Genomic DNA, 269,650 nt, shown 5'->3' with positions numbered 1-269,650 from the left:
GTGAGCCATGTTTTTGCTACTACACTCCAGCCTGGGCAACAAAGTAAGACCCTGTTTCAAAAAAAAAAAAAGAAAAAAAAGTTGAGTCAAGGACATTAATTGTTCTTGTAAATAAATCCAGACCATCACCCCAAGACAATTTCCTTGGAAAGTGGTTTCAGAAACTGAGTAGGCTCTTCTAAATAAAGGTAGAGGCCTTCTGTTTCTGTCCACAGTCCCCTATTTTGACACCAGCCAGGACTCTGCCTTGTTCTAAGCTAAGTAGACTGTTGAACTTGGTTCCTCAGGGGGAATCTCCTCCAAACCTCTGCTTTTAGAGAAAAATGTAGCTCTCAAACCACACCAAGGGAACCAGGAACACAAGTGGCTTGTGTCCTTTCCTATAACTGAGCTGGCCACTGGCTGCTTTTTTTTTTTTTTTTTTTTTTTTTTGAGACAAGGTCTCACTCTGTCACCCAGGCTGAGTGCAGTGGTGCCATCATGGCTCACTGCAGCCTTGACCTCCTGCGTTCAAGTGATCCTCCTGCCTCAGCCTCCTGAGAAATTGGCACTACAGGCACATACCATCACGCTTGCTAATTAAAAAAATTTTTTTCAGCTGGGTGTGGTTGCTCATGCCTGTAATCCCAGCACTTTGGGAGGCCAAGGTGGGCGGATCACTTGAGGTCAGGAGTTTGAGACCAACCTGACCAACATAGTAAAACCCTGTCTCTACTAAAATACAAACATTAGCTGGCCATGGTGGTGCATGCCTGTAATTCCAGCTACTAGGGAGGCTGATACACAAGAATTGCTTGAGCCTGGGAGGCAGAGGCTGCAGTGAGCTGAGATCACGCCACTGCACTCCAGCCTGGCAACAAAGTAAGACTCTGTCTAAAAAAAAAAAAAAATTTTTTCACAGAGACAGGGGTCTTGCTACGTTGCCCAGGCTGGTCTCGAACAGCTGGGCTCAAGTGATCCTCTTGCCTTGGCCTCCCAAAGTGCTGGAATTACAGGTGTGAGTCACTGCTCCCAGCCTCAGCTGCTTTATTATAACTCCCACACTGATACCCATAGTGAGAAAATAGTTCCCTACCTGCCTGAGTATCTAGCACTCCTCTGGAGATTATAGTTCCTCAAGAGCAAGCCCAAATTTAATCCACTGTACTCTTCCAAAATGAAGGCTCTAAGACTTGATGTAGGCAAGCTGGCATGTCTACTTCTTACTCTTTGCATAAGCATCATGAATCTGTTTCTATTTGGATCCACTCAGTTCCCTGCTCCTTACCCATATAGCATTCAATGTTCTTTTTCAATCTTTGCCCAAGGAAAGTGACTAAAATCCTAAGATATAATATCATAACTTTATTCAGGAGATAATCAAATACAATACAGGGCTGACACTGACACACAGCTATGCATAAAAATTATATAAATCTTCTTGCTAGATTTTCCAGAAGAGGCCCAGTCATAAAAAATAAAGAGAAACCAGGAGAGTGCCTAAATGACTGCAGTGTTTCAAGCGTAAGCATTTCCACACTCCCTTGTAGTGAAGGCAGCCCCAGGTGAAGGTGGTCCCACTAGCAGGAAGATTAGGAGGCAGCAGCTATGCAGAAGCCATGTCTCCTGGCCCTGCCAGAGCTCAACGGTAGGCTTTGTTGAACTCCTGGAGGGCCCACCGCTTGTTCTCTGTTGCCTGCTTGAGTACGGTGTACTCTTTCACCAGCCTGTCAAACTCCTCCCCGAGGACCTCATAGGAGTTCAGGACCTGTCTTGACTTCTCCATGTCCTGCTCCTGTAGGTGAATGGCTCCCTCCAAACGGTCCCTAAGAGCCCAGGCAGAGAAGGTACAATATAAGGGTGCTGCTCCTCAGAAAGTAGTGGACAAAAATGAAAAACTTTTTTTTTTTTTTTTTTTTTTTTTGAGATGGAGTCTCGCTCTGTCACCTAGGCTGGAGTGCAGTGGTATGATCTTGGCTCACTGCAGCCTCTGCTTCCTGGGTTCAAGCGATTCTCCTGCCTCAGCCTCCCGAGTAGCTGGGATTACAGGTGCATGCCACCATGCCCAGCTAATTTTTGTATTTTTTAGTAGAGACAGGGTTTCACCATATTGGCCAGGCTGGTCTCAAACTCCTGACTCAAGCGAGCCGCCCACCTCGGCCTCCCAAAGTGCTGGGATTACAGGTGTGAGCCACTGTGCCCGGCCAAAAATGGCAACATCTTTAAATAAACGAGTTTAGGGAATGTGAGAACCACCTGTGAACAGCTGTACTAGACTCTTAGGAGTTCTCACCTAATCAGACGATGAACTTCCACTTTCTCAACAGTGTAAGTGTCGGACAAAATCTTTAGCTCCTCCATCCTGACACAGGGAAGAAAGAAATGTCAAGGCAGGAAGGTCCCTGATAGCAGCAGGGTTGGGAATGGACGTAGTACCTGCTGACGGTCAAGGTGTGGGCTAAGCACTGATAGGATAAACAAGGTCACTCTGAATTCCCGAGCAATTGATCTCACAGTAAAGTGCCTATTTCAGAAGACTGTAAAAGTCTCAAGGATGTTGAAAGCTTTTGGGTAATCCAAAAGCTAATACTGCTATGTGACATTTACTGGATACCCACAAGGCGCTAGGATAAGGGACAGGAAAGAGATTAGGGTAAGGGATAGAGGGCTGATACGTGAGACAGAATCCCTTAAGATCCACAGGGGTCACAGCTCACCTCAGCTTAAGGATCATAGCACCGCACTTGACTTCCAGGTACTGGGCATTGATGCGGTCTAGCTCGGATTGAGTCTTCAGCCGGTGTTCTTGAAGAAGCCTCTGCAGCAAAGTGAGGCAGCGGAGAAGCACCTGAGCCCAAGATGGAGGAAGAAGAGGGCATAAAGATAGTAGAAAGGAGGGTAGATCAGGAATCTTTGTCTTCCCCAAAAGTGCTCCTGGGGTCAGGATAAAGGAAAGGGGCTTTCCCATGCCCTGATAAACCTGGGAGTAAGTAGCACTCTTCTTCTCCAGCAGCAACATCTGCTCCTTCTGCTGGCTCTTGGCATCCTGGCACTGCTGCTGCTCACCCACCAGGACCTCTGCGAGTTTCCACACCTTTGCTGCCTTCACGGTCTCACTGTCAGCATCTGAGCAAAGGGGCAGAGGACTGACAGGAAAACCCTAATCGCTACAATCCCTGTAAAGCAACCTTCCAGTGCCCCTATCCTGTATCTAGACCCACAAATCCTGCCTTATGACAGGTTTTCTTCTAATAATCTATTAAAAATGGCCCCATTCTGGGCTGAGCATGGTGGCTTATGCCTGCAATCCTAGGACTTTGGGAGGCCAAGGCAGGAGGATTGCTTGAGCCCAAGAGTTCAAGACCGGCTTGGGCAACATAGTGAGACCCTGTCTCTATAAAAAAAATTCTAAAATATTAGTTAGGCATACTACGCACCTGTAGTGCCAGCTACTTGAGAGGCTGAGGTGAGAGGATCACTTGAGCCCAGAAGGTCGAGGCTGCAGTGAGGTGTGATTGTACCACTGCACTCCAGTCTGGGTGACAGAGTTTAAAAAAAAAAAAAGGGGGGGGGGTCTGGTTCTCATAATTATTAAATAAATTATCTTCACTCTTACCTTTGATTCCAGATTTGGACCTTAATTCTTTTTATTTTTTTGAGACAGAGTCTCTCACTGTCACCTCGGCTAGAGTGCAGTGGTGCGATCTCGGCTCACTGCAACCTCCACCTCCCAGGTTCAAGCAATTCTCCTGCCTCAGCCTCCCAAGTAGCTGGGATTACAGGCACCCGCCACCACACCCAGCTAATTTTTTGTATTTTTAGTAGAGACGGGGTTTCACTATATTGGCCAGGTTGGTCTCGAACGCCTGATCTCATGATCCACCTGCCTCGGCCTCCCAAAGTGATGGTATTACAGGCGTAAGCCACCGCGCCCGGCCCAGACCTTAATTCTTAAGTCATAGAAATGGTTTAAGGAGACCAAGTGTGGTAGCTCATGCCTGTAATCCCAGCACTTTGGGAGGCCAAGGCGGGCAGATCACCTGATGTCAGGAGTTTGAGACCATCCTAGCCAACATGGTGAAAACCTGTCTCTACTAAAAATACAAAAAAATTAGCTGGGCAGGGTGGCAGACGCCTGTAATCCCAGCTACCTGGAAGGCTGAGGCAGGAGAACTGCTTCAACCTCGGAGGCAAAGGTTGCAGTGAGCCGAGATCACGCCATTGCACTCCAGCCTGGGCGACAAGAATGAAACTCCGTCTCAAAAAAAAAAAAAAAGAGAAAGAAATGGTTTAGGGAGGAAAGTTCAGACTCAGATGTTAAGCTTTATTATTTTTGTAAAAATGATACACATTCAGGGCCGGGCACGGTGGCTCACGCCTGTAATCCCAGCACTTTGGGAGGCCAAGGTGGGCAGATCATGAGGTCAGGAGACTGAGACCATCCTGGCTAACACGGTGAAACCCCGTCTCTACTAAAAATACAAAAAATTAGCCAGGCGTGGTGGCGGGCACCTGTAGTCCCAGCTACTCGGGAGGCTGAGGCAGGAGAATGGTGTGAACCTAGGAGGTGGAGTTTGCAGTGAGGTGAGACTGAGCCACTGCACTCCAGCCTGGGGGACATAGCGAGACTCCGTCTCAAAAAAAAAAAAAAAAAAAAAGAGAGAGATACACATTCATTCAGGGTGGTCAGACTCAAATAAGAAAATCATTACACAGAAGCAAGTAAAAGCTGAAATATGAATACTACATCTAGAAACACATTATTATAAACAGCTTGACACAGATGGTATTATACCCTCCAAGCTTATACAGAGAGTATAAGGTGTTCTACGAGTCTGAACTTTCCTCCCTAAACCATTCTGAACCTCCTGAGAGAACTCATCCTTCCCTGCAGCAGGAGGACACTCCCACTTGGTATCTTGCCGAATAAAAAGAGTCCTTACAAAAGTCCTTGTTTTGGCCGGGCATGGTGGCTCACACCTGTAATCGCAGCACTTTGGGATGCCGAGGCAGGCGGATCACCTGAGGTCGGGAGTTCCAGACCAGCCTAATCAACATGGAGAAACCCCATCTCCAGTAAAAATACAAAATTAGCCGAGCGGGGTGGCGCATGCCTGTAATCCCAGCTACTCGGGAGGCTGAGGCAGGAGAATCGCTTGAATCTAGGAGGAGGAGTTTGCGGTGAACAGAAATGGCACCATTGCACTGTAGCCTGGGCAACAGGAGCAAAACTCCATCTCAAAAAAAAAAAAAAAAGTCCTTGTTTTTATTCTACCAGCAACAAAACAGATAAGCATCTCTGATGGTTCTAAACCTCTGTCCCGAATCTAAAATCAAAATATATTATTCTCAAAAGAGCAGACCAGGAACCCTGAAGTCCAGCTGTGAGCAGAACAGACAGCTAGCACTCACCTGAACTGGGATCATAGTAGCAGAGCAGAGTGAAACATTTCTTTTTGAGCTGCTCCTCTACTTCTTGCTGTAGCCGAGCCGTCATCCACACAAAATCCTACAGTCATAGAAGTAAAGGCAGAAATGCAAATAGACTGTAAAAACTAGGACATCTCAGCCAATGAATACATGATGATAACCTCAATAATAGCCAAAGAAAATGCATCAAGAGACATCAGAGAGACTCATTTTTCACCTATCAAATTAGCGAAGAATAAAATGACTGTCAAGACCCCATGTTGGTGAGAACATGGGGGATCCAGGAGCCCTGAAAATACCTTTCTGGATAGCAGTTTGGCATTAGGTACCAATATTCTATATGAGTATGCACTGACTCAGGAATCCCACTTTTAGCACCAACATTACAGAAATAATCATACAAAGGTAAAGAAACATATGAACCAGCATGTTCATCTCCCTGTGGTTTCTAACAGCAAAAATGTGGAAACAACCTTAATATCCACCAATAAGGTTAAGCAAATTATCCTACATCCATATAATAGAATCCTAGCAGGGATTTAAACTGATGACATAACACTAAGCACTATGTGCCTAGATACTTTGCTAACAGTGCTATAGAAGCTATCATCTTATTTACATTTATGTATTGACTTGAAAAGAAATCCAAAATATATTACATGAAAATAGACTATACTTTTCTTTTTTTGAGACAGGGTCTCACTCTGTGCCCAGGCTGGAGTACAGTGGCATGATCACAGCTCACTACAGCCTTGACCTCCCACCCTCAAGTCATCCTCCTGCCTCTGTCTCCCGAGTAGCTGGGACTACAGGTGTGCACCATCAAACCTGGCTTTTTTTTTTTTTTTTTTTTGGTAGAGACGAGGTCTCACTGTGTTGCCCAGGCTGGTCTTGAACTCCTGAACTCAAGTGATCCTCCCGCCTCAGCCTCCCAAAGTGCTACGATTATAGGCGGAAGTCACTACACTCGGCCTTATACTCTCTATATAAGCATGAAGGGTATAATACCATTTATGTCAAGCTGTTTATAATAATATTGTGCTTCTAGATGCAGTATTTCAGCTTTTACTTGCTCCTGTGTAACGTTTTTCTTATTTGAGTCTGACCACCCTGAATGTGTATCATTTTTACCAAAACAATAAAGCTTGACAAAAAAAACATTTTAAAGATATGGGAGAAATTAAACCATTTCATTTATTTGGTTCCAATATCTCCCCACCAACCTCTGAGAATGGCATGAGTTCCAGAAGGTCCGCTTTCTCCAGCCCCAGCAGTGGAGGTATCTCCCTCTCCTGGCTAGGACCTAAGAGCCGCATCAGTTCAGTTACAAGCAGCCGCTGTTCAAGGGTCTCATGAAACTGAGAGAGAGAGAATAAAAAACAAAAAGAGGCAACTATAAAACTTCTCCCACTCCACCTCTTCCATCCTTATGAACCAGTTTTTTACATATTTTCAAAGTCCTCAAATATATCATCCCCCCTCAGATAACTCAGCTGCGAGTGACTTCTCCTGTCAATGTTTCTATTTCAAACTCTGATAACACATCCACTCCTTCCCCATAACTACAGTCCATTTCTCTTTTGACAACCCATTTCTCAAAGCTCCTACTTCCCCTAGATCACATCATCAGACAAAGCCACAGTTGGCCTGGTCATTCCTGTAACTGGTAACCAACCCCCACCTCATTTCTTTCACCTCACTTTTTTTTGAGACTGAGTTTCGCTCTGTCACCCAGACTGGAGTGCTGTGGCGCAATCTCGGCTCACTGCAATCTCCGCCTCCCAGGTTCAAGCGATTCTGCTGCCTCAGCCTCCCGAGTAGCTGGGATTACAGGCGTGTGCCACTGCACCTGGTTAATTTTTGTATTTTTAGTAGAGACGGGGTCTTACCATGTTGGCCAGGCTGGTCTCAAACTCTTGACCTCAAGTCATCAGCCTGCCTCGGGCTCCCAAAGTGCTGGGATTACAGGTGTTAGCCACCACGCCCAGCCTTTGCCTCACCTTTTTGTCCTCAGAAGTTACATTTGTGTCTTGTATCTTCACATAGTAGTCCACAAGCAACTCTTGAATGACTCTATGTAAAATCTCAGACCTCAACCATGTTGTCTTATGCAGTCGAACTTCCTTCCATGCCTAGAAATCCAAAAAATCTCAGGTAGGAACCTCTCTCTCAGGATTTTCCCTTCTTCTTATCTCTTCTCCCAAAGCCCTTACCTGAGCCTGCTCCTTTGCTAGGGTGAGGCTTAAGCCACTCTCATCCACATGCTGTGAGAGATTCAGGAGAAGCTTGCTGAAGTATGGGTTCTGTAACAGGTCCTCTTTACTCAGGTTACAAGGAGGAAGTTGTTTGCTGCACACTTAATATCATGTCCCCACAGATACAAAAAAACAAAAAAGGTGTGGACTCTTACTTTACATAATTGAGCATAACTTAATACTTCCAAAAAACCCCTAGGATTTTTATAGGAAAGACTGCTAAATCTAATGAGATTTTTTAAAAATCCACAAATAAACAAGGGTAATATTCAAGGTAACAAGCATTTATATTATATACAAGGATATTAAGGGGGAAGAAGTAATAAACTAAGATCTTAGGAAACGGAAATGCAGTTGGTACATATTAGACAAATAGAATAAAAATTAAGGGACCATTAATAGGAATCACAATACACAAAATGCCTCATTCATCCAAAATTAATAGAGTTCTTGAAGTAGGGGGAAAAAGACACAACACGTGAAGTTCCAACTTTGGATATGATATGTAGTCGCATAAACAAGACTAACAGAATACACTTAGAGTAAGTTAAACATTCAACTAACCAATTTTTTTTTTCTTTTTGAGACAGGGTCTCACTCTGTCACCCAGACCGGAGTGCAGTGGCACGATCACAGCTAACTGCAGCCTTAACCTCCCCGGATCAAGCGATCCTTCCACCTCCTGAGGAGCTGAGACTACAAGGCAAACCACGATGACTGGCTAATTTTTTTTTTTACAGACAGGGTCTCACTACATTGCCCAGGCTGGTCTTGAACTCTTGGGCTCAAGTGATCCTCCCACCTTGGCATCTCAAAGTGCTGGGATTACAGGTGTGAGTCACCACAGCTGGCCCAAATTCTTTTTTATTTTTTTCTTTTGAGATGGAATTTTGCTCTTGTTGCCCAGGCTGGAGTGCAATGGCGTGATCTCGGCTCACTGCAACCTCCACCTCCTGGGTTCAAACGATTCTCCTGCCTCAACCTCCCGAGCAGCTGGGATTACAGGCATGCACCACCACGCCTGGCTAATATTTTTTGTTTTTTGTTTTTTGTTTTTTTTTGAGACGGAGTCTCACTCTGTCACCCAGGCTGGAGTGCAATGGCACGATCTTGGCTCACTGCAAGCTCCACCTCCCAGATTCACGCCATTCTCCTGCCTCAGCCTCCCAAGTAGCTGGGACTACAGGCACCTGCCACCACGCCCAGCTATTTTTTTTTTTTTTTGTATTTTTAGTAGAGGCGGGGTTTCACCTTGTTAGCCAGGATGGTCTCAATCTCCTGACCTCGTGATCTGCCCGCCTCGGCCTCCCAAAGTGCTAGGATTACAGGTGTGAGCCACCGTGCCCAGCCTCTAATTTTTGTATTTTTAGTAGGGACGGGGTTTCTCCATGTTGGTCAGGCTGGTCTCAAACCCCCAACCTCAGGTGATCCACCCGCCTTGGCCTCCCAAAATGCTGGGATTACAGGCATGAGCCACCACACCTGGCCAGCTGGCCCAAATACTTATAATTGTCAGTAGAGTTGAGTAACCCATGTAGATACAAAACAGCACAGGCATGAGAAAAAAGTGTAAGAAATTGAGATCCTCTGGTTATTCCATATGCTCAAGGAGCTTTCTTTCCATTTCTTTTTCCATATGCTCTCTGTTGGGGTCTTTTACCTCTACTTGCCAAAACACCCAAATTTTCATTCTTTGGAACATTATACCCAAAGTCTTTTTGGGAAATAAGAAATCTCTTTTTTTCCCTAAGGTACTGAAGCATCCAATATGGAAATAGTCAAGATATAGAAAATGCAAGCTCTTGAAGGATTCAAGATATAGAAAGGATCTGAGATATGGAAAGAACTCAGGATATAGAAGGATCTGAAATTTTGGAGACTAAGATATGAGAATATTTAAGACACAGGTAGGAAGGACACCTTCAAGGAATTTGCTGGCTACCCTTATTTTTATAATATGCTTGCTAACATCAGCATGGGAGCATCTTGAGTTTTTAGCCTACTACACAAGCAGATATTGAACCAACATTAAACAGGACTTAGTGTAGTCTGTTTTCCAATAAGAGAGTGTTCAAGGATCTTCATGTATTCCAGTTTCCTCAGAAACACATGCTTCTGTGAGGAAAACCATACTGGGGAAACTTATAAATCCTTTTTTTTTTTTTTTGGAGTCTTGCTCTGTTGCCTAGGCTGGAGTACAGTGGCACAATCTCAGCTCACTGCAAGCTCCGCCTCCCAGGTTCACACCATTCTCCTGCCTCAGCCTCTGGAGTAGCTGGGACTACAGGTACCCACCACCACGCCCAGCTAATTTTTCGTATTTTTAGTAGAGACAGGGTTTCACCGTGTTAGCCAGGATGGTCTCGATCTCCTGACCTCGTGATCCACCCACCTCGGCCTCCCAAAGTGCTGGGATACAGGTGTGAGCCAATAAATGCTTTTTACTAGAAAAGGCAAGAACCTGGATAAGACCTCTCTGGATAAATCATCAAACCTTTTGCAAATGGCTACTCTTACCTTGTTGAAGTATTTCCATCCCTTCTCCAGGTGAGCAGAAATCCCCGGATGCCATTTGATTTTCTTGGGATTCTAATCTGTGGAACCAAGAAGTGAAAGAAAACAAAAAGATGAATAAACAGCTGGCTGCTCCAAGGACACTACCTTACGCTCAAATTTCTGTTGTCCACAAGCTGGAAAGGAACCTCAAGGATGACTTTTACAGAGGGCCTATACCACACATCCTGGGTCCCAAGCTCTTACACAAGCTTTATGGACAAACAGATTTACAAGTGCCAAAACATGTCACATTCTAAGCACACATGTGTTTCCACTTGCTCCAAGCTGTCCAAAAGGAGCCTCCTAAAAAGAGAACTTTCCAATTCACTGAGTCTAAACAAGAGGATTCTCCACCACCATCACCATTATGCCAAAGTTAAAACTGAGCTGCAGCTTCCCAGTTATGAGTGAACTGGGGGAAAAGGGAAAAAAATCAAAGTCTACTTTTTCCCCCCAAATAACTCAGCTATCAAATTCCATAATAGTTTTTTTGTGCTTCTTTAACTTTTGTCTAAGATCTGTTGGTAGGGTTTTTTTTTTTTTATCATTAACTCTAGAATCATCCTTCAGGAATGACAAATCATTCCACACTTGAACAACTGGTTTTCACATAACAGCCTAAGAAAAGAGCACCTGGAGGAAACAGCGTGACGAGAAGACTGACAGTGAGGTCAGTGGCAAAAGAGTAATGCAAAGGCGTAATGTGGCTACAACGAGAACGTGAGCTGTGGGTGTTTTGCCAGAACATGGAGTGCGCTGAAAGGAATGACACCAACACAGGGGCAGTAAAGATGGGCACCGTTTGACCTCAGGAGACAAAAATTTTCCCTTGACATGACTTTTCATGCTTTTGCTCTGCCCCTCCTCTCTGCAAGGTATCAAACTCCAAAGGGCAACTCAGCCTCCCAAAGCTGAACAGGCATTGAAGGTTATTATGATTTAACGCTTCATGTTTATAGAACATTTGGTTTACTCGATCGTTTTATGAGTAACATCAAAGTAACTACTCATTTGTTTTCTAACATGGTCTAGAGGGGGACGCAGCTGAGGAGGCAGAATGCTGGGACTTCATTTGCAGCTCGGCCGGCCGTTGCTTCTGAGAACTTAAGGAAAATGCTTTTCTCTGTGCCAAACTTTTCCCACCTGCAAAACTGAGATAACGATTCCTGCCTTGGATGAGACATTAAGAATTAATAACACAATCGACTTGTCAACAAAAGCCACTACTTAGTTAAGTTCAGTGTTTTAACAATTCTGTTTATCGTTGATCTATGACTGCAAATAAAAAGTTTCGCAGGCAAATTTCGCACTTGGAAATGAAGACCAACCCAAATTTCAAAAAGCCAGCTGTTCGTCCCCCCCTAGGGTAAGTGTCCCCTTGCGTTTTTTAGGGTGCCTTTCTTTACCCTTCTTAAAGGTTACAGGGCGTGAATGGCAATCAGGTTCGATTCTCCACCCTCTGCACTCAGACGTGTTAAAACGCTGCTACGGGGACCCAAGCATTTAAATGTTCTGACTCAGGCGTCTTTTAAATTCTTAGAGCTGTCTTTACACGCTGCACTGAACGTTAAATTGATTTTACAGGTATTTTCACAAGATATGACCCTTACAGGGCCCGAGATGAATCAAAATGCAGAACGGGCTCTCCGGCGCCTACTTCCCTTCTGTCTGGGCGGCCAAGGATTCCCAAGAGCGACGACGGTCTCCGGCCACTGGCCGGAATGACTCTCCCAGAGCGCCTCTTCCCCGAAGCTCCGCCCGCCGACCCTCTAAAGCAAACCTGCACACCCTGGGGCAGCTGAAGCTCTCAAGGCGGTGCCGAGAACCTCGGCTGGGGCGGACTGGCCAGCAGCGTCTACACCCCAGAACCCGCCCGCGCCGGGACTCCGGAACCTCTCGTTCGGGCCGGGCGCAGGGGCTGGGGGAAGCGAGGCCCGGAAAGACCAAGCTGGAAGGCCCGGGAAGGGGAAGGAGCCGAAAGTGCACTAGAGGCTGCGTCGAAGGAGGTGGAGGCGGGGCCACACTGAGGCGGGAACGGCAGGCCCCGCCCCTCAACGGGTGCGCGCTGGGTTCCCAACGCCCTGGGTTCGCACGCTCGGGAGGTGGAACCAGGACTGGGAAACAGGATAGTCTCGGAAAGGCTTTTTTGCCCCTTCTCATTAGTGCCTCCCCAGTGAAGGGCAGATGCTGAGAAAATGGTAGTAATTGCTAACATTTATTGAGGGCCTACGATGAGTCAGGCACTACGCCAAGCATTTTGCTTGCCTTGCCTCGTTTTTTTTTTTGTTTTTTTTTTTTTTTTTGAGACGGAGTCTCGCTCTGTCGCCCAGGCTGGGGTGCAGTGGCGCAATATCGGCTCACTGCAAGCTCCGCCTCCCGGGTTCAAGCAATTCTCTGCCTCAGCCTCACGAGTAGCTGGGATTACAGGTGCCCGCCACCACGCCCGGCTAATTGTTGTATTTTTACTAGAGACGGGGTTTCACCATCTTGGCCAGGCTGTTATGGAACCCCTGACCTCGTGATCCACCCGCCTCGGCCTCCCAAAGTGCTGGGATTACAGGCGTGAGCTACCGCCCTCGGCCAGGCCTCGTTTAGTTCTTAAAGCGTCCTGTGAGAAAGTCACCATTATACTCATTTTACAGAGGGGGAGAACTGAGGCACAAAGGGTTAAGTTCGAGGTCGCCATTTGGGGGGTCTAAACCTGTCCCAATAGCTCTCGGAAGGAACCTTCCCAGACCTGCCACCCACGCTGCGTCCTGCGAGTCTCCTCACTAGGGCCTGGCTCTGAGGCGCTGCCGCCCAGCCCAGCCCAGCCCAGCCCAGCCCAGCCCATGCCGGGCACCACACACTGCTTCCTCAGGGTCACCTTCCTCTCGAATTCCCACCACAGACTCCCTATTAGCGCGCATTCCTCATTCGCCTGTTTTGTTTGTTTGTTTTCTTGGGGGGACGGAGTTTCGCACTTGTTGCCCAGGCTGGAGCGCAGTGGCACGATCTCGGCTCACTGCAACCTCCACCTCCCAGGTTCAAGCGATTCTCCTGCCCTAGCCTCCCGAGTAGCTGGGATTACCCGCACGAGCCACCACGCCTGGCTAAGTTTTGTATTTTTAGTAGAGACAGGGTTTCACAATATTGGCCAGGATGGTCTCGCACTCCTGACCTCAAGCAATCTGCCCGGCCAAGTATCTTTCACCTGTCTTAATCTTTTTTTTTTTTTTTTCCAGACGGAGTCTTGCTCTGTTGCCAGGCTGGAGTGCAGTGGCGCGATCTCTGCAACCTTCACCTCCCGGGTTCAAGCGATTCTCCTGCCTCAGCCTCCTGAGTAGCTGAGACTACAGGCGGGCGCCACCACGCCCAGGTAATTTTTTTGTATTTTTAGTAGAGACGGGGTTTCACCATGTTGGCCAGGATGGTCTCAGTCTCCTGACCTCGTGATCCGCCCGCCTCGGCCTCCCAAAGTGCTGGGATTACAGGCATGAGCCACCGCGCCCGGCCCACCTGTCTTAACCTTAAACCCAACCCTCACTCCCACCCACACCTTCGGTGAATTATTTTAAAAATATAAATAAAAAAAAATAAAGAGCTGGGCATGGTGGCTCACGCCTGTAATCCCAGCACTTTGGGAGGCTGAGGCGGGCGGATCACCTGAAGTCAGGAGTTTGAGACCAGGCTGGCCAACCTGGTGAGACCCCCGTCTCTACTAAAAATACAAAAAATTAGCTCCAGAGGCTGAGGCAGGAGAATCGCTTGAACCCAGGAGGCGGAGGTTGCAGTGAGCAGAGATCGTGCCACTGCACTCCAGCCTGGGCAACAGAGTGAGACTCGGTCTCGAAAAAAATTAAAAATAAATAAAAATTAAAAATAAAGAAAATGTTTAGGCGGGGTGCAGTGGCTCATGCCTGTAATCCCAGCACTTTGGGAGGCCGAGGCAGGAGGATCACTTGAGCCCAGGAGTTCGAGACCAGCCTGGGCCACATGGCCACATGGCCATCTCTACAAAAAAAAAAATACAAAAAGAAAATATGCAATACTAAGTAAACTGTGCCAAGTATATCACATCTTCTACATCAGATAAGGTAATAGCCTGGAGTGATAGGAAAGGAATCTCCGTTAGGTGTGCTGAGAGATGGGGAGTTTCGCCTTTTCCTTCAGTACCAGCTACAGAATTCTATTAATATGCATAGAGGAATGGTGTGGTCCAGTGAAGAAATTTTATATTCTTGGTCAGCTCATCAGCTGCCACCTTTCATGCTTAATATTGAACTGCTGTCATTTTCTAAAGCTTTTAAAAATCATTTATGCTTCCTCAACTCTGAAGCACAGCAACGTTAAATATCAGGCATAATGTCCATAGCAAATGGCACTTGGAACAAAATAGCAAGTATGCTTTGGTGACTCAGAGCTGATCGGAAATTCTACTGAAATTTTGTCTCCCAGATTTGTCAAGTTCTCTAATATGGTACTACGAAGCTTTGGCTAAAGTACTTTGGGGAATGAGGGGGTGAAGGATGCAGCAAGCTGTCTTCAGGTAGGAGGACAGAGGGGATAGTGATGCAAAGAAGGCTTGAATTGGATCAGACCTTCATGTGCAATTATCTGTTCCATCTCTGTCTCTACAAGTTGTGTGACCTTGGGCTTCAGGGTCCTTATCTGTCAAAAGGAGGAAATAACTTATTTCTAGCTCCTCCAATCTCATAGTGTTGATGTAATGATCAAATGAGATAATGGCTGAGAAAGTACATTGGAAAGACTAAAAGTGAGGTTTTTTAAATTGACACTTATTACGCACCTATTAAGTGCCTTGGGAGAGACAAAAGCTAAATATGGCCCAGTCCTTGCCCCAAAGATGTTCATAATCTAAAAGATAAGACGTATGCACATGAAAAGCAAATAATACAAGGCAACAAATTGGTGTCAAAAGAGCAGTTTAGATTATAAATACTAGAGAAACATGAAGAAGGTACAGAATTATTTCTGCAGAAATAGATAGGATAGAATAGATGAAATAAATCTTACTTTCATTGGGCCTGAAAGGATAGAGAAAATTTGGATCATTTAGAATGAAGGAAACATCCCAGCAAATGGAAGCAGAGACAAGGGGAGTATAAACTGCATTCTAGGTCCAAGAGGAGACAGGACCAACTGAAGTGAAGGATTTTATAGGCCAGCTCTACATAAGACTAGAAAGTTAAGCCTATAGTCCATCCTGGCAGTTAAAAATGCAGCAAAGGCCGGGTGCGGTGGCTCAAGCCTGTAATCCCAGCACTTTGGGAGGCCGAGGCGGGCAGATCACGAGGTCAGGAGATCAAGACCATCTTGGCTAACACGGTGAAACCCCGTCTCTACTAAAAATACAAAAAATCAGCTGGGCGTGGTGGCGGGCGCCTGTAATCCCAGCTACTCAGGAGGCTAAGCCAGGAGAATGGCGTCAACCCAGGAGGCGGAGCTTGCAGTGAGCGGAGATTGCACCACTGCACTCCAGCCTGGGCGACAGAGAGACTCCATCTCAAAAAAAAAAAAAAAAAGAGTGCAGCGAAGTGCTGGAAAAAAAAAGTTTATAATCAGACACCATCCGGTGTCCTTGAACAAGAAAGAATTGTAAGAAAGGACCTAGAATTCATTCATATTCTCTCTATCTCTCCCTCTGTCCTTCTCTTTCCCTCTTTTTTGCCAGAATTTTAAAAAACAGCTTCATTGAGGTATTTTGGCACACAGTATTTAAAGTGTACAATTCAATACATTTTGATATAACTATATATGTGTGAAACCATCACCAAGATCAAGATAGTGAACCTATGTATCACACTCTAAAAGTTTACCTGTGCCCGTATGTAATTCTTTTCTCTAGCCTCTCCCTGCCCTACTCAACCATCAACTCTGTTTTCTGTCACTATAGAATAGTTTGGACTTTCTAGAATCTTACGTAAATTGAATCAAATAAAGATGTACTCTCTATGTTGGGGGTCTCACTATGTTGCCCAGGCTGGTCTCGAACTCTTGGGCTCCAGTGATCCTCCCACCTTGGCCTCCCAAAGTGCTGGGATTACAGGCATGAGCTACCATGCCCGACCAATTCATTTTAAAGTTAATGTCATTTTATTGCTGAAAAATATGAAATCCTCTTTAAAACCTTAATTTGGGCCGGGTGCGGTGGCTCACGCCTGTAATCCCAGCACTTTGGGAGGCCGAGGTGGGTGGATCACGAGGTCAGCAGTTCGAGACCAGCCTGACCAGCATGGTGAAACTCTGTCTCTACTAAAAATACAAAAATTAGCCGGGAGTGGTGGCAGGTGCCCTGTAATCCCAGCTACTCAGGAGGCTGAGGCAAGAGAATCGCTTGGACCTGGGAGGCAGAGGTTGCAGTGAGCCGAGATCGTGCCATTGCACTCCAGCCTGGGCAACAGAGCAAGACTCTGTCTCAAAAAAACAAAAACAAAAACAAAAAACAAAAACAAAACCTTAATTTGTTTGGGTTTATATTTAAGGAGGTGCTTCTAACAGCCCCAAGGTACCTATCTCCATACTTAATTGTTGGTTCCGAGTTCCAGTGAGGCACTTATTTGTTGAAAAACGAATTTTCGGCCACCCCCACACTACAAATCCCTTACATAGCTTTGTTTATTCCATGGAATGCTTGGCTTTTATAGGCCTGTCCTTTCATTAGTGTTGTTCATCTCACCTTCTGTTATGCCATAGGCAAAATACAGTCATTCACTTCTTAAATGCTCTTTAATGATAAAGCCAAGAACATACTCAAGTATTCCTGAGCTAGACTCCTGTAAGGGTGGGAGGTCGGGGTGTAGGAAGATAAATTAGACATAACTCCTGCCCTCAATCCAACTCTACCGTTTCAGACATTGCTGTTGACCTGGTCTTCTAAAAACTATTCATGTATGTTTTTAATTTAGTGATAAATGTAAATGAGAGTCTGAGAAAAAGTCTACATAACCTTTCAGACTTGGACATTCTTTTGCTGCATTGTTTAGAATTGCAGAGAATGGAGATTTGTAAGAACATTGCAGGCACTTTGCCTCCCACACTCAGGCCAGGAAACAAAAATTCCAGAGAGAAATTCCAGGTGAGTATTTAGTACTGTGAGTACTAGTACTGAGTATTTTAGTACTAGTATTTAGTGAGTATTTAGTACTGTGAGTACTGTAAGTATTTATGATACCAATAGAAATCTTTGAGTAGAATATGTTCTCACTAAAAATATGGGCTTCAATAACCAGTTGCAAAGCTAGGACATTAAAATAGCATTGGAACTTGGAATCACTGTTTTTTTTTTTTTTTTGAGACAGGGTGTCTCTCTGTCTCACAGAGGTATGATCACAGCTCACTGCAGCCTTGACCTCCCAGGCTCGGGTGATCCTCCCACCTCAGCCTCCTAAGTAGCTGGAATTCCAGGCACATGCCACCAAGACCAGTTACTTTTTTGTCTTTAGTAGAGACAGTATCTTGCTATGTTTTCCAGGCTGGTCTTGAACTCCTGGGCTCAAGTGATCTACTTGCCTTGGCCTCCTAAAGTGTTGGGATTACACGTATGAGCCACCGTGACTGGCTGGAATCATATTTAACTGATCAATAATTTAGAAAAACTTGAAAAATAAGCCATATCACTTTGAAAGTATTTGAATACATTCTGATATTATATGGACTGAGAAACTAGTTTCAGAAATAAAAAATTGTACATGCAGTCAAGAGATTTTAGATTTATTTTCAAGGTTGTGCACTGGAAAATGAAGGTATTCAGAGCTACAACTATTGATGATTAAGCTAGAAAATTTCATGCCTATTGTAAGCACATAATTTAAGAAGAAAACAAGTGGATAAAAAAATATGTAATCAACCTATGACATCAAATGAAAATTTTAGAACAAATGTTCATAATGTGCCATTTTTTCAATTGCTTAACACCTCCAGGGGGATTTCAAAGCTAGGCCCTTGAGGCTTCAAAGGTTGCCTGTCTGTTCACAGAAATTTCTGTTATACAAACTAGAATGAGCCTGGTTTTACTTTGAGACACTATTGTGAACTAGTATATGAAGTAGGCCTGATAGAAAATTTTAGAGCTCAAAGAAAAGCTAAGAAATTTGGCTCAAAAATGGGACAGATTGAAACCATTTTTAAAGGAATATGAGACCATAAAGGAAACTGATTCAGGAGAGGAAGACCAGTATCATTTTGAAAAGCTAGACATGAAGCACAAGGTGGGCAATTCTTGTTACAATGATTGAGTATGCTGCTATAACTTGAAAGCATGTGCCAGGGTGATAAAAGTATTTCCCTGGATTTTAATTAATTAATTTAGAGACAGGGTCTCACTGTCACCCAGACTGAAGTGCAGCGGCACCGGTTTCAGTCACCCAGGCTGCAGTGCATGGGTCACTGCAGCCTCAAACTCCTTAGCTCAAGGGATCCTCCCTTCTCAGCCTCCCAAGTAGCTGGGACTACAGGCATGCACCACCATGCCCCAGTAGTTTTTAAAATTTTTTGTAGAGACAGGGTCTCGCTATGTTGCTGGGCTGGTCTTGAACTTCTGGCCTCAAGCCATCTTCTTGAGCCTCAGCCTCCCGAAGTCCTGGCACTACAGACATGAGCCACTGCATCCAGCTTTCCTTGGATTTTTGTTTGTTTGTTTGTTTTTTGAGACAGAGTGTCACTCTGTCACCCAGGCTGGAGTGCAGTGGTGCGATTTCAGCTCACTGCAAGCTCCGCCTCCCAGGTTCACGCCATTCTCCTGCCTCAGCCTCCTGAGTAGCTGGGACTACAGGCACCCGCCACCACACCCAGCTAATTTTTGGTATTTGTTAGTAGATACGGGGGTTTCACCGTGTTAGCCAGGATGGTATCGATCTCCCGACCTCGTGATCCGCCCACCTTGGCCTCTCAAAGTGCTGGGATTACAGGTGTGAGCCACCGCGCCCGGCCTCCTTGGATTTTAAGCTGGTGGTGACACTGTTTTATACCAAGTTGCACATGAAAGAGATATTCTCCTTTAAAAATTATATCAGAACCAGTGGGAGAAATAGAACAACTAAAGGACATTTGGAGTTTCATGCTTGGGAAGAACACACATTGTGAATTTTGAAATACCTCCTATGATTAAGGTATTATGGCAAAAAAAGCAAAACCTTGAGAAAGTTAGCAACTTAGTAGACTTTCTATATTCCACTTATCGAAGAGAAATTTTGCTCAGCTAATTTGCAGTATGCAGCCATAGTAGCCAAGTAGATTATTCCATCAGGGTTTCCCATGACTGAGTTGCCTTATAAAAAAACCCAGGCACAGATAATTCTGAAATGGATGCATTTCTTGGGCAGCATTTCAAAACTAATTTATTGCTTTCTTCAAGTGATTAATAATGGAAGGTTTGATGGGGAGGGAGCCCATCAGAATCATACAAATCATGGGATACTGACCCAAAAGTCTACAGGAGCCAGGAGGGTAAATAATGTGTGAAGGGTACAGACTTCAGAGTGGTGGAGACTGACAAAGAAGAGACTACACCAAACAAAGGAGCAGCCATCATTCAGTCCCAGTGGACAACTGGACCTAATGCCTTAGGGTACAGAGTGATGATGGGTCCAGAGTCATGATAGAATGATATGATTGCTGCCATGTGGGAATGGAAGTTCAGGGGTGACAGATCTTCTGATTATTAAAAAAAAAAACAAAAAACCTTAGAAATCCAGCTCTTCATATAAAATATCCAGATTTTTATGGGAAATTTCTCAATTGTAAATGTTGGCAACCAGTTTTTATTTTTTTATTTTTTATTTTTATTTTTTTTGAGACAGAGTCTCGCTCTGTTGCCCAGGCTGGAGTGCAGTGGCGCAATCTCGGCTCACTGCAACCTCAGCTTCCGGGGTTCAAGTAGTTCTCCTGCCTCAGCCTCCCGAGTAGCTGGGGTTACAAGCTTACACCACTATGCCCAGCTAATTTTTGTTTTTTAGTAGAGACGGGGTTTCACCATGTTGGCCAGGCTGGTTTCGAACTCCTGACTTCAAGTGATCTACCTGCCTCAGCCTCCCAAAGGGCTGGGATTACAGGCGTGAGCCACCACGCCCAGCCCTTTCTTTTTTTTTTTTTTTTTAAGACCGAGTTTCGCTCTTGTTGCCCAAGCTGGAGTGCAATGGCATGATCTCAGCTCTCCACAACCTCCACCTCCCAGGCCCAGCCTTTTTAAAATTTTTGAATAGAGATGGGATCTTGCTATGTTGATCAGGCTGGCCTCAAGCAATCCTCCCATCTCCACCTCCCAAAGTGCTGGGATTACAAGCGTGAGGCACCATGCCTGGCCTTTTGTTTCTAATAATTACTTTGCAATTGTTGACATGTTGCTTGTAATCTTTTCAAGTCATTTTATGCGTGCATTTGTCTCCCTGGCTAGACTGTGACCTCCTCAAGGACAGGGACTCTCAGTATATTTCCTTTGCTTCTCCTAATGTGTTTTTTCCTTTTTTTTTTTGAGACGGAGTCTCACTCTGTCACCCAGGCTGGAGTGCAGTGGGACCATGCTGGCTCACGGCAACCTCCGTCTCCTGGGTTCAAGCAATTCTCCTGCCTCAGCCTCCTGAGTAGCTGGGATTACAGGTGCCCACTACCACACCCGGCTAATTTTTTATATTTTTAGTAGAGATGGGGTTTCACCATGGTGGCCAGACTGGTCTCGAACTCCTGACCTCAGGTGATCCACCCACCTTGGCCTCCCAAAGTGCTGGGATTACAGGCATGAGCCACCATGCCCTGCCTTTTTTTTTTTTTTTTTTTTTAGACAGAGTCTCACTCTGTCACCAAGGCTGGAGTGTGGTGGCGCAATCTCAGCTCACTGCAACCTCTGTCTCCTGGACTCAAGTGATTCTCATGCCTCAGCCTCCTGAGTAGCTGGGACTACACGAATGAGCCACCACACCCAGCTAATTTTTGTATTTTTATTAGAGACAGGGGTTTCACCATGTTGGCCAGGCCAGTCTCAAACTCCTGATCTCAAATGATCTAGTCACCTTGGCCTCCCAAAGTGCTGAGATTACAGGCATGAGCTACTGCACCCACCCTGTTTCTCCTAGTGTGCTTTTAAAGGTACTTTGGCTACTGCTAATCCTAATGAACAAAAAAAACATCGGTAAGAACCAGACGTTTTCATTATTGCTGCTTGTGTTCCCTGGCTTTCCCACTAAAAGTTTCCCTAATTCTCTATCATAATGAAGTGCTTATCTCATTTACAATATGTAAACCTTTACAGTTTACTTGTGCTATGGGAATCCCTATGAAAGGGGGTGGAAGAAGGGAGGAAGGCAAACGGCCCTTTATTGGTCTTCAAAAGTTGGAAAGTCATTATCCAGCTGTGTGACCTTGGGAAAGTGACATCATCACTCAGTTTCTATTCTTCATTCAGTAAAATGAGGTGACTGGGTTATCTGGAAAATCACATCCCACTTGGTTTGAACCCTCTAAGCCTGACTGGTATCTTTTATTAACCATCGCTCCCTGCTTGGATGGTACTCTGGTTCCCTTCCCGTGGATTAGCACTATCCTTTCCAAGTAAGGTCAATTGTAGGTGAAATGACACCCACAGTAAACAGAATTTGTCTCTGATGACTCTCCTATCATCACAGTTATTCTGGTCTAATCTATATGTCCCAGTAAAGATTTGCTCATGTTTTCAAGGTAAAACTTCAGTCCTTCACAACCAGTGCCAAGTGTGGATATTCCAGAGGCCCCTATAGAAGCAAGAAACCCATTCTTAGGTATTCCTCACTGTAAGGTAGGAGAGGGCAGAGAGAACTGAGATTGGTTAGACTCTTCATGGAACTTTACCATAAGGGCTCTGAATGACCCCAGACCAACTCTGGGGGCATGGGAACTTCTACATCACAAAACTAAATAACGCCTTAGCTTAACTGTTTCTTCTAATCTTCTTATTTCAGTCCTTTGGTTCTTTTCTGTTTTTTTTGTTTGTTTTTTGACACAGGGGTCTCACTCTGTTGCCCAGGCTGGAGTGCAGAGGCACCATCATGGCTCAGTACAGCCTCAACCTCCCAGGCTCAAGTGACCCTCCCACCTCAGCCTCCAAAGCAGCTGGAACTACAGACATACGACACCACTCCTGGCTTTTTTATTTTTGTAGAGTCAGGGTCCCACTATGTGGCCCAGGCTGGTCTTGAACTCCTGGACTCAAGCGATCCTCCCACCTCAGCCTTCCAAAGTGCTGGGACTACAGGCATGAGCCACTGTGCCTGGCCATCCTTTTCCTTTTTTTTGAGATGGAGTCTCACTCTGTCACCCAGGCTGGAATGCAGTGGCGTGATCTCGGATCACTGCAAGCTCCGCCTCCTGGGTTCACGCCGTTCTCCTGCCTCAGCCTCCGGAGTAGCTGGGACTACAGGCGCCCGCCACCACACCCAACTAATTTTTTGTATTTTTAGTAGAGATGGGGTTTTCACCATGTTAGCCAGGATGGGCTCGATCTCCTGACCTCGTGATCTGCCCGCCTCAGCCTCCCAAAGTGCTGGGATTACAGGCCTGAGCCACCGCACCCAGTCTCCCTTTTTTTTGAGACAGAGTCTTGCTCTGTCGCCCAGGCTGGAGTGCAGTGGCCTGATCTTGGCTCACTGCAAGCTCTACCTCCCGGGTTCAAGCGATTCACCTGCCTCAGCCTCCCGAGTAACTGGGACTACAGGTGCCCACCACCACGCCCAGCTAATTTTTGTATTTTTAGTAGAGATGGCATTTCACCATGTTGGCCAGGCTGGTCTCGAACTCCTGACCTCAGGAGATCTGCTGGCCTCGGCCTCCCAAAGTGCTGGGATTACAGGCGTGAGCCACTGCGCCCAGCCCCTTTTCCTCTTTTTATTCCCTTCTTTATAGGTACAATCTGAAGGTTCTCATCCAGCTGGCTTTATGTGCTTGGAAGTAGGTCTTTCTCTACATCCTCCTTGACTGAGGACAGTCTCCAGCCTGATTATAAATGGCATCTTACCATTTCCCTGATCCTGAGAGAGCTCCAAGTGGTGGAGGGGAAGATACTCTCTAAGGAGTAAGGCAGAGAGAAAACCATCACCAGATTTTTAAATTTTTTTTATTTTTTGAGATGGAGTCTTGCTCTGTTGCCCAGGCTGGAGTGCAGTGGCATGATCTTGGCTCACTGCAAGCTCCGCCTCCCGGGTTCATGCCATTCTCCAGCCTCTGCCTCCCGAGTAGCTGGGACCACAGGCACTCACCACCACGCCCAGCTAATTTTTTTGTATTTTTTAGTAGAGACAGGGTTTCACCGTGTTAGCCAGGATGGTCTTGATCTTCTGACCTCATGATCCACCCACCTCAGTCTCCCAAAGTGCTGGGATTACAGGTGTGAGCCACTGCGCCCGGCTTTTTTTTTTTTTTTTTTCCTTTGAGACGGAGTCTCACTCTGTCGCCCAGGCTGGAGTGCAGTGGCATGATCTCGGCTCACTGCAAGCTTCACCTCCCAGGTTCACGCCATTCTCCTGCCTCAGCCTCCCGAGTAGCTGGGATTACAGGCTCCCACTACCACGCCTGACTAATTTTTTGTGTTTTTAGTAGAGATAGCGTTTCACCATGTTGGCCAGGCTGGTCTCAAACTCCTGACCTCAGGTGTTCTACCTGCCTCAGCCTCCCAAAGTGCTGGGATTACAGATGTGAGCCACCGCACCCGGCCACCAGCTTTATTTTTGATAACCCATTCAGGCCTGTGGTGAACAGGGCTGGCCAGAGCAAAGACTGAAGTCTGCAGTCAAAGCCTAACCCTTGTCCTGTGACTGTCATCTATAAAGACAGACTTGATCCATAATTCCTCCATTTTCCCCCTTTCTGCATCTCAGCACTAGTAGTTGTTGATTAAATCAGGTGGCAAGTTGGCCAAACAAGGTCTACCTTTTGATGTATATTTGGCAGCACCCCACGAATCTTTCATCATCAACTGTAAATACTAAAAAACTGTAAATACTAAACAGAAATATTGAGGAGGATTAGTGTCCCAGCAAATAGGAAGAAGGGAAGCTCTTGTGATGCAGGGTACACCTGGGAGCCTGCCAGTGATGGTGTTGGGGTGGCTAGGACTGCTCTTTTTTCATGGCCTGCCCTTATCAGCTGTTATCATTTATTTTTCCTCAGGAAGAAGTAGCCTCAGTGGCAAGAACAGAGTCTTGGGGAGCCCCAAGGCTAGGACAATCAGCACAGACCTAGAAAGGAATGAGTTGATCAGGAACAGAAGAGGCCAAAATCAGAGTAAGAAACAAAGGGTCAGGAGCTGGGCACAGAAGCTCATGCTTGTAATCCCAGTGACTTAGGAGGCCAAAGTGGGAGATCACTTGAGGCCAGAAATTCAAGACTAGCCTGGGCAATGTAGTGAGATGCTGTCTCTAAAAAAAATTTTTTTAAACTTAGCCAGTCATGGTGGTGCACACCTGTAGTCCCAGCTACTTGGGAGGCTGAGGCAGGAGAATCGCTTGAACCCGGGAGGCAGAGATTGCAGTGAGCCATAATTGTGCCACTGCACTCCAGCCTGGGTGACAGAGTGAGACTCCTAACTCTTTTTTTTTTTTTTTTTTTTTTTGAGATGGAGGCTTGCTCTGTCGCCGAGGCTGGAGTGCACTGGCATGATCTCAGCTCACTGCAACCTCTGCCTCTCAGGTTCACGCCATTCTCCTGCCTCAGCCTCCCGAGTAGCTGGGACTACAGGAGCCCACCACCATGCCTGGCTAACTTTTTGTACTTTTAGTAGAGACAGGGTTTCACCGTGTTAGCCAGGATGGTCTCAATCTCCTGACCTCGTGATCTGCCTGCCACGGCCTCCCAAAGTACTGGGATTACAGGTGTGAGCCACCGCACCTGGCCTTTTTTTTTCTTTTTGAGATGGAGTCTTGCTCTGTTGCCCAGGCTGGAGTGCAGTGGCACGATGGCTAACTGCAATCTCCGCCTCCCGGGTTCAAGCGATTCTCCTGCCTCAGCCTCCCAAGTAGCTGGGACTACAGGTGCACCCCACCATGCCTGGCTAATTTTTTTATTGTTAGTAGAGATGAGGTTTCATCATGTTGGCCAGGATGGTCTTGATCTCCTGACCTCATGATCCTCCCACCTCAGCCTCCCAAAGTGCTGGGATTACAGGGGTGAGCCACTGTGCCTGGGCAAGACTCCCAACTCTTCAAAAAAAAAAAAAAAAAAAAAAAGAGGCAGGGCTCAGAGGCTCACAACTGTAATCCCAGCACTTTGGGAGGCCGAGGCAGGCAGATTACCTGAGGTCAGGAGTTTGAGATCACCCTGGCCAACATGGCAAAACCCTGTCTCTACTAAAAATACAAAAATTAGCCAGGTGTGGTGGCGCCTGCCTATAATTCCAGCTACTCAGGAGGCTGAGGCAGGAGAATCACTTGAACCCAGGAGACGGAGGTTGCAGTGAGCTGAGATCACACCACTGCACTTCAGCCTGGGCAAGAGAGCGAGATTCTGTCAAAAAAAAAAACCCTGAGAGCCGGGCACGGTGGCTCATGCCTGTAATCCCAGCACTTTGGGAGGCCAAGACAGGCAGATCACAAGGTCAGGAGATCGAGACCAGCCTGGCTAACACAGTGAAACCCCGTCTCTACTAAAAATACAAAAATTAGCCGGGTGTGGTGGCAGGCGCCTGTAGTCCCAGCTACTTGGGAGGCTGACGCAGGAGAATGGTGTGAATCCGGGAGGTGGAGCTTGCAGTGAGCCGAGATAGCGCCACTGCACTCCAGCCTGGGCGACAGAGTGAGACTCTGTCTCAAAAAAAAAAAAAAAAAAAAAAAAAAATCCCTGAGGGGATGGATGTAAAGTTACACAAGCTTGTCTGGATTTCCCATCATAGGACCTTTGTATTCACTTATTTAATAATAGTTCAGAAGAAGCGATCTCAGCTGTACAAGAAGTAATTCAGTTTCAGAACATTTCTCACTCCAACAAGGTGCATTTTCCCCTCTGGCACTCAGTTGTATAAATCTGAACTCTTTCCCTCTCACTCAGAGATCTCTTTTATGTATTTCCCAGGTTGGCTGGCATAGTCACCTTAGAATAGCCCCCAAATGTGGAAATTCTGTTGTCAGGAGTCATCATTTCCAGTAAGAAACTCACTGAGTGACAGAAAATGAAGACTAAAGATCAAAGATTACTAAATTAATTTGCCTAAAACCATTTCACCTAAAACCAATTAGTCTAAAATATTTATCAAATCTGCAGCATTTCAAAAGGATTTAGCAGATTCACCCTTTTAATTATTACTGTTGTCTGTATAACTTTTCATTGTAAGTCAACTGAATATGCCTCATGCCTATTCATTTGTTTAAGATATACTGGCCTTTTAACAGTAGGAATGTAGAAGTTAGACCAAAGCATCAAAATCACATTGAACTCCATTATATTTTTCAAGGCATTTAATTTGTAAAGGAATATTGGATTAAGAAACAAAAAAATGATACACAAAATGTCTGTACCAATTGTATTTATTGCTAGAAACTTTAAACTTTTTAAAAAAGTTTTTGAATGGTAGATAACATAGAAAAAGACATCCATAAAGGTAGGAAGCAATCTCATCATTTACAAAGTGCTGCAAATTTGATAAATTTATGTTGCTGATAATAACTCAGAAGTACTCTTGGATGAACAGATATAAATCCTTGAAATATCCAAAGCATGACAAAAAAGAATAGGACACCTAAATGGATATAAACACACCAAAATAGGAATTGAGCTTTTGGCAAATTAGTCATTAAGTCATTAACTTTAAGCAAACAAGTTTTCAGTAAATTGGTTTTAAGAGATCTAGCTTTAGGTGAACTAGTTTCAGGCAAACTGACTAGTACCAAATCAGTGTTTTGCTCCCTCCAGTTCCCCCCAACTCTAGTTTTGGGATGGTGATGGATGCAATCCGGGACCCCTCTGAGAGGTGGCAAGTGAGCTTCTACTAGGAAACCAAGTGTACAAGTGACCTGAGAAGAGAGTAAGAAAGTAAGAGTGAGAGAGAGACAGAGAGACAGAGAGTGTGTGTGTGCACGAACACACCCACACATGCATACACTGGGCTATATGGCTCAGTGCACCTAAACTTGGGAATGTGGCTAAGCTGAAGCTTCCTAGACATCCCCCCAACAAGCTCCACACCCACAGAGATCTGCTCATTACCTCCCCCAGCCAAGGAGAAGAGCAACCACGTACAATTACCTACCTAGCCTCCCCAGACCCATGTAAGTCCCGAGAAACAGGGAATACAGGCAGCAACCCCACTCAGAGCTGGTCCCCATTCTCAGACAGATGAGGACCTCTCCTAGTCCTTAGAAGAAGGCCAAGAAATAACTCATTAATGAGGTCCAGAGTTTCTACCTCTTCATCCAGATATAGGTGCGGGACCCCATATCTGACACCATGTGTCACAAAAAAGTGAGGAGCTTAAATTTGGTTGCCTAGCAGGAACTCACCACCCTAGACTTGCTACCTCTCAGGGACATCCCACACTGCATCAACCACAACCCCAAAACTCTGGGGTTTGGGGGAGCTGGAGGGAGAGTTACACTTTGATTTGGTTCTAGTCAGTTTAGCTGAAACTAATTGATTTAAAGCTAGGTCCTCTACTGGAATCCAGGACCAGAACATTGCGTGACTCATGCATAATCATACACTAGGCCAGACACAGTGGCTTATGCCTGAAATCCCAGCACTTTGGGAGGCCAAGGTGGGAGGATCATTCAAGCCCAGGAGTTCAAGACTAGCCTGGGCAACATGGTGAGATCCCATCTCTAAAACAAACAAAATATATATACTGAAGATACAGAATCAGATGTTCAGAAAGTCCTGGAACCCTCCTGTGTGTGCCTAAGCTCAGACTGCACACATGGGAAAAAGGCCAGTCGCCCCCACCTTGGTAAATATAAGGTTTCTCTTCCACAATCCATTTGGAATATCATGATCTTTGGGTCTCCGGCCCTTGGGGTCCTCCCCAGAGGACTCTTCTGCCAGGCCTGCAGAGTGCATTCTTTGCCTTGGCTGGCCTCAGAGGGGCCCACTGGCCACAGCAGTTTGTCTGCAGGGTGACAGCAGCAGCAGTGATTGCAGCTCAGATATAGTTGGCAGGGGGTTGTCGGGCATTGAGCCGCTGCATGTGGCAACCATGGCAGAGCAAGTGCCCATCCAGAGGGAAACAGCAGCAGCCTTCCTCATCACTCAGCTGCATCCGGCAGTCCTAGGGAAGAAGGCACCTAGTTCACCTCAGCCTAGGCACCTTGGACACTGAGGGTATCTTAGGAGTCTGCCCTGCTCGACACCTGACTCCTAATAACTGGAAGAAAGGGATGGGGTGGGAAGGGAAGGATGGAAGGGATGGAAGAGCAATCTGAGAAAATACTAATACCTCAGCTGGACACCAGGTGTCACTGCTGCAGCAGAAATAATGACACAAGCCTGTCTTTCAAGAAGTTTGACCAGAGTCCCTAGTCTTAGAAAGTCCTGACTCTGGGAGAGTCAGATTCAGAAAGGACTAAGCTACTTGGACCAGAGAGAGTGGCTGGAGGACAAAAAAGAGACTGAAGATAGGTCACAGTATCTTTCTGGTTTCCCATGCCCTACACCTCTCCCATAGATGTCTGGTTGTTGCAGGACTTGACTCCTCCCCTCTCCCCATTTCCACTTCTTCTCCAGCACCGCTGAACCCCAACACTCACCTCACAGTGGTAGCACTCAAAGTGATAATCCCGGTCCATGGATATCACCCTCACGATGTCCTCACAGCCCTGAAACATGCAGACCCCCATGGAGATGAGAGCAGCATGTTGCCTCACCTCCACCTTTCCCTCATATACAACCCTTCCCACCCCATGGGAAGATCATACAAATGCCCCCAGAGTCTCTCTGCAATTACCTGTAGTTTTAAGATGCTTCTGCAAATCCTACCAGAACTCTCCTCATCTCCTTCACTGGGCTGCCCCCATGTAGCACACTCCCTCTGTACAACAGCCCTGGCCTTACCTGCATCTCTCAGTTGTGGGGGAAGCAAAGGGAAGGGAAGGGGACAGGAGGCATAAATAAAGTAGGCTAGGCTGGGAACAAGGGGATCCAATAAGATCTGGTCCTCACTGGCTTTTGGTTTCTCTCCATAGGCACATCCCCTACACTCAGCTTAAATCATTTCTGACCCCTTCCTACCAGTGCTGAGGATTCTTCCCACCTTTTTCCAGCCCCTACATCTGCAGTCTGGTGACCTCGACCTCAAAGAAAGTCTCCTCCTCTGGACTGGGATAGAAGAGATGGAGCCTGGGCCCAGTTAGGCTTTCAGACATGTCCAGGCCCGGATGTTAGGGTCGGGGTGGTGACCCCAAGAGGCAGAGTCACATGGGAATCTTCACAGAGTACATTCCTTGGCACTACCGCTTCCGGCAGGAGGCCAGGCAGCATGTCCCTATCCCCTCCCCGAAGGCAGTGGCACTGGCTGCCCGGAAGGAGAACCCAGACATACTGACCTCAGAGGGGAGGATGGGTTGGCCACAGGCTGCACACTTAGGAGCATAATTTCTGAAAGAGAGAGGGAAGAGATGAGCTGAGGTTGGGGAATCCCTGGACCCAGTTCCACACTGCATCCCAAGGGGCGGACTCACTTGTGGTAGTCGGTGACACAGTATACTTGGTTGGAGAAGTCCACTGTGAAGGGGATGCCATCCAGGCACTTGTTGCAAACAATGCATCGGAAACAGCCTGGGTGATAGGACTTCCCCATTGCTTGTAGGATCTGGCTCATGGGGTAGCAAGAGAATCAGTCTCCCTCCAGTCCCAGCTCTCCAGCTGCCCATTATGCTCCTTATTACTCCCATTAACCTCATCCAACCCACTGCTATACTCCCAGAACAATGGTATGTAATGTCGGTGAAGAAGTCGTAAAATGGAGGCGGAGACCCTGAAAAGTGCCTGAGAGAGCATTCAGGCCAGCAGTGCTTCACTCTGGCTGCATATCAGGATCACCTAGGCAGCTTTTAAAAACATCAATGCTTTGGCCCTCCTCCAGGCCTATTATCACAATCTGTGGTGATGGGATCCAAACACTGTTTTTTGTTTTGTTTTGTTTTTTAGTTCTTCCCAGCTGATCTGCTAGGCTACCATGATTGAGAATCACTGATTTAATCCTATCTTTTGTTTTTACAGAAAAGAAAACTGAGTCCCAAGTGATTCTAACCAGTAGCAGAAAGGGGATTAAGACTCAGGACCGGCCGGGCGCGGTGGCTCACGCCTGTAATCCCAGCACTTTGGGAGGCCGAGGTGGGCGGATCACGAGGTCAGGAGATCGAGACCATCCTGGCTAACACAGTGAAACCCCGTCTCTACTAAAAACACAAAAAAAAATTAGCCGGGCATGGTGGCGGGCACCTGTAGTCCCAGCTAGGCAGGAGAATGGCGTGAACCCAGGAGGCGGAGCTTGCAGTAAGCCGAGATCGTGCCACTGGACTCCAGCCTGGGCAAGAGTGAGACTCCATCTCAAAAAAAAAAAAAAAAAAAAAAGACTCAGCACCCCAGGCTGGGCATGGTGGCTCACGCCTGTAATCTAGCACTTTGGGAGGCTGAGGCAGGAGGATCACTTGAGGCCAGGAATTCGAGACCAGCCTGGCCAACATGGCAAAACCTTGTATCTACTAAACATACAAAAATTAGCCAGGCATGGTGGCGCATGCCTGTAGTCCTAGCTACTTGGGAGGCTGAGGCACTAGAATCACTTGAACCTGGGAGGCGGAGGTTGCAGTGAGCCGAGATCATGCCACTTTGTCAGAGCGAGACTCTGTCTCAAAAAAAAAAAAAAAAAAAGACTCAGGACCCCACACTCCTAGCTCAGGCTGGAAGGCCTGGCTGTGCCTGCAGAATTAGGGAGGGGCTAGGTCATAGAAGCCTGGGTTGACAGGCTTTTGAGCCCAGACTTGATCTCATAGGCAGAGGGAAGCCACTGTAAACAGTTGCTCTGGGGAGGGATGGGATGAAAGTGATTCATCTGGTGACAGGCTTCTTTCGCCAACCTTCTCTCAATATCCATTTAGTCCCTGATTCTGCTCCTCAGCCTCACAGTGAGAGTTCTCAGCTGAAGGCACTTTACTTACCTTTTCCAAAATCAAGTGACCACAGACACAGCATTTCTCAGCTGCCTCCTGAAACCCTGAAAACTAAAGTAAAAGACAAGACGAATGGAGGCTATTATCAAACTGAGAATGATGGGTGGTACTCCAATGGGCCACCAAGAAGGGGGTCAGTATGGAAACCAGTTCCAGGTCCAGGTGACCCTTACTCACCAGATAATCTTCCTCACAGTACACAGAGCCATTGACACTGTAGAAAGCCTTGCAACGCAAAGTTCGCCCTAGAAACAACAGAGAAGGGGCTGGAACCTATCCCACAGTCCAGGTGCAAGACTTCTGGGGTCACTGCTCCCCACTGCTGCATAATATATTTAAACCTGGACTTTGTGCTTTTCCTCCTAACTGCTGTCTGTCCTTCCCCACACAAAAATTCCATCTGATGCAATTCCAATTTGCTTTGGCTTCATTCCAGCCAACTTCCCCTCTCCTCTGCTTGCTGCTCCTCCAGCTCCTGCCTCCTTAACAGTTTTCTAGGGCCCTCCCCTAAACAAACTGCCTTCCTCTCCAGTGCATAGGAAGCCACCTGGGAGAGTAAAGCCAACTACGTGCTGGAATACATGAGCTCTTAATAAGGTGCTATATGATTTGCATAGAGAGAATCACATTGTTAACAGGCCTTTCCCTCTGGGACCCTTCAACCTAGAAGCCTCTTTGCCTGAGCATATCTATCCTGCTCTCAAATGCCTGTCTCCTTCCAGGGACAGACTCCATGGAGGTCAGGACTGGAGTTACTGCAGAAGGACAAAGTGCTTTGTTTGGAAGCAAAGCAGGTCCCCTCTCCTGTTTGTATAAGGCTGCTTCCCTAAGCTTAGAGGGACCCAGAGTCACTGGGGTAAGAGACAACCCAGGATCTTCTTCCAGCAGACAAGGCAGGACCATTCCCCATGTGACCAACCCCCAGGAACTGCTCCCAGGTGTCTACATTATCAGGGATAGGGGAGGAGTGAGAACAGGTGAAGCATGAGCAATTTTCCCACCTTTGCCTTCTTCCCCTCAAAATCCCCACTTCCAACTCTGTCCAGTGGGTTAGGAAAGCTGACTTAGAAGCTCATGAGACACAGGGGAGGAAAGATAGGGAAAGAGATATAGCCAGAAGAGGCCCTGTAAACAGAAGGATAGACAGACAGATGAGCCTAAAGAGAACCAGGCAGAAACTGGGGGAGTGAGAAAAGCTGAGTGCTGAAGTCAGACAGGCAGAGATAGGAGATTAAAGGTTTAGCAAAGGAATCAGAATGGGTAAGCAGTAAGGAGGGGGTAATGAGGGAGGGGAGGGGGCCAGTTAAGGCCGCTGGGAGCATCCCCCCTTTCCAAGTGGGCCTCCTGAGCTAACAGTGGCAGGCATTCCTGGAGCGTGATGTCATCAGCTTGGCATGGCCCGGTGGCCTGCACTCCAGTGAGGTGGCTGAACTCTGACCAGCCAAGAGAAAACCCCCCTCTCCGCCCCAAACAGCTCCCCACTCCCCCAGCCTGCCCCCACCCTCCCCACATTCCAGTCTTTCACTGTCGCCCCAGGCAACTTGGCTGCCCAAGACCAAGCCCCACCAAGAAGCTGGAGGGCCAGGCAAGTCCAGGATGGGCAAGCAGGGAGGCATGAGAGGGAGAAACAGAGGTGAGGAAGGAAGGAGGGACTCCAGAAAGGAGACCCACCAGGGGGAGGGAGAGCCAAGTAGAGGACAGACAGGGAAGCAAGAGAGGCAGAGCAGCTGCGGACCTCCAGACACTTGGTGGGGATCCAACAGCTGCTCTGTGAGCAAATGAAGAGGCACAAGCTCTCCTCCTGTTCCCCATAGCACTTGTAAGTGTGTATGTGGGCAGGGGAGGGGAGTGCTTGAGTATTGGGGCTACACTCACCACAAGAGCAGCAAACAAAGCACTGGGTGTGGTAGAGGCTATCCAGGGCCTGGCAGGCATTGCTCTGCCCATAGATGCCTTTGTTGCACTTGATACAGGTGCCTGAGAAGAGAAAAGTGTCACACTCTACTCCCCCAGGTCAAAACCAGGGATTCCCAAGCTTTCCTGACTGCCCTTTCCTGATGTGCCAGGGGTCACAGTCTCCCTTTGATGGGCTCCCTTCTGAGTAGAGAAGATAACGAGTAATGAGATGCAGCAAGATCTTGGCTGAGCAGATCCATTCTTGTTTATTTAATTACTCAACAGATATTTTCTGAGCATCTATTTTGTGCTTAACACAGCACCACTACCTAAGGAAACCTGGAGAAAGTCGAAGATATGGTCCCTGGCATTCAGATGCTTAGTTTCTGTTGGGGAGAAAAGACTACACAGGCAAGGTATGATCTCTGTTGCAGTGTGTAGGATGAATGGTCAAAGATGCCAGTCCACAGGTGCTCAGCAGCAGACTTGAAAAAACTTTCTAGAGAAAGCAGGCTAGGCCCAGAAATCCTCTCTGGGACTTCAGTTTCCCATCAGTCAAACGAGCTGTTCAGTTATAGAATGATTTCTCTCCACTGCAGACTTCCAAGGATGGAGAAAAGGATCTGGCTTGGCAGAGGGCTCCGTGCAGAGGGGACCATGTGAGCATGGTTCCTGTGGGGAGGTGGCTGCTGAGAATGCAGGGTGTGTTCCAGGAACCAGGGTTGAACAGGAAAGCAGGGAGAGTAGCAGAGCCCCTGATGCCTCCTAGTCACCTTCTATCATGGGAAGAATACAGAACTGAACTGCTTGCTATTCCCCAAAATCCCCCACTAAGATATATACACCTGGCTCTGGGACTTGCCTTTCCTGGGTGTGTTCTTCCCTCCCTCCACTCCCCAATTCCAGGCCCATGAGTGAGGGCTAGGGCCTGTCTTTGGGGAGCAGATCCCAACGGGCCTGCCCCACCTCTCCCCCTCGGCACGCTGCCACACTCCCTGCCTGTTGGGGCCCATCCCAGTCTTTGCCCAGGGGCTTGGGAGCCTGTGCAGCAGCTGCAGCAACTGATGGGCCCAGGCCTGTCCTGCTCCCACCCTCTGGCAGCTGGGCAAGGCTGAAGCCAAGGAAGAGGGCCCCTACTAGGGGCAGAAGGAGGGTACAGTCAAGCTGGGGCTAGCGGCACAAGGGGTATGTAGGGGTTCTGTCAAAGGAGGCAACCTGACTCCCAAGGAGAAGGGGCCCCCATCTCTGAATTCAAAATGTGGCTTCCTCATGGAAGTGAAGATCTGCCCCAAGATTGCCATGCCAGGGGGTCTTGTCAGAGCCATTCTTTAGGAAACCTTGGACGTTATGGGAAAAGCAAACGAAACTGCTCAGGCACGTTGGCCTCACCTCCTCTAACCCAGCATATCTATACCGATGTTCTTCCTGCCATTTTATTGCAGTTTCTCTGAGTTCCTTTCTTCCTTTTGGCTCTGATGGTTCAGCCAAAAAGACTTCTTTACTAGCCACCTCTCCTGGGCCTCAAAATGAAACTGCTAAATGGGCCCTGTCATTCAGTCTTCCTTGATCAAAGCGGTTTGGCATCATCTCCTCTGGGCTTTCCTCTCGGTGGATTTGGAGGTGGGGAAAAGAATGGGGGTGGAGGTTGGGGGTTGAGTTATGCAGCGCCCTTATAGCCTGCCGCCCTGCTACTTCTGAACCTCCCACCCAACCATCCCTCCCTGGCCGCGTTCCTCTTCCTATTCACTTTTCTAGCCATAGAGTTCTACAGCATGGGGTCCAGGAGTGGGGCATGAGTGGTAAGAAGAGATGCTTGGAAAAGTGAAAGAGGCCCACAGCCCTTAGGGGGTAAGCCTGCCACTTCTTTCCAATCACAATCAGATTCGAAGTTTTTTATGTGTGTAGCAGTGCCTGTGAATTTTGACTAAAAGGTCTTTCAAGACCCTAATGTTCCTCATAGCTGAGACATATAATCAATCAATACTTCCTGAACAGAGTAGGGGAGGGAGACAGCGACCAGGTTTCCTTAACAGTGTCAGGAAGTAAGGCGCTACTTCTAGCCTGAATTCTGAGAGGTTATAGCCAGAATTCAAGGCCAAGTTATTTCTGGCAATAACACAGGGTCGTTATCCATCCAGAGGTAATGGTGTCCCAGTAGTCATGACTTTTGCCCTGACTTCCGGAGGATGGGGAAAATAGAAGCTGGTACTACTGGGTCTCTGATTAAATGCCCACACACGCACCTAGCCAACAGGACTGGGGAGGGACAGCAGCTGGGTCCCAGGGCGCTCCATCCTGTCTCCCAGGCTCCATTTCCCCGACAGCCGCCACTACTCCGCGTATGCTAGGGAGCGCCCCCCCCATCCCCGAACCCCACCCCTCCGCCGCGCGGCGGCAGCCGCCCCGCCCGCGGGCACCTGGAGCGCCCGGGCAGGAGTCGGCACGCACGCGGCCAGCCTGCCCCGCCCCCCCACCCGCGCATTCTCCGAATTCCTGCGGGCGGAGCCTGGGCCCGGGTGGGGGCGCGGCGCGCACAAACCTCCAGGGGCACCGCCGTGAAGGGGGGAGCAAGTTGGGGGGGATGCGCCTTCACTGCCCCACTTGGTCCCTTCCCTACGAGGCCTTCTGCCGCAAAAAACCGAGGTTCAAATGCTTGAGAAACGGACTCACGAGATACCAGGGGGGTTGAATTTAGCAGAAATAAGGAGCCCTGGTTCATTTGAAAACTAGCAGGAAGGGGACAGTGCTCTGGGGCCGCCCCCATCCATCCCTCTTGCTTCTTTCCTAGTCCCGCGTCTTCACCTCGGACCCCGGGGCACCGGCACTTTGGGCCGTCGGGGCAGTGGAGAACCGAATACCGTGACGGGTCCCTTCCCGTCCCTAACCACTTCTCTCACTCACCGAAGTAGTCCTCCCTGGCCTCTGGCTCCCGCATCCGGGCTCGGGCGGCCTCCGGAACGAAAGGACCTGGTGGCTCCTCCAAACCCGACGGCTCAATCCCCGAGGGTTCTCCGCGGGCTCCGGCTTCTCGCCCACCGGTGCCCACCGTCAGGCGAAGCAAAGCTGTAAGCTCGTCCTGGTACCGGGCGCCCACGGCGCAGTCCCCGTAGCCGGTCACAGAGTGTCGTCCGGGTTGCGCCCCCCGTCTCTCCAAGGGCCCCGCCGCTCCCACTCCGGCCCCGGCTAGAGCTCCAGGGCTGCCCAGGGCCGGGGGATACGAGTGGCGGCTTTCCTGGCAGCCGAACCCCGCGGGCCGCTGAGCGTACAATCGGTCCAGGGCGGCGTGGAGCTCCGGGTAGGCGGACGGGACCCCTCCGGGAGAATAGCCTGCCGGTGCTCCGGCCAGGGGTGGGCCAAACAGGCACGGCCCCGCTGGCAAGGGGCTCCCGTGGCGCTGGTCGTAGCCCATGCTGATGCCGCTGGTGCGATTGCTGCAGGGCCGGCTACCTCCAGCTCCGCCAGCCCCCGCCCCGTCCAGCAGCAGGCTGCCCCGGGGGCTGGACGGCTTGCTCGCGTCGCTGGCCGAGCTACTGGCGAAGCTAGAGCGGGGGCTGAGGGCCGGGGCCGTGGGCTCCAGCCGAAAATCGGGGGGCAACGACTGAGGTAGAGGCAAGGCCCGGGTGGGCGGCGGCCCCGCGGGAAAGGAGCCTTCGTAGCGCGGCGCCTCAAAGGAGCCGCGCTGATTCCGCTCAGCGTCCAGGGAACCTTGCTCCCGGGCCGGCTCCAACGGCTCATCCCCAGGTCCCCCAGTAGCTCCTCGGGGCCCTGACTTCCTAGGTCCCCCCAACCCACTTAGGCGCCCCTTGCCCGGCCCGGGGGTCCCGTCAGACCCAGACCGGCTAGATTCACCCTTTCTGCGGCCGAACTTCTCCAGCAGGCGACTGGCTTTCTCTCCTAACCGCTCCATGCCCTCGGGCCTGGGGCCTCTCGCCCCCTCCCCGCCTGGCACCCTGCGGCGTCTCGGCGGCCGGTTCTCTTTCCCTGCAGCCGGACTCTGGTTCCCCAGGGGCACAGGGGAGGCACAGGGGCTTAGCGGGCGGCCTGTATGCCCTGCGCCAGGAATCCCACAGCATCCCCCAGCGGGAGGGGCTGCGTCCCCCCGCGCATCTGGGGCTGAGCGGGGCTAGCAGGGTCTCTGGCCGCGGCTGTCCAGTCCGCAGGTCTATCTGTTCACGCGTCGACTCGCCCGACTACCCCACTCTCCCCGGCCCCCGCCCCCCTAGCTCTCACGCTAGCCACAGACCGAACTTCTCTCCCAAACTTTTGTCTGCCTGGCCGGATCTACTTTCCTAGAGGGGCGGAGCGCGGTGTGTGCGAGAGCGCCGGGGGTGTCCGCGCAGGGATAGCTGGTGTGCGTGCAGCGGAAGGCGCTAACTGCCCTGGATGTGGAGACCCGCGGACTGGACGTGAGAGGCGGGCAGGGGCAGTTGGGACAGCTGCCCCTACAACACTGAAGAATTAGAACAGGAAAGAGTGTGGGGGTAGGGGACGGGGACTCTTTGTCTGCAGTTGGAATGCGCGGAGGGGCATGGTGGAATGTGTCGCGTCCTGGGACCGGACGACAGGAGGCATGTTCTGCGCTAGCACCGTGACTTTGTTCCCAGCGTGGGGACTGCGGGAGAGATGGAGAGAGACTGGTACAGAAATGGTGAGACAAGGAGAGAGCCATAAAGAGGAAGACAGAGAGAAAGAAGACAAATGCATAAAGAGGTTCAGAGACGTGTACGTAAAGATAGCCCTGAAAGGCGACGAAGCCCACAGAGAGAGGTGGAAGAGGGAAGAGGTAGCGAAAGAAAGGGAGAGCTGGGGAGCAAAGAGGAGTGTGGACGATGCAGAGACCGAAGGGTGCGCAGACAAAGGAAAGGACAAGCTTGTCCAGAGAGAATGAGAGACAAACAGATAAACTGCAATAAAAAGGCACCACCTTCTGGACCCAAAAGTTTTGTGATGGTGGAGAAATTTTGTGTTTGTAAAAGCAGTGAAAAGGAGTCAGGAAAATGGGACTAATCTCTACCTTGAGAGGGAGGGAAAGAGATATAGTGTGTATGTAGAAGCAGTGAAAAGGAGTGAGGAAAAGGTTTGGGACTAATCTCTACCTTAAGGGTAGGACAGTTAGAGGGATAGACAGACACCCCCTGGTGTTGGGAAATGAGATTTTTAGCAAACATTTCAGGTGACTGGAGATCGAAGGCCTGGTTTTAGGGCTAGCGAACACCTTCTCCCTTTGGTTTTGGTCCACAGAAGACTGGTGATACAAAGTATTAAGAGGAAGAAAAGAAATGCCGTGTAGAGGAAATTGCAAATGAAAATGATCAGGATGGAAAAGAGGCTGATATTGACTATTTTAGAAGGATCAAAAATAAGGAAAAGAAATCCTGGCTGAAGCAGCCGGGCGCGGTGGCTCACGCCTGTAATCCCACCACTTTGGGAGGCTGAGGCGGGCGGATCACTTGAAGTCAAGAGTTCAGACCAGCCTGGCCAACATGGTGAAGCCCTGTCTCTACTAAAAATACAAAAATTAGCCAGGCGTGGTGGCGCACGCCTATAGTCCCAGCCACTCGAGAGGCTGAGGCGGGAGAATCGCTTGAACCCGGGAGACAGAGGTTGCAGTGAGCCAATATCACGGCCACTGCACTCCAGCCTGGGCGACAGAGCAAGACTCCGTCTCAAAAAAATTCTCAAAAATAAATAATAATTTTTTTTTAAAAGAAACCCTAGATGAAGCTAAACATACCTAATTAAATACCAGCCAACGGCCGGGAGCGGTGGCTCACGCCTGTAATCCCAGCACTTTGGAAGGCAGAGGCGGGCGGATCACGAGGTCAGGAGTTTGCAACCAGCCTGGCCAGTATGGTGAAACCCCGTCTCTACTAAGAATACAAAAATTAGCCGGTGTGGTGGCGTGCACCTGTAGTCCCAGCTACTTGGGAGGCTGAGGCAGAAGAATCGCTTGAACCCAGGAGGCGGAGGTTGCAGAGAGCCGAGACTGTGCCATTGCACTCAGGCCTGGGCGATAGAGGGAGATTCCGTCTCAAAAAAATTTTTTAAAAACCAGCCAACTACTTTTGCCCAGACTAAAACATCAGGGGCAAGGGGTGGAGGAAGTAGAATGGAGAAGGAAAATGACTCCTTTGTATTTAGATAGTAAATGAGTATGAAAATTATATGCAAACAAGTCATGCATATTATTTTCATCTCAACATTTTGAACACCTTTTATAATCTTAGTGTAGCCTTAGGGAATGTGGAAAGAAACGAGGTTAATATCTTTTGGGAAATTAATTTGTGCCAAACTATTTGGCTTCTTTGTCCTAGTTGCATTGTCTCCCTGACCTCATCTCCCCTGAGAATCAGCCTCTCTGTTTCCCTGGTCAAGGCCACGGCTTTTCTCTGATCCTGAGGAGAGTTTCCTACCAGACTGGAAGCAGGGAGGACTGAAAGCACTAGGAACAGAGGGGAGCTATCGGATTGCATCTAGAACCTGCTGTGAGCAACATCTTCAGAATTAACCATAATGTGTTCCCTCCTTTTCTGTGTCCAGATGAGGAAGGAGAACCTTGATTCTTCCTTCCAATTACATCCAAAATATCCACACAACTACTAATATTTGGAAGCTTTGATCTTTTGGGGTGAGGATGCGAGAGGAAATCTTATGAAATGTTGGGAGGCCATTAAAGGAGGCCCATGCAAGAGTTGGTGGTAACAATGGGCACAGTTGGGATCAACAGCCTGTGTTTTCAAGGGATAACTGGAAGCAGAGATGAGTGAAGGGGAAGAAGTAGAAGACGCATATGCTAATAGGGCATGCTCCAATAGTGCTCATGACCTCAGGTGGCCTCTCCACAGTCTAAACTGGAGCTGGGATCTCCAAAGGCCCGCTTCATCCCCAAGACTTTAATTATAATCTGTATACACAGGAGACTCCCTAATCCATATTTCCAGCCCAGTCTTTCTTGGAATTAAAAACTCAACTAACTACTAGCATCTCCAATGGCTGTCTCAGAAGCACCCAATATCCTAAACTGATCTCATCTTCTCTGCCTCATGAAACTGGCTCCTCTAACATTCTCTGAGTAAATGGCACAATCCTGTTAGCTGCTTAAACTAGAAATCTGAGTATCAACCCAAGTCCTCCTTCTCCCTTAACCTCAAATCCAACCAAGTCCTATCAATCACCAAGTTCTATTAATTCTGCTTCCTAAACGTCTTCCAAATCTGTCCTCCCCTCATCACCACTATATATGTCAAGTCACCATCTTTCCTCTCCGAAACCAATGCAAAAGTCTCCTGGCCAAGGCTTGCTCCCAGCAATCCATCTTATACCCTGAGGTCAAGTGATTTTTTTCAGTACAGAAGCTTTACGACTTACAATGGAGTTATGTCTGAATAAACCCATCCATTATAAATTGAAAATATCGTAAGGCAGAAGTGCTTCTTCAACTTAACCATATTTTCAGCTTAAAATGGGTTTATCTGATGTAACTGCATCATAAGGTGAGGAGCATACTGAATCATTTCGCACCATCGTAAAGTTGAAAAATCCTAAGTCGAACCATCGTGAGTTGGGGACTGCCTGTAGGCAAAACCTGTCGTTTTATTTCCCTGCTAAAACAAACTTTCAATGATTTCTCACTGCCCTTGGGTTGAAATCTGTACTCTGTATTATGAGGTCTGTCTCACTCTCCAGCCTCTCCTCTAGCATTATCCCTTCCCCAAAACAGTCTGCAGTAGAACTGGACCTTGTCTGTACTCTCTCTTGCCCTGGACTTTTGTACCCGCAGTTCCCTGTTTGGAACACTCTCTTAGCCTCCCCTTTCCTTCTGGTTAACTCTTCCCCAGTTTAGACATTACACCCTCTCAGAAGAAGCCTTTCCAGACTGCAAGAGTAGGTTAGCTACCCCTGCTGTATATTGCCATAGTGCACTACACTCCACCATGGTCACCCTTATCACAGTTCATTTCATTGCCTACTCCACTGCCTGGCTTCCTGACTAAACTAAAAAAATCTCTGAACAGCATCCAACCTTATCAACAATGTATCCATAGCACAGTACCTGACACCTAGTAAAGTGATCAATGTTTGTCATAAGACTGAATAAATGTAAAGCCATTTTTGCTTTTCAGTCCTTCCAAAATGCACACCCCTTCCTCAAAATACAGCTTGGCTGACAGGACCAAGAAACAGCTACAAAACTGTGTATTTTGCTTGGTCACATAGTGAGAGAGAGGCTGCCGGTGAGACACGGGAACTCTTTAAGCCTTAATTTCCTCATCTGTAAGATAGGAATAGTAAAATTTTCCTCATGTAATTCAATAAACAATAGCTATTATATCAGGATCCCAATTCCCCAATAGTGATAGAACTTGTGTTCCCTTGGTCAGAAGACTCAAGCTCATGACTGAAACTGCCCACCGGGTGGCGGTATTAACCTGCACTGGTCATGTTCGGTTTCCACTGCAGAGCAAGACAAGTAGTCACAGGGAAGCAAAAGGTACAACCTGGGCTGCTTCCTCAGAGCTTTGGGTGGAACTGGGCAGGGGCAGAAACAACTCAGAGACAGGGCATATGTCAAGAAGGCCTCATGTTTCTTGGACCCATCCTCCTCCTTTTCTCATCCCAGGCTTCTCCGAGACACTGTTTATGCTGAGGAATAAGCATATTCTGGCTTACTGTTCACAGTGGAGGGAGTTTCTCCCCTTCTAGATAAGTTTTTATCCCACCAGTGTTCTGCTTCCCCAGTAGAGACTGTGTTAAGAAAAGAGGCAAATTTGCTTTCTCAGACTGCACAGAGCATCTCATTATTTTGTGAAGCCCCATGGCCACCTATTTCTGAGACATGGGGCATGGCGGAAGCCAGAGTTATTCTTGGCTGTAGATTTTATTCATCCTTTTCCACCTTGATTTCAATGAATGAGTTCAAGTCAGGACAGCAGGTTTTGTGGGGTTGGTCAAAAGATGGGGAGCCAGGTGCATTCTCATCCCCTCCCTCATCTTCCTCTTCTTGGAAATTAGGATTGTAAAGTTCTGGTGGAAGGAGCTGGGCTTCAGCAGAAGGCAGTCTGTCTGAGGGAGGCCCATACACACGGTTGGCTTTGGTGCCATGCTTAGAGTTAGCATCCAGGTGGTAGCAGAGCTCTGTGAGGCGCTGGGCCCGGAAACGGGGAGGGCGGGCCACCCACACACCTGGCTCATTAAGACTGTCCTCTTCATCTGACATCAGCTCCTCTGTCACATCATTCCACAGACGTTGGTCCTCAGGTCCAAAATGCCTCATGATACTGGATCGGTTGGCAAAAAGCTAAGGCAGGAACCCAGGAGATAGATTAGGAAGGTAAACATTCTATGGATTAGATTTGGGGAAAAGGTTTGGTGGGGAAGGCTGTGTAAAATCTGTGCCTAAGTGAACCCAGTCCCCAAGTCAGATCTTAGCATTGGCTCACTGTTCTTCTCTATCTTCCTACATTCCTGGCTCTCAACCCTATTCTCAGATGCCATGTCCTCTGGCCCTTCCCACTTAGGAAAGGGTTTAGAGTTTAGTATCTTGAAAGAAAGGCCTAGAAACCTACCCGATATCGGCGACTTCGAAGTTTCTTCTCCTCTTTTTCCTTCAGGCCTTTAAAGGGGTTCAGGGAGTTGCGGTACTCACGCCTCTTAGTAAGGAAGTAGGCCACACAGGCTCCTGGCGGGGAGGGAAGGAAGGGAGCAAGAAGGAGGATCCTCTGAGTAGTGGTCCTCAGCCCGTTTTTCTGCCCTAACACTATTGAATGGGAGGTTGGCGATCACTACTTAGGTGAGGGCTTTTTTTTTTTTTTCTTTTTTGAGATATAGTTTCACTCTTGTTGCCCAGGCTGGAGTGCAATGGCACAATCTCAGCTTACCACAACCTCCGCCTCCTGGGTTCAAGCGATTCTCCTGCCTCAGCCTCCCGAGTAGCTGGGATTACAGGCATGTGCCACCACATCCGGCTCTTTTTAGTAGAGACGGGGTTTCTCCATGTTGGTCAGGCTGGTTTCGAACTCCTGACCTCAGGTGATCCGCCTGCCTTGGCCTCCCAAAGAGCTGGGATTACAGGCGTGAGCAGCCGTACCTGGCCTAGATGCTGGGCTTTCTTGGCATAGGCATTAGCATCTATTCACTCCTCTTTGGTTAGGTTTCTTTTTATTTATTTATTTTATTATGATTTTGTTACGAGACAGGGTCTCGCTCTGTCACCCAGGCTTGAGGGCAGTGGCATGGTCATGCATGCTCACTGCAGCCTCAAACTCCTGGGCTTAAGTGATCGTCCAGCCTCAGCCTCCTGAGCAGCTGGGACTACAGGTGCACATCACCATGGCCGGCTAATTGGTTTAGCTTTCTTTGCCCACCTCCATCTCCAACACTAACTCCTCCCAAATATCTCCCACTGGAAAAAGACAACTCCAATCGCTTCTGTGTCTCCCCACTCCCTCCACCAAATAAAACCTACCCCTTCTTGGGCGTGGTGGCTCACACCTGTAATCCCAACATTCTGGGAGGCCTCCTGCTGAGGCAGGAGGATTGCTTGAGCCCAGGAGTTTGAGACCAGCCTGGGCAACATAGTGGGACTCAGTCTCTATTTAAAAAAAAATTTAAAAACAACAACAATCTACCCCTATTGCCACTCTGATGGAAGATTACAAGTATTTTTTTCTTTTTTTTTGAAACAAGGTTTGCCCACAGTGGAGTTCAGTGGCACGATCTCGGCTCAATGCAACCTCCACCTCGCAGGCTCAAGCAATCCTCCCACCTCAGCCTCCCAAGTAGCTGGGACTACGTCATCCATGCCACCCCCCCCAGTTAATTTTTGTTATTTTTGTTTGTATTTTGGTAAAGATGGGGTTTCACCATGTTGCCCATGCTAGTCTCGAACTCCTGGACTGAAATAATCCTCCTGCCTTGGCCTCCCAAAGTGCTAGGGATTAGAGGGATGAGCCACGTTACCTGGCTCTACAAGTACTTTTTCAGCAGACGCTTTCATAATACTTCAGGGTTAGCTACAAATAACAAAAGAGAGCAAGGAAAGAGAAAGCCTGGGAAATAATATTTAGGGACCAAGGGGCAGGCCTGGCTTCTGAACATAACACCTCCTCATAACACCTTAGATTCCTCAAGACCTGCATAAACAGAATGCATGATGGTGTTCTAGCCCGTTCCTTCTCTCATTTTCGTTTCAGACTGAGAGGGAAACAAACAGGCAATTTGAGATAATTCTATGAATATATTGAAGGTGAGAATAGCCAAAAAATGTTTCAAATCCACTATTTTCAAAACCACCTAATCATCTCTATTATTCCTCTTCTCCTCTGACCAAGAAAGAGGAGTGGGAAGAGAGGGGGAGAAAGGATGGCATAGGAGTTAAACCAGTTTTTCTCACCTTTTAGCTCCTTATCAGTGTAATTGTGGGGACTGGTCACCAGCTCTTGCTTGAGCTTTTCCAGAAGAAACTTCACTACTGAAATATTCCAGGAGGACTTGATGCTGCCACAAAGAGAAGAGAATGAATAAAGTTGTCGGCTTTGTAAGAGCCAGACAAACAGAGATACCCAGCACTAATCAACTTTGTGGCAAATCCCTCCATGGCCTAAGAAGGTATGGTGAGATCAAAGCCTTAGTCTCATTGCTGTATTGGAGCATCCCCCTCTACTTCCCTGTCCTTAGCAAAGTACCTTCTAATTCTTTTTCCTCAAGGAGACCATACCTTTCAGACCCATTGAATCTCTTGTCATTGGTGATGTGGTTATGCACATTGTGGACCAGTTTCTAGGAGGAAAAAAAGAAAACACAATCAAGCCAAGAGTGGATGTTATGAAAACTCTCCTCTGGTCCCTAGGGTAAAAAGGTATTGTCCCTAAGGGGCTCTCTGCCTGAATCCTTTCTAAGCCAAGAGCCTATCCAAGTTACTATTTCTAGTGTGGTCTTCCCTGACTTTTCATTTCATGTGTGTCAGGATTCCAGGATCATCCCTGGCCTTACTTCTGCTCCTGAGTAGTGTGATCACTAGAGCAGAGGGTCTCAAACATTTCCATGAACATACCCCTGATAGCAACGAGAAAGCAAGTATACACCAGGAGTACTGCGAGCGAACATTTCTTTTTTACTTTTCTTTCTTTTTTTTTTGAGATGGAGTCTTGCTCTGTCGCCTAGGCTAGAGTGCAGTGGCGCGATCTCGGCTCACTGCAACCTCCGCCTCCCGTGTTCAAGCGATTCTCCCGCCTCAGCCTCTCGAGTAGCTGAGAGTACGGGCACCTGCCATCATGCCTGGCTAATTTTTGTATTTTTGTAGAGATGGGGTTTCACCATGTTGGCCAGGCTGGTCTTGAACTCCTGATCTCAGGTGATCTGCCCGCCTTGACCTTCCAAAGTGGTGGGATTACAGGCATGAGCCACCACGCCCAGCCAAGTGAACATTTCCTGAAGTCCCCTTCTCTTGCACTTTTTTTCTTTCCTTTTCTTTTTTTTTTTGAGATGGAGTCTCGTTATGTTGCCCAGGCTGGAGTGCAGTGGCACGATCTTGGCTCACTGCAAGCTCCGTGTTTCGGGTTCACGCCATTCTCCTCCCTCAGCTTCCTGAGGGAGGGGACTTCCTGAGCTGGGACTACAGGTGCCCGCCACCACGTCCGGCTAATTTTTTGTATTTTTAGTAGAGACGGGGTTTCACCGTGTTAGCCAGGATGGTCACAATCTCCTGACCTCATGATCTGCCCGCCTCGGCCTCCCAAAGTGCTGGGATTACAGGTGTAAGCCACTGCGCCCGGCCCCTACTCTTGCACATTTAAATTTTTTCTTCAAAATGTATTTGTATTTCTTTTCTTTTTTTTTTTTTTTTCTTTCTGAGACAGAGTTTCGCTCTGTCACCCAGGCTGGAGTGCACTCGTTAAAAAGTTTTGCCAGCCGGGCGCGGTGGCTCATGCCTGTAATCCCAGTACTTTGGGAGGCCAAGGCAGGTGGTGCCATCTCAGCTCACTGCATCCTCCGCCTCCCGGGTTCAAGCAATTATCCTGCCTCAGCCTCCTGAGTACCTGGGATTACAGGTGCCTAGCACCACGCCCAGCTAATTTTTGTATTTTTAGTAGGGATGGGATTTCACCATGTTGGTCAGGCTGGTCTCGAACTCCTAACCTTGTGATCTACCCACCTCAGCCTCCCAAAGTGTGCTGGGATTACAGGTGTGAGCCACCGCACCGGGCCTGTTTAATATAAAAATGTCTTCTGGAATTTTTCTTTTTTCTTTTTGAGACAGAGTCTCACACTGTTGCCAGGCTGGAATGCAATGGCGCGATCTCGGCTCACTGCAACCTCCACCTCCCGGGTTCAAGCAATTCTCCTGCCTCAGCCTCCCGAGTAGCTGGGACTACAGGCGCACCACCACCACATCCAGCTAATTTTTGTATTTTTAGTAGAGATGGGGTTTCACCACGTTGGCCAGGATGGTCTTGATCTCTTGACCTCGTGAACCACCTGCCTCAGCCTCCCAAAGTGCTGGGATTACAGGCATGAGCCACCGTGCCTGGCCATCTTCTGGAATCTGCTAGTAAAACTGATGACCCAGGAAAAAGCCCCGGGTTTGTCTGTGGCTTTATATATTTCCTCATGTGTTACCACAAATCTCTGGAGTATATATACCATGGTCTGAAAAACAGAAATCTAAAATAACAGAAACGTGAATTGGAAAGGACCGTGGAGGCTATATTATATTACCCAATCTCCCTTTCACATCATTAAACAGGCTGTCTTTCCACTTTGTTTATACCCATCTAATGATGAGTTCTCCATTCTGAGTCAGCTTATTCTATTGTTGAACATTTCCACTCATTAAAAAGTTTTGCCGGCTGGGCGTGGTGGCTCATGCCTGTAATCCCAGTACTTTGGGAGGCCAAGGCGGGTGGATCACCTGAGGTCAGGAGTTCGAGACCAGCCTGACCAACATGGTGAAACGTCATCTCTACTAAAAATACAAAAATTAGCCAGGCGTGGTGGCGTGCGACTGTAGTCCCAGCTACTCAGGAGGCTGAGACAGGAGAATTGCTTGAACCCAGGAGGCGGAGGTTGCAGTGAGCTGAGATCGTGCCACTGCACTCCAGCCTGGGCAATAGAGTGAGACTCTGTTTCAAAAAAAAAAAAAAAGAAAGAAAAAGTTTTGCCTTAGATGCTTCAAAATCTGTTCCCAGTTTTGCCCATAATAGCACCTAAAATATTTATTTATTTATTTATTTTTATTTTTTATTTTTTTGAGATGGAGTCTCACTCTGTAGCCCAGACTGGGGTGCAGTGGCGTGATCTCGGCTCACTGCAACCTCTGCCTCCAGGGTCCTGGTTCAAGCAATTCTCCTGGCTCAGCCTCCCTAGTAGCTGGGATTACAGGAATGCACCACCATGCCCAGCTAATTTTTGTATTTTTGGTAGAGATGGGGTTTCACCATGTTGGCCAGGCTGGTCTTGAACTCCTGACCTCGTGATCCGCCCACCTCGGCCTCCCAAAGTGCTGGGATTACAGGCATGAGCCACCACGCCTGGCTTTATTTATTTATTTAGAGACAGAGTCTTGCTCTGTCGCCCAGGCTAGAGTGCAGTGGTGTAGTCTCAGCTCACTGCAACCTCCGCCTCCCAGGTTCAAGTGATTCTCCTACCTCAGCCTCTCAAGTGGCTGGGATTACAGGCGCACGCCACCACGCCCAGCTAATTTTTGTATCTTTAGTAGAGACGTGGTTTCACCATGTTGGCCAGGCTAGTCTCAAACTCCTGACCTCAGGTGATCTGCCCGCCTTGGCCTCCCAGAGTGCTGGGATTACAGGCGTGAGCCACCGCACCCGGCCCTAATGCAGGGTTTTAACATGTCCTTCAATTAAGTTTAGTTGTTTCTGATTGTATTTTCATCCCAAGCTCCCTCAGTCAGTGGAAGTTACCCAGTCCCAAACTGACAGATTAATATCCTGATCCAAGGACTTTTCAGCTCCATATTCAGAAATCCCCCAATTTATCCTTCTACCTCTATGGCTGATTCACCATACCAACTTAGGAAAGTATTGTCAACTCTTTATGGCTAGGGTCTCCACTCTGTAAAAAGGACCATTATTATACTAGCTGCATATTCAACACAGTTATTTTACCTCGTAGTAGTCCACACTTAAGGAATCACAAAGGAATGGGCGAATGTTTCAGAAAGTATTTGGGAGAGTTTCAAAAAACAAACAAAAAAAAAGGGGGGAAAGAAAAAAGGGAGTTACGAAGCTTCCAACTCAAGTGGCTTGGAAGAGATCAGCTGATAAAAATCAAAACAGGCTTGACATGGAAAGGGAAAATACCCTAGACAATAAGTGTGAGGACTGTAAAGGCTGTTGGCTCACCTACCTCCTGCATAAGCTAAAAATATTTCCCCAAGGAGTGGCTGGGATCTGCAGCATTCCAAGGAATTAAGAATTCTGGTTTGATCCTTTTGGTTCACAGGATCCCTAGCAGCAATCCTCAAGAGCCTCAGCAGATTGGAGAGATGCCTCTTTGATTCTGTCCCAGAGCTAAAGTTTGGAACAACTGTCCCTCCCCCTCTAAACCCACAGTCTGCCACAAGAACATTTTAAACCTTCCTCCATGATGGGCAGCAAAACTCCCTGACTAGTCCTCCAGATCCTTCTCAAGCACAGAATAGAGAGAGCATGATGGTGAGTGAGCATACTGTGCTTCCTGCAGGTCTTCAGTTCCACCACACTCTCCTAAGGGAAGGAAGAAGCCAGGCCTCAATGCTGTACCTCTCTCTGGAGGCAGCAGGCACAAGTGGAATGGAAATGATGGAAAATCATGCTTTTATGCAAATTGTAACTATAAACTCATTATCGTCAATATGAACATTGTATGGCTAAAGAATGTCTCCAGCCAGGCATGGTGGCTCACGCCTATAATCCCAACACTTTGGGAGGCCAAGGTGGGTGAATTGCCTGATCTCAGGAGTTCAAGACCAGCGTGGCCAACATGGCGAAATCCCATCTCTACTAAAATACAAAATTAGCCAGGCGTGGTGGTGCAAGTCTGTAATCCCAACTACTCGGGAGGCTGAGGCAGGAGAATCGCTTGAACCTGGGAGGCTTGCAGTGAGCTGAAATCACGCCACTGCACTCCAGCCTGGGTGACAGAGCGAGACTAAAAACAATATCCCCATGGTTGTCAGAAAAAAGCTTTTGTGAGACCAGCCTGGGCAACTAAAATACAAAAATACAAAAAATAAGCCAGGCATGGTGGTGCATGCCTGTAATCCCAGCTACTTGGGAGGCTGAGGTGGGAGATCACTTGAGCCTGGGAAGTCGAAGCTGCAGTGAGCCATGATCACACCACTGCACTCCAGCCTGGGCAATGGGAGTGAGACCCTGCCTCAAGAAAGAAAAAAAAAAAAAAAAGAAGTTTTTGGGTACAGAGTTGATCGCAAAGACTGTGGTCACTTTAAGGAAGGTTTCTCAACCTCTTCACTATTGGCATTTTGAGCTGGATAATTCTCTGTTATGGGGGCTGTCGTGTGCACCGTAGGATGTTTAGCAGAACACCTACTAGATGTCAGTAGCATTCTCCTTCCCCTGCCCCCGGCCACCCACCAGTTGTAATAATCACAAATGTCTCCAGATGTTTCCAAATGTCTCCTGAGGGTAAAATCACCCCAGGTTGAGAACTACTGCCCTAGAACTTCTCTAGGTTTGGTCAGCTGCCAGGATGGGGACTCCCAGCTCAGCAGGATGTTCTCTGGGCTCCCAGCCACGCCAAGAAGTGTTCAGGCAGACCTGGTTCAGGCCAGTCCCTTCCTGGCCAAGAGCTCTTGGAATGACTGGAATCTCCAAACCTCTATAACTGAGCTGAAGGTCTAGTGACTCTCTGCATCTCTGAAGCTTGAGACTACCTCAGGACAGCTTCACTTGCTTTTCCACCCAAGGTGCCCCTTGTCACTTACTCTGCACACTAGCTTAATCTGCAGGCAATTTCCAGAGTTACCCTTTGGTGACCAATCTGCTCAATCCCTTAAAGATCTTCTCATCAGGATTATTAGAACACTAGGAAGGCCGGGCATGGTGGCTCACGCCTGTAATCCCAGTACTTTGGGAGGCCGAGGCGGGTGGATAACCTGAGCTCAGGAGTTCGAGACCAGCCTGACCAACATGGCAAAACCTGGTCTCTACTGAAAATTCAAAAATTAGCTGGGGGTGGTGGCACGTGCCTGTAATCCCAGCTACTCAGGAGGCTGAGGCAGGAGAATCGCTTGAACCTGGGAGGTGGAGGTTGCAGTGAGCTGAGATCATGCCATTGCACTGCAGCCTGGGTGACAGAGTGAGACTCTGCCTCAAAAAAAAAAAAAAAAAAAAAAAGAACACCAGGAGATGTGATATAAAGGAAGATATCACATTACCTGGAAAAGCCTAAAAGCTTGATGTTTAGCAGGGGACTTCCTATCCCTAGTGTTACACAATAACCTCTCTCCTTATCCCTCCCACTCTGGTAGGATTCAGTACAGCATTCATTCAATATGGGAGGCCTAAAATCAACCCACCCATCACTCTTCACTTATCTCTCCAGACTGAAGAAAAATTTATAGAAATTGAGCTCACTCACAGAGAGTACAAGATCCCGCTTGCGCCTGGAGTTCTTCTGCCCACTTCCTCTGGTCCTGCATGGGGAAATGGTCAGCCCTAGAGAGTGTCTCAGCTCCCCAGTGCTCCCAGGGCCTGACTCTTCCAAGGCACTGTCCAGCGCAGCAGCGGCATTGAGCATGTCCTCAGGGCGGGGTGGTGGCAACTTGGTTCCATTTTCTGGTCCTGTCTCTGGGGTTGCCCGCTGGATTGCCAGTTGTGTGGCTGGTGAGAGTTGCTTGGCATAAGCAGGGACCAGAACTCGCTGTACTGCACCCTCAGAGGCCACGTAATCATCCACCAGCTAAGAACATAAAAAATAATAGCCTATTAGCCAGCCAGGCTTAGGGGAATCTGGTTAACCATCATTCTTTGGCTAAGAATAGTGAACAGAAAGTGGAAAGAAGGGGAACTCTAGCACAGTCTTTAATGGTCAATGGCTTGTTTCTCTGGGACTCCTATGAGTGTTGGGCAAATATTTCTTGTGTGTACAGGGTCTCTCATATTGGGTTGTTACCATAGGGCTGCTCACAAGGAGAAAGCATGTTTCTGACACTGTTTGTGAATAGTCATTTATGGATAGCTCTTGGATATAAGAAATGTAGCTAGATAAGTGTTTTGTCTGAAAGGACTGGGTGAAGAAGTGATGACAAGAAAGAAACCAAGCAAGAGAAGGAGTAAGAAAATAAAACAGTAACAGCAATAAAGAGGAGACATAAAAGAAAAATGAGCAAAGGAGGAAGATATAAAGTCAGAAATCCCTAGAGAGACTGGCAGCAACAGCTCCCCTCACCTATCCTCCATTCCCAGAGTCAGTCCATGCCCTCACCTTGATCCTGCCCCGGCCACATTCGACTGTCATAGCCCCTGACATCTACCTGACTGCCTGTGCCCTCACTCAAGGACATACAGAGCCGGGAAAGGAAGGAGGGAGCAAGGGAGAGAGGGAGGAAGAAAGGAGGGGGGATTTCTGCAGTCAAGAAAACAAAACACTGAAAGTGGGGAAACACACACACACACACACACACACACACACACACAGAAAGATGCGGGGGAGGAGGCTGAGATTTATAGACCTGTGAGCTGCTTTCTGCGCTGTGAAATCTAATTCCATCCTGTCGGCTTGGAAGCCTTTCCTGCCTCAAAGAACCCACAGCTCAGGGCAATGCCTAGCCTGGTACCTTCCTGCCTCCCACCTTCCAGGTCCTCCCTTGAGCTGGAACCACTGAGAGTCCTGACCAGCCACAGACTGGGGTGAGCAGCAGTGGCCATTACCCATATGGCTGTGCCTTTAGGAGAGCAATGACCAGTTGCTGTGTTACACTGGAGGGGGAGAGAGGGGTTTATGTATTCATTTCTCAGATCCAGCAGATGGGCTGGGAGTTTCATCCCTCCCATCTACTCCATGTGTTCTGCTCCTTTACTCTTTACTGGGTGTCTATGTCTTGTTGTGGGGGGAGGAGAAAAAGAGAGGACAGACGGAGAATAAGGTGGAGAGCTGACAGAACTCCAACCGTCTCTCAAGTGGCACCACATCTGTTATTTTCCTATCTCTAAGATCTCTATAGTTGCTCCATCTCCTTTTCATACTTCCATGTGTGACATTCTGCAGTTCTTACTCTACTCAGCCAGGATTTTCCTGCTCATATGGCCCTTAAGCAGTAAAGAAACTGAAATAGCACAATGTACATCTATGTCTTTTCCTGCTCACAAAATATGCTTGCTTGCTTCCTTTCTTCCCTCTTTCTCCCTATATGTTATTCTCCATTTCTTTTTCTCATTTCCCATTTTATTTCCTTTCCTCTACCTCCCCCTCGCCTTACCTCATAGTCTCTCTCCCGTGGTGTAGATTCTCTTTCCACATAGACTCACCTTTCTTCTGTGCTCCCTTTTTTCACTTTTTCTCCTCCCTCAGCCCTTCATTTCTACTTGTCTCTTTCCCTCCCTATACCTGTCTTCTATTATCTTTATCTTTGTCCTCTCACTTTTTCCTCCTCTCTCCACCTCTGCCTCTCTCCCCTGTACATTCCCATCTCTCTTTGTACTGAATTCCTCTTGGCAAGCAGAGAGCCTGCGATAAAATATGAATGAGCCGTCTGTGCATGGCAGGCATCCTCGCCAGGAGAGGCAGAGTCCATGGAGCAGCCGAGACAGCTGTGGAAGAGAAGGTGCCATGCGGAGCTACTGAGAGAGAGGGAAGGGCACCCCATCACTACACACAGCAAAAAATGACCTTCTGCCAAAGAAGCTGATGTTTCAGGAAGAAAATAGAGCTGACTATCCCTGAAGGAAAAGGAAACGTGGTACTGTTTTGCTTTATCACAAATACAAACAAAAGGTTTAAAGATGGAAAGAAAAGAACAGAAAGGAAAAAGAGTGAAAAGCCAGGAAAAGCACCTAGGAGCAACAGCCCTCTACTGCCATACTTACGGGATTGAGCAGGGGGGCCCCCTCGCTGGCAGCCAGCGTGCACCCTGGGAGCCGCATGTCCCTCTGAGTTGCTGGGAAGCCCAAAGGCCCAGGCCCCACTGAGGCTGCTCCCAGCTGCCGCAGCTCCTCAATCACCACCTGCACGCCGCTGCCCACGCTGTCACACTCCTCTTCCACGGCAGACAGAGCCTTAAAGGCTTCCCCGGGACTTTCCTTGAGAGGCCCAGGCTCCTCAGGTGGGGAACTATGTGCCTGGCTTTCCCCATCTTCATCAGGGATGGACACTTTCCCTTGCCTCAGGTCACCCACTTCCTCCTGGAGACGTTTTAACAACTCATTGTTGGCCCTGGCAAGACCCAGAGCAGCTTCAGCCAAACCCACTGCCTTATCGACCCGCTGGTAGATAACATGCAGGAGCTGCTCTGAGCTCTGAACAGCCAAGCCATGTCCAGTCACTGTGATGGGGGTGCTGGGAGGAGGATTCCCACCCTGGGAGCCTGTGTTGCCTCCATTAGTCTCACTCTTACAGGCGCAGCAGCAGCATCTGGCCTCGCTGCCACTGGGAGGGGAGAAGAGAATGGTGGCACTGAAGGACATGGCGGATGGGGCAGTAACAACCACGCTTACACTGCTGGGCCACTCCAACAGGTAGGAAGCATCGACTTCTCTGGACTCACTTTCCTTTCTCAGTGAGGATGGTCAGAGGAGCCCAGGCCCCAAGCTATAGGGTCTGTGAAAGAAGAGTAGACAAGCCATGAAGAAGCACACAGTCCATGGCGGCCTCTCCTCGGCCTGCAGAAGGGAGACAGGTGCCTTCTATTTGCAGATCCTGTGCTCTCCTAGCACATCACAAATCAAGGCCTTCCTGATGAACGGTTTCAGAGGGTAGAGAGCATTCCTTCTGCCCCCCAGCATGGAACCCCCGACTAGTGCAACCTAAGGAACAGGGAAGGGATTCAGAAGGACCTTCCAGCATCTGGAAAGATTAGAAGATTAAGGAAGAAAATGTAGATCTGTCTCCTCCTCCTCCTCACCATCTTTACTGTAATAATGGTACTGCATTTAATTGCTTTGATATTGTTCCTTAAGGTGTTCAGAACACTTCACATAAGTTACCTCATCTACTCAACAGCACTAGGAAACACATATTACTCCAGGTCCAGAGAAGAGACATGCGGAGAAGTTATATGTCTTTTTCAAGGTCAGAGGAATAACAGCAGAATCCAGTTATTGCTACTTTCAATGTAGTGTTGTATTTTTTTTTAACTGATACCACTTTTTGTTGACATTAACAATCATGACAATCATGATTCTACCCTCTCTGTAATTTTCATACAAATGCATTCACAGTAACACTCCTAAATAAAGGAATACGTCACTGCAGCCCTCAGCATGTCACCAACTTCTCACTGTTATATCATTAATGCTTTGGGGATGAGGGCAGGGAAACTAAATGAAAAGATCAGGGAATTGAGCTGGGGTAACCCAGGGCTGCACAGCCCCCTTTCCCACATAGTCGTGTACCTGGGCCATGAGCCTCTGTAACGGAAACTAGCTGTCCTGAATCTTCCAGCCAGGAGCCCAGAGAAATCACCCGTGGGGCCCCTTATCTTCATTTCTCAAGCTCCTTAAGGGTGGATCCAAAATTCAACAGGAATGTTTGAACAGCTATGCTGTCACTTTGCCTGCATGACCAGCCCCCATTAAAGGAGAAACCAGAATGTCAGTGATAAACCAGACTGCCTTTCTTTTAAATTACTGTAGTTAAGCAACTAAACTACTCCAGGAGAGAAAAAAAGGGGTAAAGAAGTTGATTTGTACCACTGAGAACACTCCCGGGAACTTAATAAATATTGTAATTTTCTAAATAATACTTGATGATAGAAAAAAAATCCTTCTGATGCTCCATGTCAAAACCTTAAGTATGTTTACAATTTCCCTGAGAGATGCATTTCTCTCTTACCCTGTAAATTACAACATCACAATTAAAAGGAGAGGAGCCGGGCATGGTGGCTCACGCTTGTAATCCCAGCACTGTGGAAGGCTGAGGTGGGCCGATCACCTGAGGTCAGGAGTTCGAGACCAGCCTGACTAACATGGTGAAACCCTGTCTCTACTAAAAATACAAAAATTAACCGGGCGTAGTGGCGGGCATCTGTAACCCCAGCTACTCGGGAGGCTGAGGCAGGAGAATCACTTGAACCCGGGAGGCAGAGGTTGCAGTGAGCCGAGATCTTGCCACTGCACTCCAGCCTGGCAACAGGGCGACACTCCACCTCAAAAAAAAAAAAAAAAAAAGAGTAGGAGGTTAAGAGAATTTTCTATATATTGAGGGTTTTCTTTTTTCTTTTTGAATAGGCAATCTCATTTCAGAAACAGGCAATATCAATGCCTCTGAGGTACTAAAACATAAATCTGACAATGCATTTTAATTACATGTGGTTATTAAAGAATAGTCTTTAATTTGCTCTTTCCACCCTTTATATCGAAGAAATGGCTTTTTTCTGTGCCAGATACTTACTTCTCGCAAAAACTTAACTCAAATACATTTACAGCTTCCTTGTCATTATAGTCACTGGGAGGCACAGCTAAACCTGAAACTAAAGGTTAAACCAAATTAAAACTAAAGGTTAAAGGAAAGCACTAAGCACTTCTATGTCAATTTATAGATGAATCACTTATGTATTCTTTTCCTTCCTAAATAAGGGCCTACACTGCTCCTGCAGAGTTTTTTCTTTTTAATTCTTTATTTAGCCTACATCATGCAGGGAGTTTGCTCTTAAACATAGATGCTGTGGGCAAAAGAATGTTTTGGTGATAATAAATAATAGTATTCAAATGCTTGCCAGCTGGGTTCAGTATTTGTAAAATCAGTAATTAAGATGCATCCGGTTGGGACACTGGCTGAGTTGTCTAACTCCTTTCTGGTACCAAACTCTCTTGCCTCACGCACTTACTCTTTCTTGCAAGAGGCTTTTACCCCTACCAGTGTTGAGCCTGCCTCAAGCTCTTCCCCTCTCTTTTATTTTTATTTATCATTTTTTTGAGACGGAGTCTCGCTCTGTTGCCCAGGCCAGAGTGCAATGGCAAGATCTCGGCTCACTGCAAGCTCTGCCTCCCGGGTTCAAGTGATTCTCCTGCCTCAGCCTCCCAAGTAGCTGGGATTACAGACACGTGCCACCACATATGGCTAATTTTTATATTTTTAGTAGAGACAGGGTTTCGCGCTGTTGGCCAGGCTGGTCTTGAACTCCTGACCTCAGGTGATCCACCCGCCTCAGCTTCCCAAAGTGTTGGGATTACAGGTGTGAGCCACTGCGCCCAGCTCCCTCTTCTTTAAATAGTCTTTCCTTGGTCGTCCTTCCTTGGTCATCTTTCCAAAACAGCACTGTACTGCAGGTTAAAAAAAAAAAAAAAAGGGCTGGGCGGTGGCTCACGCCTGTAATCCCAGCACTTTGGGAGGCCGAGGCCGGCGAATCACGAGGTCAGGAGATGGAGACCATCCTGGCTAACACAGTGAAACCCCGTCTCTACTAAAAATACAAACAAATTAGCCGGGCGTGGTGGCGGGCGACTGTAGTCCAGCTACTTGGGAGGCTGAGGCAGGAGAATGGCGTGAACCTGGGAGGCGGAGCTTGCAGTGAGCCGAGATCGCACCACTGCACTCCAGCCTGGGCGACAGAGCGAGATTCCGTCTCAAAAAAAAAAAAAAAAGGGTGGCCGGGCGTGGTAGCTCACACCTGTAATCCCAATACTTTCGGAGGCTGAGGTGGGTGGATAACTTGATGTTAGGAGTGCTAGACCAGCCTGGCCAACATGGTGAAACCCTATCTCTACTAAAAATGCAAAAAATTGCCAGGCATGGTGATACTTGTCTGTAATCCCAGCTACTCAGGAGGCTGAGGGAGAAGAATTGCTTGAACCCAGGAGTCAGAGGTTGCAGTGAGCCGAGATCACGCCACTGCACTCCAGCCTGGGTGATGGAACGAGACTCCATCTCAAAAAAAAAAAAAAAAAAAAAATGAGGTTCTCCTCTGGCTGCACCATTTATGAGCTGTGTGAACATTAGTAAATTATTTCACTTTTCTGAGACCAAGTTTCTTCATCACTATCTACTTTGAGTGGTTTTTGTGAAGATTATACATAATATATGTAAGGCACCTATAGAGTGCTGGCACATGGTCAGTGCTCCACTAGTAACGGCTGGATGAGATTATGGTTATTCCTGTAACATTTTGTGTTCCCAACCTGGACACCCACCCTGATTCCTTAATCTTTTTTTTTTAAGAGGCGGGGTCTTGCTATGTTGCCCAGGTTGGTCTTCAACTCCTGACCTCAAGCCATCCTCCTGCCTCAGCCTCCTGAGTAGCTGGGATCACAGGTGCGAGCCACCACCTTGATTCCTGATTCCCTAATTTTGAATAAAATGCAATGGCTTGAAATAGAATTTGGGGAAATTTGCCCCCAAATTTAATACTGAATTTCTAACAAACAACACATTCCTCAAGTCTATGAGGATGCATTTATAGGTACAAAACCTTCTATGACGCAAATTAGAAAGGTAATTGAGTATTTGGAATTTACTTGCTATCATGACCTGGTCTCAGACTAAGGATAATATTTTATGCTAGTTTTTAATGCTAAATGTGTATTCCTATTGTGAGTTCAATTTGTTCCTCAATTTCTCTTCTGTTTTTCTACTTTGTATGTTACCATACTATGTCCATTTTAAAACATCACATTCAGGGCAACAAATAGGTGTTTTCCTGAATTAACCTGCCTATAAAAACTAGGTACAGTGTGGTCTAGCACAATGGGCATTCAAAGAATTCTTTTTTGGTTTCCATGGACACTATTGCTGACTTCATTTCCCAGCCTCTTGCTATAGTCTCTCACCTAAACTCTAAGATATGGAAAGATATTGGGATCAGCAGGTAATAAACAAGTATTTCACGTTATATTTACTAACCAGGTAACTACTTAAGTGCTGGATAAATGACTCAAAACAAAACATTAATTTCATTAGCTGCATATACCCCCATTAAAGAAGGTGAGCTGGGCCAGGCACGTGGCTTACGCCTATAATCCCAGCACTTTAGGAGGCTGAGGCGGGCGGGTCACCTGAGGTCAGTTCGAGACCAGCCTGGCCAACATGGTGAAACCCTGTCTCTACTAAAGATACAAAAAAAAAAAAAAAAAAAGTAGCCGCGCGTGCTGGCGCGTGCCTGTAATCCCAGCTACTCAGGAGGCTGAGGCAGGAGAATGGCTTGAACCCAGGAGGCAGAGCTTGCAGTGAGCCGAGATCACACCATTGCACACCAGCCTGGGAGACAGGGTGAGACTCCGGCTCAGAAAAAAAGAAGGTGAGCTGGTGAGTGGGGGGAGATATTTTTAGGCTCATATATTCATATATATATATATATATATATATATATTTTTTTTTTTTTTTTTTTTTTTTTTTTTTTTGAGACAGAGTCTCGCTCTGTCACCCAGGCTAGAGTGTGGAGGCGCGATCTTGGCTCACTGCAACCTCCACCTCCCAGGTTCAAGCAATTCTCCTGCCTTAGCCTCCAGAGTAGCTGGGACTACAGGCATGTGCCACCACTCCCAGGTAATTTTTGTATTTTTAGTAGAGATAGGGTTTCACCATATTGGCCAGGCTGCTCTTGAACTCCTGACCTTGTGATCCGCCCTCCTCAGCCTCCCAAAGTGCTGAGATTACAGGCGTGAGCCATCGTGCCCGGCCAAAATATATATATATATATTTGATACAGAGTCTCACTCTGTCGCCCAGGCTGGAGTGCAGTGGCACGATTTCAGCTCACTGCAACTTCCGCCTCCCAGGTTCAAGCGATTCTTCTGCCTCAGCCTCCCGAAGAGCTGGGATTACAGGTATGCACCACCACACCTGACTAATGAATCCTGACCTCAAGTGATCCGCCCGCCTTGGCCTCCCAAAGTGCTGAGATTACAGGTGTGAGCCACTGTGCCCAGGCCCAAAAGTTTTTTATATGTAAGGCCATGTTAAAGGATGATTCACCAAAATGCATTGCACACTACTCAAATGAAAGGAAGACAAAGTCTCTACCTACAAGGCACTTAAAGTGTATTTCAGATGGGAATGTCTAAAGAACATGGAATGTTCTAAACATGGACTATCTAAAAAACAAAGTGAGGCCAGGTGCAGTGGCTCAAACCTATAATCTCAGCACTTTGGGAGGCTGAGGCGGGTAGATCACCTGAGGTCAGGAGTTCGAGACCAGCCTGACCAACATGGAGAAACCCTGTCTCTACTAAAAATACAAAATTAGCTGGGTGTGGTGGCACATGCCTGTAATCCCAGCTACTCGGGAGGCTGAGGCAGGAGAATCACTTGAACCCGGGAGGTGGAGGTTGCAATGAGCCAAGATCGCACCACTGCACTCCAGCCTGGGCAACAAGAGTGAAACTCCATCTCAAAAATAAATAAATAAACAAATAAATAACAAAGTGAAATACACACAAGTCCTAATAATATGGTATAGACTGAAAAATTTCTCAGGCGTTAGTTCAGAATAATGGAAACATTAACAAAATGAAATCATACTGAGAAAGAGTTCTTACAGAAGAAAAGCTTCCAGTTGAGCCTTGAGCAATGTATAGGATGAACTGATAGGGTAGTAAGACATTCTAGAGGAAAAAAAAAAAAATTACAGGACTTAACAGGGTACATGTCAGAGGTCAGAGCAAAGGCGCTTATATAGTAAGATAAGGAGAATTGACAGTTATAGAGATGGGGTATAGAGATAATTGGTTAAAGACAACTGCAAGGTTATAAGCCTAAGAGTAACAGGATGGTACCACCACCACCACCAGAATGACAGAAATGAGGCAGTTGAGAGGAAATACCATGGCTGGGCATGGTGGCTCATGCCTGTAATCCCAGCACTTTGGGAGGAGGAGGATCGCTTGAGCCCAGGAGTTTGAGACCAACCTCGGCAGCATAGCGAGACCCAGTCTCTAAAAAATAAATAAATAAAAAGAGGAGACACCAGTATATTAGAGAAGAAGTGTATTTATTTAACATTTTAAATTTCAAATGACGGCAACATGTTTAAGTAGAAAGTCCTGAAAACAACTGACTAGGTCTAAAAAAGAGAAAAAGATCTTCAATCTTGGGATGCGTTGCCAACACAACATGACAGTAGATGTCACACTTAGGTTTGCAAAAAATATAAGCATTTGGGGTTCATTTCAGTATTGGTCTAATTTAAATACATGTGAAACGAGCCTTAAAAATGTACTTTCCAGTACTTTTGGTATTTTTCATAAATATTTAGATAAAAAAGAAAGACAATTCATCTCCTTTAGACAGTTCAGGGTAAGACTGTCCATAATTTTAACTATCCCTTTCCTCCCAAGTCACATTTTTGTTAGGACTAAATATATCATACTCTTGGCAGTTCCCTTGCTTGCTTTCTCCCCATTCTGAGTTTGAATTTTCTGCATGACTGAGTTCACCTCCAAACTATGAAAAATAAAAGTTTTCTCACTATTTAATAGATGTGTATGATATGGTATCACTCAGAAGATATATGTTTTTATAATGGGTGCTTGACTCATTCAGGGTCATGCTAGCAATAGACTTCCTTAAATGTGATTACTGAAAGCATGGCAATTCATATCATAATCTTCATTTTAAGAAATAAATAAGGAAAACGGCCACTTAAAGCTCCTGCTGTGTTGGTCAGTCCTACTCCTCCGCTTCAAGGTGCAAAATGGCTCACCTGTCAAAAGGTTCTCTCAAAACCTATTTTTATCAGAAATGAGCTCCTTATCACACAAGAGCAGCTAAGTAAATACCACAAAATACTATTTTCCCACATTTTAAAAGAGTGACTCGACTAATGGTCTGCAAAAAATCCAAGACCTTATTTTTAGGGGTAAAAAAGAGAGCTGTAGACCCAGAAGGCCGAATGCGGTCTTTAAAGGATTCCACGTAATCTGAAAATTCCACGTATATTTCTATAGCAGGATGAGAATTTTTAACCCAGTATAGCACAGTCCTTTTTATTTACATTTGCTAAGATTACATTGGTAAGATTAATATTTCCGATTTCAGGTTTGCCTAATGTAAAGGACCCACTGCATTTATGGAGAAACTGAAAAATGAAAAAGTAGCTCCTAGAACTCGTGCCAGCGAGAACTTGGTAAATGTTAGTTGATTAAATATTAGTCAAGGATGACAAGGTGGACCCCAGGGAGGGCAGAACCGTTTCCGATGGGTCAGTGTGATTCAGCTACGGGAAAGGCGATCGCAGCGACGCGGGAGGCAGAGATCGGCGACTGCTCAAGAGGCCTCAGGGGACAGGGTGACTCGCCACTGTGCCCTACCATACAGTGCGCTCTGGGAGTCCCGGGTAAAGGGGGTCATTCCCGCGAGGGATGCGGAGAGCAGAGCGGCCGGAGGAGCGGCTAGGGATCTCGCCGGGTCACCGGGGAGGGTAGACTACGTAGCCCCGAGAGCTTTGAGAACTTGGGCTGAAGGCGGCGCTCGCCGTGAGAGCTGACGCGGAAGTGCAGTTTAGCAGCCCTACAGATGTTCTACCGCGTGTGCCTGGCGCTACCGCACGGGCTGACTCAGCTAGGCGGAGGCGGAGGCGGGCGCGCGGCAGACAGAACTATCCGCGGCGCCTGCCCGTGTACCCGGCCAGCGCGAGCACGCGGGGAGACACCGCCCCGCTTGCCTTCTGGCTCCCGTTGATTGGCGGTTAGACGATGGTTGGGGAGCAGGGTCACGGACACTATTGGCTGCAAACAACAGTCACTCAAAAAGTCAGGTAGGGGAGGGGCCTCCTCAGGGAGGGACAAGACTGTGAGGCTTTTTCAAGGCCGTCAGACGCCATCTTTAGCTTGTTTTCGTTTACTTGCTTTTGTCCTCTGCTGCTCACAAACCTGTGTGTACACGATTATAAGCACAGTGGCCACAAATCGGCGTCACACGTTGGGTGGCGGCCGACTTTTAGTTACTGCTGGCCTCGGTTACATTTCTTTCACATGTCACCTGCAAATTAGCAGCTCCTCACAGTTCAAAGAAGTTTCCAATACTAGGGGCCCCGAGGATTCCCAGGCAAAATCAACAGAGTTTAGTTTTGCTTTGCTTTGGAAGGCCAAGCCAACGATATATATGTGCGAGGAATTCTCTCCTTTCTTAGGAAGAAAAAGCAAGAACAGTGGATATGACCCTACGTTCCTGGATGTAGAAATCAAATAGCCTAGGAAATCAGGGATACAGGCTCTGCACTGTTCGGGGAGAGCTCTCCCTATTTTTTGAGAAGCTAAAAAGTAAGGTAAAAAGTATATGTGATGACCTGTAGTGATGCGGAAAAGAGCTAAAAAGGGTAAAACTCCATTAAAAATTCCCGTAACTGGCCGGGCGCGGTGGCTCACGCCTGTAATCCCAGCACTTTGAGAGGCAGAGGTGGGCGGATCACCTAAGGTCAGGAGTTGGAGACCAGCCTGACCAAGATGGTGAAACCCCGTCTCTACTAAAAATACAAAAATCAGCCCGGCATGGTGGCACATGCCTGTAATCCCAGCTACTCGGGAGGCCGAGGCAGGAGAATCGCTTGAACCCAGGAGGCGAAGGTTGCAGTGAGCCAAGATCGCGCCATTGCCACTGCAGCCTGGGCAACAAGAGCGAAACTCCGTTTCAAAAAAAAAAAAAAACTCCCATCACTGTTGTGATCACAAAGATCACTAAAATGTGACTAGATTTCAAAGAAATGCAGGTCTGAACTTGTGGAATAATCCACAGTCGAGCCCGTATTTATTAAGCACTGGTCTGACTTGAATTGTTAGAGAATAAAAATACACTCAGCACAAGTAAGAAACCCAGAAAGCCCAAACAGGGCCACTTTTGTTACAAATTTGTACAAGTAACTTTATTGCAGTCGGTATTTAGGAGTCAAATACTGCTTGAAATAGAGTAGGATGCTAGCTGTGTAACAGAAATGCATTATTATACAGAAGTTTTGTTGTAATGAAATTTAAATTCTACAGTATATATTTTTTTGTTGTCTCCTGGTTGTCACTGCATTTGTGACATTCCAGTTTCTCCCTCAGCACCTCATATACCTCCTATGCTTTCACTCCAATCTGCGAATACAAATTTGGATACAGATATTTTCCATACAACTTCTAATGAGGAGATAGTGATTCTGTAACAGAATGAAGTGAAAATAGGGCTCCTGTAACAGGAGGTTCTGCTCTGCGAGCCTGTTTTTCTCTAATTCATATACTTTTTTCTGTGACTCTTAGAAATGAGAAGCTTTCCATTCTAAAAATGCAACATGATAACCAAAAGGCATTTCTTATCCCTTCTATTATTTGCCTTTGCATCCTCTTGGCTCCCCATCACCATCACCATGAACAGTTTTTGAGAATTACACTTGACTGGATTTTTTTCCTGATACTTTGCCAGCTGTGGAGCTTTTCGAATATTCCAACCAATAAATGACCATTTTGTCAAAAAGCCAAGAAAGAACTTCCCTTCTGAACACACCAACCAAACCACACATAAAGGCCAAAATATACACAGCTGTACACTTAGGAACGTGAGACAATAAAAAGCAAAACCACTTAGGCAAAACAGTCACTGAAGGCTTTGAACCACAGATTCAATAAATTGCCTACTCTCATTTGCCACATGGACTATATACTCCTTGGCAATTATTTAATTATTCATTATTCTGATCCTTTAGGAACAGAAAAATATAGTAAATGCACATAGAAAGTGCCTAAGTATGCTAAGCATAGGATTTCTTCTGCTTTGCACACAAAATATTTTGATCACATTTGGGAAGACAACGGAAAAAAAATTCACATCCTAGGGGATACTTTGCACACATAAAACCAGATATATTTATCACTTTTGAAAATAAAATCTGATATGGCACATATACACACATATTGTACATATACACAAATAACCCCAAGTTATAACTTTACAAATTTGTTTCAAGAAACACACACACACACACACACACACACAAATGTTCTAATGAAAATGTGTGTGAAAGACACACTGTAATTAGGGTCTTTCCCCCTTCCCTAGGGAAATGAATGTCTCCATTATAATATCCCAATATTAACTTATTGGCCTTGGACAAGTGCCACATCCCAGCCACTTGGTTTTGGTTCTGGGGGGTGGGTGTGTAAAAAGCACGCAAACGGCTTTATGAGGGAGCCTCAAATCTCTCTGCTTCCTTCGATGTTGCCTGTGGCAGAAATTTACATTATCCCTTCAGCCCGCTTAAAAAATTCTGTACTTCCCAAGCGGCTAAATTTTTAAAGTCCCTCAACCACAAAAATCTACCAGTTCTTAAAATGTGATTTAAAAAAAAGAAAAAAAAACTATAAATTTGGCTGGAAACGGTTGTACACGGCCATCCTGCTTCTCAACTTCTTGGTATATTTAAAACCTTGACCAGGAAAAAGAAAGAGGAAGAGAGACAGAAAAAGAAATGGGGGAAAGAGCAAATTCCCCTTAGCAACAGTTTCCTCACCCCAACACTGCTACAGATCTCTATTTTTTAAAAATTTGAAAACACACACAAGATTAAGGAGGGAAAAAAATGGAAAAAGGATACCCGAAGGTCGTATGGCTCTTTGTATTCGTGTGTGTGCAAAAAGGAGGACTCGCGGAGCCCGAGCCGGCAAGCCCCGCCCCTCTCCGGACGCCCTCCCGGATTGGCCGTCCGCGGCCGCGGGGCGCCCCGCCCGCAAGCACACGCGCCGCGCCCGAGGCGCCAACCCCGGAGTGGGGAGGAGGGGGGGGGAGGGGGGCCCTGAGGGCCGCCGGACCCCCGACCCCCAACCTCGCCTGGACCTTGGCAGACCCCTTTCCCACCTCTCTCCCTTTCACTTTCTCACCGTCCTGTCACCCTTTCCCATCTTTTTTTCTCAGTGAAACAAGGCCCAGTCACCAGCATAACAATCCAGTGAGCGACCTCCGGACACTTTGTTAAATTGAGTGAACTAATCAGTAACATTCTAGACTGCAATTAAACATCAGGGACTTGGTGCGTGGGCCCTACTCCGGTTTCTAGGTGAAATGTCTCTGGGTCACGTGTGTTGCTTAACACCCCCACGTTTAAATGAACATTCACGTATGGAACATCTTTCTGAAGTCTTGCACTTCAGCCCGAGCTCCCAGTTTCTCTACCTGGCTCAGACCACATTCTCAAAACTAAAATGGCTCCTCTTTTTTTCCAGGAAGACAGCTGGTATACCTGGATTTTAAGCCACCCGTAATCTGGTCCCACCCACCTATTTGTTATTTATTTATTTATTTAGACAGAGTCTCGCTCTGTCACCCAGGCTGGAGTGCAGTGGTATGATCTTCGCTCACTGTAAACTCCGCCCCTCCGCCCCCACCCCCACCCCCACCCTGCCCAAGCGATTCTCCTGCCTCAGCCTCACAAGAAGCTGGGACTACAGGCGTGCGCCACTGCACCCAGCTAATTTTTTTTGTTTTTGGTAGAGACAGGGTTTCACCATGTTGGCCAGGCTGGTCCTGAACTCCTGACTTCAGGTGATGTGCCCACCCTGCCTTTTTTTTTTTTTTTTTCAGTGATGTGATCTCGGCTCACTGCAACCCCCACCTCCCAGGCTCAAGCGATTCTCCTGCCTCAGCCTCCCGAGTAGCTGGGATTACGGATATGTGCCACCACGCCCGGCTATTTTTTTTTTTTTTTTTAAGTAGTGACGGGGTTTCACCATGTTGGCCAGGCTGGTTTTGAACTCTTGACCTCAAGTTATCCTCCCGCCTTGGCCTCCCAAAGTGCTGGGATTACAGGCGTGAGCCACCGCGCCTGGGCACATATTTGTTCTTAGTTCCCTCTACGCTCGTCTTATCAATCTTGTATTATTCCTTTACTCAAGTGGCTTTTTTTTTTGGCCTGAATTATGCGTCTCCCCTTCCCTGACTGGTCAATTTTTATCCATTCTCTTTCAGCACAGACCGCTTACTTCCTTCTCTCCGCTCCCATCAGCATGAATTTCATGTGTACTCCAGTTAGCGGCACGTAACTCTACCTTGATTCACATATTTTAGTAATTTCACTCCAGTAAACTGTTTGAGGTCAGTGATCATATCTTAAAATTGTTTTTCCATCCAGGAACTGTTTGATTCTTACTGCAGTAGCTGGCACAATTGTAGATATTTAGTAAACACTGACCAAAAAAATCATTTATTTATTTATATTTATTTTTGAGTTGGAGTCTCGCTCTGTCGGCCAGGCTGGAGTGCAGTGGCCCGATCTCGGCTCACTGCAAGCTCCGCCTCCCGGGTTCACGCCATTCTCCTGCCCCAGCCTCCCGAGTAGCTGGAACTACAGGCGCCCGCCACCACGTCCGGCTAATTTTTTGTATTTTTAGTAGAGACGGGGTTTCACCGTGTTAGTCAGGATGGTCTGGATCTCCTGACCTCGTGATCCACCAGCCTCAGCCTCCCAAAGTGCTGGGATTACAGGCTTGAGCCACCGTGCGCGGCCAAAAATCATTTATGATCAAATAAGTGAATTTCTTTTCTAGCTAAAAGACAGATTCTGAAACTCACATCCCACAAGAATTTCCCTTCTATAGTAAGTAGCAATTTGTGAACACTTATTGTGCAGGAACTAACTGTTCTGAACACTTTATGTGCACCAATTTAGGTATTATTATTATTATTTTTGTTTTTCGAGACAGAGTCTTTCTCTGTCGTCCAGGCAGGCGGATCACGAGGTCAGGAGTTCGAGACCAGACTGACCAACATGGTGAAATCCCGTCTCTGCTAAAAATACAAAAAGTTAGCTGGGCATCGTAATGCGCACCTGTAGTCCCAGCTACTCGGGAGGCTGAGGTAGGAGAATTGCTTGAACCCAGGAGGCAGAGGTTGCAGTGAGCCGAGATTGTGCCACTGCACTCCAGGCTGGAAGACAGAGCGAGACTCCATCTCAAAAAATAATAATAATAAAATAATAAGGCCGGGTGTGGTGACTCACGCCTGTAATCCCAGCACTTTGGGAGGATGAGGCAGGCAAATCACCTGAGGTCAGGAGTTCAAGACCAGCCTGGCCAACACGGTGAAACCCCGTCTCTACTAAAAATACAAAAATTGGCTGGGCTTGGTGGTGCACACCTGTAATCCCAGCTACTTGGGACGTTGAGGCAGGAGAATCCCTTTAACCTGGGAGGCAGAAGTTGCAGTGAGCTGAGATCGTGCCACTTAAAAATAAATTTTTTTTGGCCGGGCGCAGTGGCTCATGTCTGTAATCGCAGTACTTTGGGAGACCGAAGCGGCACGGCGGATCCCTTGAGCTCAGGAGTTGGAAACCAGCCTGGGCAACATAGCGAAACCCCTGTCTCTCCTAAAAATACGAAAATTAGCTGGGTGGAGTGGTGCATGCCTGTAGTCCCAGCTACTCTGGAGGCTGAGGCACATTAATCACTTGAACCCGGAAGGCGGAGATTGCAGTGAGCCGAGATGGTGCCACTGCACTCCAGCCTGGGTGACAGAGCAAGACTTCGTCTCAAATAATAATAATAATCTAGGGACATGACAACTACATGCAAAGTATGATCTGGGTCAGAAAAAAAATGCTATCCTGGACACTACCAGGATACTTGGGGAAATTAAATATGGCCTGGATATTAGATAATTTGATTGTAGCAAAGTTAGATTAGTGGCATCACCATTTTACAAGAAACAGGTTCAGAGAGTACTTACTACAAATTTACATAGCTAATAGGCGACAGACCTGAACCCCCAAGCCAGGTGTCTTATCAAGCTGTTCAACATACACACACACACTCACACACACATTTTGACACTGGCCATCAGTCAGGCCTCGTCCATAAAATTGTTGGTTCTCAACGTCCAGGGCATTGTTGGCAGGATCTAGTTCTCAGCAGAAAGGCCCAATGCCTTCAGTGTTGTTTTCACCCTAGCAGCACCCTAGCTTAGGCAATAGCTTTGCCTTTTACCTGAAAATGAGGTGCTAGTGTTTACTTTCTCAACGGTTATAGACTTTCTGTGTTTCTTTTTTTCTCTTTTTAGAGACAGGACCTCACTATGTTGCCTCGGCTGGTCTCAAACTCTTGGACTCAAGGGATCCTCTTGCCTCAGCCTCCCCAATAGCTGGTGCATGCTACTGTGCCTGACATGTGTTTCTTTTTATATGTTTTTCATTTAAACTTCTAAAAAATAACACAAGCCTAACTGGGCATGGTGGCTCATGCCCGTAATCCAAGCACTTTGGAAGGCCAAGGCAGGTGGATCAGTTGAGGTCAGGAGTTTGAGACCAGCTTGATCAACATGGTGAAACCCGTCTCTACTAAAATACAAAATTTAGCCGGGTGTAGTGGTGTGCATCTGTAATCCCAGCTACTTAGCCAGGTGTGGTGGTCTGCACCTGTAATCCCAGCTACTCAGGAGGGTGAGGCAGGAGAATCGCTTGAACCTGGGAGGCAGAGGTTGCAGTGAGCCGAGATTCCACCACTGCCCTCCAGCCTGGGTGACAAAGTGAGATTCTGTCTCAAAAAATAAATAAATAAATAAATAAATAAAGCCATGAGATCACTAGGAAAATATTAAATATTAACTCTTGATGAGAATGTACTAGGATGTCTCATATTCTCAAATGCACAGGTGATATATTTTCTTTTTTTTTTTTTTTGAGATGGAGTTTCGCTCTTGTTGCCCAGGCTGGAGTGCAGTGGCACAATCTCGGCTCACTGAAACCCCCGCCTCCTGGGTTCAAGCAATTCTCCTGCCTCAGCCTCCAGAGTAGCTGGGACTACAGGAGCCTGCCACCACACCTGGTTAACTTTTTGTATTTTTAGTAGAAACAGGTTTCACCATGTTGGCCAGGCTAGTCTTGAACTCCTGACCTCAGATCATCTACCTGCCTCGGCCTCCCAAAGTGCTGGGATTACAGGCATGAGCCACTGTGCCCAGCCACAGGTGATATATTTTCAAAAATGTTAGGATAAAGGGAAAACAGAAATGTTAATAATTATTAAAATCAACAGTTATTGAGAGTTTACTTGGTGCCAGGCACTCTGTATCTCATTTAATCAATTCTGTGAGATAAGTACTATTATACTCCCTCTTTTACTGAGGAGAAAACTGAGACTTAGAGGGGGATTGGTAAGTTACCTAGAGGTTGTTGAGCTAATTAACTCAATGGTGGTCACTAGTGGAATCATAGCTTGAACCCAGGTGTGCTCACTACAGAACCTGTGCTCTTGACTATTCATTAGTTTCTGTCTAAATTGAAACCCACTCTGCCTTGCTGTTACCCTCTTTTGCTCTCGTTCTGTCCATGAAAGACAAGCTGTCTTCACTTTGATGATCAATGGAATGTTCATAACTGCCATACAGTCTCCTGGGATATATTTTTAATTATGAGTCCATTACTACAAAGGTCAAAGTTAAGTTGGAAAAGCCATGTCTTTTTTTTTTTTTTTTTTTGAGACAGAGTTTCACTCTTGTTGCCCAGGCTGGAGTGCAATGGCACGATCTCGGCTCACCGCAACCTCTGCCTCCCGGGTTCAAGCAATTCTCCTGCCTCAGCCTCCCAAGTAGCTGGGATTACAGGTATGCACCACCACACCCAGCTAATTTTGTATTTTTAGTAGAGACAGGGTTTCTCCATGTTGGTCAGGCTGGTCTCGACCTCGACCGACCTCAGGTGATCCGCCCGCCTCGGCTTCCCAAAGTCCTGGGATTACAGGCCAGAGCCACCGCGCCTGGACTTTTCTTTTTTCTTTTTCTTTTTGAGACAGGATCACTTGCTTTGTCACCCAGGCTGGAGTGCAGTGGTGCAATCATGGCTCACTGCAGCCTCTACCTCCCGAGTAGCTCAGACTACAAGTGTGTGCCAATATGCCCAGCTAATTTTTAAAATATTTTGTAGAGATGGAGTCTAACTACGTTGCCCAGGCTGTTCTCGAACTCCTGGGCTCAAGTGATTCTCCCACCTTGGCCTCCCAAACAATTACAAGCATGAGCCACAGTGCCCGGCCTAAATTTCTATTTTCCCCATGGTCATAGGAGAATCTTTGAGTAGAAGGTTTGAGTAATGAACTTGTGTGCTGTTAGGTAATGAGAATAGGGAGAAAATATACCATTTTCACCTAAAAATTACAATTTTCACTCTAAAACATCTGAAATTTCAAATGTTAGACTTTATAGATGACTTGTTGATTGAGGAAAATTGCTAATTTGGCTTTGAATCAAGCAGATCTTTTATTTTAAGCTGTTTCTGTTCAATGAGATCTGAAAGAGGCCTCCCCTACAGTAAAATGTAACTTCCCCTAGAGTGAGGCCGGGAAGCTGTTTCCGACAGTCATTCGTTAACACATGGGAGAGCATCTTAGAATAGGAGCGGAAGGAAATCCTACAGCTAGCTGAGAATATGTCCTAAGAGACACTGGAGAGGAAAGTATGAGAGAGCTGAGATTCAGAGTTGAGAAAGGGTACAGAAAGGTGGAAGGTAATGCAAAGGAAACAACAGAAAAGGAAGACGGCAGGCAGCAGAGAACAGCCCTCAAGGAAGACAGAAGAAGGTGTATTGTAGCAGGAGTGAAAGTAGATTCGATTTTAAAGAAAAAAGTTCTGAATTTGATTGTTAGATGCAAAAATTTGATAAAAATTGTAGAAGCAACTGGAACATCTTAAGATCAGTTAAAAAAAAAAGTGTCAAAAACCAAAACAAAATAAATTAAAATGCTATAACAGGCCAGGCACAGTGGCTTACTCACGTCTGTAATCCCAGCAGTTTGGGAGGCTGAAGTGGGCGAATCACCTGAGGTCAGGAGTTGGAGGCCAGCCTGGCCAATATGGTGAAACCCCGTCTCTACTAAAAATACAAAAATTAGCCAGGCTTCGTGGTGTGTGCCTGTAATCCCAGCTACTTGGGAGGCTGAGGCAAGAGAACCACTTGAACCTGGGAGGCAGAGGTTGCAGCAAGCCAAGATCGTGCCATTGCACTCCAGCCTGGGCGACAAGAGCCAAACTCTGTCTAAACAAACAAACAAACATGAAACTGAATGATATTCTATTTAGTCATTTTTGTTTACAATTGAAACTTTGGGAATTCAAAAGTAACATTCTTGCCTTTGAGCTTCTTTCAACCTACAAGAAAAGAAACAATCATCACAAAACTTTCAAATACACACACTCATTTTAAAACCTAATGATTTTGTGAAATTGTACCCCTTATGTTTTCTATTTGTTTGTTTGTTTTGAGATACAGTCTCTTGCCCAGCCTGGAGTGCAGTGGCATGATCTTGGCTCTGCAACCTCTCCCTCCCGGGTTCAAGCAATTCTCCTGCCTCAGCCTCCTGAGTAGCTGGGATTACAGGCACCCGTCACCACGCCCAGCTGATTTTTTTTTTTTTTTTTTTTAGACTGAATCTCGCTCTGTCACCCACGCTGGAGTGCAGTGGCACTATCTCGGCTTACTGCAACCTCTGTCTCCTGGGTTCAAGCGATTCTCCTGCCTCAGCCTCCTGAGTAGCTGGGATTACAGGCATGCACCACCAGTCCCGGCTAATTTTTGCATTTTTAGTAGAGACGGGGTCTCACCATGTTGGCCAGGCTGGTCTCGAACTCCTGGCCTCAGATGATCCACCCACCTCGGCCTCCCAGAGTGCTGGGATTATAGGTGCGTTTATGGTTTTTCTCCTTGGCAACCAGTTACTGTGAAAATCAAGTACTGTGAAGATACAGGGCACATCCGCAAGTGTCCCAAAACTGAGAACAAGCTCATTTGCAATGTGTGGGACAGGATTCTGCAGCACTGCACCTAAGTGCTGTGCTCCTTTGCCATGTGGGTGTGTGTAAATCTTTCGTGGTGTTTCTACTGGAAGAGTCAGGACATTATTTGCAATCTGATTTATCTGTTTTCTTGTGATTAGGTTCAGGTTAAGCTTTTTTTTTTTTTTCTTTTTTGATACAGGGTCTTGCTCTGTCACCCAGGCTGGAGTGCAGTGATATAATCACAGTTCACTGCAGCCTTGACATCCAAAGCTCACGCCATCCTCCTGCCTCAGCCTCCTGAGTAGCTTGGGACTACAAGTGCATGCCACCATGCCCTGCTAATTTTAAAAAGTTATTACTTGGTAGAGACAAGATCCCCCTATGTTGCCCCGGCTGGTCTCAAACTCCTGGGCTCAAGGGATCCTCCTGCCTTGGCCTCCCCAAATGCTGGAATTATAGGCATGAGCCACCACATCAGGGCCAAGGTTAAACATTTTTAGCGAGAATATTACTTAGGTAATTTTATATACTTCTTATTGTATCACATCAAGAGGCATATAATGTCAGTTTGTTCTATTATTGGTGACTGCAAGTTTATTCATGTCTGCTAGACGTCTCTATTGTAGAAGTATATTTGCCATTTGTAATTAATTAGTAAACTAATAATAAATAGAGTGATTGTTATGGGCTGAAATGTGTTCCCCTAAAACTTATATACTGAAGCCCTAACCTCCAGTACCTCAGGATTCGACTGTATTTGGAGACTGAGTCTTTAAAGAAGTGATTAAGTTAAATGAGGCACTTAGGGTAGAGCCAGTCTGACTGGTGTCCTTATAAGAAGAGGGAATTTGGACACAAAGAGATACCTGTGGTGCACAGAGGAAAGACCATGTGAGGATACAGTGAGAAGGCAGCTCTCTGCAAGCCAAGGACTGAGGCTTCAGAAGAAATCAACACTGCTGATACTTTGATCTCGGACCTACAGCCTCCAGACCTGGGAGAAAGTAATTTCTGTTGTTTAAGCCACTCAGACTATGGTGTTTTGTTATAGCAGCCTTAGCAAACTAATACAGTGATTATCTTAGATAATGTGAATATCCTGTTCTCCCACAACCTTGCACCTTCGTATTTTTGCATTGGGGTTTGCCAAATGGTGATTTTTCAAATTCTGTTATTTCTTCTACATATAATAGCTGGCATCTGTCTACTCATTCTTCTCCTCTTTGCCTTCTTCATTATCTTCTTTACATTTATGTTATTTCTTTTTTTTGAGATGGAGTGTCGCTCTGTCGCCCAGGCTAGAGTGCAGTGGTGTCAAAAAAAAAAAAAAAAAAAGTCCAAAAAAACCAAAAAAGACCATCCTGGCTAACACGGTGAAACCCCGTCTCTACTAAAAAATACAAAAAAAACAAAAATTAGCGGGCATGGTGGCGGGCGCCTGTAGCCCCAGCTACTCGGAAGGCTGAGGCAGGAGAATGGCGTGAACCTGGGAGGCAGAGCTTGCAGTGAGCCGAGATTGCGCCAATGTTGCCTGGGCGACAGAGTGAGACTCTGTCTCAAAAAAAAAAAAAAGAAATTCACAAAATAAGTAATTTTAATTTGTCTTAATTTTAAAAATTAATATACGTTTCATAGTTTTTTTGTTTTTGTTTTTTTGTTTTTTTGAGACAGAGTTTCACTCTTTCACCCAGGCTGGAACGAAGTGGTACAATCTTGGTTCACTGCAACCTCTGCCCCCTAGGTTTAAGTGATTCTCCTGCCTCAGCCTCTGAGTAGCTGGGATTACAGGCGCATGCCACCACACCTGGCTGATTTTTGTATTTTTAGTAGAGACAGAGTTTCATCACCATATTGGCCAGGCTGGTCTTAAACTCCTGAGTTTAGGTGATCCACCTTCCTTGGCCTCCCAAAGCACTAGGATTATAGGCATGAGCCACCGTGCCCGGCCCATAGTATGTTTAAGAGCAGCAAACAGCATCTTAAAATTAAACAATATGGGAGTCACAGTGCTAAGAAGGGTGGAACCACTGGCAAAATGACACCATAGTGAAATCATTCATTATTTTTTATTTTTTATTTTTTTTGAGATGAAGTCTCTTGTTCCCCAGGCTGGAGTGCAATGGCGCAATCTCGGCTCACTGCAACCTCCACATCCCAGGTTCAAGTGATTCTCCTGCCTCAGGCTCCCAAGCAGCTGGGACTACAGGCGCCTGCCACCACGCCTGGCTAATTTTTGTATTTTTAGTAGAGACGAGGTTTCACCGTGTTGGCCAGGCTGGTCTTTTTTTTTTTTTTTTTTTTTTTTGAGACGGAGTCTCGCTCTGTCGTCCAGGCCAGACTGCAGTGGCGCTATCTCTGCTCACTGCAACCTCTGCCTCCTGGGTTCTCGCCATTCTCCTGCCTCAGCCTCCCGAGTAGCTGGGACTACAGGCGCCTGCCACCATGCCCGGCTAATTTTTTTTTGTATTTTTAGTAGAGATGGGGTTTCACCGTGTTAGCCAGGCTGGTCTTGATCTCCTGACCTCAGGTGATCCACCTGCCTCGGCCTCCCGAAGTGCTGGGATTACAGGCGTGAGCCACCGTGCCTGGCAATCATTCATTAATTCTGTATATATATATATATATATATATATATATATATTTTTTTTTTTTTTTTTAGTGGAGTCTCGCTCTGTTGCCCAGGCTGGAGTATAGTGGCTTGTGGGATCTCTGCTCAGTGCAGCCTGTGCTGCAGTTCAAGTGATTCTCTTGCCTCAGCCTCCCAAGTAGCTGGGATTACAGGTGCACACCACCACATCCAGCTAATTTTTGTATTTTAGTAGAGACAGAGTTTCACCACGTTGGCCAGGCTGGCCTCGAACTCCTGACCTCAAGTGATCCACCCACCTCGGCCTCCCAAAGTGTTAGGATTACAGGCGTGAGCTAATGCACCTAACCTCATTAATTCATTTATTAAAAGTACATTTATTATATATCTTTCCTGAGTAGCCAACAGCATGCTAGACACTGTGGGAGAACAAGTAAAAACTACACTATAGTGCTTAATTGAAAAAGCAGGCAGATATGCCAGGAAACAACCAGAAACACTACATAGATGCTGTTTGATGTGGCACATGCCTAAGGCTGTTTTTTGATTTGTTTTGTTTTGTTTGAGACAGGGTCTAACTCTGTCACCCAGGCTGGAGCGCAGTGGTGCGATCACGGCTCCCTGCAGCCTCATGTCCCAGGTTCAAGTGATCCTTTTGCTTCAGCCTCCTGAGTAGCTGGTACTAGAGGTATGTACCACCACACCTGGCTAAATCTTAATATCTTTTGTAGAGATGGGGGTCTCATTATTTTGCCCAGGATGGTCTTGAACTCCTGAGCTCAACTGATCCTCCCACCTTGGCCTCCCAAAGTGTTGGGATTATAGGTGTGAACCATGGCACCTGGCCCTAAGGCTGTTTAAATGAGATGTAGAACAGTGCTGACCCCTAGCCAAGGACCGCACTTGGATTGACCCACCTTTATGCATATTTTTCCTCTTTAGGAGGTGCTTGGAAATGCAGGACTATGCTGAATATGTTGGGTTGGCTTAAAATGCTCCACTGCTTTCTTTTCTAAAGACTAAGCTATGAGCGCAAACTCAAGACTCAAGGGAGACATGGTGATTATGAGCCCTCCCACATAACCATGGTGCTCAGAGGATTCCCTCTAATCAGACAATACCACACATCACCGCTGGAGATAAGCTGCTGTGAAAAAAAGCCTGTGTATTGTGTGAAAGTCTGTATGCATGGGGAGGCTTAGAGTGCATAGGTGTCTCTGGGATAGTGATGGTGTTGAGGCTAGAATGAGAAAAGAGCTGCGGTGGTGCAAAAACATCCCCTGTACCTTGGTGCCTGGTAGGTTACACCTACTTCTATTTGGACCTACTTATTTCCTGTCTTACCTGACATGTGCTATTCCTCAGTCTTCCTGGGAGGTAGTGGCTTCCCTCTCCTGACTTAGGCACCCTAGGCCCTGATCTGCAGGCATGTTTGCAGAAAAGAGGATGAGTTATGTGTGTATGATGTGTGTTGCCAGGGAGTATGGAGGTGTGGGGAGAGAAGGCTTCTTAGTGAACCTAAAAACAAATTTTCAAAGGTACTGGATCTGTGATCCTGCCTCACTCACCCTGTTACTTTTACGACACAGGTTTCTAATTTTCTGTCTTCGGCCTGGCTGGATTGAGATGGGGGTTGTGAGAGCCCAAACCTTCTTTCCAACCTCGCATAAGTGGTGTAGACATGGAGAGATTCTTGCAGAATTTAAGTGACTGTGACAGTACAGGGGCAACACACAGAGAGGCACGTGTTCATTACGTATGGCTGGAGAAATTATCTGTCTCCAGGGGGACATGTTTCACTGTGCATTAGCTTCGAGCCGCTTCCTTCCTCCCTGTTTTTCTGCCCACTCTCTCTATCACTGTCCTTCTTAGTCTCCTTTCCCACTCCCTGTCTCCCCCCATTCACAGTCCAGCTCTGCCTGTCAATCAATATCTCCATCCATCTTTCTCTGCCACGTTCACATCTCCCTCTGCACTTTGCTCGATCTCGTGCTTGCTGCCTGGGAGTCGCTTTTCTGTTTGTCTCTGGTTTGTCTCTTGTTCTCTCTAGTTCACTTTCTGCCATTCCATCTGTTTTCCTCTATAATACCAGCTTTTGGGGTATCCTGCAGCTAATGATAACCTTTTCTTGTTACAGTAAAGCCTATAAGCAGCCCTTGGTTTATTGATTGATTGGTTTTTATTTAAACTCTGCAAAGGAAAGAGAATTTTTATAAAGTGAGAGAGCAGAGAGAAAACATGGAACGAGGCAAAGGGAGGAACAGCCTAAGATGGGGCCGGGGATAAGTAATGGGAAGCATCAGAACACGTTGAACCCATGGTGTCTTATTTCTTTTCAAATAAACTGGGTCATATCTTTATGGCTGATGACAGCTTAATCTGGACCATAAAGAGTTAAATACCAGCTTAAGCTTGGCACCTAACTCAGAGGCAAAAGCTTCTGGGAGAAATGAGTTGGGTCAAATAAGCCCAAGAAGCTGACGTGGGTAGAATTTCTTCTGCTTGACCCACTAACAACTGCAAAGGGGACATTTTAGAAATGTTTTTTATTGAAATGCTTCAGTGGGGGCAGAGCTCCTGGAAACCAGAACTTGGCTCTGAAGCCAGGCCTGGGGAGCATGGGAGGCTGACTTGGGGGGAAAAAGAGGGGTGGCCCAGGTCAGGTAGAAGGTGGCAGCAGCTGCTGATCAGGGCAGTTCTGATTGCTGTTTGCGCTCCCTCTTGCCCACTATAATTAAAGCATTCCCAGTATGATTCTGGCTTCCTGAAGGGAAACTAGAATTTATAAAAACAAACAAGAAACAAACGCAAAACAGCAGAGGTGCTTGGTTGCAATATATGTATATTTTAAATTATAGAGCACTGCTCTACACTCTATACAGTTTCAAAGTCCGTATCTGTTATAGCCCTGGGAGCAGGTCAGGGGAAGATCTAACAAAAGAAACAAAAATAAAAGAAAATTAAAAACCTAAATGTATCCACTGAAAATTAGATATGGTCATGTAGATTCTCTCCTAACCCAATCATCCTATCCTTGTTACTCCTGACACAAGGGAAATGCTCCCCTCAAAATTTCCATCCACCTTTTTTTTTCTACTTTATTCTCTTTTCATCCCACCTCTTTCTTCCTTCCCCTAACAGACCACATAGAATCCGTGGGCCAGAATAAATCAGTTATTTTATCTCCCCTCGGAGGATGTGACCTTCCACTCCCCAAATGGCTCTGACAGTTTTCTCATTTGCTAGCTGAGGAGGATATCAAGAGACATTGACCTTCTGGTTTTGCCTAAAGAGGAACACTCACTAACTATTATGCTTCAGTCTTTGATTTGCGTTAACTGTGCCCTTCCTCCCTCCTCCCCCACATCCTCACCTACCTTTTCACCTTCCTTCATGAACATCCTACTCACCCCGCAGTGCACTGCTACTCCCCACAGCCCTCCCTTGCCTGGTGTGCAGATGCTGGAAGGCTAGCAAGAGAAAGCAAGGGGCCTCCAGGAGTATTTGCTCCCTATTTAATCAGATTAGTCCCATCACCTACCCCAAGGAGCCAGATTTTGGTGTTACTGAGTTATCTGTTGAGGGAAGAGAAATTGTCAGACATCACTTAAAGAGCCCAGTCCCTTGGACACCTGGGAACTGCCGAGAGAAATTAATCTTCCACCTATTTAAGGCGATTTCTTTTCCATCATCCTTTGTCAAGAGGACTGTACTGGGAAATGAATCTGATGGGAGTCCCTGAACTGGTACACTCCACTCAAAAGCATCTCTCCAATCCTATGCGGCATCCATCATTTCCACACAAGCGGAGACACACATCGCTGCAAAGCCAATTTCCCCCCAGTAACCATCAGCAAGAAATCACAAATGCGCAGGGTGGATACCACTAGCCTACAGACTTGCAGTTTTTCCCTACCTCTGCTCTACTTTCTTCCCAGAAAAACCTACCACAAATTGAGCTCTTCCATTAAATGAGTCTTTTACCCAAGACCCAGGAAGGTAGATCAACAGGGATATGCCAGAACAGAACATGCATTTTCTCTTCTAACATAAGGACTCTGCCAGTGCAGAATAGGTGTTTCCGTTAAACAGCTAAACCACTGCCAAAGCAAAGTGTGAGACAGAAACAGGGCAAAGGGTTGCATTGTTTCACGATCATCTCCTCTCTCCAGAATGAATTTTCTGTTCATGGACCAAAGCTGGGGTCTTATGCTCTCTGGGGTCATGTAAGGAAATTCCAATCTTCAATTCTCTTTCTATCCTTACGGCTATTTCCCAGGGAAGAGGTGTTCAAATTGTGTTCCTTGAGGTTCCAAGAAGTGCCAGGGACTATGTATGTGTATGGGGCTAACAAAGGGTGCTGCGGGGAGTGGCTGGATGGGGAAGCTCAATGGTGGAGGCTCTGGATCTCTCAGCTCAATTTCAACCTCTGATTTTTTTTAGGCATTGGGATTTCTCCTAAGAGTGCTTTTTTTTTTTTTTTTTTTTTTTTAAAGATCTGCAAACCAATGTCCTAAGTGGGAGGAAGATGACCTACCTGTGCTTCTCACGCAGCTAACCATTTCCCAACAGTCTACAAGAAGGAAGATGTAGCTTGGATCCTGCCTATTTCTTTTTTTTTTTTTTTAGATGGAGTTTTGCTTTTGTTGCCCAGGCTGGAGTGCAATGGCACGATCTCGGCTCACTGCAACCTCTGCCTCAGCCTCCCAAGTAGCTGGGATTACAGGTGCCTGCCACCACACCCAGCTAATTTTTTGTATTTTTAGTAGAGACAGGTTTCACCATGTTGGCCAGACTGGTCTCAAACTCCTGGCATCAAGTGATCTGCCCGCCTCAGTCTCCCGAAGTGCTGGTGCTGGGATTACAAGCCTGAGCCACTGTGCCCGGCCCAGCTCCTGCCTATTTCAACCATGTAGTCTGAGTCCACACCAGCAGCTCCCTGACTGCAGGGGCTCCTGAGATACTTTCCTGCAAAAAATTTCCTTAGGCACGAGTCATTTGTTTTCCAAACCCCCTTCTATGATTTCACTAATTCCCAATTTCCCTGCATTTGACAAATGCAATTAACAAGCCTCGATCAGTTCCTGGCCGACAGCCCTCATCAATCAATACAAAGACTGCACAAGGCTGAGGGGGAAGGGAAGGTAGCTGCAGTACAGGAGAGGAGGGTTTACCCCCTCTTCTTCTGTGAATGACCTCTCCAAACCTCTCAGTCTCAAAACATGACACTGGGTTGTCACCTTCACCAACCACTTTCTGCCTTCTGACTAAATACAAGGTGGTATTGTTTGTGTCCGCTCCCATTTTTTAAAGGTTTCTCTCATCAACCTCCTCTATCCCGTCTTCTCTTTAACAGAAGGCCTTGCCATCTGCTGCCACCATAGCTTGGGAACTCCCCCCAGCCCCAGTAGTGCTGGGTGTGATAAATCAGCCATCTCTCTGCTCTCAGCAGGGCCTCTTCCCCACCCACACATTCCAGTGACAATTTAGTGCTGCTTCCTGACCAGGAGGCTATAAAATCACCATCACTACCCTCTCCCCTCCACACATATGCACTGGAGGACCAAAAGGACAAGGATCACCAAGCTTGTGGTTACTACTGCTTTCACAGCCACTTCTTTGTCCTCCCCTTCCCAGGGTCCAAGCCTTCCCTTCCCAGTTAGTTTAAGAGTCAAGATTTACCCTCTTCACCCTTCCGCTCTGCATGTAGCCTCAGCCTCCCTTCCCCCACCACAGGGTGACAGCCTTTTCCACTGGAGCCCTGCCTGGTACAGCCCTGTGCATCTTTCCACCTCATCAACTTTTCATCTCTTTGTAAACCAAATCGAGAAGTGTCTCCCTCCTCCCTGCCTCTCTCTCCTTCTCCGTTATTAGCTTCATGAGTGGGGACATTAATGTATTCACTAGACAATGTCTTCACACCACTGTTTCCTGTAATTACAGTCACTTCCCTCCCACTGTCCTGGCTTATTTGACTGAAAAGTGCTTGGAGGAGGGACAGTGTGGACAAAAGATGCAACACAGGCTGAGGTTGAGTAGTGAGTAGTGTAATGTTAACATCCAAGAAAGTAAAACAAATAGTCACCTCTGCAGCAGCTCATTAACGACTGGTAACACATAGAGGTCAATGTGCCAGAGCTTAAAAAAAAGTACTGATACAATTGAAGGCCCTTCCACTATAAATAGGATGGAGGATGGGTCACTGTGTCCGTATTACCAATGACAGTCACCCCAAGAAACATAAGCAGCTGCATCCACCCTCTTTCAGGGGGCAGAGCCACTATACTTCTCATGTAGATCAGCTACATTGTCACTGGAGACTCGGATCCAGCCATCCTCCCGCACGTGGTAGAGGTTGACTGCACCTCCTGAGTAGGCATCTCTGTAGGTGGCTTGGTAGATGGCTCGACGGGCCAGATCATAGGCCTGCTCCACTTCCAGGTCATAGGAATAGCCCCGATCCATGACCCCATACGCATACACAGAGCCAGAACCTACAGAGAAGGTGGCCCCTGAAATCCGGTTCCCTTCACTGTCCACGTAGTAGAGGCCTGGAAAGGGAGATGAGGTTAGCAGGAAAAAAAAAGATCACCCCTTTTGATATCTAATTCATATGCCAAGGCAGTAGTTCTTTTTTTTTGAGATGGAGTTTTGCTCTTGTTGCCCAAGCTAGAGCGCAATGGCGCAATCTCGGCTCACCACAACCTCCGCCTCCTGGGTTAAAGTGATTCTCCTGCCTCAGCTTCCCAGGTAGCTAGGATTACAGGCGCTCGCAACCACGCCCAGCTAATTTTTGTATTTTTAGTAGAGACAGGGTTTCACCATGTTGGTCAGGCTGGTCTTGAACTCCTGACCTCTGGGGATCTGCCCTTCTCGGACTCCCAAAGTGCTGGGATTACAGGCGTGAGCCACCTCGCCCGGCCAGCAGTAGTTCTCTTAAAACCTAGAATAAAATTTAAAAAAATAAAAAAATAGGCCGGGCGCGGTGGCTCACGCCTGTAATCCCAGCACTTTGGGAGGCTGAGGTGGGCAGATCACCTGAGGTCAGGAGTTTGAGACCAGCCTGACAAACATGAAGAAACCCCATCTCTACTAAAAATACAAAATTTGCCAGGCGTGGTGGCACATGCCTATAATCCCAGCTACTCAGGAGGCTGACGCAGGAGAATCACTTGAACCTGGGAGGCAAAGGTTGCGGTGAGCCAAGATCGCGCCATTGCACTCCAGCCTGGGCAACAAGAGTGAAACTCTGTCTCAAAATAATATAATAAATAGGCCAGGCGCGGTGGCTAACGCCTGTAATCCCAGCACTTTGGGAGGCCAAGGCGGGTGGATCACGAGGTCAGGAGATCGAGATCATCCTGGCTAACACGGTGAAACCCCGTCTCTACTAAAAAACAAAAAATTAGCCGGGTGTGGTTGCGGTCGCCTGCAGTCCCAGCTACTCAGGAGGCTGAGGCAGGAGAATGGTGTAAACCCGGGAGGCGGAGCTTGCGGTGAGCCGAGATCGCGCCACTGCACTCCAGCCTGGGAGACAGAGCGAGACTTTGTCTCAAAAAAAAAAAAAAATAATAATAATAATAAATAAATAAAATAATATATATATATAAAAGAGAAACCCAGGGAAGCCAACATAAATACAAGATAGGACTTCTATAAAATTATTATTATTTTTTTAAAAGCTAGCTGAGTGTGGTGGTGCATGTCTGTGGGAGGTTGAAACAGGAGGATTGTTTGAGCTCAGGACTTGCAGGCTGCAGTAAGCTATAATCATACCACCACACTCCAGCTTGGGCAACAGACTGAGATGCTGTCTTCAGAAAAAAAAAAAAACCTGAAGGAATAAAATTTAATATTTAAGACTCCAGGATTCTACAACATACCACCCCATCTCACCTTATATTATAATAACTACCTTGCCATGTTGCCGATCCTCTCAGCACACCCACAAAACAAGTACATTCCAAATGACTTAGGTTTCAAGCACAGAACTTCAGACACTGTGAAAGATAACATTTAAAACATAATCCCCGGCCAGGCGCAGTGGCTCAAACCTGTAATCCCAGCACTTTGGGAGGCCGAGGCAGGTGGGTCACCTGAGGCCAGGAGTTCAAGACAAGCCTGACCAACATGGAGAAACCCTGTCTCTACTAAAAACACAAAATTAGCCGGGCGTGGTGGCGCATGCCTGTAATCCCAGCTACTCAGGAGGCGGAGGCAGGAGAATCACTTGAACCTGGGAGGTGGAGGATGCAGTGAGCCGAGATCGCACCATTGCACTCCAGCCTGGGCAACAAGAGTGAAACTCTGTCTCAAAAAACAAACAAACAAACAAAACATAATCCCCACTCCCCCCATCAAAAGACCCCATAATCCCAGTCACTTGAGCCCAGGAGGTTGAGGCTACAGTGAGCTGTGATTATGCCACTGCACTGCAGCCTGTGTGACAGAAAAACAAACTCCATAATCCCAGAACTCAAAGAGTTTAGACTATCTGGAGAACAAGACATACTTTACACAGGAGGATAATAAAGCCTAGAGTTTGTAATCACATTGTAAAGACCTGCACTGTCCATATGGTAGCCACTAGCCACATAGGACTAGTTGAGCATTTGAAATGAACTAGTACTACCTGCTAACATAATATTTTGGATTTATTAGGTTAAACAAAATATATTTAAATTAATTTTTTTTAAATTTTAAAAGCGTAGCTAGTATAAAATGTAAAATTACATATATGGCTCACATCATATTTCTATTGCTGGTATAGACCAGGGTTTAGCCAGGCCAACTGCCTTTATTTTTGTAATTAAAATGTTATTGGAACAGAGCCACTGTTTCCATACTGTCTATGGTTGTTTTGTGCAACACCGGCAGAGTTAAGTATTTGAGACAAAGATTTAGGCCTGCAGGCCTAAAATATTTACTATTTGGCCCTTTATGAAAAAACTAGCTGACTTTTGGTACAGATGAAAATTTAGACAAAGTGTTCAATCCCAACTGCCTACTGGATCCCTCCAGCTGGATGTCTTTGTCATCATGTACAGATTCAAACTTCCTAAACTTAGATACCAGTGGTTCTCCATTACCTACCACACTCATCTCTCTTGTGCACCACCAACCCACACTTCCTCCTATCTTCTGAAATTCTGCCAATAGCATCACTACTCTTTTTCCTGTTTCAGTGGTTCTCACATCTCACTGTGCACTAGAGTCATCTAACAAAGAGTTTTTTCAAAAATGCACAGGACTTACCCTAGGTATTTTTTGTAACTGGTGTGGGGTGGGAAACAGGTATGGAACTTGTTTTTTAAGTCCCCCAGGTGATTTTAATCCAAGCCAGCTTGAGCACCACTGCCCTTATTGGTTTTCAGGTTCAGGTGATTCTGATGTCTACCTTACTCCTTTCTCTGGCCCCTTCTCAGCCCCAGTGCCATGCTCTCTTGCCTAGAGGGGGGTCATCATCTGGTTCCAAAGTACCCTTCTGGCTTTATGGCTCACTATTCCCCTTCACCCACTTATTTCCAATTAAACTGGACTTTCAGTTACTCCTCAAAAGCTCATGCTTCTTTCCTCCCTTTCTTTGTTATGTTCCCTTTCCCTTTTTCACATCCAGGACAACCACCACCAATCCATGAAGTCTTCCCCAATTCCTCCCATCATAAGTAATCTCTTCCTCCTCAAAACTCCTTCCGCATTTGACTGGTTCTTTTTATTTATTGATTGATTGACTGACTGATTTTTGAGACAAAGTTTCTTTCTTGTTTCCCAAGCTGGAGTGCAATGGCACAATCTCAGCTTACTGCAACCTCTGCCTCCCAGGTTCAAGTGATTGATTCTCCTGCCTCAGCCTCCTGAGTAGCTGGGATTACAGGCATGCACCTCCAGGGTTCAAGAGATTCTCCTGCCTCATCTCCCTGAGTAGCTGGGATTACAGGCATGTGCCACCACAGCCAGCTCATTTTGTTTTTTGTTTTTTTTTTTTTGAGATGGAGTCTTGCTCTGTTGCCCAGTCTGGAGTGCAGTGGCAAGATCTCGGCTCACTGCAAGCTCCACCTCCTGGGTTCACGCCATTCTCCTGCCTCAGCCTCCCAAGTAGCTGGGACTACAGGCGACCACCACCATGCCCAGCTAATTTTTTGTATTTTTAGTAGAGACGGGGTTTCACCGTGTTAGCCAGGATGGTCTCGATCTCCTGACCTTGTGATCCACCGTCTCAGCCTCCCAAAGTGCTAGGATTACAGGAGTGAGCCACCACGCCCGGCCTTCAACGAATTCTTAAATTCTTTTTTTTTTTGACAGAGTCTCACTCTGTCGCCCAGGCTGGAGTGCAGTGGCACGATCTCTGCTCACTGCAACATCCACCTCCTGGGTTCAAGCAATTCTCATGCCTCAGCCTCCTGAGTAGCTGGTATTACAGGCGCCCGCCACCACGCCGGGCTAATTTTTGTATTTTTAGTAGAGACGGGGTTTCGCCATGTTGGCCAGGCTGGTCTTGAATTCCTGAACCTGGGGGCGGAGGCTGCAGTGAGCTGAGATCATGCCACTGCACTCCAGCCTGAGCGACAGAATGAGACACAGTCTAAAAAAACAGGAAAAAAAAAAAAGAGAAGGAAGGGCTAAGGACCTAATTACACTTCTTCAGCATTGACACCAAGCCCTTTAATTCATCTGTCCATCCAACCCCTCCTCACTGTAGTGTCAGCCCAAGGATCATGTGGTTGCAGCTTAACTCACCTGGGCCTCTCTTATCCCAGCCACAGATCATGGTGCCCATGGACAGCCCCATGCCTTTGTACTGATACACCATGTTGGCAAGCAGTTTGGAGGCAGCTGCTACAGAGATGCGTTCCTTATTTCGAAGCTCATAGATTCGACATTGCCGAGCCAACAGCCGTTCCCAGAAGCTGCAATCCGCTGCGCCCCCAGCCATGGTGCCTAGCAGGTATGGGTTGATCTCTATCACCTTCTTCACCGTCTGGGAGGCAATGTAAGCACCCGCTGTAGCCCTGGAGTCAGCTGCAACTATGACTCCATGGCGGAACTGTTAAGATCAGAAGAAAACACAAAACAGGCCACATAAGACCACAAAAACACTCCTACATACTTCTTTTCGCATCACTCGAAACCCAGCACATCTCTTTCTCCGTCCTTTTATACTTCACAGTATACTTCTATACTTCCCCATATATTAATGTCACCCGAGCTTCACATCAATCCCTTGACATGGATATAACCCATATTAAATTCATTTTATAGGATGGGCGTGGTGGCTCACTCCTGTAACCCAGGCATTTTGGGAGACCAAGGCGGGAGGACCGCTTGAGGCCAGGTGCTGGAGACCAGCCTGGGCAACACAGGGAGATCCATCTCTACAAAAAGTAAAAAAACTTAGCCTGTCGTGGTGGTGTGTGCCTATAGTCTCAGCTACTCTGGAGGCTGAGGCGCTGGAGCCACTGCACTCCAGCCTGAGCGACAGGGAAAAGCCCTGTTTCAAAAAAAAAAAAAAAAAAATCATTTTACAGATGAGGAAACAGGTTCAATGAAATCGAATGATTTCTCAATCCAGAGCTAGTTATTGCAGAGCTGGGCAAGGAACCCCAAATGTCTGATTCTTAGTACAATGCTTACCCTCACCACGCTTCCCCTTCATGCCAGTTTCAGTTACCCTTGCTTTGAGGGGCCGCCCAGTTTCCAAAACTTTGGTAAACGGTTACAATAGCCTTCCCTCGGCCAAGATTCATTGTTGTTGCGGCCTTTCCCAGCTAGAAGATCCTGAACAGCAGCAACCTGGGGTCGCCTAGGAATCAACCCAAGAGGCCTCAGCTTCCTCCCCCGACTTACCCCCGGCCCCACCGCCACCCTTTCCAACCAGAGCAAAGACAGGGGCCTCCTGGGCCAATGAGACAGCAAAACTGCTGCGGTCCGAACGAGAGGACCCAGCCTCCGCCTGGGTTGGTGGCCAAGGCCACCGCAAACTCCGGTCAGGCTGGGAGGCCAGGCAAGTCGCGGGCGTTCAGTACTCAGCCTGGCAAGGGGGCTGGCTCCACACCTTGAAGGCCAGGGTGGTTGTTCCATGAAGCATTTCGATTCCTGGCTCTTCTGGGACACCCCAGCCGGGCGCGGCCAGGCTCAGACCATCACTGAGACTCCCTGGACCTAGATCCAGCAGATCTGCACGACCCCCAAGTCCGAAAAACCCGCGCTGGTTCACCGGTAGCGGTCTCTCCAACACGCTGGCAAGCGCCATGTCTAGTGTGGGCAGAAAGAACTAATTCTGAGAACGCCTAGCAAAGAGGGGCCGGGCAACGCCTCGCCGTCACAGCTTCACTTCCTATTAAATCTATTCCGGAAGGGAGCCATTTTGACTACTGGCAAGCACGCCTCCAAAAAGAAGAGCCAGATGCGAAAGACCATTTTCACTGAAGGGGGTCGGGGAAATAGATGGCTTCACTAACCTTAAATTCTAAAAGGACGTACCTGCCATCTTGGCTTTGGTCATGCAAGTAGTCCTGGATCAGAATAACCTCAAAATCACAGGAAGTGACTGAAAACGTCCATGTTGCGTAAGGGAAGTGAGGTCAGCCATCTTTGAGAAGGGCGTGACTGGTTGAAAATCGGTTCTGAACCCTTAGCGGTGAGTCCTCCCACTCCAGCCTGGTGTCCAAGCAACAGGTTACATCGCTGCTGCTTCAGCACCTTGTTAACGCGCCTGAGGTTGCCATCTTGTTTAAGGGCACCTTCTAAAATTGGGTAAAATAATGATCCATTCTGAGGCCATTTCCCTATATTAGTTAAACCACAGCAATTAGTGGTAAAAAAACGCAACAAAATAAAAGTGCTATACCTCTTGTTGTCAGTCGCCATACAGCAACCCTTCTTTAACAGTAACCGGTTCCAATATTCGTTCTCTTGACTCCTACCTTCTGGTGGAGATTCGAATAAGTAATGAATTGCCTAAAAGGCAGATGGAAGGAGAAAAAGCAAAGGGTCCAGTTAATCCACAAACTAGATTCTCAGTTCAGACCTGAATAAGTGCCAGTAGTAATTTACCATCTCAGAGACGGGAGGACGGTTGAGACTGCATAAATATGTACCAAGAGATTCTCTAACTTCAACTTGCTAAGATGATGCCTTTTATTCAGGAACATACTATATTTCATTGCCTCTTCCTCCCTCCACCCACCTTCATTTTTCAAATCTTTTGGGAACTATAACAAACCAGGAAGTGTGCATATGTATGAAATGTTGCCTCCTGCTTTATGGTTCTATGAAGTCAGTCTCTGGCCTTCCTTGTTGGATTCTAGCAGCAACATCTATCAACACCGAAATTCCACTTTCCTCTGATGCCCAGTTCGGCCCCATCTTTCCCCCAGCAGACTCTGCATATGCTGTATTGTTTTTGTTTGTTTGTTTGTTTGTTTGTTTTTTGAGACCAAGTCTTGCTGTGTCCCCCAGGCTGGAACATAGTGGCACGATCTCTGCTCACTGCAACCTCTGCTTCCCGGGTTCAAGCGATTCTCCTGCCTCAGCCTCCCGAGTAGCTGGGATTACAGGCGCCTGCCACCACTACAGGCTAATTTGTGTGTGTGTGTGTGTGTGTGTGTGTGTGTGTGTGTGTGTGTTTTTAGTAGAGACGGGGTTTCACCCTGTTAGCCAGGATGGTCTTGATCTCCTGACCTCGTGATCCACCCACCTCGGCCTCCCAAAGTGCTGGGATTACAGGCATGAGCCACCGTGCCCGGCCTCACGCCTGGCTAATTTTTGTATTTTTAGTAGAGGTGGGATTTCACCATATTGGCCACGCTGGTCTCAAACTCTTGACCTCAGGTGATCCGCTCGCCTCGGCCTCCCAAAGTACTGGGATTACAGGTGTGAGCCACTGCGCCTGGCCTATGCTGTATTTTTAATGCTGAAATTGGCAACGCTTTCCAAATCCAATCATCAGAATAGAATTAAACAGGAGATCTTTGTGTTTCACACTTGGATGATGTGGAAAATGCAGAGTGCGTCTGTTTGCTGAGCATATATTATTTTGCAGTCACCCCTGCAGTGCAACTAGTCTTTCTGCCTTCTTCCAGTGGTTTTTCACTCTGCCACTGATAGCATGTGTACCTCTCTTAAGGCCCTTTTACATTTTACCTGGTTAGAAATTACATTTATCTCCTACCGGATTGTGAGCTTTGAAATACAAGTATTTACTATTCATTTCTGTACCCACTGTATGCTTAATACATATTTGCCAAATGAACACCCGAAAGAATGACAGCAGTGATCTTCTAGGCACAAAGGCTTGAAGTCCTTGCTTATCTTTTACAGCTTTTTTCTTTCCTTCATATCCAGTTAGTTGCATGGTCCTGTTGATTATTTCCACTTGAGTGTTTCTCACATTCTTTTTCATTACAACTGATACCACCTTTGGCTTCTTATGTCCTCATTCTGGAATTGCTGAAATATTCTCCTTATTTTATTTTATTTTTGAGATGGAGTCTCGCTCTGTCGCCCAGGCTGGAGTGCAGTGGCGCAATATTGGCTCACTGCAACCTCTACCTCCTGGATTCAAGTGATTCTCCTGCCGTAGCCTCCCAAGTAGCTGGAACTACAGGTGTGTGCCACCACACCTGGATAATTTTTTTTTTTTTTTTGAGACGGAGTCTCGCTCTGTCACCCAGGCTGGCGTGCAGTGGCACAATCTCGGCTCACTGCAAGCTCTGCCTCCCGGGTTCACGCCATTCTCCTGCCTCAGCCTCCCAAGTAGCTAGGACTACAGGTGCCCGCCACCATGCCCGCTAATTTTTGTTTTTTTTTGTATTTTTTAGTAGAGATGGGGTTTCACCGTGTTAGCCAGGATGAATCGCCTGGATAATTTTTTTTTTTTGTATTTTAAGTAGAGATGGGATTTTGCCATATAGGCCAGGCTGGTCTTGAACTCCCAACCTCAGACGATCTGCCTGCCTCAGTCTTCCAAAGTGCTGGGATTACAGGTGTGAACCACCGTGCCTGGCCTTCTCCTAACTGATTTATGGGTCTAAATTGTCACTCTCTAATTCATTCTGCACAGCATCAGATTCATTTTCCTAAAACACCATTTTTTTTTTTTTTAATAGAGTTTTGCTATTGTCGCCCAGGCTGGAGTGCAGTGGCACGATCTCTGCTCACTGCAACCTCTGCCTCCCAGGTTCAAGCAATTCTCCTGCCTCAGCCTCCCGAGTAGCTGGGATTACAGGCGTGCGCCACCAGGCCCAGTTAATTTTTTTTCTTCTATTTTTAGTAGAGACAGGATTTTGCCATGTTGGGCGGGCTGGTCTTGAACTCCTGACCTCAGGTGATCTGCCCGCCACAGCCTCCCAAAGTGCTGGGATTACAGGCGTGAGCCGCCGCGCCCAGCCTAAAACATCATCTCGATCTTAACACTCACCTGCTTAAAAATGTTCTGTGGGCCAGGCGCGGTGGCTCACGCCTGTAATCCCAGCACTTTGGGAGGCCGAGGTGGGCGGATTACAAGGTCAGGAAATCAAGATCATCCTGACTAACACGGTGAAACCCTGTCACTACTAAAAATACAGAAAATTAGCCAGGCGTAGTGACACGCGCCTGTAGTCCTAGCTACTCTGGAGGCTGAGGCAGGAGAATTGCTTGAACCCGGGAGGCGGAGGTTACAGTGAGCAGAGATCGTGCCACTGCACTCCAGTCTGGGCGACAGAGTGAGACTCCGTCTCAAAAAAAAAAAAAAAAGTTTTGTGAATTCAAGCTCCTCAGCATAGCATTCAAGGCCTTCCACAATCCATTCCCAACTTACCTCACATACGTTCTCTGCTCCAGGGTCCCTATTCCTGGGGACCTCATTAAGGAGAAGTACAAATGATAAATGCTGTGGTTCAGAGGTGGGCGAGGGAGTCAATATAGATTGGAAAGAGGCTGTAGGTCCAGGACGGCTTTGTCAAGGTCTGGATTCATTTTTCTAAATCTGACTTGGTCCACTCACAGCCTCTCCTTTCTCAGCCCATACCTGGGAAGGAATTTCACAATAGGTGGTACTTAAGCCAGACTGTGGAATAGGATTCAAACAGGTGAAAGGGAGGTGGGAGATGTGTTAGGAATAGAGAGAAAAGAGCCTGTGATAGATAGATTTAGATTGGACCATAGTGGGTCTTACATGCCAGCTTGGGATAGAAGAGGTAGTTTTGATTTTATATTATAACCCTCCAAGTTTTTCTAGCAGAGAAAACACAGGATTTGAGTGATACTTTAGGAAAACATGTCCATGTAGAGGGTAAGATTACAATGGGAGACTGGTGAGTGCTTAATTAGGAGGTCATTCAACTGTCCAGACCTGACTTGATAATGGCTTGATCTAGGGAGGTGGCAATCCATCTATAAAGAGTCTAAGACTTAGACTTTAGAAAGAAGATATACTCTAGGCTAGGCGCAGTGGCTCACGCCTGTAATCCTAATACTTTGGGAGGCCCAGGTGGGCGGATCACCTCAGGTCAGGAGTTCGAGACCAGCCTGGCCAGCATGGCGAAACCCTGTCTCTACTAAAAGTACAAAAATTACCTGGATGTGTTGGGGGTGCCTGTAATCCCAGCTACTTGGGAGGCTGGGCAGGAGGATCGCTTGAGCCTGGGAGGCAGAGGTTACAGTGAGCCAAGATCACGCCATTGCACTCCAGTCTGGATGACAAGAGTGAAACTCTGTCTCAAAAAGAAAGAAAGAAAGAAAGAAAGAAGATATATTCTTACCTTTCAGCAAGATTTCCTGGTGGTCCTACACCAAGGAGAAGAGAAGGACTGGTTGGACCTTAGCATGCTCTTTGAGTTTCTCCAACTTTCCCATGACCATGTTTACACTTTTCCTTAGTAGTGAGACCCCAGAAAGCTATGATGCCACAGCCCCACCATCATGATGTCTGGAGGGTCCAGACTCTTTCCTTTGTGTGTGGGTCTGTTTCTTCAAGTAAATCCATTTCCACAGCACCACCTTGAGCTGCAATGTTTAGTAAAATATATGTACGGCATATGTTGCTGGAGTAGTTGCAGTTTGTCACTCTGCCCCAATTAACTGGCTATTTTTTTTTTTTTTTCTGAGACAGGGTCTTACTTTGTTGCCCAGGCTAGAGTGCATGGAGTGCAGTGGCACAATCTTAGCTCACTGCAGCCTCATTCAGTGAGTGCTCAAGTGATCCTCCCACCTCAGCCTTCCAAGTAGCTGGGACTACAGGTACACACCACCACACCCGGCTAAGTTTTTGTATTTTTTGTAGAGGTGAGGTTTCGCCATGTTGCCCAGGCTGATCTCGAATTCCTGGGCTCAAGTGATTCACCTGCCTTGGCCTCCCAACGTGCTGAGATTACAGGCGTGAGCCAACACACCTGGCCTTGACTTCGACTTTCTGAAGGGTCAGCTATCAGGGTCCACCAACCCCACCACTCTAACACCCCTGGTTGGTCTAAGACTTATAGACTCAACATTATGGAGTTAAGATCAGTTGTTTCTCCTACCCTGGAATTACAAGCCACTCTGTTGCCATTGTGAACTATTAGGCAGAAGGGGGAGCAGGAGCTAGAAGGCCACTAGATCCTTTGGACTTCAACACAAGTCAAAGACATACTGCCAGAGAACTGTTAGGAATGCCTTCTCTGTATACAGATAGAAGGACATATTTATCTCTAAAGCAAGGAAGAAAGAGACCTTCAGGTTCTAGTTTCCTTCATTCCTCAGCAATCTGCCTTTGTGGAAGATATTTCAGCCTCTTTCTCCTCTCCGCTGTTACAAAGTTCTCTTGCTCTTTTTTCTCTTGTCTTTGCTTTAGTCCACTTTTAATTAATTAATTAATTAATTAATTTTTGAGATGGAGTTTCGCTCTTGTTGCCCAGGCTGGAGTGCAATGGCAGCTCACTGCGACCTCCACCTCCCGGGTTAAAGCGATTCTCCTGCCTCAGCCTCCCAAGCAGCTAGGATTGCAGACATCCACCACCACACCCGGCTGATTTTTTTTGTATTTTCAGTAGAGACGGGGGTTTCACCATGGTGGGCAGGCTGGTCTCATACTCCTGACCTCAGGTGATCCGCCCTCCTCTGTCTCCCAAAGTGCTGTGATTACAGGCATGAGCCACCATGTGCGGCCTTTTTTATTTTTATTTTTTAAAATTTTCCTTTATTTTTTATTGAGAGAGGGTGTCACTGTGTCGCCCAGGCAGGAGTGCAGTGGCACAATCACGGCTCACTGCAGCCTTGACCTCTTGGACTCAGGTGATCCTCTCACCTCAGCTTCCTGAGTAGCTGGGACTACAGGCATGTGCCACCATGCTTGGCTAATTTTTTTTTTTTTTTTTGAGATGGAGTCTCGCTCTGTCACCCAGGCTGGAGTGCAGTGGCACAATCTCAGCTCACTGCAACCTCCGCCTTCTGGTTCGAGCAATTCTCCTGCCTCAGCCTCCTGAGCAGCTGGGACTACAAGTGTGCGTCACCACACCCAGCTAATTTTTTTTTTGTTTGTATTTTTAGTAGAGGTGGGGATTCACCATATTGGCCAGGCTGGTCTCGAACTCCTGACCTCGTGATTCACCTGCCTCGGCCTCCCAAAGTGCTGGGAGGCATGGGCCTCCGAGCCTGTCCCAGGCTAATTTTTATATATTTTGTAGAGATGGGGGTCTTGATATGTTGCCCAGGGTGGTCTCGAACTCTTGGGCTCAAGCCATCCACCTGCCTTGGTCTCTCAAAGTGCTAAGATTACTGGTGTGATCCACTGTGCCCAGCCTCAGTCCATTTTTCTTTCCCCATCTTTCCCTTGAGTTTGAAGTATGAGCTGAGTTCCTTGCTCCCATATCTCTGAAGGGAGTCCCCAGCACCAAGGTCTCCTGCCTCAGTGGGGTTACAGCACTGTATTCTGACCACATCAGTCCACTGAATTGTCTTTACCTCGTCCTAGGCTGGGAGCCCTCTCAGGCCAGGGACAGGGCCTTATTTGTCTCTACGTGCCCAGTGCCCCGCATGGGAGAAACAAGGAGCCCAGCCCTGCTCCGTCCATTTGTGCCCACGTTTCTTTGCATTACCCCAGCCCCCGCCACCCAACTCCAGATAGTTGGAGGATGACAGACAGGAGACTCTTTGGGTGACTCTCAGATGCGTCATGGGCAGCAGAAGGTGAAGGTCTGACCGTGAAGGCAGCGTCTTCCTAGTGCTGGAGACTCTACAGCCCTCATCCTGTCTCCTTTCAGCTGTCCTCTGAGATGAAGGGGGCTGCTCCATCAGCCAATCCCAAAGCCTGAATTGGGGGTTGAGGAGAAATGAAGCGTCAGCTCACACACCTTCCTGGCCGGTTCTGGCTGTGGCCCAGCTTCTCTGTAGCGTCCCTCCTATCCCACCAGACCCCAGCCACAAATTCCTGGCTTGCTTCTTCCAAACTTCATTCAGCCCCAGGGATGGCTCTGCAGGATGTGTGCAAGTGGCAGTCCCCTGACACCCAGGGACCATCACCTCACCTGCCTCGGGCTGGCGGCTGGGCTGTGCCCCGGGGTTGTGACCCTCAAACCTTCCTGCAGATCCATGGCCCCAGACTGGCCCACGGCACTACCACTCTGGCCTTCCGCTTCCGTCATGGAGTCATTGCTGCAGCTGACACGCGTTCCTCCTGTGGCAGCTATGTGGCGTGTCCAGCCTCATGCAAGGTCATCCCTGTGCACCAGCACCTCCTGGGTACCACCTCTGGCACCTCTGCCGACTGTGCTACCTGGTATCGGGTATTACAGCGGGAGCTGCGGCTTCGGGAACTGAGGGAGGGTCAGCTGCCCAGTGTGGCCAGTGCTGCCAAGCTCTTGTCAGCCATGATGTCTCAATACCGGGGACTGGATCTCTGTGTGGCCACTGCCCTCTGCGGCTGGGACCGCTCTGGCCCTGAGCTCTTCTACGTCTATAGCGACGGCACCCGCCTGCAGGGGGACATCTTCTCTGTGGGCTCTGGATCTCCCTATGCCTACGGCGTGCTAGACCGTGGCTATCGCTACGACATGAGCACCCAGGAAGCCTACGCCCTGGCTCGCTGCGCCGTGGCCCACGCCACCCACCGTGATGCCTATTCAGGGGGCTCTGTAGACCTTTTCCACGTGCGGGAGAGTGGATGGGAGCATGTGTCACGCAGTGATGCCTGTGTGCTGTACATGGAGTTACAGAAGCTCCTGGAGCCGGAGCCAGAGGAGGATGCCAGCCATGCCCATCCTGAGCCTGCCACTGCCCACAGAGCTGCAGAAGATAGAGAGCTCTCTGTGGGGCCAGGGGAGATGACACCAGGAGACTCCAGGATGCCAGCAGGGACTGAGACGGTGTGAGAAGCAGGACTTGGTTGGGGATGGTGTAGGCCTGGGGAGTGGGTGGGAGGATGGGCAGCAGGGGGAGAGTCCCGCTGGCAGCAGCCTCACAGCGTCTGGCTCTAGCCTGTATGGGTTGCTGGCTTCATTTATTGCAAGTCTCCGTCCTTTCATGACTCCCAGAGCTATTATGGCTCTGCCCAACAAGTTCCTATTGACTCCCAGTGGATTGGTCCAGCCTCCTTCTTGGCACCAAGTCCGTCTTTCATTCAACACTTGCAGTGTGCCTACTGCATGCCAGACACATGCCAGGTGCTAGACCCTCTTTTCTTGCCATCTTCTCTGCTTTTTTCCATCATCTCATCCCCAGTTTCTCTTAGTTTCGGTCCTTTATGTGTCTCAGCTTCAGCGTCTTTGTCTCTTTCTCCTGATCACTTTGTCAGCATGGTAAGATGGGGCACCCGGGAAGGGATCAGCCCCTCTCAGAACGAGGTGTAGTGATAGACACCCTTTGGATGGTGATGGGCTTGTCTTATCTGCTCTCCTTCTCTGACTTGACCATAATGACTAGAATGATTATCCCTTTACTGAATGCAGTTCTCATCACAACCCTTTGAGGTAAAAATGAGTCTCACTTTACAGAAGAGGAATCAGATTCAAAGGGTTATGTGACTTGCCAGGGTCACACAGTAAGTGGCAGAGATGAGACTTAGATCCAGGTCTTCTCCTCCAGGGTCCATGCTCTTTCAGCACAGCTCTCCCTCCCAGGCCCTCTGCCCTGCCTTTCCTCTCTTCCCTGCGGGCTTCCGGAGAGGGATGCGGAGGGAGAAGGTAGCTAGGCCAATTGCCTGCCTGGTGGCCGGGGTCGAATGAACCCTGAGGGCCTGAAGGTTGTGAGCTCAGAGCAGCTGCCCCCTGCACAGGCTCATGTGGCTTTATCTTCAGGCCTGGAGCCATCCCCCACAGCCCACCCTTGCTCTCCAGCTTTCTGGGCCTGGCGGTGCCGCTGCTAGACTTCCCCTCCTCCTTTCTTCCTTTTGCCTTCTTTCCAGCCCCTCCTTCCTGATGCTCCCTCTGGAGAATGAAGACAAGAGAGAGGTGGCTGTGCCAGTGGGAACTGTCTGGCTAGCATATCCTCTCCTGCCCCTCCTGTCCCTGCTCCCACTTCCCTAGAAGCCCAGACTTGAAGATCCAGACTAACACCTCCAGGAGGGCCACTGCCCTGCTGTCCCCCGGCCAAATGAGAGAGAAAGCACTGTTAACCTACGAGATAGGGCCTGAAGGAAGGGTGCTGAAGTTGCTTTCCTCACATCCAATCCTAAAGCTTCCAGTCCCAAGAATAACAGCCGCCTGCCTTCCCTCTTGGACACCCCTCATCCCTGGCTCCAGCCTAGGCCCGAGCCTTAATCTTGCACCCCAGATTAAGCATTCCTCCAGGCAGGAGCTGGGCAGACAGACCTCCAGACTCTGGTGCAGAGGGTGACTGGGGTGGGGGAGGAAAGGTCAGGGGGCTCCAGAAGGGAAAACCCCAGAAAGGACACAGTGGGGAGGAATTGTGGTGGACACCACAGAAAGGTGTCCAGTTTGGGGGGACTGGCCTTTAAACCAGGCTCAAGGAATCTGGCCAGTGGCCTCTGCGGCCACCCTTCTTTACCCCTTGCTCACTCCCCAGCCTCAGGGGAGGAGATGTGGGACTCTGGGACTGCTAACTGGGAGGCAGGGCTCCCAGTGGCCTAGTCCTGGAGGAAGCATGTGAGGAGGGGCAGCTTTTGCATGGCGTTCAGGTGTTTGACTTGGCATAAGAGGGTGCATATTCATGTCCACAGGTGTATGTAGTTCTGTGCCCAGGTGTAGGTGAGTGATACAGGATGGGTTTCACACATGAGTGTGGCAGGCGATGCGTGTGCAGTTCCCGTGTGCAGAGACAAGAAACAGACTGAAAGAGAAAGAGCAACACCTGAATAAGGAGATCAGCCTCTCAGCGGGAAGACTGCCAGGCCTTATCACTTCTTTTGGGGAGGGCTCCAGAGTAAAGAGGAGGTGGGGGACAGGCTCATGCCAGCAGTTCTCTACTTCTTCATCCTCCCAGCCCTATCCTGAGCCTCTCAGGAAGTGAGAAAAGACAGGCAGCGAGGGGTGGCCTGGGGCCTGGGATTGCCACCTGAGCGCAGCCAAAGGTGGGCTGTGAACTGCGTGCCGCTGTCTCCCCCTGAGATGCTTGGCGCCTCACCCCCATTCCCAAACTCAAGCAGGAGAATTGAACTCAGACCAAGAGGGCAGAACCAGACCAGGAGGGCAGAACTCGGGGTGGGGGGACCCTCCTCTCTTTTCCTTCCATAGTCCCACCCATCTTCACTCCCTTTGACAGGTCCTGTCCTTCCAGAGGATGAGGTAGTTGAGGCCAGAGATGAGCCCATGGGTCTTGCTGACAAGCCTGGTTCCCTCTGCCCTATTATTTTCCGCTATGTTTTTAATGAGTTTGGGGGAGGACCTTAGGAGAGTCTTAGGGAGGGCTGGGCAGACAAAGGCCAACATCCCATTCCAATGCACCCCTCACTGTCTAAGAGTAGCCCATGAGTCATTTCCCCCATTTCTCTACTAATTCCTGAAGGCTTGATACAGATATCACGGTGAGACCAAAGGGGCGGAGATCTTGCCCTTCCTGCCCCGAACCAGAAGACCTTGTCCTTCTGATGCCCTGCTTGGGGTGCCTACCTCCTCACAGTCTCTGGAGAGTTCAGGGGAATAGCCCGCTCTTGCACAAGCCCTTGGACTGTCAGAGGTCCAGGCTTCCAGCCTTCAGCAGAGTAAATGACTTGAATTCCAGCACTGGAGGGAGGGGCCTTGTTCTCCTACCTCCTGCTTGTCCTTATCAAGCAGGTGGGGAAGGTATGAGGGAAGGTATGTTCACATTGAAGCAGGTTTCCCCAGCTGCCAGTACCCCATACGAAGGGGGAGTCACAAGGACCTATCCTACCTCGCCTACCTGTGTGTGCCTCTGGAGCCCTGGAGTTGAGAGGCCTGAGCTCTCATGCTGGTTCCTGGGTGGACCCCTTCTCTGGACTTTGGGAGATAATTGCAGTTCTGGCTCAGCTCCCACCTAGTTGACTGCTTCTGTCCGTCAATAGCCTGCCTCCCTGGTCCTCTCCCTCCTCCTTTGTGTTCTGCAAAGACTAAGACCATGGCCTAGGGGAGACTTAAAGGTGGGAGCAGCGGGCCCAGATTCAATGTGACTGTCTCACTCTGGTCCACCCTTTCCCCACTTGGCACTACGAGCCCCAGGAAAGGCTGGTTTGTCCCCGCTGCTGCCTGCCACCCCCATTATTTTCCTAGTCCAGAATCCCCCTTCCTCTCTTAGTCTTTTATCCCTCTGGCCCTCTTCTCAGCAGCTCTCACACTTCACCCTCTACTTCTCCTGCCCACCTTGCCCTCTGACCAATCCCCATATCTTTTTTTTTTTTTTTTTTTGAGACAGAGTCTCGCTCTGTCGCCCAGGCTGGAGCGCAGTGGCACGATCTTGGCTCACTGCAACCTCTGCCTCCCAGATTCAAGTGATTCTCCTGCCTCAGCCTCCTGAGTAGCTGGGACTACAGACATGCGCCACCATGCCCTGCTAATTTTTTGTATTTTTAGTACAGATGGGGTTTCTACCATTGGCCAGGCTGGTCTTGAACTCCTGACCTCAAGTGATCCACCCACCTCAGCCTCCCAAACTGCTGGATTTACAGACGTGAGCCACCGCGCCTGGCTGAATCCTTATATCTTAATTTTCTTGGACCGCTTGAGACCAACAGAGGACCCAGAAAGTTGGTGGTGAGAGTGGGGCAGAGTCATCGTCTCCTTACTCCCTCATGGAATTAACCCAAGTCCTCCCCTACCTAGAAGGAGGTGAAGTGTATTTTCCCCCAAGGAAAAAGGAGAATGAACTGGGAGGCAATAGGCTAGGCCTCTCCTCCCGTCCTTTGGGACGATGAAGCTTTGTATAGAAACCTGAGTGCAAAAACAGAAGCAGGGCTCCAGCTTTACAAAATAAAGTGTTTGTTTATTATGAAATTAGAGATGGAGGCCCCTCCCCTTCCTCCCTCTTTCCCCTTCCCCAGCCGCCTCCCCCTTTCCTTTCTCTACTCCCTCAGGAAGCACACAAGACAATGCCCAGGGCTGGGATGCCCAGGGGAAGCTGACAGCTGGGCAGAGCTCCAGGGAGGCGGCCACACGGGAGGCTGGAGCTCTTGCCCTGGGAGGCAGGCTGGTTCCCTCTCTCAGCTGGAGGCCAGTGGAGCCAGGATGAGGCTGAGGCCATGAGTAATGGATGGAACCATGCAGGCAGGTCTGTAAGGACAGGGGAGCCAGGTTAGAGGCAGTGGGGAGTGGGAGCCTTCATCCACCGCCCAGCCCCACAGTCTAGGGGCACTGACCTGGGGCACAACATCCCCTGAAGGAGGGTGGGCAGCAGTGGCTGGAAGTTTCTCTTGATTATGGGATGGACAACAGAAAAAAACAAAAAGCCAGTCACAGGGACCCAGAGAGAAGGAAGGGAGATGTGGGCAGGAGACAGACACAGAGCATGTGTATGGGCAAGGAAGACGCAGGGAGACTATGTGTGAGCTTCAGAACTGCAGAGACAAAACGCCACGGAGGAAGGAGAGGAATCACAGTGAGAGATCGCAGGGCCAGGGCCAGGGCAGGAAACCCAGGCCCGGACAGAGGAGCGTGTCACAGACAGAGACAAAGATTCCTGGAGAGAGACACACACACCGACTCAGGAAGAGGGAGGTGAGAGCGAGGGTGCCCCGGGGAAGCAAGGAGGGACACAAGGACAGGGAGGAGGCCTGGGTCCCCTGGGCTGCTGCCGCCCGCCTGGACCCCGTGAGGCTCACTCAGAGGGCCTGTGCCCGCTGCCCCCCCCCCCCCCGCGGTGGGCCGGGCCAGCCCGGGCGCTCAGGGGGCCGGGGGCTCCTTGACCCCATACAGCTCGGCCAGGGTGCGGAAGAGCGGACCCCAGTCGTCCAGCGGCTCCGCGGGGCCGGGGGCGCCGCCGGCTTCGCTGCCGGAGCCCAGGGAGCTGAGGGAGCCGCAAGAGGAGCCCCGGCCCTCGTAGCCGTACACCTGCACCGAGTCGTACGGGGGCACGCCGGGGTCCTCGTCCGCCTCGCGGAGCCGCAGCGCCAGGAGCTGCGCCACGTCGGCGGGGCCGGGGGGTCTGGGCTGTCGCGACACCCGGGCCCGGGGCAGCACGTCTCGGCGCGCGGGAGGGCCGGGCGCCGGGGGGGCCGCCCCGTCCGGGTTCTGCAAGGCCGTGATGTCGAAGGCCTCGGTGTCCTCCTCGCCGCCGCCCTCGTCATCGTAGGTGATGATGTTCTCTCGGACGTCCTCCTCCTCCAGTACCATCAGTGCTTCTTGCTTCTGCCGCCGCAGGGCCACGAAGAGCACCACCAGGGCTGCGCGAGAGGCGCACACACAGGCCCTGAGCCAGCAGGGCCGGGAGCGGGCGGCCTGTCTCCATGTGAAAGGCTGACCCATCAGGTGACAGAAGCCCTGCGCTTAGGGGCTGACATCTAGCAAACCTTCCATTGAATCCTGACTTCAGCCCTTACTCGCTATGTGACCATGGGAAGTTGCTAGACTTCTCTGAAGCCTCAATTTGCCCCTTAGATTACTTATGTGGAGAATAGGGAAAATATATTTACTTCTAAGGGTTGTTGACATAATAAAATGAAATATCACAAGTGACGTGCCCAGCACTATACTTGGCACAGAGTAGGGGCTCAATAAACCATTGTTATGGCTTGTCATTGTCATTATGGATTGGCAGGTCACGGATAGAGGCCAGAGCTTTTCTCTTGGATGCATCAGGTGGTGGGAAAATCCAGGTATGAGGGTCGTTCAAGCCTTAAGGTGGATTTCCCTATGTCCAGAGGCCTGGTTCTTCTCCACACCCCTGCAGGCCCAGATCGCACAGCTATGTCCCACTGTGGCCTGACTCACCAAGCAGGGCACCCACACAGGTGATGATGGCAAGCAGGGCGCCGGTGCTGAGCCCAGCAGCTGAGAGGTGAGCCTCAGGCCAGCAGGATGCCACAGAGCCGTCAGGCTGGCAGCGGCACACACTAACAGTCACTGTGGCAGTGCTGCTCAGTGCCGGCTGCCCCCAGTCCCACAGTTCTATGGGAACCAAGTAGGGGGCATGGCGGGGTGGAGCAGGGCGGGAGGGCAGCAGCAGGCTGGCGGAGCCATCTGTGGGAGAGGGAAGGTGTTGAGGTATCTTCTGGGACACCTTCCAGGTAGGGTTGGTCCAGCCCATAGAGCCAGCTTCCCATAGAGCCAGCCCATAGAGCCAGCTTCCCATGGGGAAGGTTTACAAAGAGCCAACAAATGAGTGTAAGTCCACACCCATCTTCTGTTGGGTAGAAGGCCCAGGCAGGTGGGGCAGGGGTCAGGCAGGCTGGGCTAGGGGTGGAGGAGGAGGAGAGGGGGACAGAGGCAGGTATGGACATGGCTGTAGGAGGCCACCTACCTCGGTTGTCCCGGACAGTAAAGTTGGCATCAGGGCCCAGAGGACCTCGAAAGGAGACATGGCTACTGTTGCCAACTTCATCTCTGTCCAGGGCCCGGATGACCTGAATCAGCTGGGAGGAAGAAGAGAGAGGCCTTGTATGGAGTGGGCTGCTGGAGGCCTGGACGTCCCAACCCCTCTGCCTCAGTTGCTCACCTGGCCAGGAGCTGCAGAGTCACACACAAAAGTATCGTAGGGCTCAGCCAGCTGGGGAGCATTGTCATTCTCATCCAGGGTCTGGATGGCCACTTGCACACGCGAGGCCTGTGCAGAACTGTCTGAAGGCAGAACACCAAAACATACACGCCACACACACACCACACAGTTTACACGTAACATATGTGGTGCATGGGCATGGATGCCACATGCAGCATATAGCATGCACAAGAAACACATGAAATATGCATGTAACGTACAGGTAGAAAACAATGTTGTAGAACGAATGGAACAATACCAAGTGCATACAATATTCATGTAGTACCCAAGATATGTGCGATACACAATAGACATTCAACAGGAATGCCGCACCCATGATACACATATACAATAACCCACATGCAGGGCACATGCAGCATAAATTAAAGACAGACAGAAGGTGCATACCAGTTGCATGCAGACAACAGCCATGAATATACAAAACACATTCATACCATATATCCAATGTACACTCAACATTTAAAACAAATGCAATGTACATGAAGCAGATGTTTGATATGCATAGTGAATGTAGTGCCACATCCCCCGACAACACCCAGTGCCCATAGAATGCATTTTCACGCATAGAGGCCATGCACAGCACCAGTGGGGTGGACAGACACATATACACACCACACACACACACACACACACACACACACATCCCATCAGAGGTCTGGGAGGCTGTAGTACAGCAATGAGCATCACTTATCTTGGGTAGAAAGGAGCTGCATGATCTACAGGGTGCAGAGCCCAGGCCAGCCTGGGTACAACAGCCAGACACAGGCCCCATCTTTACCCATCCCTTCATCAGATGACTCCCTACCACTACCCTACCTTGCTTCTCACTGCCAGTGCCTTCCAAGAGAGAATGCAAAGTGTGTCTCCCTGTCACCTCTCTTAGGCCGGGTCTCCCAATTCCTTTAGTCTTTCCCCTAGGCAGAGGGATAGCTGACTAGGCCTGGTGAAAGGGGCTGAGGATGCAGCATGGGCAGGGGAGGCTGAGTGGATCGCCTGGCTAAAAGGATTGGGATACCCCAGAGACAGGATGGGGAGGGGGTCTACTTCTTCCCTGCAGCAAGGGCCCAGCGCTGCTAGTTGATGTCTGGGTGCAGGCAGGAGCAGGATTTGGCAGAATGAGAAGACAGTGACTAGAAACGCACACACACACAAAGCTATGTATATACAAGCAGCCAAAAACATACTGTGTGTACACGGACACACACACACGGCCATCCACACAGACATCCATGCACTAACAGATAACACGTGCACTGCCAGGTAGTATCTGTGCATATCTACTATGCACACAGTTGCATGTATAGAAACATAAACCTAGACACATAGCATTAAACACATTTGAGAGGCAGTACGGTGGGGATAACAGCTCAGACTCTGCACACTGACTGGGTCTCACAGCTCCACCACTTAATCTCTATGTGACCTTGGGAAGTTACTTAACTTCTCTTTGCCTGAGTTTATTGTTTAAAAATGAGGAAATAATCATACTTCCCTCATAAAGTTGTGGTGATGATTAAATGAATGAATCCATTTTGAAGATGGATAGTGCCTGATAAACAATAAGTAATAAATTATCTGTCCACAAATACCCACATACACAAAACACATACAAACAGCTACATGTGCATACCACTGTATATATCAATCACACATATGCATAATTAATATAATTCTGTACACTCAACAGTAAACACATATATATCCATTACAGACATATACCCACAAATATATATTTGTGTATATCTACATACTTTCCCCACATTTGGAATTATACACATGGCTGAGAACATACCCACATGTACACATTCATATAGCCCTTCACTGACACATTCAGATATCCACATATACAAGGGCAGTTTTCATATGCAGTATGAAGACAAAAGGGTGGAGGAGCCTCTGAGGCATAAGCAGGGGTATAAGGGACTATTCACAGAAGATGGGGAGGGACGTCTCCCTGTCTGTATGGGCTAGGGCTGCCCAGAGGCAGCTGAACCCGCTGCTGGCCTGACTGATGGGGGAGACCGCATATGGAGCTGGCACTCCTCCCCTTCCTTATGGTGTCCACTCCCCTACCTTGGGGGATTCCCACAGGGCTTCCAACAGGGCTTCTCTGGGGTGGGGCTGCTGGTGCACTCCACTCAGCAACCAGAGGAGGTACCCAGCCCCTTTCTGGCCCCCAGCTCCAGCCTGAAGCAGAGAGTGGGCAGGATGGGGTCTGTCAGTACACAGGTTGGGGGCTATGTAAGGTCTAGTTTATTTCTGGGTTGGGGCAAGTCAGGTAAGGGAATGACTTGAGGGTCAGGAGAATGCTCAGGCACACCCACTGTGCCCACCCAGCCCAGCCTAGGGGACTAGGAGACCAGGAGGCCCGCCCTGCCTGGTAGCAAGGATCCAGGCTAGGACCCAGATCCAGGCTAGGACTTGGATCCAGGCTAGGGCTCAGATCCAGGCTAGGACTCAGTGGCCGCACGCTGGTGAGGGTGTGATGGCAGTTAGCACCCTTCTCCACCCCCATACCCAGGGACAGCTCCTCGGCCAGGAGGCTGCTGCCGCCTTGTGGGCCCTGCAGTCCTCACCGAGCTCTGTAGCCAGCACAGTGAGGTTGTGCCAGACGCGAGCCTCACGATCCAGGGGTGCTGCTGTATGGATGGTGCCTTCTTCGGGCTGGATAGAGAAGCAACGCTCCGGATCTGAGTGGGGGAGGATGGAGTATCTGGGGAAGGGAGAGACATGCTGGGGCTGATCTGGGGCGGGACCACAGCTTGTTCCACCCCCCCCTTCTTTCTTCCCTCTGTTCACCTTGTCAGACCTCATGACTCCTCTGGCAGAGCCATAATTCAGGTTGGAGTCCCCTTAAAAGGCATATATCCCTGGGGGATCACCACCATTAAACACCTGTTAAGACTCAGGGCCACTGGGTTTCATGGGGGGAGGGGGAGAAGACACAGAACGGAGTAGAAGCGGGATAAACAGACCTTGACTCTCAGACTTCTGGGCCCTGTTCTGAGAACCCAGGGACATGTGTTTCAGCCCTGCTCTGCCTTGGACTGGCTATGTGACTTAGGGCAAATTGTTTAACCTCTATTTACTCAACTGAAAAGTGGGAATGACACCAGTACCTCCCTCACAGAGCTGTGACAGGGATGCTGGCCGCGGAGGGGGAAAGAGTGGCTGTTCTGCCACTTACCAACTGTGTGACCACTTATGGCTGGCTTCTAAAACAAGTGGTGATGAGAACACCCACTTCATACGGCTGTTGTGAGAATTCAGTGTCAGCAAGGGGGTAAACTGTGAAGCACTTTGGGAATGATCAATAGAGATCCACTTATCAAATGAGACTATATCCGCTTGCACTGCCACTGGGAGGGGCCACCAACATCTACCCAGAGGGGTGGACAGACGGTTGAGGAGTGGTCAGCCAGGCCCTCCGGCTCTCCCCTGGCACCCAGGCCTGCAGACCAGCAAGCCCAGCTGCAGGGAGGGAGGCTTTTGCTGGGATATGAGTGATTTGCTATAAGGTAGGGGGCACATTTACTCATTCTCTGGGTGGGAAGAGCCTGCCATCTGGCTCCCCAGCCCACACCCCAGCTCACCTACCTGATTGGGCTGGCAGGGGAGTCCAGGTCAGCCGCTGAGATCTGGCCTACCAGGGTCCCCGGGGCCTTGTTCTCAGGCACTGTCAGGTGGTAGGCAGCCTGGGTGAAGGCAGGTGGCTCTGGGGCATCTTGCACTGCCACACGCACAGAGGCCACATCCTTGAAGGGCCCTCGCCGCAGATAGGCTGGGTCAATGAGCGTGTTGGTGGCCTCGACACGGAAGGAGTAGGAGCGCCGGCTCTCGAAGTCTAGGGGCTATGGTGAGGGGAGAGAGAGAAAAAGTGAGGCATGTGGAAACCACGGCAGGTCCCAGGCTCTTGGAAGGTGACAAGTCCCCTCCTCACATGCATGCAGTGCTCAGTCCTCATGTGAGGAGAGGTGGCACTGGAGGGACAGTGGCCTTGGTGGTCAGGATGCACAGCAGATTACTGAGGAACTCTAGGTCTGCCCCTAGCTCCCTCATAGACTTGCTATCACTTCTTTCTAAGCTCCAGGGCCTCATCTGAAGTATGAGGAGGTGACCATGATCTCTAAGCTCCAACAGAGAGATCCTGAGTCTGTTCTAGAAGAACAGTTAAATATGTGCCCTGTGGGTCAGCAGGAGGCAGGTCTAAGAGAAAGCATTAACAGGCAGGAGGCTAACCTTGCGGACAGTGAGGAGCCCGTCTCGACCCTGGGAGTCTGTGCTGATGCTGAAGGCCTCAGACCCCTCCCCATCCAGGATGCTGTATGCCATCAGGGCGTTGTCCCCCAGGTCTGGGTCCTGGGCCCGGAGCCGGCCCACCAGCGTGCCAGGTCCAGCTGTCTCCACCACGGAGAACTGGTATAGGCCTTGGGATGACAGAGGGGAGACACCTTCTTAGAGAGGTCCCCAGCCCTCCTCCCTCCCCACAGCACTTTATTCTCCCAGGGTCTGGCTGGGGAGGAGGCGAGGAGGGAAGGTTTCTCCAGACACTGTAGGGGTGGGGTGATCAAAGGATGGCTCAGGTGGCAGCAATGGCCCCTTACTCTGTGGGAACTTGGGGGGGTTGTCATTGACATCGCTGAGCGTGACAGTCACCGTAGTGCTGCCTGACAGCCCCCCCATGTGGCCGCCCATGTCCTTGGCCTGGATCACCACCAAGAACTCCTCCTGTGTCTCCCGGTCCATGTTGGGGATGGCTGTACGCACCACTCCTAGGGAGAGATGCTGGTCAGAGGGTGTCTATCCCCTTGGCTGCCCCACCGGGCTCCCAAGCTCCATCCTCACCAGTCTGGGGGTCCACAGAGAAGAAAGGCAGTCCATCCAGAACAGTGTACACCAGCTTGGCACTGTTCCCATAGCTGGGGTCATCAGCATCGTGAGCAGTCACCTGGATCACTGATGTCCCTGTGGGGGATGCCAGCACACCATTCAGCAGCAGCAGGGAAGGATGGGGAAGAACAACCGATGGGGGGGATGCAGATACAACGGAGGCTGAATTGAAGGGGGCAGGTTCTGGGGCAGACAAGAAGAAGGGAAGGAGAGGTGAGAGAGCTCCAGAAGACGGGAACTGGGGCATTCAGAGCTGGGGTGCTCACCGACGTTGGACATCTCGGGCACGGTGGCATGGTAGGGCCCAAGGGGAAAAATGGGTGGATTGTCGTTGATGTCTTGCACTTTGATGATGAACTCTGATGGGGGCTCCAGGGGCCGGTTGGAGGCTCGGTCCACGGCTTGGGCCAGTAGCACATATTGTGCCTTTTCCTCCCGGTCAAGGCTCTTGGTAACATGAATATTGCCTGTGGCCTCATCAATCACAAATACGGTGCCTGCCCCCTCCCCGGTCAACAGGTACTTGGTGCGGCCCTCTCCCCGGTCAACATCCGAGTGCAGCTGCAGGGGTCAGGAAAAGATGGCAGAGGGCTCCAAGTACAGAGACAGGGTTAAAGAGTCTACGTTTGGGTAGAGTGTTGGGAGTCCTGAGGGACCAACGTCATTGCAGAAGTGATGAAGTTGCAGGGCAGGGCCTGAGGGCTTGGTGTCAGAGTAGACATGGGAGGGGTCATCCTTACCTTGCCAATGAGGACGGGCTCTGGACCAGCATATTCCTCAATGACAAAGAACTGGTTCCAGACCCAGCTCCTTCGAGTACGCAGCAGAGCAGGCCCCGGGTGTCCCCGGGACCCTGCCCAGGCCCGGGCTGGGGCTGCCAGACGCCCCATGCAGCCCCAGCCACCCAGCCAGGCCAGCAGGAGCCTCACCAGGCCCCACATGTTTGGACTCCAGCCAGGGCTCTGTTCACTGGCCCTGGGTGCTGAGGCTGGGCCAGGCCACGTGGCCCATGAGCTGGCTGGGGTGGAGGGGCAGATGCGTTGAGGCTACCCCATGGATCCACACCTGCAGGACAAGCAGCTGCTCAGGCTCAAGGAAACCCCTGGCCCTCCTCCCCCCAAAATTAGATGCTGAAGACCAGACCTCCAAGGAACCAGACACTCCACTGCCCAGAACTCAGACTAAGACAGAGAGCAGAGAGGCTGATCCTTCCTCCACCCAGGCTCTGCATGTATTCACCTCCAGCCCTCCAAGCTGATCAATCTCTGGTCAGTCAACTCTGAGTAGAGAACCGGGGAGGAACACAGGAGAGGGGATGCTGGGAGGGCTTGGAATCCCAAATCTGGTCTCTGTCCTCCCAGGTTGGGCACGTAGCCAGGTATTGGAGGAGGCGGGGCTACCAGAGAAAGGGCTTAAAATTACGGAGTTGGGATTCATGGAGGTGTGGCCTTAAGGTGTCTAGGGTCAGCATGAGATGACAAGGAGTGCAGCCTCAGGCAGGGCTGAGAGTCTGTGAAAGTCCCTCCCCACAAGGGGGAGCCCCACTCTCCAGGCCCTGTCTCCAGCCCACGCTGCCAGTGCAGTCCTTGAAGGGGGACTGGGCTCATGAGACAGGAGTTGGGAGCCAGAGCTGAAGGAAGAGGATACAGGGTGGGGGACAGGGGGAGGTGACCGGGGAGAGAGGTCCACCCAGAGGCTAGAGACAGATAATGACTGACGGCTAGACTGACTCAGGGACTGTCCGGCAGAAAAATGACTGGATGAGAGACAGAAACAGAACAGTGGCAAGAGACAGAATGAGAGAGACCAGGGCAGCAGCCTGGGTGTCTGAAGGCAGAGAGGAGTCCTAGGGGCCAGGCTTGGAAACGGGTCACCCGGGGCAGTTCCAGGCAGGCAGGGGCAGACCTCAGCTTCGGGGGTGTCAAACCAGGCCTCGGGAACTTAATTCTGGGAGAAGGAGCAGACAGGAGGGGTGGAGGCAGGGAGGGGCCACGGGAAGGGAGCTAGAGAGGAGACCCTTCCCACTACTCTCCTTTCTCCTAGGGGCGGGGGGGAGGACCCCTCAGGTAGCTGTGGCTTCTGCCCCTCCTCCCTCAGAGCAGACACACACCTGACAGTCCCTTTGCTCCCGAGGGAAGGGGGAAACCGGAGGAAGGCTGGGGACCAGAGAGAAGGCGGGATGAGGAGGCGAGAAGGAAGGGGATAGAGGAGTGGGAAACAGGATAGCAGGAAGGGGAGAGGAGAGGGAGGGAAAGGAGAGCAAGAAAGAGAAAAGAGAAAGGAAAGGGGAGAAAGGTAGAGAAAGAAAAAGGCAAAGAGGGAGAGGAGATGGAAAAAGGACAAGAGGGAGAGGGAAGGGTTGGGGAAATAGAGGGAAGGGATAAAGAAGGCAAACAGGCAGAGAAGGAAGGGTGAAGAGAAATCGAGAGAAGAAAGAGGGAGAGAGGTGCGAGGGGAGAAGGGAAAGAGGCAGAGCGCGGGAGAAGGGAGCCGGCAGCGGGCTCCCAGCCACGGAGCGCACCCCTCCGAAGACCCCCGCAGGCTGCGGGCCCCCTCCTACCCCTCCGCGGATTCCCGACCCCTGCTCCGGGGCAGGCGCCCTTACCTGGCACTGCCGAGGGGCCCAGGCCGGCGGGAAGCGCCCCCGCCCGCCCCCGTCGCCGGGTCCCGGGGGCGCAGCCTTGAGCCGATTGGAGCGGGCGCCGCGGCTCCGCTGCAGGTCTGAGCGGCCCCGGCGAGAACAAGGGAGCGAGACGGAGGGGGCGGGGGAAGAAGGCTCCGCCTGCGGAGGAGCGAGGCGGCTCCGCGCCGCGCGGGAGATGAGAGCCCAGCCTCCGACCCTCCCCGGCCAGCCGGGCCCGCGCGGCGAGGGCGGGGGCGGGGGCGGGGGCGGGGGCGGGGGCGGAGGCGGCGCCGCGCGTCCGCCCCCTCGGCGCTCCCGGGCTGCGGGGCGCATACAGATGCGGCGCCCCTCCCGGACCGGGCCCGCAGCGCCCGGCAGGGCACTCGGGCGGGAGGACGTCCAGGCCACGGCGCCAGGCCATTTCCGAAGAGCTGGCGGGGCGGGTGCACCCGGGAGCGCGAAGCTGCCAGTCCCCGCCCGCAGCGGAAAACGGGCGAGCGCGCGGTGAGGTGGGGAATTCGGAGCCCACTGCGGAGAGACCCGGCTCCGGGCTCCCGGTTCCCGGCTGGCTTTTGGGACTGGTGTGGATGGAATCCCAGCTGCAAGGCGGCGGCGTTTTGAGAGCCCATGCAGAGCACGGTAGCAGGTCAGCTGGGGGACACTTAAGGACGGCAGAAGGGTCCAGAGAGTCCGAGACCCGGGCCCAGGGAGCGGGTCGGGAACAGAGGCACGACATCGGCGGGAGGTCGGAGGCGGGCAGTGGAGCCCTTCTTGGGAAGCTCGGTTACAGGGGCCAACAGAGCGAGGAGCTGCCGCCCCCTGGTGGTAGTTGTGGGAGGCACCAAGGTGGCAGGCAGGTGACCAAATCCCTAATTTAACCGTGCACAGGACCAGGAACCAGAAGAGGACCCACCCTCCTAGCCCTGCTGGGGTGCCGCCACGGACACAGGTTGCTCCATTTCCCAGTGGGGCCTTCCCGAATGAGGAAGGTCCACAGCTTTGGGTTGGTCAGGGCCAAGGCAAGGGATGAAAGACGTGGGAAGTTCAATAAGCAGGAAGCAGTCAGCCTAAAGGAACACATGGAATGAGAGCAACTCCTACTCCAGATATCCACAGTGTGGCTTCTTAACCTGCCCAACGAAAGCCACTCACACAGTTTAAAACTAAGTCAGATTTTTATTTTTTTTCCATAGACCACATCATTTAATAATAAAAAAAATAAAAATAAAAATTGAACAAAAGGAAAAGGTGGATATAAAGTGGAACCTGTGGGAAAGAGGCAAGGGCTGCAGGACAGAAGAGACTGGGAACTGCTGGGGCCCTGGGACTCAGGAGGAGATGCTGATTCAGCTCATAGGTGACCCAGTCCTGGCCCCGGCTGTTCCCAAGAGAAGGCTGTAAGTACCCAGGGAGGTGGTAAGCAGGATGGAGGAAAAATCAGAGGACTGGGGCACCTGGCTGTTCCCCATCTCTGGCCAACCACCTCCTTGCCTAACCTAGCTCTTGCCTCTCAGACTTAATGGGAAATGAGAGGGAGGGTCGGGCTAAGTCCCAAGAGATAGGTTAAGGGGGTGTGTTTGGGGGGAAAAGGATGGCCACTTTTCCATTTGGTATGTATGTAGGGATAGGTGATGTGAAAGACCCTTGGCTCCAGGGTGGTGGAGACTGTGCCTATCCCTCTGTGGCCATAACCCCCTGGGGCCGAGTGGCTGGTACCTGCAGCTCTAGTGTTTTCCCAGCTAGCGGCGCCCACCCCGGTCCCGCACAGGTGTGCTCCGACTCCGGCTTCTGCTGTGGCGCTTGGTGTCCCTGCGATCCCTTTCCCTGCCTCGTTCTCGGTCCCTTTCCCTATCCCGATCTCGGTCCCCCCTGTCCCGCTCCCTTTCTCTCTCTCTCTCCCTGTCCCTCTCCCGACTGTGCTCCCGACGTTTCTCTCGCTCCAGCTGTCGGTTCCGTTCCCGCTCGGCTTCCTTCTCCCGCTCCTTTTGCTCTTCTTCTTCTTGCTCCTTTCGCCGCTTCTCCCGCTCCTTGGCCCGTTCGGCCCGCTCTGCCTCTTTCTGAACGATCTGTAGCCAGGTAGGAAAGGCAGAGAATAGGCAGCTCAGTCCTGGTCACAGCCTCCATTTGTGCCTGGACGCTGCCTCCTAGCTCAGGGTCAGCTTTTCAGTTAAACAGGAAGGGGTTGGGGGCTCAACAACTGCATCCTGTCTCTTAGAGCACCTCTCTCCCTCCTAGTTTCAGCCTTTTTTTTTTTTCCTGAGACAGAGTCTCGCTCCGTCGCCCAGGCTGGAGTGCAGTGGCACGATCTCGGCTCACTGCAAGCTCCACCTCCCGGGTTCACACCATTCTCCTGCCTCAGCCTGCCGAGCAGCTGGGACCACAGGCGCCCGCGACCACGCCCGGCTAATTTTTTTGTATTTTCAGGAGAGACGGGGTTTCACTGTGTCAGCCAGGATGGTCTTGATCTCCTGACCTCGTGATCCGCCCGCCTCAGGCTCCCAAAGTGCTGGGATTACAGGCGTGAGCCACCGCGCCCGGCCAGCTTTTTTTTTTTTTTTTTTTTTGAGACAGTCTCACTCTGTCGCCCAGGCTGGAGTGCAGTGGTGCTATCTTGGCTCACTACGGCCTCCGACTCCCAGGTTCAAGTGATTCTCCTGCCTCAGCCTCCCTGGTAGCTGGGATTACAGGTGTCTGCCACCATGCCCCACTAAGTTTTGTATTTTTAGTAGAGACGGGGTTTCACCATGTTGGCCAGGCTGGTATCAAACTCCTGGCTTAGATGGAGGCTTAGATGATCTGCCCACCTCAGCCTCCCAAAGTGCTGGGATTACAGGCATGAGCCACCATGCCTGGCCACCAAGTTTCAACTTTTACACACATTCACAGGTACTGGCACCATCCATGCCTGGCCCTTGGTATTTCCCTAGCTCCCTACCGTCAGCGTAGATGTGAACAAATCTCTTGAGTAGCATAAGCCTAAAATTCCCAAAAGGCCCATTACTAAGAAACTAAGTTAAAAATGCAGAAACTCTTAAAAAGCAGGGAAATGAATTTATAAAACACGATTTCTCAGCTAAATACAATCAAGTTCTTTTTTTTTTTTTTTTTAATTGTCTGAGACAGAGTTTTGTTCTTGTTGCCCAGGCTGGAGTGCAATGGCACGGTCTCTGCTCACTGCAACCTCCGCCTCCCGGGTTCAAGCAATTCTCCTCCTCAGCCTCCCAAGCAGCTGGGATTACGGGCGCCTGCCACTGCACCCGGCTAATTTTTGTTATTTTTAGTAGAGACAGGGTTTCCATGTTGGCCAGACTGGTCTGGAACTCCTGACCTGAGGTGATCCACCCGACTCGGCCTCCCAAAGTGCTGGCATTAGAGGCGTGAGCCACCACGCACGGCCTAAAATCAAGTTCTAAGAAGCTTGGTCGGCACAGCCAGCTTCCCAGACATCCACAAACTTCAGCTGCCATGTGTGTGTCCATCTTTACCCTCCTGAGTCTGGTTTCTCTATGTTATACCAATTAACTGAAAACTGCCTTTTTATGATGCTTAGTTCATCCTAAAGCTAGGAAGTACTTGGGCCGACTCACTCTCTCAGTCACACGAATCTCCCCTCACCCTGACCTCAAGCCTCGGTGCCACTAGGGAGCAGGGCACGAAGAAGAGCACTCACCTGGCTGTCAGTCAGTGGGAGCCAATAGATGCAGGGAGCTGCCTTGGTCTTTCGGAAAAGGTCATCCAGCAGCTTGGCAGGTGGTTCCTCCTGAGCTTTCTCTGAGGTGGAAAAAAGTGAACCAGATTTGATGCCTCTGACCCTCTGTCCCATCCCATCTGGGTCCCTTTCCCACCTACTAGTGGGTATGCGTACCCCATAGCTAAGTACCTACCTTTCTTCTCACTCTTCTTTTCTTTAGACTTCGCACGTTCCTTGCGGCGGCGGTCACGGGACCTTGATCGGGAACGGGGCCCTTCTCGAACTTTGTCTCGATCCCATTCACGCTCCGATCGAGTCCGCTCCCGCCGCTCCATTTCCCGTTCCCGTTCTGCCCACTGTTCCCGCACTGCCCGTTCCTGCTCCCGCTGCTCTGCCCGGGGGTGCTGTGGTGGCTGGACCGGGGGTGGGGGTGGGGGGTGCAGGGGCCGTGGTATTCCCTGCTCCTCTGTCTTAGTTTCAGAGGGACGCTCCACCAAGAGGCCTCGGTGATAATCCAGCTGTGGGGAGAGGAGGGACAAGGACAGTTAGGATAGAGGTGATATCACTCCCACTCAAGGAGCCAGGATGGCCGGGTGCGGTGGCTCATGCCTGTAATCCCAGCACTTTGGGAGGCCGAGGCGGGCAGATCACGAGGTCAGGAGACCGAGACCATCCTGGCTGACACAGTGAAACCCCGTCTCTACTGAAAATACAAAAAAATTAGCCGGGCATGGTGGCAGGCGCCTGTAGTCCCAGCTATTCGGGAGGCTGAGGCAGGAGAATGGCATGAACCCGGGAGGCGGAGCTTGCAGTGAGCTGAGATCGTGCCACTGCACTCCAGCCTGGGAGACAGCGAGACTCTGTCTCAAAAAAAAAAAAAAAAAAAAAAAAAGGAGCCCAGCTACCACTTTGAAGCCCCATGGTACAATTAAAGGAACCAAAGCCAGGGAAGAAGAGAAAAGAACAGAATCTCAGAGACTGCAGGTCTGGCAAGGATCTCAGCTGAAATCTAGCAGATAATGGCTTCCCCTGCCCCTCCTCTCTTTCCTCTCCCTAGGTTTCTTACCTCATCTTGCTCGGCATAGTCAGCACAAAGGAATTTGGGATTGGACTGGGGCCATTTGACCCCGTGCAGAGCTGTGCGGGTGGCAACAGCTTCCTCTACTGTTGAGTACTGGTGGAGGAAGGGAGAAGATGGAGGGTCACAGTGTGTCTGCAACCCTTCCCACTTGCTGCAACACCCTTAAACCTGCCCACACTGGTCACAAAAGGAAATATATGCCATGACCTATAGAATCAGCTTCTTCCCCTCACCGTTACAAAGCAATGAGATTTGATCTTGTCAATCCAGAAGGCCTCTTCCACCAAGGTTCCTGTGCGCCCCAGCAACTCCTTTAGCTGGCCTAAAGTGAAAGGACGGACCTGCCAATGAAAATAGACTTTCAGGGTCTTGAAGAAGGCAAGACCACCACACAATCTTTAGATTTCCCGAGCTGCTGTCACAGGAGTATAGTTTCAAGGTTTGGGTGAGGGCAGAGAGTTTAGGAACCTTGCAGTAAGAATGTGAGAAGAGTGGTGGTGCTTCCCAGCACTAATTGAGACGTTGTATGTGAGGCCTTCTGCAAGTCCTCAAAACAACCCTGCAGGGCAACAGCTTTTCCCCCTCATTTTTAGATGGGTAAATAGGTTAAGTAGCTCACTCAAGATCAGTGAGTAACTTCATCTATTGGTAGACCAGTTCAACTATGAGTGGAACCTAGGAAGCATAAGCCTAAAGCTCAAACTTAACCACTAAGCAAGCTGGGATGGTGAGAAACAATGACTTACCAAATTGGAGATATGGACAATGTTGCTAATCTTGCCCCGGGGTGGGGAGGGCACCTGGGCAGTTCGGACTGGGTCATCAATGGTAATGGAAACTCCGGACTTCTGCTGGCTAATGGAACGTCGAGTTAAGGTATCTCCTAAAGTCACTATCAAGAAGACCACAAGAACAGCTTTTGGTAGGAAGCAATACTGGCTCTTTTCACCCTCAATGTAACTCTCACGGTTCCCTTTCTTTTATACCAAGCAGCCACTCCTTAATCTAAATGTGCAGAGCACCTATAATCTGCAAAGTACTGTGCTAGGCTAACCTCCTCATCATGGAGATTCAAAGATTAAACAGAGTCAAATCTGGCCCTCAAGTAGCTTACTTAATATGTAGGAGAAAGATATGATATACGAAAATATATAATGAAAGGCAGGAAACATTCAAAGCTTTCAGCGATCCAAATGAGGTGCTCTGAGAATTCAGGGAGCCGCATTACATTTCTCTCACAATATGTCACTCACCTTTCTTTACTTCATGCTCTGCAGGTGGGGGCAAGGCCACCTCTACTGACACCTGGGGAGGTACAGGAGGTTCTGCTTCAGGTTCCTTCTCTTCTTCCTCTTCTTCCCTCTGCCCATTCTCCTGGCCCTCTGCAGGTACTACCTATCAAGGTGTCAGAGAACACAGCAGGTCTGTTAAACACCAAACTGGCATATTCTTTTCAGCCTCTGGTTCCCTGGTGAGAGTAGCAGTCAACCTAGCATGTTCCTTCCGCTAGGGGTATTTCGTTATCAGCTCACTTCTACCAGATCCTGGGATTGTTAGTGCCTCAACTTTGCCTTGAGGAAAACTAAGGCAGGAGTTAGTAAATTTTTTCTGTAGAGCAAAGCAGTACTTCAGGTTTTGCAGGCCACATAGTTTGTTGCAACTACTCAACTCCGGTGATGATGTAGTGAACAAACAGCCACAGACAAAAGTGAATGAACTCGTGTGGTTGTGTTCCAATCAAACTTTATTTGTAACAGGTAGCCAGCTGGATTTGGTAGTCTGACCCCTGAAAGTGTCAGTCAACCCAACCCTCCGCACAGACAGGGAAGTTCCCTCCAAAGACTTTATCTCAGCTCCTCAGCTAGCTGCTCTGCATCTACTGCTCCCACCTTTCCCCTGACACTGGGGTGCAGAAGCCTTACCTGAGTGACTGTCCGGCATATTTTCAGCCCCTTGTCATGGGTCCCATCATCGCCATTACGCTCTGTCTCATCCTCAGAGATGCGAGAGTCATCAGCATGAAGATCCACAACAGCCTCCTGCCCCGCCAGGGGTTTGATGTCGGGGATGAGGCTCTGGGACACAGATACCCCCCACCCCGTTACACTGGGCCCATGTCTACTCCCACCTTAACAGGTCTCATCCTCCCTTCCCTGGCTCCTCCCACCTCACCTTTAGTGATTCAGTGGTGATACTGATGGAAGGTTTCTTCTGTGTGGTGGCTGTGCTGGCTCCCCAGCGTCGTTTCCGACCAGGCTGGCCCCCCTCTGTGTCACTGTTTCCAGCTGGCACCCCCTTGGTAGCTGCTGTCCCCAAGAAATAGACCCAACAGTTAGATGGTCTCAGGACCTCTGCTAGTTCAAACCATAATACCTACAGGTTACCTCTGGCTGGAGTTTTGGTAAAAGGTTAACTTAAAGAAATCATATTTGGAGGCTGAGTGTGGTGGCTCACGCCTGTAATCCCAGCCCTTTGGGAGGCCGAGGCGGGTGGATCACGAAGTCAGGAGTTTGAGACTAGCTTGACCAACATGGTGAAACCCCATCTCTACTAAAAATACAAAAATCAGCCAGGCGTTGTGGTGCACGCCTGTAATCCCAGCTACTCAGGGTGCTGAGGCAGGAGAATTGCTTGAACCCGGGAGGCGGAGGCTGCAGTGAGCCAAGATCGTGCCACTGACTGCACTCCAGCCTGGTGACAGAGCGAGACTCCGTCTCAAAAAAAAAAAAAAAAAAAAAAAAAAAGGAAAGAAAAGAAATCATATTTGGGAACTGGGGAAACCATGGCTTCAGACTGAACACTGATCTAAAAGCAGTAAGGGAGGGGTAGCTAGTTTGATGAGCCGTTTAAACTTTTAATGGTAGACAGTAATATCTTAAGTAGTGTGGAAGAAAAACTGAGAAGGACATGTAAATGCAGAAGAAACAAGAACACTATGTGATACTAACATCTAGGCAGAACTAAGATCATGATGGGATCTGGTCTTCCTTTAATTTTCACACTACAGATTGATATTTAAGTTATAAACATCTATTATACTTTTGTAATCTAGAGTTCCTCATTGGGGAAAATGTTAAAATTGTTACTGTTTGAGGTGTGGGGCACTTTCATTTCCTCGGGTGCTCTCTTAGAATAACGCATAAACAAGGTCAGGCACGATGGCTCACGCCTGTAATCCCAACACTTTGGGAGGCCAAGGCAGGCAGATCACAAGGTCAGGAGTTCAAGACCAGCCTGGCCAACATGGTGAAACCCCATCTCTACTAAAAATACAAAAATTAGCCGGGCATGGTGGCGCATGCCTCTAATCCCAGCTACTCGGGAGGCTGAGGAGGATTGCTTGAACTGGGACCCGGAGGCGGAGGTTGCAGTGAGCCAAAATCGCACCACTGCACTCCAGCCTAGGGTACTACAGAGGAAGACTCCGTCTCAAAAAAACAACAACAAAATACGCAGAATCATTCATAAACTGCTAAGCATCACATAGGAGTCCCTGAAACTCATTCCTTGTTGAGTATTCAGGTATCTGAAAGAATAAATGCCTCTAAGGCTAAATGGGACACGGTCTCAGACACCTCACACTGTATCTCATTAAAATGTGACTGGAGCAATATGATGGGGATTGTCTCAAGTTTTGAATTTCAAAATGAAACCCTACATAGGAAAGGATTCAGATTTGCTAGGCACAACGGGTGGGGCAGGAGGGAGCGACCCAAGAATGCCATTGAGAATGAAATTCTGGTTCTCAATGAATGCTGGTTTTTATGGTATTCCTGACTTTTATCAGGGATTTGGGGCTAGACTTACAGACAACGGAGATCTTCCTCTTGAATGATTTGGGCAGCGAGCTCTGTATGAAGAAGAAAAAGGGGAAAAAAAAGAGAAAGAGAGACACCCCACAGAGAGGGGGGAAGGAGGTTAGATGGGGCAGTCTTAGCTTAGCCTCCAAAGACACAGAGAGAGTGAGAGAGAGAGACAGAAAGAGACACAGAGACAGACAGAGACCAAAACAGAAGCGGCAAACGGCAAAAACGAAGCAGAATCAATGCAAGTTAGAGAAAAAAATAAAACTAAACATCAGAGCAGGGAAAAGTCATCTACTCTGTATCACACCTGTGTATTAGCTTAACCAGAAATAAGCTGGAAGAGTTGTTCAGTAGCCTCTCAGCCCCTTAAAGATGTTGGTCATGCCCCCTCTTTCACCGTCTGAGTCGAGAGGACACCAAGCCAAACAAACTGTGCCCCAAACTGGGTCATCTAGTCCTCCCAGGTCCTTCCTTGCTAACTGGAGGAAACAAGGAAAACCAACTTTGGATGGCAACTTCAACAAGGTAACCCTCCTTTCTTCAATGGCCAGACTGATGCCCACTGACAATGGCTTTGAGATGCTTGGACAGCAGACTGTCATGTCAAGACTGCCCAGACCCCCACTACACTGTGGAAAAGGGCAGCATCAGACCCACTGGAGATGAGGCTCTTGAGCCAAGTGCTAGCAAAAAGAACTCAAAGGTGTCTTTGATAAAAGAAGGTTTTTATGAAGGGCAGACTGTCCCCAAGGAGATCCTTAGACTTTCCAGCCACCGCAGGGAGCTCCAGCAGAGTCTTACTGTTTCCTCTCCAACCAGGGCTCAAGCCTTAGGGGCTCTGCCAAAGACGAGAAGACATCTTTGGGACAAGTTTCTACCCCAAACACTCAGTGGGTGAACGATGAAAGACTATGGGGGGGGGGGGGGGGGGGGGAGAAAAAAAGCGAAAGAGAAAAAGGGAATAGAGTATTTTTAAGTGTAGGTGCTTATTTCTGGAAAAACTAAGACCACTCTACCACTCTTCTAAAGGGTAGGGCAGAAACCTCGTGATGAAATCCCTTTCCCATCCACCCCCACCCGCAGCCCCGTTTGTGTCGTCTAACCAAGTCTCCTTGGTCTCTGTTAAGGGCCAGCCTGACCCCTAGCTGGGCCGCTCTCGATGGGTAAGTTAGTGAGAAAAACAAAACAAAACAAAAAGTCTTAATTAAAACAGGAAAAACATGAACCAAATAAATAAATAAAAGAAATCAGAAAAAATAAAGATATAGAAAAAAATAAAATAAAATATTAAAAAAAGAAGAAGAAAATAAAGAAGAAAATAAACTAGGAATATGACAAATGTTCCAGGTACCATCTCACACCTGGGATCTTCAGTTCAGCCAATCGCACCTCACTGTGTACTGTATCTAGTCAACCGCCGGTCCAATCAGAATGAGCCCTCCCTGCTAGGCGCTGTGCAATTGGTGGGGGGTTGGGTTGGCAAAAAAGGTGGGCGCACGGCGTGGTAGTCAGCACGGCACTGCCAGAGTCCTCCCAGGGGCGCAGGGGGGGCGGGAGGGAAACGTGTGGGGGGACGCTGCCCAGTTTCCATGATGTCAAGACAGTTCACTGGCGGTGGCCAGGCTCAGCGAGGGATAGAGGGGGGAAAGGGGCAGAGACATCAGTCCTGGCCCTGTAGGGACATCATCTTGCAGTCCCTGATGAGATGGCATGTGAGTAGCAGTAATGATCCTTGCCTTTTATCGTGAGAGGCAGGCAGGACCCTATGTCCACCAGTGGCAAGCTGCAGCAATAACACCACCCAATACTTGGAATCCAGGTGATGACTCCAGAGTCCCTTTCTCCTCTGCCTGTAACTGGGGAGGGGGTCCTCTCACCGAGTGGGATCATGGAGCCTCTGATGAAGGTAGCCTGGGGGTAGTAGGTGAATACCCCAGGACCTGGCAGACATTCAGCAGCAAGGTCAGAATACTTCTCTTCGGAGAGTTGTGGCTGGCATCTCCTCAGGGACTCCAGCTGAGACAGTGGTTCCAGTCAGGTGGATGAAATGAGTCCCTGCCTCCAGGGATGGAGGAGAAGTTGGAGCAACCAACATGCTGCCCTTCACCATGGACAACAGGGACCAAAGGAAAGTCCATCTGATGAGCAAGTGGTGACACATGGGCTGGGCTGTCATCAGCATTAAATCCCCGGGGGCTCAGACCCTAGACTCCTCTGCACGGTTCCTAGTCGTCACAGCTTAAGTAGAGGGTCCCACTCAGTGTTTTACAGCATGGCACTGCGATCACAAACTTTAGGAGGTCTTGGTGCCCTAGATGGGGATCCCAACAGTCTGTAGCAAACAAGGCAACCCACAGTCCTCAAAAGGGCAAGGGCATGTGGGCAGGCGCCCCAGCACTGGCACAAGCTCTTCTTGGGGTGTCCCAAGTAGGGAGATGATGCAAGTCCACCCCTTTCCAAATGTTTTTTGCTTGCTCAATACAAGTCTCTCCAGAACAGTGTTCTTCTTGGCCCCCTGATGTAAGCAAGACAGGGAGGCAAAAGGGGGCCCATCACAGGAGCCCATATACATGCCCCCCTCTGGCCAAGACACCTATCCAGATAGCAGACTTGGCTCTGATTGGGCAGCTCAGTAGCAGCGGGTGGGTCCAGAGGAAGAGGCGGCATCAGCGATTGGCCAGTTGGGCAGGGTTATATTTTACGGGCGGATTACCGTACATGAGGTACTTGGACAAAGTTTTACGGGGAAGAAGGACCTTGTAATAAATAATATTCTGCACATCAAATCACTTTCACCGGCCCCCACCCCCGCAACACACACCAGAAAAAGGCTACACACACAACAGTCCCTCCCACCTTGTTACCCCTCTCCTAAACCCAGCTCATTCTTTCTCAATTACTTTAAGAGCCAAGAAGACTTCGCTGGCTCTGATGGGGGAAGCCCCCTGAATTGGGTGCAGGACACAAGATAACATATGCCAAAAAAGGAGGTAGAGGGGTCACAGGTAACTGAGAAGGGGCCTTCCAGATCACAAGTGCTGGCTTCTAAGTAGCTACATCTCTGCAGTCAGACCACTGGGGGGCAGAGGAGGAACAAAAATTTCTCAGCATGGCTGGTCTGGTGAGAACCACCAATGTCCACTAGATGGCGTTGGGCTCCATCAGGCTTTTAAAAAGGAGGGAACGCTAAAGGAGTTACCACCAGGAGAAGCTTGGGAAGACAGCAGGAAAAGCTGAACATAAATCTTAGATAAAGGGCCATTATCAGACTTTCCCGTTAGTTACAAACGTCTAGAGTCTGGGCACTACTTCCCCAACAAGGAAAGGAAAATGAATGAGCCCTGTCCCCATCACAAGGGGTCTCCCTTGCTAAACCAGCGAATTCTCCCTTGGCCCTATTCTGATCCAAGTCCCTGCCTCATCCCTCCTTTAAGTTAACCCACCGTGTAAGAGGGATCACTAGAGTGGTCTACTCTTTCCCCTAGGTCCATTCCTGCCCACCCGCCCCAATAGGTGGCTTGGATGTTTACCTCTTTCTTCTCCTCATCTTCAACACTGCCCTCCGGGCGGTCATCATTGCTGACTTGGTCTGCAATAGGCATGGGAGGTTCTGGAACATCATTTTCAGGTCTGTTTTCACTTGTGTCCATGGTCACTTCCTCCTTCTCCTCACTGACAGGAGGGGGGAGTGGTGGGGGGGGGGGCGGGCAGAAAAGAACCAAGGGGAAGAGAGAGCAAGATGTTAGTTACTGGGTCAGGAAACCCTCCTGCCTTATCACTTGGGTGGGATTAGGAGGGCTGCTTTTCTGATCAAGGTTAGAGACCTTGTCCCAATGGGAAAAGTGGGAAATAGATTTTCCTTGGGGAAAGAGCGTGGATCACAGCAACCACATCCACCCATTGCCCAGATGAGTTAAAAGTTGTCATTTGTGGGGTTAGGACTCCAACTATTCTCAGGTAATAACTCACCAGAGTACTCTTATATGAAAGGAGAAAAACCCTCCTCTGAAAATAGTCCCTGTGATTTGCCCACAACCCTGTGGCCTCAGTCTCCCTGGCCAAAGGCACCTTTATATGGCAAAATTGCATGAGAAACGAAGGGAAGCCCGATTCCCTTAAAAAGACAAGAAAGAATGGCCACGGCTTTGGCAAAAAAGCCTGACCTGTGTTTAATCAACTGCTTAATAAGTAAAGGCCTGCTGATCCTCAGGATCTGGAGACACCAGCATGGAGAAAATGGTGGGGGGTGGGGGGTGGGGGGTGCGGCGCGGGGGGGTGGGAGCTGCAGGGAAGAAGCAGGCCTGGTGAAGGTTCAAGCTTCAAGGACCCTCTCTCATTCAAAAGGAAAAACTAAAACTGCTGAATTGAGTATGAGAGCTCAGAGAAGATTAGGGCCACTTTTACCTGCTCAGAGGTGTAGAAACTGTTCCCACATTCGGCTTTCACCCAGTTTCTCCCACTCCCTCATTCCAACTTCCAAGAGATAAAGAGAGCAGGCCTCCTAGTTAGGACACACCCTCCCCCACACAGGCAGCTTCCCCCACGAACACCAAACCCACTCTCCCACTCTTAATCTCACAAGTTAGCTCCCATTTCAGGCAAAGAATCCCACAGATTCACTTCAGATAAACTATCTTTCCACCTTTGATTTCTGTCTTCGTCCCCAACTTCTATCTCAAATCTCACCCCCTCTACCACCCAAACACCAAGCAAAAAAAATCAAATCAAGATGATCAGAGGCCTAAGGCTCAGGAGAGGGGAAACCAAGCCTCCCAGGCCGATAACCACCACCAGAAAAGTCAGCATTCCCAACAGGCTGACTGACTGACACTCAGAGGTCAGAAGAACCTCCCTAGAGCAGTCAAGAAGGGATGCACTAGGGGGGTTAGGGGGAGGGGAAAATCGGAACTGTGCCCCCAGCTAACAGGCCCCCACAGAAACACGAGATTTAGCTGCTTACATCTAGAGAAAAGGCTTATACAAAAAAAATATCTATTTCCCATACAGAAAGGGCATGTGGGGCCAATTAGAAACTGGGCAGGAAGGACAAAGGGGGAAAGCAGAATGACTGAAAACAAACCAAAACGAAAGACGGAATGAAAGCCATGAGGAAGAGAAGGAAGATGAAGGGAGCTAGAGCGGTGGGGAAAAGGCATACATGGAAATGTGAAGCTCTCACCCTTCTTTGCTTTCTGATAACATGATTTTTTTCTCCCCCTGGAAGTGCTGTTTATCCCTTTCTGGAATGGAAGAAATAACAAAAACCAAACAAAAAAAATCCTAAAAAAAAAAAAGAAAAAAAACACACCTTCCTTGTTCCAAGATCCCACCACCTCCTCCCCAGCCACCCGATCCAGAGAGAGAAAATTGAGATGTAGCAACCGGGGATCCAAAAAATGGTAAATGGAAGGGGAGGTGGTGGTGGTGCGGGGAGGCTAAAACAGATCTGGCTTTTAAGAGATAAGCGTTAAGTCCTCACGGCAAACCCCGAGTTCGGCTGGATTGGTCTCTCTGGAGAAGGAGGAAGAGGGCCAGGCTGCTGGTAGTGGCTGGCTCTATTGTATTGGCGGAGCGGCAGCGATCAGCCGGAGACATGCAGGGGAGCCATCTTGCCACTTACCCAGCAGCCTGTGTGTGCGGATGGGGGAGGGCCTTGCTGCAGCAGGGGAGGGGAAAGAAAAGAGGGAGGGAGCTGAGTGAGCAAGGTTCTTATCCTTTGGCAGGCCACAGGGAGTTGACTGCTGGCTCCAGAGGCCTGGCCTTCTTTTCTCAAGTTACAGCAGCTACAGAGGCTTAACCCCCCAGGGCTGGAGTGCTCCCTCCTGGTCTTCCCAGGGGGCAGGGGAGGGGGCTGGGTGGAGGACATGTAAAGTTACAGCTGCTTGATTGGAAGATTCTAGAGAATAGAGAGAATAGAAGGCAGGCAAACAGTAGAGGTGGGAGTGAAAAAGGATTAAATAAGAACGATAAAGCCAAAGTTGAAAAGTGATTAAAGAAGGATGGTAATGAAAGCTGGATAGAGGGTGGGGCATGAGCAATGTTTTATGTGCCTACCATCCTCTATCCAGTAATCTAGGCATGGAACACTGAAACCAGACCAACCAGTCAGATGCTGCAGGTAGGGAGGTGGGATGGGAATTGTCACTATCCAATCACTACAGTAACTGGCTGCTCACCCCGGCAATGACCACGTATTACTACTCCAACATGTCCTTTTCCCAGGGATGGTGGAGGAAAGTGGATAGCAGGGAGAGTTCTTCTTTCAAATACCAGTAGAAGGGGGGCAGGGTTGGTGTCTCTGAAGAGATGACAGACAACTTTGTTTTATAGAGTCTTTAATAAGGTCACCCTGCCCCAGGGTCCACTCGGGCCAGAAAAAGAAAGGATAAACAGGGCAAGAGGACCTTGGGTAGCTGAAGCTTGAAGGCCACTTCTTGAAGCAAGGGCTCCAAGGTGAGGCTCTAAGATAAGACAGTGAAGTGAGAGTGCTGCTATATGGGGCGGGGGAGATCAGCTGGGCAGAAAGCGACTGGGAACCAAGCAGAAAATATTAATCATGGGAATCTTCACTAGACCAAAGTGGGAAACAGATGCTAATAATTCAAAAAGTGCTCAGCAGATACTCAAAATGCTTATTTGTTGACTGCAGAGATGTTCCTTTTGTATCCTAGTGGCAGTAGAAGTTTACACTAAGATAAACTTCTGACAACCAAAGCTCAGTGTCTCGTGTAACATTTGAGCTTTTAGCTAGGAATGAAATTTTCTCCCTGCTGCTTAAAATCTTACACTTACAATGCCAACTGCATGCTAAAGTGGCCATATTTATACATTACTTTAAATGTTTCCTTTCACATAGTGGTCCCTGTCTGCTCAGGGTTAAGAGTGAAGACTCTGGAGTCAGACTGGCTAGCCCCACTCTGTTAAAAGTTGTGTGATAGTAGGCAAGTTCCTGGTTCTGTATATCTGTCTTGTAATCTGCAAAGTGGGCATAGTGACAATACCTATTTCATGGAACAGTGTAGTAAGTGTTAGCTCTTAAGAGTCTGGCTTGGAGGACACCCCAAGTGAAGGTACAGATACATGTAAAATACATGCACACTTAACAGGCCACTATCTCATCTGATGCCACCTCTGGGGGTCTGAGTTTCCTCAAAAGAGTAGACTGCTTGTTTTCTGAGGCAAAGCCATTCAGTGATTGGCATGACAGGTTTTCAGCAATGCCCTTATCACTATGTATAATAACTGCTACTTTATCTGCCCCCCATCTCTACCCTGCATAATTCCTCAAGGGTAGGGATTGCATCTCTTGGCCCCTAGCCCAGGGCCTAACACAAAGTAATGTTCTCTAACTATTTCTGAATTAGGGTGTCATTGTGGGTACCAAGTGGACACTTACTAAATGCTTGCTAACCTAAAAGTTTTCTTATTGAAAAAAAAATTTTTTGGCTGGGCGTGGTGGCTCACGCCTGTAATCCCAGCACTTTGGGAGGCTGAGGTGGGCGGATCACCAGCCTGACCAACATGGAGAAACCCTGTCTCTACTAAAAACACAAAATTGGCTGGGCGTGGCAGCGCATGCCTGTAATCCCAGCTACTCGGGAGGCTGAGGCAGGAGAATTGCTTGAACCCAGGATGCAGAGGTTGTGGTGAGCCGAGATCGTGCCATTGCACTCCAGCCTGGGCAACAAGAGCAAAACTCCATCTCAAAAAAAAGAAAAAAATTTTTAAATAGAATCCCCACAAAGAATGTTACACCACAGAAAATGTTACCTTCAGCCATCCTCAAATAAAATGCTCTGTTTATCCACTGTCCTAAAATACTCTCAGCTGCTAATATGCCTCTGCAGAAGTGGCTGATTCTGAGAAATTTTGTTATTAAAAATTCCTTTTTTTTTTTTTTGAGACGGAGTCTCACTCTGTTGCCCAGGCTGGAGTGCAGTGGCACAATCTCAGCTCACTGCAAGCTCCGCCTCCTGGGTTCACACCATTCTCCTGCCTCAGCCTCCCGAGCAGCTGGGACTACAGGCACCCGCCACTACACCCGGCTAATTTTTTGTATTTTTAGTAGAAACGGGGTTTCACTGTGTCAGCCAGGATGGTCTCGATCTTCTGACCTTGTGATCCGTGCGTCTCGGCCTCCCAAAGTGCTGGGATTACAGGCGTGAGCCACCATGCCCGGCCGAAAATTTCTTTTTTTAAGAATAAGAATCTTACCACATTCTCCTTTACCCTCTTAAGACACAAGAGGCGTGTGTTTTCTATTTCCCCATGATCAATTCTGTGGGACCCAACAATTCCAAACATTTTATTTTCAGACAATAATGAGGGCCGGGCGTGGTGGCTCACGCCTGTAATACCAACACTTTGGGAGGCTGAGACAGGAGGACTGCCTGAGGCCAGGAGTTTGAGACCAGCCTGGCCAACATGGTGAAACCCCATCTCTATTAAAAATAGAAAAATTAGCAGGGTGTGGCAGCCGCGTCTATAGTCCCAGCTACTCAGGAGGCTGAGGCATGATAATTGCTTGAACCCAGGAGGCGGAGGTTGCAGTGAGCAGAGATCGGGCCACTGCACTCCAGCCTGGGTGACAGAGTGAGACTCTGTCTCCAAAAAAAAAAAAAAAATATAAAGAGGTCCTTGAAACTGTCCCCAAAATGGACTCTATCTACTTGCAGGACTAGTACCAAAGCCTTGTTAACCATGTGTCAGAGCCCAACATAGCTTAACAGTCTGTGAAACTGCACAGAATAAGCAGTGGGGATATCTACCCATAAGTAAACAGTACACAAAGAAGCCCAGAAGAAAAGGGTACAACTACTTGGAGGCTAATAATATCACATTACAACTCATATGTGAATATGAGATTCAGAGAAGCTAATGGAAAAGGAAATTCCTATAGGCATATATGTTGAAATTTTAGTTATTATAGAAAATTCATGAGGAGCTGAAAAACTGACGTGAAAATTTAATAAGAAACAGTGGGACTAGATACCCTCAGAAGCATACTGGTCCCAAGATAACCTAGAACAGTATGATTTTGGGGTATATGTCCTTAGATAATTTCTCAGTGGAGCAAACTCTATTGATGACAACAAATTCTGCTTTTTCATACATCATTTGGGATATTGGCATTGTATGTCCCCTGGGGAATATCAATTACACTGTCATATTGGCTTAAAGAACCATTACCTTCCTCCTACACAGGCAGAAGGACAAACATGCATTGTACCAAGAGCCTAAAACTGCTATTGCCTGCTAGGTCTGTGCATACAGGAAGGTTGTATCTAGAGAAATCCAGGTCTGAATTAACTCAGCTGAATGATACAGCTGCCCACACAAACAAATCCCCTCTTTCCTTTCTTCCCCTTTGTTTTTTCTTAAGTAAAAAGAGAATACCATTATTTTCTGCTATATGGGGACATTTTTGTTATACCCATAGAAGGCAGAAGACCAGAGTTTTGAACAGTGCTCAACTGAAACAGGACTGAGGACCCACAAATTCCTGCTCCAAGCAATGAAAAAGACACCTTACCTCATAAATTTAGAATTCCTCAGGCACAATCAGAATCAGAATGGATTTAACCAAACACAGCAAAAAGTCAGTCAATCTCTTCCAAATGGTGACAGGTCCTTGAAGTCTAATTTTTTTTTTTTTTAACACTTTACTGCTCTGTTTTTTAAAGTCATATGACTTCTCGTTGAGACAGACAGAAAAACCAAGGTTAGGCCATAAATGGTCTTTTCCATTTTTTTTTTTTTTTTTGAGACGGAGTTTCGCTCTTGTTGCCCAGGCTGGAGTGCAATGGCGTGATCTCAGCTCACCGCAACTTCCACCTCCCGGGTTCAGGCGATTCTCCTGTCTCAGCCTCCTGAGTAGCTGGGATTACAGGTGCACACCACACCCGGCTAATTTTGTATTTTTAGTAGAGACGGGGTTTCACCATGTTGGTCAGGCTGGTCTCGAATTCCTGACCTCAGGTGATCCACCTGCCTTGGCCTCCCAAAGTGCTGCAATTACAGGCATGAGTCACCACGCCTGGCCATGCCATAAATGGTCTTTTCCATTTAGCATTGTTGATTACGCTTTCAAAATTGACCAGAGCTCTAGAGGGCTGCCAGGCTGCACACTTAACACTCTGGAGGGGTGAGAGACCAGGAAGGGTGTCGTTAATCAGTTGTGGTAGGGCCTCCAGAAATGTATGCAACCTTCTCAAAGATTTATTTACCAGATCCAATGCCTATGGGTTTAGGCCTCTGGGCATGCTGTTTTGTTAGAATGTTGAACAAACCATGTGATAGGCAGGTAGAAGGAAAGCAGGTACGAGTGATGTGTGTGAACTGCTCCTCAGTGAAGACTGCATTTCCCTTCTATACACTACTCCACTGAAGCGGGCCTAGGCAACAATGGACAATCTAAGTATTTGCCCAAGATGCCACTTGCCTATCATCTTATTAGAATCAATGTGACTAAATTATCTCAGTCATAAAATGAAGATCAAAACCACCTTTACCTGGAGTGGGGGGACAGGAAACTCTATGACTCCAAGCTTCATGTGCCCTGGACTTGCATGGGAATGTCCAGAAAAAAAGCTGCTTCAAAACAAAATAAAATGCCTTTCCGTTGCTAGGATCTCATAAACCCACAGAATTTTAAGGCTAGCAAAGAGCTTTTCAGAAAATCACTTTCTTCCCAAGGTGCATCGGAAGCAGTTCCTCAGGCCCGATTAGTAGCAGGCTGTCAATACCCACTTCAAAACTGCCATTTCACAAAGGACATGCTTTTGTAAAATGGAATGTAAAATGTACCTCCATGGAACTGGGAGGACGGGGGCAGGTATTATGTCTGGTTGAGGGATATGGAAGAGAAAATGTCACCCCATTTCCTCATCGATGATGTAGCTGGGGAATCCTGAATACCTTCCAGAATCCGCTGAGTTTTCACTTTATGGTCCTAGAAGAAAAACCCTTTTCCAAAGGATAGCGTACCCATTCCAGAAGGGAAAAACAAAACAATTTCAAAGGAAGTAGAGTGAATTTTTGGCTGCCAAACAAAAAATGTTAACAGCCACAAGATGGCAGCAGAGGTAAGACTATCAGAATGGACAAGGATTATACCCCTCAGCAAGGGTACACCCCCAGGTAAAAGCTATATAGTAAGGTCTATAAAACTATCATTAAAGTCACAGGCAAATGAGATAAATCATGTCACCTGCCCACTACCCTCCAAAAGTCAGAGTTAAAATACAGTTTGAAGCTCTCAGAAGAGTATAAATTATTAGACAATTACATATAGGGGAAAATAATACTGGTAGCATTAGTGTTAATATGGCATAAAAACAAGTACAGAATAACTTTAGGCTAACAGTCTACACAGGACATTCTACAAAGCAGTTCAGGGTTCCTGATGTCTAAAAGCTACGCAATCTTATTCCCATAAGGCTTCATTTTTTCATTTCCCATGAGACTTTGAAGCCAGGAATTCTGGCTCATTGGCTTCTTAATTTATAATACCTATCTCAGAAGAATGAATGACATACCTATTTAATTCTAATTTAACCTGATATGAGTATTTCTCTAGGACTTAATATAAAGATTTTAAAAACTCACATTAATTGTATAAATTTTAAGTTCAATCAAATGGTCTTAAGGGCCCAGGAACAAACTTCTGACTTGAAAGGAACTTCATAATTTGCTGTACTGTATGCTGTAAGAACTAGGATATCCTAGCAGAACTAGGATAGCTTAATGACAGGTAGTAACTAGGGAACTAGGGAAAATGCACAAACTAAAAAATAGCCCCCAGCTGTGCCTTTATTAAGACCCTCAATATCCTTTATTAAACTGGGTTCCTAGGTAAACATGAGTTAAAGATTAAGATGCCCTGAGTCAATTCCCTTACATGGTTTTGAGTGTGGAAGCAGAAGCTTCCATTGCCTAAATCTTAAAGGAGTTGACTATTTTGGCTGGATGATCCCAGGTGAGTTTTCCTTGTGCCCTGACGACCACTTTTCAGGTTACCTTAAAGGTGGCAGCTTCCAACATAGTAACTGAAGTCTAGCCTTTGTCCAGATAAAGCTCTGCCTTTATGTTTTAAAAGGAAACTAGGACTGCTTAGTCAAAGAACCCTAGGGAGCGAAGAACTACCGCACACTCATAGTTCCTTGTTATACCCCGGTCGAGATATATCACTTACACAGTGTGATGAATTCTTTCTGATTCTGGCAGATGAGAGGTCTGAGTCTCTGAGGTTTGGGGCTGTGTGGCAGCTGGTGGCTCTGCCTCTTCAGCTTCACACTTCTTTGGGCTCCCCTGTCAGGAGATAGCAAAAATGAACAGAGCAAAACATTTAGATCTGCTTGGTTCCTTTTCTTCTACCTGGAGCCTGAAAAAGGCAGGGCAGGACATACACAGTACCAGCTCCACACACGGCCCTCTGTATCTGTTATTTCATTTTAGAAGAAGGAAAGGAACATGGCTTAAAAATAGGTACTTCAAGAATATTTATGCCAGTAATCATTTTATCACAATTTTTAATTTTTTTCCTTTTCCTCAGTGATCCTTGTTCTGACCGAATTCTTTTTTGAGAGAACTGAGAAAAGGCTGACTTCCTTTTGGCAGATAAAAGGAGGAGTTATGAGGAAGAGTTGACCCTGGGGGCCCTGGAGATAACCCTGCTGCTCAGCCTCATGTAGAACTTCTACGAACCAGGGAGCTGGAAATGAGTTAAGCAGGATTAACAGGTATCCACTACATTTCTACTGAACCTTGTCCAGACTTAACTTTTTAGTTTTATAGCAAAGACAAGAGGGAAGATCTTGCTTAATCCTCCATCTCTGTGTAGGGAGGGGTCACAATAGCCTACCCGCTCAGGCTGTAACCTCTGGGTCACATGCTTTTCAGCTGATTCAGGCTGACTCAGACGCCTTGCTTGGACAGAGGATGAGGAGGTGGAAGTCCTCTCCTTTGGCTCACAGACCTGCAGTTGTGGCACTGGTGGAGTTGCAACCTCCTGACCAGAAGAGGGATCTTTGGTTTCAGTATAGCTGGTGCTGCTGTCCCTGGAGACTCCAGGGCTCAGAGACTAAAACAAAATGAAACACATAACAAGGAAAATTATTGTATATGGTATATATTCAGTAGATTGCTGAGTTTTCCAGTTTCCATGGACCAAATTTTATACTCTGGATCTTTTTGTCTGTGTTTACTCCCATTTTGTCTGTGTTTATTCCCATTTAGTGGTCTCCTTGACCACTTATTTAACAAATTATTAAGTTTTAACTAGATGCTAGATCCTAGGACACACACGTAAAAGGGCATGCCCACATCCTCAAGAAGTTTCCATCTAGTGGAGGAGATGAGTACATAAATTCAACATTCTATCAAGGGACTCAAAATGAAAAAGAACCCCATTTCGGGAATCAGTTAATTGAAAATTCGATTCTGAAATGAGGAGAAAGTAATCAGTGAAGGAGAGTAAAGGAGGCTTTTCCTATTCCTTTCAGAAATCATGACAGGCTCTCCAGGGGCTGAAATGAAAACCACTGGAATATGACAGAACATTAATACATCCGGGATTCTCTCATACTCACTTTTCTGCTGTTGCTTGATGCTGAACGAGAACGTGAACGTGAACGTGACCTTGATCTGGACTCTGATGTTGATCTGGAGCCCATCTTGGGTCTACCACGAGGGTTGGCATGAGTACGTGCCTGGGCTACATCTCTCTGCTTGGATCTGAGCGGTGAATGAGACCGAGAACCTGAACTGTCAGGAGAGCGAGATCTTGATCTAGAACTGGAGGAGGAAGATGAGGAGGACCGGCTAGAGGATGAATCCGCTGACTGTTTCAATCTGTGGCTTGGGAGAAGGGTATGAGAAGCTCTTCTGCCTTCCTTCTGTTCCAAAGATGGCTGTTTCAGACATTCTTCAGTGATTCCTTTGGCCAGTGCTAATTCCTCAATTTTTAGAGGGAGGGGCTGAGCAGATCTGTCTGACTCAGGTTCAAGATCCTTCTGGGCTGAGTAGTCAGCCAGTGTGCTTTTCTGAACCAGAGGCAGGACACTCTCCTCTGGCACTTTCTCTGCTGGAGATTCTGCTTTGGTGTCTGAAGGACTTGACAAAGGAGACAGGCTTCCTACCAACTGGACAGTATGCTGAGATACTAATAGCTCCCTGGTGTCAGCATCTGCATTAGGAGGAGATAACTGAATGAGGACAGGGGGGGCTGGGCCTTCCATGGGCTCTATTTCTTCTTCACTATGGAGCTGTGGATGAGGTGGTGGAGAAGATGCTTCCTTTGTTAGTAAAGGTGGAGGAGTCTCCTCCTCGCTGGCAGTTTGCTCTGGCAGTGCTACAAGTGAGGCCTTCTTTTGATCTTCAGTCAGTCGAGGAGGGGAAGGAGACTTCGATTTTTCCTTTAAGCCTTGTGAAGATTTTATTTCTCTTTCTTCCTCCTCAAGGGGAGATGTTGTCTTCATTTCCTTCTCCTGCTGCTGTCTGGCCAGATGACTTTTTCTAGCCTCTTCTTGGGATCTTGTAAATCTCCCTCCTCTCTCTAACACCTCCTGTTCCTGGGATCTTGTTTTGGGTCTCTCATCCATCATCTCCTCTGGTTTTACTCTAGGCATCTCTTCCCCTTCTTCCTTAAACTCTTTCAGGATTGGTGCCTCCCTAGATTTTTGTCCCTCATCATCATCTTCCTCTTCTTCATCATCTTCCTCCTCCTCCTCCTCCTCTTCTTCCTCCTCTGTTTTCAAATTTCGATCTGCTCTGACCCTTAGGTTTCTGGAAGGTGTTTCTTGATCCTCTTCCTCCTCAGCAGGTTGGCTGCCCTCAGACAGTTTAGCTGCTCTTGCCTGAAAGAACAGATACACAATGGCTCCAAACGTATTTGCTCACAGTCAACAGAGGAAAGTATCTAATGAAGACACCCCTAGGAAGGAGAAATTCAATGATATATACTTTCAGCAACAGAAACAGGAGTGATAGGAGACAATCATGACTAACGTGGCCCTTAGGGGAATCAAAACAAAGTGACCAAAAGAAATACCATAATGAAGCTACTTCTATGTAGTTTAAATTTTAGCTTCAAGCACCCTTTTTTTTTTTTCAGTAAAATATTAGCAGAGCATCTAGAAAGTAAAAGGGTGGATAGGGGGCTGAGGAGAACTAACCTACTATCAATTAATATGATTATCTTTTTATCATTTTGGTATATTTCTTTTTGTTCTTTCCTCTAATCATTTCCTTTGTACAGTCATAATTACACTACACATAACACTTTTGTATTCTGCCCACTTAGTGTTATATCATATAACTTTAAGGCTTTAATTGAATGGTTAATTATGTCATATCTTGTCTAATAATGTGCTTTAAGAATACAGAGCAGCCTGCTAATTTTCAAATTCAAACTTTTAAAAAATATTCACTTAGAAATCTAAAAGGCAGAGCAGATCTAAATAAAAAGACAAAACGAACAACAAAAAGATGACAAATAGGAGAAGGAAGATAACCACAAAGAAATCTAGAGGCTAGGCAGTGGCTCATGCCTGTAATCCCAACCCTTTGGGAGGCTGAGGTGGAATGATTGCTTAAGCCTAGGAGGTCGAGGCTGTAGTGAGCTGCGATTGTTCCACTGCACTCCAGCCTAGGCGACAGAGCCAGACTCTGTCCCAAAAAAGAAAAACAAAACCCCTAAATGTAGAGACATACGAACTCAAAAAAAGTCTGAAGAAGAGAAGATATCCAAAGCATTACTGAAGAGGTGATGCTTTAGGAGGTATCTGAGTTACCTGTCTGACCCTAGATGATCGTCTTTCTCCTTTCCTTGGTTTCTCATCATCAGAGTCACCTTTCTCTTCAGAAATTGAGGAGCTTTTCCCTATTGAATGAAAAAGAATCAAGTCAGATTCATGAAGACTCATTCATGGCTTTTTAAAAATCAGGCTTTCTAATATCCAACCAATTATAGCATATGAGCCTATCAAGACATATCTGTATCGGTTTCTTTGACTTCTACACTAAAGAAAAGACTACAAAGAGCCCTAAGGTCAGGGTCTTATTGGTCATTCTTGGTGTGCACGTCTAGAATATTTTCAACACCTCGAAGCCAATTCACATATTATAAATAACTCAAATAAATGTAAAATAATTTCCAGGGGCTTCAAACTGTCTAGCAGGGATGTACAAATACGAAGTGTACTTATTTCTACAAAGTGTTCTTACTCTGAATAAAGTTTAAGACTTCATTATGTTCTGTATCCATTTTTTTGGATTGCCTATTACTACTACTTTCTAATTTCAACCAAAATATTATGATGAAATATATGAATTTGCACAATAACAAACTCAAGAAATAAATACTTAGAGGAATGTTTTTCAGTGCCCTGAAGTTCCTGAAATTACTTCAAGCCAACTGGATGGGGTTTCAGAATTGGGTCCTGTCTATTAGGTTTTATGTATTAGAGCTCAAGATTTTTTTTTTTTTTTCCTGAGATGGAGTCTCACTCTGTCACCCAGGCTGGATGCAGTGGTGCAATCTCGCCTCACTGCGACCTCTGCCCCCTGGCTTCAAACCAGTCTCATGCCTCAGCCTCCTGAGTAGCTGGGATTACAGGTGCCCACCACCATGCCTGGCTAATTTTTGTATTTTTAGTAGATATGGGGTTTCACCCTGTTGGACAGGCTGGTCTCAAACTCCTGACCTCAAGTGATCTGCCCACCTTGGCCTCCCAAAGTGCTGGGATTACAGGCATGAGCTCACATGTTTTTCTTTTTTTTTTTTTGAGACAGAGTTTTGCTCTTGTTGCCCAGGATGGAGTGCAATGGCATGATCTAGGCTCACCACAACCTCCGCCTCCCGGGTTCAAGCGATTCTCCTGCTTCAGCCTACCGGGCAGCTAGGACTGCAGGCGCACGCCACCATACCTGGCTAATTTCGGTATTTTTTACAGAGACAGGGTTTCATCATGTTGCCTAGGCTGGTTCGAACTCCTGGGCTCAAGCAATCCACCCGCCTTGGCCTCCCAAAGTGCTGGAATTACAGGCCTGAGTCACCGCACCCGGACTAGGTGAGGTTTTTTTTTTTTTTTTAAGGAAAAAAAAAAGTTCTATTAAAAGAAAGCTTGGAAACCGCCAATCTAGGTTATCCTGAACAATAAATCCATGTAAAACTGAAAGAAAGTTTCACTCAAATTCCATGAAGGAAGGTAACTGGGTAAATCACTTAAGTAATTTGGGTCTCAATATCTTTCTTTTTAGACAGGGTTTTACTCTATCACCCAGGCTGGAGTGCAGTGGCATGATCATGGCTCACTGCAGCTCAGCCTCCAGGGCTCAAGTAATCCTCCCACCCCGGTCCTCCCAAAGTGCTGAGATTAAGGTATAAACCACTGTGCCCGAGTCTCAAATGTCATGATTGAGAAAAAGGAGGGGCTGCACTAGATGATTTCCAAATTTCCTACCAGAATTAAGATCAACTAGGCGGCCGGGCACGGTGGCTCACGCCTGTAATCCTAGCACTTTGAGAGGTCGAGGCAGGCGGATCACGACGTCAGGAGATCGAGACCATCCTGGCTAACATGGTGAAACCCCGTCTCTACTAAAAATACAAAAAATTAGCCGGGCGTGGCAGCGGGTGCCTGTAGTCCCAGCTACTCGGGAGGCTGAGGCAGAATGGCGTGAACCTGGGAGGCGGAGCTTGCAGTGAGTCGAGATCGTGCCACTGCACTCCAGCCTGGGTGACAGAGCGAGACTCCGTCTCAAAAAAAAAAAAAAGATCAACTATGTACAGTAGCAATACTAACATCAATGAGAACCAGTTTAGAAAATAGCAGGAAGATAATTATATTCCAGATACTTCATCAGCTAGATTGGACTCAATGTTAATACAGTACAAAAGGTTCTGTACACAAAACCATGTTGTATAGTAATAGAGCAAATAAAGCAGATGGTATGCAGCTCTAACCCAAGATCTTCTCTCTTATTTTTTTTTCTGAGACAGAGTCTTGCTCGTCACCCAGGCTGGAGTGCAATGGCACGATTTCGGTTCACTGCAACCTCCGCCTCCTGGGTTCAAGTGATTCTCCTGCCTCAGCCTCCTGAGTAACTGGGATTACAGGCGCCCCCCACCACGCCTGGCTAACTTTTGTATTTTTAGTAGAGACGGGGTTTTGCCATGTTGGCCAGGCTGGTCTCGAACTCCTGACCTCGTCATCCTCCCCCTCCTTGGCAAGTATCAGTGAAAGAAGCTGATTTATCTCACACATACCAAAAAAAAAAAAAAGGCAAGTGCAAGGTTGGTCAGGGATAAATGTGTTAAAGTCAACGCTGGGCGCAGTGGCTCACGCCTGTAATCCCAGCACTTTGGGAGGCCGAGGTGGGCGATCACGAGGTCAGGAGATCAAGACCATGGTGAAACCCCGTCTCTACTAAAAATACAAAAAAAAAAATTAGTCGGGTGTGGTGGCAGGTGCCTGTAGTCCCAGCTACTCGGGAGGCTGAGGCAGGAGAATGGCGTGAACCCGGAAGGCAGAGCTTGCAGTGAGCAGAGATCACGCCACTGCACTCCAGCCTGGGCGACAGAGCGAGACTCCATCTCAAAAAACAACAACAACAACAACAACAACAAAGTCAAATAACTGAGTTGCAATTTTAAAATCAGTATGTATAAGCAAAACAGCCTCTTTACCTACCTACTGTGAATTATATCCTATTTATTGAATTATAATGTTATTTTTGATACTGTAAAACTGCAGTGATAGGATTTCTGGATGATTACTCCTCTGGAAGAACTTGTAGCAAGTCATCAAAGAGATCTGGAGAAATGAACAGGGCTGTTCAGAAAGTTCTGGTCATCACTGTTTTGCAATGAAAGCAGAAACTGGAGGGGCCTCAGACATGAAACAAGAAATTAGTCAGCAACGCAAAATATAAAGAGATGAGGAATCTCTAATTCCTTGGAAAGAGCTGATGTGATGCAGACAAACTTCTGAAAAAGGTGATACCTTCTATTATAAGAACATGGCCACAATGAATGTCTTAGGCCAGATGTTAGTAACACATGTAGACAGTGAGCACTTCAGCTAAGGGTGGAGCTGATACTGATAACAGGCTAATAAATACATTTCAGGATTCGAAAAACAAGTCAGGGTAAATATTAGATTTCCAAGAGTCCAAAGCCAGAAGGCTTCACAGAAAGGAAAAGGCAGTTGCTAGACAATGCAGGATATATTAAAGTGCAGAATGTTTAAGAGTTATAGAGGAAATAGTTCTTCATCCTAGAAAACAAATTCCTGGGCAGGATTTGTGGGACCAAAGTAAGGAAGCCAGAGATCGAAGAACAGCCTGTGGCTAAAAGGTAACCTTAGGTGTGAATAAGAAGCAGGAATGAAGAGAATACAGACCTGGAAACAATGCCAAACCTAAATCTGACTCATGTTAGACCTGTAAGTAAGTTACCTAGCATTTCTCTACAATTTCCGCATCCAGGTTTTAATATGGAGAAAACGGAATGAGGGGCATACTCCATAAGCCAAAGGCTGGCTAAAATCACCTTTGTTAAAGAATCAATATTCTGAATATTCATTTTAAAATGTATTTTCTTAGTTTGAGCTCTTTTTGAAAAAATTAAGGACGGTAAGAATTTCTGTACACACAGTCATGATATAGAAGGAAATTCAGACAATTTATGACTATGGTAGGTGGATGAGTCCTGACACCTTAGAAATATCTGAAGAAAGTGATGGAGACATAAGAGGGAAAGTCAGACAGGATTTTATAAACCAATTATTTCCTTGAGACATGGTTTCACTCTGTTGTCTGCCACCTTGACTGCTAGGGCCCAAGCAATCTTCCCACCTCAGCCTCCTGAGTAGCTGGGACTACAGGCATGTGCCATCACAGTCAGCTAATGTTTTCTATTTTTTTGTACAGATAGGACTCACTACGTTGCTCAGGCCAATCTCCTGGGAGATCCTCCCACCTCAGCCTCCCATAGTGCTAGGATTACAGGTGTGAGACACCACACCTGGACAAACCAATTCTTCCTTCCTATTTGGGATTTTTCCAATAGCATATAAACAGGAGGATGCTGGAATATAAACCAAAGATCTTGATAAATTATAACACTGAAAAACTCTTCCTTCGGTTAGTCATTCATAAAATGAATTGGTCAACAGAACCACTCAGGGACTTTTTAAAAAATGTAGAGTCCCAGGACTCCCATTCCTTGAGATTCTTTGGGTAGGGGCCAGGAATCCATATTCTTAAACATAGTAATATTAAAACAAATAAAAAATCTCCCTCAGGTGCCAGTAGCGTTTAGAAAAATGTTAGTAGGAAACTTGATCAAAATTTGTTATTCAAGAGAGAACCCCAAAACATTCAAAGCCAACAAATAAGCTGCCATTGCAATGGCATACTGGCATATGGCAGACTGAGATTCTATACCTGGAAGAATCTGATTTCTGGGCAAACACTAGGGTTAATGCTGATTCAACTAAGCACTGATAGAATTCCAAATGGCCACTCCATTCAGGACCTTAACTAAATTTTGTACAACATCTATAATGGGATTCTCATCTAAGCCAAGATCAGAGGTAGGAAAGTTTATGGCATAAAGGACACTGAAGAGCATTTACGGCAATTATGAGCAGTACTCTACAATTTACTACATTCATACTTTCCAATTTATTTTTCACCTTTTTTTTTTAACGTCTGGGTTTTTTTTTTCCTCCATCAATCATTAGCCATGGGCAGGGTCTTACTGATGACATAAAGCACTGAAAAGATTGGCTACCCTTACTCTAAATCTTTGCTTTTGAAATCTATTTCAGAAATCATTTCTCATTTTCATTTCAAATTATATTAAGAACTGACAGCCTCTCTTTTTAAAGAGAGGTCCTTATCAAATCATGGTCCTATTAAGAATTTTCAATGATTCCCCCATTACCTATAGAACTAAAAAAAAAACCCTCATACTTACTGGCCTGGCATTTAAAGCCCTCTGTGTATCACCCTCATCTATCTTTTAAATTGTTTTGCTGACTATTCTTGAATGTGAAATACTCTACTCTGGCTAGATTAGTCTACTACCTCTCCTTTAAAAATACCATTTTCATTCCTATCTCTCTGACTTTGTTCCTTCCTAAAAATATCTTCTTGTATCCTCTCTGCCAAACCATTTCTAAGGCTCAGCTCAAATCCTGTATCTCCTTATGAGGCTTTCTCTAATCACTGTAGTCCTCAGAACTCTTCCACTCTTTTGGTTCCCTATGTCTGTATCATTGTCACATACTATCTTCTATTGTTCGATTTATGTGTAATTGTTCTCTCTTCCTAACAGACTTTATGCTGTGCTAACTCCCAATATACTCTCACAGAGATATGTATGCGGTAGGAATTCAATAAATTTTTTTTTTCTTTTATGTGAGAAGAAATACCGACAATTTTAGAAGAGCTTTCTCTTTCCTCTTGGCTTTAAAATCAGGGGGGAAAGGGCGCAGGGAGCAAAGTGGATCAGCTGAGGGTCTACTACTCTCATATTTCAGGAGAAAAGAGGTCCCTAAGGAACTTAATAATTCCAAAGTATCGGCCTGTATTTTCTTACTAAAAGATTTCTAGAAATGTCTTTCTGGGTCTAAGACTAGGATCAAGAAAAACAGGGACTGAGTAAAACAGGACCTTAAAACTAGACTCAAAGGCTCTCTATTTTCTCTAGCCTTTTGGAAAATTTCTTTCCCACCATTAAATATCTCCTAAAAAATCTATTTCCATTAAGAGTCTATCGCTGCTCAGCCTTTTAACTAAAATCAACTGTAGTCCATGAAGGAATTCTATATTAATCAGAAGAGCTGGGAACTTCCATACATCCTAAAAACACTGATTACGGTGGATTCCGCATCCCCCTCAACACTACTAATTATTCAAAATACTTGTTAAGTTACACATTGGTTTAACATATCTACTAACAATCCACGTCTTATATACATATTAAGTATCCCTTTTCCAAAATGCTTGGGATCACAAGTGTTTTAGATTTTGGATTTTTGAATATTTGCATTATACTTTCTGATTCAGCATCCCTAATCTGAAAACCCAAAATCTGAAATGCTCTGATGAGCATTTCCTTTGAGTGTCATGTGAATACTCAAAAAGTTTTGGGTCTTTGGATTAGGCATGCTCAACCTGTACATATTTTCCTCAAAGTATACTGACTTAGACAGGTAGTTCCCAAAAGACAAAGGCTACATTTATAGACTTTTGCTTGAGATATTATGCAAAATTGGGTGCCTACTATGATTTTATATATTTTTTGAGACACAGTCTCGCTCTATTGTCCAGGCTGAAGTGCAATGGTGCAATCTTGGCTCACTGCAACCTCTGCCTCCCGGGTTCAAGCGATTCTCCTGCCTTAGCCTCCCGAGTCACTGGGATTACAGGTGCCTGCCACCATACCCAGCTAATTTTTATATTTTTAGTAGAGACAGGGTTTTGCCATGGCTTTTTCACGGTTTTTCCAGGCTGGTCTGGAACTCCTGACCTCAGGTGATCCACCTGCCTCGGCCTCCCAAAGTGCTAGGATTAGAGGCGTGAGCGACTGCACCCAGTCTGGGTGCTTAATATTTTCTATAATGTTAAGAAATTAATTAATCTTGCCTGAACCAATCCCATATACTAGGTTAGAGCTCCCTACTATAATATGCTCACATAATACTCTGCGTTGCCTTGCACAGTAGCCAAAACAACTGTAACTAATGTCCATCTCCTCACTAGACTAAGTTTCTTGGGGCTGAGACTTGTTTCTTTCTTTACTATATTCCTCGTGCCTAGCATGTGCCTGGTATACAACAAGTACACAATAAAAATTTGTTGATTAAACCACAGCAGATACCCAATTCCAGAGGGTGACTGAATGTGTTAACACGTAATATACACAACTGGTGAAGAGATGAAAAAGAGTTGACTGTTGCCAAATTCAGAGGTAGAAGAGTTGAAGAGGTACAGATGAGAAGAAAAATCACACTGCTTCGTAAAACACTGAGAAGGTAACACAATATATAGGTGAAAGCAGACTTCAAAAAGGGTATACTTTCCATGAGAAACAGATGTCAAATATCAATGTCACAGAATTTCCCTGGGACTTTCATGGAGGCTTAGCATGAAAGGAGGTGTAACTACCTCCCCCCACCAACTACGCAGGATTGACAAAACAGCGCAGTGGGGAGGGAGATACGTACTGGGCGAATGTCTGCTGAGCTCCAGCTCTGGTCTCTCCAGGCTGCTCTGAAAGTCAGGAGGCAGCAGGGAAGCCACTCCCTCAGGATGGATCATCTCGTCCTCCGACTCAGCTGAAGCTTCTGCAAAGTACAGATCGGGTCGGGGCAGGGAGGGAGTGAAGGACTCAGCATGTAGGAATATGTAGAGGAGTGAAGGAGGTCAGGCAAAGTCACAGATACAGAGATACATACCAAAAAGAGCACTGTATAAAAAGAAAAAACTCCCTGGGATTCAGCTCTACTTCATCTAAATGGTTGCTTAATTTACTTATAACTCTTCCTGTTGGCAGGAATCCTCTTCTAACAAGACAGTCAAATTAAGTGTCCTCTTCCCTGACAAAAGTAAATAGTAAACCACTTGGCTTCATGGGCTATGAAAGCAAGTAAGTAGCAGTCTCAGCCTCACTTATTTCTGAAATTGTCTAGTTAGACAGGCCTATCTACTTGGTGACAGGGATAAGAATGACAAACTCCTTGTTAAAAGTGACAATCTGGGCTTACCTTCAAGTTCTGCAGCTTCTCGAGCTTCACGTTCCAGACGCTGCCTAAGTAGCTCCTGCTGCTTTTCCAGATACTGTTTTATGAAACTGTTCTGGCTCATTTCCTCACCAATCTGTGTAGAGGAAATGAAAAAAGAGGGTCTAGGAAAACAAACCAGGAGAATGCAAAGAAGAACATTCCATGGAGCAAAGGTCCACTCCTTATAGTTGCGCCCAAGAAAGATAACTAAAATGTTGGAAGACTTTTTTCTAAGTTAGTTCTATATTGAAGAACAGAATAGCCTTGAGTCACACAAAAAAAAAGGGCAAAAAGAAGAGCTGCACGTAAGTTTTTGATTTAAATATTCAGTTCCCAAAGAGTGATACTGGTATACAAATTACTTTTATTTTTATTTTTTGAGACAGAGTTTCACTCTGTTGCCCAGGCTGGAGTGCAGTGGCGTGACCTTCCCTCACTGCAACCTCTGCCTCCTGGCTTCAAATGATTCTCCTGCCTCAGCCTCCTGAGTAGCTGGGATTACAGGTGTGCGCCACCACACTCGGCTAATTTTTGTATTTTTAGTAGAGACGGGGTTTCACTATGTTGGTCAGACCGGTCTCAAACTCCTGACCTCAAGTGATCCACCCGCCTCAGCCTCCCAAAGTGCTGGGATTACAGGTGTGAGCCACTGTGCCCAGCCACAAATAACCTTAAATTAAAATTCCTGTAATTATACCTTTTAGGCTAATTCCTAGATTACGTGAAACATTACCTAAAGGGTAATCTAAAATTTCCTTTTGGTAGTATCAAGACTGAAACATGGGGGCTCACGTCTATAATCCCAGTACTTTGGGAGGCTGAAGTGGGAAGACTGCTTGAGCTCAGGAGTTCAAGATCAGTCTCAGCAACATGGCGAAACCTGTCTCTACCAAAAATACAAAAAGGTGGGCATATTGTGGTGTGAGTTGGTCATCCTGGCTGCTCAGGAGGTGGTGGGTGCAGTGAACTGAGATCGTGCCACTGCACTCCAGCCTGGGTTAAAGAGCAAGACTCCATCTCAAGAAAAAAAAACAAAAAAAGCCAGTTCCTCCAAAAGATCAACCGTTACCTATCCAGGAAACATTTTTTTTTTTTTTTTTTTGAGATGGACTATCACTGTCATCCAGGCTGGAGAGAAATGGCGCGATCTTGGCTTGCTGCAACCTCCGCCTCCTGGGTTCAAAACATTCTCCTGCCTCAGTCTCCTGAGTAGCTGGGATTACAGACATGTGCCACCACAACCAGCTCATTTTTGCATTTTTAGTATAGACGGGGTTTTGCCACGTTGGCCAGGCTGGTCTCAAACTCCTGACCTCAGGTGATCTACCTGCCTTGGCCTCCCAAAGTGCTAGCATTACAGGCGTGAGCCACAATGCTCGGCCTCATATCCAGGAAACATTTTATCAAACAACTCCAAAATTCAAGTATAGTATTTAAAAGTATGAAATCAAGAGACTAAGAAAAGGGATATCCATTCAGCATTTAGACAAAGTTATAACTCCATTTTGTCTGGGTGAAAGGAAATCCTTGGTAACAGGAGCTTATGCCTTTTCCTATTTTTTTTTTTTCTGTAATACAGATTCCCAAGTTGCTCTTCTGACCTCCAGCTTTCTCTTCACAAGTTCTCCTCCCTAGAACCTTCTTGCTTAGCAAGTCCTATTTAGAACTGAAAAAGCAAAAAAACCTGAATACTTTCTATGTTATTAGTCATGTTTCCTAAACATAGTAAAGGTTTATTTTCACCTAAAGTAGAAATGAGTCTCTTGGCACTCAATGGACATTGTTGAAGGGTGGGTTGCATGTGTATTACAGAATAGGCATGTTTGCTGCACAACCCCTGTGTTAATAAAAGCAAAGCTTCAAAGACTAAAATGCAATGGGTAAAAGGAATACAATTAAGCTGATTAACTTATGCCATTTCTTATGCTTGTTAAAGTACTTAATTGAACCTCTGAATGCTGGCTAGATTATGATACTTACAGCTTAATGAGGTGATAACAAGGGAGTAGGAGGGCTCTCTTGTTTTCCACAGTATCCTGAGACTTCATCTAGTACTGAGGCTGCACACTATTGCTTTAACAAAGACTTGGATTTTTCCTTTAAGTATATGACACATTATAATGAGGGGATTTTTAAAAGCTGAAAGAAACCTTAAGAGACAGTGCAGCCTAATAATTTTTGGATTTTAACTGTGGAATAATTTAAAAATTTTATGCAGAGACTCAATAGTTAAAGCAGATAAAAGTAGATCTAATCTAGTTTAAGAGAGGAGTATGAGCCTTGCTTACTTGGGAAAAAGGTATTTCCCCTAGGAAGCTCCCCAAAGCAGCTCCACAAAACCCTAAGAGAGCAGTTATAAACCCATAGGTTTAGTCTGTTTCTCATATTACAGATAAGCAAATGGAGAAGACTAAGGCCTCCAAAGGTTGTTTCTTATCCTAAGTAAAGGAGGTATTAGTAATGTTTATGAGTAAGTGCATTGAGTTAGTAGTTAACACTAGTAATGGTGGGTGACTTACACAGGATTGAACGCTTGGAAAATCTACATCAACAAGAGTTCTTAATCAGCGACTATTTCTCTACACTGCCATATTGGTGATCTACTTCATACCCATACTCAAAGACATCAACTACCTTTCCTAAATTCATGGCAGATAAATGACTTCAGATCTCTGTACTACACGTAATTAACGGAAGCCACACCTTTCTGCACATGCCATTTCAATTATTATAAACTAACAGTGCCTCTGATTCTGTTTACTCCAGGCCCTTGTATACAACTGGGTTGATTAGAATTCAACTGTCCTGGTTTGAGAACATTTCTGACCAAGAGAACTTAGGAAAATAGTCATGAGGACTTAAGCATCAAATATACAACACCACGTCCTTCCATGTGTCTGGATATCCAAAGGGCCCACTCCATTGAATACACCTTCTTTCTCACCTGGGAATTTGGCTGGAATGCAGCATGGGGTGTTGAGTGTTTCTGTAAATTTTCTAGCATTAGAGCCTGGTATAGAGAAGGGTAAAAGTCAGAAATGATGAGAAAAAAAAAAGAAAAACAAACCCCCACTTCTACCACAACCTCTTAATTAAACGCAATGACTTAAATACACACAATTAATTATTAATTATTCCTTTTCCAGGGACCTGAAAACCCTTTACTAACACTGTTCTCATTCATCTTCAGAAGACCCGTAAAGGTAGCCATGATTACTGCTACTAAATGTACAGATATAAAATGCAGGCACACAGAATCAGTGACCTGGCTATGTCATAATATCAGTAATAGAACCAGTACTAAAATCCCTATTATCTTCTGCACTTTTGCCAAGTGCCCCTTCTAAATCTGATCATGCATGTAAAATTACTTAAAATACTCAAACCAGCCATGGGGCTCCTGGTTTTTGCCTGACGGAATTACTTGGTCAAAGGGTTACCCAGTACCAGAGTCAATTTGTATTAATTTCCAGTACTGTGGCACCTAGATTTATCAAATTTATAAAATTTTCAAAGAGGAAGCTACAGAAGAAAATGACCACAGACCCTGTAAACTGTGGTCTAACCTAGTCCATCCACACACACACACACACAAACACACACACACACAAAACTATCAGCTTCTGTATAAGCAACGGTCTGCCAACTCAACCCTGGAGCCAACCCAGACCTAATCTGCACTACCTGCCACGTATCCTGTTGAACTCTAATTAAAACCAAGACATCCTCATCTTCCCTTCTTTAAACCAAACCTATACACTTGAATCGAGCTACACCTACCTCATGACAATCCCACCTTAATCTACTCAAACCGATTCAAAATCCCCAATATATATCAACCTGCCTCGCCTCTCTCACCAATATTCACCAAACTCTTAACCACCCAAATTGCCACTAGATGCCACTAAATTAGAGACCTCTCTCTCATCAAGTCCCTTCAAATAAAGGTCTCTCTTCATCTCACCTCCTCATCTAATCGAGCAGACATTTTACCCTACCTCAGTCCTATTCCTGCAGATACCGATACCAACCCCATCCACCCCTTCGCGCAACTATACCCCTAACTCCGACCCAGCCCAACTCGCCCCCCTCAGGCCAGCAACGCCGTAGGTTGTAGTGGGATTTAACTCCTTCTGCAGCGCATGCGCCGAAACCACAGATACAAACAAGGAGGGGGTGGGGGAAGGAGGAAGGAGCTTAAGACACTCCTGGAGAGTAGTGCACACCCTCCCATTTGGGCTCGCGCTGCTGCCGTTAAGGCGGGAACCGGCGCGATCTCCATTCCAGCGCGAACCTCATCAACCACCGTGCGCGCGGATCCAGAGGCTCGCGCTGGCGGCCTGAGCGAGCTCGCGCCGAGCCCGGATACTGCGCCTGCGCCGCGGCAGAGGCTCGTCTCTACCGGGTCCGCTCTCCTCCGACACCCCAGCAACGCCGACTCCTCACCCCTTTGAGCCGCTTGACCAGGGCACTCTTCTGCCCGCTCTTGGCTAGGCCTCGCTGCTCCAGTGCGGCCTTCAGGTCGGTCACCCGCAGCGCCTGAAGAGGCTTCCCGTCCAGAGTCACCTCCTCCAGCTCCGCCATCTTGCGTGAGGTACTCGGGTCCGTCCCGACGGCTTCGGGCATCTTCGGTAATTTCCGCCAACGCCCTTCGAACGTACCGAGATGACCCCGCCCACTGCCGTACTCTACCCCTCGATTACCAGTCAGAACTCCCCGGGTTCCTCCGGATGTCTTCGGATATTTCCGTCTCCACATCGGCACCAATCAATTGTTTCCTTCCGCCCTGCAGCGCCCCTTTTCTCGCTCTGCTTTCAGGCTCGGTTTTCTTCGTCTTGCCGAAGCTTTGAATCGAATATATTCGGAAACCCTCGACCCTGGTATAACCATAATCGGAGATGTTCGTTTATTTCCGGACCTAGAGATGAGGCGCTGGGGCGCTTGGGTGTTTGGGGCGGGTCCGAGGCCGGAAGTGCGTGGGCTGCCGGGCTGGCCCAGCTTAGGGTTTTCAGGAAATTTGGAAGCTGCGGCGGTAGTTGGAGTCTAAGGACTCGTGACAATCTTCGGGTGCCCTCCGAGAGAAAAGGGGAGGTAAGCGGGGTAGAATTACCTCTATGGGCCGGGTCAGACTCGGTGTTTGCGGATTACCCTAATAGGGCAAGCCCCCCACTCCTTAACGCAAACAGCTTCTGCCGTCTGTCCTCTGAATCATAGCCACTCCCATCTTAGGCTTTTTTTGGGGAGGGGCGGGGGGCTGGTGCGGAATCGGAATAACAAGCTCCGTGGGGGTGCGCAAGAGGCATCGCCGTGTCTTCGGACCCAGACTATGAACTGATCTATGACGCTGAACTTAAGTTTGAGTTTGCCTTGGAAGCCATGTGGCAAGATTCTGGGAAAGTTCTTCCTTGCTCCGCAGAAGAGAGTAAGTTCCCTTGGAGGAACTGCTTCCTGTAGGGCAAGAACTGGAAAATGCAAGCGCCCTGAACTTTTTTGGTACTTGAACTAACATTAATTGTTCAGGGGCTTCTTTCTTTGTCACTACCAATCCTCCAACTTGATGCAGAAGAAACACAAACAGTAAAATAGGTCACAGACAAATAGTTTAGAGATTTAAGGGATACGTTAGAGATTTAAGAGACTGAAAACTATTAAAGTCAAATTGGCTGATCTTTCCGTTGCATTCATCATGCAAAATCAGTGGCAAGGTGCCGGGCGCGGTGGCTTACGCCTATAATCCCAGCACTTTGGGAGGCCGAGGCGGGCGGATCACTTGAGGTCAGGAGTTGGAGACCAGTCTGGCCAATATGGTGAAACCCCGTCTCTACTAAAAATACAAACAAATTAGCCAGGCGTGGTGGCGTACGCCTATAGTCCCAGCTACTCGGGAGGCTGAGGCAGGAGAATCGCTTGAACCCAGGAAGCAGTGGTTGAGATCATGCCATTGCACTCCAGCCTGGGTGACAGAGCAAGACTCCGTCTCAAAAAAAAAAAATTGCGAGGCACCAATAGATACCATACTAAAAAAAAAAAAATTTTTTTTTTTGTCACTCCACTCTGGGTCACTCCACTCTGACGCAGGCTGGAGTGCAGTGGCGCGGTCAGGGCTCACTGCAGCCTCAACCTCCCGGGCTCAGGTGATGCTCCTACCTCAGTCTCCTAAGTAGCTAGGACTACAGGTAGGCACCTCTACGCTCAACTGATTTTTTTATTTTTTGTAGGGATGAGGTTTTGCCATGTTGCCCAGGCTGGTCTCGAACACCTGGGCTCAAGCGATCCTCTTGCCTCGGCCTCTCAAAGTGCTGAGATTACTTTGGAAGTGCAAGAACCACCGCGTCTGGCCCATACTAAATATTAAGGAAAATTGTTTAAAGACGTGGATTCTCATAAAATAGTGTAACACTTGTTAGATCTCTAAGCCAACAAACCAACTGGACTCTTTTTTAAGAACGTCTCAAACACCCGGGCTTCTGGTTCTTTCATGTGTTACCTTATTTTGAGCAAGGTCCTTACTCTGCTTTTTAACTTTTCCTGGTGCTTTACAGGAAATGTAAGGAGGTAACGGATGTTATAGAGTTCTTGGCATATTTCAGAGGCTTATATGCACATTGAAGGCTCTTTCATCATAAATAATGTTTTTTCTTTCTTCCCCCACTGTTGATAGCTGCAAAACAATTAGCATCAGCCTTGACCAGCTGCATGTACTAGATTTTAAAATGTGTGCTTTTTCATTTTGGAGAAGATGTGATGGACCAACATTAATCATTGTTTTTTTCTTTACCCAACCTGGCACATAGAAGTAAGAGGAAGAGAATGAACAAGAAATGTATTGGTTATTTTTCGGTTCTTTATAAGAAAGATGGAGGGAGACAGTGGGTGGGGAAGAATGGGTTTGAAAAAGGCAGGCAAATAGGAAATGAAGTTATTTTTGGTGATTTTTCTAAGGTAGTTGGATAATAATCTAAATAAAGGACTCTATTATTTTGGGTCTTTGAATTCATAAAAAGTAATTTTCTTTGTAGATGCTAATTGAGTGTGGTAAGATGTCTTGTTGCTTGAAAGTTGTATTTTCGTTGCTCTACCTGGAGAGCATATAACAGTGCTTTTATGTTTCAGGATGCCACTGGAGTCATCCTCTTCAATGCCACTATCCTTCCCATCTCTCTTACCCTCAGTACCACACAATACTAACCCTTCCCCTCCTCTGATGTCTTACATCACCTCCCAGGAGATGAAGTGTATTCTTCACTGGTTTGCCAATTGGTCAGGTCCCCAGCGTGAACGTTTCCTAGAGGACCTGGTAGCTAAGGCAGTGCCAGAAAAATTACAACCACTGCTGGATAGTCTGGAGCAGCTTAGTGTGTCTGGGGCAGACCGACCACCTTCTATCTTTGAGTGCCAGCTACATCTTTGGGATCAGTGGTTTCGAGGCTGGGCTGAGCAGGAGCGCAATGAATTTGTCAGACAGCTGGAGTTCAGTGAGCCAGACTTCGTGGCAAAGTTTTACCAAGCAGTGGCTGCTACAGCTGGTAAGGACTGATAGGCATTCAGACCAAAGAAGATAACCATAGCTGATGGAGCCATGACTCTCTACAATGATAACTCAATTCAAATGTGTCGCCTAAAGCTCTGGAACTGGTATTCCGACCAGCTGACTGAACTCACTGACCAGTATAGGCATGGTTATTTCCACATTAATAGCATGTCAACTGGACTCCTATTTGTAAATGTTATCAATCTAAGCAATCCAGCTCATCAGTCTACTAGTTTGCTTCCTTCCGAGAGATGTCAAGTTCTCAAGAATTTGATGGCTTCTTCTGCAGCCATAACCACAAGGAACCTACACATTATAACTCAGGTCCACTGCTGGCTCATGAAATGTGTAAAGTAGAACCCTCCTTCCTGAGAAATAAGACAGGACAATAAAAGGTGGCGTTTTTGTACTTTACCTGGATTCCATTGGCTGGTTTTACTACTCCTATCAGATTGTAGTGTAATTGTGTGATACCCAAACCATTAGTTTTCCCAGTGATGATTTAATAAAATTATGAAAAATCAGGAGAGGGAGATAATTAGTTGCTTCCTCCTTCACACTGTTTGAATCCAACTCGCGGTGACTTTTTTTTTTTTTTAAAGACATGGGTTGTCACTTAAGTTTGGAGTGCAATGGCATGATCATCAGCGTGAGATCACTGTAACCTCAAATTCTAGGCTGAAGTAATCTTTCTGCCTCAGTCTCCTGAGTATCTAGGACTACAGGCCCGCACAACAATATCTGGCTAATTTTTAAATTATTCTGTAGATACGGGGGTCTTGCTACGTTTTCTAGTCTGGTCTTGAACTGCTGGCCTCAAGTGATCCATTCTCACGTTGGCCTCCCAAAGTGCTGGGATTACAGGCATGAACCATCATACCTGGCCTTTTTCTAAGGCATATGTATGTGATATTCTTGGAACTGGTGGCAGGTGTTCCTATTCTGTAAGTTTGCTTTACAACAATATGAAAATAAGTGACAATTTACAGGTTGAACAGTTTATTTTTATACCAAAATAAAGAATGGATCTTTAGAACTGTAAAACTTCACCCTTTTTTCATTGCCAAGCTATATAAAATTGATAACCAGGGAAAGAGGCATTCCAAAGAAAGTAGAAATTAAGTATACACAATAGATTTTCCATCCAGTTGTCTCACAAGAAATTATTCTCTTCCTTACCCCCTGTCATGTTCTGGGCAACATCACACCTCCCTTATTCCTCTAACTGGGACCCTTGTGCTGTGGAGCTCTGGTGAATGGTAAGAGGCAGATGGTCTCACAGGAAGAGTGGCTCTTTTCTGGTAGGCTGTGGTTCCCAGTACACCCACCAGGATTAGCAGCATTAGGCAGAGTCCCATGGACAGCCTTAGGTGGGTCATGGAGGGATTATGGTCTGAAGTAACCAGCAACCTAGGAACATAGAAGGTAATATTTGGCATGGAATAACGCCTAGCCTTAGTAGATAAAGCGGCATTACCTTTTTTTTTTTTTTTTGGAGACAAGGTGTTGGTCTGTTGCCCAGGCTGGAGTGCAGTGGTGTGATCTTGGCTCACCGTAACCTCCGCCTCCCAGGCTCAAGCAATTCTGCCTCAACCTTCCGAATAGCTGGGACTACAGGCGCATGCCGCACCACCACGTCTGGCTAAGGGGCTTTACCCTTAAAGATAGAGCTCATGAAGTCCCGCCTTATCCAAGCATTAAGCTAAACAGGAAATCATTAAGAGGGACTATTAAACCTGAAAGTAGAAATAAGATCAAGATCTAAGTCTTCTAGCATCTTATATTATTGGAAGAAGACCTAACTTGGCAGCGAGGGAAGTGGCTTAAGGGAAGAGTCAGTCTATGTTCTTTAGGTAGCTAGACACAATCCCTAACAGTGCTTAAGAAAGGAAGGGGGCTGGGAGTGGTAGCAGTGGCTCCCAACACTTTGGGAGGCAGAGGCGGGTGGGTTGCTTTAGCTCAGGAGTTGGAGACAAGCCTGGGCAACATGGTGAAACTGTCTCTATCAAAAATACAAAAATTAGCTGGCATGGTGGTGTGCACCTGTAGTCCCAGCTACTTGGGAGGCTGAGGTGGGGGAATCACTTGAGCCTAGGGAGGTCGAGGCCACAGTGAGCTGAGATCACCCCACTGCATTCCAGCCTGGGTGACAGAGCGAGATCGTGTCTCAAAAAAGAAGAAGAAAAAGGTCGGGCGGGGGCAGGGACTAAGATCCCTATGTCCTAGAGATGGGGGAATGTGTTATTGTATGGGAGGAGGGAGTCAGGTAGTGACGGGACTGGATGATCGTGTTAGGGATCTTTGTTCTCTGAAACGCAACCCTGTCTAGGACAATATACACATGAGTGAGTGCTTAATAAATTTAATTTCAAACATCCGGACTCCATGGATTTGAAAGGAAAGTACTTGGAATATCTTACTTGCTGGGTTGTGTGGTAAAGTTGGCTCCTCCATGATACACTTCTAGGGGTTTTTTCTGGAGAGTCAGAGTCAGGGCCTTGTGCAGCGTAGCAACTGAAGGCCCTTGGCAGCCAGGGGACTTCCACATATGCACAGTAAACACCAAGCTAGTGGTAATTGATGGGCCGTGGAAATAGCACCTAAATGGACATTTGAATCTTTTAATAGAGGAGGTATATCTATGGCAGAGTATATCTCATGAAACAGATGCAGGCTTAAGAGTGGGACGAACAAGTCTTCAGAGGAGAGTCATAAAGTAGAGGACTTAGGGATTCTCCTTGGCCCATTGTATAAATACTCAAGCTTTTACCTGCCAGTGCCGCCTCTGCTTGCCAAAGCCTGCAGTACTGCTTCAGCTAGCCCTTCTTGCTGTTCCTTCCCCAGAGAGTGTCCTGGAGGCCCAGCTAATCCTAAAGAGAGCTGGAATAGTGGATCTGGGGTTGAAAGACTCACAGGTGGGGAAGTAACAGCATTGATATCTTCATTAGTCTGACACAGCCGACCCCGGGGACAGAAGAGAAGACCATAGTACCCAGGTATCTGCAAGGAAATAGGTAGCAGGATATGGTTTTGCCTTACCTGTTCAAGTCTTCCTTCTAAGGAAAATGTATATTCTAGATCAGAGTCATGGAATCAGTGGGTACTTAGGAAAACTGTATGCACATCAAAACAGGTTGGACAGTACCACCATACAAGTATTTCCCGACTTCTTTTTGCCAGTATGCTGCAACTACTACTCTTATGGTACCCACCTGTATAACCTTTCCAGGAAGGCATGGGACCCAAGGCGAGCCCTCCACCTGCACCTTGTAAGCTCCCCTCCCTGTGCACTGATGTAAGTAGCAGCGGCCCATGAGCTCTGCTTCCTTGAGGTGTGGGGTAAGAGAAGGATGCCTGGGCTTATCCCCAGGGAGCAGCTGTGAAGTGAGGTTGGCAAAGAAGCAACGGCTCTGGGGATGGTAGATCTCCCCATGGGGATTATCCACCCCAGCAGGGAATCCGTTTTCCTTCTTCCAGCATTCACTCTGAAGGGCAGGTCAGAAGTAGAATAGTGTTTGTTCTGATGCCTTTGAAGTTGACTGCCTTCCAGACCCACTCAGTTTCATTGTCTGCTCTCTTATCTACTCACCCCATTGGCTAAGGGCTTGTACATGCGGCAGCCTTCCAGCATGGGGTCTGAGGAGCAGCTTCCCTTGTCCAGGTGCAGGTAGTGGCAGCCCAGCCCACTGTGTGGAATGGATGGTAGAGTGACACTAGAATCACTGGCAGCCATACAGTCCCCTAACCACTCAGCACACACACCTGCCAGTACAGAAGAAGTCTGAGGAGCCAGTCCCACATGTGGTCACCAAGCCAAATTCTGGGCCAGATCCTGCTTGACAGATGAGAAGGAAAGAGAGCCCTCAGCAAATGAAGCCCAAACATCCTTCAGCACCAGCTATCCTCACAGCTTCGATTATACATCAGCAACAGACACCCCTCCAGCCTCCCACTTCCCCCAGAGCTGACTTGGGTCATGAGTGCCTCTCTGCAGGTCTCCCTTATTTCTCACCCTGGCCCCACAACAGCTCCTCTGCAGCGCTGTGGTTGACCTGGTACCAGCCTGAGTCTTTGAAGGCAGCGAGGGTGATTGGGTCGAGTCGAGTGCGCTGGGCTCCATCAAAGGTAGCAGTCATTAAAGAACCCTGGAGTAGTCTGGCCTCCCAGTGCGAGGACAAAAGGCCCTCCTGGAGGAGGTGGCAGATGGCTGGTTGTTAGCTGGCTACTCCTTTCTTCCATCACCCCAAGGTGTTCTCATTCTCACCTCTTCTTCCAAGGGAACACCCAGGGAAGCCCCCGACACTCCCAAGTGTTTGGCCAGGCTGAGGCTAACAGCTGGGGTAGTGAGAAGCAGTTGTCCCCACTCATCTTGCCTTGTCACTTGTTGCCTTGTAGAACAGTTCTCTCTAACTGCAGAAAGGGAAGAAGGCAGTACGAGGAGAGGAAAACTTAGGAAGGGTGAAGTAAAATTAGAAGGAAGGAGATTATGAGATAGTGAATTTCCTCTGGTTGATAGTGGGAAGTCCTTAACCTCATTCCTCTCATTTACCACTGAATCCTGAGGGGCAGTCTCGCCATTTCTTGAAGAGCTGTCCAGAGAAACCCAAGGCATGGAGCAATTCATGTAATGTGGCCTAAGGACAAATGACAGCCCAGTAAGGGGTCCGAATTTGCAGCAGGATTGAGCAAACACTCTATAACCCCTCTGCCCAATCAGCTCTTTACCTAGAGTTTGAGGCACCCTCTATTCCATCCTCTGTGGGTTCTTTGACTTAATGGGAAACTGAGTAACCTGGCCCCCTACCCTGCAACCTGTTTGCTTCTCCCTATTCATCATGCAGCAGTCACCATGACGATGTCACTGTGGCTGAGGCTGGGGCTGGTGAGATGTTGGGCACAGTAGACAATGGTACCAGCGAGGGGCCTGTCTTCTGAGTCCAGCTGGCAGCAGGCAGCATAGGCTATGACAGAGGGCTGTGGATTGGCCAGGACAGGGTAGGGCCGGAAAGGAGAAAAATAGGGTAGCACAAGTAGAAGAAGTCCTCTGAAAATGGAGGACTAGGGGACTCTGCAGAACTCTGCAGGAGTGGTATCAAGGGATGGCTGTGGGTGGGGGTAGCCTTTACCCAAATGTTACTAGCTTTCCCTAAGTTATCCCAAATAAGCACAACTTAATAAAAACTGCTTTTGGCTGGGCATGGTGGCTTATGCCCTGTAATCCTGATACTTTGGGAAGCCAAGGTGGGCAGATTGCTTGAGCCCAAGAGTTTGAGACACAGCCTGGGCAACATGACAAAACCCCGTCTCTACAAAAAAAATACAAAAAATTAGCTGGACATGGTGGTGCATGCCTGTAATCCTAGCTACTCAGGAGGCTGAGATGGGAGGATCACCTGAGCCCAGGAGGTCAAGGCTGCGGTGAGCTGTGATTGGGCCGCTGTACTCCAGCCTGGGCAACAGAGTGAGACTGTCTCAAAACAAAAGCAAAACAAAACAAAACAAAACAAAACTGCTTTTATGCTCCCTAACCCTCCTCATGAGATTTAAGATTGAGAGAGACAGCAGGGAAAGGAAATTTGATTTGAACTTCACCTCTTGGTGGCACTTGGAAGTGTGAGCAACTCGCACATACAGGAGAAAATCAGTGTTTTGGACCCCAGGCCCATCTGGCTGGACCAGTTGTGGGGGACCCTGCTCTGGCCACAAGGCATAACCGCGAAGATGGGTGTCAGGAATCTGGCAGGGAGTGAAATGTTGCATTAGCAGATGGGCTGGAACAGTAGGAAATTGGGTATGAGGAGTAGGGGAGGATGAATGTCTTTGGTCTGTCTTTGTGTTATCTAGGCAGCTGGCTAGAATAGAGTTCTGCCCCTTCACCCCCAGTCTCTGATTTAATAAATTTTAGCAGGGAGAGGAGCTCAAGAATCTACATCGTTAAGCACACTAAGTAACTCTGATGGTGGTGGTCTTGGAATGGTCATGGCAGGCTGCAGATCTCCAGATCCCTGAGACTGAGAGGTGAGCCTGCTCAGGATCCTGTCTTCCGTCCACTTCTTCCCTGGTGTACTTATTTCTGGTTTTCCTCTCTTTACTATCTCTCTGCGTATCCCCCCACCACCCTTATTTTTTCAAGATTTCAGTGTCGTTGACTCAATCTCACCTTTGCCCCCAGGCAACTCTCTCCTTTGTACCCTGGGTTCAAGAGGCTGCACCTATAAGAATGAATATCTGTAGGTGAGCTGAGGACATTTCTAGGTATCCCTGAAAAAGAATTACATACATTGTCAACGACGTGAACTCACCTGTGGTAGTTTGGGATATCTGGGTCTCCCCAGACAGCGTGGCAATACTGTGCAGGGTCTCGACTCAGAAGCAGGGGTCCTTGCACTGGAGGGACTTGACAAGAAGTCAGTTTCTCCCATATCTTGGAATTCCAGTTCTCTTTCTGGGTTGATCTTCCTCCCCTGGACCTCTCTGCTCCTCAACCCTCCCTGACACCTCTGTTCCCTCACTCACCTGCTAGAACAGCCTGGATTCGCTGAGTGGCCTCTCTCACTGCGGCCAGGGCTCGGGATCCCCCTCTCATCCCTTCTCCCTCAGGATCCCAAGCTCCATCTGATATACGATCTCCTAGATAGCAGCTTTGGATTCGTAGGGGTTGAGGATCACGGGAGCTAGGGAGGGTGAGGGAGGAAGAGCGAGATTTTGAGGGGAGTTGGGAGAAAGGGGGCCTGAGAAGGCTCACAGACTTCTGTGTCTCATCATGTAGACATCGGCTTGCAGCAACCCTGAGGACTAGTGGTGGCGGCAGCAGCAGCAGCAGCAGCAGCAGCATCTCCCTTCTGTGTCTCTCCGTAGATACAGCCTGGATCCTGTCTTCCGTCCCCTTGTTCCCTGGCTCACTGTTTCTGGCTTTCCTCTCTTTACTGTTTTTCACCTATGCCCCCCACTACTCTTGCTTATTTTTTCAAGATTTGAATGTTGTTGACTCAGTCTACAGTTCCCTGCCAGGAGGTTGGATATGAACCACCCTCTTCCAGAGGTGCCAGAGGTGGAGTGCTGGGGGAGGGGAAGTGTTATTCTGAGGCCTCAGCTGACCTTTCCAAAAAGGAGCCTGCCTTATCCATCATGAAACTCTTTCCTTGTTTTTTGTTTGTTTGTTTTGTAGAGATGGAGCCTCTCTATGCTGTCCAGGCTGGTCTCAAACTCCTGGCCTCAAATGATCCTCCTGCTTCAGCCTCCCCAAGTGCTGAGATTACAGGTGTGAGCCACTGTGCGTGGCTGGGAACTCTTTCCTAATCCTTTCCATCCCTCATCCTATTTCTTGTGCCTTTCTGAGTAGAAAACCTTGGAACCTTCAGGGAACTAGAAAACTGGTGTCACCATAATAGGGGAAGTGGGGGACAGAGGTATTCTTTGCTTTGTAGTTGCCTGCTGGCCTCACTGGACATGGCCAAACAAGGCTTCTGCACTTCACTAGCCCAGGTTTCAGAACTGGGTGGCCTCTAACTAAACTACAAGACTTCTAGGATCTCCTACATCTATGTAGGGCTCTTAGTGGGTGCTCAACAAATACATGTTAGTTGACTGACACCTCCTGTAAGAGGCCATTGTGTTAGGTCTGTTAGGTTTCACAGATGCTGCTTATAGGCATGCAGAGGAGGGAAAAGAAACTTTTTTTTTTTTTTTTTTTTTGTCTTTTTGAGTTTCGCTCTTCTCACCCATACTGGAGTGCAATGGTGCAATCTCGGCTTACCGCAAACTCTGCCTCCTGGGTTCAAGCGATTCTCCTGCCTCAGCCTCCAAAGTAGCTGGGATTACAGGCACCCGCCACCACACCCAGCTAATTTTTTTTTTTTGTATTTTTAGTAGAGATGGGGTTTCACTGTGTTGGCCAGGCTGGTCTGAAACTCCTGACCTCAGGTGATCCACCTGCCTTGGGCTCCCAAAGTGCTGGGATTATAGGCGTGAGCCACCGCTCCTGGCCAAGAAACTCTTAAAATGGACATTAATGTTCAAAGATATTCTTAAGGAACTCTGTTTTCTTTGCTCATGCTGTGCTTTCACATCCTGTTTCCCTTGCTTGGATACCCGCCCCCCTGTCCCCCTGGCCTGCCTGGCTAATTCCTACCTTTCTGGTAATTACCCTTGGAAGCCTTTCTTAATACCCCCAGCCCAAATTCCACACCTGGCACAGTGCGTGGGGAACCACCTCACAGGAGGGGCCTCTCCTCCCAGCTCCTAACAGAACACTGTCATCCTCTGTTATAATTGTTGGCTTAGTGGCTCTCCCTCCACATCCTGAAGTCCTTGAAGGTAAGCCTGCTTCCTGTTGGTCTTTGTGTCCACACCACTCAGCACAGCCCTTCGGGCCTGGTCTTCAGTGTGTGGATGAAGACATAGAACCTAACCCCATTATTTAACTTTTGAAGAAACAGCTGTTTTAGGTAGTATATTTTAATAGCTAATTGGTGACCGACATGGACTAGAGTTTAGAGTAGGGCTGCTGACTTCCCAAGGATTTTATACTTTCGCATGCCAGAACTGTGGTTGAAACTACTGATTACAAGGGAGACACCTGTTGGGGCTCAGAAACCATAACCCAAAATACAGCATTGACATGCTGAACTGAAGAAGAAGCCTCAAGGTCTCTCTGACCATCCTGCCTTACCCCCGTACACACACACCCACACCCCTCATCTCTCCCAAAGCACAGGCCCTATCTGCCTAAGATCCAGACTCAACAAGTAAAGCAGTTTTTTTCTTCTTCCCCTGAGACCAAGAATGTAACCACACCTGAACAGGCCTTTTCACTGTTAGAACTGTTTACAAGTTAATCTCTGTTCCCAGATCCATTCATTCTCCTTAGTAATCATTTATTGCCCCTCAACAGAATTCCTGTTTTTCACCCCTCCTATAACCTGTTTTGCTAGGATCCAAGGCACCATTCTTTCTGTAACCTCAAGACGATATATAAGCTGTACTTCATGGGGATGGGGTTAGGTCTTCATTCTGGAGGTTCTCATATGTACATGGAGAATCGCTTGAACCCGGGAGGCGGAGGTTGCAGTGAGCCAAGATGGCGCCATTGCACTCCAGCCTGGGCAACAAGAGCAAAACTCCGTCTCTAAATAAATGAATAAATAAATGTGTATGCCTTTTCTCCTATTACTCGATCTGCCTCATGTCTGATTTTTCAGTGACCCTCCAGGGGCCCAGGGTCTTGGCTTTCACGCACCCAAACTCTGGAGGCAAACACACTGCCACTTTTTATCTACAGAAATGTATATGTAAATTTGACCAAGTGCCCCAGTTTTCCCATCTGTAAAATAGGGGTGACTGTACTTTTGGGGTTGTTGTTGAGAAGTAAGTGAATATTTATAAAGCACTGAGAACAGTGTGTGGTTTATGGTAAATACTAAATTAAAAAATACATATTATACACAGTGGCTCATGCTTGTAATCCCAGCACTTTGGGAGGCTGAGGTGGGATGATCACTTGAGTCCAGGAGTTTGAGGCCATCCTGGGCAACATAGGGAGACACCCATCTCTTTTTATTTTATTTTATTTTATTTTATTTTTATTTTTATTTTTTAGTATTTATTGATCATTCTTGGGTGTTTCTTGGAGAGCGGGATTTGGCAGGGTCATAGGACAATAGTGGAGGGAAGGTCAGCAGATAAACATGTGAACAAAGGTCTCTGGTTTTCCCAGGCAGAGGTCCCTGCGGCCTTCCGCAGTGTTTGTGTCCCTGGGTACTTGAGATTAGGGAGTGGTGATGACTCTTAACGAGCATGCTGCCTTCAAGCATCTGTTTAACAAAGCACATCTTGCACCGCCCTTAATCCATTTAACCCTGAGTTGACACAGCATATGTTTCAGAGAGCGCGGGGTTGGGGGTAAGGTTATAGATTAACAGCATCCCAAGGCAGAAGAATTTTTCTTAGTACAGAACAAAATGGAGTCTCCTATGTCTACTTCTTTCTACACAGACACAGTAACAATCTGATCTCTCTTTCTTTTCCCCACATTTCCCCCTTTTCTTTTCGACAAAACCGCCATCGTCATCATGGCCCATTCTCGATGGTCGCTGTCTCTTCGGAGCTGTTGGGTACACCTGCAGAAAGGCTGTCACTTCACACTTGGAAGATTGCACAGCGGCCAGGCAGAGGCGCTCCTCACTTCCCAGATGGGGTGGCAGCCGGGCAGAGGCGCTCCTCACTTCCCAGATGGGGTGGCGGCCGGGCAGAGGCGCTCCTCACATCCCAGACGGGGCGGCCGGGTAGAGGCGCTCCTCACTTCCCAGACGGGGTGGTGGCCGGGCAGAGGCTCTCCTCACTTCCCAAACGGGGCGGTGGCCAGGCAGAGGCACTCCTCACTTCCTAGACGGGGTGGTGGCCGGGCAGAGATGCTCCCCACCTCCCAGACGGACACCCATCTCTTAAAAAAGAAAAAAAAAAGAATACATATTGTATACACTGTCAATGCAGAGGAGAACTGTTCTTTTATTATTTACTTAGATTTATTATTATACTATTTTATTTTTTTTGAGACATGGTCTTGTTCTGTCCCAAGCTGGAGTGCAGTGGCGCACTCACAGCTCACTGCAGCCACAACCTCCTGGGCTCAAGCAGTCCTCCCACCCCAGCCGCCCGAGTAGCTGGGCCTGCAGGTACGCACCATAGTGACCAGCTAATTTTTGTATTTTTTGTAGAGACAGGGTTTCGCCATGTTGCCTAGGCTGGTCTTGAACTCCTGAGCTCAAGTGATCTGCCCACCTTAGCCTCCCAAAGTGCTGCGATCACAGGCGTGAGCCACCATGCCTGGCATATTTTAAAAATTTATTTTTATTTTTGATATAGGGTCTTGCTCTGTGACCCTGGCTGGAGTTCTGTGGCATGATCGTAGCTCACTGCAGTCTCGAACTCCTGGGCTCAAGCCCTCCTCCTACCTCAGCCTCCTGCAGGTGTGTGCCGCCATGCCTGGCTAATTTTTAAATTTTTTGTAGAGGCAGGGTCTTGCTGTGTTTCCCAAGCTGGTCTCGAACTCCTGGCCTGAAGTGATCCTCCAAAGCACTGGGATTACAGATATGAGCCACCACAGCTGGCCTGTTTTTTTATTATCACCATGTGTACAAATCTTTTTTTTTTTTTTTTGAGACGGAGTCTTGCTGTGTCGCCCAGGCTGGAGTGCAGTGGCGCGATCATGTGTACAAATCTTTAGAGGACTGTTGTTTTTTCCCCAAGGCAAACGTAGTCTTTTTCTCTAAGTGTCTGAAGTCTTTTTTCCCCCAGATTTCTTAGGTTTTTCTGGCCTAAGTCTGCAGCTCCTAATGCTCTGCTGCTCCCCTGTGGCTGTACTGAGACACGGTGTGCTCTGGCCACGGTATGGGCTGATCTTAACTTCAAACTTGCGGGTGGAAGAACTTCATGCATTTTAATAAATCCTTCCTGTCTTTTTAAAATTTAGATTTTTAATTTTTTGAGACAGGGTCTCACTTTGTCACCCATGCTCCTGTGCAGTGGTGCGATCATGGCTCACTGCAGCCTCAACCTGGGCTCAAGCGATTCTCCCGCCTCAGTCTCCCAAGTAACTAGGACCACAGGTACATGCCACTATGCCCAGCTAATTTTTAATCTTTCTTCTCTTTACACTGCAAATTCTTCTTCATCTTTCAAGATCCAACCCAGAGGTTATCTGCTGGTTGAGACTTCTTTGCTCCCCCAGGTAGAGATAGTTCTCAAATCTTCTGTTCTCCAATAGCATTTCTTTCACATCTTCGAAGGAGCTCTCTTATTATGTTATCCTGACATTTATTTTTGTATTTTTTTTTCCCTGCTAGATGGTGGGCAGGGGCTGAGTCTTATTTGTCTCTGCCTCTGTAAAGAGGTATGAAGTAGTTGCAGGGCAGTAATGAAGGTAAGAAGATGAAGATGAGGAAGGAGGAAGGAGCAAGGAGGTAGGGAAGGAGTGAGAATAATATTCATTTTATGGGGCACAGCTTTGTGCCTACATGTTGTTCTAAGCACTTTATTTTATTTTTTTGATTGAATGATTGACTGATTGAGACAGAGTCTTGCTCTGTCACCCAGGCTGGAGTGCAGTGGGATGATCCCGGCTCACTGCAACCTCTGCCTTCTGAGTTCAAGTGATTCTCCAGCCTCAGCCCCCCAAGTAGCTGGGATTACAGGCATATGCCACCACACCTGGCTAATTTTAGTATTTTTAGTAGAGATGGGATTTTGCCATATTGCTCGGGCTCAAACTCCTGAGCTCAAAGTGATCCACCTGCCTTGTCTCTCCAAAGTGCTGGGATTACAGGCGTGAGCCACCATGCCCAGCCCAAGCGCTTTATACTCATATAGTTCTTTCAGCCACCTCATGAGGTAGGCATTATTATTATCCCAATTTTACAATCAAGGTACAGCAAAATTAGGCAATGTACATAGGTGGTAAGTGGCAGTATAGGAGTTGAACCGACATAGTTAGGCACCCGAGCACGCGCTTGAACCCACTGTGTAATCCTGCTTCTCCAGTGTGTAGTGATGAGAGGAAGAGGGTGAGGAGAAAAGAAGATGATGAGGAGAGAATGGGGATAAGGAGAGAGGATGGAAGGATAAGAGAGGATGAGTTTAGACAAAAGAACAGAAGTTAGAGAGGATGGGATGAAGAAGAGAAAAAGGGTGTGGTGGTAGGAAATTAGGGATAAGGAGAGAGGATGTTGATGAGGAACTGGGTGGAGATGAGAGAAATATCGACTGTGGAGAGAGGCTGGTAGGAGGAGAGCTGTCGTCCAGGTGGGGTCATCATTCATACGGATGCTTCCCCTGGCAGGCTGGCCTCTCAGCTCCCTCACCCTCTGTCTCTAACAATTTCCTCCATTCCTCCTAGTGAGCCTCTCCCAGGGCCATACCCAGAGCCTTATCACCACCAGAAACTGCAGCACCTATGAAATAACGGAATCAAACATCCCATGCTGATAGAATCTCCTTTCCTTATGGTGGTTTGCTCAAGCTGGCTCCCAGCAGCTGTTCTATTAAGCTCATGAGGAACCACAGCCTTCCCATCTTCACATCTCACCTTCTCTGCCTTAGGTTCCAGGCTCACCACTGCAATCCCCTTTTGTTAATGCCTTCAACTCCTCTCCCCTGTCTGTCCTTTCCATCTCATCTCCCTGGTTAAGTCTCAACTCTAGATGGACCTAACATTTGTCTTCTCTGCACTTGCTCTCAAGCACCTAAGGACCACTGGACAAAATCGTCCCAGAGGACATGTCACTCTAAAGTGGTCATTGTCAACTTCAGTTGGGCACTTTCAAGTCAGAAATCTCAGCAATGAGCTCCCTCTTCTACCCTCACCAACTAGGATTTTATACTTTCTTTTTTTTCTTTTTTTTGAGATGGAGTCTCACTCTGTTGCCCAGGCTGGAGTGCAGTGGCTCAGTCTCGGCTCACTGCAAGCTCTGCCTCCTGGGTTCCCACCGTTCTCCTGCCTCAGCCTCCTGAGTAGCTGGGACTACAGGTGCCCGCCACCATGCCCAGCTAATTTTTTGTATTTCTAGTTGAGACGGAGTTTCACCATGTTAGCCAGGATGGTCTCGATCCCTGACCTTGTGATCCGCCCGCCTCGGCCTCCCAAAGCACTGGGATTACAGACGTGAGCCACTGAGTCCGGCTGGATTTTATACTTTCAACCTCCAGCCTCCCCTCCTGCTCAGTGACTTTTGGTTATCTCTTCTTTCATGGTGAAAATAAAAGCCATAAGATAGGAACAGCCCCGGCTTGCTACAAACCTATTTGTATTTGACTCTGTTGCCATCTCCTCTGTTTCTTGTTTAAAAAGAGGAGATGTCTTCTTCCCTTGGAAGGCTGGTTCTCCCTCTGATGCTCTGAATCCCATCTAAGGGAGCTTCTGGCCTCAGCCTCTTCAAGCCTCTCTGCCTCTTCCCAGCATCTTCCCCTGCATCCCCAGCCTTCAGTCAGTGAATGAGAAGGACCTGCTTGGGAACCTTTGCATGTACTTTTCTTTCTGTTGGGAACCCCCACTTTTTGCCAGATGAATTCCTACTCATCATTTAGATATCTGCCAATATGTTATCCCTTCAAAGAAGCCTTTCCCGACCCTCACATTTAAATCAGGTACCCGTGTTAATATCGGCCGTCAGTCACCCCTTTACTTTTGCTAGATGACACTGCCCACAATTTGTTTGTGGTCTTATGTTTGTCACTCTCACTAATCTATAAACCCCCAAAGGGCAGGGACTGTTCTCCTTATGTGTCCCATAGCTTCTATAACAAAGTGCTTGGCTTCAAGTAGGTGTTTAGTATGTATTTTCTGAGTAAATGAATGTGGTGAGAAGGCAGGAGGGAGGTGAGGGATGGAAGCGTGAGGATAGAAGATAGAAGGTGAGTAGATGGAGAGTGAGGAGAGGATGGTAATGAGGACAGTATGCAAAGGTGAGGCTGGGGATGGAGGGGAGAAGGGGTGCGGGGAGGACCAAGGAGAAGGGGTCTTTGCACTGGACCTGTGTAATGCTTCCAGACCCTGAGTGGGCTCCCAGGAGCTCTGTTTCTTGGGACCATGCTGCCTGTGAGGTTTGAAGGCAGGGCTGGAGGGAGGAGCTAGGCTTTATCTTAGGGTGCAGCCCTAACCTCAGATGGTGACAGAGCTGCAGCCAGCAGGGGTTTTGCAAACCGTCCCGATTGCAGCAGGCCAGCAGTCTCGCTGGGGATGAGCGGGTGGGGCCTGAGCTTATCTCCTGAGTACAGTCCTAACCTCAGATGGTGACAAAGCGGGAGCTAGAAGGCGTTTTGCAAACCGTCCCGATTGCAGCAAGGTTGGATAGCCTGGCCAGGGGTGACAGTGCTAGGTGTGTGTGTGGGGGGGGGCGGGGGGGGGGGCGGTGAGCAATAGGGGTTTGGACAGTTTAGGACTCCAGGGTGAAGCTTAGCTCATGGGTCGTATGGGATGGATCCATTCTATGTGTGGCTTGCCTCTACCTACCCCTAGAGCCCTGTTTCTTCTAAAAGGGAAGCAAATCTAAGCGAAAAATCTAGTCTGTCCCTGGACCTAAAATAAATACATAAATAAATAAATAATAAAAGAGAAGCCAGAGGCTACAGCTCTGTGGTGGGTCTTTCCCTATCAAGAAGCCTGCCCCTTCCCAGGCCCTGGGACCTTTCCACTGCTCTCTGAAGTCAGAATTGATGGCCATTTTGATAAAGTTAAGTTGTAGCCATTTTCCTCTGAAAACCCCCACCCTCTCCCCTTGGGGAGAATTTCTCATGTGCCACTGAGGTTTTCTGAGGCCAGGCCAGGCCTGCTTATGGACGCAGCTGACAGAGGTCAGCCAGGGGTTCTGTCCAGCTTGGGCCACTCCCATTTTGGAGCAGCTCATGCTGAGTCGGGAGGAGGGGTCTGTCTGCGGGGGGGCGGGGGGTGCTGGTGAGGTTGATGGGAAGTGACTGGCCTGTCCGAGAGGAGACGCACAGGCCCTCAGCCAGCCCTGCCTATTGTTGCCTCAGCGTCCCCTGAACAGCCCCCTTCATCCCATAGTCCCCTCACTGGCTTGGAGCACGGTAGGGGGTGGAGGTGAAGAGGCCCCTTTCCACCCACAACCCCAACCGGGATCTTGCAACACTGGGATGGGGGCCCTGGGGGCCCAGGCATGTGGCAATCTGTGTAGAGGGGTGGGGAGGTGTGCACCGAGCAGGGGGGTTGGGGGCAGCTTTCACAAGCCACTGCCGCCGCTGACTGACCTTGGCAGACTCACCTTGGGCAGCTTCCTCCCTCTGCAGTGTCTCCCCACAGTCTGTCTTCTCCTCTGCAGCTTCCCTGTGGCCTAAGATCCTGTCTCTCAGCTCAGGAGTCTCATTCTGCTCCCCAGTTCTGCTCCAGAAAGAAAAGTGGGCCTGAGCTGTGGGCGCTGAAGCAATAGGACTGCATGCGTGTGCTGTTTGGACCTTGATTTGCTGGTTTTCAAACGTTATAGAGTCCCCGGTCCTGGTGCCTTTCCCCAGGCAGGGTTTGGCTAACTGCCCTTCCCTGGGATCCTTTCTGTCATCTCCTTCCCCAGTGGGGGCAACCTTACTGTGGTAAAGGTGACAGGAGGACCAAGGGGCAGGGAAGCTGAATCCAGGGGCAGAAAGAACCCTGGTCTCCACCTCCCCCGGCTTCTTAGACACCATCCTTCTTGACAGAGGGAATGAAAATAGTCATTTGCAACCCCTGCAGCCCCATTCTGGAGGGAAGGTGCATCTTTTTCTTACTTATCCTCTCCTTCCTTCTTTCATTCAGCATCCACTCCTGGCTTCCTTTCTCTTGGTCACCTTAGGGCTTTTGCATTTACCCTTCCCTCTGTTCACCCTTACACTCAAAGACATACCTGCCTCCTTCTCAAAATTTTTCAAGTTTCAACTAAAATGTCACTTCCTCAGAGAGACCTTTCTTGGCCACCCCAGCTAAAATAGCCTCCCTACCTGTTGGTTTATTTGGTTTTCCCAATGGGCTATTCAAATGGAGTAAGCAGGAGAAGTTAATTAAGGTGCTTTATGAAGATGTGAACCAACAGTATCTGGGGAAAGTTCCTGGAGTGGTGAAGTCCCCTGGGCTAGCCCAGCACGGGGGGCCTGAGGGCCAGGAATCCTTTGGGAGGAACTGTGGAGAGCGCCGGTCAGCAGGGGGCTCCCATCACTCTCCTCCTGCCAGTCTCACCCCCACCCCATGAGAGGCTGGTTGATGTAGGGAGGCATCCACCTGGGGACTGTGTAGGGTGATGAAGGGTGGAGAGGGTTCTGGAGGGGCAAAGGAAGACATTCAGCACACTTGTTTGTTGACTTTTTCTTCCTACTCCTTCTGCTGAGAACTTGTCTCATTCCCAGAAAAGATATTCAACAAATGCTTGTTGAATAAGTTACGTTGGCCAAAACCAATTGAGGTCAGATTGAAAGCCTCTTTCAGGAAGTGTGCCCGCTGGCTCTGACTCACACCCCTGGAATATGATCTGATGCAAAGGATTGGGATGTGTTCAGCTGCTGCACGTCACGCTGGGATCACAGTGGGGAGACGGGGATGTGACTCCCCCAGACTGGGTGCCAATCAGGAAGGCTCCACTAGGCACCGGCCCTGAGGACCTGACTGGGTGAGCGGGGGCCTGAGAGGAGAAGCAATTCAGAGCTGTGGGAACAAAGCCTGGGCTTGATGCTGGAGCAACCCAGGTCCCATCACCCAGAACCTTGAAAGTAAGTCAAGGGACAGTGGTCTTGAGCTGAGAGGAGGAAATCCGGAGGTTGAGTCATTTACCATGTTCTGTACAAACCCCCCTTATGCAACCTATCCCCCTGGGCTGAAAGGAAGGTGTGAGGATTCTCCCAGGTGCCCACAGAGACTGGTACCTCCCTTTCTTCTGAACTCAGGAAGCTCCAATCGGTCCCTCCACTGAAGGTTCAGATCTCTCCCTCCAAACCAGACCTGGGGCACGGGCCTCCAGGACACAGAGGTGCCCGAGAGACACAGAGGCAAAGGCGGGAAAAGGACTGAGTCATGGGCAAGGTAGACATGCCGCACACGGATGCCCGAGGTGTGGGAGGGCTCTACTGCTGGAGATTTGAAGAAGGGAGAGGGATCTGGGATGATCCAGACACCAGTCTCTCACCTTCTCAGAAAATTAATCCTTGATGTCTGACTCAGCCTTTCACAGCACTGGCCTAGGAGAGACTTTAACAAGCCCGTAATCTGTCCCTGGGTCCCTGACACTGTTGAGCACTGTTCTTTATTGAATGTGATTCATGTGACACTCGTACTGAGGATCTGTGAGAAGAGTGTAGCGTGGAGTAGAGAGACAGGTACCACGTACTGAGGCAGCAAAGGGACTCAGTGAGTGTCAGGAGAAGCCTCTTACCCCTCTGGCCCTCAACTGCTTTATCTGTAAAATGTGGCTCACCCTATCTTGCTGGTCTGAGGGCAGAGCCCACCAGATGATCTCTTGAGGTCTCTCCCAGCACATCTTGAGATCTGCGATTTTACGGAGCCAATTTTGGTTCTACCTCTAAACAATCGTGTGACTCCAGGTAAGTCCCTTCCCCTCTTTGCGGCCTGTTTTCTTACCTGCAAAATGAGTTTAGATGAGATCTCTGAGGTCCTTTCAGTTCCAGCAAAATGGAGGAATCATAATAAATATGCTTATTACATGGAAAGTTTTCTTTTTCTATGAATATAACAACACTACGGAGTGGGTACAAATATTGCAACCATTTTGCAGATGAGGAAACTGAGGCACAGAGAGACATAATGGCTCAAGGCTCACAGCTAGTAAGTAGCAGAGTAAGATTCAAACTGAGGCTCTTAATTACTGTACCATTCTGTCTCTTAGGCTGTAGTCCAATGCAAAAGAAAATGCTGCTTCGAATGATGGGTTTCCCTGGCACGGGCAGATTGTCATCCTCCTTCTCACTACCAGTGTTCTCATACACAAATCCGGTCTCCAGGTCTTTCCCAACCGACTCCTGTCCCATGCACTCAATTCTCAAGCTTTAGGGAACTGAAGCCTCAGGGATGAGGGACAAAGGATGGAAATGAATGGGTGGGAGCAGCGTGGGGAGGGTGTCCATCTGGTAGACTGAGGCTTTGGAACTGGAGAGAAGAGATGGCGGGCTGGATCAAGGGACCATAAATATGGCAGAGCCATCAGGAATTTTCCCATGGTCACCTGGGGCAGGAGCTCCCAGACCTATACCTCAAGGTGAGAGAGAGTGGGCCTGGGATCCGCAGGCCTGGGCATGAAGGACTGTGTGGTGCCGGGATCTCCCTACAAGCTGAAGATCTTTGTTAGCAGAGCATACAAAGGTGCTCCAGGTCCTGTGGGGGGCAGGGATGTGCCTTCAGCTCACAGAAGGGGGTGATGGGGGATGTCAGGGAGAGAAGAGCAGAGTGACAGATACCCGGCCTGGCTGTGTGGTATATTGGGGGTGGGCTGTGGACAGCATGTCTGTGTTTCCACATGTCCACTTAGTCATGGAAACAAGAGGTGCAGACCTAGCCACATGCATCCTCTGTCCCCAGGGTCCTCCATGACACACACACACACACACACACACACCCCCACACACACACAACCAACAGTCCCAACACCCAGTCACAGTGCAACTTTATTCAGCCATATAATCATTATGCTGGGTCCTGCCCTTCTTTGCCACCCCGGTTGCCATTTATCCATGGTCTATGTCTCAGGGTTCTAGGCCCCCAGCAGGATGGGGGTCCGCAGAGTTAGGCCGTGCCAGGGAGCCTGGTGCCCACAGTCCACCAGCCAGGCTCAGCTGCAACCCCCCACGCCCTTGATGAGGTTGGCCGCCTCAGGAATCTGGCGGAAGAGGTTGCGGAGGGTGTCTAGCTCCTGGGTGAGCTGCTCCACGCGGCTGCGGAGGCGCTCGTTCTCTGCCATGTACTCCAGCACCTTCTGCTGCGTCTCCAGAATGCGCCTCTTGGCCTTGTCCCGGCTCTTGCGCACGGCGATGTTGTTGCGCTCCCGCCTCAGCCGGTACTCAAGGCTATCTTTGTTCACTGCCTTCTTGCCCTTGTGTAAGGGGCCAGCCGGGGAGGGCGCCTTCAGGAGGGGACTGCAGGGGGGTGCGGCAGTGGCCAAAGGGGCCTGGAGGGGAAGGCACGGAGAGACGGAGAGGTGAGGGCTGGCCAGGAGGCAGAGCGGAGGCGGGGCGGGAATCTCGGCAGCCAGGGCACATTGCTGCGTCAAAGGAATACAGGACTCAGAGCCAGCTCCTGTCTCTCAGGTCAAAACTATCATCGCTCTGCTTCTGGGAGATGGTGACCCAGATGCACAGGGTCCTCTGCTTGAGACCAAAACTCCCCTTCATGTTCTCACACTTTTTTTCTTTCTTTTTTTGTAAAGATGGAGCCTTGCTATGTTGCCCAGGCTGGTCTCCAACCCCTGGCCTTAAGCGAACCTCCTGCTTTGGCCTCCCAAAGCGCTGGGATTACAGGCATGAGCCACGACACCCAGCCAATGTTCTCACACTTTCTGAGTACACTTTCCCTCAATCTGTCTTGAGTCTCCCGTTCTATGACCAGTAGACATTTCTCACAGAAGCAGGCGGCAGAGAAACAAGAGGAGGGGGCATGGTAAGCAGCAGAGAGGCTGGCGGGGGGGCCTGAGATCAAGTAGGTCAGCTTGCCACAGGGGCTTTGGGTGGGGATTCAGGGTGGGAATGAATTCACAGAGAAGGAAAGGGAGGTCATGGTGCGGTGTGAACACAGAGGACTGTGGGTTGGGTCCATTTCACAGAGCAACACCAAGCACAGACTCAGCAGCATGAGCCGGGGCACGGGGTCCTGTCCACACCAGCCTCTCCAGCCCCGGGCAGGAGGGAGGAGGGCTGGCTTGCTCTTACCTTGAGAACGCGCAGAGGCTGGCCGGGTGCTGCCAGAGTTGGGGGCAGGTGCATGGCTGTCTGCCCACAGTGTGCCACTTGGTACTGCAGGGGATTGTAGCTGCCTCGGCTGGCAGCTCGGCTGCCCTCTGGCCCCCGGGGCTCCTCCTTCACCGCCACAGCCCTGGGGTCGTAGCTCCCTGGGCTGCTGTAGATGCCAGGCCCCAGCGCCTTCCTGTCTGGGCCGAAGGTATGTGGAGGGTAGGCAAAGGGCCGAGGGTCAGGCGGCAAGTAGTGGGGGAAGGCAGGGGTTCCGGGGCCCTTGAGGCCTCTGGCCTCAGGCGCTGGCTTCACGGCAAAGAGATCGGAGAGAAGCTGCTCTTCCCCAGACTCGATGTAGGCGGAGAGGTCAATGGAGGCCTCATGCTCACACATGTCCCCTAGCTCCCCGGGCCCAGCTCGGCCCCCTGAGAACTCAAGTGGCTGCTGGCCACCCCGGGGCTCACACTCATAGTAGGTCCCGTGGGACATGGCCGGCCCGCCCCCTCGGCTCCCCGCCCCCACCTGCTCTTGAGGCACCCCTTGGGGTGCTCCGGCTGCCCTCTCTCTACCTCCTCCTGACCTGGGCCTGCCCTCTCTCGATCTCCTGCCCTAGACCTGCCCTCTGCAGTCTCCTCTGTCACCCACTCCTGTGTGGCCTCTCTCCCCCCTCTGCTCTGCTTCCTTTTCCTTCCTCTGTAGTCAATGCCTCTCTTCTCTTCCCTTTTTTCCCCTCTCTCCCCTTGGGGTGACTCAGGGAGGGGCAGGACACACCCCAGAGGGAGACATGTAAGCCTTAGAGAAAGGCAACTCCTGGCCTATTCAGCAGTTGGGGACACTCCTTGGTCAGGGACCAAGCCAGGGTTCTGGAGATGCCCGAAGCTGATGCTTCTGGGAATGCCTCTCCACTCCCTGCTGGGAGCCCAGGGGACTCCAAATCCTCGCAGAGGGCAACACCCCACTCTGAGCAACCTCCTCCCTCTGACTTTGAAAAAGTCCTATGCAGAATGAGGTTCCAAGTTAGAGTGAAGAGAGAAAGCCCTCTTCCAGTGCCAACCCTCAGTTGGGTCTCACCTCCTCCCTTGACACGCCTTCCTCTGGCTCTCCCCTGCTGCTGGGCTCCACCTACCCCCAAGAGAAAGTTTCTTTTGTAGCCCCACCTCCCAGAGCATTCTCTGAGTGTAGGCCAGGGTTTGTTTTTTGAGGGGTCTAGGGAGTAGTGATAGGTCCTAGGAACAAGCTCTACACGGGAGCCTGCGTGGTGCTCCAGAGCATGCTCATTTGCTAGGTTTTTGCGCAGGAGCTGTGCAATAGCCCAAATATTAGTGCGTTTCCAGCCCTAGCTACCTCTAGCAGCCTGGTACAGTTCCTAACTCCCTGGGCTTGGCCGAAGCACCTGGTCAGGACTTCGGCCTTGCACCGCAGGCCTAGGCAGGTTGCTGCCCTCGGAGTAGACAGCCATAATCCTCCGGTGGCTCCAGCACTTCTCTCTTCCAGCTGCTCTGTGCTGCAAGAGGCTCAGGCTGGTGCTTTGCCCCTCACCCTGGGCCTGAGGCTCTGCCTCTGGTTTCCTGTGCCTGGGCTGCAGGGCTTAGGAGCTTGCTGCAGCTTGTTTGCTGTCTTTCCTTTTGCATGGCCGCTCTCTGATCTCCAATGTGTGTCTCTTGGGTCTACTTCCTCTTGTGAGGTTTGAGAAGCCTCTTATGTCATCACCTCTTCCTGGGGCTCTGTTTTAGGGTCTCCAGGAGAAGCCCATGGCTCCCTCCCTGCAATTCTTGGTTCTGTGCTGGCTCTCCTCTTCCCTTTTCTCTTTCCTTTGGGAACTCCCCACTACCTCCTTTCAGAGACACCTGCTCTGGTACTGCTTTTACCTGTTGAATTTCATCTCCAAAAGGGATTGTAGGTCCAGTGAGGGGGCGGGGAGGGGAAGGACACATAGAAATGTTACTCGCTCTTTTATGACCAGCAAGTGCTATGGGTGCCCCAGAGGGACCAGAAGTTTTTGTAAGTTGGGCCAAACAAGGGGTGGTTCACTGTGAGTGGGCCACAGTGGGACAAGTGCAGAGAGGATGTGTGTCGCATTGAACATTAAAATTTTAAAAATGCATATTCTGGTTAGCATATTCCTTACGTCCTCCCTACCCCAACACCTACCCCAGATGCTTTCTGTGCATGACTTGAGACATGGCCAGATATGCTTTATCTGAAAGCACAGTGACCTGGTGTGGGAAGATCTGCGTGTAACCCAGAGACAGATGTCAGGAATTAGGGAGATTTCTCCATTTCAAAGCTGAGCTCTCAGTTTGGTGGCAGTGCTTGTGTTGACCACCAGGTGGCAATATTGGCCCAATATTTCGGACTCGGAGGGCTGCTGTGGTCCGGACTCAGGTGGACAGCAGAGGGCAGCCTCTCACAGCGCTGGCTCTCGGCAGGCTCCTGCGGGGCATCTGGAAGGAGGAAGAGGAAACCTGGTTGGGATGGGGTCTTGCAGTGCAGTTCCAGGGAGAATGAGCAGCCTGCCAGTACTGGGTCCGGGGCCTTGTCTCCATGAGGAGAAATTCTGTTCCCTCCCCTACTTTGAAATAATGATAATGAATAGGCCTTGTGCTTTCTGATAAATTAATGCTTTTTCAATCCTTGAAACCTACACTTTTTCATGCTCTTTCCCTGTGGGTTATGCGGGAAGGTAGGCAAGGCAGACAGTATTTTTATTCCTACTTTATAAACAGGGAAAACAAGGCTGAGAGGCTGAGCTGCCCAAGGTCATCCAAGGAGGATGCCTGGTTCATCTCTGGCTGAAAGGATGGGAAGGGGTTGCTATGTGACTCGGAGAACCTTCCTGGCCCTCATTTGGCCACCATGGGGAGGGGGAAGTCTGCATCAGTAGCTTTAGTGAACTGGGCACAGGAGGACGTGGGAGGTACGCAAACAGAGCCGCAGGAAATGAGAAAGTCAGCAGCTTTAGCTGTGGTGAGATAAATCTCTGCCCTGGCCTCCCCGGCTAGTGCTGACGTTGCAGGCACGCTGACCTCAGTGTTTCCCAGTAACAGGGGTTTGGCTGGGGCAGGCGGTGCTCTGGATGTCAGGGTAGGGTAGGGGGAGCTCTGGACAGGAAGGGGAGCTCTGGACAGGAATGGGAGGTGGGGAGGGCAGTGCCAGTCAGCGGCTGGGGGATTCTTGCTCAGGAGAGGAAAGAAGCTCTCCCGGGTCAGCAGGATCATTTTTCCTTGGCCACTGCAGTTACTACCTCTTTGGATTAACTGAAATGATGCATGTTTGTTATCTTCGTGACTTTGTAACAGGCCTCCTTCCAGTGCCACCTCCTTGGTGAATCAAGACTTTCCCAGTAGGAAGGTAACTGAGCATGGCTGTGAAGTGTTAAGAGAGAACTGGGCTCAAATCTGGCCTCCGTCACTGACCAGCTCCATGACTCTGGCAAGTTACTTAATCTTCCTTGCAAGGTGGCGGTAGTAATACCTCCTTCATAGGGTTGTTTAATTTAAACTGTGAATAACATAATGTATGTCATGCAACTGGTCTTAGTAAATGTGAAGTCTCCTTCTTCTCTTCCTCTGACCTCTCATTGCAGTTTTATCTGTGTCTCCTAAACAGACACTACCTGCTGCCTGGTGTGGTGCGTCAGTTTGACAAACATTTTTGAGCACATAGGTACTCATGGGGCACTGCATGGAGTCTGGGGATGTGTTGGGTTTAGCCCTCGCCAGTAGGGCTCACTGCCCAGCAGGAAGGCCCACAGGCAGTGGGTCCAACAAGGCATGGGTGGTCTGTAGAGCCAGGAAGCGCACACATATGTGTGCCGTGCGTATCCTTGGCTTCGTTCCCCTGGCAAACTATTTGCTCTTGGAGGGTAGGGTCAGTTACATCTTTTGGACCTCTTCAACTATGGTGACCATATTTCCTGAATTAAAATGAAGGACAGGGCCGGGTGCAGTGGCTCACACCTGTAATCCCAGCACTTTGGGAGGCTGAGGCGGGCAGATCACGAAGTCAGGAGATCAAGCCCATCCTGGCTAACATGGTGAAACCCCATCTCTACTGAAAAAAAAAATACAAAAATTAGCTGGGTGTGGCGGCACGTGCCTGCAATCCCAGCTACTCGGGAGGCTGAGGCAGGAGAATCTCGAACCTGGGAGGCAGAGGTTGCAGTGAGCCAAGATCGCGTCACTGCACTCCAGCCTGGCAACAAAGCTAGACTCCGTCTCAAAAAAAAAAAAAAAAAAAAAAAAAAGAAGGACAGGCAGGTTGACACATGTGAATATCTTTATGGAGACAATGGAAGAAAATATTTGAAGTCTGTGCTGACTTAGAAAAATCAGGAAAAATTTGCTATTTCCACAGCATATAGCAAAGTCTTTGACAGAATGGTCACAAAAAGATTTGTTGTGTGACTACATTAATAAATGAATGCATAAGCAGCTACAATTTCAGTGACTTTCAAAATGTTCCCAAATTCCCTGAAGTCAGAGCATGTGAAACTCCTAGGATTAAAGTGACTGGCAGGGTTAAGACGGGAAATGGCCAGGTTAAAAGTAAATGTTTGTTGCCCAGGAGGAGACCCACATTTGCCCATTTGACCAGGTTGAAAAGATCAGCAGGTGTCACAGAAAGAGAAGGTGCTCCTGAAGGACACGTGCCTTCATGGAGTAGAAGGGATGAGGGACAGGATATGCTCAAATGGGGCAACAGGGAGGAGCCTGGGGCAGTCCAGGGAAAGGAAAGGTGTGTGTGCTGGGAAAGAGGGGCCCAAAGGGCAGATGTGAGGCTTGGACAAGACTGGCCGCCTCTGCCTTTTGGGACAACCTAAAGTTGGAAGATTGAGGAACTGTTTGAGATTAGGTCCAACTCTCTTTCTTTCTCAAAATGCTAAGCAGGTGAGGTGACTTGCCCAAGGACACACAGCTGTTGAGTGGCTGGCCTCCCAGCTCAGCGTCCCTGTTGAATGGCGAGCTTCCAGCCTGTCTGGAAGAATGACAGCCACAAAGCAGGAGTGTTGGTGTCAGGCCAGGACTGGGAGTGGCGGCATCTTGCCTGCCTGTGTCCTCACAGTGTTCCAGATGGTGAAGGGTGATGTCTTAACACCACTGCCCCTCCACCACCCCCTTACCCCCGCCCTTGCCCTACATCTGCCAGCAGTGCTGGCTCTGGAATGGTACTGTCCCAGGACACGCAGCCAGGAGGGCAGCCCATAAAGACAGGGACACAAAGCAAGGACTGGGGCTAATCCCATCAACTTCCTCTAGCAGTTAGCCCAAAATGCCAGGAAGTACTTATACATACCTTAACGACTTTTTCCTTTTTCCCCTGTCCTAGTCCAGTGGTCCTCCTACTCTTCCTCCTAGAGCTAACTCTTCTTCTCAGATGGCTCTGTCCAGCTGAGTGAACCTAGCCTTACCTCCCAGGCCCTCCCATCAAGCTCCTCAGACCCTGACTCTCTCCACAGACTCGGCTCAGGCTGTGCTGATGAGAGAAGCCTTTGCTGATCAGGCTTTGGGAGGACATCGGCCTTTGCCTCCCTCAACTTGGCTGGATGCCATCTCTCCCTTGCCCATGTCCCACCCTGGGCAATGTTGACATCTTCCCAGTTAGTCTGCAGGCTTTCAGTACGGTGCACAGAGCAGGAACTTAATAACACTTCATGACTCCAAGAAGGAGTGAGACAGTGTTGTTAAATAAAAAATTACAGAAGGCCATGGTTTTGGACTAAGCTCCTGCCCTAGGCCCCACAGACCAGGCTAAAAATCAAAATAGAATCACCCATGCTAAAGTTCCACATCACCAAATCTAAACTAAGTTGTTATCTGACCTTCCTAGAAATCAGGAGAGAGACATAACAGCCAATTAAAACAGGCCAGTTTCAATATTCAATGGACATGATAATGAAGTTCCCTCTGCTTTAATCTTTACACAAAACAAGGCAGCCTGAAGGATCCTGATATGAACTAATCAGTTATTTTTCTATTGTTCCGTCTCCCCGTCCCCACCTTACAAGAAAAGTAAATTTGTTTTTGTTTTTGAGACAGGGGCTTGCTCTTCCGCCCAGGCTGGAGGGCAGTAGCACAAGCATAGCTCACTGCAGCCTCCACCTCCCAGGCTCAACCCATCCTCCTTTCGGCCTCGGCCTCCCAAGGAGCTGGGACCACAAGCACATGCCACCGTGCCCAGCTAATTTTATCTTTTGTAGAGACGAGGTCTTGCTATGTTGCCCAGGCTGGTCTCAAACTCCTGGGCTCAAGAGATCCTCCCTCCTCGGCCTCCCGAAGTGCTGGGATTACAGGAGTGAGCCACTGTGCCCAGCCAAGAAAAGCAACTTCGAAAAGTGACTAACCAGCTTTCTTCAGCCCTTCCCTGTCTGTAAAGCCAACCTCTTCTGCTCAACTCATTGGAACATGTATTCTATTTTATGGAATGAAGTGTTGCCTGATTCCAGAATTACAGTAAACAATTGAGATCTGTAAATTCGTTGTACTTTTGTCTTTTGATGTTTTTGGTTCAGAATGAGAGTCAGTGGTTTGAATGCACTGGCATTGAGTCCCTAGGATAGCTAGAAGTTATAGAGAGCGAGAGCTTTTAGGAATGTCATTCTGGAAGGAACCTGGCAAGATCTCCTAAGAGGAAATGCCTGGTGACTCTGTCTCAAAAGGTTACTTAATTACCGACACCACCAACTTCATTTCCATTTTAAATTTTATTACATCAAAAGAAAAAAACCTCTCCACAAAACAAATCTCTAAAACCTACACCAAACGAAAGAAATTATCATTAAGGTTCTAACTCCACCCCCCAAAACAACCTTACATTAAAAAAATCCAAAAGAAATAGAAATACCAGCTTCAAAAATATTTATCCAAAAAGTAAGGCATCAGCTTTACAAAAAAATAATTGAAGGAGGGAAGTTGGAGGAATGAGAAAAGAGGGAATAAGAAGATGGTCCCCTGACCCTCCAGGGGCCAACCCCAGCCTGCCGGGCATCTACTCTGAAGGGGTCACAACTCAGACCAAACTTGGCATCTCACCAACTATGGGGTGGGCAAGCTGGGCGGGGAAGCTGGGAGACACCATCCAGGCTGGGAAGGGCTCCTGTGTATTCCAGTTTAAGCAGACAGAATTCGGGGTGGGGGAGAGAATCCCGATTTGTGATAAAAGGATCCTAAGTCCTTAGTGCAGCAGGAGTGGCTGGGAAGGTTGCAGGGCCCACAGCAAACTCCACAGCCTTCCTTTGAAGCCCAGGGAAAGGTCAGAGGCCGCCAGCCACAGAGGAGGGCCTTTATTGAGGATCTCCAGAGCGGGCGCCCTGCTGCCACTGCCCTTTCCCCCTGCCCCAAGACAGCATGACACTGAGACCTGTGAGGAGTGGGGGGCTATTGGAGTTGGGGACGGATGGGAAAGGAACTGGGCTTCAACCAATGCTCTCCTCAGTCTCCCAGGGTATGGAATGGGCACTTCTAGGGAGGGGGAAAGCGCCCTTCCTCCCAGGGAAGGCATTTAATATCAGATCCGTCCTGAGGGTTAGAAATAGGGGAGTATTTTTAGGCCAAGTTCTTGGATGGGAGGCGACTTAAGGCTGATCTGGCTCTGATCTCAGGCCTGAAGGGCTTGGGGATCCTTCATGCCTGGTCCCAAGCCAAGGCCCAGAGAGGAGAAGTGCATGGTGGGGGCGGTGGTGCTGGCTGTGTGCGGGTGTGCTGGGAGTGGCTGCAGGGATAGCAGGGGACTGCTCCTTCCTGTGGCGGGCAGGTGGAGTTGCTGAGCGGCTTTGTCATTAGGAGAGAGATGCCACTACCTTAAAAATCAGAAGCTTTTTGGCTTCTGGAAGCTTTGGCACCATGTTGGGGGCTGGATGCAGGAGGCAGGGGCAGGGCTGGGTTTCTGCAATCTGAGCCTTTCTCAATATGTTCCTCAACCGCCTGGCTTGGGGGTGGAGAGGCTGTTCTTCTCCTTGGTCCTTAGCTCTGGGAGTTGGCGTCCTGAGGAGAACCGAATTCTGGACAGGGAGCCCTGGCTGGGATGGGTGCAGGTATGACGGGGAGGGGCAGGAAAGAGGGGCAGAGGGAAGCATCCCCTTGGATTTTGGGTCCCTGGTGAACAGATAGGGTCTTGGGTCTCTCCAGCTGACCCCTTGATGGGGACAGAATTGCTTGAGCCTGTTCCCCCACAACGCAGCCCCTGTGGCCTCTCCTCTCTGAAGGGGCCTCCCTGGGAGGGAAGGCAGTAATGAGCTCCGGTTCCTGAAGAGGCAGCTGAGGGTGTGGCCCGGAGGGAGGACCTGCAGGGCACCTTGGCATCTCCCCTCTCCTCCAGCAGCTGGGAGTGTGGGCAGCACTGGAGTGGGGCCTGGGACATGGACCCTGGGGTGAGAGGCTGGTTCTTTGGGTATGAATGTCAGTTTTTGTTTACAATTTCTCACCACCCACACCAAAGTCCTACCACTGCCTGACAAAAGCAGAGAGAGAGGGGTGTGTGTGTACTCGCATGTGTTGGGGGGACCAAGGCAGGGAGGTAGGATAAAAGGGGGAGGAAGGAGAGAGTAGCCAGGGAATGGTGGTCCTCAGGGCTGGGGCTGCCCCGCCACGTCCTTGTCCTTGGTGGGAGTGGGTTGGTACATGGGCTGCTGCTGCTCCTCCATGTCCTCATTAGCCTCCTCTGTCCCTGAGCCCCGCTCCACCTCGGGGTACACGACCACACACATCTTCTGGCTCACCAGGGTTAGCAGCTCTGTAGGAAGAGATCACACAGAAACCAGGCCAATGCTGAGTATCCCACTAACCTGGCCAAGTGGCCCCGGCCCTTCCCGGCTCTCCTACTCCAGGTTCTGCCTCTTTAGAGCAGTCAGTGCCTTGAAAGAGAATCCTCGCCACCTGGTCTGCCTCCTGCATCTCCCGCCGGCTACTCTTTGCTTATGAAGGCCCCAGCCTTCCCACCTTCCCTGTGCCCACTGACCCCTAAGTCCAGGGTCTCCTCTGGTCTCCACCCAGCCTGGGGCAGCTCTCACAGAATGGCTGACAGGTTGCCTATTTTATTTAAAAATTTTTAATAATAGAGATGGAGTCTTGCTATGTCGACCAGACTGGTCTCAAACTCCTGGGCTCAAGTGATCCTCTGTCTCAGCCTCCCAAAGTGCTGGGATCACAGGCGTGAGCCACTGTGCCCAGCCCAGGTTGCCTATTCTTGCGGGTCTAAGGTCTGCGTGGAAATGCTAGCTGTTCTCCACCCTCAGAGGTCTCTGGGAAAAGGCATCTGCTTCCCCTGCTCTGGACTCTTCCAGGGCTCTGTGGACTGAGGAGAAGGCGAGCCTAGGTCTCCTGGCCCTGGTGGCTCCCCGACCCCATCACTGACCACTGCATTCCAGCCCAGGAGGCCCTGAAGCCAGCCAGAGCCTCCGACAACTCACCAATGAAGTCACTGAAACACTTGGGCTTGTGTTGCCAGTAAACACCCAGGAAATAGACAGGCACTCCTGTCAGCATGATGGCCAGGCCAATGCCACACACCACCGGCTCTGACCACAGGCTGAAGACCAGCAGGAAGGCCCAGAACAGCAAGTAGATGATGGGGAACAGCAGGTTGATCTGTGGAGCAGAGGCATGAGGCATATGAACTGTGTAGGCCCCGTGGCCCCCATGACTAGGGACTGGGGAATCCTCTCTCTTCTTCACCCACAGAGACACATCCTCAAGGGCAAAGGCTGGGCTTCCCTCAGCTCTGTGGTCCCACACTCACCCCTGGTAGGGCAGGGGCTATATAAACAAATGTTGATGAACATGGTCGGTCAGACAGGAAGAGGATGGGGAGGAGTTAGGGAGGAAACAATCCTCCTTGCCCATGTCCTCGCTCTTGGGTGTGATTAGACAAGGCCTCATCATGCATGCCATGTGCCCGTGGCAGCCAGAGAAGCCCATAGGGATGGAGAAGCTTGCTGGCACATGGGTGTGTCTGCTGAGGTCCTAGGGTGGAGGGGAGGTGTGGCAATGCACAAGGTGCAGGCAGGAGACGATTTGAGTCACTCAGGCTCCCTGGTCCTTGCCCACTTCTATGCAGGGCCCTTATGTGGGCACAATATGGCAAATGTCAGCTCCTTATGGGCCACATGTGGGGAGTTCCTGAGAGTATCCTCTTCAGGGCTCCAGGGGCAGTCCTGATTCGGCTGCCTTTCTCTTCCTTGTCTTCCTCACTCAGAAGGGATGTGTGTGGTGGGGACATGGGGTTATTCTACCTCCTCTTCCCTCTAGCAGATTTTCTAAGTGTGAGAGTAGAAAATGGCAGTGGAAATGCCAGTGAGGAACTGAGAGATTTGGAGAGCCTTTGATTTTTCAGCTGGAAGGATCTTCTAGAAGCATTTCGTCACTGTTTCTAGAATAGGATTGTTCAAATAGCTCTGGAGTACACTCTATTCTTCTAATTTGTAGGAGAACTCATAATGCTCTAGCATGTCCTGTTCTGAGCAATCCTTTTAATTCCTATCACAGAGTTATATCTTGTAGCAATATTAGGTTCATTGAGCACCCTATATGTGTAGGACTGTGGGAGTTTATAAAGGGAGGATCATGGAAGGTTGCAGTAGACTGGAAAACTTCAAGAAAGAGGAGGTACTTGAGGCGCATTTGGAAAATGGTTAAAATGTAGATGGGCAGATGGGAGGAGGAAAGTCATTCTGGGATGGAGACATAGCACATAGTGAACCCAGCTATCTGGAGGGACAAGGAGGAAGTGTTGGGGAGATAAGAGAACCTTGAAAAGTCAGCTGGGGTTTAAAGCTTAGACTGGTAGGAAACAAAGGAACGTCATGATGAAAGTCACATTTGATCTGACTTATTCCCCAGCTGCAGTCTGCTCCGATCTCATCCCCAGTGGAGAATGGAAATAGTGGTCCCATTCACAAATGGCCCTTGCTTTCCAAAGGGTCTGCTACCATCAGAGATGATGATGTGTGGTCAGCAGCTAAGAACAGAGGTGATTTAAAAATCTGAACTGCAGCTAGAACCATAGAGGAGGGGGAGGGGACCCAAAGGGAGGTTCTCTCACCTTGATGGGGCGGGGGATATCAGGCTTCTTCCAGCGAAGGACTATCTGTCCAGCAACCGTGACCCCATAGAAGAGGTAGTTGATGAAGCCCACGTAGTTGATGAGTGTGTACATGTCGCTGGTGACCAGCATCAGCAGGGTGGAGATGCACTGGGAAAGTGGGAGGAGCTCATCAGTGATCCGAAAGATATTCAGAGACAGGTATTATAGATTAGGGGTTGTCCCCCAGCCTCCAGGCAGATGATGCCATTGTATAATGGATGTCTCGAAATGGAGACTTTAGAACCTCCCCTAGTAACCCAAGATGTTACAACATCTTTATTGCTAGGAAGTCCTTTCTTATTACAGGGGTGATGATCAAAATATTTAACCACTCCTATGGCACGGGCACTAACCAATTAGAATGGATACTGGACATAAGCAGCTAGACTGGCCACACTGGTATTACCTGGCTCTGTGTCAGCCCCGGTCTCATTTGTATGCCTCTGTTGGTTATAGCTCAAGCTAAATTCATTTTTTTTTAATCCCTTAGGGAAGATTGTTAACAACAGATTAAGGCTTTATTCCTGCCCTCATCCTTTTCTCCTGGCTGAGTCATCTATTTTTCTTCCTTCCTTTTCTCTATTAATTTCAAAACTGGTTACATAGCACTTACTGTGTGCCAGGTCTCTATGTTTAGCATTTGACAAAGATTAACTCACTTAACCCTCATAACATCCCTATGAGGTTTTCTTGACAGAGTCTACTTTCCAACTTCAAAATCGTCTCTGTGGCTCTCTTGGAACCATGCTCCTCCCCTCTGATAACTTGTGAAGGTCAACAAAAGGTTCTGTTCTCTTGTGAGATCCGATGGTTAAAATAATCAAGAAGATTTTAATGGTTCTTGCTACATCTGCCTTTTAGTCACACTACTGCACCAATAGCTCTAACTGGAAAAAACAAAACAAAACAAAACAAAAAAATGTGTGTGGCCCACTGGGGGTACTGTCTTCTCCAGCCACCTTCGACAACCAACCAGTCAAGGTGACCTTCATCCTGCATCTGAACATTCTGAAATTGTACAGCAATGCTGTAAAATGCTCTTGGCTCCCAAGAGCTCTGTTATTCTGATTTCTAACTGCTTCACCAGTGGACCAAAGTCATTTTTAGTGTTTTATTCAGGATCCAGAAGGAAAATAAAAATAACTCAAAAGACTCAATGGGGACAAGTCTTTGTTCCTTCCTATAGCTCTCTCAAAATGATTCTACTCTGGGGATATTTTACTCCCATCTCTTTCCTGTCCCAAGTTTCCTTTGCACAGTTTCCAGTTTATCAGTCTTCCTCTATTATTTTTCTTATTTGGTGTACTGTTAACACTAACTTCATTTCAATGATGTTTCCCAAGAGACTGGCAGGCTGCCCTGAAGCTTGATGGGGGGAGTGGGTGTTTGCAGGGACCAACCAGCCAGGAGCAGAGGCCAGTGCTGCAACCCTGTGGTAACAGGTGCGAGGAGAGCCAAGGGAGATATATTTTTTTTGAGGCTGTAGAATCCTGAGACAGTCAGTTCAGTCTGACCCAAAAGGATGGGAGAACGGAAATAAGTCAGCCTGAGAGCCTTAGGTATTTCAAGACTCAGGATCTTTCCTTGCTATATCTCTTGATATTAACAAAGATGATGAGTATCATTTGCCAGATCCTCTAAGATCCAGTGAGACCTAGCAGCAGACTGCAAGGGTAACAGGGGTGTGTGTGAAAAGCATGAACTCCCAGCTTAGACTAGGCACAAAGAGAGGGAGGCGTGTGGAGAGTTACAGCAGGAAGGGCCCTTACTGTGAAGAGCAGGGCTGGGATTGGGGTGCAGCGCTTCACGTGGATCATGGCCAACACACTGGGAAGGTGGCCCTCTCGGGCTCCAGCGAAGAACAGCCTGTCAGGGAGAAAAGCAGGTCAGCCTGGGATAACCCAGGGACCACCAAGCCCCAGCTCCTTCATCCATGCCTACCTTCTGCCCACACAGGGGCATCCCCACTCCAACCAGGCCTTCACATGCATACTTTCCACCCCACCAGTCACAGAACCTGTGTTCACAAATGCAGGTGCAAGCAAACCAGAGGCAGCCAGGGGAAAAGTGGATGAACCCTGGGTATGTTAGACCCTGAATGTGGTATGGGTGGCTCAGGGTTACTGATAATTGTACTGTCACTCAGTGGGGTGCTTCCAATGCCTGGAAGGCTGCAGGAGCAGCCTCTGTCTGTTGCCTAAAATCTTTATCTCTTTAAAAGCATTCCTCACATCCTCAAAGGATGCAGAGATTCCCTGATACACTGGGACTGAACTTCATATGGAAAGCTTTAAAAACACTCTATTTTTTTTTTTTTTTTTTTTTTTTGAGATGGAGTCTCACTCTGTCGCCCAGGCTGGAGTGCAGTGCTGCAATCTCAGCTCACTGCAACCTCCGCCTCCCAAGTTTAAGCAATTCTCTGCCTCAGCCTCCCGAGAAGGTGAGATTACAGGTGTGTGCCACCATGTCCAGCTAATTTTTGTATTTTTAGTAGAGATGGGGTTTCACCATCTTGGCCAGGCTGGTCTTGAACTGCTGACCTCGTGATCCACTTGCCTCGGCCTCCCAAAGTGCTGGGACTACAGGCGTGAGCCACCGCGCCTGGCCTAAAAACACTCTTGTCCTAGTCAGAGAGTAGTTAGTTGTCTTTGTGGGAGTAGGGAATTGGTGGTGGAAATGTTCTCTATCTTGTTTTGGGTAGTGGTTGAATTTTGACAACTGTCAAAAATTCATCAAATGGAAGCCAGGCACAGTGGCACACACCTATATTTCTAGCTACTTGGGAGGCTGAAGCAGGAAGACTGCTTTAGCCCAGAAGTTCAAAGCCAGCCTAGGCAACATAGTGAGACTCTGCCTCTAAAAAACAACAATAAAAACCAAAAATGAACAAACACAAACAAAAAAACCCCCACAAAACTCATCAAAATGAACATTTATGATCTGCTTTTTTTTTTTTTTGAGACGGAGTTTCACTCTTGTTGCCCAGGCTGGAGTGCAATAGCACGATCTTGGTTCACCGCAACCTCCGCCTCCCAGGTTCAAGCGATTCTTCTGCCTCAGCCTCCCGAGTAGCTGGGATTACAGGCATGCGCCACCACACCCAGCTAATTTTTGTATTTTTGGTGGAGACGGGGTTTCTCCATGTTGGTCAGGCTGGTCTCAAACTCCGACCTCAGGTGATCCGCCTGCCTTGGCCTCCCAAAGTACTGGGATTACAGGCGTGAGCCACCATGCCCAGCCTATGATCTGCTTTTTAAAAAAAAAATTGAGGCAGGGTCTTGCCATGCTGCCCAGGCTGGTCTCGAACTGGGCTCTAATGATCCTCCCACCTCGGGCTCCCAAAGCGTTGGGATGACAGGCATGAGCCACCATGCCCAGCCTGCATATTTTATTGTATGTAAATTGTACTTAAAAATTTATATCCTGTCTTGTGGGATTGAGTTAAAAAAAATTATATCCTGTCTGGGCACGGTGGGTAACACCTGCAATCCCAGCACTTTGGCAGGCTGAGGCGGGAGAATCATTTGAGCCCGGAAGTTTGAGGCCAGTCTGGGCAAAATAATGGACCCTTGTCTCTACAAAAAATAAAAATAAAAATAAAATTAGCCAGGCATGGTGGCATGTGCCTGTTGTTCTAATTACTCGGGAGGCTGAGGTGACAGGATCACATGAGCCTGGGAGGCTGAGGCTGCAGTGAGCTGTGATTGTGCCATTGCACTCCACCCTAGGCAACAGAGCAAGAACCTGTCTCAAAAAAAAAAAAAGGAAGAAAAGATTGGAAATATCGTAAGTGCCTAAAAGTAGGAGGTCGATAAAATAAATTTGGCATAAGATGAAACGTTATGGGCTAGGCACAGTGGCTCATGCCTGTAATCCCAGCTCTTTGGGAGGCTGAGGTGGGTGAATCACCTGAGGTCAGGAGTTTGAGACCAGCCTGGCCAACATGGAGAAACCTCGTCTCTACTAAAAATACAAAAATTAGCCAGATGTGGTGGCACGTGCCTGTAATCCCAGCTACTTGGAAGGTTGAGGCAGAATTGCCTGAACCCGGAAGGTGGAGGTTGCAGTGAGCAGAGATCATGCCCTTGCACTCCAACCTGGATGACAGAGTGAAACTCTGTCTCAAAGAAAAAAAAAAAGGGGAACATTATGTAGTCATAATGTTTTTGAAAAAATTTGATTACATGAGAATATGCTCAAAATATAACATCAAATGAGAAAACAGGACTGAAAACTATAATGCAAAGAATATATATATTTTTTGAGACATGGTCTTGCTCTGTTGCCCAGGCTGGAGTGCAGTAGCACGATGACGGCTCACTGTAGCCTTGACCTCCCAAACTCAAATGATCCTCCTGTCTCAGTCTTCCAAGTAGCTGGGACTACAGGTGTGCACCACCACACCCAAATGCCAATTAATTTTAAGATTATTTATGGGCCTATTTATTAAAATGCTAACTGATTGTCTCTGGGTGGTGAAATTATGGTTAATTTTAATTTTCTTCCTTATACATTAGAGAAAAAATTTTAAAAATCGCAAAATGCAGCCTGGGCAACATGGTGAAACCCTGTCTCTACAAAAAATACAAAAATTAGCCAGGCATGGTAGAGCGTGCCTGTAGTTCCAGCTACTGAGGGGGCTGAGGTGGGAGGATCACTTGAGCCTGGGAGGTTGAGGCTGCAGTGAGCTGTATTTGCACCACTGCACTCCAGCCTGGGTGACAAAGTGAGGCCCTGTCTCCAAAAAAAAAAAAAAAAAGAAAAGATAAGGAAAAGGAAAAAATGAATAAAATTCTAAAATAGATGGAATATTTATAATCAGAATAAAGATTTTTTAACTTAAAAAAATTAAACTTTTTATTTTTCCAATTTTTAGAGATGGGGTCTTGCTCTGTCACCCAGGCTGGAGTAGAGTGGCGTGATTATAGCTCACTGCAGCCTCCAATTCCTGAGCTCCAGTGATCCTCTAGTCTCAGCCTCCTGAGTAGCTGGGACTACATATACATACCACCGTGCTCAGTTAACTTAAAAAATGAAACTTTTTATTTTGAGATAATTGTAGATTTGCATTCAGTGAATCTTACAACCAAGTACAGTTGTAAGAAATAATAAGGAGAGATCCTATGTATCTTTTGCCCAGTTTCCTCCATTGGTAACATGCTACACAATTATATTATAATATCACAACTAGGATATTGATGTTTAAATCAATTTTATTTTTTACTTATTTTTCTTTGCTAATTTTTTGTAGTGACAAGGTCTTGCCTTGTTGCCCAGGCTGGTCTCGAACTACTGGGCTCAAGCAATCCTTCCACCTTGCCTTCCCAAAGTACTGGGATTACGGGCGTGAGCCACCATGCCCAGCCCTAAAAGTTTTTTTTTTTAATATTTTTTATTTTTTTTGAGACAGAGTCTTGCTGTATTGCCCAGGCTGGAGTGCAGTGGCACGATCTCGGCTCACTGCAACCTCCGCCTCCTGGGTTCAAGTGATTCTTCTGCCTCAGCCTCCTGGATAGCTGGGAGTACAGGCACCTGCCACCATGCTCGGCTAATTTTTGTATTTTTTTTAGTAGAGGTGGGGTTTCATTATATTGGCTAGGCTGGTCTCAAACTCCTGACCTTGTGATCCACCTGCCTCAGCCTCCCAAAGTGCTGGGATTATAGGTGTGAGCCACCGCACCTGGACATAAAAGTTATTTTTAAAATGAAAAGTTTTAGGCCAGGCCCGGTGGCTCACGCCTGTAATCCCAGCACTTTGGGAGGCTGAGGCAGGCGGATCACGAGGTCAGGAGATCAAGACCATCCTGGCTAACATGGTGAAACCCCGTCTCTACTAAAAATACAACAAATTAGCCGGGCGTGGTGGCAGGCGTCTGTAGTCCCAGCTACTCGGGAAGCTGAGGCAGGAGAATGGCGTGAACCCGGGAGGCAGAGTGTGCCGTGAGCCAAGATTGCGCCACTGCACTCCAGCCTGGGCGACAGAGCGAGACTCTGCCTTAAAAAAAAAAAAAGAAAAATTTTAAGAGAATAGTTTGAATGTTCCTAGCATAAAGAAAAGACAATATTGAAGGAGATGGGATATCTCAATTACTCTGATTTGATTTTTACACATTATATCCATGTATTGAAACATCATCTGTAGCTTGAAAATATGTACATCTATTATATACATATGAATATGAAACTTGAACATAAAAATCAGCCCTCTTTCCCTTTTACTCTCCTAAGAGAAAAGTGAATATTAGAAGCTGTCAACAGTAATTTACATGTCAGTGCAAATTGGACCACTTTTTTCTTTTTTCCGGGGAAAGGCCCACCTAAGGGATGACAGGCAGGGTACAGCTTGATAGGAACAAAAAGGCACATATTCAGCACACTGGGAGTTCAGAGGAGAATTGTCATTTACTTTGTAATTTGTGTATGGAGTAGACTGAAGCGAACAGCAGCAGCTGATCAGAAGTGTGGGAGCTGACTGTATCCCCAAGTACCTATAAGCAGTAACCATCATGAACTCCCTAGGCCAGTGTCACTAGTTTCATGCAGCCATACACATCCCTGTCCCCTCTCCCATGCTACCGCCCCTCTACAGGGCAGTCTCATGCACCAGGTGCTCTGTGGGGCTCATCGTGCACATAGCCAGGGTCCTGCATTCACGTCCCCCCTCCACATGCAGACAAGACCAAGTGTAATTGTCCAGATCCAACAGCATTTGCAAGTGTCAAGTTCACAAGAGACAGTCCTTGCCCAGCTAGCCGACAACGGAGGAGACAATGACAGTAAGCATAACACACATCCACACACTCTGACTCTTCAGGAAGGATCATCCTCTCCCTACCCGAGAACACAAAGGAGTGACAGAGAGATAAAGAAGGAGGGAAGGAGAAGGAAGGAAGAAGGAACTGGAAAGATGAGCAGGGGAGGCCTGGGTGGGTGAGGTCTGGCCTCTGAATCGGAGGTGGAGCACACCATGCGCCACCGTTTCCTGCATGCACACACGACTAGACCACATGCACGCAGACCGCTGCTAGGCCTGCCTGAGGGACAAACCCCAGTCTAAAGCGACTGTAGCCAGTCACTCTCCTCCAATAGATCTCAGGGAGCCTCACGGGTCACTGTTCCTCCACCGCTTGGCCTCGGCGGGGGCCTCCGTGTGGCCACTGCTCCTGTGTAACATGCACATGAGGTTGCTGTGGGTGAGCGTCATAGGGTCCCGGGGTACAGGGGACACCCACACCACCTCTTTCCAGCCCTGGGTCCTAAAAACATTGCACTCCCTTGTTATTTCACAGGAACTCTTCCTGATGTGACGGCTTTGGAAGCAGCTGAACTCAGGGAGTCATCTTTGGAGCAGGACTGTACCCTGAGGGCAGGGGGTGCTTTCTAAGAAGCTGGGAGGATCCCTTGAACCACACAAATGGAAGTCATTCAACATCTGCTAGCCTCAACAGCCCCTTCTGAAGACAGCAAAAGAAAGGGCTGGGTCCCTGGATGCATGGAGGCAGGACCTGGGACTCGTGGACCCGCTCGCACTTCTGGCTTCTGAGAGTGCTCTGGGGTGGGGGTCATGGATAAAAGGCTCTTTCTTTGGACAAATGTTTGCTTTCCACTTTTCCCCACCCTCTCACTTCACATTCTCCACCTAAGTCTCATGGGTGGCCTCAAAAAGGCCTCTACAGCCGCCTCTCTGTTGAGCAGGGAGGAGCTCTGCATTCTTGGGGCAATCAGGGTGAAGCCATCCCACCTGCAGGCTAGTTCCAGAACATTCATGGGAGGCCAGACCCAGAGGCCCCAGGCACAAGTCTCCCTCTTGGTCTGTTTCCAAATGGGGTTCTTTTCTAGCCAGCAGCAGCCTGTTTCCAGGTAAGTGGAAATAGGGGCTCTAGGACTGCAGCCAAGATACTGTCTTGCTGCCAACCACAGCCACTGACTGGGGGCTGCGTCAGGCAGGCTGGCGGCCTCCTGTCTTCTGCTTCTTTTGAAATGAGACAGGCCACTACATGTGAAGCACCTAGGACCCATATGCCACACACATCACAGGTGACCACGTGAGCAGCACACACTCCTCAGCATCCACACTGACACACACGCCCTCATGTGAGCACTCACCCCTCTGCAAGCCCAACATCCAGATGCCCACACAGACCCCTGCTGACAGAGACAAGCCCACCATATACAAACAGCAAAGTGCACAGCAGAGTGGCCCCTGGCCGGGGAAGGGCCCAGGCAGCACTCACCGAGAGGAGGTGAAGAGAGACCCATTAACTCCTCCAAATGTGGACAGGGCAACAGAAATGGGCATGATCCAGGCCATGACTCCTAGGAGCTTCTCTCCAAAAGTCTGGGAGAGGAAACAAGGAGATAAGCAAAGGAGAGGTTACCACTCCCCGACCCCTTAGCTCCCACTTCACTCTGGGAAACCATTTCTCCTATCTCCACCCTTGCTAATTCTCTCTCGCCAAGTTTCTTAATTGCCCCCACCCTCTCAAGGGTGGACCCCTACACAGGGGGGTTAATGCATGTTTTAGGCTAATTAACTGAAGGAGGTAGTACACACTGGTAATAATAATAATGAACTAACACTTACTAATCTTGTTTTATGGGTGAGGAACTGAGTCACATAGTGATTAAGTAGCTTGCCTAAGATTACACACCCAGCGAGTGGAGGGGCCAGCATTGGAAGCCAGGTGGTGTGATCCAGGCCTTACATACATTATATGATTTCTCCAGCACAGGGAAGGGTACAGGCTTGTCAGGCAGATCTGTCAGGCAGATCCAGGCTCAAATCCTTGCCCTCCAGCTAGGAGCTGTGAGACCTTGAGCAAAGTTTATGATTTTTGAGCCTCTGTCTCCCAACTGCAAAATAGGGATTAATCCAGAATCACAGGGTGAGAATTTCTCAATTCATCAAAACAGATGAGTTGGGGGTAAAATAATAGGAATGAGCCCCTCCTTAGTCTGAGAAAGAAAAGGCTGTGAAGCTATAGATGAATCTTCATGTATTTAAGGACTATACAATGCAGGAGACCAGCCTTTTCTATATTCCCTGAGCCAGGTTTACAGCACATTACCAAGGAGAGATTGTTCAGAATAGAAGGCTGTTGGTCATAAGAACAGGCTGCCCCAGGAGATGGGAGGACCTCTTTCTTTACAGTCTTTTGAGATAAGGCCAGTGAAGAGACTGGCAGGCTGGGTGGTGGCCCAGCCTGATGCCAGGTGAGGGAGCAAGGTGCCTCCCAGGTCCTTCTTAGATGTCAAGGATCCCAACCCCTTGCACCAGCATGGTCTCTTTCCCCAAAGAGCACACCTGACTTCTGCTTCTGGAGGTGAAGGCAGAGAGAAAAGGCATGTCTTGTGCAAGATTATGTCTTTCTGAGGAGGGGCCTGTCTGCTTCATACCACTCTCACATTTAGAGCTTTAAGTGCCCGAGATTAGGAGTTGGCAAACTTTTTCTGTAAAGGGCCAGACAGTAAATGTCTTATAGCTTCTCAGGCCACGCGGTCTCTGTGGCAATGACTCGGTTCTGCCATTGTAGCTGTTCTAGGTACAACCCAACCACCTGTTTGCTCCTGGGCACTTAAAGATACCCCAGCCAATGACATATGTGGTTTCTGCCCTGAGAACTTGGGGGTGACTTCCACTTCCACAAGGCCATGGATCAGGGAAAAGTGAGTGGGGCTACAGCAGGCAAGTCTATGTCTGCATTCCTGGTATGAGAGACTGGGACTTTCATTTCTTACCACAGCGACGGCGTTGGATGCCAGCAGCTCCTGGGGGGACATTGCAGTGACATAAGCGACATTGGCAAAGACATACACAAATGTGACCAGTGGGATGGAGATGAAGATGGCTCTGGGAAGGTTCCTGTAGAGGGAGAGGAGGTGAGGGGAAGGGCTGGCACCCGGGACACCTGCCTTGCCATGGAGTCCAGGGGGTGTCTTCTGTCTTTCTGCATGCGTGTAGCCTTACAGCCTTCTGTGAGGCTTCCTTTCCCTGGGAGGTGGGCTTTGTCTCAATATGGGCAGGATAATTTAAAGGAAATGAGGCTGAGCGTGGTGGTTCACACCTATTATCCCAGCCCTTTGTGAGGCCAAGGAGGAAGGATTGTTTGAGCCCAGGAGTTCGAGGCCAGCCCTGGCAACATAGCAAGGCCTCTTCTTTACAAATTAAAATATTAACTGGGCACGGTGGCATGTGCCTATAGTCCCAGCTACTTAGGAGGCTGAGGTGGAAGGGTTGCTTGAGCCCAGAAGATTGAGGCTGCAGTGAGCTATGACTGCACTGCTGGACTCCAACCTGGGTGACAGGGTGAGACCCTGTCTAAAAACAAAACAAAACAAAAGAAAAAATAAGTGAAAAAAATGAAGGCAATAAAACAACTCAGGTTGGAAATATGCTCCACACCTGTTGATCTTGACCTGAATCTCCACAATGCACCTTTTCCCCCTGCCTCAAGACACCAAGACTGGCCTGTCCTGAAACAAGCAAGATTCCCAGAAGCCTCTCAGGGCACAATTCATTCTCTAAGGCAGTAGCGTTACTGCAGGACAGTTTTCAGCTTCTAATCTGCTCTGGGAAAGTCACTGGATCCTTTCCTCCTCCTGGTGGGGTGAACGGCAAATGGTTTAAGTGCCTGGGAAATGAACTACGACTTCGGGATAGATCAAATCACAGTTAGAATGGGGCTGAGGAAGGCGAGGTGGGCAATGGACACCTGCTCCCTCTTTCCAGCAGCAGGTGCTGTGGCCCTTCAAGGGAGAGGGAATAGCCAGGCTCTTTCAACTCACTTGTAGGGATCAACAAGTTCCTCAGTCACGTAATTCAGAAAGTTCCAGCCTCCATAGGCAAAGGAGCCCTGAAGGAAAGCCAGTGCGACGAGGCCGATGTCAGGTTCCTGGAAATTCTCAAATGCATTCTTTGGCTCCAGCCAGAAGTATTCTCCTGTGGACACAAGCAACAGGAGGCTGCTCGGTGAGACAAGTCAGGGACCCAGCAGCCCCTGGCCTGCCCTGGCCCACCTCTCACCCCTCCCTGTGGCAATGACACCAACTCTGTCTTGTCTCCAGTGAACCCAACATATTGGATAAATTGGGATAAAGGGAGCAGGGAATTTCAGGTCCAGGGCTTCCGCGACCCCCGAAACTACGAGTCCAAATGAGGGTTTAAGTGCCGTTCTGAATGCTCCTTTTGTAAAAGGCAAAGTTATTTAAAAGGAAAGGACACGGTAAATTGGGCTTTGGAAATACAGGATTGGAGTCATTGGTAATCTCCTGACCACTTTCTCTAAGTTTCTACATTTTCATGAAGAAGCATCCAGGGTTGGGCACAGTGGCTCAGGCCTGTAATCCAAACAATCTGGGAGGTCAAGGCAGAAGGAATGCTTGAGGCCAGAAGTTTGAGACCAGCCTGGGCAACATAGTGAGACCCCCATCTCCACCACTAATTTAAAAAGTTAGCTGGGTGTGGTGGTGCATGCCTATAGGCTCACCTATTTGAGAGGCTAAGGAGGGAGGATCACTTGAGCCCAGGAGTTTGAGGCTGCAGTGAGCTATGATTGTGCCACTGCACTCCAGTGTGGATGACAGAGCAAGACCTTGTCTCCAAAAAAGAAAAAAGAAAAAAACAAAAAAAAAAAAACAAGCATCCAGAACAACAAACACTCAAACGTAAGTTTCCATAATGCTATATTAGTTCAAGCTTGTTTTGCTGCTTGCTTTGTTGATATCCTCCTATCTCTTTCTGAGGTGTGTGTTTGGTCTCTTTTTTGTTTTTTAGAGACGGAGTCTCGCTCTGTCGCCCAGGCTGGAGTGCAGTGGTGCGATCTCAGCTCACTGCAACCTCCGCCTCCCAGGTTCAAGTGATTCTCCTGCTTCGGCCTCCTGAGTAGCTAGAGTTACAGGCATGTGCCACCATGCCTGGCTAATTTTTTTTGTATTTTTAGTAGATACAGGGTTTCATCATGTTGGCCAGGCTGGTCTCGAACTCCTGACCTCAAGTGATCTGCCTGCATTGGCCTCCCAAAGTGCTGGGATTACAGGCGTAAGCCACCATGCCTGGCCGTCTCTCTTTTCAAGATTCCCCAAGGACAGGAATTTTTAAGCAAAGAGCTGTTTAAACTGCCTTCCCAGCCCCCCCAGCACAGTGTGCTGCAGACTGTGGGCCCTTGGAATCATCTGCTGACTGGCTAAAATTTCAATGAGATAGAGAGTAACTGATCATATGTTACTTATTCATCTGCAGTTTAGCATTGGGACAGGAAATAAGGAGATTAGGGTGACCAGGAGAAAGAATTGAGGCCAGCTTAGGAGGGACTCAAATTTTTGACAAGATAGCGCAGTGATTTCCTTAAGTCTAAATGCCTGAAAACAATATATAAACTGTTAAAGAACTTAACCCAACTGTTTAAAATAATCAGGCATATTATATAGCAGAAACTTAATTATGTTTCCTGGAGTAGAAGTCCGGGCTGCCCACACTGCCTTCAGGGCTTGTGGGAAATTTCCCTGTTTGTCACCTGACTTTCTCCATGAGGCAGTGACGCTGGGCAGAGCCTCATGGTGCCATGGGTCCCATGGAAACCAAATATAGCCTCAGGCTTGGAAAGGGCCAAATCCAGTGGGGAATGTTGGCAGGGGCCCCGGGAATGCAGAGCTCTCTCTCTCAGAGATTATAAGTAATTTTGAAACATAAAATACCTTTCTCTGTCCTCCACTTTAAGATGTGGACAAGATTCAATAGAAGATGCAGGGAGCTTCCCTGGGGTTGGGGCAAAAAGACAATAGGAATCTAGAGATCTGGGGTTTTTGTTTGTTTATTTGTTTTTGAGACAAGGTCTTGCTCAGTCGCCCAGGCTGGAGTGCAGTGGCACAATCATAGCTCACTATAGCCTCAAACTCCTGGGCTCAGGTGATCCTCCCACCTTAGCCTTCAGAGTAAGTGAGACCACAGCCATGCACCACCATGCCCCATTAATTTTTAAATTTTTTTGTAGAGATGGGATCTCACTGTGCTGTTCAGGCTAGTCTCAAACTCCTGGGCTCAAGTGATCCTCCTGCCTCATCCTTCCTAAGTGCTGGGATTACAGGTGTGAGCCACCACACTCGGCCGATACGTGGGGTCTTTACCTAGCTGTGCTACAGCCTTGAGGTAAGCATGGGAGAGGTGACCTTTGCAGCCTAAAGGGAGCATTCCCTACTCCCAGCCACCTCGGGAAAAATGGTTTCTCCTTCCCTTTTGTCAAGAAAGGGACGAAGAAGAGAAGTCACTCAAGGCTAGAACTGGGGAAATCTCAGGGTGTGCATACTTCCAAAGCTGGGCTGAGAGGGTGTGTACATGCAAGGGGAGGAAAGCTGGGCAGCACCTGTTTTTCCTGTGATACTCACCTTTGCATATCTGTACAATCCCCATGATGATAATCAGGGCCAAGGCCAAGAGCTTCCCAGCTGTGAAGATGTCTTGAACCCGGGTGGCCCACCGCACACTGGAACAGTTGACCCATGTGAGGAGCACTGAAATGAAAGACCCCCAAACAGACCTTCAGGAGCTGTATCTGGCTGCATGATGCCCAAGGCACACAAGCAGAAGTGCTCCCTCATCCTGATGATGAGATTGTAGTAGGTGAGCCAGACATCCAGCAAGCTCAACCCCAGGGACCAGAGACTTTGGCTAGGGTAATGGGTTACAAATGGGGATTATATGTCCCAAATTAGAGCTTGGGCCCAGCATGCCCTGCTGAGGGCTGGAAGCCAGAAGTAGGCATGGAAGTGTAGGCACTGGCTTTGGGGGTAAAATCACATCTGATCAGGGCACAAGTATGGGCTTTGTCTTCAAGTTATTATTTGTGCAAGAGAAGCTGTGAGCAGCTGGTGGGATTCAGGAAGCCACCTTCCTGAGCCTGATTTTGGGGTAACAGAGGCTTAGGGGAATCTTATGTTACTTAGGTTTATTGAGATATAATCTACATCTTACTAAAAGTCACCTTTTTAAAGTGTACAGTTTGATGAGATTTGACAAATGCATTTAATGGCTTAATCACTTCAACACTTCATATATAGAACATTCCCAACACTCTAAAAAGTTTCCTTTTGCATCATGCTCCTTTGTAGTCAGTTAGGCAAATCTTCTCCCCCTACCTCTACAACCATTACTTTGACTTCTGTCCCTATAGCTTTGTCTTTTTCAAAATGTCACATAAATGGAATCATATAATATGTGGTCTTCTGTGTTTGGCTTCTTTCACTTCACATAATGCTTTCGAGATCTACTCATGTTGTTGCATATATTACAATTTGTTCCTTTCTATTGCCAAATAGCATTCTATGATATAAAGGTATCTGTTTGTTTTTCCATAGACATTTGGGTTGCTCACAGTGTTGGACTATTATGAATAGAGTTGTGATAAATACTTGTGTAGATGTCTTTTTTCCTTTTGTGGATTGTAGAGATCTTTGAGTGGGGTTTTCATTGCTCTTGAGTAAATCCCCAGGAATGAGATCCTGGGCCATAGAGTAAATGTGTTTAACTTTATAAGAAACTGCCAAACTGTCTTCCACAGTGGCTGTCTCATTTTGCATTCCTACTCTCATGTCAGAGTTCCTGTTGCTCTGTATCTTTCCCAGCATTTGGTATTGTCAGTTTAAACACAAATTTTTTTTTTTTTTTTTGGCTAATAGGCATGTAGTTGTATTTCTTTATGGTTTTGATTTGCATTTCCCTAATGGCTAATGATATTGAGCAACTCTTCATGTGCTTATTTACCATCCATTTACAAATCTTCTTTGGTGGCATGGGGAGTTGTAACTCTCTACAAAAAATTTTAAAAATAAGCTGGGTGGTGTGGTTGCTCTGACTTCACTTGAATGGCTGATCAAGTTTTATCAATACCGTATTCTTATATGGTACTTCTACTTTCCAAGTATTTCCCAACCTTACTTGATGCTGAGAACATTTGGTTAGGGTAGGATGGTCCTGACATTAACCGTCTGTAACCTTCCTTTGTGCACTGTCTCCACCTGGCAAACCCCTTCTCCTCTTTCAAGATCCAGCTTAAATGTCACCTGTTCTGTGAATCTCTATAATTCAGCATGTTATTTATTCCTAACAACATGCCTGCAAGGGAAGATATATCAGCTGTGTTTTGTAGACGAGGAACAAAGTTTGTTCCTTCTCTCTAGAACAATCCCAGACCACTTTGTTTATATCTAATGTTGGGATGTATTTCTTTTTTCTTTTTCTTTTTTTTTTTTTTTTTTCTGAGACGGAGTCTCACTCTATCGCCCAGGCTGGAGTGCAGTGGCGCGATCTCGGCTCACTGCAAGCTCTGCCTCCTGGGTTCACGCCATTCTCCTGCCTCAGCTGGGACTACAGGCGCCCGCCACCACACCCAGCTAATTTTTTGTATTTTTAGTAAAGACAGGGTTTCACCGTGTTAGCCAGAATGGTCTCGATCTCCTGATCTCGTGATCCTCAGCCTCCCAAAGTGCTGGGATTACAGGCAGGAGCCACCGCCCGGCCGGGATGTATTTCTTTGTATTAAAATGACCTGCTTCTGGCCGGGCATGGTGGCTCACGCTTGTAATCCCAGCACTTTGGGAGGTCAAGGTGGGCAGATCATGAGGTCAGGAGTTCGAGACCAGCCTGGCTAACACAGTGAAACCCGTCTCTACCAAAAATACAAAAATTAGCTGGGTGTGGTGGTGGGCGCCTGTAATCCCAGCTACTCGGGAGGCTGAGGCAGGAAAATCACTTGTACCCGGGAGGCGGAGGTTGCAGTGAGCTGAGATTGTGCCACTGTTCTCCAGCGTGGGTGACAGAGCTAGACCACATCTCAAAAAAAAAAAAAAAAAAAAATTTTTTTTTTTTTAAGACACCAAGGGCAAGTAAATGTTTTCATGTTTTTAAAGGGCAAGTAAATGTTTTCATGTTTTTAAATCTCAGGACTTATCATTGGCGCCTGCAAATAGTAGATGCTCAGCAAGTATTTAATAAATGAATTTTAAAATATCACAATTCATTAGCCTTCCAATATCATCTCAGTCTACACATTCCACAATGCACATCAACCTCTTCTGCTCCCCGGGAACCCCATCAAAAGGAGACACAATCCCTAGTTGGCTTCATGTTGCCAAAGGGCAACAGGAAACTTGACTTCAAGAGCAGAAGCTCCTGACTCCTCATGGAAGAGCTATTATCCAAGATGATGTCATACAAGGAGAAGCAAAACATGTTGTCAGAGGAAGGATTTTAAGTGCCCGAGCAGGGAGAACACTTTGTAAATACTCAAATGTTCCAGATGGACTGACATCCCGATAAATACACATTTGGTTTGTCTTACTCAATTCAATAAGGATTTCAGGATCATGTGCCTGGTGACAAGCCAACCTAAGTCACTCTAAACAACTGGGTCTGTGATCTCAGCTTCTTCCCTAGGCCCCAAGGCATGCAAGGTACAAGGCTGGGCCCCTTCACCCAGGAATTCAGGCAGACACAGCAGTAACTCAAGGATAAAGGAGATTGATAAAAGGAAGGAAGGAAGATTAGGAAACAAACCCCATAAGCCTCAGGGATAGGTAAGGATTACACAACAAGGAACTGGATCTTGATCTCAGGGAAGAAAATCCTTCTCCAAGGGGAGGAGAGGGGAGGGCGAGGAAATGACAGAAAGTGCTTGAGGAACATAAGGGCAGAGCAGGACAACTCAAAGAAATCCCTCCTCCCCCAAGCAGACCACCTCCCTGTGTGCTGGGAAAGAAAACATGAAATCATCTCTTTACAAGATGGACCTTACTAAGTCACAGAAAGACACCTTCAAACTATCAGCTCTGTGGTCTTCCTGGGGTAACAGAGATAGGGATGCTTTGTAAAATAACCTATCTGTGGCTATCTTCTGTCTTGCCTAATCTTATCTCCATCACTTCCCAAGAACTCAGCCCTTGACTAATATTTAACCTTTCACCTTCACAGTAATCTTTCAGAAACAAAAAGAAATTCTGAGAATGAGGTGGGGATAGGCAGGCTGCCTGTGACACCTAATCTCTTTGGAACAATGGCTGCAGGCCCCAGATCTGGCCCTTCACCCTGCAGTTGGGTGATCATACCATGTGGCTGAGGGGAAAGAGGGTATCAGTCTCCTGGTACCACAAGACAGCTTCCCTCACAGCAGGCTGAAACCTGAGCCTCCACCCAGAGAGGAAAGGTCAGTGGGTGCTCGCCAAGCTCCTGCCCCGGTCAGGAGCCCTGCTGCTGGCTAGCTACTGCTTGGCACTTGTCTGTTGCTGACGATGATATTCTAGAACCCTCTCTTCTCGGCTAGACCCTGAATTCCGCATTCCTGAGACACAGTGACCTCAGGGAAGCCACATGTAGATGAGGATCATTGGCCATAGCAGCTTTGAAATGTGAGGGGCTTTTTATCCATCCATCCATCCATCCATCATAGATCCATTCACCCATCCACCCATCTAGCCATCCATCATCCATGCATCCATCCACCCACCCATCTATCCATCTATCATCCATCCATCCAACCATCCATCATCTATCCATCCATCCGTCTATCCATCCACCCATCTACTCATCCGTCATTCATGCAGGGCCTACATGTACTAGGCATTCTAGCTGGTGGGGAGGTTATTGATAAGACACAAGTCCCTGCCTTTAGGAAGTTGGCAGTATAACAGGGACGATGGGTGAAGTAAGAGATGCCCACAAAACAACGAGGTGATGGCAAAGCTATTCACGGAAGCTAGTGGGCATCTATGAGGAACCCCTAATTCAGCCCAGGGGAATCAGAGATGCCTTCTATAGGAGGAGGAGACCCTGGCAACATGGAGAAATTTATAATCCTGGTCCAACTGGACAAAATAAAAAGTCATAAGACTGGTTCTTGTCCATTGCAACCTAGTTGCGGGAGTGGTTACTGCTTCTTTAGAGGCCCTCATGGAATTCCAGGCTTGTATGTATTTTTTGGGCATTTCCTCCCCTCTTTCTTTCTTGCTTCCTGGGTAAAAAATAAGATGAAAGACTATTAAGAAGACAAGAGTTCAAGAAGATGCTGAAGTCAGGGGCTGGTTACTTAATCCACCCAGTTTGAAGAACTCAACATCAAGGTGACAGAAGAGATACAAATAATGAGTCAGGCAGGAGGAGGAAAACTCAGATTCTAGCAACCTGGAACACTGCCCAGAGTCCAGGGCCTCCCAGCTGCCAAGCAGGAGAGATGGGCTCAATGCTTTCTGCAGGACTGGCACAGGGATTCAGAGTCCTTGCTGCAGACCTGGAACTGGCTTGCTCACTGTGGAGGGCTGGGCTCCCTGCAGAGAAGGTGCCCTCAGCCCCATCCCAGCTCTGATCCCAGACTTTGATCTCCAGGAATTACAGAAGTCTCTCCTTCACTTCCTCCCCTTGGCAATGACAGCAGATCTCTTTGGGATGGGGGCAGCTGAAGGCAGAATTATGGCCATCCAAGATATCAACGTTCTAATCCCTGAGATTTGTGACTATGTTATTTTAAATGACAAAAGGAACTTTGCAAATGTGATTAAGTTAAGGATTTTTTTTTTGGAGACAGAGTTTCGCTCTTGTTGCCCAGGCTGGAGTGCAATGGCGCAGTCTCAGCTCACTGCAACCTCTGCCTCCCATGTTAAAATGATTCTCCTGCCTCAGCCTCCCAAGTAGCTGGGATTACAGGTGTCCGCCACCACACCTGGCTAATTTTTGTATTTTTAGTAGAGACGAGTTTCACCATGTTGGCCAGGCTGGTCTCGAACTCCTGAGCTCAGGTGATCCACCCACCTCGGCCTCCCAAAGTGCTGGGATTACAGGCCTGAGCCACCGCGCCCAGCCAAGTTAAGGATCTTGAGATGGGGAGATTATCCTGGATTATCCAGAGGGACCAGTGTTGTCACAGGAGTCCTTTCAAGAGGGAGGCAAGAAGGTCAGAGTTACAAAAAGACATGTGATCATGGAAACATCAGACAGAGAGAAAGAGAGACTTGAAGATGCTACACGGCTGGCTTTGAAGATGAAAGATGGGGCCATGAGCCAAAGAATGCAGGAGGTCCCTAGAAGCTAGAAAAGGCAAGGAATTCTCCCCAGAGCCTCCTGAAGAAATTCAGGCCTGCTGACGCTAGAGTTTAGGACTTCTGACTTTCAGGACTAAGATAGTACATTTGCATAGTTTTAAACCACTAAGTTTGTGGTTACTTGTAACAGTAGCAATAGGAAATGGATACCAGACAGACATTATGCAGAAAGACCAAACAGCAGGGACATACCCTTAAAGAGAAAAGCTTTTAAACAGCAGCCAGGCAACACACACCAGGAGCCCAAAAGAGTGTCTGTCCACAGGCCTTGCGGGACACCAGATGGAGGGAAGGGATGGCACTCTCTAGAAGAGGGTAGTGAAGGTGAGGTCACTAGTGTGTTCACCTGGTTAGCAAAGTTCCACACCACATAGCCGCTTCGCACTTCTTCCAGCTTCCCAACCCTAGTTGGGATCCCACAGCTACAGTGTTCCTATTTCCTCTTCCTCCATTTGGTAATTCAATACAGTAGCAAACAGCCTTGCCTTGTAACTCTAGCAGTGTTTTTCCTCTTTCCTTTTAGAGAAATCCAGGGCAAAAGATACAATATCCCTCCTTCATCTAATCCAGGTTCTCCCCCAGTCTCCCCTGTATTCCTTACAACTTCAGGCCCACCCACACAACCCAGATACGCAAACACTGGCCCAAGAATCACAAACTTCTTGCAAGGCGAGTGGAGTGCCAGGATGTTCACAGACATGAATCCTTTATTTTCTGCCCCCATGATTTTGTTGGTCTCCTTATTTCACTGGCCAGAAGCCACAATCAAAAGCCATAAAAGAAGTCAAGATAGAAAGCCACGAGATTATTATCCCAAGAGTCCCGAGTCTGAGTACACTCTTCACATCAGAGGGGACAGAGTGGCCCCGTGTACTGTCCCGTGGTAGACAACACCAAAAACACCTTGGAAGAGCTTGTCCTGTATCCTTCCGGGCTCAGTCAACCCATTTTTAACCCTAAATCAATATACAGTCATGTGCTACATAATGACATTTTGGGCAACAACAGACTATTTATACCTTGGTGGTCCCATAAGATTATAAGACCATGTTTTTACTGTATCTTTTCTCTGTTTAGATATGTTTAATGCACAAATACAACTGCCTACAGTGCTCAGTACAGTAACATGCTGTACAGGTTTGTAGACTAGCAGCAACAGGTTACACCATGTAGCCTAGGTGTGTAGTAGACTATGCCATCTAGTTTCATGTCAGTACACTCTATGATGTTTGCATAATGACTAAATCATCTAAGGATACATTTCTCAGAATGTATCCCCATCATTAAGCAATGCATGACAGTATTATAGATTATAGGTAAAAGAGACAATTTAAAATTAATTTCTTTAGTGCCTTTTGAAATAGAACACCAATGAATCATTAGCATAAACAAATAAATCTTCATTTAGAAGGTTTTAAGGATGGGTTGGGGAGTCGTGGAGCTGGTTTTAAGTCCCTGCAATCGTCCAGAGCTGAGGCTGTGATCTTATCACTCTTCCCCTCAACTCTACCTAGTAGCACCTGGTAAGTGAAGGATGATGTGGGTTTCTGGAGTCTTTTTCGGGCGTGGAACAAGTGAGCAGAGCTCAGAGGAGCTTGTGTAAGGTGTGAAGTGGTAAGAATGGGGAGGAGGATCACCAGCAGCATGAAGGGAAGGAGGCAGAGTCGGCTCTCTCAGAGGGACCTGGCAGGTCTGAATCTGAGAATCACAGAACTTTTGAACTTGAGGAACTCAGTGGCCATGGTGCCCTTCCCAGCTTAGTCACGTACTCTCAGTTAACCTCTCTGAGCCTCCCTTTTCTCCATGTAAAACCTATGGTCCATTTGAATCATGTGACGATACTCTGTATCCTGTGTATTGTTGCATAAAATGTTAAATGATTATTTTTATTGTTCATCTTAAGAAACTGTAGACTAAGAAAGTCAAAAAGAGCATGTAATTTGCTCAGGATCATGCTGACACTCACAGGGAAAGCAGAGTGGTGGGGAATGGGAATGGTTTGAAGGATTTTAGAGACCATATCATGCATCAGACCACATTGTACATCGTGCCCCTGACCCTTCTCAATTTCTAATCTGTTTCATCTTTTTCTCTGGAGGATGCTCCTTCACAAATGACCTTCTCTGGGGTCCTTCAACCTAGCTTTCTGGAAGTTGGGAGTGGGTCACAGGTACAGGCTGTGGGGCTGGGGAGCACAGGCTAACGCACTGGACCAGAAGCCCAGATGGTCAAACATATTCCCGTGCCTCAGTTTCCACTAGTGAAGAAAATACCACCAGGTCTTATAAGTCACGTGCCTCTGTCTGCTAGGGAAGAACACCCTGCAGAAAGCTGAAGAGCTGCGCGGTTGCTGCCCGTGCTGCCCCACTCCTCAGGCCCCGCGGAGACTGTCCACAGCCAGCGGTGCATACGCAGCCATAAACAATCCCCTGGTGGCCGGTGTGGCCTTGAGGTCCTGTCTGGCACACAGTAGGTGCTAAAGCTTCCTGAATGGAAACGACAGATAGATACATCTACACAGAAAATTCAAGGAGGGTGCACATAGAAGCCACCGTGCTGGTCTAGGGAGTAAATATCAGGTTTAATATGTCATAGGATGGCCCATGAAGCAAGGCCAGCAAGTGCCCCGGATGCCAGACAGAGTTGTGGGGAGAGGGTACATATTGTGGCTGTCTCTCCTTCCTCTAGGAAAGCTCACAAAGGACAGCCAGGCACAGTCACTCACACCTGTAATCCCAGTGACAGTAGAGGCTGAGGTGGGAGGATCAATTGAGGCCAGAAGTTCGAGGCCAGCCTGGGCAACACAGCAAGATCCTGTCTCTTAAAAAATAACAGAAAATTAGCCAGATGTGGTGGCACATGCCTGTAGTCCCAGCTACAAAGGAGGCTGGGGTGGGAGGATCACTTGAGCCCAGGAATTCAAGGCTGCAGTAAGCTGTGATTGTGCCATTGCATGCTGGCCTGGGTAACCCCGTCTCTTAAAAAAAAAAAAAGCAAAAAGCTTGCTGGGCACGGTGGCTCACACCTGTAATCCCAGCACTTTGGGAAGCTGAGGCGGACAGATCACTTGAGTTCAGGAGTTTAAGACCAGCTTGGCCAATATAGCAAAACCCTGTCTCTATTAAAAACACAAAAATTAGCATGCCTGTAATGCCAGCTACTCGGGAGGCTGAGAATCACTTGAACCTGGGAGGCAGAGGTTGCAGTGAGCCAAGATCATGCCACTGCACTCCAGCCTGGGTGACAGAGATTCCACCTCAAACAAAACAAAACAAAAGCAAAGAAAAAAAAAAAAGCTCACTAAGAGTACACGTTATTCCCAGAGAGAGACTACTTGATAACTGTTTTCTTTTTTTTGAGATGCGGTCTCATTCTGTCACCCAGGCTGGAATGCAGTGGCCTGATGTTGACAAACTACAATCTCTGCCTCCTGGGCTCAAGCAGTCCTCCCACCTCAGCCTCCTGAGTAGCTGGGACCACAGGCATGTGCCACCACGCCCAGCTAATTTTTTGTATTTTTGGTAGAGATGGGGTTTCACCATGTTGCCCAGGCTGGTCTTGAACTCCTGAGCTCTAGCAATCTGCCCACTTTGGCCTCTCAAAGTGCTGGGATTACAGGCATGAGCCACTAATGTTTTCTTTTTTTTGAGACAGGGTCTTACTCTGTCATCCAGGCTGGAGTGCAGTGGCATGATGATGGCTCACTGCAGTCTCAACCTCCCCAGACTCAGGTGATCCTCCCACCTCAGCCTCCTGAGTAGCTGAGGTGTGTGCCACCAGGCCCAGCTAATTTTTGTATTTTTTGTAGAGATGGGTTACGCCAGGTTGCCCAGGCTGGTCTCTAGAACTCCTGGGCTCCAGTGAGCCACCTGCCTTGGCCTCCCAAAGTGCTGCGATTACAGGCGTGAGCCCCCACACCCGGTGATGACTGTTTTCAGGTGCTCCCTTGCTTTGGATACAGGACTCTGGCTTCTCATTGAGCTGGGCCAGCAGGGGGTCATTTTGTGCCTTCCTCAGGGAGCCAATGAACATTCCCACATGGATCCCTGAACCAATCTCATTTCTTCTACTAAGCCAGCTGCCACTCGATGAGCCACACTATTCTGGTCTGACAGGGTAAAGGTTGGGATAGGGCCACCTGGATATGGGGCTGGATTGGTTGTTATAAGGACAGTGCTAAGAAGAATGAACCAGTTGGGACTCTCCTTGTAGTCAACTCTTGGCCCTAGAGGTAAATATTTGAAGCCTGCGCCCTACCACCCAAGGCTTGTGTCCAGCCTCTTGGGTGATCAGAAGGCAGGAATGACCTTAGAGACCCAGAACCTCATTTTATTTTTCTTTTACAGATGGGAGTCTCATTCTGTCGCCCAGGCTGAAGTGCAGTGGCATGATCATAGCTCATTGCAGCTTCCCAGTCCTGGGCTCAAGCGATCTGCCTGACTCGGCTTCCCAAAGTGCTAGGATTACAGTTGTGAGCCACCACGGCGGCCCCAGAACCTCATTTTATATGTGAGTGAATTTAGACCCCAGCTAATTCGCAGCAAAGACCAGACTGGGACAGCCCAATTCCCAGTTGCTTGTTCTGCCTCTGCCCCCCTTCCTTCATTATACACACATCACTCTGCTTTCCCTTGGCCGCTCCCACATCATCTCTCCTCCTGCTTGGGTCAGTGGTACCCATGGTCACTACTGCCAGTGACACTTGGGACTCTGGGTCTGTCACCAAGACACTGGTTAGCCCCAGCCTGGACTGCTATCTGGGCAGCAGGAAGGAAGATGCCAATATGGCAAAAGGGGAAGACTTTGACAGTTATGCCTCAGAAACCAAGAAAGGTGCATCCATTGCTCCCAGGGCTTTAGAAAGTCATTTCCCACAGGGATCTCCACCTTGGGTCCCCTCCCACCAGCCCCCTTAATCAATGTCACAGTCATATGTTCCCTCCAAACTCCCGGAACTCCATTTGGATTTCTCGGTCTCGCTGGCTTGCACCTTTCTCAGGAGTGGACTGGACTGGCTTGGAAAGGCTTGGTTTTCCTTTAACATTTCCAGAACCAGGCCACTCCTCCTTGTCTGTTCAGATAAGTGAAAACAGGCAGTAGAAAGGGGGAAAAATGTCCAGACTTGCCAAAGTCCATAAAGACAGATGGTGAAGAAGAGAGGGAAAGAGCACAAGAAACCACAGGGCGGGAGAGAGCAAGGGGAGGACAATGCAGAGGAGTGGGAGAGAAAAAGGGCTTGAGAGGAGCAGAACAGAGAGAGGCCTGGACTGAAAACAGCAAGATGGAATGTACTAAGCAGACGGCTGCTGAAAAAGGAAGCAGTGACGCCACTTTGTAGAAATCAGAACGCCCTGTTCCTCTCCAAACCTGCAAAACAGGCACCTTTCTGGATGGAGCTCCCCAGCCCTCTGAAACGCCATAAATTTCACCTGGGTCATGGCCTGCCAGAAGGGTTGGCTTCTCAGCCTCACCTTTTGCTGGGGCGTGCACTTCTCTGCCTTCTGCCACGCTCTGGCCAGCTCCCACAGACTCCCTCCCCTCCAGCTGGAGCAAAAGGGGTGAGGCATGTCCCTCCCAGCAGCCCTCTGGGTCTGGGTGCCCAGGCTGGAGGTTGGAGCCGCAGGGCAGGGAAGCCTGGCTGGCCTGCGGGGGCGTGGGTGTGGCTACGCTCGGCTCTGTGATTGGCTGCACCGAGCTCCTTGGCCGCCTCCCCCGCTTGTGGAAGGAACTGAGCACGTGTTTCTAATTGTGGAAAAGCCGCTTCGGCTTGGCCTGTCCAACCGCAGGCGTTTCCAGATCTAGGAGGTAAGCAGTGCCGGCTGCCAAAAGGCGCTGATAGGCAAAGAAAACACGGAGGCCTGTTTGACCTCTAACGCACACAACCCAAGGCTCTGATAAGGTTCCAGTTCTGCCCACGCAGGCCACACGGAACAGTCTTTCCTCGTCAAAGACCCAGAGAGGCCTGGAGGTGTGGGGGAGTGGGCAGACAGGGATCCAGCTTCACAAAACCCTCCTAGAATCCTTCTCTATTCCCCGCCCACCCCCACCTCAAGACATTTTTTATAGCGGGAGAGGAGCCACATTATAAAGTCCTTCCGCACCTGGATTATTGTACAGGTAACATAACTTGTCTGATGAAGTTATACATATAACTTGACTGGTGAAAGACAAAAACGTTAAAAAAAAAAAACCCACAAAAAGCCACACAACAGCCAAAAAAAAAATCAAAGCAGCCCTTCCTCATAAACTGCGCTTTGATCCCAGCTTCTATAAAGTGCACAGTGGGGAGTGTGGTTTTGAAACAGATCTTGCCTATCGCACGATAGTAACATTTCCCCTTCTCCAGCCCTTTTCATCTCGAAGCACTTACAACGTTTTAGAAATCTCGGAACCCCCTCCAAAGGAGAGGAGGTGCTCTGAGCCTTCCGGAAGGGCCTCTCTCTTCCAAGGACACACCAGCAGAGGAGGAGGGTGCAGAGAAGCTGTGAGGGCTGTGAGTGCTCCTGGGGGCACACAGCTTTTACCAAACACTTCCAGCTAAGCTCCTGCCCATACTGCCCCATCCCCTCCCCTCCTCCCTTCCTGGCTCTCTCTTCCCCTTCCTTCTTATTCTGTTAGCTCCTGCGCCAGCTGCTGGAGCTGGGGTTTCTGCTGAATCACCACCCAGTATTTAGCTCAGCCAAGAGGCAGGAATACCCAGCTCAGCATTTTCCAAGAGCTGAGCAGTTCTCTCTTCAGCATGACCTAAACATGGCTCCTCAGCTGGCCTGGATCGGGGAGGAGCGAAAAACTGAAGACACCAAGAAATCCAGGGTGGCCTGCCATGCCACCCTGGGGAACCCTATTTTAATCCTACTCATTACTTTTTGAGCCCGGGCCTGAAAAATTGCTATCTCACACCCCAATTCTCAGGGCTGATGTCCCCCAGACATGGAGCAAGGTGGATGAGAATGGGTTCTGTTGAGTCTGCACTGAGCCCAGGAGGGCTAGCCTGACCCTCCATCATATTTCAGTCTTGGAATACAGGGTGTGGATCCTGTGAGGTTTAGTTGGTTCTTGGACCAGAAGGCTTGTAGGCTCTGTTGGTGTTCACTAAATTCTATAAACCTGGACCCAGGCTGCAAAATTCCCCCAAAACGGCTCAGTTATAACCCAATTCCAAGGGTAGCTTGTACTTAAACTTGCTAAACTCTTTTTTCTTTTCTTTTTTTTTTTTTTGAGATGGAGTTTCGCTCTTGTTGCCCAGGCTGGAGTGCAATGGCGCAATCTCAGCTCACCGCAACCTCTGCCTCCCGGGTTCAAGCGATTCTCCTGCCTCAGCCTCCCGAGTAGCTGGGATTACAGGCATATGCCACCACACCCAGCTAATTTTGTATTTTTAGTAGAGACAGGGTTTCTCCACATTGGCCAGGCTGGTCTTGAACTCCCGACCTCAGGTGATCCACCCTCCTCGGCCTCCCAAAGTGCTGGGATTACAGGAACGAGCCACTGTGCCCGGATATTTTTCTCTTTTTAATATGGAACGCTTTGTGAATTTGCATGTCATCTGTACATGGGGCCATGCTAATCTTCTCTGTACTGCTCCAATTTTAGTATATGTGCTGCTAAAGTGAGCACAACTTGCTGAACTCTTATAACAGAGATGCCCTTTTTTCTTTCCCCCAAAGCTCCAAGTACCACTGGGCCTCACTCCCATAAGCCTTCTGATTTTATGTTCTTAGGTATGTGATATAAATTTGGCGTGTCACATTAACCCTTAAAAGTTTACCAGACACAATTAATGAGTGACTTTATTTAAACCATGGGCCCTGGCTCCTCTGAGAAAAACAAAGTGATCCTTGACAGTCAGCAACAAAAGGCCAGAGAATTTAAGTTTCTAGGCTGGTACAAGAAAGTAGGCAAATCTCTACCACACCTGGTGGAAGCTGAACTCCAAAACAGTTTCCTGTTTCAGGAAACCTCAATCTCATTCACTATTCTCCCAATCAGAAGTAGACATATTCCCAGAACAAGCCCCTCCTTCCTCAATTTCCAGGGTGTGGGCACGCACACTCTCTGAACAGCAGAACTTCCGTCTGAGAGTAGAAGCTGAAGAGCAGAAGAGACACTATGGGAATCAGGAAAGAGGAGGTAATCTGGGCCAGCAGTTGAAGCACAATGAAACGAAGAAGACTGACTTCTCAGGTAACTTACTTACTCTGCCATTGTAGACATAGAGTCCAAAAGCACAGGGGATGCTTCCTCAAGTCCCAGCAAGTCTTAAGTGTTGAAGAGTGAGTAGAAAGGGTGACAAGGACAGAGGGGTCAACTTGACCAGTCTGAACCACACCAATTCAGATGATACGACAATACGTACAGACAATACGAACCAGTGTTGACCTTGATTTACTTCACCTGTATCCCCAACAAGACCATGCAGTCCTTGACTCCTTCAACCTTAATCACCAAGGCCTACCAATTCTACCTCCTAAATGCCAAATGCATCTACTTTTCTCTACTCCCACTGCCCCAAGATGCACATGATAGTCATCTGCAATCTGAATCCTTACAACTGAATTGTAATCATCTTTTCTTGCCTCTGATCTTATTCCCCTCACCAATCCATCCTTTAGCTTTGCAGCATGGCTCTCCTAAAATACAAATATGATCATGTCGGTCTTCTGTCTGAAACCCTTCAAACCTCATTCCTCCAAAGGGAAAGCCCAATCTCTTTATGGCCCATGAGGCCTTTCATGATGGGGTTCTTGCTTCTATTATATATTTCTTGCCTCCTAGTCTATGGTGTGGCTATACTGAACAACCTTTAGTTCCCACAAACAGCTGTGATTTTTCCTGTCCTCAGACCTTGACACATGTTAATTCCTTCTGCTAGAACATTCTCCCTACCCCATTCTACTCCACCCTCCCTCCATGCTGAATATTGCCTGACTATGTCCAACTGGTCTTTCAGTCTCAATTTACATGTCACTTTCTCCAAGAGCTTCTTCAACCCCAGTCACATCCTCACTTTTCTTGCAGGAGCTGCCTGGATGCTGTCCTCTTGGGGAACTGGAACTCCAGTTTGAACTGAAATTCCCTGTATACTTGTCAGGAACATCCACTGGACTGTGAGTTCCTTGGTACAATAACTAAGTATCCCCATGCCTGCCACAGTGCCTGGAGCAGAACAGACACTCAAATATTTAATAACGTATGACTGATTGTGTATTACCTGCGGCATCAATAGAGGACACACAGGTGGGTGTAGTATAATACGTGTTAAGAAAGAAGGCTAAATCTGCTGCTGCTGCTGCTTCACATGAGAATGAGAGTCTTTTGGTTTATTGTTGTCTCCCCCGTGCCAAGAACAGTAACTAGCCCATCATGGGCACTTGATAAATGTTTGTTGAGTGAATAAAGTGTTGCATTTATATAACATTTCCCAAGAGTCCCAATCCCTTTCTAAGTTATACTGCTCTAGAGCAGGCAAAATTTTGAGCAGGATCCTGGGAGCACCACCCTGGGGAGGATTCTAACCAGAGACCTGCTCAGCACCCCTCGGGGCTCTAGGGAGGACATGGAAGGCAGACATGGAGTCTAGCTCTGTCGCCCAGGCTGGAGTGCAGTGGCGCAATCTCGGCTCACTGCAACCTCCGCCTCCTGGGTTCAAGTGATTCTCCTACCTCAGCCTCCTGAGCAGCTGGGACTACAGGCCCCCACCACCATGCCCAGCTAATTTTTGTATTTTTAGTAGAGACGGGGTTTCACCATATTGGCCAGGCTGGTCTCGAACTCCTGACCTCGTGATCCACCCGCCTCAGCCTCCCAAAGTGCTGGGATTACAGGCGTAAGCCACCACGCCCGGCCGACATAGAACACATTCTAACTGCTTGTCATCAATGCTGGGAACATTTAAGTTGAAACATATTTCATTTTGATTTGGGGACAAACTTGATTCCTTCCCTTAGTAGTCAATTAATCAATATGTCCAGCTGATTCTACTCCTAAATCTTTCTTGTTTTTGTCACCTCTCCATCCTTGTTACTTCATTCTTAGTTCAGGCTACCATCTCTCTGGCCTGGACAAATGCCTAGCCTGCTTGTCTCTCTGCTTCAAGTTTCAGTCTTTTCTTTCCCAAATGTGAACCTAATCATGTTACTCCTCTGCTCAAAATCTTTCAGTGATTCCCTGTTCCTTGGATAAAATCTACTTACCTTTCAACATTTAGCTCAAGCTGGGAGCCTTTCCAAGCACTCTCTTCCCAACTTTGAAGCCCCTTTCTCTGTGTTGCCCACATTTTTTCCCCATCACATTGTATTGTAATTATGTGTTTTTGCATATGATTCTCTTCACTAGACTAATCTTTTCTAAGACTCTATAAATCATACCTTATCTCCTCTTAGTGTAGGAGTTCGGTATGGTAATTAGCTGATGGATTTTTTTAGTTTCTTTCTCTTTTCCAAAAAAAATCTGCTTACAGAATAATTTTCGTCTTAATGCATCATAAAAATGAAAAATGAGATGTTAGTCAAACTGGCCATTGAGTAAAAATCAAGAGATTTTCAATACATTTAGATTTTATATGCTGGCTAGTTAGAAGGCGTACAGAGAAAAATGGAGTCTTGGATGTATGGGAATCAAATGTAGGCCAGTCCTATTTGTCTGAATTCATATAAACAAGGCTGACTGGATACCCGAAGAACTCTCTGGGGACTAGGGAAGGGCAAGAAGGCAGTGCTGCCCAGGTATCTGAAGGAAAATGTTTAGTGTCTGGGGAGGAGAAGTTTGGGGGTAGAGAATGTGAAGGCTCAAGGGAAAATAAACTGAGATTAAGGGATTTAGATGATAGGAAAGACTATTGAACGCTCTGAGGTCAAGGGATTGATTAAATTTGCAAGAGACTTGCAAAACAACTCACGAGTTTCTCTGTGACAGCATTCTGCACCAGGCAGTTGGAGGCTTTCTGCAGAGGAATTGCAAAGCAACTCAGGAGTTTGAAGCAACACATGAAGTCCTTTCCTTTCCAAATAGCTCAAGGAAGGAGAGATATCTGAAGCCCTGGAAAAAGCTAGCCTCTTAGGAATCTCAGTAGAAAGATAGAAAACAAGATTAGAAGCATTTTTTCCTTGAGAAATGCATACAGGATATTTCTTTCTCCTGAGGGTGAGGAAGGAGAAGGAGCTTCTTTAGGTCAAGACATTCAGGGAGAAGTGGGGAACTTGAATAAAAAGAATTGATTCCACTTCAGGTGCTGGACGTGACTCCAACCCCAAATGAGAGGAAGGAGGCCAGGAGCTGACTGAATGAAAGGTGATCCAGTCTCCAAGAGAATGGGGGGCAAACAGATCCCAAAGGAAAATGCAGAGTTGCACAGATGCACAGACAGAAGCCTGGGAAAGGGTGTCCCCTGGACCCAGTGCTTCCTCTGGATCATTGTGGACGCTTTGTTTACAACTAGAGACCCAGGTAACAGCCAAAAAATGTGGCTACAGGATAAAAGGGCAAGCTGTAGGCCGGGTGGGGGTGGCTCACGCCTGTAATCCCAGCACTTTGGGAGGCCAAGGCGGGTGGATCACGAGGTCAGGAGATCGAGACCATTCTGGCTAACAAGGTGAAACCCTGTCTGTACTAAAAACACAAAAATTAGCTGGGCATGGTGGCAGGCGCCTGTAGTCCCAGCTACTCGGGAGGCTGAGGCAGGAGAATGGCGTGAACCCGGGAGGCGGAGCTTGCAGTGAGCCGAGATCGCGCCACTGCACTCCAGCCTGGGTGACGGAGGGAAACTCCGTCTCAAAAAAAAAAAAAAAAAGGGCACGCTGTAGGAATAACCTGTCAATACATAGGTCCATGCAGCCAGAGTTGTACAGTAATAGATGCACTTTATTTAGAACTATCCACTAGGACTGCAGCTACTGGCCAGGGGCTGATGATAAGGGCGGCTATCGCTGCTGGCTCTATATCTTACTTGGATCTTTTATATGGGGAATATAGTCATTTACTCATGAAATAATACAAAAGGAGAAAAACACACAAGCAAATCACAAAAGGTATCCAAACCAAGTTCTAACACTTCCCAGTCCCCTCCTAACTCCCTCCACTCCCACTAATATACTTGTTCTGGAGAAGAGAGAAAGGCTTTTTATTTAATTAAAATGTAAAATACTTTCTCTCTCTCTCTCTTTTTTTTTTCTTTTCTTTTTTACTGCTGGGTGGCTAGGGATATTCTGCTGACTCAGCAGTGAGTAATCAGCTTTGACCTAAATAATAGAATAACTCGAAGTGGCAGCTGCAGTTGCATAAGTGTGATCCAAGTCTGCAGTTCCTTCCCTCTCCCTCTCCTCTCCCCCACCCGCTCAGGATCCGGCAGGCAAGCCAGTTTCAGCAGGTTCTTTCCACCTCTCCACCTCCACCACCTGGCTCCTCCCAACTTCATTTCTCATCAGTTCTCCTCCAAAACAGCCCCACCATGGAACCAGACTTGGCCTCATCTCCTCCCTCCCCCAGCAAACCCTCGCCACGGGCTTTACCACACAGGCTCTCCCTGCTGGGCCCTGTGCCCTGTCCTCCAGTGCCCTCCATTATACACCAATGACCTCTCCACAGAGGGTGGCCTTTCCTCAAAACCTCTCACTTCACAGTCATCAGCATGTCGCCACAGGACAGCAGGAAGCAGAGTTCCCCATGTGCATATGTTTATGCCACACCCGAACTCTCTACTGCGTCTCTCAAAAGAGACACAGGCTGGGCTTATTTTATGTAGCTGGCTTGCCTGGCACCTGCTAAGAGGATGAGGAGGGCTGGATGATGGTGGGGGTAGGTGGGTGGGTGGGAGGGGTGCTGGAATAAAAAGTGCCAGCATTTAATGAAAGATAGCATCTACCAGTCAGGTGCGGTGGCCTCACTTTGGGAGGCTGAGGTGGGTGGATCACTTGAGGTCAGGAGTTCGAGACCAGTCTGACCAACTTGGGGAAACCCCATCTCTACTAAAAATACAAAATTAGCTGGGCATGGTGGCTCATGCCTGTAATCCCAGCAACCTGGGAAGCTGAGGCAGGAGAATCGCTTGAACCCGGGAGGCGGAGGTTGCAGTGAGCCAAGATGGCGCCACTACACTCCAGCTTGGGTGACAGAGTGAGACTCCGTCTCAAAAAAAAAAAAAAAAGAAGCGTCTACCAAGCCTTCCTGACAGCTTGGTTCTTGTTTTACTGAATACCGTATGAGAGGATTGGATGCTTATCTGGTATGGCCTGCCATAAAATTCAAAAAAAAAAAAAGAGGATTTGAGGGGCCTATAGAAGTGGATTAAAAAAAAAAAAGTATTCAACAAACCGGAAAACAGAACCTCTGTACACAGACTCAAAGCAGCTGGGAGTGTCAGGCATAAGGAAAGGGAGAGAGGAAGTTTGTTATAGCTAATGCATGTACGTGTGCACCCTGCCGGGCAGAGGGATGGCAGCTCTACATGGCCTTCACAGCTAGGAGGAAAGGGACACTGCAGCGGGACAGGTGTGGAGCTGGTTTCCATTTCCCCTAAAGGAAATAAGGAAGAATACGCTTGGGAATAAGAAGGAGTTAAGATTTTTCTGCTTATGAAGGTAGACAAATATTTGAACCCATATTTCAAGGACATTGAAAATTCCTGTCTTTAGAGGACAAGATTGGCTACTGTTAAGTTGGAGATAATTTCCTTGCAGTTCTGCTGAGAAGGCAGAGGACAAACTTAGATAAGCTTTATTGAATCTTTGACTACAGGAATAGAGGAGGGGGGTCTTGTCATTTTTGTCATCAGCCAGTTTCTAAATTTCTCCTTGGCTTGGTGCTAGCAGTGTCTAGGTGAGGGGAAGGCTGTGGAGAGGACTGTGCAACATGTCATTCTGGAGCAGGGCTACAGGCAGGTGGCGTTCTTATCTCCTAGGAGAGTTTGGACCTTTCTGGTCTGAGGGGACGCCAAAAAGGCTACACTACTTTGGAGGGTCTTTGTGCAAGAGGTCAAACCCTTGGTAGATTTGGGGAATGCAAAGAAAGCCATGGGGTCTGGCTTCCCGGCAACTTCTTCAACCTGTGGCCTGGCTCCTCTCCTAGGGTGCAAACTGAACAGCCTCGGGGGTTCTTGATTTCTAGTAGAAGGGTAAGGGTGGCCTCTTGTCTGAGACACTTTAGCAGCATCAGCAGGAAAAAGGAAGCTGTCTGTGTGCAAAGAAACACCAAAACAGCAGTGGCCAGCACTTCTGTGGCCTTGCTTCCCACCCTCCCATTAGCTGATCTGATGGCAGAAACAGCACTCTTCCTGCATTCCCACGCCCTCGCTCTTCTCCGCTCCCCATCTCAACTCTGGATCCAGCTAGGATGCAAGGATAAAGTGGCCCCAGCATCTTGCCCACCCCCAGAGACTGATATGACTGGGGTGCTGGGTGTCTAATACTGTGCTGAGGGTGTCCCCTTCCTTCTCTCTTGCAGTCCTTGTGACCACAACCTCTTGAGGCAGCTAGGATTACACTCCCCATCTCACAGTAGGGTGGGCGAGTGATTTTGCCCAGCACTCACCACTGCAGTTAGAAATGGTGGACTGGAGATGCAGGCGCAGGCAGCCTGGTTTTGGAGCCTGCATTCCTCTGCCTCCAGATCTGTGAGCAGGCCTGATCAAACACAAGGAGTACACCCCCAAACAAATGTCTTGGCCCCATATTGCAAATGGCCTGGGTGGTGGAGGTCTGTCCCAGGGTTGACCAGCACTGCCAAAGAGGGCTCACTTGCCAAGGAGACCGCCTCTTGGGTCCCAGCTGCCTGCCCTGTAAGAGGCTACTGAGGTGGGTGAGTGATCTCTTCCTCCCCCATCCCGTAACAGGACAGCAGGAAAAGTGTCAGGACCTGGGAAAGCATATGGCCAGGATGATCACTGCCCTCAGCTAAGTGTATGTGTGTGAGAAGCTATGGGAAGGCAGGGACCGAGTGAACTCTAGAGGTGGAGCCCCTGAAACATATCTAAGTATTTACTTTAGAAATTAGTTTTTGATTAAAGATGTAAAATACCCCAATCCATTGAGATGACTAATATCAGAGATAAAGCTTTGAGACTTCCTAGAAATATGGCTCTGCAGAACTTCTCTAGGAAGCCTCTCTAACCTATTCCAGCCCACAGAGATCTTTTCCCCTTCTCTGAATTTTATTCTTATTGTTGTTTTTAATTTCTTTTTTTTTTAGAGACAGGATCTCACTATGTTGCCCAGGCTGGAGTGCAGTGGCTATTATTCATAGGTGTGATCATAGCTCACTGTGGCCCAGAACTCCCAGGGTCAAGCGACCCTCCTACCTCAGCCTCCCAGGTAGCTGGAACTACAGGTGTACACCACCATGCCTAGCTCCCTTCTCTGAATTTTTACTGCAATTGAATCCTAACCACAGTATCTGTCTATATGGCTTTTCTCCTAGTTAGAAAACTCATCAAGGGCAGGGACCATGGACAAACCCTTCTCCAAGAGAGTTAAAAGAGCGTGACTTGACAAGTTGAGGTAGAAGTAGATGTGGACCTACTGCCATGAAGCCAGAGTAATCTTCCTAGGAGCAGCTGGGAGTAGCCAGCACAGTGCAGTGCACTGGACAGACAAGAAATCAGGAGCCCTTGCACTCCACGCGGCCTGCCTCCCTGGGCAAGTCATTTGCCTGGCTCTCTGTTTCCTTATCTGTTCTGGGAAAATGTTAACACTGGCCCAGCTTACCTCATGGACTTGTCATTAGGCCCAAATCAGATAATATAGGTGAAAGTGCTTTGCGTAATGTCAAGAGCCCTGTTGGTGAAAATCATAGTGCCTCCAAGGAGCTACTTAAGTTTCTTTCTTTTTTTTTTTTAACACCAGACAATTGTATGCAGAATCCATTCATAAAAAACAAACTTGTAGGAAATTGAAAGAAAAGTAATGGGGAAAAGAAAAGGAGGCAGGGTGAGGTGGCTCAGGCCTGTAATCCCAGCACTTTGGGAGGCCAAGGTGGGCGGATCACTTGAGGTCAGGAGTTCAAAACCAGCCTGGCCAACAGGGTGAAACCCCATCTCTACAAAAAATACAAAAATTAGCCGGGCATGGTGGCTCACGCCTGTAATCCCAGCAACTCGGGAGTCTGAGGTGGGAGAATCACTTGAATCTGGGAGACGGAGGTTGCAGTGAGTGGAGATCACGCCACTGCACTCCAGCCTGGGTGACAGAGTGAGACCCTGCCTCAGAAAAAAAAATGTAGAGAAGTTAGGAGAGTCAGAGACATGTAGACCACCAGGGAGGATAAAAGAGGCTGTCCCTCAGACTGGGTGCAGTGGCTCACACCTGTAACCACAACACTTTGGGAGGCCAAGGCAGGAGGATCACTTGAGCCCAGGAGTTCAAGGCTACAGTGAGCTATGATCATGCGGCTGCACTCCAGCCTGAGTGACAGAGTGAAGACTCTGTTTCTAAAAACAATAATAATAAATATAATAAAAGAGGCTGTCTTGCTACCAAGACCCAGATGACACTTACATAAGCAGATGGCAGCCAGGAGCCGAAGGCCAGACTCTGGGGGGAAGCAGGTGGGGAAGAGCGGCTGCAGCACGTAGTTGGAGAAGGTGAGGGCGATGACAGCCTGGTTGGTGGGATAGATCACCAGCACAGCAATCCACAGCCTCAGGAACCTGAAGGAGGAAAGGGACATCCGCCGACAGGCATGGCAGGGACGCAGAGCCATCAGGGGAGAGCCCGGGCAAATCATACATCTCTTTTTTATTTTCAGGGATGCTGAAGAGCCCAGCCTCTGCCCCCACCCACAAATGAGACACCCAGCCCTCTGCTATGACAATAAAATGGTTTAATGATGAAGAGCTAAATTTCCACAAGCACTAACACAAGTCTTGGGATGCTCTCTTTCTCTCCTCTCCTTTCATGATCTCTTCTCCATCACTGTGGCCACCAGCATCCAATGGTGGAAAAACAAAATTTGCAACCCCAGAATGTTGATAGACAGGACATACTAAGGGTGTGGTTACATAAGCAATAATCAGGAGAGGTATCAAGTGGAGGTTTGCAGGGGAAGCGCCTTCCACACTCTTTGGCCCATTGGTGAGGGTTTACTAATGGCAGGGATGCAGAAATTGAGGAAATTTAAGATTAGGGCTCAGCTCTAGAGGGAGGCCATTATCCTTGGTAGTGTGAGAAGAGGGTACACTCTACCTTAGGTGGCCACTCTCATTTGTCAAGATAGAAGGGCGTTGTTTTTGTGATGTGCTTTCTCTGGGAATCTACGGTCAATGTTGTTATACAGTTCTGTTTGCTCTCACTCATAGAATCCTTCCCACTAAGATCAACATAGAGGTCAAAACTATAAACCTGGTCCTCCATCATTATCAGGAGCCTCAAGGGGACACAAGGCTACACTAGCAACCATGGCAGGAAAGCAGAAGAGACATTCCATTCACTAGCACCCCGTGGCACACTGGAGACTGGAAACCCCTGGCCTTGGCTTCTTCCGATCTGACCTCCTTCTGAATGTCTTCCTCCTTTTTCCCTAGACCATTCAGGTCTCCACAGATCCTCTTACCCAGCCAGTCCTCCGAAGATGTCCTTGACATAGGAGTAGTCACCTCCAGATTTGGGGATGGTGACCCCGAGTTCAGCATAGCAGAGGGCTCCCACAACTGTGATGAAGCCCGTCACAATCCAGACGATGAGAGCAAGGCCCACAGAACCGGCATTCTCCAGCACTCCCTTTGGCGAGACAAAGATTCCAGAGCCGATGATGTTCCCTGCATGAGGCACCAAGGGTAAGGAGGGGAGACAGTAGAGACAGGACAGTTGGCAGGACTGGCATTTGGAGGGTGGTCTCATTTCTGATCTGATTCTGAAATGCCTTGGAGATATGTAAATGATCTGCAGGCAGGTGTGCCTAGCAATAATTCTCCCTGAAGTAGGGGAAAGAGGAGCAGAGAACTGACACATATTGACCAGGAACTTGGTCAGGTACTTTCCATATCTCATTTAATCCTCAGGACAGCACTATGGAATCAGATATTTCTCACATTTTACAGAGGAGGAAACTGAGTCTCAGAGATACCAAGTGAGTTGCCTAGGTCCACATCGCAGTAAGTGATGGTGAAGTATTGAATCTCAGGACCCTCCAGCTGAGCGACACGTGGTCCACCCAAAGTGACAAGGGCTTCAGGACTCTCTGAAAATGGCAGGGCTGGAAAAGTGGGCTGTTTTCAGAGACCACCTGCCACTGGAAGGCTTCAAAAATGAGCCAAAGGGCAATATTTTTTGAACAGATTGTGGTCATACCCCAAGATTGGGGGTTTTCAAGACTTACAAGTGTGGAAAACACTCGTGGAGGCTGGCTTCTACCCTAGACATGACGGCCCCACCCTTGGTGAAGAACATAAAATAACTCTCTAAAAACAGTCCTAGTAGTTTGGAAGTGGTGTGTAGGAATGCAATATATACAAAGCCTCAGTACTGCATTCTTTCAAAGGTCATTACCCACCAATGTTTCATGTGACCCTCAAAACAACCTGATGGAATTCAGGGAGAGGAGAGGGGCAGGTACTTCCCTCTCTATTTTACAAACTAAGAGATTAAGACATAGAGGGGTTAAGTGGCTTTCTCCAAATTCCACAGCTACTGATGGGTAAAATTGGATCTCGAAGTCAGTCTCCTGATACTTAATCTGGCGCTCTTTCCACTAATCCACTTCTGCTTGTGTGCAGGGGCTGGTTTTCTCCTGAGAGGTGAGGCCCGCAGCCGGTACCGAATGGCTGGCTGCTGGGTTGTGTGTTACGCAGAGGAGAAGTAAGAGTGTGGAGGCCGTTCCTGACATGCTTCCTCCCAAATGTTCCTCTGTCCACTTCTTGTGGTAAAAGAGGTCATCAGGGTCCATTGAGTGGGTGCTTTGAAAGTGCTGCTTCATGCTCTGCCCAGCTGCACCACTAAATGCCTGAGGAAAGGAGCAGAGACCAAACGGATCCAGGTGGAAAGGCAGAGCTAGAGTATCCTGAGGTCAGCTGGATTTGACTGTGTTCTAAGGACATCTCAAGCCTCCATGATCTCTCTGTAGTGGTCTGGAACCAGTGAGATGGAGATTGTAAGGTGCTATGCTCAGCTTTTAAAAACTGATGTTCAGATCTCAACCATAACTCAACCTCAATCTAGCCCTGAGACTGAAATATAGGATCAGAGGGCACAGGCTGAAGTTAGATGCAGAGGAAAAGGAAGCACATATTTGTCTCAAATATGTCTTCCTAATTTTGGTGCTAACAGTCTTTCCCAACAGAACAGGGCTGCTTATAGAAACGAAACTAAGAGAAATAATTCCTCATCATCAAATTAGTGATAATAATTATCAGGCAAAGAGAAGATAGAAAAAGGAGATTCTGAGTGCCACCAATCCTTTACAGACTTCTCCTCTTCTTGTAAGTTTATGTAAAGCTCTATGATAGGACAACAGGACATCTTTCAGCCCTCCTCTCTCAGACAGTCCCCATATGCTCTATTCAGAAGTACTGGGTTAGTAGGGACTAAAAAACCTGCTTGTAGTATTCCAGGACTTAGGACACGTTCCCCCTTCCAATGATTCTTCCCCTGCCAAACTGCTGTTCTCTGGACGATATCAAGTGCTGGGAAATGAGAGATCTAGAGACAGGTTTGCTAATAGTGCTGAAAGATGATAGTAAATTCCTTGCCTAGCAGGAAGTTATCAAAAGAGCGATCCATAGGGAATTTCAAAGCCAGCCAAGACTACAGCAATAAAGCTAGGGTTATAAAACCAGCTCAAGGAGTTAGAAAAACAATCAATAGCAGCAGAAAAACAAGGTTTGACTTTGGTCTTTAAGGTACTGAAAAGGGAGGAGTGTATAGCTAGGTGCTTCTTAGAGCCAAGAATTGCTGTTGCAAGAGGGAAAATGAGGATGGGTGTTATTTAATAGATCCAATCTTCTCAGGAATGAAGAGTGTCAGTGTTCCACTAAGGGTTCGTAGAAAACAAACACTGCAGCAGGGATCAGTAAGTGCTTCTCTTCTGTTTTCACTCAGACATTTCGAGTATGTTCCCTTGTTCTAGGCCACAGGAGCCACTGGAAGATGGGACGTGCAACACTAACTGCCCGCTTCTTGCCTTTGCTTCTTGGAGGCCCCAACCTTTAAGAACTCTGGCAGAGAGCTGCCAGAGTGATTGAGAGGGTCACGGTAGATTGGCATTGGAATAAGAGTCCTCACTTCATAAAAATTGCGTTTCTGCCCCCAAAACCTTATTTTTGACCAAATTAAAATTACAAAGATAGGCCAGGCATTGGTGGCTCATGCCTGTAATCCCAGCACTTTAGGAGGCTGAGGCAGAAGGATCACTTCAGTCCAGGAGTTCGAGACCAGCCTGGGCGATATAGGGAGATCCTATCTCTAACAAAAAAATTTTTTGTTTTTTAATTAGCCAGACATGGTGGCACGCGCCTATAGTCCCAGATACTAGAGAGGCTGAGGTGGGAGGACTGCTTGAGCCTGGGAGGGCGAGACTGCAGTGAGCTGTGAGTGCACCAGTGCACTCTAGTGACAGAGCAAGACCCTGTCTCAAATAAATAAATAAATAAATAAAATTACAAAGATAAAAGCTAAAAAAATATTGAGCTACACTAGTATAAACTAAGTGCTAGGGAACAGCCTGTCGCTCAGGCTGGAGTGCAGTGGCACGATCTTGGCTCACTGCAACCTCTGCCTCCCAGGTTCAAGTGATTCTCATGCCTCAACCTCCCCAGTAGCTGGGATTACAGGTGTATGCCACCACACCTGGCTGATTTTTGTATTTTTAGTAGAGATGGGGTTTCACCATGTTGGCCAGGCTGGTCTCGAACTCGTGACCTCAAGTGATCCACCCGCCTCGACCTCCCAAAGTGCTAGGATTACAGGTGTGAGCCACTGCGCCTGGCCTACCATCTCCAATTTATAGGGGAAGAAAGTAGGACAATTATTATTCCTATTTTTCAAGTGGGAAAAATGACGGTATTATTATCCCTATTTTATGGATGAAGAAACTGAGACCTAGAAAGGCAGTTATTTGCCTAAATCATAGGGTGAGTTTGTTGTAGCTGGACTGGAAGCTAAATCTTCTGTCACAGCCTCCAGCTTTTCTCTGATAATAAAAGGTCTTCCTAATACACTGGGGTCAGTCTTCTATGCTGTACTTCATAGGCAATGGGAATGGTTCACAGGAGGCACTTATTGAAGAGTTGGAACACAGATCTGATTCCTTCCTTCTATTGCAGTACCACCTTCAGTGGGGATTTATAAAACATTGATATCCATTTCCTTACTTGATCTCCTAAGTACTTTCTTAGGTGCACAGGGCAGGTCATATCATTCCTATTTTACCATTGCAAAAACTGAGGCTCAGAGAGGTGAAGGGACTTTATCAAAGTCATGCACTGCATAAGTAGCAAGGCCTGGATGAGAAGCTAAGTCCTTGGACTCCTGGTCCAGACTTTCCTCCACGGTTCCATGCTGCCTCCCCTCTGGAAACTGCATAACAGATGCTTTTCCAGTTGGGCTTTTCAACTTGGACACTGTCTAAGTGAGACTTTCCTGGAGTGGCTTTGAAAAAGACGAACTGGGAAAAGGCTTTTCTACTTTGACTATGAACCTACCTATCTTCCTTCCTTCCTTCCTTCCTTCCTTCCTTCCTTCCTTCCTTCCTTCCTGTCTCTGTTTCTTTCGTTCTTTCTTTTTTTTTGTTTTGAGACAGTCTCACTCTGTCACCCAGGCTGAAGTGCAGTAGTGCGATCTCAGCTCACTGCAACCTCCGCCTCATGGGTTCAAGCGATTCTCCTGCCTCAGCCTCCCGAGTAGCTGGGATTACAGGCGTGTGCCACCATGCCAGGCTAATTTTTGTATTATTAGTAAAGATGGGGTTTCACCATGTTGGCCAGGCTGGTCTCGAACTCCTGACCTCAGGCGATCTGCCTGCCTCAGCTTCCCAAAGTGCTGGGATTACATGCTTGGCTATGGGTCTCACCACTCTTTCACCCAAGCTGGGGTGCGGTGGTGTGATCATAGCTCACTGCAGCCTCAAACCCCTGGGCTCAAGTGATCCTCCTGTTTCAGCCTCCCAAGTAGCTAGGACTATGGGTGTGTGCCACTATACACACTAATTTTTATGTTTTTTGATGGAGGGAGGGGGTCTCACTATGTTGCCGAGGCTGGTCTCGAATGCCTGGCCTCAAGTGATCCTCCTGCCTTGGCTTCCTAAAGTGCTGGGATTACAAGCATGAGCCATCCCGCCCGGCCAACACACGTTTCTTGATGAGATATAGGAAGAAAGTTGATTACTGTGGGTTTTTTCCTCCAATGTTTTAGCTTAGACTCATTGTCTGTAAAGCCACTTAGAATGAGACGCACATCCGTCTGGTAGTGCTGAGGTACTCAAGTTTAGAGTTTTAGTCCTGCTTCTATCCTCCCCAACTAATAAAGTAATCATCTTATCACACAGATCTTCTTTAGTGAAGAATGAATTCTAGGATGCCTGGACAATGAAACCCAGTTTGGCTTGTTCTGTCAAAGAAAAACCAAGCAAATCATTTCATTAAAAAGGAGCCATGTTGTCTCAATGGGCAAGTCTTCACTAGAAAAATTGCCGGAATTGAGAAAACCCACATTTGCCGTGAATAATCACTAACTCCCCCATCTGTAGACCGATACCCATGTGACTCCCATTAAAGCATTACTCACATCTAGGCTTGTCCACACGAGAATGTTACAGCCATCAAAGAATTTCCTAAGGCATAGAATTACAGACTTCTGACGCCCAACAGACCCTCAGATCCAAAAGGCTTTGGCCTTCCTTACTCATGCTAGCCTTGAAATCTAGCCACAGCCTCCTCCTGGGGCTTCGAGGTTTTGGCCATTTCCATGATGTCCAGAGAAAGCTAGGTGAACCTGCTTTGTGTTTCTTCCACAGAGTGGCTGAGAGGATCTCAGAGCTTTTCAGGACTAAGGGAACAGCGTGAAAGCAGGTCTGGCATGTGGGGCCCAGGCTTTGATCTTCACGCCAGGCCTGGAAGCTCACCATGCCTCTCACCCTGTTTACACTTTCCCATCGGGACTGTACAAACAGCTCCTCAGGGGTGGTAGCAGGTCAAGACTCTGACACATGCCCTGAGGAGTCAACATCTTCTGCAGATTGAGATGTGGAAGGCACTGCAGAACACTGCTCTTCTGGATTTCTTATTGAAAGCATGAAAAGGGCACTAGACTTAGAGCTGGAGGAGAAACTTTGTCCCTGCTTTGCTGTGTGACCTGAATTTTTCTGAAATCAGTCTCGTCATCTGCAGAATGGGAGTAATTGTTCCTGCCCTGCCTACCTCAACAGGGTTGTTGTGGGGAATCAAGGGAGAGGCTACATGTGAGGCACTTTATGGTTTGTGAAATGCTAACAAATGTAAGGAATGGCTAGGATTTGTAGCAGTAGGGACAGAGACCAGCCCTAGAAGAATTCAATGGACTTGCTTTGGAGGCTTGGCTCCAAAACAGCACTGTACAGCCAGGACTGTGAAACATTCTCTGAGTCATTTGTCTGCTGGTCTAGGTGTAATTTGTAGATGCCGCAGGTGGGCAGGCAGCAGGTAATTGCATCTCAAAAGGTATTTATTGAGCGCCCACTCTGTACATGCTTGTTTTGGAAGGTAATTGGGAAGCACTTGTTCACACATGGACTTTTAATGAAACGGATGGAGCCAACTACCAGCTACTGAAAGACAGGCATCGTAGCCTGGGGGTGGTGGGGGGCTGAGTGTTGCGCCCTCAAATAAGCCCATGAAGGACCCACATCTTGCCTCCAGCATTCCTGGCCCAACTGGGGAGCCAGGCATCCACAGTGAGAGGCTTTGTCTTCTTGGTGGTTTTCAACTGAGAACAACTTGTCTACCACCTCAAGAAGACAGCTGGCTGTGTCTGGAGACACTTTTGGTTGTCACAATGAGGGTGGGAGAGCTACCAGCACCTCATGTGCAGAGGCCAGTAACGCTGCTAAGCATCCTACAATAGACAGGATAGCCTCCCACAACAAAGTATCTGGGCTTCATTGAAGTTTGAAGGTAGAACAGGGCTTCTCAACCTCAGCACTGTTACCTTTTGGTTAAGCTCTAATCCCTTTCAAATTTGAGCCTGGATGATTTTTTTTTTAAAGCTAAGCCCAAAAATGTAGTATTCATGGGAATAACTCATTTTTAAATACAACAAAATTTTCATTGTGGTAAAGACACGTAACAAAATTTACCATCTTAACCATTTTTAAGTCTGTAGTTTAAGTACGGACTTAAGTACAGTGTTAAGTATATTCACATCGTTGTGAGGCAATCTTGAATAATGATTTGTTTTTGACTGACTGCTATTATTCAATACTCACCATGTACTAGGTTATAGGATGTGAAAGTGAGACTCAGTGCCTGGTTTCAAAGAACTGTGTGGAAAGGGAAGACACATGTGCACAGACACAGAACTGATACCACCACGCAGAGCAGAAGCTGCATGAGGGCTATTGCAATATATGGCAAGATTTTAATGGGTGGAAAAAAAATCACTGGCATGGGCTGTTCAGAAAAGTCTTCCTGGGAGAGGGAAGTGTCAGACTGATGCTGTTCAGTGAGTAGACTCAGCTCAGCAAAGAGAAAAGGAAAAGCAACCAGCTGGTTGCTAAGCAGATCAGACTTGGCCTGAAATGGTCAGTCTTCTTACTGGATTAGTCCAACTGAAATTTCAGAACCAAAATTATTGAGTTTGTGAGTTGGGGGTGGGAACCACTAATCATCAATGGTTCCCCCCATTCTACAACATACTGATGCACTATGGTATCTTCCAATAAATATTCATTTCTTTCTCTCCTCGAGTTAAAGGAGTGCAAGGGCTTTGTTTTATTTTTTAAATTTTTACTTTCTTTTTTGAGACAAGGTCTCACTCTGTCACCCAGGCTGGAGTGCAGTGGCACAATCACAGCTCACTGCAACCTCTGCCTCCCAAGCTCAAGCAATCCTCCCACCTCAGCCTCCCTAGTACTGGGACCACAGGCGTGTGCCACACCACCCGACTAATTTTTAAATATTTTGTAGAGGCAGGGTCCCACTGTGTTGCCCAGGCTGGTCTTGAACTCCTGGATCCAAGTGATCCTCCCACCTCGGCCTCCCAAAGTGCTGGAATTACAAGTATGTGCCACCCCACCTGGCCAGCTTTGTTTAAATACTCCACAAGAAACTTCCATTGCACAGCTAAGTAAACTGATAATTAGCTTGCTCAAGATTACAAAGATTGGAAATAGGGAAGCGGTTTGCAAACTTAAGACTATCTCTAGAGCCCATCTTTTTCTAATCAGTGGTTCCTCCCAGTCTATGGCATGCTGATGCAAATCATGGAAAAATTCACACTAAACTCTGCTTTCAGTATCAGGGTCCAAATACCACCTTAAGTCAACCTGACCTGTCTTTATCAGCTGCTTACTAAACACTCTCTGCAGAACTGTACTCTTAAAAAGCACTGAAGTATTTGTGCATTTCCTAAATGTACAAACAAGCACCTTTAAAACGTGGAGACAGATGAGAAAAGTAATAATTCTGCAGCAGTGGTACTCTTTCTGAGTAATCTGCTTTTGCAATGTGCAGTTCAGTGTGAGGTTGCCTGGTCCACCTTCAGACATTGTGAAACCTTCTCCCCAGAAGTGATGTCACTGCTAATGCTGAGGATATTTAAAGCAGGGAGCAAACCAATGGGAAGACATGTGACTGTGACAAAGATGAGGGATGAGATGTGATCAATAGAGCTTTTCAGCTCAAACTTCACTCATTCTATAAATAAAACAGCTTAAAATAGACTTGAGGGATTATTTTGCCTCCTAGAAATAAAATTCACCAGTGCTCAGGACAAGGCCTAGAATATAATGTGCTTGGTGAGTGTTTGTTAAAATGTGGAATAATTCTGAATCCTATGTCCAGCTGCTCCCACTCCTGCAGCAGAGAGGAGCCTGCAGTTTGCCATTTCCAGATCTCCAGGGAGAAGGGATCTGGGGGCCTGCTCTGTAGACGTGTTCTGGAAGGGGAAAGAAGGCATGGTCCTCCATGCTCTGTATGCTCAGTGGGGAGTTAAACATTGGAAAGAAACAGTTTCTAGCCCCCTGGGTTCCTGAATGGCTCTTGTTTTCTGTAGTTTGGGATATACTCCTGGGATCATTTGCGTGTGCCTGCTTTTCTAGATCCATCTCCCCCTCCTACAATAACAACAAAACAACAACAGACATTCCTGAGGCATTTCTTTGAAGGCAGCTGTGCTGCTGGATTACCCATCAAAAAGACAGAAAACCTCAGTAGCCTGGCAACTTGAGAAGCCCCAGCCAAGATGCCCCACACCTCCACCCCACTTCAATAAGCTGATTTAACTCAGAAAAGTGTATGTATGGTGCTGGCCGCTCTTGAGAAGGTTATTTGGTTTGGGTACAGTGGTGTTTTGTGTTTGTTTGTTTGTTTGTTGTTGTTTTGAGACAGAGTCCTGGAGTAAGCAGTAGTGCAACTTGGCTCACTGCAACCTCCATCTCCTGGGTTCAAGCGATTCTCGTGCCTCAGCCTTCGAAGGAGCTGGGACTACAGGAACCTGCCACCACATCTGGCAAATTTTTGTATTTTTAGTAGAGATGGGGTTTCACCATGTTGGCCAGGCTGGTCCCGAGCTCCTGACCTCAAGTGATCCACCCACCTTGGCCTCCCAAAGTGCTGGGATTACAGGCGTGAGCCACCGCACCCGGCAGGTACAGGGTGTTTTTAACTGTGACTGTTTAAAATGGCTGTCTGGTGTGTCTCTTGGACATAGTTTCTTACCTGCCGGGTTCCTACTTTCTTTCCTCCACTCTAAGCATCTCCTGCTAGTCAGTCATTCTGTGTAACTCTGCTCTTTGAGGGAATGTATTATCGCCCTGACAGTAGCAGATTCAACCAAATTACTCCTTGAGCTCTCTGGTTCCTGGAGTCAGGAAGTGTCCAACAGGATCCCCGGTCCCAGCCACCTTGCACTCCAGACTGAGGAGCATTTTAGTTAAGCCTGGTTGCTTCAGATTTTAATGACCTTGCTGGGAATCTAGGCTCTACCATCACCTAGCAATGTATGCTCAGTAAATGGTAGCTACTTATTATTATTACATTGCTGGGCATATAGCCTTTCCCTACTCACCAAGATGTGTTTGTTTTGAAATACCTCCTAGCTGGCTTCTGTCCCAGAATTTTATTTGAGAACAATGAGGGTTTTAATCACATTTTCATCCTGAATGAACCAAATCGTAATCCCTCTATGTTTTGTGTGAGTGTATTTGTATTTTTTAATTGAAGTACAAACTCAAGAAGCAGTTTTCACACTCCCTCCCTCTGGTCAACATCCAGTAGACATTTTTGGGATTAGAAGCTAATACATCATATTAGAGACTAAAATGCAAAATCTTCTAAAGTGGTATAGACCACATGGGTGTGAGATCTTCTATACTTGAAATTTTTCCAAGTCAGTCCAGAGCCATTTCAGTACAGTTATACCCATAGCCACACCTCTCTGTTGACAGAAACCCTTACAATTTTTTCCCCCAATTTTTTCAGTATCAGACATCCGTGGTCTTTCTGGACTCCAATCTCAGGGTTGTCGTCCTCCATGGCCAACTGCCCCACCATGCAATATATATCAGCCTCCTCCTGTCTTGGTTACCAATTAGAAATGAGAAATGGCTAAGTGTTCTGGCTATGGAGTCATCTCAGTTATCAGTGGTGTGACCCTAGGAAAATTAGCTACCAGCTCTGTGACTCAATTTCCCCATTTTTAACGTACAGGTAATTATAATAAGTACTGTCTTAAGATTGTTGTGAAGATTGAATAAAATAATATATGTAAAGAGCTTATAGCTCAGGAATTGGCATTTAGGCTGGGCACGGTGGCTCACACCTATAATCCCAGCACTTTGGGAGGCCGAGGCGGGCAGATCACTTGAGGTCAGGAGTTCGAGACTAGCCTGGCCAACATGGTGAAACCCTGTCTTCACTAAAAATACAAAAATTAGCTGAGCGTGGTAGCTCGCGCCTGTAATCCCTGCTACTCAGGAGGCTGAGGCAGAAGAATCACTTGAATCTGGGAGGGAGAGGTTGCAGTGAGCCGAGATTGCACCACTCCACTCCAGCCTGGGTGACAGAGCAAGACTCTGTCTCAAAAAAAAAAAAAAAAAAAAAGAATTGGGATTTAGTAAGAGCTCAATAAATACTATTTTAAAAAATCATGTTAGTTGGGAGATAGTGGTCTAGTAGCTACATCAGCATCCAGCATTGTTCTGTAGCAAATATACCAAGATCCCCCATAAACATAAATTGTGCTGAAAACAAAATGGTCTGACATTATATACTTTTTAATTTTATTATTACAGCTCTCTGGCCAGCTTTTTCACCTTTGTTAAGTTTAGCTGAAAGCTGCCTCCTTACATATTTTAAATTCTACTTAAAGATTTCTCCATATGTAGTGAAACGTAACCTAACTGGATGTGTAAATAGACTGTAACCTACTTTTGTACCATTCACTGAGTTTCAGCCAATCAAAGGCAGCCAACTGTCCAACCCTTGTTCAAATAAGGAAAATGTAGAGCTGTAACTAATCAAGCTGTTTCTGTACCTTACTTCTATTTCCTGTATGTCACTTGCCTTTTTCTGCCCATAAATCTTCTTCGACCATGAGGCTGCCCCAGAAACTCTGAATCAGTTCTGATTCAAGAGGCTGCCTGATTCACAAATTGTTCTTTGCTCAATTAAACACTGTTAAATTTAATTTGTTTAAGGTTTTCCTTTTAATGCCTTCAAGACATAGATTCTGGTTACATACCTAGATACGTGACTGGTATAAAGTACCTAAATGGCCAGGAACTCTGTGGGTACCTCTAACATGGCTGGGAAGAACACTGGTCCGTAAAGGAAAGGTGTGCATGTGCAGGAATGAATGCGAGCATGGTCTGTGCTGGCCAGATGCCCCTCAGGCTCACCCAAGTCTTCCTGCAATTGCACCGGGAATATTACTTTCTTCCACTCCCAGCTGACAGCCCAGCTCCCCCGCTATACTGGGAATCTTCCTCACTGGGAACACAAAATTAATTGCTATACAATAAGTATTCATTCATCTATAAAAATGAATAAGGACCTCTGTCCAGATTCTAAAAGAAAATACTCCTTTAGGAGATAAAAATAGAAATAGTGAAGAATAATGCTTACAAGCTTGATTCAGGATTCAGACAAGCTCTGGGTTTGAATCCTAGCTCCAATATTTTTTAGTTGTGTGACCTTCAGCAAAGTTGCTTACCCCTTTGAGCCTTTATTTCCTATCTGGAGGAAGAGGTAATAAAGTGTCTACCAAATGAGTTACTGTGAATGACAAATAAGTTCAGGTATGTTAGGTAATTGGATGAGTACCTGGCATATACTAAGTGTTTAATAAACACAGCTATTAACAGTAGCTCTGGTATCATTAATAAATGAACTTTGCTGTCCTCCACACCCTCTTTCGACTTTGGGGGGAACTTCACGTTCATGGTGAAATCTAATTTAATATGCTGCCAACAGGTTTCCTTAGCCAAGTACATGGAGAACAAAAGCCTGGTTAGGTTAGGACGAGGGTGAAGTTAAAAGATTAAAATGGGCCAACCTAATTGTCCAGGTTGATAAAACTACTCTTAGCTTAAAGATTTTCAAGCCAGGTTCCCAGCAGCCCTGCAGATAAATGTTTCCTATTCATATTTTTGTCCTAGAGTCGGTTAAATTCAACAGCCATTTGAGTAAGTATTCCTTAGCAGGCATTCTGTTAAACACTAAAGATTCAGATATATATAAGACACTTGCTTTTTTTTTTTAAGAGGCAAGGTTTTGTTGGGCACCGTGGCCCACACGTGTAACCCCAACACTTCGGGAGGCTGAGGCAGGAGGATTGCTTGAGCCCAGGAGTTCAAGACAGCCTGGGCAACATAGGGAGACTCTGTCTCCAAAAAAAATTAAAAATAATTTAAAAAATTATTAAGCTACTTGGGAGGCTGAGGTGGGAGAATTGCTTTTGAGGCTGCAGTGAGCTATGATTGCACCACTGTACTCCAGCCTGGTTAACAGAGTGAGATCTTGTCTCCAAAAAAAAAAAAAAAAAAAAATGAAGATGAGGCCTTGCTGTGTTGCCTAGGCTGGCCGGAAACTCCTGGGCTAAAATGATCAAGGAGATGGGACTACAGGTATCCACCACCACACCTGGCTCAATTTTTCTCATAGTTCAATTTTTTTTTAAGGACACAATCTTTGATCTAGGAAATAACAGTTTAGTCATTATGCTTTTACCTAAGAAAACTCCCAGAATCAGCTTCCCTACTTCATCTTCGCCTCAAAGCCTTCAAGATGCTTCTTAATCTAGTTCTTAGTAAGAACCTCTCTCTCCTGGCTTCCCACCATTCACATAACTTTGCCCTACTTTAGCTCTTACACAACTAAACCATGTCATTAATTTTGAATGTTCTCTGTTTAGTACATATGCATCTCATCTTCCCAGTCAGGATATAAGGAACTCTCTGGCATAAGTCTTCTATTAATTCATTGTATATTTCCATAACACCTACCATTCTGTTATCCCTGCTTTCAATCATCCATGATGATTGTGAATGAAATTTTACAAAACATGTAGTTTAAATTATCCCTCTTAGTCAGTAAGGTATGAGAGAGATAGATTTAGGGCAAATGTAACTTTGCCACAGTCCCTGAAAAAAAAAAAAAAAGATCTGGGGGCCGGGCACGGTGGCTCATGCCTGTAATCCCAGCACTGATAGGCCGAGGTGGGAGGATTTCTTGAGCCCAGGAGTTGGAGACCAGCCTGGGCGATATAGTGAGACCCTGTTTCTACAAGAAAAAATTTAAAATAGCTAGGTGTCGTGGTGCATGCCTGTGGTCACAGCTACTGAGGAAGCTGAGGTGGAAGGATCGCTTGAGCCCAGGAGTTTGAGGCTGCAGTGATGCAGTGAGCACGCCACAGCACTCCAGCCTAGGCAACACAGCGAGACCCTGTCTCAGAAAAAGAAAGAAAGAAAGAAAGAAAGATTTGGGACAAATTCCACTTTTCCATAACATGTCTCCTGATTCACTTTGAAAATTTCCTTTCTCTTTTTGACTTTTTTTTTTTTTTTGAGATGGAGTCTCGCTCTGTCACCCAGACTGGAGTGCAGTGGCGCAACCTTGGCTCACTGCAACCTCTGCCTTCTGGGTTCAAGCAATTCTCCTGCCTCAGCCTCACGAGTAGCTGGTACTACAGGCGTGCGCCACGACGCCTGGCTAATTTTTTGTATTTTTAGTAGAGACGAGGTTTCACCGTGTTAGCCAGGATGGTCTTGATCTCCTGACCTCGTGATCCGCCCGCCTTGGCCTCCCAAAGTGCTGGGATTACAGGCATGAGCCACCGCACCCGGCCCTCTTTTTGCCTTTTAGTTCTCTTTTTTTCTGCAGTGTTGACATTGGACACCAGATCCCTGAAATCTACACAGAAAATGCCATTTCTATTTTTGCATTTGGTCTTGAAAACACTTGAATCACGATCATCCACTGAGAAACTTCTCCAGAAGAGGAAAGGGCAATTCCTCAGCACATCTGTGACTCAACAGCAACTCAGGAGGGGAAGCAGAATGGATTTTGTCCCCTGTTATCATCTTAAAGGGGAAATTTGTTTCTAGCTTAAGTTGGGGTAGAATAGTGCCTGTTAACTCTACAAGGATCCTCATGTTTTGCAAAAATATCCCGATTTCTCTGAAATCACATATTTGGAATCTTTTTTCATCACGGAACACCAGAGTTGCCATTCTTGTTACTGTAATGCCACCATGGGGAGCTTTGAGATTATTCTCCCATTGAAGTACCATCCATAAGGTTGTGGACAAATCAGTAGTAACATATACCCATAGAAATTGTACTTATTATACCTGAACACTCCCATTTCTTCATAGTCTTAGAAAAAGATGTTAAAGGAAGAGACAAAAACATCAGTATATAGGAAAATACCCTCTACCCTTGAATACCTGAACCTGGAGATCGAGACCATCCTGGCTAACACGGTGAAACCCCGTCTCTACTAAAAATACAAAAAAAATTAGCAGGGCGTGGTGGTGGGCGCCTGTAGTCCCAGCTACTCGGGAGGCCGAGGCAGGAGAATGGCGTGAACCCGGGAGGCAGAGCTTGCAGTGAGCCGAGATCGCGCCACTGCACTCCAGCCTGGGCCACAGAGCGAGACTCCGTCTGAAAAAAAAAAAAAGAATACCTGAACCTATATTGGGAAGGGCGAGCCAGGCTGAGGCAGGAAGAAGGATGTTTAATTGTGCTTGTGTGCCTGTGGGCGTGCGCATGTGTGTATAAGTCAGAACCTTCCTAGAGGGGGAAAATGCTTAATTCTGTCAGTCAAATTGGTGAACGGGCTATTTATAGACCTTAAACTGGCATGTGCTATACATACTGAATACTTGGCTGTTCTCATTTCTTTTGAGCAATTGAGATAAAGTAAAGGAGAGGCAAAAAAAAAAAAAATGTCATGAGAAAAAGTAAAGAGAGATTCAGATCATGACTACAATTTTTCTTATAACATTATCTTTCTTATAACTGTAGATGGCCTGGAAAACTTCCCAGAGTCAGGGAATCACATAAAATAGGATTCCAGGGTGTAGGAGGAGTTGGTGGGGGTGGGGGGGATGGGATTTCATTTTAGAGACTGAAGAGAGCTTGGTCACTGAAGTTCTGGGTGTAGAGGTGAAGAGGATTATCTGAATACTGCACTGATTTTATTTGATTTCAAGAGTGCTCTCCAGTGTCACTATTGCTCAGATGCCAAAATATCTCTGAGCTATTGCATAGAACATGGCGTCAGCCAGAGAAACTGGTTCAGGGGCACCAGGACACAACGAGCTCTCACAAAGGAACTCTGGAGAGATGACAAAGAAGCATATCTATGCCTGACCGTCCTGCACTCCTTTTTCTGGGAAGAAAGTAAAGCCCTCTACCAAAGATAGCAGAACAATCTCTCACTCTGAAGTGAGGGCAGGAATAGTGAGCTATTGCCTGCCATCCATCTCCAAGGCTTCTCTGGAAAGAGGATGTGCTGTCTAGAGACGAAGCTGTATTTGGGACTCCTGCCCTGCAAAGTACATTCAGGGAGTTTGAGTGGCCTGCACTGGCACTCTTGGGGCCACCCAGGTTCCCCACCTTCAGCACCTCCCAGCTAGGACACATATTTTACCCATCAGTTCCTCCTCAACTCCATATTCTACACATTCTAGTTACTCCTGATTCCCTCTGAGAGCTTCACTGGGTCCTCCGTGGCTGTTAAGAAACAGGTGGACTCCACCAGGCAACTGGAGAAACTGCAAACTCTCCACTTACCGAGAGGCACAATCTGTCCCCTCTTTTCTTCCATAACTTCCCCATCTGTGAAATGGGAATGACAGCCCTGTCACAGCTACTTCACACAGTAAAAGTGCTGCATAAGGTGGAAAACGCTAAAATAAAAAGGCAGGGCATTGCTCTTGCTATTTTTAATACCTATCCCATAGTTTCATTTAACATAAAACTGCAAAATAGCTACCAAATGTACCTTAAAAGCCCATCCCCAGCCTGGGAATAATAGCTGCATAAAAACTTGTTCAGGTCCCTCAGTCCCTCCTTAAACCTATCGAACTAGAACCTCCAAGTGTCGAGACCAGGACCTGTATTTTTAAGGAGTTCCCAGGCAATGCTAATCATCAGCCGGGTTTCTGACCACGATTTGCTCCATTCTATGAACACTGGGCAGAATCTTTGCCTGGTTTGGAGGAAGAGATGTATGATGTATTTCCTATGCCTCTCAAACTTGACCAGTGGAGGTGGGTTACAGCTCAGGTGACTGACAATCCTTTTCTAAGGAGTAGGAAGAACAGTAATGCTTTCGAAGGGTTAAGATCTCACAGGAGGACCACCAGAGGGGAGAGGAGGGGTCGGCGGGAAGGAATGGAACTCACCTACGATGATACCACAGGCACTGACCAATCCGATCTCTTTCTTCAGGGCTACTCCGCCCCCTCCGGAACCAGCCTCGGGGCTGGCGTCCGACTCGCCCCCACCTGGGTGTTTCTTTTCGGTGTTGTTTCGGTGCCTGGCTCCTTCTTCCATCCTTCTCAGTAGGATTGCAACCTCAAAAGCTGCCTCCCTTTCTAAATGCGTATTCGTGTAAATATATTGGGAGAGAGCTTTGAATTAGAACGTCCTTTTCCGAAATAGGAACCACTCCTACTCTCTAAAAAAGGCAAGCAGATAAAGGAGAACACGAAAAATATTCCTACTCCGCATTCACACTTTCTGGTCACTCGTGTTTACAAACAAGAAAAGTGTTGCTAAAAAAAAAAAAAGGCCAGGGGAGACATACATTTAAATATAAAAATAGAACTGTGCCAGCGACTCCGGCTGGAATTCTGCTGAAAGGGATGTGTCTTCAGAAACCAGGATGGTTCTGCTCTGTGCACCAGGCAGTGGCTTATTCAGAAAGTGAGCCTGGATTTCCCTTCACCTCTCCCCCTAATAAAACAGGAGACTGACTTTACCTCCCCTTAGTTTTTTCTTTTATGATGAAGACAAAAGTAGTTTTCATTAACGGTAGGAAAAAAGAGCAATCCTCAGGTACTTTCTTCTCTTCTAGAAAAACAAACTGTGAACCTGACCGTGCTGCTCTAGATCTGGTTTCCACCTGCTATGGGTTTCTTTTCCCTTCCCCGTCTTCTGCTTCCGCCTTTCCCAGGTGTCCTCTTCTTTCTCGCTGGTCTTCGTGCCCTTGTTTTCCTCTTTTCGATCGCCGTTCTACTGCACAGCCTGCCCCATCCCTCTGGTTTCGGGAGAGTGGCTTCTCCACACACTAACGTGCTTCTCTTTAGCGAGGGGTTTTATTCGCCCGCCGAGGCTCCGCCCCTGCCTCCTCTGCTCCCCTCCATCCTCAGTCCCGTCTCCTCCCTCCTCTGCAATGTAAGTATTAGCACAAAGCCCCCAAACAGCACTGAGAAAATGGACTAAGTTATTTCTTTTTGCAATCGTCTCTCGCTTTCTCCATCTTTCTCCTTGCAACCAAGTGGAAGTAAACTCCTTCCACGTCAACTGTTCCGGGAGAGCTCATTAGCTAGTATAATGTTACAGGTCATACAGCATCTGTGAGCTTTATAAATAAAGGAACAGTTGTGCAGATACTTTTAATGCCATCAGAAATAAACTAGCCAATGTATTAAAAAATATTTAGGACTGGATCATTTGAGAATACAGGAGAGAACGTTGAAGGGACATCATCTTCGAGTTTCCTAAAAATAGGGGGAATCGACGGGTGGGGGAGGGAAATAGAAGGAATTAACAATGGGAAAAAGGTTCTTTTAGCGTAATTGTGAGCTACGAAGAGTACAGAGGAAACAAAATCGCCAGGCGCGGTGGCTCACGCCTGTAATCCCAGCGCTTTGGGAGGCTGACGGGGGAGGATCACGTGAGGCCAGGAGTCTGAGACCAGCCTGTGCAACAGAGCGAGACCCCGTCTACTAAAAATTTTAAAATTAGCCGGGTGCAGTGGTGCAGGCCTGTAGTCTTAGCTACTCAGGAGGCTGAGGCTGGAGGATTGCTTGAGCTCAGGAGGTCAAGGCTGCAGTGAGCTATGATGACGCCACTGCACTCCAGCCTGGGAGGTAGAGCAAGACCCTGTCTCAAAAACAAAACAAAACAAAAAGCCAGAAAAACCACATGCACATACAAAAAGATAAAAAACAAAATCACCGGGTAGCCTTGTTGTTCACAGCTCTTATTTAGGACTGGCTGAAACATGAAAAAAAATGACTCAAACCCTGGTCCTGCAACTTCTAATATTTTTGCATTTATAAACTATTTGAAAAGCACACATGGGGAATTATCAGTATATCGCTGATCATGAAACATACTTGTTGATGTTAGAATAACTAGCTTATTACCATATTGAAATGATGCCTCCACTTTCTTGAAGAATTTCACTCAGAAACTGCTGCCTTAAGGCGAGGGCGACAATGTCTATTTATAATTGTAAAGTATTTCGAAAAAACAGCATGAAGCAATATAGTGGACAACACTATAAGTCTAAAATAAAGTTATTTTTAGCCTTATTAAATATATTATGCAAAATTATTTAATTTTAAAGTGGGCCTAAAAAATAAAGTTCCCCCAAACTGACCCCTAACTACAGAAATTTGGCCTCACTTTCTGGAAAATGTTCCAAAAGATTTTGGGTTTTAAGGAAAATAAATACTTAATTCCTTAAAATGAGGTTTGTTGAGCTATCATAGCAAAAGCTTTTTCAAATGGGGTAAAGTCCAATCATCAGTCATCTGCCCCCTTGATCACTCAGCAAGTATTAAGAGGTTTCAAAGGTTGGGAGGAACTTCCTCTCCTCCTTTTGCTAGTTCAAGACACAGCAAATTAAAAGACTCAGCAAAAAAAAAAAAAAAAAAAAAAAAAAACAGCAAACAACAAAAAAAAACCAGACAAGGCAGGGAATATATAGCACAAAACTCCATGGGAGGGAATGAGTCATGGGAAATGAAAAAATGTCGAATTTGCCTCTAGCCTTTCCTGACAACCTTAGAAAGCACTGAGGGAAAATTTGATAGATTCATTTGTATACATTCAGATTTGAAGACTTCTGCTCCGATTTCAACATCGCCATATAAAACAAATTATGTTTCTGCTTCTTAAACGTGAGTTCTTTCAGTAATATTTGGTAGTTCTAATTTATATGATGCAGACTTAATGTGGGATAAAACATGAATGTGATGAATTTGAGGTCTCTTGCTAAAACCAGTGCAAACTGATAACCATATGGTAAGCTTTAGCCCTCTCAAATTGTGAACTAAGAAGCTAAGGGGGTTATGGGATCAAATACGTTCTTGGAATACAGTGGTACTAGGTGCACACGTTGGAAAGGAAGAGTTGCTGATGATTAGTATTTCTATGTCTTTAGCACTTGGAATTTATAAGTGGCTTATTACCATTGATTACTGGTGCGATGTAATATCTAGGAAAGGGGCTGGGCACGGTGGCTCATGCCTGTAATTCCAGCACTTTAGGAGGCTGAAGCAGGTGGAGTGCTTGAGCTCAGGAGTTCAAGACCAGACTGGGCAATGTGGTGAAACCCCATCTCTACAAAAAATACAAAAATTAGCTGGGTGTGGTGGCTCACGCCTGTAATCCCAGCTACTCAGGAGGCTGAGGTGGGAGGATCGTGTGAGCCATGGAAGTTGAGGCTGCAATGAGCCAAGATCGCACCACTGCACTCCAGCCTGGGTGGCAAAGTGAGACCCTGTCTTTAAAAAAAACCAAACCAAACCAAACAAACAAACAAAGCTAGGAAAGGAATCTCCCCACTTTCAAAGGGAGCATTATTTATATTAAGTGCCTCTCTTTAGGTTGGAATCTTTTTGTGACATAAACTCTTAAGTGTGTCAAAATTCCTCGTGACTAACATTGAACACAAGAGAGAAAGAAAAGCCTTGGTGTAATATGTTGACAGAAATCTGTAAAAAATTACAAACTAATGTTTATTAAATTTTGAGCATTTTTTTTTTTTTTTGGAGAAGGAGTCTCGCTCTGTTGCTCTGGCTGGACTTGGTGTAATATGTTGACAAAAATCTGTAAAAAATTACAAACTAATGTTTATTAAATTTTGAGCATTTTTTTTTTTTGAGAAGGAGTCTCGCTCTGTTGCTCTGGGTGGACTGCAGTGGTGCGATCTCGGCTCTCGGCTCACTGCAACCTCTGGCTCCTAGGTTCAAGTGATTCTCCTGCCTCAGCCTCCTAAGTAGCTGGGATTACAGGCACCTGCCACCATGCCTGGCTAATTTTTGTGTTTTTAGTAGAGACGGGGTTTCACCCTGTTGGTTAGGCTCGTCTTGAACTCCTAACCTCGTGATCCACCCGCCTCGGCCTCCCAAAGTGCTGGGATTACTCTATTCTGCATTTGCCTTTATATTTTTATTCTATTCTCTACGTTTAAATAGTGCTTTATAGCCCACAAATGGTTTTCTGAACAATATCTCAATTTTTTTCCTCCTCATGTAGTATCTTGGGCAGACGAGGCAGTTATCTTAAAGATTTTAAAAATTAGAAACCTGAGGCTTAAAGAAATATTTTACCTGAGGTAAAAAACAAGACAGTCTATTTGAGGGCAAATGGGAGATCGATAGTTTACTCTGAGCACTTTTTCAGGATGCTATAGCTACTGGTCGAAGCCTCAACTTCTTTCACCTGAGGGAAACTCTGTGTTTTTGCTTTGGTGTCTTAACTGTGCCTTTTAGAGACTCACCTTGATCCTAACACTTATCTGCTCAGTGAGACCGACAGGACTTCACCTGGGCCCCCCCAACATTTGTCACCCCCTTCGCACAGTCCTCAGTGTGGCCATATCCCAAGTATGTAGTACAATTCTGTTTCCAATATCGGAGCCACTGTTTCAGCTGTTTTGCATGCTTCAGATCAGAAGAAATTGATCCCTTTAACTAGGGAAGATTATGGATGAAAGGCCGTTTTCTTAAAATATGGATTTAGAAAGAGAAAGGCTGTGCGTGGCTGACACCTACTGGACAGAAAAGGTTATGGCTTGGGGACATGCTGCTTGTGATAGTTAAAACACAAACACACACAAACCCCACGCAGTCATGTTCTAATATTCCCCTACTCTCCCTTTTTTTAGAGACAGGGTCTCACTCTGTCACCCAGGCTGGAGTGTAGTGGCACAATCACAGCTCACAGCAGCCTCAAACTCCTGGGCTCAAGTGATCCTCCCGCCTCAGCCTCCCAAGTAGCTGGGACTACAGATGTGCGCCACCACACCCGGGTTAATATTCCCTTTCTGAGAAAGTTAGACGTGTCTGCTAATGCAAAGGAATAGAGCACAAAGCTCATGCACTCCATTCCTGATTTTTTTTTTCTAGATCCAATAGACAGCACTTTATTCTTGCTTTTTGTAACAGAGCTGGGAAGTCTGAGGTTACCAACAAAGGACCCAAATCTCTCCCTGGAGTCAACTCACAGTCCATGTGCTCACTCCATCCTTCTTCTCGTAACTATGTGCCCCATATCTATGTGCTTTAGTTTAAAGCAGAAGGAAACCCTGCTTTAAATTAAAGCCAAATTTCTTCCCAGAGTCCCAGGGATCACTGCCTATGGTCGATTAGATGGGGCCTTCCTGAGCCAGTAGTTTTAGAAGACTTTACTTCATTAGAAAATGAAAAGCACAGCCGCCCCGTCTGGGAGGGAGGTGGGGGGGTCAGCCCCCTGCCCGGCCAGCCGCCCCGTCCGGGAGGTGAGGGGCGCCTCTGCCCGGCCGCCCCCGCTGGGAAGTGAGGAGCCCCTCTGCCTGGCCACCACCCCGTCTAGGAGGTGTACCCAACAGCTCATTGAGAACGGGCCATGATGACAATGGCGGTTTTGTGGAATAGAAAAGGGGGCAAGGTGGGGAAAAGATTGAGAAATCAGAAGGTTGCTGTGTCTGTGTAGAAAGAAGTAGATATGGGAAACTTTTCATTTTGTTCTGTACTAAGAAAAATTCTTCTGCCTTGGGATCCTGTTGATCTGTGACCTTACCCCCAACCCTGTGCTCTCTGAAACATGTGCTGTGTCCACTCAGGGTTAAATGGATTAAGGGCGGTGCAAGATGTGCTTTGTTAAACAGATGCTTGAAGGCAGCATGCTCGTTAAGAGTCATCACCACTCCCTAATCTCAAGTACCCAGGGACACAATCACTCTGCCTAGGAAAACCAGAGACCTTTGTTCACTTGTTTGTCTGCTGACCTTCCCTCCACTACTGTCCTATGACCCTGCCAAATCCCCCTCTGCGAGAAACACCCAAGAATGATCAATAAAAAAAAGAAAAGAAAAGAAAATGAAAAGCAGATGAAAATTAATGAGAAAAGAAGAAAAAAATAAAAAAAGAAAAGGCCAAAATAGGTCAGAAAGAAAGGAAGATGAAATGAGGAGACTCGGTCAGTGATTAAGCCCTTTTTAGTGTATGCTCTGTTTGCCTTTTGGGCATATTCATAAATTCAAAGGAAGTTGTGTCTTCTAGGGTTTATGCGGTCCTGAGAATTTGGATGCAGCAGACCCTGCTTTGTTATGATGGTTAATTAATTCAGCTCTTCTGGAGATAATGATGAATCCTTGCTCTGACACCAGAGACAAAAATTCCAACACATTACTCCTCTGTCTGCTGCACTTGGTGGGATTCCATGAAGCCAGCCCAGCACTAGTGCGAAAGAAATAAAGAGGCACTGCCTGTGGCAGGCCAGATCTCCGCATTTTCTTGATTCTTTTGCTGGGCCCAATCTGTCATGGGGCCTTAACAGTCTTCTTTCTAAGGATTTAAGTGACTCCAGTTTTGAATACTTAAATATGGAAACTTCCCCTTCCTAATTGGTTTTCACTATGTTTGACAAAGATGAGGGTTTTTTTTTTTTTTTAGAGATAGGGTCTCACTCTCACTCTGTCACCCAGGTTGGAGTGCAGTGGTGTGATCACAGCTCACTGCAACCTCGAACTTCTGGGTTCAAGTGATCCTCCTGCCTCAGCCTCTCAAGTAGTTGGGACTACAGGTGCACACCACTATGCCTGGCAAATTTTTAAAAAATTTTTAGTAAAGATGAGGTCTTACTGCGTTGCCCAGGCTGATCTCAAAGTCCTAGCCTGAAGCATTCCTCCAGCCTCAGCTTCCCAAAGTGCTGGGAGCCACTGTGTGAGCCACTGTGCTGGGCGTCAGGTTTTTAAAGATGTAGATGACAAGTTCCCTGAGGGCAAAGACCTGCTTTGCTCACTGCTGTAACCCCAGTACCTAAAATGGTGCCTGGCACTCAATAAATATGATTGATTGAATGAATTAATGTATAAATAAATGTTGATGTACATTAATGCATAATAAATAAAATAATTACCAAATGACTCCTTGATATACCAACTAATTGTAGCAAGACGTAGCCGTTGGTGCCTGTACAGGGGCTGGACCACAGAAAGAGAAGAAAAAGACAATCAAGGTTTTGACTTTGAAGATTATTTTATACAGAGCACAGATCTCAAGCAGGCCCTTAACACTGCCAGCAATCCTACCACAATCTTGTAGTTAACTGACCTTTCCACTTACCTGCTCCTCTCTTCAAACCAATACCACACCCCAAATCTTCGCTTCTAGTTGACATCTTTGACTATTGTTTCATGGAGAAAATGAGAATAGGCGGAAGAGAACTTCCCCATGCTCCATTTACTAAATCTGTCAATCTACCTGTAGCTCTCCCCACATCCTCCGCCTTCCCTCCCATTGAAATGAATGTGCTGTCTGTGTTCCTATGTATCTCCCCTATTTGTGCACTAGCTTCCCTATCCTATCTCCCAAAGTCTCAAGACTTTGCTCTTGAAATTATTCTCTTCTCTCCTACATCATCAGTTTTTCACTGTCTCCTGGATTATTCCTGTCAGCACACAGATGTGCTGTAATAACTCCCATTGAAAAACAAACAGGCCAGACTGGGTGGCTCACGTCTATAATCCCATCACTTTGGGAGGCCAAGGCGGGAGGATCACTTGAGTCCAGGAATTTAAGACCAGCCTGGGCAATATAGCAAAACCTTGTTTCTACTAAACATTAAAAAAAAAAAAAATTAGCCGGGTGTGGTGGTGCATGCCTGTAGTATCAGCAACTCAGGAGGCTGACGTAGGAGGATTGCTTGAGCCACAGGGTTGGGGCTGCAGTGAGCCATGTTCGTGCCACTGCACTCCAGCCTGTACAACAGAGTGAGTTCTTATCTGAAAATATGTGAAAAAATGAACAGAACTTCTCTTGATGCTCCATTCCTTTCAGCTACCACCCAACTTCTCTGCTCCCATCTGTACTTCCTCATCTCCATTGGTACTTGGAATTACCACATCAAAGCTTTTGTCCCCATCACCTTGTGGAATCCATTGTTGTCAAGGTCACCAACATCTACTCTATCAATTGGACCACCGGTGGTCTAATCTAGCAATCATTTCTCAGTCCTTATCTTACTGATCTTACGGCAGCATGTGGCCAGCTAATGGCTCTGGAGCACCCACTCTCCTGGCTTCCCCCAACCTCATTTGTCTCTTTTTAGGCTCCTGGCTGGATCCTTTCCTTCTCCAATCTCTTCTCTTCTCTGTCCTCCCTCTCTAGCTGTGTGATCTCATCCAGTCCCATGGCTTTCAGTAGCAACTCTATACTGATATTTTCCAAATTTATAGATCCAGTCCTAATCTCTTGCATAAACTCTGGAATCAGCTATCTAACCACCTAATTGATGTCTCTGTTTTGGGTGTTTCATAGGCACCTCTAGCCTAATATGCCCAAAAGAGAGTGCGTGCTTTCCGCTCCAAGCCTGATTTTTGCCCAGTATTCCCCACTTTAGTAAATGGCGCTAGTTGGTCAGGCCAAAATATCTTGGAGTCAACCTTGACTTATCTTTTTCTCATATATCCTACATTTGGTTTGTCAGCCAATCCCTGTTAGCTGTAGCTTCGAATCAAATCTCGCAAATATCGAGAGACTGATCACTTCTTACCATCTCCACTGCTACCATCCTGGTTCATCACCGCTTCACCATCAGCTCTCACCTACGCTGTTTCAATAGCCTTCTAATTGGTCTCCCAATTTCCACATGTTTCTCCTACAAATGTTCTCCTACACTTTATTCTCTACACGGCAGCCAGAATGATCGTTTGTAATCACAGATCAGGTCATGTCCCTCCCCTGTTCAAAACCCTCCAACGCTGCCTGTCACAGCTAACTAGAATCAAACCTGCAGGTCCTGGTGGCCACTTGGACTTCATACCCTTCTCTTCCTTTCACGTGGTCCTCCAGTCTCATAGGCCTCCTTCCTAGTCCTTGAACACTAAGCTCTGCCTCAGGGCCTGGTGGTAGCTGAAGCCTCCGTCAGGGTCAGTCTTCCTGCAGACCGTCTTGGGGGTGTCCTCGCTTTCTCACATCATGCACATCCCTCTACAAATATCACCTCCTCACGGGGGACTTCTCTGACCACCCAATAGAAAGTCCATCTCAGGCTGCGCGCAGTGGCTCACTCCTGTAATCCCAGCACTTTGGGAGGCTGAGGTGGGTGGATCGCCTGAGGTCAGGAGTTTAAGACCAGCCTGGCCAACATGGCAAAACTCCATCCCTACTAAAAATACAAAAATTAACCAGGCATGGTGGCGGTGCACACCTGTAGTCCCAGCTACTTGGGAGGCTGAGGCAGGAGACTCACTTGAACCCGGGAGGCGGACGTTGTAGTGAGCCGAGATCGCACTGCACCCTGGGCGACAAAGTGAGACCCTGTCTCAAAAAAAAAAAAAAAAAGCAAGAAAGTCCACCTCCATCCCATCACCTGTACCTTGCCTTTTATAATATCTGCCACTACTTAACATAATTTGTTTGTTTGTTTGTTCCTCATTTGTCTTTCCTATTAAAATGTAAGCTCTGAATTATTGATGTTGTTAGTTGGTTTTTCTTGGGGGTAATGATATTACAGTTATTGTTAAAAAGTTTTATCTTTTAGAGATATATGCCAATATATTTATGGATGAAATAATCTGATATCTTGGATTTGTTTCAAATAACATAGGAGGAAGAATAGAGGGAAGGATAGGTTACCAGCAAAAAGGCTGAGTTTATATTGTTTAAGTGGGATGATGGGTAATAGTCCATTAGACTGTCTTCTTTTATATATGTTTAAATTTTTCTGTAATAAAAAACAAACAAATAAAACCTTTGCTTGTTTCTTCACCAGTATTTACCTAAGGCCTAGAGCAGTTCTTGGTATATAGAAGGCACTCAACAAATACATACTTATTCGATATTCATTGTATATTGAATCTTTGGGAGAGTAAAGGTATATTTTCAAGATAAATTTTATTCAGTTACTGTAAATTATTGGAAATCTAAATTCATGTTTCCAAAGGAGGATTTTACAGAGTCTGCCCTTTCAGGCCATGCATTCAAGAATATTCTAATTAAAAAGTCAGGAAACAACAGGTGCTGGAGAGGATGTGGAGAAATAGGAACACTTTTACACTGTTGGTGGGACTGTAAACTAGTTCAACCATTGTGGAAGACAGTGTGGTGATTCCTCAAAGATCTAGAACTAGAAATACCATTTGACCCAGCCATCCTATTACTGGGTGTATACCCAAAGGATTATAAATCATGCTGCTATAAAGACACATGAACACGTATGTTTATTGCGGCACTATTCACAATAGCAAAGACTTGGAACCAACCCAAATGTCCATCAATGATAGACTGGATTAAGAAAATGTAGCACATATACACCAAGGAATACTATGCAGCCATAAAAAAGGATGAGTTCATGTCCTTTGTAGGGACATGGATGAAGCTGGAAATCATCATTCTCAGCAAACTATCACAAGGACAAAAAACCAAACACCGCATGTTCTCACTCATAGGTGGGAATTGAACAATGAGAACACTTGGACACAGGAAGGGGAACATCACACACCGGGGACTGTCGTGGGGTGGGGGGGAGGGGGAAGGGATAGCATTAGGAGATATACCTAATGTGAATGACGAGTTAATGGGTGCAGCACACCAACATGGCACATGTATACATATGTAACAAACCTGCACGTTGTGCACATGTACCCTAGAACTTAAAGTATAATAATAATAAAAAAGAATATTCTAATTATGGGAATGCCAGAAACTATAGTCACTAATTTGGTGATAACTATGCCTTTATGCCTTTAATTATCTTCATAAGACCAATTTTTTAAAAATATAGCTTTATGGCCAGGTGCGGTGGCTCATGCCTGTAATCCCAGCACTTTGGGAGGCCGAGGCGGGCGGATCACCTGAGGTCGGGAGTTTGAGACCAGCCTGACCAGCATGGAGAAACCCTGTCTCTACTAAAAATACAAAAATTAGCCGGGCATGGTGGCACATGCTTGTAATCCCAGCTACTAGGGAGGCTGAGGCAGGAGAATCGCCTGGGAGGTGGAGGTTGCTGTGAGCCGAGACCACACCATTGCACTCCAGCCTGGGCAACAAGAGAGACACTCTGTCTCAAAAAAAAAAAAAATATATATATATATATATACGTATATATATATATATATATAGCTTTATTTGTCTTACCTCTTTTTCACCAAATCATAATAATCAACTGTACTCTCCTGTACCAGAAATGTGTGGCAAAGTTGGGGAGAAAACCCAAAAGTTTAGTAAGGGGAAAATTTATAGACCCAGTCACTTGAAACTTTGGCCGGACTATAGTTTGGAGATCACTGATACAGAATATAAAATCCATGGTAATAGAATGTGGCCTTTTTAATTTCTAGTACTATACAATTTATCAGACTGACAGAGAAAGCTATTCTAATAGAAAGTGAATTACAAACACCCAGATGTATTCAGTTAACTTCATTAACATATTCAGTCAATAGTGATCTACTGTTTATTGTGCCAGACACTGGGGATATTACAGTGAACAAAGACCATCTGCCTTCAAGGACCTCATAGACCTTAAATACAAATGCTTTTGATCTTCTCTTTCCTCTTGAAGTCCAGGTATAGCTTAGTTACCTAGAGTCCCCAACAAAGGAGCAGTGCACATTTGAGGTAAGCTCTGGCATGAAAGCCACAGACAATAACAAACATAGATGACGCTGGGGTGGAAAAAAAACCTCCCCCAAATTGTACTTTTTATACTTAGAGGTGTAAGAGAAAGTGTTGCTTCCATAAAACAAAAAAGGAACACTCATAAAACAATAGAAAGCTCTTAGAAATTAAAATATGATGAAAGAAGTTAATATTCTGTAGAAGGGTTAGAAAATAAAGTTGAGAAAACTCTAAAAGATAGGTTAAAAAGATGAAAAGACAAAATATAAAATTAGAGGACTAATTCAGGATTTTCCAACATCTGACTAATGGGAGTAAAACAACAGAAAACAGAGAGGAGAAAACAAAGAAATAATGCAAATAATGCAAAAACAATTCTGGAAGTGAAAAACACGAGTGTCCACGTTGAAACAGCATACTGAGCACCTAGAACAATAAAAGATAAAAAAAAGCAAGTCCCACATCAAGGCACATCATGAGGAATGTTCATACTACTGAGAACCAAAGAGAAGATCCTGAAAACCTCCAGTGAAGAAAAATGGGTTATACATACAGAATGTTACCAGAGGCCGGGTGTGTTGGCTCATACCTGTAAACTCAGCACTTTGGCAGATCACCTGAGGTCGGGAGTTCGGACCAGCCTGACCAACATGGAGAAACCCCATCTCCCCTAAAAATACAAAATTAGCCTGTGTGGTGGTGCATGCCTATAACCCCAGCTACTCAGGAGGCTGAGGCAGGAGAATCTCTTGAACCTGGGAGGTGGAGGTTGCGGTGAGCCGAGATTGCGCCATTGCACTCCAGCTTGGGCAACAAGAGCGGAACTCCATCTCAAAAAAAAAAAAAAAAAAAAGAATGTTACCAGAATGGCACTGCCTTTCTCAGCAGCAATACTATTATAGAAGTTTAAATGGATCAATGTCTTCAAAATTGGGAATGAATATGATTTTCAACTCAGAAAATTATACATTGCCAAAGTATCAATCAAAAGTGGGTATAAAATAAAATCTCTATCAAAATATAAGATCTCACATTTACCTCTCTTGTGTTCTTTTTCAGAAAGCTGTTGGAGAATGTGCACACCAAAATAAGGGAATAAGTAAAGGAGGAAGAAGACCCTGGGTTCAGGAATAAGGTACCACAACTAGAGACAGTCAAAGAGAATTCCTAGGATAAGAGGGTGAATTAGGACCAGACAGCCACCCCTCCAGAGGGAGGGCAGAATGGAGGACTCAAGAGGATGTCTCCCAGAAAATAAAAATGCAGCTGAGGATTACTTGATGTTTGGCAGCCTGGAACGTAGTATCCAGGGGTTGGATTTATGTTTTTATCAAATGAGTCTAAGAAGAACTAGCGATAATGACACAGAAAAGCAAGCAAATGAAAACATGAGGCAAGTATTAACTTCAAGGAATTGTTTGATTTGGCTCAGCAATAAAGAATATGTAGATAGTCATAATAACGCATACTAGTAGAAGATTTAACAAAAAAAAGGAAGAATGGAAAGAGAAGAAGAGTGGGGGTAGTTATTATAAGTTTTATAGTACAATACGACTTTTAAAACCATATACTATCTTTCTTTTTTTCTGAGATGGAGTGTCACTCTTGTTGCCCAAGTTGGAGTGCAGTGGCGCGATCTCGGCTCACTGCAACCTCTGCCTCCTGAGTTCAAGTGATTCTCCTGCCTCAGCCTCCCAAGTAGATGGGATTACAGGAGCCTGCCACTACGCCTGGCTAATTTTTGTATTTTTAGTAGAGACAGGGTTTCACCATGTTGGCCAGGCTGGTCTGGAACTCCTGACCTAAAGTGATCCACCCGCCTCGGCCTCCCGAAGTGCTGGGTTTACAGGCACGAGCCACCATGCCTGGCCTCATATACTATCACTTAAAAATTAAAAACAAAAGAGGAAAATAGGTAGCAGACAAGCACTACATAAACATGGCAGCAATGGTATTATCAGTCACATTAGAATTTAAGGCAAAAAGCATCAATATATATAAAGGAGGCCAATATAAAATAATTAAAAGAACACTCAAGAAGATATGACAATCTTGAACTTCTAAGTACCTAAAAATAAGGCTTGAAATATATGAAGAAAAAATTGATAGAATTGAAAAACAAATTTGAAAAATTTGCAATCATTGGGAGAAATTTTAATGTACCTCTATTAGAAGCTGATAAATCAGCCAGGTGCAGTGACACACGCCTATAATCCCAGCACTTTGGGAGGCTGAGGCGGGCAGATCATCTGAGCTCAGGAGTTTGAGACCACCCTGGGCAACATGGTGAAACTGCATCTCTACTAAAATAAAAATTATCTGGGCGTGGTAGTGCCCACCTGTAGTCCCAGCTATGTGGGAGGCTGAGGCATGAGACTCGCATGAGCCTGGGAGGTGGAGTTTGCAGTGAGCTGAGATCGTGCCACTGCGCTCCAGCTTGGGCTACAGAGTGAGACTCTGTCTCAAAAAAAAAAAAAAAAAAAAAAAAAAGCAACGCTGCTGTGTCAAACAGGCCAGAAAAATTAGTAAACAGATAAAATATTTGAACAAATTAACAAGCTTGATCTAACAGATTTCTAAAGAACCGTGCATTAAAAAATAGAGAGTACACATTATTTCCAAGTATGCATGGTATATGTAAAACATTTTGATTTACTGGGTCACAGAGGGACTCTAGAAATTTCAAAGATGTGAAATCATACAGTATCGCACAGATTCTTGGGTCACAATGAAATTAAATTAGCAATCAACAATTAAAATAGAAAATAAGGTAAAGACTTTTGGGAAATTTGAAAATGAACTAAATAACTCGGTTAAATAATAATAATGGAAATTATGAAATAACTAGAAGTTAACTGACAATGAAAGTACTGCATATAGGAGCCAGGTGTTGTGGTGCACGTCTACAGTCCCAGCTATTTGGGAGACTGAGGTGGAAGGATTGCTTGATCTCAGGAGTTCAAGACCAGCTTGGGCAACATAGTGACACTCTGTCTCGAAAGAAAAAAAAAAAAAAACCCATGAGATGCAGCTAAAGTAGTATTCTGAGGTAAATGTAAAGTCTTACAGATTTAGAAAACATGGAAGATTTATAATAAATGAATTAAGCTATATCAGAGGAACCAAATGGAATTATAAGTGCTTGACTCGTAGCCCATCTTCACCATATCTCTTGTCTACCTCTAAGGCTTCGATGTCCTTTGTTCCCATGATTCACCCTCACTGCTCTAGAACCAATTGTTTTGTAACACTCTTCCTTCATTATAGTCTCATTTCTGTTCAGTAATTCAATTTAGTGCTAATTCTCCCTTACTTCATGCACTCATTTCGTGTGCTCAGTATCTTCTTCCAACACTCCCTGGACCTCCACACCTCAAATGAAACCTGTGCTCTCCCGACAGCACATCCACCCTCCTAATACTCCTCAGTAGAGATGGGTCCTTGCCATGTTCTGATGGCACCTGGACGGTGGAAGGGACTAGCATGTATTGAGCAATCACTATGAGCCAGACACTTCATGTAACAAGGAATTTCGTCATGTTTAATTTCATTTAACCTTCCAAACAGCCTTTCAAGGTAAACGTTGTTTTGTATTTTACAAAGGAGGAAACAGGTTCAAGATTACGTGACTTGACAAGGACACACACAATGGCAGAGCTGTAACTGGACTCTAAATCTTGATTGACCTCACTGCATTTGCTCTTTTCACTGTGCCACGGGAGAAAAAAGGTATGACATTCTTTTCTATCTTGGTTGCTTTCAATCATGACATTGTTATTTCTCAATTCTTCTCTGGATGCTTAGTACCACTTGGTCACATCCTCAATTGCTGCTGTCTACTGACCTCTGAAAACTTCCTTATGAACGGGAGCACCTGGCTTAGCATTTACTCTGCAAATCAGAGCCTAGACGCTTTGATTTGGTAAAAGTGCCTTTTACCAGGTGCCGAAAAATTTCTTTCTGATTGTAACTACCAATCCTCTGAGTGCCCACTGTCTCTCTGTCATTATTCTTTCTGCTCTTTCTCCAGCCTGCCCCACTCTGCCATTCTTCACTCTGAGGCCTGAGTAATCATGCCAAAATGCATGGCCCAACCTCTGGCTGGCTTCCAAGCCCACCCTGCGTCACCACTGCTCTCTGTGCCACAGCCACACCAACCTCCTTTCAGTCCTCAGATGACCTACCAAAGGGCTCAAAAAAAAAAAAGAAAAGAAACAGGAGCCTGCTCTGTCACACGGGCTGGAGGGCAGTGGAGTGATCATAGCTCACTACAGCCTTGAATTCCTGGGCTCAAGCAATCCTCCCGCCTCAGCCTCCTGAGTAGCTAGGACTACAGGGCTGCACCACCATGCCCAGCTAATTTTTAAAATATTTTTATAGAGATGGGGTCTTGCTATGTTGCCCAGGCTGATCTTGAACTCCTGGTCTCAAGCAATCCTCCTGCCTAGGCCTCCTAAAGTGCTGGGATTACAGGCATGAGCCACTGTTCTAGGGCCCAAAGGGCTTTTTTTGTGTCCATGCTCTTCCTTCTGCCTAGAGGCTTCTCTTCCCCCTTAGCCTAGTTCACTGCTATTCATCCTTCTGATCTAGCATAAGTGTTACTTCCTCAAAGAAGCCCCCACCCACCCCATTCTTGGCCCTAGAGTGTGTTCTTTGTTTCAGAGTCCTCACTTGTGATAACTAGAGTGATTTTATGATTAATGTCTACCTCCCCATCTAGACTGCAAACTCCGTGAGTGCAGGGACAATGGGGCTTTTTTTGCTCACTAATGTCTCCAGGGCCCAGTACAGTGCCTAGGACTAAGTAGGTACCCAATTTAAAATTGCTGAATGAATGTATATAGGACATGTATGTGGTAGCACTTGGTGGACAGTTGGATATATGGTATCCCTAGCCCAGGAGAAAGATTTGGGCTAAAAAAATCAGATTTAAGAGTTATTAGTACATAAGTGGTCACTGATGTTATCATCCAGAAAGGGTGAGAAAAATATAACAAGAGGCCAGGCACTGTGGCTCACGCCTGTAAGCCTGGCACTTTGGGAGGCTGAGGCAGGTGGATTTCATGAGGCCAGGAGTTTGAGACCAGCCTGGCCAACATGGTGAAACCCTGTCTCTACTAAAAATACAAAAATTAGCCATGTGTGGTGGTGCATGCCTGTAGTCCCAGCTACTTGCGAGGTCGAGGCATGAGAATTGCTTGAACCGGGAGGCGGAGGTTGCAGTGAGCTGAGATCATGCCACTGCACTCCAGCCTGGCAACAGAGCGAGACTCCATCTCAAAAATAAACAAGCAAACAAACAAACAAACAAAATACAAAAATTAAGCTGGGAGTGGCGGTGCATGCCTGTAGTCCCAGCTACTTGGGAGGCTGAGGCAGGAGAATCACTTGAACCTGGGAGGCAGAGGTTGCAGGGAGCTGAGATGGCACCACTACACTCCAGCTTGGGCCACAGAGTGAGACTCTGTCTCAAAAAAAAAAAAAAAAAAGGTTAATAAGGAGAATATGCCACGCAAAGGGAAACCACATGCACAGAGGCACACGGGTGAGACAGTCTGATCTAAATTTAATGTGACTGAAGTTTGGTAAAGCCTTTTACCAAATATTGAGAGATGCAAAAAGAAATGTAAATTATGAAGAGTTTAGTGCCATGCTCATTAAATTGTCTTTAAAATGTTGGGTAATTTTAAGCAGAACAGTGATTGGATCTGGCAGCAGTGGTGGGATGGAATGGAGCTGGGCAAATCGAGGGGCGGGGAGCAGTTAAGAGGCAATTAATCAAAGCAAGGAGTAAAGAAGGACTGAAATAAAGCAAGAGTGGCAAAAATGGAAAGAAATGGATTCAAGACATATTTATAAAATGTGTATAATCAATGAACAATTGTACTTCTAGAAAATTACTTTTACATATAATTGCATGAGTGCTCAAAGATAAATGAATAAAGATGTTTATTACAGCATTTATTGCAATAATTAAAAATTGGAAACACTCTATAAGTATATCAATATGGGATTGATTAATTAAATTAAGGTGTAATTAATCAGATAACTTTTGACAAGAACTATGTATAAAGATAAAAATGAGCTATCAACTAAATAAATTATAGATATTATGTATAATACCACATTTTAGTTTAAGTGTATATAATATATATGTATGTTGTGTGTTGGTATATACATTGAAAGAAATTCTGGAAGGATTTATACAAAGGCTGTCAACCATGTTTGTCTTTGGGGAATAAGATCAGAGGTGATGGGCTTTCGATTTCTAATTTATAAACCTGTGGCTGGGTGCGGTGGTTTACGCCTGTAATCCCAGCACTTTGGGAGGCCAAGGCGGGCGGATTACCTGTCTTGATACCACCAAAAGGAAATTTTAGATTACCTTTAGATAATGTTCCACGTTATCTAGGAATTTAGCTTAAAAGGTATAATTATAGGGATTTAATTTCTTTTAAGGTTATTTGTGGCCGGGCGCAGTAGCTCACGCCTGTAATCCCAACACTTTGGGAGGCCGAGGAGGGTTGATCACTTGAGGTCAGGAGTTCGAGACCAGCCTAGCCAACATGGTGAAAGCCCATGTCTAATAAAAATACTAAAATTAGCCGGGTATGGTGGTGGGTGCCTGTAAACACAGCTACTTGGGAGGCTGAGGCAGGAGAATCGCTTGAACCTGGGGGGTGGAGGTTGCGGTGAACCGAGACTGCGCCACTGCACTCCAGTCTGGGTGACACAGCAAGACTCTGTTTCTAAATAAATAAATAAATAAAATAACAATACTTTATAAACTTGTGTTTTAATCTTTTTTAACAACTAAATGCAACGTGATTCTGGATAGAGAAAACACATATTTTTTCTCTCTTTTTCTTTTTCTCTTTTTTTGAGATGGAGTCTTGCCCTGTCACCCAGGCTGGATTGCAGTGGCACGATCTCGGCTCACTGCCAGCTCCGCCTCCCGGCTTCACTCCACGAGTAGCTGGGACAACAGGCGCCCGCCACCATGCCCGGCTAATTTTTTCGTATTTTTAGTAGAGACGAGGTTTCACCGTGTGTTAGCCAGGAAGGTCTCGATCTCCTGACCTCGTCATCCGCCTGCCTCGGCCTCCCAAAGTGCTGGGATTACAAGTGTGAGCCACTGCGCCTGGCGTCTCTCTTTTTCTATAAAGGATATTTGTGGGAAAATTGGCAAAATTTGAATAAAGTTTCTAGATTAGACAATGCAGTATCAATGTTAATTTCTTGATTTTGATCATTGAACTTTGCTTATGTAAGAGAATGTCCTTGTTTCTAGGAAGTACACACTATAAAGTATTTAGGGGTAACAGGGCATTATGTCTGCAACTTATTCTCAAATAACACAGAAGAAAACAATAATGGAGAGAGAATAACAAAGCAAAGATGGTAAAATAACATTTGAAGAATCTGGATTACGGTAAACAGGAATTCTTTTTCTTTTTCTTTTCTTTCTTTTTTTTTTTTTTTTTGCTAGTCAAGTGAAACAGTGGGAATGGAGAAAGAACAAAGAAATCTGTAAGTGGGGTCTGGGTGCCGTGGCTCACGCCTGTAATCCTAGCACTTTGCGAAGCTGAGGGGGAAGGACAGCTTGAGCCCAGGAGTTCAAGACCAGCCTGGGCAACATAGGGAGACCCCCACCATCTCTACGAAGAAAAAAAAATTTTTTTTTAATAGCCTGGCCCAGACGCGGTGGCTCACGTCTGTAATCCCAGCACTTTGGGAGGCCCAGGTGTGTGGATCACCTGAGGCCAGGAGTTCGAGACCTGCCTGGCCAACGTGGTGAAACCCCGCCTCTACTTAAAATACTAAAATTAGCTGGGAGTGGTGGTGGGCGCCTGTAATCCCAGCTACTTGGGAGGCTGAGACAGGAGAATTGCTTGAACCCAGGAGGCAGAGATTGCAGTGAGCTGAAATCGTGCCATTGCACTCCAGCCTGGGTGACAAGAGCAAGACTGTCTTAAAAACAAACAAACAAACAAAAAATTAGCCTGGCATGGTGATGTGCACCTGTAGTCCCAGCAACTTGGGAGGTTGAAGTGGGAGGACTGCATGAGCCCAGGAGGTGGAGACTGCAGTGAGCCGTGATCATGCCACTGTGCTCCAGCCTGGGTGACAGAGTCAGATCCTGTCTCAAAAAAAAAAAAGAAAAAAGAAAAAGAAATCTATAAATGGTTGTGCTCAATTAGTTGTAAACACCACTGTGCTTGGACAGACCAAAATTCTTTGTTCTACATTTGTACTTTTCTGTATGTCTGAAATTATAAATGGAATGTTTTAAAAAAAGGTCTAGAACAAGATATAAAGTCGGCTACCATTTGTGTGTGTAAAAATGGAATATATGTAGATATTTGCAATATGTAAATAATCTGTGGAAAGATACACAAGAACTAGTACTATTAATGGCCTTTGGAAGTGAAAATTTGGTGGCTGAGAACAGAGGAAAAATGAAGACTAATTATTTATTGCATGCCTTTTGATAGCTTTTGAATTTTCACTAATTTGCCTATATTAAAAGTAAATGTAATTAAATAAGCAAATTAAAAATTATTTTAAAAAACAAATCTAATTTAAAAATAATACAAAATATTGTATAATAATTTCAAACATTCCCCAAAGGAGAGAGAATAATACAATGAACTCTCATGTATCAGAATCCTCACCCAGATTCTACAATTATCAAGATTTTGCTATGTTGTTTTATCTACCTATTTCCCCCTTCTATGTCTTGTCTTCTTTTTTTTTTTTTTTTGAGCAACATGGCTGTTTATTTCACCTGGGTGCAGGCGGGCTGAGTCCAAAAAGAGAGTCAGCGAAGGGAGATAGGGGTGGGGCCATTTTATAGGATTTGGGAAGGTAATGGAAAATTACAGTCAAAGGGGGTTGTTCTCTGGTGGGCAGGGTGGATCTCACAAAGTACCTTCTTAAGGGTGGGGGAGATTACAAAGTACATTGATCAGTTAGGGTGGGGCAGGAACAAATCACAATGGTGGAATGTCATCAGTTAAGGCTGTTTTTACTTCTTTTGTGGATCTTCAGTTACTTCAGGCCATCTGGATGTGTACATGCAAGTCACAGGGGATGCGATGGCCTGGCCTGGGCTCAGAGGCCTGACATTCCTGCCTTCTTATATGTCTTGTCTTCTTTACTGAAATGTTTAAAAAATAACTACAGACATCATGCTATTTCATCCCCACATATCTCAATAAACACCTCTGAAAAAAATTATGGAATTGTCTTACATAACTCAAGGCCATTATCACACCTAATGAAATTAACAATAATTCCTTGGTATCAACTAATATCCAGTTTATAATCAAATTTCTTCAAATATCAAAAAAGGTCCACATACTGGAGCCAAGCGTGGTGGCTCACGCCTGAAATCTGAGCACTTTGGGAGGCAGAGGAGGGTGGATCACCTGAGGTCAGGAGACCTGCCTAGCCAACATAGTGAAACCCCCGTCTCTACTAAAAATAAAAAAAATCAGCTGGGCGTGGTGGCGGGTACCTGTAATCCCAGCCACTAGGGAAGCTGAAGCAGGAGAATCACTTGAACCTGGGAAGCAGAGGTTGCAGTGAGCCGAGATCGCGCCATGGCACTCCAGCCTGAGAACAAGAAAACTCTGTCCAAAAAAAAAAAAGGTCCACGTACTGTATGTAAACACTATACTCTAGCTGGTAAGTCTGTTTCTCATGGTATATGGGTTAATAGTTCTCAAACGGCTTTACATATGTACTGGGGCTGAACAAATAAGTAAATGTGTAGTGGATTTTGGGAGGAAGGGTTTTCACTATCAGAAAGAGAAGTAACATATAAGCAAGGAGGGAAAAATAGAATGAGCCCTTGGGTAGTGGATTAGAGTTGGTTAGCTAGCTTGGTATATATATAGACAGAAATATGTGTATATACATGAGTCGGTATACACACAAATATTACCTAGTGCTATACCTCACGCTGTCCACTGAGAGGGCCTAGAGGCAATGACACCCCCATAGCAATGGGCACATCTTGTGTCCAGATTTTGGTTTCAAAATACTGTGAACTCTGAAAATTTGAGACAGGTCTCAGTTAATTGTTTATTTTGCCAAGGTTGGGGACATGTGTCCGTGACAGCCACAGGAAGTCCTGAAGACCTGTGCCCAAGGTGGTTGGGGTACAGCTTAGTTTTATACATTTTAGGGAGGCATGAGACATCAATCAATATATGTAAGAAGTACATTGGTTCAGTCTGGAAAGGCAGGAAGACTTGAAGTGGGGAGGAGGCTTCCAGGTCACAGATAGGTGATACACAAATGGTTACATTCTTTTGAGATTCTGTTAGCCTTTCCAAAGGAGGCAATCAGATATGCATCTATCTCAGTGAGCACAGGGGTGACTTTGAATAGAATGGGAGGCAGCTTTGCCCTAAGCAGTTTCCAGCTTGACTATTCCCTTTAGCTTAGTGATTTGGGGGCTCCAAGCTTTCCTTTCCTTTCATATTTCCCCCCTTTCTTTTCAAAAATCTTTTGGAGAAGGCATTTTACAAGAAAATGAATCTCTGGTCTCAGGTTTCATTTGATCTCTCATGGCAAGGATGGTTTATTCCTAGACAGGTAGGTCCCGAACGATGATTTTTAGCAGGTTGTGAAGTCTCATGTCCTATGAAGGAAAAATAGTGGGGAGGAAGGGAGAAACAACAACAACAAACAAAAGAACATTCTTGGAAAATCTATATAGGCCACATTTCTCTGAAGTCTATAGTCAGTAGGCAGGTATGTAAATTGGTTGCTGTTATTTTCTTCTGAAGTTTAAGTTGTTTAGTCTCAGTTCGCAGGGCTTTAAGAAAGCACAGCTTAGTTTTCAGTGACTCCTAATTAGGAAACATGGGAAAAAAAGAAGGAAAAACAAGAAAAAGTTGAAAACATTATTTTGAAGACTTGTAGCCAAGAAACAATTAGAATTCAGCCCAAACTGTAGAACATAATAAAAAATTTAAAAAAAAAAATTAGGCAAGACTAGACTCTAACAACAAGTGTACTATCGTCTTGAAACATTTTTTTTTCTCTCTCTCTAGTTTCCCATTTTACTAAAGATAAATCATGGTAGGATTGGTTTGCTTATTATGCTTGGCCAAATTATTTGTATACAGTTCAGCAAGAATAATTATTTTTTACATAGGCTTTTAAATGGGCTTTGATGAAACTTTGTTCCATAGGAGGAATCTCAGATAAGATTTTAAAGCTGAATCCAGCCATGAATTTGTGCCATCAAATACCTACAAGTTGGGTGAATTTCCTCTCCCCCAACTTTTTTTTTTTTGAGACATATTCTTGCTCTGTCACCCAGGCTAGAGTGCAATGGCATGATCTTGGCCCACTGCAACCTCTGCCTCCTGGGATCAAGCAATTCTCATGCCTCAGCTTCCCAAGTAGATGGGATTACAGGTGCGTGCCACTGTGTCTGGCTAATTTTTGTAATTTCAGCAGAGATGGGGTTTCACCATGTTGGCCAGGCTGGTCTCGAACTCCTGGCCTCAAGTGATCCACCAACCTCGGCCTCCCAAAGTGCTGGGATTACAGGTGTGAGCCACTGTACTTGGTCTGAATTTCCTCTCCTCTTGAGGATCCAAGATAAATCTGGGGCTTCCGTGCCTGTCAGAAAGTGATATTGTTTACTTACCACAGGCCAGAAACCCTGTACACGGACTGTGTACACAAAATATGAGGCCAGTTTTTCCAAGGGCTTTATTGGCTTCTTAAGTCAAGTTTGATTCCTTATAGGAAAGCGCACCATTCCAGTCAAAGCCTTGGTAAAATTACCATTTTCTTCAATTGTGTCCTGTTAAAAATGAAAACAGATTCTTATTGCACTTATGCAACTAACTGTATTGCCAAAAGTTAAGAATACTCACAAATAGTTTTCAAATTCTGGAGAAAATCAATTACAGAGAAACAAATATGCTCCAAATTTTGTTCATGGGAGTATACTAAATTGTTGAAAGCTGTCAATAGCTCAAAAGAAAAGTTTTAAGACTCTGAAAAACAGAATAAAGGATCAGCAACATTTTAAGCAAAAAGTCAAAAAGATTAGTTCAGTCCATGCAGTTAATTCCTGTTCTGCTTGATATTCATGAACATTTTAGCTCTCCATGAGTCTTGAAAGTTTTTTCTCTATTCTGATGTCACAATCTCCAAAGCTATCAGAAATCTGCATTCAAGAGCACCTGTTATAGTTTAATAGCTGGTTATAAAACCGTCTTCTAAAGAGAACCAAAACAAGGCAACAATTGTCTTGGATGACAAAAAGTTTTAGGGCAGCCATAGTCAAAAACATAATTGACAAGAGAATTTGTTACCTCTGTGGCACACAGTAATTTTAACTTAACATAACAATTATTGTTATTGATAATGTACACTAAGTTATATCAGAATTATAAGTTTCTCATAATTTTGGAACACATACCAATAACATTTATACAAATACAGCTCAAAGAAACCAAATAACTATTTCATATTTGATAATGCTTCCTGTATCATTTTTATACCAAATAAGCCAAATTATATTATTTTTGGACTTTAGGGAACCTAATATCTTAAAGGAGTAATTAGGTTAGAACAAGACATAATTTATAATTTAATTTTGGAAGGTTTGTCAAATATAAAAGGTTTAAAACACTTGATATTACAAAATAGGATTTCAGGTTATTGTAAAGTCATCTGTTTAACCAAAGTGGTAATTCAAGGATTTCAAAAATAGTGAAAACCTTCATTTATTGAGAGAGGGGACTTAATTTTCTAAACCTGAAACCCTAATAAAAACGGCATGAAGCCAATTCCACTTGCTTTTCCAAATTTTGTGAGCAATCTATAAAGTTTATTCTTGAGTATAAAATATAACTTCCATAAACCTTTTATAACCTTTATAAACTTTATTAAGGAGTTGGAGGCCGGGCACAGTGGCTCATGCCTGTAATCCCAGCACTTTCGGAGGCCGAGGTGGGTGGACTGCTTGAGGTCCAGAGTTTGAGACCAGCTTGACCAACATGGTGAAACCCTATCTCTACTAAAAATACAAAAATTAGCCAAGCGTGGTGGTGTGCACTTGTAATCCCAGCTATTCGGGAGTCTGAGGCAGGAGAACTGCTTGAACCCAAGAGGAGGAGCTTGCAGTGAGCTGAGATTGTGCAACTGCACTCTAACCTGGGCAACAGAACAAGACCCTGTCTTAAAAAAAAAAAAAAAAAGCAGTTGGTTAATGCTTCACAAAAAACTTGTTAATCTAATACAGGGGTCCATATACTGGTTTTTGCATCAGTGTGCTTTTGACACTAATGATTAATTTATAGAGAAACTAAACTTATTTATCTTTCCAAATCGGCCCTTACAATCTTTGATCTTCTGTGCCCACCTCTTCCGTGATAGTCCCTGGGCCTTGAGGAGTTGAATAGCTTTAATTTCTTGCCCTGTGTCTCAGGAATGCATTTTATTTTGATTGGCATCTTCTACAGGGCCTAAAGATGAGGCTTTAATTGCTGTCAGTGTTTAGGCTGGGCGTGATGGCTCACGCCTGTAATCCCAGCACTTTGGGAGGCCGAGGCGGGTGGATCACGAGGTCAGGAGATCGAGACCACCCTGGCTTACACGGTGAAACCCTGTCTCTACTAAAAATACAAAAAATTAGCCGGGCGTGGTGGTGGGCACCTGTAGTCCCAGCTACTCGAGAGGCTGAGGCAGGAGAATGGCGTGAACCCGGGAGGTGTAGGTTGCAGTGAGCCGAGATTGGTCACTGCACTCTAGCCTGGGCGACAGAGCGAGACCCTGTCTCAAAAAAAAAAAAAAAAAAAAATTGCTGTGAGTGTTTAAAATTTAACAGGACTTGGTGTCCATTTTAGACCCAGGAGTTAAAGCCCTCTAACTCAATGTTACAAGGACTTTATTTTATTTTATTTCATTTTATTTTGTTTTTTAATTTTTCCATAGGTTTTTTGGGGAACAGGGAGTATTTGGTTACATGACTGAGTTCTTTAGTGGTGATTTGTGAGATTTTGGTGTACCCATCACCCAAGCAGTATACACTGCACCCTATTTGTAGTCTTTTATCCCTCATCCCCCCGACCCTCACCCCCAAGACCCCAAAGTCCCCAAAATCCATTATATCATTCTTATGCCTGTGTATCTTTATAGCTTAGCTTCCACAGATCAGTGAGAACATATGATGTTTGGTTTTCCATTCCTGGGCTACTTCACTTAGAATAATAGTCTCCAATCTCATATACCACAATTTCTTTATCCACTTGTTGACTGATGGGCATTTGGGTTGGTTCCGCGATTTTGCAATTGTGAATTGTGCTGCTATAAACATGTGTGTGCAAATATATCTTTTTTGTATAATGACTTCTTTTCCTCTGGGTCTATACCCAGTAGTGGTATTGCTGGATCGAATAGTAGTTCTACTTCTAGTCCCCCCCTTTTTTTTTTGAGATGGAGCCTTGCTCTGTTACCCATGCTGGAGTGCAATGGCACGATCTTGGCTCACTGCAATCTCCACCTTCCAGGTTCAAGCAGTTCTCATGCCTCAGCCTCTCAAGTAGCTGAGATTATAGGCGTGTGCCACCACACCTGGCTAATTTTGTATTTTTAGTAGAGATGGGGTTTCACCATGTTGGTCAGGCTGGTGTTGAACTCCTGACCTCATGTGATCCACCTGCCTCGGCCTCCCAAAGTGCTGGGATTATAGGCATGAGCCACCATGGTGGGCCTTACTTTAGTTATTTAAGGAATCTCCACACTGTTTTCCCTAGTGGCTGTACTAGTTTACATTACCACCAGTAGTGTAGAAGTGTTCTCTGATCACCGTATCCATGCCAACATCTACAGTTTTTTGATTTTTTGATTATAGCCATTCTTGTAGGAGTAAGGTGGTATTGCATTGTGGTTTTGATTTGCATTTCCCTGATCACTAGTGATGCTGAGCATACGTTTGTTTGCCATTTGTATATCTTCTTTTGAGAATTGTCTATTCATGTCCTTAGCCCACTTTTTGATGGGATCGTTTGTTTTTTTCTTACTGATTTGTTTGAGTTCGTTGTAGATTCCAGATATTAGTCCTTTGTCAGATGGATAGATTGTGAAGATTTTCTCCCACTCTGTGGGTTGTCTGTTTACTCTGCTGACTGTTCCTTTTGCCGTGCAAAATAACTCTTTAGTTTAATTAAGTCCCAACTATTTATCTTTGTTTTTATTATATTTCCTTTTGGGTTCTTGGTCATGAAATCCTTGCCTAAGCCAATGTCTAGAAGCATTTTTCCAAAATTATCTTCTAGAGTTTTTATAGTTTTAGGTCTTAGATTTAAGTCCTTAATCCATCTTGAGTTGATTTTTGTATAAGGTGAGAGATGAGGATCTAGTTTCATTCTCCTACCTGTGGCTAGCCAATTATCCCAGTACCATTTATTAAAAAGTGTCCTTTCCCCACTTTATGTTTTTGTTTGCTTTGTCAAAGATCAGTTGGCTGTAAGTATTTGGTTTATTTCTGGATTCTCTATTCTGTTCCATTGGTGTATGTGCCTATTTTTATACCAGTACCATGCTGTTTTGGTGACTATGACCTTATAGTATAGTTTGAAATCAGTTAGTGTGATACCTCCAGATTTGTCCTTTTTTGCTTAGTCTTGCTTTGGCTATGCAGGCACTTTTTTCATTCCATATGAAGTTTAGAATTGTTTTTTCTAATTCTATGAAGAATGATGGTGGTATTTTGATGGGGATTGTGTTGAATTTGTAGATTGCTTTTGGCAGTATGGTCATTTTCACAATATTGATTCTACCCATCCATGAGCATGGGGTATATTTTCATTTGTTTCTGTCATCTATGATTTCTCTCAGCAGTGTTTTGTACTTTTCCTTGTAGAGGTCAACAAGGACTTTAAAAGCACGTATAGAAAGATACATGGATGAAATATCTTAGTTTAAAAAAAGTTTTATCTCAGTTTTTTTCCTAGGCAAACCAAAACTTAATAATAATATTTGGACTTTCTGGTTTGTCCTGAACATCCCTCCTTCTTAATCAACCAGTCATTTTTATTTTAGGACTAAAAATTTACTATAAAAGATTCTTTCTCATATACAATTATTTCTCTTTAAGCTTTCTTACCACACACACACAAAATCTCTTTATTTTTATAACTTTCTTTACTTCTGTTTTTTATTTCCTGGTTCCTTTTACCTTGTTTTATACATAGCCTTTAAATAAGCTTGGAATTAGACAAAAATTTTTCTCTTTTTTTAAAAAAAGGACACCCTTTTTTTTTTTAAGCAAGAATGTTTTCCTACAATATATATTTATTGGAAAATACCCAAATAATAAAATACCTATTACTGAATTTAACTTTATTTCTAAATTGTGACCAGTTTGTCTGCAAGTATTTATCCCATTACATTTACCTAATTATTTTATTTTAATTGTTTACCTAGATTATTTATGAAAACTGTGATAGTCATGATTTAAAACTATGAAGCTGCCATTGCAAAATTATAACTGAGACAGTGGAAAAACATTTGACCTAACTGCTCTTAACCTCCAAGCTGTCCTTGTTTGTTCTTGGGCATAGGCTGAACTAACTTTGGGAAGGAACTGAGTTTATAGTTTAGCTTTGAAACAAAGACAATAACAGTCCTTTCCCAAAACAAACCTCCTTACTGTCTGTGGACCAGACTGTCTAAAGCCACAGAATTAGAAGTTGTGGCAATCTTATTAAATTCAAAATGCAGCTATTTTTATTAAACCCATATCAATGCCTTATTTACTAAAAATTAGGCAGTTGTCAGCTAAATAGCCTTAAATTTGCACATTAAAGGAAACAACTCAGGTGAAAATCAAATAGCAAAATTTTCATCATAAGGTAGAGAGAGAAAAAATGTGGTGGCGCTAGAGGGAGACACTTTTATTTTTCTTTGAGTCAAATTAAACATAAAATTAAACTATACTCTGTCTTAAAAACTCAAGAGTAGCCTCTGTTGCAGTAACTATTTTAGTAAAACAAACAAACAAACAAACAAAAAATCAGGTGAAAACAGAATTCAGATAACTGAGAAGAAAAAGAAAAACAAACTTTCGTTAAAAAAAAAAGACATGGTCTTAGAAGAGAAAAACAAACAACAACAACAACAAACAAAAACATGAAGGCCTTTCAAATACAAACATGCACACATACACACACACATCTTGGGTGTGTTATCCTTTTAATTAAGCTGATTTTTAACCATTGAGCTGCTTAAACTTTTTTTTCTTCAAATCTTATTACCATATTTCAGCTAGGACAAAATGCTGCTATTTCAGAAGTACAGCCAACAACAAGAGTTAAGCGAAACTAACAGTGATCACACAACATACGATTTCTGAGTGTTCTAAGTGTAAGTAGGAATTAACACCAGCTGGCTGGTAAATGCTAACTTTAGTCATTTAAAAGGAATTTGCAAGACAGAATCCCAAACCAGTTTCTTACCTAGTGATGGGTCTCAGGCTGTAGACCGCTCTCTACTATTCTAGAGGCAGGAAAAAAAACCTCATCTTCCCTGTTGGAAGCCAGCTCAAATTCCATAAAGGAGTCACCTGCCTTTCATCGTCATGGAAGGAGGAAAACTTGCCTTCCTGTTGGAAGCAAGTAAAACTACTAAAAACAAAAAGAAGAGTTGTACAGCAAAATAAACTTTAGATCTCCACCAAATTTGGGGAGATCAGGCATTCTCTGTAGAGGGTATTTTCAGACCTCAGCAAATTGTCCTATTGGTTTGAGCCATAGAGTTAGCTCATGCTGGTACCAAGCACAGATAGGAGATTTGTCAAAGGTGGGGGGCAACTCCACTCAGAATCCTCCCATGGTTACCAAAATGTGAATCCTGAAAATTTGAGACAGGTCTCAGTTAATTTAGAAAGTTTATTTTGCCAAGGTTGAGAACACGCCCCCCCCACCCCCGGGACACAGCCTCAGGAAGTCCTGACAACATGTGCCCAAGGTGGTCGGGGTACAGCTTAGTTTTATACATTTTAGGAAGACATGAGACATCAATCAATATATGTAAGAATAACATTGCTTCAGTCTGGAAAGGTGGGACAACTTGAAGCAAAGGTAGGCAGACTCTAAGCGGAGAGGGGGCTTCCAGGTCACAGATAAATGAGGCATTGCATTCTTTTGAGTTTCTGTTAGCCTTTCCAAAGGAGGCAGTCAGATATGCATCTATATCAGTGAGTACAGGGGTGACTTTGAAGAGAATGGGAGGCAGGTTTGCCCTAAGCAGTTCCCAGCTTGACTATTCCCTTTAGCTTAGTGATTTGGGGGCCCCAAGATTTATTTCCTTTCACAGTAAGGGCAACCTGGGCTCCTTGGAGAAATGGCTTTTAGAGCTGGGTCAAGGAAAGCACGAGATGAGTGTGGCACATTTCAAAAGACTTAGGAGTCAGCCGGATGTGGTGGCTCACACTTGTAATTCCAGCACATTGGATGAGAAGATCACTGGAGGCCAGGAGTTTGAGACCCTGTCTCTCCAAAAATAAATAAATACATAAATTAGTCCAGAGTGCTGGTGTATGCCTGTAGTTCTAGCTACCCGGAAGATTGGAGCTGGAGAATAACTTGAGCCCAGGAGTTCAAGACTGCAATGAGCTATGACCACACTGCACTCTAGAATGGGTGACAGAGTGAGATCCTATCTCTAAAAAAAATGACATAGGAGTCAATCTGAAAGTGCTCTTCCATGGCCAAAGCTGGAATAATTTGAGCAACAAAATAAGTAGCATAGTATTGTTACAGGAAAGGGGCCCAGACCCAGACCCCAAGAGAGAGTTCTTGGATCTCACTCAAGAAAGAACTCAGGGTGAGTCTGCAGTGCAAAGTGAAAGCAAGTTTATTAAGAAAGTAAAGGAATAAAAGAATGGCTACTTCACAGACAGAGCAGTCCCAAGGGCTGCTGGTTGCCATTTTTTTTTTTTTTTTTTTTTTTTGAGTCGGAGTCTCGCTCTGTCGCCCAGGCTGGAGTGCAGTGGCGCAATCTCAGCTCACTGCAAGCTCTGCTTCCCAGGTTCACGCCATTCTCCTGACTCAGGCCCCCGAGTAGTTGGGACTACAGGCACCCGCCACTACGCCTGGCTAATTTTTTGTATTTTTAGTAGAGACGGGGTTTCATCGTGTTAGCCAGGATGGTCTCGATATCCTGACCTCGTGATCCGCCCGCCTTGGCCTCCCAAAGTGCTGGGATTACAGGCGTGAGCCACCGTGCCCGGCCTGGTTGTCCATGTTTATGGTTATGTATTGATGATATGCTAAACAAGGGGTGGATTATTCATGCCTCCCCCTTTTAGACCATATAAGATAACTTCCTGATGTTGCCATGGCATTTGTAAACTGTCATGGTGCTGGTGGGAGTGTAGCAGTAAGGACGACCAGAGGTCACTCTCGTAGCCATTTTGGTTTTGGTGGGTTTTGGCCGGCTCCTTTACCGCAACCTGTTTTACCAGCAAGGTCTTTATGACCTGTATCTTGTGCCGACCTCCTATCTCATCCTGTGACTTAGAATGCCTTAACCATCTGGGAATGCAGCCCAGTAGGTTTCAGCCTCATTTTACCCAGCTCCTGTTTAAGATGGAGTTGCTCTGGTTCACACACCTCTGACAGTATTAGATTATAATCCAATGTATAAAATGTGTAAAAATATCTAATATTAGATATCCAATGTATAAAATATACATGCCTCCACACTGATATAAACAAATGATTGACTAAAAGACTAAATGGTGGAGTGGAAACAAATCTTTACAGAAGACTTTGACTTCCAAATTTTAAATAATATATGTAGATACTTTTTCTTGCAGGCGGTAATGCTTAACCACTTTGAGGGTAGGCTGGATTGAGAAACTCTCTTTCAAAGAATAGATGGAAAGGGAAAAATAGTAACTTTACAGTGGAGAAACCTGGCAACCACTCTCTTAAACAACTACTCAAAATTAATATCATCAGTAAGATATATGGATATCATGTACCCCTGATATGACATGATGACAGGGCACTTTGCCTCTGTGGTATTCTTTTAAAACATCTATGACTGGCACGGTGAGGTGACTCAAGCCTGTAATCACAGCACTTTGGGAGGCCGAGGTGGGCTGATCACTTGAAGCCAGGAGTTTGAGACCAGCCTGGCCAACATGATGAAACCCTGTCTCTGTTAAAAATACAAAAATTAGCTGGCATGATGTGTGTGCCTGTAATCCCAGCTACTGGGGAGGCTGAGGCAGGAAAATTGCTTGAACCTGGAAGGTGGAGGTTGCAGGGAGCCAAGATTGCACCACTGCACTCCGCCTGGGCAATAGAGTGAGACTGTCTCAAAACACGAACAAACAAAATAAACAAATACCCCTATGACTAAGTTGAATCATGATACAAGCATCAGACAAGCCCAAATTGAGGGACATTCTACAAAACACATGACCCATTTTCCTTAAAACCGTCAAGCTCATGAAACACAATGAAAGACTGAGAAACCGTCACTGACCAGAGAATGCTAATGAGACATGACAATGAAATGCAGTGCGGTATATAGGCTTGGATTGTAGAACAGAGAAAGGATATTAGTAGGAAAATGAGATTTGAACGAAGTCTGGAGTTTAGTTAATCATAATGTGCCAATATTGGTTTCTCAGTTTTGACAAATATCACATAGAAATGTAGGATGGGGTGGGCGTGGTGGCTCACGCCTATAATCCCAGAACTTTGGGAGGCCGAGGCGGGTGGATCACGAGGTCAGGAGTTTGAGACCAGTCTTGCCAACATAGTGAAACCCCGTCTCTACTAAAAATGCAAAAAAATTAGCTGGGTGTGGTGGTGTGAGCCTGTAATCCCAGCTACTCAGGAGTCTGAGGCAGGAGAATTGCATGAACCCAGGAGGTGGAGGTTGCAGTGAGCCGGGATCATGCCATTGCACTCCAGTCCAAGTGACAGTGTGAGACTCCATCTCAAAAAAAAAAAAAAAAAAGAAAAGAAATGTAGGATGATAACATTAGGGAAAACTGAAACTGGGTGAAGGACATCCAGGAACCCTCTGTACTACCTTTGCAAACTTTTCTGTAAATCTAAAATTATTCCAAAATAAAAAGCTATTTTACAAAAAGATAATGAATAAGATAATGTTATAAACAGTGTTAAAGCAACAAATTCACTTTGGGAGGCCGAGGTGGACAGATCACGAGGTCAGGACTTCGAGACCAGACTGGCCAACATAGTGAAACCCCATCTCTACTGAAAATAAAAAAATTAGCTGGTCGTTGTGGCGTGCGCCTGTAATCCCAGCTACCTGGGAGGCTGAGGCAGGAGAATTGCTTGAACCTGGGAGGTGAAAGTTGTGGTGAGCCGAGATTGCACCACTGCCCTCCAGCCTGGGTGAGAGTGAGACTCTGTCTCAAAAAAAAAAAAAAAAAGAAAAAGCAACAAATTGAACAACTTAGATAAAAATGGACGAACTCCTTGAAAGACATAAACTACTAAAACACAGGCAAGATGAATAGATAACCTAAATATCTCTATACCTATTAAAATAATTGAATTTGTAGCTAAAATTCTTCCCACAAAGAAAACTCCAGGCTTAGATGGCTTCACTGGTAAGTTCTACCAAACATTTAAGAAAAAAATAATGCTAATTCTACACAAATACTCCCCAAAAGTTAAAGAGAAAGGAATAGTTCCCCAATGATTCTTAGAGGTCAGCATTATTCAGATACCAAAATCATACAAAGATCGTACCAGAAAACTAAAGACCAGTTCCTCTCATAAACATAAATGCAGCAAATAAAATCAAACAATGCATAAAAAGGATAATATGTCATGAACAAATTTATCCCAGGAACACATAATTGATTTAACATTCAAAAACAATGTAATTCACCATAGAGACACACTTAAAAAATAAAAATTATTATTATTATTTTTAAGACAGAGTCTCCCACTGTCACCCAAGCTGGAGTGCAGTGATGCAATCTTGGCTCACTGAAACCTCTGCCTCCAGGATTCAAGCATTTCTCTTGCCTCAGTCTCCCAAGTAGCAAGGACTACAGGCACATGCCACCATGCCTGGCTAATTTTTTTGTACTATTTTTAGTAGAGACAGGGTTTTGCCATGTTGGCCAGGCTGGTCTTGAAGTCCTGACCTCAAGTTATCTGCCCTCCTCAGCCTCCCAAAGTGCTGGGATTATAGGCATGAGCCACCGTGCCTGACCAAAAAAGAAAAATTATATTAACAGATACAGCAAAAGCATTTAACACAGTCCAATATCCAATCCTGACTTTAAAAAAAATCTCAACAAATTAGAAATAGAAGGGAACATCCTTGAAAGGGTACTTAGGAGAAAATTGTAGCGAGCCTTATACATAATGGTGAAATACTGAATGCTTTTTCCCTACGATCAAGACTAACACAAGGATGTCTGCCTTCACCACTTCTCTTCAACATTATGCTGATGGCTATGGCCACTGCAGTTAGGCAAGAAAAAATAAAGGTATACAAACTGGAAAGGAAGAAGGAAAACTGTTTTTCTTTTTTGAGCTCTACTGCTTAAGAAGTAAAACTTAAAAGTGTTTTTACTCACAGATGGCATGATTATCTATCTAGAAAATCAAATGGAATCTGTGAAAAAGCTCTATAATAATGGGGTTTGACAAGTTTGTAGAATACAAGATCAATAACAGAAAAATCAATTGTACTTCTACACAATAAGCAATCAGAAATTTAAACTTTATTTTTTATTTTTAAATTTTATTTTATTTTATTTATTTATTTATTTTTGAGACAGAGTCTCGCTCTGTCGCCCAGGCCCAGGCTGGAGTGCAGTGGTGCAGTCTCAGCTCACTGCAAGCTCCGCCTCCTGGGTTCACGCTATTCTCCTTTATTTTTTAATTTAATAGAGATGGAGTCTTGCTATGTTGCCCAGGGTGGTCCCCTCCCACCTCAGCTTCCCAAAGTGCTGGGATTACAGGTGTGAGTCACCATGCCCAGCCAGAAATTTAAATTCTAAAAGACAATACCACTTTTTAGTTTTTGTTTATTTTTCTAAAATTATTTACTTTATTTCTTTTTACAATTTTTTGAAGTAATTTCTTTTTTGCCAGCCTAATAGTAGATTTCAGACATTATCATTTATGATAATATCAGCAAATATAAAATTATTAGGGATAAATCTGATAAAACATGTAAAAGACCTGTACACTAAAAATTATAAAACAGGCCAGGCATGGTGGGTTATGCCTGCAGTCCCAGCACTTTGGGAGGCCGAGGTGGGCATATCACAAGGTCAGGAGATCGAGACCATCCTGGCTAACACAGTGAAACCCCGTCGCTACTAAAAAATACAAAAAATTAGCTGGACGTGGTGGCGGGCGCCTGTAGTCCCAGCTACTCGGGAGGCTGAGGCAGGAGAATGGCGTGAACCTGTGAGGCTGAGCTTGCAGTGAGCCGAGATCGCGCCACTGCACTCCAGCCTGGGCGACAGAGTAAGACTCCGTCTTAAAAAAAAAAAAATTATAAAACGTTACTGAGAGAAATTAAAGACCTAAATAAATGAAGAGATATACTTTGTTCATGAGATGGAAGACTCAATATTGTTAAGAAGTCAATTTTTCCCAATTTGATCTATAGATTCAATGCATTTCCAATAAAAATTCCACCAGGAGTCATGAGGTGGAAAGAAGAAGTATTGAGACAATTAATCCACATTCTCCTGTCCTCTGGGTATCAGCAAATCACTGCAGAGAGCTAAACTTCCACCCCGACTCGGCAGCAAGAAGGTGGTGGGAGTCAGTGCTCAGCTTTTCCTGGAAAGGTGTCAGTGGGACCCAGTGGGGAGCTGAACATTTACCACTTTTAGGAACTGTGTGCTATACCTAAACAGGGTGACTGCATGCCAAATGAAGAAAGAAAGAGAGAGAAGAAGTGAGGAAGAGAGGTAGAGAGAGAGAAAGAGAGGCAGAGAGAGAAAATGATTCAACCTCACAAAATAATACTCAAAATGTCTAGTATATAATCAAAAAGCACTCATCATACAAGAACCAGGAAAATCTCAGTTTAAATGGAAAAAACCCCAACGGTCAACAAGCACTAACATTTCAGTGTTACATAGATGTTAGCCTTATCTAACAAGGATTTTAAAGGAGTCACCATAGAAAGTGCTTCAATGAATTGGGTGTACCTGTAGTCCTAGCTACTTGA

General features: G+C 47.0%; 11 protein-coding genes, 3 long non-coding RNA genes and 1 other non-coding gene across 36 annotated transcripts in view; 5 read left to right on the top strand and 10 right to left on the bottom strand.

Annotated features, from left to right (window-relative positions):
* The window catches only part of LOC109023215 (uncharacterized), a 29,483-nt gene extending 17,964 nt beyond the window's left edge, over positions 1-11,519 (top strand). Inside the window, exon 3 of the long non-coding RNA XR_002002588.4 lies at positions 9,416-11,519. This is a non-coding gene — a long non-coding RNA (uncharacterized lncRNA). The remainder of the gene's footprint in view (positions 1-9,415) is intronic.
* HAUS4 (HAUS augmin like complex subunit 4) lies at positions 1,325-12,234 on the bottom strand. 2 transcript variants are annotated; one of them, XM_004054923.4, is made up of 10 exons: positions 12,001-12,234; positions 10,182-10,258; positions 7,623-7,765; positions 7,410-7,541; positions 6,633-6,767; positions 5,392-5,488; positions 2,960-3,105; positions 2,697-2,827; positions 2,273-2,341; positions 1,325-1,805 (listed from the first exon to the last, which is right to left on the bottom strand). In XM_004054923.4, the coding sequence occupies exons 2-10, from the start codon at positions 10,234-10,236 to the stop codon at positions 1,622-1,624; spliced, it is 1,092 nt and encodes a 363-aa protein (XP_004054971.4). In that variant the 5' UTR covers positions 10,237-10,258; positions 12,001-12,234; the 3' UTR covers positions 1,325-1,621. The 2 variants fall into 2 exon arrangements, with proteins under 2 accessions (XP_004054971.4, XP_018864981.3); XM_019009436.3 differs by having other exon boundaries at positions 12,009-12,059.
* A 13,823-nt stretch (positions 12,235-26,057) lies between these two features.
* AJUBA (ajuba LIM protein) lies at positions 26,058-37,697 on the bottom strand. Of its 3 annotated transcripts, XM_004054921.5 has the most exons (8): positions 36,134-37,697; positions 33,212-33,313; positions 31,514-31,581; positions 31,325-31,387; positions 29,843-29,973; positions 29,708-29,759; positions 28,913-28,981; positions 26,058-28,434 (listed from the first exon to the last, which is right to left on the bottom strand). In XM_004054921.5, the coding sequence occupies exons 1-8, from the start codon at positions 37,137-37,139 to the stop codon at positions 28,309-28,311; spliced, it is 1,617 nt and encodes a 538-aa protein (XP_004054969.1). In that variant the 5' UTR covers positions 37,140-37,697; the 3' UTR covers positions 26,058-28,308. The 3 variants fall into 3 exon arrangements, with proteins under 3 accessions (XP_004054969.1, XP_055218347.1, XP_018864980.1); XM_055362372.2 differs by lacking the exon at positions 33,212-33,313 and having other exon boundaries at positions 36,134-37,684; XM_019009435.4 differs by lacking the exons at positions 26,058-28,434; positions 28,913-28,981; positions 29,708-29,759; ... (2 more) ...; positions 31,514-31,581; positions 33,212-33,313 and adding an exon at positions 33,322-33,904 and having other exon boundaries at positions 36,134-37,438.
* A 120-nt stretch (positions 37,698-37,817) lies between these two features.
* LOC129526818 (uncharacterized) lies at positions 37,818-49,026 on the top strand. The gene is made up of 3 exons (XR_008671581.2): positions 37,818-37,954; positions 44,632-44,839; positions 48,695-49,026. It is a non-coding gene; the product is annotated as an uncharacterized lncRNA (long non-coding RNA).
* C15H14orf93 (chromosome 15 C14orf93 homolog) lies at positions 41,797-64,989 on the bottom strand. Its single transcript, XM_019009515.4, has 7 exons — positions 64,911-64,989; positions 53,281-54,256; positions 50,834-51,154; positions 44,949-45,010; positions 44,625-44,728; positions 42,799-42,911; positions 41,797-42,530 (listed from the first exon to the last, which is right to left on the bottom strand). Exons 2-7 carry the CDS (start codon positions 53,875-53,877, stop codon positions 42,111-42,113), a joined length of 1,617 nt encoding a protein of 538 aa, XP_018865060.2. The 5' UTR covers positions 53,878-54,256; positions 64,911-64,989; the 3' UTR covers positions 41,797-42,110.
* A 15,699-nt stretch (positions 64,990-80,688) lies between these two features.
* PSMB5 (proteasome 20S subunit beta 5) lies at positions 80,689-87,245 on the bottom strand. Of its 2 annotated transcripts, XM_063697798.1 has the most exons (4): positions 86,710-86,943; positions 85,395-85,701; positions 82,573-82,657; positions 80,689-81,208 (listed from the first exon to the last, which is right to left on the bottom strand). In XM_063697798.1, the coding sequence occupies exons 1-4, from the start codon at positions 86,905-86,907 to the stop codon at positions 81,187-81,189; spliced, it is 612 nt and encodes a 203-aa protein (XP_063553868.1). In that variant the 5' UTR covers positions 86,908-86,943; the 3' UTR covers positions 80,689-81,186. The 2 variants fall into 2 exon arrangements, with proteins under 2 accessions (XP_063553868.1, XP_004054980.1); XM_004054932.4 differs by lacking the exon at positions 82,573-82,657 and having other exon boundaries at positions 86,710-87,245.
* Positions 87,246-93,798: 6,553 nt separating this feature from the next.
* PSMB11 (proteasome subunit beta 11) lies at positions 93,799-94,987 on the top strand. The gene has a single exon (XM_019009513.3). The coding sequence runs from the start codon at positions 93,947-93,949 to the stop codon at positions 94,982-94,984; it is 1,038 nt and encodes a 345-aa protein (XP_018865058.2). The 5' UTR covers positions 93,799-93,946; the 3' UTR covers positions 94,985-94,987.
* A 3,997-nt stretch (positions 94,988-98,984) lies between these two features.
* CDH24 (cadherin 24) lies at positions 98,985-109,485 on the bottom strand. Of its 3 annotated transcripts, XM_055362369.2 has the most exons (14): positions 107,862-108,155; positions 107,363-107,687; positions 106,889-107,183; positions 106,578-106,697; positions 106,337-106,504; positions 105,972-106,159; positions 105,330-105,583; positions 104,309-104,445; positions 103,806-103,919; positions 101,673-101,794; positions 101,478-101,589; positions 100,949-101,197; positions 99,379-100,401; positions 98,985-99,292 (listed from the first exon to the last, which is right to left on the bottom strand). In XM_055362369.2, the coding sequence occupies exons 2-13, from the start codon at positions 107,561-107,563 to the stop codon at positions 99,902-99,904; spliced, it is 2,460 nt and encodes an 819-aa protein (XP_055218344.2). In that variant the 5' UTR covers positions 107,564-107,687; positions 107,862-108,155; the 3' UTR covers positions 98,985-99,292; positions 99,379-99,901. The 3 variants fall into 3 exon arrangements, with proteins under 3 accessions (XP_055218344.2, XP_018865056.3, XP_018865057.3); XM_019009511.4 differs by lacking the exons at positions 103,806-103,919; positions 107,862-108,155 and adding an exon at positions 109,228-109,485; XM_019009512.4 differs by lacking the exons at positions 103,806-103,919; positions 107,862-108,155 and adding an exon at positions 109,228-109,485 and having other exon boundaries at positions 100,086-100,401.
* Positions 109,486-110,401: 916 nt separating this feature from the next.
* ACIN1 (apoptotic chromatin condensation inducer 1) lies at positions 110,402-146,507 on the bottom strand. Of its 13 annotated transcripts, none has more exons than XM_019009508.4 (19): positions 146,065-146,481; positions 144,563-144,628; positions 141,601-141,712; positions 141,061-141,180; positions 133,615-133,703; positions 131,413-132,678; positions 130,686-130,904; positions 130,017-130,132; positions 121,354-121,495; positions 117,825-117,867; positions 116,190-116,323; positions 115,940-116,056; positions 115,271-115,412; positions 114,764-114,909; positions 114,251-114,358; positions 114,003-114,110; positions 113,130-113,454; positions 112,916-113,016; positions 110,402-111,311 (listed from the first exon to the last, which is right to left on the bottom strand). In XM_019009508.4, exons 1-19 carry the CDS (start codon positions 146,374-146,376, stop codon positions 110,985-110,987), a joined length of 3,993 nt encoding a protein of 1,330 aa, XP_018865053.3. In that variant the 5' UTR covers positions 146,377-146,481; the 3' UTR covers positions 110,402-110,984. The 13 variants fall into 13 exon arrangements, with proteins under 13 accessions (XP_018865053.3, XP_018865052.3, XP_004054989.3 ...); XM_019009507.4 differs by having other exon boundaries at positions 115,940-116,092; positions 116,190-116,320; positions 146,065-146,480; XM_004054941.5 differs by having other exon boundaries at positions 115,940-116,092; positions 146,065-146,376.
* A 64-nt stretch (positions 146,508-146,571) lies between these two features.
* Positions 146,572-149,673, top strand: C15H14orf119 (chromosome 15 C14orf119 homolog). Its single transcript, XM_004054946.5, has 2 exons — positions 146,572-146,709; positions 148,732-149,673. The coding sequence occupies exon 2, from the start codon at positions 148,733-148,735 to the stop codon at positions 149,153-149,155; it is 423 nt and encodes a 140-aa protein (XP_004054994.1). The 5' UTR covers positions 146,572-146,709; position 148,732; the 3' UTR covers positions 149,156-149,673.
* A 568-nt stretch (positions 149,674-150,241) lies between these two features.
* CIROP (ciliated left-right organizer metallopeptidase) lies at positions 150,242-155,990 on the bottom strand. Its single transcript, XM_063697797.1, has 14 exons — positions 155,666-155,990; positions 155,452-155,545; positions 155,310-155,361; positions 154,742-154,885; positions 153,998-154,123; positions 153,699-153,783; positions 153,414-153,559; positions 153,162-153,336; positions 152,912-152,981; positions 152,739-152,835; positions 152,362-152,634; positions 151,920-152,149; positions 151,570-151,749; positions 150,242-150,559 (listed from the first exon to the last, which is right to left on the bottom strand). The coding sequence occupies exons 1-14, from the start codon at positions 155,982-155,984 to the stop codon at positions 150,352-150,354; spliced, it is 2,199 nt and encodes a 732-aa protein (XP_063553867.1). The 5' UTR covers positions 155,985-155,990; the 3' UTR covers positions 150,242-150,351.
* A 12,287-nt stretch (positions 155,991-168,277) lies between these two features.
* Positions 168,278-170,226, bottom strand: CEBPE (CCAAT enhancer binding protein epsilon). Its single transcript, XM_004054957.4, has 2 exons — positions 169,553-170,226; positions 168,278-168,795 (listed from the first exon to the last, which is right to left on the bottom strand). Exons 1-2 carry the CDS (start codon positions 170,060-170,062, stop codon positions 168,460-168,462), a joined length of 846 nt encoding a protein of 281 aa, XP_004055005.2. The 5' UTR covers positions 170,063-170,226; the 3' UTR covers positions 168,278-168,459.
* A 6,035-nt stretch (positions 170,227-176,261) lies between these two features.
* SLC7A8 (solute carrier family 7 member 8) lies at positions 176,262-234,868 on the bottom strand. 4 transcript variants are annotated; one of them, XM_004054952.5, is made up of 11 exons: positions 233,756-234,868; positions 217,271-217,475; positions 216,217-216,368; positions 194,033-194,158; positions 191,438-191,591; positions 190,391-190,514; positions 188,887-188,990; positions 182,422-182,518; positions 180,611-180,760; positions 178,980-179,157; positions 176,262-178,303 (listed from the first exon to the last, which is right to left on the bottom strand). In XM_004054952.5, exons 1-11 carry the CDS (start codon positions 233,904-233,906, stop codon positions 178,137-178,139), a joined length of 1,608 nt encoding a protein of 535 aa, XP_004055000.1. In that variant the 5' UTR covers positions 233,907-234,868; the 3' UTR covers positions 176,262-178,136. The 4 variants fall into 4 exon arrangements, with proteins under 4 accessions (XP_004055000.1, XP_055218340.2, XP_004055001.1 ...); XM_055362365.2 differs by lacking the exons at positions 216,217-216,368; positions 217,271-217,475; positions 233,756-234,868 and adding an exon at positions 206,103-206,398; XM_004054953.5 differs by lacking the exons at positions 216,217-216,368; positions 217,271-217,475; positions 233,756-234,868 and adding an exon at positions 205,204-205,394.
* Positions 207,244-207,349, bottom strand: LOC115930623 (U6 spliceosomal RNA). Its single transcript, XR_004067248.1, has one exon. It is a non-coding gene; the product is annotated as a U6 spliceosomal RNA (small nuclear RNA).
* Positions 234,869-236,336: 1,468 nt separating the features above from the next.
* Positions 236,337-252,139, top strand: LOC109023235 (uncharacterized). The gene is made up of 4 exons (XR_002002614.4): positions 236,337-236,485; positions 246,473-246,548; positions 249,017-249,142; positions 249,444-252,139. It is a non-coding gene; the product is annotated as an uncharacterized lncRNA (long non-coding RNA).
* The last annotated feature ends 17,511 nt before the right edge of the window (positions 252,140-269,650 follow it).

Source organism: Gorilla gorilla, chromosome 15 (assembly GCF_029281585.2).
Source record: "Gorilla gorilla gorilla isolate KB3781 chromosome 15, NHGRI_mGorGor1-v2.1_pri, whole genome shotgun sequence".
NCBI lineage: Eukaryota > Metazoa > Chordata > Mammalia > Primates > Hominidae > Gorilla > Gorilla gorilla.
This window is presented reverse-complemented; position numbering and strand designations above follow the sequence as displayed.

Coding starts and splice junctions, on each gene's coding strand:
- HAUS4 (XM_004054923.4), bottom strand. CDS start 10,236: ATGGCATCCGGGGATTTCTGCTCACCTGGAGAAGGGATGGAAATACTT. Junction 7,766..10,181: donor GATGGAAATACTTCAACAAG/GTAAGAGTAGCC, acceptor CATGATATTAAG/TGTGCAGCAAACAACTTCCT. Junction 2,342..2,696: donor GCTATGATCCTTAAGCTGAG/GTGAGCTGTGAC, acceptor TCCCTGTGTCAG/GATGGAGGAGCTAAAGATTT.
- AJUBA (XM_004054921.5), bottom strand. CDS start 37,139: ATGGAGCGGTTAGGAGAGAAAGCCAGTCGCCTGCTGGAGAAGTTCGGC. Junction 33,314..36,133: donor GGCCAGGGAGGACTACTTCG/GTGAGTGAGAGA, acceptor TTCTCTTCTCAG/GCACCTGTATCAAGTGCAAC. Junction 29,974..31,324: donor GTCACTTGATTTTGGAAAAG/GTAAGTAAAGTG, acceptor CCCATGAGCCAG/ATCCTACAAGCAATGGGGAA.
- C15H14orf93 (XM_019009515.4), bottom strand. CDS start 53,877: ATGTCCTTCAGTGCCACCATTCTCTTCTCCCCTCCCAGTGGCAGCGAG. Junction 45,011..50,833: donor AGCGGGATCTTGTACTCTCT/GTGAGTGAGCTC, acceptor TTTTCCTCCTAG/AAACTGGTCCACAATGTGCA. Junction 44,729..44,948: donor AGATTCAATGGGTCTGAAAG/GTATGGTCTCCT, acceptor TCTTTGTGGCAG/CATCAAGTCCTCCTGGAATA.
- PSMB5 (XM_004054932.4), bottom strand. CDS start 86,907: ATGGCGCTTGCCAGCGTGTTGGAGAGACCGCTACCGGTGAACCAGCGC. Junction 85,702..86,709: donor CAACCACCCTGGCCTTCAAG/GTGTGGAGCCAG, acceptor TGATCTTAACAG/TTCCGCCATGGAGTCATAGT. Junction 81,209..85,394: donor CTGGGATAAGAGAGGCCCAG/GTGAGTTAAGCT, acceptor CTCCCTTTCCAG/GCCTCTACTACGTGGACAGT.
- PSMB11 (XM_019009513.3), top strand. CDS start 93,947: ATGAAGCGTCAGCTCACACACCTTCCTGGCCGGTTCTGGCTGTGGCCC.
- CDH24 (XM_055362369.2), bottom strand. CDS start 107,563: ATGTGGGGCCTGGTGAGGCTCCTGCTGGCCTGGCTGGGTGGCTGGGGC. Junction 106,698..106,888: donor GCCCGAGATGTCCAACGTCG/GTGAGCACCCCA, acceptor CATCCCCCACAG/GGACATCAGTGATCCAGGTG. Junction 101,590..101,672: donor ACTCTGCAGCTCCTGGCCAG/GTGAGCAACTGA, acceptor TCTTCCTCCCAG/CTGATTCAGGTCATCCGGGC.
- ACIN1 (XM_004054941.5), bottom strand. CDS start 146,376: ATGTGGAGACGGAAATATCCGAAGACATCCGGAGGAACCCGGGGAGTT. Junction 144,629..146,064: donor TGGTCAAGCGGCTCAAAGGG/GTGAGGAGTCGG, acceptor TCTCTATACCAG/GCTCTAATGCTAGAAAATTT. Junction 116,093..116,189: donor TCACCACTGAATCACTAAAG/GTGAGGTGGGAG, acceptor TCTGTGTCCCAG/AGCCTCATCCCCGACATCAA.
- C15H14orf119 (XM_004054946.5), top strand. CDS start 148,733: ATGCCACTGGAGTCATCCTCTTCAATGCCACTATCCTTCCCATCTCTC.
- CIROP (XM_063697797.1), bottom strand. CDS start 155,984: ATGCTGCTGCTGCTGCTGCTGCTGCTGCCGCCACCACTAGTCCTCAGG. Junction 153,337..153,413: donor GTGTTCCCTTGGAAGAAGAG/GTGAGAATGAGA, acceptor CACCTCCTCCAG/GAGGGCCTTTTGTCCTCGCA. Junction 151,750..151,919: donor AGCAGAGGCGGCACTGGCAG/GTAAAAGCTTGA, acceptor ATGTCCATTTAG/GTGCTATTTCCACGGCCCAT.
- CEBPE (XM_004054957.4), bottom strand. CDS start 170,062: ATGTCCCACGGGACCTACTATGAGTGTGAGCCCCGGGGTGGCCAGCAG. Junction 168,796..169,552: donor AGCCTCTGCGCGTTCTCAAG/GTAAGAGCAAGC, acceptor CTTCCCCTCCAG/GCCCCTTTGGCCACTGCCGC.
- SLC7A8 (XM_004054952.5), bottom strand. CDS start 233,906: ATGGAAGAAGGAGCCAGGCACCGAAACAACACCGAAAAGAAACACCCA. Junction 194,159..216,216: donor CCTGGCTGCCATCTGCTTAT/GTAAGTGTCATC, acceptor CTTTCATTTCAG/TGCTCCTCACATGGGTCAAC. Junction 182,519..188,886: donor TCTCTCTTCACCTCCTCTCG/GTGAGTGCTGCC, acceptor TCTCCCTGACAG/GCTGTTCTTCGCTGGAGCCC.